At 44.5% G+C, this 247,500-nt stretch overlaps 10 protein-coding genes and 1 long non-coding RNA gene across 27 annotated transcripts in view; 7 read left to right on the top strand and 4 right to left on the bottom strand.

Annotated features, from left to right (window-relative positions):
* thpo (thrombopoietin) overlaps positions 1-3,684 on the top strand; it is a 4,021-nt gene extending 337 nt beyond the window's left edge. Inside the window, exons 2-5 of one of the 3 annotated variants that reach the window (XM_076982007.1) lie at positions 98-228; positions 1,220-1,306; positions 1,523-1,687; positions 3,148-3,684. In XM_076982007.1, the coding sequence (XP_076838122.1) occupies positions 98-228; positions 1,220-1,306; positions 1,523-1,687; positions 3,148-3,285 (521 nt within the window). In that variant the 3' untranslated portion in view covers positions 3,286-3,684. Of the gene's footprint in view, positions 1-97; positions 229-1,219; positions 1,307-1,522; positions 1,688-2,282; positions 2,932-3,144 lie in introns of those variants that run through there. The other 2 variants (XM_076982006.1, XM_076982005.1) reach the window with 2 other exon arrangements.
* A 20,987-nt stretch (positions 3,685-24,671) lies between these two features.
* Positions 24,672-44,210, top strand: zfyve9a (zinc finger, FYVE domain containing 9a). 5 transcript variants are annotated; one of them, XM_076981703.1, is made up of 20 exons: positions 24,673-24,962; positions 25,717-25,813; positions 29,437-29,535; positions 29,834-29,941; positions 31,000-32,468; positions 33,138-33,237; positions 33,961-34,137; positions 34,427-34,590; positions 34,753-34,882; positions 35,134-35,256; positions 35,375-35,530; positions 36,260-36,484; positions 37,138-37,220; positions 37,321-37,425; positions 37,687-37,837; positions 39,634-39,714; positions 40,109-40,271; positions 40,477-40,582; positions 40,785-40,961; positions 41,097-44,210. In XM_076981703.1, the coding sequence occupies exons 4-20, from the start codon at positions 29,872-29,874 to the stop codon at positions 41,256-41,258; spliced, it is 3,642 nt and encodes a 1,213-aa protein (XP_076837818.1). In that variant the 5' UTR covers positions 24,673-24,962; positions 25,717-25,813; positions 29,437-29,535; positions 29,834-29,871; the 3' UTR covers positions 41,259-44,210. The 5 variants fall into 5 exon arrangements, with proteins under 5 accessions (XP_076837820.1, XP_076837818.1, XP_076837821.1 ...); XM_076981706.1 differs by lacking the exon at positions 25,717-25,813 and having other exon boundaries at positions 34,753-34,861; XM_076981702.1 differs by lacking the exon at positions 25,717-25,813.
* On the bottom strand, positions 43,557-57,207 carry cc2d1b (coiled-coil and C2 domain containing 1B). Of its 4 annotated transcripts, none has more exons than XM_076981707.1 (26): positions 56,836-57,207; positions 56,209-56,342; positions 55,886-56,018; positions 55,658-55,761; positions 54,441-54,548; positions 53,394-53,531; positions 52,933-53,281; positions 52,305-52,441; positions 50,712-50,790; positions 50,403-50,462; positions 50,074-50,222; positions 49,860-49,932; positions 49,628-49,776; positions 49,343-49,466; positions 49,065-49,237; positions 48,859-48,984; positions 48,709-48,767; positions 48,197-48,313; positions 47,960-48,033; positions 46,869-46,927; positions 46,711-46,762; positions 46,497-46,596; positions 46,096-46,186; positions 45,535-45,657; positions 45,402-45,436; positions 43,557-45,296 (listed from the first exon to the last, which is right to left on the bottom strand). In XM_076981707.1, exons 2-25 carry the CDS (start codon positions 56,272-56,274, stop codon positions 45,425-45,427), a joined length of 2,655 nt encoding a protein of 884 aa, XP_076837822.1. In that variant the 5' UTR covers positions 56,275-56,342; positions 56,836-57,207; the 3' UTR covers positions 43,557-45,296; positions 45,402-45,424. The 4 variants fall into 4 exon arrangements, with proteins under 4 accessions (XP_076837822.1, XP_076837825.1, XP_076837823.1 ...); XM_076981710.1 differs by having other exon boundaries at positions 52,993-53,281; XM_076981708.1 differs by having other exon boundaries at positions 56,944-57,207.
* An 882-nt stretch (positions 57,208-58,089) lies between these two features.
* On the top strand, positions 58,090-63,347 carry cdc20 (cell division cycle 20 homolog). 2 transcript variants are annotated; one of them, XM_076981380.1, is made up of 11 exons: positions 58,090-58,256; positions 58,534-58,748; positions 58,890-59,035; positions 60,356-60,452; positions 60,546-60,671; positions 60,788-60,984; positions 61,076-61,170; positions 61,379-61,607; positions 61,990-62,115; positions 62,215-62,332; positions 62,536-63,347. In XM_076981380.1, the coding sequence occupies exons 2-11, from the start codon at positions 58,559-58,561 to the stop codon at positions 62,700-62,702; spliced, it is 1,491 nt and encodes a 496-aa protein (XP_076837495.1). In that variant the 5' UTR covers positions 58,090-58,256; positions 58,534-58,558; the 3' UTR covers positions 62,703-63,347. The 2 variants fall into 2 exon arrangements, with proteins under 2 accessions (XP_076837495.1, XP_076837494.1); XM_076981379.1 differs by having other exon boundaries at positions 58,094-58,256; positions 60,353-60,452.
* Positions 63,348-64,305: 958 nt separating this feature from the next.
* On the bottom strand, positions 64,306-70,585 carry elovl1a (ELOVL fatty acid elongase 1a). Its single transcript, XM_076981381.1, has 8 exons — positions 70,275-70,585; positions 68,900-68,993; positions 68,391-68,581; positions 67,123-67,203; positions 66,277-66,333; positions 66,039-66,144; positions 65,227-65,366; positions 64,306-65,099 (listed from the first exon to the last, which is right to left on the bottom strand). The coding sequence occupies exons 2-8, from the start codon at positions 68,958-68,960 to the stop codon at positions 64,788-64,790; spliced, it is 948 nt and encodes a 315-aa protein (XP_076837496.1). The 5' UTR covers positions 68,961-68,993; positions 70,275-70,585; the 3' UTR covers positions 64,306-64,787.
* Positions 70,586-82,446: 11,861 nt separating this feature from the next.
* Positions 82,447-88,753, top strand: kncn (kinocilin). Its single transcript, XM_076982197.1, has 5 exons — positions 82,447-82,594; positions 84,471-84,539; positions 84,655-84,726; positions 86,531-86,627; positions 88,678-88,753. Exons 1-5 carry the CDS (start codon positions 82,447-82,449, stop codon positions 88,751-88,753), a joined length of 462 nt encoding a protein of 153 aa, XP_076838312.1.
* A 1,061-nt stretch (positions 88,754-89,814) lies between these two features.
* tmem275a (transmembrane protein 275a) lies at positions 89,815-94,275 on the top strand. Of its 2 annotated transcripts, none has more exons than XM_076982016.1 (2): positions 89,815-90,004; positions 90,950-94,275. In XM_076982016.1, exon 2 carries the CDS (start codon positions 91,071-91,073, stop codon positions 91,710-91,712), a length of 642 nt encoding a protein of 213 aa, XP_076838131.1. In that variant the 5' UTR covers positions 89,815-90,004; positions 90,950-91,070; the 3' UTR covers positions 91,713-94,275. The 2 variants fall into 2 exon arrangements, with proteins under 2 accessions (XP_076838131.1, XP_076838130.1); XM_076982015.1 differs by having other exon boundaries at positions 89,815-90,464.
* A 32,430-nt stretch (positions 94,276-126,705) lies between these two features.
* Positions 126,706-130,722, bottom strand: glula (glutamate-ammonia ligase (glutamine synthase) a). Its single transcript, XM_076980976.1, has 7 exons — positions 130,565-130,722; positions 129,741-129,925; positions 129,474-129,635; positions 129,235-129,381; positions 129,003-129,130; positions 128,696-128,895; positions 126,706-128,530 (listed from the first exon to the last, which is right to left on the bottom strand). Exons 2-7 carry the CDS (start codon positions 129,904-129,906, stop codon positions 128,218-128,220), a joined length of 1,116 nt encoding a protein of 371 aa, XP_076837091.1. The 5' UTR covers positions 129,907-129,925; positions 130,565-130,722; the 3' UTR covers positions 126,706-128,217.
* A 93-nt stretch (positions 130,723-130,815) lies between these two features.
* rgsl1 (regulator of G protein signaling like 1) lies at positions 130,816-142,402 on the top strand. The gene is given in 19 exon segments (XM_076982196.1): positions 130,816-131,785; positions 132,068-132,142; positions 132,255-132,890; positions 133,064-133,794; positions 133,899-133,961; positions 134,153-134,375; positions 135,894-135,995; positions 136,140-136,230; positions 137,184-137,374; positions 137,586-137,703; positions 138,088-138,163; positions 138,607-138,715; positions 138,836-138,989; positions 139,215-139,351; positions 139,583-139,697; positions 140,382-140,518; positions 140,754-140,836; positions 140,932-141,173; positions 141,635-142,402. Coding segments are annotated over 16 exon segments (2,484 nt in total). The 5' UTR covers positions 130,816-131,785; positions 132,068-132,142; positions 132,255-132,865; the 3' UTR covers positions 141,061-141,173; positions 141,635-142,402.
* Positions 142,403-153,077: 10,675 nt separating this feature from the next.
* Positions 153,078-180,603, bottom strand: LOC143482864 (uncharacterized). The gene is made up of 4 exons (XR_013122309.1): positions 180,414-180,603; positions 154,486-154,580; positions 153,299-153,521; positions 153,078-153,183 (listed from the first exon to the last, which is right to left on the bottom strand). It is a non-coding gene; the product is annotated as an uncharacterized LOC143482864 (long non-coding RNA).
* On the top strand, positions 173,419-222,494 carry pbx1a (pre-B-cell leukemia homeobox 1a). 6 transcript variants are annotated; one of them, XM_076981430.1, is made up of 9 exons: positions 173,419-174,101; positions 175,412-175,485; positions 211,715-211,983; positions 212,492-212,682; positions 212,972-213,152; positions 213,636-213,795; positions 214,939-215,051; positions 216,345-216,434; positions 219,875-222,494. In XM_076981430.1, exons 1-9 carry the CDS (start codon positions 173,917-173,919, stop codon positions 219,965-219,967), a joined length of 1,356 nt encoding a protein of 451 aa, XP_076837545.1. In that variant the 5' UTR covers positions 173,419-173,916; the 3' UTR covers positions 219,968-222,494. The 6 variants fall into 6 exon arrangements, with proteins under 6 accessions (XP_076837545.1, XP_076837549.1, XP_076837546.1 ...); XM_076981431.1 differs by having other exon boundaries at positions 173,420-174,101; positions 211,715-211,962; positions 219,875-222,489; XM_076981432.1 differs by having other exon boundaries at positions 173,420-174,101; positions 212,972-213,107; positions 219,875-222,489.
* The last annotated feature ends 25,006 nt before the right edge of the window (positions 222,495-247,500 follow it).

Below are 247,500 nucleotides of genomic sequence, written 5' to 3'. Positions count from 1 at the left end.
TGGTTGAGAGGTAACTTATTTACTAGACGTACTCCATCCAGTGACGAACTACACCCAGTCGTGACGCTAACTGCTCGCTCCTTCTTTTCTCCGGCAGAAGTACTGTTCCTCCTCCTGAGTATCGTGGCCTCTAAAGTGGACCAGGTGGAAACCAGACCTCTCGACTTTGTGTGTGACAGCGAGGTCAGGAGGGTCTTGAACAAGGTCAAGGATCTCCAACAGGATATGGTAAGGTTAAAGAAACCCCCACAATCAGGAAAATCATGTCATGTAGGGACGGTTTGTTGTGGTGCTCGGAACAATTGTATTATTTTACTTTATTGTGTTACTGTACGAGAAAAGAAACGAGAAAGAATTTAACTTCTTGTTCAGAAAAAAAATTATGAAAAAATTATACTGTATTGAGTTAAGAGCTTAATCACATGGAAATTTGCATTCAAATACAAAATGGATAAAAGAAGAATGTAAAATTATCTTGACTTACAAATTGACTTACACTTACAAATGTTAGTAAGACACAAACATTACACTGTAACATTATTGCGTTTCTAAAAAGCAAACATTGGTTCAAGTTGATCACGTTAAGACTGTTAGATCTTTTCTTAAACATATCGTGCTGTCTCAATGTCTTTGTGAGTTCTTAACATTATATAATTTGTTAAAATAACCTTATTCAAATCAAAATCCTTCACATAGTCTATACTTGGAAGGGAGGAATCTCAATTACCACCTTAAATAATGTAGCATACTTTAATGCTGTAAAATGCTTCCTAAGCAGTTCTAGATGCCTCTGTTAGAGCTATAGATAAATCTGATGCATTTATCCATTTTTGTTTGCTTTTTATTATTTGTGCTTTGGCTACTTTCCCACTGTTTAAATGTGTATTTTAGGGCTTTTATTGATTCTATCTGTACAAGACACCCCTGAGACTAATCTTGCTATCTCAGTGCAGTCTTTACCTAAAGAATTGAGACACGAGTTAAACTATAAAGCGCTTCCTTCTCGTACGCTGCTGTGTCATTCTCATGTCCCACTCTTCCTGCTTGCTTTAACATTAACTTTCCTCTCTCCGTCCTCGCTAGGCTGACATTGTCTATCTACGCCACTGTGTAAGTCCTGCTTGCCTACCGCCTTATCTACCAGCGGGTTTGAGTGTGCGCTCAGTTCTTCCATTGCGTGTGTGTGTGCGTGTGTCTGTGTTGTACTGCTCGCTGACAGGTGGACTGCGGTACTGAAGATTTTCTCCCCACCTCCATTCGATTGCCCTGCATCAAGGTTCACAAAGCAACCTGGGGAAGGAAGTCTGTGAGTCCTTAAAAAAACATGCTTCCACATTCACACACACAAGCATGCACGTGCACTCACACACACACACACACACACACACACACACACACACACACACACACACACACACACACACACACACACACACACACACACACAGAAACACCACCCACTCTACAGTACCTGTTCCAGGCCGTGCCGGGGCATCAGCTCACCCATGTGAGTGTGTTCCAGGTCTTGGAGCGGAAGGCTGAGATCCTGCAGTCTTTGGGGCTGCTGGCGCAGGATGTACGCCGTGCCAGGACTCAGAGCCAACCTGGCTGCGGCCTGCTTCTGCTGGAACGCTTGGAACACAGCATCAATAACTACCTGCATGTGGTCACACAGCTCCACAGTGAGGTAAGAGCAATCGCATCGCCATTACATTACAGTAGAGAGAGAGAGAGAGAGAGAGAGAGAGAGAGAGAGAGAGAGAGAGAGAGAGAGGGTGGCATGGATGTTTATATTAATCGACTTCAGTCTTCATTTATATAACTCAACACAGGAAAGAAGTACTACATAAGAAGCTATGGTGGTCATATTCACTAAAAAGATGACTAGAGGCAAAATATCTTGAGCAGAATTTTTAATGCAACATAAATATTGTAATATGTATGTCTCTATGTGTGTGTGTGTGTGTGTGGTGTGTGTGTGTGTGTGTGTGTGTGAGTGTGTGTGTGTGTCTGTGTTGACACCAAGGTATATATATATATATAATAGGGAGATATACAGGGGCAGGACATATGCTGACACCACAGTTTTCAGCTCGTATTCAGGGTCCTGCATCAGATATGTAGGCTGCTGTTTAGCAGGTATGAGAAAAAAAAATCAATAACTCTGCTCCCAAGTGGCCGAACTAGCCAGTGGGGTTTGGCTTTGTCACCGTGTGCATGAGGCTCAGGCCATCCGTCATGTTGTCCAAGAGATCCTGGGTCGCTCTGCTCTGTCCACGCAGGGGAGCGTCACGTTCCTCACACCTGCTGGTCCACTGCGGTGCTGGTCATGCTGGAAGCAAGTGTCTGCATCACGAGCTCACACAGGCCGTCTGGCGCTGCATGATAGGAGGGATTCAGGCAGTGGTGGCAACTGGCAATCACTAGTGATGAAGAGACGGAGAAAAGGGAAGAGAAGGAAGGGACGTGAATAGTCCGACGGTAGATGGATGTGCCGCTCCACGTCTGGAGGGCGGCGGGATGTACTGCTTTCGTGTTTTTTTTCCTCCGCGAAATTTCCTGCTTTCCGAGAATCCTTGTTGATTTTTTCACATTATCTTTGGAGACACTGACCCGGGTAACCCAAGGTTTCCTTCCTCAGGAAAGAAAGAGAGAGAGAGTGAGAAAGAGGGAGAGAGAGAGAGAGAGAGAGAGAGAGAGAGAGAGAGAGAGAGAGAGAGAGAGAGAGAGAGAGAGAGAGAGAGAGAGAGAGAGAGTTAGATCAGTGAGGCCGGCGTTGGCACAATACCTTCTCTCTGAGGGAAGGCACAGCCGTGCTGCTCTGATTACGCATGTGTGTTGCCAGTGTCACTCAGGGCTAAATATGCATTCTGGAATAGAAAAACCAAAAATGCCTTGTTTGAATATCTTCATTTGGCCAAAAAAAGGAATCATCTTCATTTGGCCAAAAAAAGGAATCAACGTTCACACCCAAAGCCAGAATCATCTGGGCAATACATCCCCAGAGGTTTTGTTGACAGAAGTACTCGTTACGTTACAACATAAATGTTGGTCTCCTGTGCAGTTGTTGTCAAGGTGCCTTTTTAGTCATGATGTCGTGTACTATTTTTGTGAAAGTAAAGCATCTGTGTGTCTCTGCTCCAGCAGGGTGAATTAGAGGGACCCCAGACACTCGCCTGTCTAGGTCAGGACTCACAGGACTTGGGGCTGGTGCTTGGGCAGTTTGGACGGCTACTCTCGGGCAAGCTGGAATGGCTCATTACAGACATGGCGCAGGGGTGTTAGGCAGACACACAGACCTCCAGTCTCCGGGCAGTGTCTTTCTTTTGACTTTGCACAATCGGGGCAGACAGGTGTGGTCATCATCAGCATGAAGCCACCATCAAGAAAATGGAGGGCCGGGCACTTCACAGAATGTCTCTGTCTATTGGGATTTAATGCCAAACATATGGCTATATTACGCCATCTGCTGGTGACAGGTTCTACTACAACTATGAGTCATGCGTTAAAATGTTAAAATAGGTATTACAAGGACTACTACATGTAAGAGGATTTAAAATCGAAGTGCTTTAAAAAATAATTTTTATACGCCATTGGTACACTCCTGTATAACATGACTCCATTTAAATATCTACACGCTATGAACTACCTTATATTATGCAATAAAAGCAATTCTTGAGCTAATTTAAGTGTATTTTCATGCCCTTTACACACCATTTTTTCACTTGTTACAGTTGTGAAATCACACTTTAAAAATGGTGCATGTGGTGAAGTCTGATTTATCTTTTGCTAAAGATTTATACACAATGTACCAGGCTAGATGTAATCTAACATCAATGTCTGAATATAGCATATATCTGTAAAAGGTCAAATAACTTTTAAACTTTTAAGTAACAAATCTATAACATAAGTAGTTAAAAAAAATAGAGGGAGTTAATGATCTGTGGGCAAACTTGCCTCAGACTATTAGAAGGAAAAGTCAAATAACAAATACCATTTATGTGACTGCAAATTCAATTATTATATATCAATAAACTTATGACCTATAAAAAATAATTTCTGTAGGGAATGAACAGTGAAGAGATGAACAACACAAACAGATTTTTTAGCTGTCTGGTCTGATATGAGTAGTCATGACGTTGGTGGCTGAGGGTTTACATCAGCGGCTGGCTTTAAATGGATCTGCTACTCAAACAAGGCACACTTGCCTCAAAGCTGGTTAGCACATTTAGTTTTGTTGGGTCCTTGCACACCTCCTCCTATAGTTCAGCTGACTATCTACTGAGAATAATGAGTAGTGACAAGTTCTATACTCACACCTGGGAATCAAAAGAAACTTACCAGTACAGGCCAAACTTAGTGGGGGTCACAGTGAAGGAATTACCAGTTCACCAACAGCCAGCAACTAATCAATCGAATAACTTTTTGGTTTCAGTTGTTCTTAACTGTGGTCATAGCAACGTTGTTGTCCTCATGCGTCATTTCCTTCAGGTACGACCATTGCTAACCGTGATGTGGATTTTATCATTGTTTTCATATTTTTGGATCATCTGTGTTTTATTTTTGCTCATTGCTTTATGTGCTGCTATGTTGTTATCTGTTTGCAGAGTGAGCATGTGGAACAAGTGAACCGCGGTGGTAGGTTTGTCTTTGCTGTGATCTTGTCTACTTCAGTCTCATGGGTTGCTGACTATGTCAATCACCTGAAAGGCATCTGTTGACTTGTAAATCATCAGAAGGACTGAACTTCTGATGTGTTCAAACCTCTGGAGTCTGAATAGATGGAGGTTCCTACTCTGTTCTTTCTGTTTGCCTCCATCTCTATCTAGTACATCATAACCAAATGTTCTAAGATGCAAAATAGCTAAGACATACTAAATCATGAAATTTTTAAATATAATTATTTTGTTATATTTGTTGCATTTTTAGTAGTTTTCTGTATGACTTGTACCAGTGAGATCATTAAAACCTCGAAGTACACCCAGAACTGCTTCCTGACCCAGGTATGAACGGTTGATTTGATGACATGATGCTGATAATGTGTTGTTTGTTAATGCATGTGGCCTTGCCCTTTTTCTTCTGGATATGTAATTTTAATGAACACATTTCCAGAAATTATATAGTATTTTTGATCAATTAGAAGCTCCTTCAAAGGCTGAAGTAGCAGGTAAGGGAGCTGGGTTTGAAGCGACCTAGCACGGGGATACTGGTGGTCCCTCTTAGCATCCCGATCATGGACCTAGTGGAGTGCCTGGCTGGTGTCTACCTCTATGCCAAGACCACACAGTTCCTCTTCCTTTCTGTCAGGGTGGCACTGACTTCTGTTTCTTGAGAAATTGCTGTCAGGTCATTGCTGTCGGGTTCATTGTGGTGCCAAAGCCTGCAATGTCAGCCAATAGCACTGTGTATATGTATGCCAACTTCACCAGCACTACCCAGCCTGTGTTTGCCAACTTTAAGCTGGAGGCCGTAAGGGGGGATCTGAGGGTGAGCGTCAATGTCAGACAAGCAAACAAAGTGTTACTACCCTGCAAAGTGTTACTACTCTGCATATTGTGATTTATAGGAGCTTATTCGATGTTTTCCCCAATGTTTTGTTTCAGTCTAACTGGTATATTTAAATTATATGAGAAACAACTTCTTTTTTCAACAATGTTTTTCATTGTTTTTTGGTAAACACTGACAGTACAGAGCAGTTTTAATTAAAGGCTGCTGATTATTTTAAACAGGTTTAATGTGTAAAAAAACAGACCTCTCCCCTCAGACGGTTTCACATTGCACTACACCACAGTGACATTAATGAGCTTTGACACTGTTATTGCTGTCATGTTTAATGCATGGATAGGTATCACAGACGGGACCAATTATTCAGGTGAGTTTTCAGACAGGTTGGTTTAAGCCACCATAAGAGAATGTAACACTGATGCGGCTGAACAGCTATGTTCCCGTGCCTCTCTGTCACTTCTGTTGACTCCTGTCTGACAAAACACCTGGAGCATGTCAGAGGTTCAATCCCCATTTCAAACATTAATAGCTGTCATCTCCACAAGTGTGCAGCTCCTGTGACTGACGAGAACCAGACATACAGGCTGACATGAATGAATACACTTTTATAACCGGGCATTTACGATCCTCAAATCATTTTATTTCATCTAAATCATTTTCTGTAACAACAACAACAGTCAAATGGCTCACTTTGACGGGGGTATTAAAATAATTAATGAGCTCAAGCCTTGTTTAGGTGATTTCGTCTGGTCCCTTTCTCTCCTTAGTTCAGAGACTGAGCCAATCGCAGTCATTGTTACGTCACGTTCACGAGACCGGGTGGGTATATGACGTCTTCCAATAGCGCTCAGCTGTTCTTCCACGTTACACAAGCAGACGGTCAAAACCCGTGCGGTACGTGTCGTGTAGAAAGACCGTGTTTGCTCTCACCTTCGCCCGGCCAGGCTTTTAGGCATCGTGATTGAGGGAATCTACAATATGTGTGGGAGTTGGCAAAGTCCAGAGAATAATGTTCGCGTTAAAATAAAAAACATAAAGGTGTGTGTGTGTGTGTAGGGGGGGGGGGGGGGTCTTCATTGTATTCTTACAATTCTCCCCTCTCGTTTTATAACTTTGCTTTCAGTTTTTCTTTCACGTTTTCTTTGTAATGTTTAATTCACCCTAGTCTTTGTCTCCTACTCGCTGAATGACACTGCTGTACGTCTGGCCTGCTTGGACTAGCTCACCCCCCCCTCCTCCCCCACAATTTCAGATACTTTCCCCGTCCTTCTTTTTCTGACCTCTGCTCCCTGACAGCATTGCACAAGACGGCGCCAACACTGAGAGCTAAAAGCTCTTTAAATAAGATGTTATTAGTCCATTTACTGGACAAGTAGGCACAGCTAAAAGTTCTGAAGAAAAACGTAAGCTTTTCCTGCCATCACAAGGTGAACCTACCATGGGAAGCATAGGAGGTTATCAGATATTCCATTTGATTTTGTAATGTTTTGTAACGTTCACATTGTATTTTGTTACAAGAGAAATGTTCATGTTTAGCATAAATTTATGCATCACTTAGCATTCGTGCTACTGCCCCCTGCTGGTGTCCTAAGTCCCTGCTGCAGGTGGGGCTATCTGTCCAAATCAGTGACTTGAAGAGCAGTAATTTCTCCACGATGGTGCCTGTTGTCCCGGGAAACTCGGCTAAGCAGTCTGGGTGTGATATTTACACATTTACATAAAAAAACATAATGGATAATTAGTACAGGCAAAAGTTGGGATTTTGTGCTGGAGATAGATTTGTCCTGACATGTTTAGACATGTTGCCCTTAGTGTCACTGTTTATAGAGTGCTTCATGTCCATGGTAGTAGCTCTGCTTGGAAATTTGGGTGGCTCACAAGTTCCTTAGCAACAGCATGTTGCTCTTGGACAAGAATCTGTATGCAATGATCTGAAAGAGGGAGCCCTCCTTGCTTGCTGCATGGCCCCTGACCAGCAGGGGGCAGGCGTGGGTGCACAGTTGGCATATCTTACCTGGACATACCCAGACACGGGACCTGTTGATCTAAGATGTGCCACCACTGATTTTTATATTACATACGTCTGAACCCAATGGTGTATGCATGTATGCAAGCAAGAAATATAATAAGAAAGGTCAAATAAAATGAAAAGTATATAGAAATTGAATTTTACAATGTAAGAATTGCATGCAATGCTTTTGATGTAACGGGTATACTGGCTGTAGGTACAAATAATCTTTTAAATGATGCTCTCTAAATCTTAAACTGTTAGATCTAAATCGTAAACTGTTGAACTCACACCTAGGTATATGCAGTTTTTTTCAGCGAGTGCAATAAATGAACAATTTATAATTACATACTTACCCACGTCAAACATAACGGGCTCACGTCTTCAATGCCAATTAATTTCAAGTTATTGATCTTGTGGCCACTTGGTGGCGACAGCAATAATGCAACAAACGCATCAGATGATTTATTTTCATTTACTGTATTTTCGCTCTAATCATATTTATACATATTACTATGACACTTGACAGGGTCTGTGCTCCGTTCGAATTGAACCAATGTTTAAAGTATATTGCTCTACCTACTATGCGACCCCGCCAAACAGCTTTTCCCCCGTTCGTATGAAGTCCAGGTTTATCTCTTATATCCAACAAGATATTTACTCAGTTTCTACTGGATTTCATTTGTCTGTTATTGCTGTAAAAGTTTGGCAGGTCAGGAACATCACTGCCGCTTCATAATGAACATTTAGATCTGACTTAATACATAATGCATTTAGTGCGTTAGCTTTTATTATACTTTGGGGTTTTCAGGCTAAATTCGATCCTTTAGAAAAAAGTACAACCTAACGTCTACCTTTAGGGGCTTCAGCAGCCCCAAAGAATCGGACATTAAGCTCTGTCTGAGATAAAGACGAAGTTTGTGATAGTAAACCAGCTACGGACTGGTGTGAATGCTGTCTCAGAAACGGTCGCTTTTCTTGGAGACTATAGCATTTCAAAATGACAAATAGCCTACTGAAGAAAAAATAATAATGGTATAGGTCTATACATTAACCTACAATGTATGCTTCATGTCTGCTTGCAAGTATTCTAGTGGTAATTAAAAAATATAACACACACAAACACAAAGAAAATATTTTAAAATGTAATTTTCTACACGTAGATATATAGAAACGAACTACTGCACAGTCATGTTAACACCTTTAGCTTTTGTCAACCTTAGTACATCGGTTAAATGCAGCTGTGAACTTGCACCCCCCTTTTTAAAATACCGTAAAATCATTGGTGTAATTCTAATCCCAGAAATATAGCCGCAAGCGGCGATAGGCGGGTTCACACACACAATAAGCAAAAGGAAGCCCAAAAGGTCCTTTAGACCTAAAAGTGAAAAGAAGCTGTTTGGGGTTGGCCAGTGTGTGCTCTACAGATAGTGTGTAATGACATCTGCATGTGTCAGAAAGGGAGACACAGAAACAGCACATCTGGCTAGGGCTGCATCTATGTGAACAATATAGGAAGGCCTGCATGTGTCTATACATGATTGGGCCTGTATATCACCGACAGAGATAGATTGAGGGAGCCAGAGACTATGCTTTGTTAATTCACTCTTTACACACCTAGCATGCCTAACATGACTGCCCATGTATTCAAAGTATGAATGTAGTCTGCAAAGCCTGGCATTACATGACTGACATGACTGGCATGACTGGAATGACATCACTGCCATGACGAACAAAATTAACATGACTGATATGACTGACATAACTGGCATGACTGTAATGATTTGATGATTTGACTGACATGACTGATATGACTGGACTGAAATGATTGGCATGACATGACTTACATGACTGGCAGAACATGACTGGCATGTCTGATATGACTGACATCACTGGCATGACTTACATATACTATACATATACTATAGATATGCATACAAACTACATACATTTAGGTAGAAGTGTGTGTGTGTGTGTGTGGTAGTGTATGTACTCAAACTATGACAACATATACTAATACATACATACATAAGTATACATAGAAACTATACATACATATAGGTATAAAGGTGTGTGTGTCTGTGTTTGTGTGAGAGAGAGACAAAAAAGAAGCCAAATATCAGTTTGTATGAGCATGTGTTAGTCACTGAGATATGGGTGGGTATGGCTAGGGAAGTGTCATTGTGAATGCTATAGGAAGGCCTGCTTGCGCCTGTATGTGTGTGTGCCTGGTTAATAGACACAGAGAGATCTAGGTAGCCAGAGCAATGTTTACTTAGGGCACAGAGATGGGAGGGGGAATGTGGGTGAGAGTGTGAGAGAGACTGAGAGTGTGAGTTTCAGCTTGCGTGCGTGTGAGAAGGAGAAGGTGACAGAGGGACTTTACATGCATTCTTATGCATTGTATATAATACTGCACTGTAGAGCCATACGATAACCGATTTAGATGAAACTTGACAAATTTGTTCAGGATGGGATTCTGAATGGGCTTGTGCATTTTGGTCAGAATTGGGTAAAATATGAAAGAGCTTTAAGAATATGAATATTATATGTATCGATGCTGTCCATTAAAAAAATATTTAGCAGGTATAAGTGTCCTCAAATCCAAAATCTTTAGATTGTTTTTTGATTTCACACTCTGTAGAGTATTATAAGACTTTGCTTGACATGATAGTATGAAAATCCTAGGAGGAGTATGAAAAGTGATGATTTCAAACTATTATTAACTGTAAATAAACTGTGCATTTTTTAATAGGACATGTAATGGGAAAGTTGTTCGCACTACTGCAAGGAATCAAAAGAGTCCAATTGCATGTTCCCAAGTGGAATTATGTAGGGGATACACTTGCTTTTTTTGCAATAGCGCCCCCCAGTGGCCAATCGACACCTGGCTGGATTATGTCATAGGGGGCGTGCACTTGTCCACACCCAAGAGGTTTCGTGCAGATCGACCAATGGTAAGCCTGTCAAACGCGTGCCGATCACTGATTGGCCGATTACGTCAGCCATTTTGGAAGTATGGAGTGTCTGCTTTAGGACCTGGTTCCCAGAGGCCCATAGATGATGTCTGCCAAGTTTCATGTGGATCGGCCAATCTGAGTGCATGGGGCAAATTTTTGCATGTTATAGCGCCCCCTAGCAGGTGAGGTATGGCAACCTCTGCGAGCTGCCCCAGACCCTCACAGGGAAGCTGTCTGTGAAGTGCCATCTCATTACATGCAAGTTTTCTTAAGTTAGAGCTCCATATGCGCAAAATTTACTATTGAATTTACGCCTCCTCATTTGATTGGCTTATACTGACTAGGTAGTGATGAAATTAGCATTTTTGCTGGATAGATTTTAAAGTTCAGACTCTTCTGAACGTTTTGATACCACATATGTGCATGTATGTGAAAAATCCAGGGACAAGTTTGGGCTCAAAGATGTGTGCGATTTTGCACATTATGCAAATTAACTCGAAATCTAAGTGGGCGGAGCTTAATGGTTGTATATTAATTGTCCTATTGAATTTAGTCAAGGAATGTATAGGAACTGGAATTTTGGTTCTAGGACTTACGGTGTAGGAGATATGGACAAAAAGTCAATATGGTCTGCTATAGCGCCACCATCAGGCCAATTTGGGTCCCTGTATGGGAATCTGGTCCTTGGAGTTAACTGAACCTTTTTGCCAAGTTTGGGGTTTCTAGGCATTACGGTCTAGGCTGCACAATACGTTTTAGGTCAAAAAATGGGACAAAGAATAATAATAAGAAAGAATATAGCCGCAAGCGGCGATTGGCGGGTTCACACACCAATAGGCATTTTGGCCTCAATAGGCAAAAGGAAGCCCAAAAGGTCCTTTAGACCTAAAAGTGAAAAAAAAGCTGTTTGGGTTTGGCCAGTGTGTGCTCTACAGATGTAGAGTGTGATGACATCTGTGTGTGTCAGAAAGGGAGACACAAAAATAGCACATCTGGCTATGGCTGCATCTATGTGAACAGTATAGGAAGGCCTGCACTTGTCTATACATGATTGGGCCTGTATATTACTGACAGAGAGAGATTGAGGGAGCCAGAGACTATGCTTAGTTAATTCACTCCTTGTACACGTAGCACGCCTAACATGACTGCCTGTGTATTCAAAGTATGAATGTAGTCTGCAAAGCCTGGCATGACTGACATGACTGGCATTACTGACATAACTGATATGACTGGCATGACTGGAATGACATCACTGGCATGACGAACAAAATTAACATGACTGATATGACTGACATAACTGGCATGACTGTAATGATTTGAAGATTTGACTGACATGACTGGACTGACATGACTGATATGACTGACATGACTTACATGACTGGCAGAACATGACTGGCATCACTGACATGACTGATATAACTGACATGACTGGACTGGCATGTCTGATATGACTGACATCACTGGTATGACTGACATATACTATACATATACTATAGATATGCATACAAACTATACATACATTTAGGTAGAAGTGTGTGTGTGTGTGTGTGTGTGTGTGTGTGTGTGTGTGTGTGTGTGTGTGTGTGTGTGTGTGGTAGTATATGTATTCAAACTATGACAACATATACTAATACATACATACATACATAAGTATACATAGAAACTATACATACATATAGGTATAAAGGTGTGTGTGTCTGTGTTTGTGTGAGAGAGAGACAAAAAAGAAGCCAAATATCAGTTTGTATAAGCATGTGTTAGTCACTGAGATATGGGTGGGTATGGCTAGGGAAGTGTCAATTGTGAATGCTATAGGAAGGCCTGCTTGTGCCTGTATGTGTGTGTGCCTGGTTAATAGACACAGAGAGATCTAGGTAGCCAGAGCAATGTTTACTTAGGGCACAGAGATGGGAGGGGGAATGTGGGTGAGAGTGTGAGAGAGACTGAGAGTGTGAGTTTCAGCTTGCGTGCGTGTGAGAAGGAGAAGGTGACAGAGGGACTTTACATGCATTCTTATGCATTGTATATAATACTGCACTGTAGAGCCATACGATAACCGATTTAGATGAAACTTGACAAATTTGTTCAGGATGGGATTCTGAATGGGCTTGTGCATTTTGGTCAGAATTGGGTAAAATATGAAAGAGCTTTAAGAATATGAATATTATATGTATCGATGCTGTCCATTAAAAAAATATTTAGCAGGTATAAGTGTCCTCAAATCCAAAATCTTTGGATTGTTTTTTGATTTCACACTCTGTAGAGTATTATAAGACTTTGCTTGACATGATAGTATGAAAATCCTAGGAGGAGTATGAAAAGTGATGATTTCAAACTATTATTAACTGTAAATAAACTGTGCATTTTTTAATAGGACATGTAATGGGAAAGTTGTTCGCACTACTGCAAGGAATCAAAAGAGTCCAATTGCATGTTCCCAAGTGGAATTATGTAGGGGATACACTTGCTTTTTTTGCAATAGCGCCCCCCAGTGGCCAATCGACACCCGGCTGGATTATGTCATAGGGGGCGTGCACTTGTCCACACCCAAGAGGTTTCGTGCAGATCGACCAATGGTAAGCCTGTCAAACGCGTGCCGATCACTGATTGGCCGATTACGTCAGCCATTTTGGAAGTATGGCATGTCTGCTTTAGGACCTGGTTTCCAGAGGCCCATAGATGATGTCTGTCAAGTTTCATGTGGATCGGCCAATCTGAGTGCATGGGGCAAATTTTTGCATGTTATAGCGCCCCCTAGCAGGTGAGGTATGGCAACCACTGCGAGCTGCCCCAGACCCTCACACGGAAGCTGTCTGTGAAGTGCCATCTCATTACATGCAAGTTTTCTTAAGTTAGAGTTCCATTTGTGCAAAATTTACTATTGAATTTACGCCCCCTGATTTGATTGGCTTATACTGACTAGGTAGTGAAGAAATTAGCATTTTTGTTGGATACATTTTAAAGTTCAGACTCTTCTGAACGTTTTGATACCACATATGTGCACGTATGTGAAAAATCCAGGGACTAGTTCGCGCTCAAAGATGTGTGTGATTTTGCACATTATGCAAATTAACTCGAAATCTAAGTGGGCGGAGCTTAATGGTTGTATATTAATTGTCCTATTGAATTTAGTCAAGGAATGCATAGGAACTGGAATTTTGGTTCTAGGACCTACGGTGTAGGAGATATGGACAAAAAGTCAATATGGTCTGCTATAGCGCCACCATCAGGCCAATTTGGGGTCCCTGTATGGGAATCTGGTCCTTGGAGGTAACTGAACCTTTTTGCCAAGATTGGGTTTTCTAGGCATTACGGTCTAGGCTGCACGATGCATTTTATGTCAAAAAATGGGCAAAAGAATAAGAAAAAATATAGCCGCAAGCGGCGATTGGCGGGTTCACACAAAAAAAGGCAAAAAAGCCCAAAGGGTCTTTTAGACCAACAAATTGGCCTCTTGGCCTCAATAGGCAAAAAGAAGCCCAATAGGTCCTTTAGACCCAAAAGTGAATAGAAGCTGTTTGAGTGGAAAAAATGCATAAGTAAATCAATGTGACAAAACATTCAATTCAACTGAGGCACTAAAGGCCCAAAAGGATCAAAATAATGTGTATTGGCAAAATGATTCAGATCACAGAACTAAATCACATGCTGAGATCAGCTTTGTGTGCGTTTGTGTGGTGTTTCATGTGAGCAATTGTTTTCAGTCAGTTTCGGTGTTTGGCCACTAGATGGAGCCCAAGTACTATCATACTGATATCTCATTAATCTCAGTAATGCAATGACATTTTGGTGAATTAAAAGGTTCATTTCTGGTCAGGCAGTGCACTTTTTGTTATGAGATGTAATTGCAATGTTATAGACCTCATTGATCTGAATCATACAAGCCCCATTACTTGTCTGCATTCTGCATAACAAGATTGCTGCGTGAGTTTTTATGATTTCTCAGGTTTTTGGGTACTGTAGCGCCTCCGACAGGCCAATTTGAACCAAACTTGGCCTACCTCACAGGGACCTCAGTGTATAAAAGCCTTTCAAATTGGGAGTTGATCACTTACAAGGTTTATGAGTTATAGCAATAAAGGTCATTTATGGCATGGCCAGAAGGATATAATGGAAAAATTGACCAATCAGACAAATAAAAATGCAACATTTTTTCCAAATTTAGTTAACTACAGTGTCTACAGATTATGCCTATGCCATTTTTGCCATCATTGGATCAAATTCCTAGGACTAGTTCTTAAAGAGCTATTTTCAAACAATTGATGAATGTGACAAAAGTATGCGTTTTTTAATAGGACTTGTAATTGCAAAGTTGTCAGGTCTACTGCAAGGTATAAAAAGAAACAAGTTGCATGTTCCTAAGTGAAAATTTGGAGGAGTTATGCATGATTTTCACAAATAGCGCCACCTAGTGGCCAAATGTTTCATTACTGCACAGTATGAGACATAGTCCTGGGATATGCACAGTGATGAGGTTTCATGTTGATTGGCCAATGGTAAGTCTGTCAAATGGCCAATTAATTCAAATAAAAATTAATTGGCTCATGGCGGCCATGTTTTTTGAGTGATGAGGTCATCATTGTGTGCCTTGATACCACTTGGGCCCCTGATGATGCCTGTAAAGTTTGGGCTTGATGTGACTAATGGTTTCTGAGAAACAAATTTCCCCATGTTATAGCGCCCCCTATTGGACAATCGTGGCCAGCTTTGACCTGTGGCCTCTGAGTCATGTGCCCTAACAACTGATAAATTTTCATAAAGGTAGGTCAAAGCATTGCTGAGATATAGCTGCTGAAGTCAATTTGGCCACGCCTCAGAGCTATTGATTGACATGTGACAACCAGACTGTATACCAATGTCACAGTTTTGTTGATGTTCCTTGATAATGAGATTCTTGTGAATATTTTGACACCAAGATTGTGGTGATCAGATGAAAAACCAGGGACTAGTATAAAAAAGTAGGTTTTGCATATTATGCAAATTAGCAAAAAATCTAAGTAGGCGGAGCTTAATGGTTCTTGAGGCTTTTTTGTTTGTCTGGAGCCAAGGAATGCACCTGAAGTGGAATTTTGTTTCTACGACCTACGGGGTGGGAGATATGGACCAAAACGCAAAATGCTGCGCTATAGCGCCACCATCAGGCCAATGTGGGTCTCTGTACTTTAGCACGGTCCCGCAAACAGACTACACCAGTCTGCCAAGTTTGGTCTCCCTGGGCCTTACGGTTTAGGCTGCAGTATGCGTTTTATGCGGAGAAAAATAATAATAATAAATATAGCCGCAAGCGGCGATTGGCGGGTTCACACAACAATAGGCATTTTTTGGCCTCAATAGGCAAAAAGAAGCACAAAAAAGTCCTTTAGACCTAAGAGTGAAAAGAAGCTGTTTCAGTGGAAAAAATGAATAAATAAACAATGTGCAAAAAAAGATTCAATTGAGGCACTAAAGGCCCAAAAGGATCAAAATAATGGGTATTGGCAAAATGATTCAGATCACAGAACTATGTCACATGCTGAGATCAGCTTTGTGTGTGTTTGTGTGGTATGTCATGCGAGCAATAGTTTTCAGTCAGCGTTTTGGCCTCAATAGGCAAAAGAAACCCAAAAGGATCTAAATGAATTGTATTGGCAAAATGATTTTGATCATAGAACTAAATCACATGCTGAGATCAGCTTTGTGTGTGTTTGTGTGGTGTTTCATGTGAGCAATAGTTTTCAGTCAGTTCTGGTGTTTGGCCACTAGATGGAGCCCAAGTACCACCATACTGATATCTCATTAATCTCAGTAATGTAATAGGACATTTTGGTGAAATAAAAGGTTCATTTCTGGTCAGGCAGTGCACTTTTTGTTATGAGATGTAATTGCAATGTTATAGAACTCATTGATCTGAATCATACAAGACCAATTACTTGTCTGTGTTCTGCATAACAAGATTGCTGCATGAGTTTTTATAATTTATTAGGTTTTTGGGTACTGTAGCGCCCCCGACAGGCCAATTTAAACCAACCTTGGCATACCTTACAAGGACCTCAGGCTATAAAAGGCTGTCAAATTGGGAGTAGACTGCATACATAGTTTATGAGTTATAGCAATATAGGTCATACATGGCATGGCCACAATGATATAATGGGAAAATGGACCAATCAGAAAAATAAAAATCCAACATTTATTGAAATAATTTTAACCTACAGAGTCTACAGATTATGCTCATAGCAATTTTGCCATGATTGGATCAAAATACTATGGACTAATTCCAAAAGAGCTATTTTCAAACAATTGATGAATGTGACAAAAGTATGCATTTTCTAATAGGACTTGTAATTGCAAAGTTGTCAGGTGTACTGCAAGGAATCAAAAGAATCAAGTTGCATGTTCCTAAGTGAAAATTTGGAAAAGTTATGCATGATTTTCACAAATAGCACCACCTAGTGGCCAAATGTTTCAACACTGCACAGCATGGTACATAGTCCTGAGATATGCACACTGGTGAGGTTTCATGTTGATTGGCCAATGGTAAGTCTGTCAAATGGCCAATTAATTCAAATAAAAATTAATTGCCTCATGGTGGCCATGTTTTTTGAGTGATGATGTCATCATTGTGTGTCTTGATATCACTTGGGCCCCTGATGATGGCTGTAATGTTTTGGCTTGGTGTGACTAATGGTTTCTGAGGAACAGTTTTTCCCATGTTATAGCGCCCCCTATTGGACAATCGGGGCCAGCTTTGACCAGTGACCTCCGAGTCATGTGCACTAACAACTGATAAATTTTCATGAAGATTGGTCAAAGCGTTGCTGAGATATAGCTGCTGAAGTAAATTTGGCCACGCCTCAGAGCTATTGATTGACATGTCACAACGACACTGTATGCAAATGACAATTTTTTCACAATAACTATTGATAAGGAGATTCTTCTGAATCTTTTGCCACCAAGATTGTGTGGATCAGATGAAAAACCAGGGACTAGTATGAAAAAGTAGGTTTTGCATATTATGCAAATTAGCAAAAAATCTAAGTAGGCGGAGCTTAATGGTTCTTGAGGCTTTTTTGTTTGGCTTGAGCCAAGGAATGCACCTGAAGTGGAATTTTGTTTCTAGGACCTTGGGTGTGGCAGATATGGACCAAAACGTAAAATGCTGCGCTATAGCGCCACCATCAGGCCAATGTGGGTGTCTGTACTTTAGCACGGTCCCGCAAACAGACTACACCATTCTGCCAAGTTTGGTCTCCCTGGGCCTTACGGTCTAGGCTGCAGTATGCGTTTTATGCGGAGAAAAATAATAATAATAGGAAAGAAAGAAGAAAAATCCGAGCAATTACAATAGGTTTCCCACACTATGTGTGTGAACCCTAAATAGCCGCAAGCGGCGATTGGCGGGTTCACACAAAAAAAGGCAAAAAAGCCCAAAGGGTCTTTTAGACAAACAAATTGGCCTCTTGGCCTCAATAGGCAAAAAGAAGCCCAATAGGTCCTTTAGACCCAAAAGTGAATAGAAGCTGTTTGAGTGGAAAAAATGCATAAGTAAATCAATGTGACAAAACATTCAATTCAACTGAGGCACTAAAGGCCCAAAAGGATCAAAATAATGTGTATTGGCAAAATGATTCAGATCACAGAACTAAATCACATGCTGAGGTCAGCTTTGTGTGCGTTTGTGTGGTGTTTCATGTGAGCAATTGTTTTCAGTCAGTTTCGGTGTTTGGCCACTAGATGGAGCCCAAGTACTATCATACTGATATCTCATTAATCTCAGTAATGCAATGACATTTTGGTGAATTAAAAGGTTCATTTCTGGTCAGGCAGTGCACTTTTTGTTATGAGATGTAATTGCAATGTTATAGACCTCATTGATCTGAATCATACAAGCCCCATTACTTGTCTGTATTCTGCATAACAAGATTGCTGCGTGAGTTTTTATGATTTCTCAGGTTTTTGGGTACCGTAGCGCCTCCGACAGGCCAATTTGAACCAAACTTGGCCTACCTCACAAGGACCTCAGTCTATAAAAGCCTTTCAAATTGGGAGTTGATTACTTACATGGTTTATGAGTTATAGCAATAAAGGTCATTTATGGCATGGCCAGAAGGATATAATGGAAAAATTGACCAATCAGACAAATAAAAATGCAACATTTTTTCCTTATTTAGTTAACTACAGTGTCTACAGATTATGCCTATGCCATTTTTGCCATCATTGGATCAAATTCCTAGGACTAGTTCTTAAAGAGCTATTTTCAAACAATTGATGAATGTGACAAAAGTATGCATTTTTTAATAGGACTTGTAATTGCAAAGTTGTCAGGTCTACTGCAAGGTATAAAATGAAACAAGTTGCATGTTCCTAAGTGAAAATTTGGAGGAGTTATGTATGATTTTCACAAATAGCGCCACCTAGTGGCCAAATGTTTTAACACTGCACAGTATGACACATAGTCCTGGGATATGTACAGTGATGAGGTTTCATGTTGATTGGCCAATGGTAAGTCTGTCAAATGGCCAATTAATTCAAATAAAAATTAATTGGCTCATGGCGGCCATGTTTTTTGAGTGATGAGGTCATCATTGTGTGCCTTGATACCACTTGGGCCCCTGATGATGCCTGTAAAGTTTGGGCTTGATGTGACTAATGGTTTCTGAGAAACAAATTTCCCCATGTTATAGCGCCCCCTATTGGACAATCGTGGCCAGCTTTGACCTGTGACCTCTGAGTCATGTGCCCTAACAACTGATAAATTTTCATAAAGATAGGTCAAAGCATTGCTGAGATATAGCTGCTGAAGTCAATTTGGCCACGCCTCAGAGCTATTGATTGACATGTCACAACGACACTGTATGCAAATGTAACAATTTTGTTCAAATTTATTGATAATGAGATTCTTCTGAATATTTTGACACCAAGATTGAACAAATCCGATGAAAAACCAGGGACTAGTATAAAAAAGTAGGTTTTGCATATTATGCAAATTAGCAAAAAATCTAAGTAGGCGGAGCTTAATGGTTCTTGAGGCTTTTTTGTTTGTCTGGAGCCAAGGAATGCACCTGAAGTGGAATTTTGTTTCTAGGACCTACGGGGTGGGAGATATGGACCAAAACGCAAAATGCTGCGCTATAGCGCCACCATCAGGCCAATGTGGGTCTCTGTACTTTAGCACGGTCCTGCAAACAGACTACACCAGTCTGCCAAGTTTGGTCTCCCTGGGCCTTACGGTCTAGGCTGCAGTATGCGTTTTATGCGGAGAAAAATAATAATAATAAATATAGCCGCAAGCGGCGATTGGCGGGTTCACACAAAAAAAGGCAAAAAAGCCCAAAAGGTCTTTTAGACTAACAAATTGGTCTCTTGGCCTCAACAGGCAAAAAGAAGCCCAATAGGTCCTTTAGACCCAAAAGTGAATAGAAGCTGTTTGAGTGGAAAAAATGCATAAGTAAATCAATGTGACAAAACATTCAATTCAACTGAGGCACTAAAGGCCCAAAAGGATCAAAATAATGTGTATTGGCAAAATGATTCAGATCACAGAACTAAATCACATGCTGAGGTCAGCTTTGTGTGCGTTTGTGTGGTGTTTCATGTGAGCAATTGTTTTCAGTCAGTTTCGGTGTTTGGCCACTAGATGGAGCCCAAGTACTATCATACTGATATCTCATTAATCTCAGTAATGCAATGACATTTTGGTGAATTAAAAGGTTCATTTCTGGTCAGGCAGTGCACTTTTTGTTATGAGATGTAATTGCAATGTTATAGACCTCATTGATCTGAATCATACAAGCCCCATTACTTGTCTGTATTCTGCATAACAAGATTGCTGCGTGAGTTTTTATGATTTCTCAGGTTTTTGGGTACTGTAGCGCCTCCGACAGGCCAATTTGAACCAAACTTGGCCTACCTCACAAGGACCTCAGTCTATAAAAGCCTTTCAAATTGGGAGTTGATCACTTACATGGTTTATGAGTTATAGCAATAAAGGTCATTTATGGCATGGCCAGAAGGATATAATGGAAAAATTGACCAATCAGACAAATAAAAATGCAACATTTTTTCCTTATTTAGTTAACTACAGTGTCTACAGATTATGCCTATGCCATTTTTGCCATCATTGGATCAAATTCCTAGGACTAGTTCTTAAAGAGCTATTTTCAAACAATTGATGAATGTGACAAAAGTATGCATTTTTTAATAGGACTTGTAATTGCAAAGTTGTCAGGTCTACTGCAAGGTATAAAATGAAACAAGTTGCATGTTCCTAAGTGAAAATTTGGAGGAGTTATGTATGATTTTCACAAATAGCGCCACCTAGTGGCCAAATGTTTCAACACTGCACAGTATGACACATAGTCCTGGGATATGTACAGTGATGAGGTTTCATGTTGATTGGCCAATGGTAAGTCTGTCAAATGGCCAATTAATTCAAATAAAAATTAATTGGCTCATGGCGGCCATGTTTTTTGAGTGATGAGGTCATCATTGTGTGCCTTGATACCACTTGGGCCCCTGATGATGCCTGTAAAGTTTGGGCTTGATGTGACTAATGGTTTCTGAGAAACAAATTTCCCCATGTTATAGCGCCCCCTATTGGACAATCGTGGCCAGCTTTGACCTGTGACCTCTGAGTCATGTGCCCTAACAACTGATAAATTTTCATAAAGATAGGTCAAAGCATTGCTGAGATATAGGTGCTGAAGTCAATTTGGCCACGCCTCAGAGCTATTGATTGACATGTGACAACCAGACGGTATACCAATGTCACAGTTTTGTTGATGTTCCTTGATAATGAGATTCTTGTGAATATTTTGACACCAAGATTGTGGTGATCAGATGAAAAACCAGGGACTAGTATAAAAAAGTAGGTTTTGCATATTATGCAAATTAGCAAAAAATCTAAGTAGGCGGAGCTTAATGGTTCTTGAGGCTTTTTTGTTTGTCTGGAGCCAAGGAATGCACCTGAAGTGGAATTTTGTGTCTAGGACCTACGGGGTGGGAGATATGAATCCAAACGCAAAATGCTGCGCTATAGCGCCACCATGAGGCCAATTTGGGTGTCTGTACTTAAGCACGGTCCCGCAAACAGACTACACCAGTCTGCCAAGTTTGGTCTCCCTGCGCCTTACGGTTTAGGCTGCAGTATGCGTTTTATGCGGAGAAAAATAATAATAATAATAAGAAAGAAAAATCCGAGCAATAACAATAGGTTTCCCACACTATGTGTGTGAACCCTAATAATAAGAAAGAAAAATCCGAGCAATAACAATAGGTTTCCCACACTATGTGTGTGAACCCTAATAAGAAGAAAAAAATATAGCCGCAAGCGGCGATTGGCGGGTTCACACAAAAAAAGGAACAAAAGCCCAAAGGGTCTTTTAGACCAACAAGTGATATGAAGCTACTTCAGTCCAAAAAATGGACAGATAAAGTAATTTGCAAAAAAATATTCAACTGGGGCAATAAAGGCCCAAAAGATCAAAACAAAATGTCATGGCAAAATGATTCAGATCATAGAAGTTAATCAAATGCTGTGATTAGCTTTGTATGTGTGTGTTTGTGTGTTTTTTCATGTATGCAGTAAGGGCTTCTTGAGGCTTTTTTGGTTGGCTTGAGCAAAGGAATACAGCTGAAGTAGAATTTTGTTTCTAGGCCATACAGTGTGGAAGATATTAAACAAAATGATTCAGACCATACAACTAAATCAAATGCTGAGATTAGGTTAAAAGCACTGACACACTGACCCAGGGGCCTAGTCAAATAAATATACCTTTGGCTGAATTTGTCAGAAGTTGTGAACATAGCAGCAGGAGAGCTCTTGTTAATGCCCCACATGTAAACCCCACTCTTTAACCCTTTTCATTTAGCTGACAAAATCTGTCACATGTGAATCTCAAACAAACCAAAGAGTAATGGCTTACTATACAATAAAAGAACACAAATATTCTTATCTTTGCCTGTTCATGATGTTCTCATCCCTACTCTGACATGTTCTCACTGTTGTGCCCATAGTAGGGAGGCCACTAGGAATGTGTATCTAACAAGACTTTGATGATAAGTAAAGCATGCAGTTATTTAGAGGTTGTGTGTGAAATGTGAATTACATGTGTCTGTCCTCTCTTATGTCATTTCAGGATGTATAGAGGGCATGTGTTGAGAGTGTGGATGGAAAAATGAAGCTAAATATCAGTTAGTGTGTTGGAAATGGCTAGAGAAATGTATATATGAAGCATATAGGAAGTCCTATGTGAGGGTGTGTGGAAAAAAGAGGCTAAATATCTGTATATTAGTCACTGGGTAATTGGTAGTAATGGCTAGAATTAGTGTGTATGTGAAACCTATAGGCCAGAGAGGCCTTTGTTTTTGTGAGTGCATGTGAAGGAGAGAGAGGGGGAGGGAGAGCCCAAGGGTTGTAAAGTGTTAGAAGCATGGGGGAGTGGAGGAGGGGGGCAGCGTGTGTGAGAACGTGCGTGTCTTAGCAGCTGTCTATGCCTCCCTGCACTGGTCAGTATGGAAAATGAAAATATTCACTGTAGAGCTTTTTGTGGACGGATTTAGCTCAAACTTGGCACACAGCACCACAATGGCCTTGTGAATGTGGATGTCAATTTTCATAACAATCAGACATACTATGGCATAGTTATTGAACTGTGAATTTGATGTGTTACGATGGTAACATTGTGATGCATATGAAAAATATTAATTTGTGAAAACCTTAGGATTTTCTTGCTAATCTTAGCATTTCAGAGTCTGCTGAGTATTACAAGGTGTGATTTAAAGGTAATGGAGTTAAAATGCTAGGACTAGTATGAAAATGACAAGTTATATATATTTGATAATAGTGAAAAAGTGGTACATTTTTGCAAAACACATGTAATTAGAAAGTTGCTAGGAATTCTGCATACAATCATATGAGTGCAAGCATTTCTTGATAAGTGAAAATATGTAGGAGAAATTCTGGATTTTCTAGTATAGCGCCACCTAGTGGTGCAATTCCCTTCTAACATGAGTATGTCTTAGAGGGTGTGTACATGAACATACCATGTCAGTTTCATGTGTATGAACCTATGGTAAGTCTGTCAAATGGCCAATTAATTCAAATAAAAATTAATTAGCTCATGGTGGCCATGTTTTTTGAGTGATGATGTCATCCATGTGTGCCTTGATACCACTTGGGCCCCTGATGATGCGAGTAAAGTTTTGGCTTGATGTGACTAATGGTTTCTGAGATACAGTTTTTCCCATGTTATAGCGCCCCCTATTGGACAATCATGGCCAGCTTTGACCTGTGACCTTTGAATCATGTGCTCTAACAACTGATAAATTTCCATGAAGACTGGTCAAAGCATTGCTGAGATATAGCTGCTGAAGTCAATTTGGCCACGCCTCAGAGCTATTGATTGACATGTGACAACCAGACTGTATACCCATGTCACAGTTTTGTTGATATTCCTTGATAATGAGATTCTTGTGAATATTTTGACACCAAGATTGTGGTGATCAGATGAAAAACCAGGGACTAGTATAAAAAAGTAGGTTTTGCATATTATGCAAATTAGCAAAAAATCTAAGTAGGCGGAGCTTAATGGTTCTTGAGGCTTTTTTGTTTGTCTGGAGCCAAGGAATGCACCTGAAGTGGAATTTTGTTTCTAGGACCTTCGGGGTGGGAGATATGAACCCAAACGCAAAATGCTGCGCTATAGCGCCACCATCAGGCCAATTTGGGTGTCTGTACTTTAGCACGGTCCCGCAAACAGACTACACCATGCTGCCAAGTTTGGTCTCCCTGGGCCTTACGGTCTAGGCTGCAGTATGCGTTTTATCCGGAGAAAAATAATAATAAGAAAAAAGAAAAATCCGAGCAATTACAATAGGGTTCCCACACTATGTGTGTGAACCCTAAAAAAAAGAAGAAAAATTCGAGCAATTACAATAGGTTTCCCACACTACGTGTGTGAACCCTAATAAGAAAAATACCAGCAATTACAATAGGGTTCCCACACTATGTGTGTGTGAACCCTAAAAACCCTAACAATTACATAGGGTTCCCACACTATGTGTGTGTGAACCCTAATAAAAGGGCGTTACGTTGTTGCAACAGCGACGTCCTGGCGCTCCGCTGCCGTTTCTTCTGGCTCCCCAAGCGTGGTGTCGCCTGCTGTGAAATCTAAAACCCAACAAGGTTATGAAACAGGCGCCATTTTGGCTCAACTGCGTCGCGTCGTGCGGGAATCCCACGCCAGTCCTGCGTAGGCTGAGCCAAAATGTCCCACCCTGCCGCAGATCATAGTAACCTTTCCTAGTAAACCTTGGGGGAGGGATATGCGAGGGTTGTCGCGCAATTACTTCTTTCCGACTTCTGGGGAAGACTAAAATATGGCCTAGCTGGTTCTGGATATTTTGCACATGTCATTTCCATCTTCGGTTGTTTGTGTTAGCCGAAGTATGTTGCATGATATTAAAGGAGTTTCATGGCGGTGACGATGTGAGCGAAGATGGGGATTCCAGCGGTGAGTTAGCCAACAACCATGAAACGGCACCAATGTGTTTTGTTTGCTTGAGATATCTCACATGTAACGATTCTCGGTTATTTAGCGGCGATCTTCATCAACTCGGTGGCTAGTTAACTGGTTTTGCTTGGCTGTTGCGTTTTGTTGTGCAAAATGCAGTAGGTGTGGGGGTAAAAAAAAAGAATTGATTACAACTGCTGGGACTATGGCAGACTCCAAAGTGGGATTATTAATTCGAGCCAAAGGCGTATTAGGTCCACACTTTTACACCGACAGGTTAGTAATCTCCAGCTCCAGAGCGACTGCAAAGCTTTCGAAATAGATTTAGCTAGATATGTTTGTTTGTTTGTTTTTTTTGCAAACGCCAAACTGGAAATGCGGCGCTCATGCGCCACTTCCACAGCCAAAGTTGTGAAGCTGCATTTGCGGTGTCGTTGGGCTGATCGTACCGCCAGCGGGGAAGAGCCGACTGTTCGCGATTGCAACACTAGCTACGTTAGATGGGTTATATTTGTCCGCCAGGTCGTGTTTTACAAACGTTTCTCTGTTCTCCTACGTTTCCCAGCGAAGTGGGATCTGCTGTAGTGAAATAACCGTCCACGCCTTTCCAGGTTACTGTGCCAGAATGGATTTCAGTGGTTACTGACAACATACTTTGAGCAGAATGAGAACTTTGTCGTTTAGTGTCACGGTGCTGAAGGACCTGGGATGGACCGTGGTTCTTTATACTGTTTTTTTTTTCATTTTTCATTAGGGTGGAAGAGTGTACCATCTGAGTCTGCAAGATTATTCACGTGCATGATGTAGATCAAATATATTTTCAGATGTGTACTGGGCCCTAGCAACAACAGGTAACTTGATCCTCCCAAGCCTTTGAGAGTTTGACCGTTCTTGTTCTTTTAACCCATGGTATTGAAAGAGGAGGCCAAAAACTTAACTTCTGTTTTTTGGCTGTTTATTATGCTAGCCCTTAACAATAAGTGCTTGAAGAGTAGCCCAGAAAAGACAGATACCCCTGTCTTATTTACAGCCTGTTGGCTTTGCCTTTTATATATCTAAACCACCTGTAATTTTAAATTATAATAGAACAGATGCTTGTTCTTAATGTTTGTTTTTAATGTTTTTTTGTTTGTTTTATTTTCTTGTTGAACAGACCAAAGTGTTAAAAAAAAGCATCGGTTATTTTGCTGAGCTGATCAAAGTGTTCTGAGTGCTTTCTTTCAAGGTCACAATGCTGCTTTTGTTGAATACTGGGCTGGATTGGAATTTGAGAATATACTGAATCTGAACCCTGTGCATATGTGTAAGATCATTACCATGAGCAGCAATGGCCATGTGTTTGAAGGGCACGGCATCTTCTATCTGAAAGAGGAAGTCCACTTTTCCTAGACTGCAGAGGCAGTGACATTGGACTTCCTGTCACCATTCCTGGCTCGGCAGCCCAAGGCTGATGGAGACTTGGGGGATAATGAACAATAACAGGAAGTGAGGTCATACTTGATGAAATGGGTGGGTTTCGGGTTACAGTGTTCCAGTTACAGTCTTAGACCATGTACAAGAATGCAGTACAAAAAGACAGTATCTTCAGAACACAATGCGGGAGCTTATGCTGTTTGTGAAAGATGAGCGTTTTGAACAAGCGTCTCCAATGTCACCGTCTAGCCTGTGGCCGTAGCTCAGGTATATTCCCCTTTTCTTAATCGTGTGCGAGACGCTATACTAGCATGTTTCTGTCACCCCATAGTTTATCCATGCTAACTACCGTTACCTTGATAAAACGGCACGTTTGTCCAGGTATGACTCGTGTAGTGCAGTACAGTGATCAGAAAGACGTACCGACATGGGTCACGCCACACAGGCTGGGGTTCTCGATCGTTCCCGTTTCACAGGGTTCGTCGAGAAAGGGCAGGGGTTCCTAACTGCCTGACCTTGACCCAGTCAACCCAAAATTAAACCTCGGGGGCCCCCTCCAAAAAATCTCAAAGGGGGAGGCCTGACTTTTGAGCAGCGTTCCAGGGGCCACCGATGGTCTATCTGCACGCTGAGTTAACCTGCCCCACCCCCTTGCTGCGAGCTCTCCACAGTGTACACAAACAGGCCTGCATTGCTGGTATCATGCCTGTGATGCCACCTACACTATGATTCATCAAAGGTATATGCAGTATGTTCACTCTTCAGCTGTGAGGAAATCTGTCTGGCTCGATCTGTATACGTCCTGGTGCTCGTCACTGAACTGGGGCTGCAGTGCATTAGTCCGACACAAGTCTCAGACTCGGGTGACTGCAAGAAACCGCCAGTTTGCCTCCGTCATATCATAATAATTTGTCATTGTTGTGTTTTTGTAAGTCCTGTAACCTGTTGTATCCTGAACAACTTTGACATAGGCGTAGAGTCCACTGTAGCTGAGGGGGTACATTTTAAAATTGCAATACTACTTTAATAGCCAGTTTACAAGTCTAAAAATATTCCAGTGTCGACTCTGACTAGCAATATATAATTTAAGAAATCTGCAGGATAATTAAATCTTAAACATGTGTGGTCTCTGTCGGGGGGCTGGTAAAAATAACCGGTCTTAACCAGTGGTGAATTCCTAGTGAGTTAGACAAAATAAAATGCAATATTAATATAATATCAACACTAATATAACACTCTGTTTGACTGTTTATAGACTTGCCAACCAATGTTGGGGGAAGGGGTTGTGGTGCTAGATATATATATGGATAGTGTATGAATTTAGATTATAGCAGGCTACTGGTTTCACATCTACATTTGCTGACCGGTTTTTGCCGAGTGGCCGTTTGAGCCAACTGCTTTAGCATAGCACAGCGCTCTTGGTTTTGATTTAGTTTAACTGAAAACAGCGAGTTGCTATTTGACTGTCACACCCCAACATTGAGCTCTGCAATTCAGGTTTCAGCAATGCTCCTTGCAAGTTGTAAACTGTTTGTTTTTGGGCGTGGCAGCGTCGGTTATTTAACGTAATACCAAGCGAAACTTGAGTTGACTCCAAACTGAGGCATTGTCTTAAGGCTCTTGGCCATGGATATCTATCATTTTAGCGCATTAGCTAATGCTAATTCTGATTTGCTTTTATTTGGTGGTTGTGTTTGTCGAGCAGTATGCCTTCATAAGAACGTACCCCTGAGAGAACATCACAGAACTCTCAGGGTCATTTGTTGCTTCTTGTCCCAGTGGGCTGTGTCCCAAACGGCGCACACTCACGTTCCCGAGGTCCACAAATGCTCGTGCATGTGAAGACTGCAAGGCTGTGGCGTGTCCCATTTCTTATTTTGACAATCAAAAGGGTGCTCACGAGGTTATCAGGTACACCATAGCCCCAGTGCATGGTTTTGAACCACCATGGCTCTGCACATTGTTGATGTCATGTTTGGATGTTGAGGAAGACCACGGGTCTTGGGCCGCCATTTGGGTCTGGTCTTGGGCTGGTAAATGGGTTGGTCCGCTACTTACCCAGGTAAATATGGTCTGGTCCGCTACCTCCTCTGTAAATATGATATGGTCCACTACCTCCTCTATGGTCTGATGTGCTACCTGCCCTGGCGAACGTGGTCTGGTCTGCGGCTTGTCTTGATGGTGCTCGACGCACTGGCCCCACTGGGTGTTCGTCATCCCAGTCTCACCATGTTCTCCTCCAGCTTTGCGTCTGCATCTCGAACTAACCACAAAATGTGCTGACTCTGCAGCTTTCTGAAGCCCCTGCTTGGCGGAATCGCTGCACTACAGTGTAGCGCTAGTTGGCCTTAAGCATGATGAGCGTTCTCTAATATTTGCTTTGTCTGCGACACTCCTGTCCATGACTGTGTGTGAAGAAGGCAGCGATTATCGGATTGGCTTACACACCCATTTTTGTGGTGTCGTAGGCACTTTTTAAAAATCAAACCAGAGTCCCAAGAACACGCTCCTATTTTAGCTTTGGAGGATGCAGCTGAGAAGAATCCATCATGTGCCATCTCCTGTCCATCAGGAACATACCACAGAACTCTCATTACACAAGTCAGTTAACGGAAGCCATTGCACTTGCACTCACCGGGCACTTCTTTTGACATTAGGTCTTAAAGGTTCATTCAATAGTACAGTACAGGTGTTGTGCATCTGAGCGATTTATCAGCCACCTTCAGCTCTGTGTATCACTGGTCAGTTTACAGCCACGGTGCCTTTGTTGACCCAAATCTTATCTGAGTGCCGGAAGGTTCTCAACACGGCGGTACTGACTGCCGTGAGTGAAAGTGGCCACTGATAAAGATCTGGAGGATCACTTCCACACATTGCGTGATGCACTGTACTTTCTAAGTACACCCACAAGGTTGTAAAGTAGTGAGAGGTAGGTGCATTTTAACATGCCCCTTTTGGGGGTTAAAATACATATTGGCAGTCATAATCCCCTGAACACTGTTTCACCGCATGGATCTCTTTGCTCGTACGCCCAACTCTGAGACTTCCTGTTTTGTTTTAGGTTCAGGCGTCCGGTGCCCGTGAGACTGGGTGAGACAGGGGCTCTCAGAGGAGCCTATGTGACATTTCTCTGGTACTGCTGAAGAGGACCGCTGTGCAGGTGAGAACCTGGGTCACCCATCTGAGTGCGTCACGGTTGTCAGCATGCAGGCCTGTGGCATTCTGAAAATGCACTGCGGTTTTCCTCAGTTAGTCATGAAGTAACATTTTCAGCCGGAGTCTCTGCTACAGCCACCTTTTGAGAGTTCCTCCATGGACTGTTTGGGTTTCATGCATGCTTGCACTCTTCATTGGGCCTGTCCCATGGAAACACACACACACACACACGTGCGCCATTTTGTGTGTGGTTGTTCCTTTTCCCTCTGGGTTTCTTTGACACTTCACTTCTTCCTTTCCAGGTTTGCGCTGCACTGGACAGGGCGGAGCCTGTTGACCCATGGAGAATTACTTCCAGGCCGAGGCCTTTAATCTGGACAAGGTGCTGGATGAGTTTGAGCAGAACGAAGGTTGGTGATCCTGTGCCTGTGATTATGCCCCCCGCAGGAGAAGCAGCGATTAGGGTTCAGTTGCCCCGCTCAGCCAGTACAACCCTAGCGATGGTTGGGTAGACAAGGACCTCAGCTGCTGTTGGGTTGGGTGTGTATAGGATCGGGGTGGTGGGGGGGGGGGGTTGTATATCGGAATGTTTTTCAGTGGAGACTCTGTAATGTAATGGGCAAAACAATCCAGTTGTACGAAGTTGAAGTTGTGAATATGAGTGGGGCTGGTTGGTGAAGCCGAGATTATGTTTAGCTTCATAAAGTGTGGCCACTGCGGGCGGGCTGGTTGCTGTTGCTGGCGGAAGCAGTCTACATCCTCAATGGGGCTAATTGAATTAGCTCTTCCCACAGGGCTCCTAAGTCTGATTTTCCTGGAGGCTTTTTAATTGGTGTCACATAGCCAAGTTCATGCAGTATACCCGGTAAAGAGTCATTTGCATGTGAATAGTACACAGTGTGATCGTCCACATATCTGATGGCAGTCTTTGCTGTCAGAGTGGGGCCTTCATTTGTGCATCCACGATGTTTGTGTAATAGTGAAGGGGAGTTTCGCCTCCCGCCCAACGCACACACAGACACTCGTGTGCTAACCCTCTTACCATTTCCACTGAGTATTAGAATTAATGCGTGTCCTTGTTGACATTGATCTCTGAAGATTAATAGAAGTGATGTAAAACTATCAAGCAGGCCAGTGAAAGGGGAAGAAAAATTGGTGTGAGTGTTGCTTCAGTGTCTCTGTCTGTGTCTGTGTGTGTGTCTTTGTCCATGTGTACGCGTGTGTGTGCTTGCTTTTCTTTTTAAGGGGAAAAGCCCGCCCACATTCCAATGCATTCATGTGTCAGCCTGACAGATGGATCCCAAGGCGAGCACCAAATTGGCCCACTTCTCGAGAAATTCCCAATCTCTTTTGACCTCGTTTCCCAATTTATCTGCCATTTGTTTCATCCTTCTCACCCATTTCTCAAAAACGGTTTTCCTGCCTCAACGCTAACGAGCTCCCTCATTGTCACTGTCATTTTCCTCAGATGAAACGGACACCCCCACGCTCTCGGATGCAAAATGGACTCAGATCCTCGCCCCGCCGGCTCACCTCCTCTCCCTGAACCCTGCTCTGACCCACACCGACCTCAGCCCGCGCGACAGCCCTCTGAACTTCAAGCCTCTGTTGGAACCTCCGACCTCTGGCGGCCCGTCTCTGGCTGAGGTCACGGTGCCAGATGTTAAGCACAACCTGGAGCTCCCGACGGAGGTCCGGAGTGATGATCGGCCAGCGGACGTCCACAGCCCGCCTCTTCTCCAGCCCAACATCGGCAAGCTGGTGAGCGCCGACGGCCAGGTGCTGGCCTCCCCTCCGTCCACCAGGGCGGTGCTCCAGAACAGCTGCTTGCCCAAGCCGAGCTGCAACGGTCTTGCCGAGGCATCGCAGGCCGATGATGACCCGGGTCCAGCTGCCGCGCGTTGGCCCGATGCCCTGGGAATGGGGACTAGAGACCAGGGGAAGGAACAGGGCGACGGGGCATGTTTCAATGACTCTCATTTCTCTTTTCCTGAGGAAGGACTTGGGGACGGGGAAGCTTGCTTAGAGAATGGCCCCTCGTCAGCTGAGGTGGAGGCCGCGAAGGCGAGCAGGAGCGACATCGGTGAATCCGTTAGCTCGGAGGAAAGCGGAACGGGGGACTGTAATCCCGCGCTTCCTGAAGGGAATGACTCTGAGGTAGTGGAGGCGGTTTTGCCAGAGATCTGTACCGTCGCCTCCGAGGTGGCGGCAGACCAAGAGTGCGGCGTGGATCCGTTTCGAAACGGCAGGTCGCTCGAGAGCGAGGAGGACGGCCGGGTCGCGCACCAGAAGGTGAAAGAAGTGGAGAATCGCGAAGATTCCGTAGCTGAATTGCCGCAGGTGGAGACGGCCCAGCCCAATGGCCTGGTTGAGGATCGAAATGGAGGAGGGCACGACCCGCCCGTGGCTCCATCAAAGGAGGACTCCGTGACCGAGGAGAAGGAGATGGAGGAGAGTAAGCAGGAGTGCTGTGAGTCAGGCGGCGGAGGTAAACTCAACAATGGGTGCCTGCAGTTGGGCAGCGTGCCGTACGGCGGTGCCCGGCCCAAGCAACCCCTCGGCCTGAAGCTCCAGATCCCCCGGCCCCTCTCGGGCCAGGTCCAGAACGAGCTGGGCTCCTCAGGAAGGAACAAGAACCTGCAGGCCCAGTGCAGGGCAGGTGGCGACCCCGAGTTACCCTGTGGGGCGACGGACTCTGGGGCAGGGAGTTTGAACATGGACAGCGGGGACGCTTCCTCAGGCCTTCACGTCCCATTGGAGAATCCTGACAATGACCTCCAGGCAGGCCAGCAGGGGGCGCTGTCCAGGAAGCCTCTCAGCTCCCTGGGGGAGGTGGCTCCTGTGTGGGTGCCAGACTCCCAGGCGCCCATCTGCATGAAGTGTGAGGTCAAGTTCACCTTCACCAAAAGAAGACATCACTGTCGGGCCTGCGGCAAGGTAAGCTCCTTTGACCTGAAATGTGTTGTGTGTGTGTGTGTGGTTTTATTTATTTATTTTTATTTTTTTTATAAAATAGTAGCACCTGGTAGCTATGGTAACAGGAGCTGGTTTGTAAAAAAAAAAAAAAAAGTAGTCCGTTCTCTTTGAGTGTTTTTTTCTGTTTTGGCTGTGTTAATTGTGACATCCCAAGAACTGCAAAGTGGTAGAATGGAGAGGAATTCAGAGGATGTGTAAGGTAATTGCTGCACCGTTCAGGTCCCAGGAAACCGCCCAAGGGCTTCTCGGGGAGCAGAGCCTGCTGACAGCACACATTAAAATAGCTCCTCGGCTGCCGGTCCGCGTCGTAATTTCCCCCGGCGATAAACAAACAGTCTTTGGCCCTGTCAGGGTTGCAGGCAGAGACCAAAAAGGTGATGACCAGAAAGAGACAAGGGTACGCAGCCGTCTCCGCGGAGACTGTAAAGGGCACGGAGCTCGTTGGTGCGGGGAGCTGCTAAATGGAGAGAATTCCTCTCTCTGTTTCGCACAGACCTCATTTCAGCTTTCACGTCATCCGTACGTTTGACTAGACACACGTGCACCACATGGAGTGTAGAGGAGGGAGGTTTGACATGCCAGTTATAGAAAGAAAAATCTTGACGTGTGTGTGTATATGTATGTGTGCAGGTGTTTTGTGCTGCGTGTTGTAGTCTCAAGTGCAGGTTGATGTACATGGACAGGAAGGAGGCGCGGGTCTGTGTGACCTGTCACCAAGCTCTCCTGAATGGTGAGTGATCTTAAATAGGTTCTGGATTGTTGGCAGGTCTGCCTAGATGCCAAACCTGCTTAATCTTGGAAGCCAAAGAAGCGTTTGCCTCTTGAAAACCATTCTGGATCCACATCGCCATTGTCATTTTACGTGTACTTATCACTTAAATTACTTAAATCTGGATTTTTTTCGTAGTTGTACCAACATTTTTAATAATTATAGTGTTCTAAAACCCAATTGTAATGTACATTGAATTGCTAGTTTCTTAGGTACTTTTATAACCAATGGGCTATCAATTCTTTTTAGATTCAGTGGGACTAGAAGTTACTAAAAATAAAGATGAATCCTTACATGAAGTGTCATTTGGCACCTGAACTGTAATCTTAAAAGAATCATTGTCATCCTATGAAACATTTTACAATTACTGTTATTAATCATACACCAGACTAATACTTCATATACTAGGAGCAACAATAGAGTATTTGGGGCCTTCTGGAAGTCTCTAGATGCCAAAGCCTCAATCGGACATCTCAGTGCAGTACTTGTCTAGAAGAGTTTGGTGCCATTAGTCTTGGGCACTGCGCTATTTCACATCTATGTCACTGCTTGCTTCATATGCGCTTATGTAAGGACTTCTCTCCTGGACAAGCGCTAGGCCCAATTCCTGCTTCAAGTGGGAGTTGGGTGGAACATTTGATCACTTCTTCAACCTCTGTGATTTCCGCCCTTCCTTCCGCTCAGCTCCGTCGTGGGAGAACTCCGCAGGCAGCTGCACCCAGAGCCCAAACCCCAACAACCCGGCAGAATACTGCTCCACCATCCCCCCTCTGCAGCAGGCCCAGGCGTCTGGGGCCCTCAGCTCACCACCACCCACCGTAATGGTGCCCGTCGGGGTGCTCAAGCAGCCGGGCATGGATGGTAAAGCACCACCTTTTCCTAAAATTGGTCACAAATGTGGATAACGGTATTGAAACTAGTGAGGACTGGCTAGAATGGTATCGCTTGCGTATGGTTTGCATACTAACTGACCTACAGTAGATTACATTAGCAAAATCAAGTTTGATATTCTCAAATGAACTAATTAGGCTTTTGGGATTTATTTAATTTTTTTTACAGGATTCAGAATCCAATAGATTAGCTCCAGGTTTGTGTGTCAGACAGTCTGTGCGTTGCCATTGTTGCTGAACAGCGATTTCTCCTCTGCTAGGTACTCTCTCTCGGGAGCAGAGGCGGGTGTGGTTCGCTGATGGCATTCTACCGAATGGAGAGACTGCAGATTCCCCTAAAGGACCCGCTCCAGACCCCAGCCCCTCCCAGCCCCTTGCCGTCTCCCAGTACTCCGGCAAATCCCAGTCCGCTGGCACTCAGGAGGTAGGCATGACCTCCGCTCTGGCCTCACGACCAAGAGCAGAAGGCGTCTGACTGCGAGCGCGGTCCGTTCCGCGATCCGTTCCTTTCGTTTTTTTGAGGTGTTTGCTCTGCCCTGGTTTGTGGTTCTGAATTATGGCTTTTGTCCCCTGTGCCCCGCCGTAGGCCGTCTCGGCCCCCGGAGCTCAGACGGGCAGCCCCGTGGGCAGCTCCGTCAGCCTGATCCCAGACGACGGCCTTCCTCCCATCCTCATCTCCACGGGCGTCAAAGGAGGTATGGGAGGCCACATCACAGGTGCTTGCCCATCCTCACCAACTCCGCTGCCTCCACTCCGCATGCTCGCACACGCACGTCCGCGTCGGACGCTCGACACCCCTCCCCCGCCATCCCGTGAACGCGCACGCCATCGGTCCGTGTGCCTGCTCGTAAATGTTGCATGGCCGCAGCAGGGGTCTCCCCAGCCTGGCTGGGGGGGGGGGGGGGGCCTCCCGTTCCTGTGGGGCGCCACGCCCTGCTCTAACCCTCCGCTGCCCTCCCTCCCTCAGACTACGCCGTGGAGGAGAGGCCGTCCGAGATCCAGCTCCTGCAGCAGCTCGAGGAGGGCGGGACGGACCCGCTCGTGTTCGTCCTCAATGCAAACCTGCTCGCCATGGTCAAACTGGTCAATTGTGAGTGGACCCGTCGGGTTACGGCCAGGTCTCGGATTAGTTCACTCTGTAACCAGTTACGCTCCGTTGTCTTTTAAACCCTCTCTCCGTTCTTGGTGACACCACCCCCCACCTGCAGATGTAAACAGGAAGTGCTGGTACGTGACGACGAAGGGCATGCATGCTGTGGGCCAGGCGGAAGTGGTGGTGCTCCTGCAGTGTCTCCCTGATGAGAAGAGCATCCCCAAAGACATCTTCACTCACTTTGTGCAGCTCTACCAGGAGGCCCTCGCAGGTAAGACCAGCGCGGAAATCCATGCGTCTCATCACGACGACAGGAGAACGGAGTTGGCAAGCTCAGTACACGCACACGTCTACCGGGTAGCGTAGTACGTAATCGCCAGGACAACCACGCCACGAAATCCGTGCAACTCCACGCATGCTGATAAAACGGCGCAGACGAGATCACTCGTGCGCGGTTGTCGTGACAATGCTCCAGCAAGAGGCGAAACGACCTCCGCCCACGCAGCTCGGCGGGGGGTCCGTGCGACGATGACGGCTGTCGTCTGCGGGAATGCGCAACACCCAGAAAACACCCGGCCGGGGAAGAATGTCTCCTGTCTATACGCGTTCAGCAGTCGAGTTTGCCGAGTCTAGCGGAGCCTTCCTGCAGTACGACATTTCTGTCGGGTTTGAATGTGCCAGTTTGAAGTGCCGCTTCAGCAGTGTTTACAAATAGCGCTGCCTTAAATCTCCCCCAGAGTGCTAAGTTTAAACAACCCACTTTGGAGTTCATCTCAAATACTACGCGCTCGCACACAGGAAGGACACAGATGTTCCTCGTTAGCCGGTTTGCAGAACGTCGCAGGCAAACGATCAGCTTGTTTATCGCTGCTCTCAGCAATTGTGCGTATTGTGTTCCGTACGCTGCGGTACGCTTGATTTGTTCGATCGACCAACCCTACCTCATCCGTGCTGTTATTGTTTGTTTGTTTGTCTCCCCCCCACCCCCCTCACGCTGCAGGGAATGTGCTGGGCCACCTTGGCCACTCCTTCTTCACGCAGAGCTTCCTGGGCAGCAGGGAGCATGGCGGCTTCCTCTACGTCAGCCCCACCTTCCAGTCCCTGCAGGACCTGCTCCTGCCCAACCCACCCTACCTCTTCGGCATCCTGGTGCAGAAATGGGAGACGCCCTGGGCCAAGGTCTTCCCCATCCGCCTCATGCTGCGCCTGGGAGCCGAGTACAGATGTGAGCACGGGTGGGGAGGGGTGGTTGTGGGTGGGTGTGGGTGGTTGTGGGTGGGGAGGTGTGGGTGGCTGTGGGTGTGGGTGGCTGTATTGGACCTTCAGGAACGGAAGCTGTTTGCTGAGCTGAGCTGTGTGTTCTAATGTTCCTCTTGGTTGCTCATGGCAGTCCTTTGGGTAAAGGCACACAGAGACTGCTGGTACTGTTTTTTAATGATTTGAAACAGTGTCTTTGATGCCCCCCCCAGACATTTCTTGAGTGCTCCCACAGGGAAGCTCTCTGCTTGACTTGAGCTAATCCTTCATCTTGTGAAGAGCTAGAACATATAAACAAACTGCCACCCCCCCCCCCCCCCCCCCCCCACCCCACCCTCTGAGGATAAACTGTTAAATTGCTGAGAGCTTAAACTGTGCAACTCAGCCCAGGCAGCAGACGCAGCTGGAGTCGGTTCTAGTGAGGTGTCTGCTGGGCGGAGAAAGATCCTCTGAGAGCTCGTCGCCTTCCAAGGCTCAAGGGACTCAAAGCGGTTTCCAAGGTGTCCGCGTTGGTGCCATGGGGTCTACGAGGATCACTCTTCCTTGTGTGAATTTAAAGACGCTCCCTAATTTAAAGACGCTCCCTTTCTCATACTAATTGTGTGAAATTGTTCCCTGCAGTCTACCCCTGCCCGCTGTTCAGTGTGCGCTTCAGAAAGCCCCTTTTCGGAGAGACTGGTCACACCATCATAAACCTCCTGGCGGTAAGCGCATTCTCGTGACAGTTCGTCCATGTCACAAAGACTGTCTATTTTTGCCTAATGCATTTTGAAACGGGGCTCTGTGTTCAACGTGTGTCTGCAGGATTTCCGGAACTATCAGTACACGTTACCAGTGGTCCGAGGTCTGGTGGTGGACATGGAAGTGAAGAAGACCAGTATCAAGATCCCCAGCAATCGCTATAATGAGGTGAAATATCCACACCTGTGCAACATGTCTTCATTGGTTTGAAAGTGCTACAGGTTAGCTACTGCGGCACATGACCTATTTAGAAACATTTATCTTTCATTAACGTTTAATGTTGGTACACCACGTGGTGATTCTTCAAATCTTCAAGTAAGTTCATATCTGCGCAGCCTACTGTGGTGTTCGGCATCCATCCACGGGATTTATTCTCGTGTCCAACTTGCTGGAAAGGCCCTGCCATTGCGTGCCACTGTGTTTCCGCAGCTCATGAAGGCTATGAACAAGTCCAACGAACACGTGCTGGCCATGGGGGCGTGCTTCAACCAGCGCGCAGACTCCCACCTGGTCTGCGTGCAGAACGACGACGGCAACTACCAGACGCAGGCCATCAGCATCCACCACCAGCCTCGCAAGGGTACGCTGCCATTTCTCTGGTTCGTCCCGGAGCTTTAGCGATATAAAGCGTGGGGTTTCCTGCGCTTCAGCGCAGGGGCCTCAGATAATTGGGAGCCTTGGATTGGCCGTTTCATTGTTAATGAGAATGGTGAAGCTTCATGCTCACAGACAAATTTTTTATTTTGTTTTAATTTTTATTTTATATTTTTTGTCATTTACATATTAATTACATATTGAGTGGCCAGATTGGCTCAAAAGATTTACTTTGATGGGTGTCTGTAAACAATGCATGAAAATTAGAGGTCAAAGTATGAGAGTGGGCCCAAAAAGAAAAAGGCACCAGATCACGAGTTTTTGACAGAAATAACACAATTTTTAAATTCACCATCACAATCTGATGAGCTGAAGTCTGTGGACCAACCTGTGAGCCCCACTGGTTAAGATGTTGTTGGGTCGCTACGATAGCAATGGCTGTGGCCAGCACGGAGGAACCCAAAGGGCTGTCAGATGAGATGAGAGGATTTGACTAGCGCCATTACGTCCATGCTTCTGTCAACCAGGCCTTCGTACCCTTGTGGTAGCAGAGGGCGGCTTGGCCTTGATGCCACCAACTGTTGAGAAGCTCATCTGATTTACAGAAGTTGGTGCCAGTGAGCCTGTGTCATGTTTACTGGGTGGGGGGGGGATGGGTCAGGATCTCAGACGGAGACAGGCCTTGTGCCTCTGAGCAGCAATATAAGCATCAAAGCCTTTTTTTTTCCCCCCTCTTAAACTGTATTCAGTCACATTGAACAACGGTGAATGTCTGTCTAGTGCTCTCCCTCTCAAGGGAATATGGTTTTGTGTGCAAGATGTATGGAGAAACAACTGAACGTTCAAACCCACTTTGCCAGTGACTGGAAGTTGCACTGAGTGGATGTGTGTGTATATATCTGGAAGCATGCATATGTATCTAGTAAACACATGAATATTTATTAAATATAAATACACACATTTATTATTTTACTAAATCTTTACTTGGTGATTAGTTTGACTCTGGGCTATTGCTTTTTATCCTGTGCTTACCATGGTGTGGGTAATCTGTCTATAATAGTCCGGTGGGAACATTAGGTTGTATTACATTATGCTGCACTATACGGATTTGATGAATACTATCTATTGGACCCACAACCAGCTGTAGGCCCTGAGCCCACAGGCAGGTTAAGCCGCCTCTGTACAGGGGAGCATCCCTGCTCCAGGGCCCAGATCTTCACGGATTCCTGCACCCACTCCCATCCACCGTAGCAGGTTTCTCATTGGCCACCGCCATCCCCATCTCGCTCCATCATGAGTCCAGACCCAGACGTCTGTAAAGCTGCTTTCAGGGTGGGAATAAGAAGGCACTGCCGTCACATGCCCGTGCTTCCTACAATTGCGGCGTGTTGGCGAACAGTGTCTATTGTGAAAAAGTGCTGTGGTGACAAAATTAGACTAAATTGCTGCTGATCAGGAGACTCCGGTTAGGAGCTCAGAGTCTGGAAGCGTCTCCGTGCCGCCGCAGTGTGAATGCTGGAATTCTCTCGCATGCGTGCCTTCTGTAAAGGTCAGCAGTTGGCCTCTAGGAAGCGTTCCTGGGCACTCCGGGCAGTGCTCACCTTCCTGGTCAGGCTACAAATGCACAGATTTGAGTGTGACTCTCCCGGTCACATGTGCTGCCAGGCCAGTCCTGCATTTAAAGACTAAGCTCACGTATGGCGGCCACCTAAAACATGAGGAATGTTTATTACCTTATTCTACCCAGCTGATCTCGCCTGTTTTTGCTCTCTTTCTTTTCAGTGACGGGAGCCTGCTTCTTTGTGTTCAGCGGTGCTCTGAAGGCTTCGTCCGGCTTTCTAGCCAAGACCAGCATCGTTGAAGGTACTGCCATAAATGTCTTAGTTCTCTTGAGCAAATGTAGGTCAACCTGAGTCCCTTTGGAGGGCTGTCTAAGTTGAGCATAATGTCCTCTTAACTCCAGTAACCCAGGACAGGGACTGAACTGTACGTTCTTGTGCCTCAGACAAGTGTACCTGTCTAGGCCTGCTGGTCTCTCCAACACACAGTACAACATCTAGTTCAGCACTCTGCATTTAGGCAGTGTGGGCCCCAAGATCTGGAGTTCTACTGAAATTCTGAGAGAGCTGTTGACATGCAGTTTTACCCCAAACACTCCATGTTTCTTCAGTATTGCTTTTAACTATGTTTCTGTTTAGACTTTGTTGTTTTTTTGCAGTTTGTTTTTGTGAAGTTATGGGGAAAATGTGACTTTCAGATGGAGTGATGGTACAGATCACTGCAGAAACAATGGAGTCCTTGCGTCAGTCACTGAGAGAGATGAAGGACTTCACCATCGTCTGTGGGAAGGCTGATCAAGAGGAGAACCAAGAACACGTCCATATTCGCTGGATAGAGGATGACTTGAATTTCAACAAAGGGTTAGTGCTCCAAATTTAATTATTAATACTGGAAGGGCCATGTGATCAGATCATAACTAAAAGCTTCATTGATTGGTACAGGAAGATTTCATTGCTTGCTGCTTATGTCAGTTGATAACCTTTTGATGCGATTCAATGGATGGTACGTAGTCTGCGTATTCCCCTGTCACAGCTAAAAGTCTCTCTTTGCTATCTTTACGATTAGAGTCATCAGCCCCATTGATGGGAAATCTATGGAGTCTATAGCTAGTGTCAAGATCTTCCATGGCTCGGAATACAAAGCTAATGGCAAAGTCATCCGCTGGACAGAGGTTATGTTCTTTCATTTATTCTGTGTTGATACTAAAGATCCTTTAAGTATTGCTGATTATTTTTCTTTTTTTACAATGTTAATGTGTTGTGATGTGCTGTTATCTTGTAAAAGAACTGCACTCCCCAGTTATTTTTTATATATATATAAATTAAATGGGGAAAATTGACTATAATTAAATTGGTTAAAACCTTTCTGTCCAGGTGTTTTTCCTTCAGAGTGAGGATCAGCCCAATGGCCTGAGCGACCCAGCAGAGCACAGCCGCCTCACGGAAAATGTGGCTCGGGCTTTCTGCATGGCTCTGTGTCCTCACCTGAAACTCCTCAAAGAGGACGGCATGGCCAAATTGGGCCTGAGAGTCACGCTTGACTCTGACCAGGTGAGAGGTCCAATATTTCCTGGGACCTGATCACCTAAAAGGCCTTTATACCTCAACCGAGTTGTACGTAGGTTCACGCGGACAGCAGCACATTTGGCGGAAGCGTAGTTTTAATTTCCTTTTATATCCCTGCAGGTGGGCTACCTGGCCGGCAGTAACGGGCAGCCCCTGTTGCCACAGTATTTGAGCGAGCTGGACTGCGCCCTGATCCCCGTCATCCATAGCGGGGCGTGCCAGCTGAGCGAGGGTCCTGTGGTCATGGAGCTCATCTTCTACATCCTGGAGATCATCTCCTAAAGAGGAACGTTCTCCCCCTCCCTACCTCCTCACGCCCACCGTTCTCTTTTCTCTTTTTCTCTCTCATTTGCACTTCAAAGGGCCTGAAAAGCTGTGTTGGGGAAAATGTAAAAGATGCAGCATTCCTCCAGACCACCTATGCACCAAAACCCCACAGTGCATCTCTACAGGGGCCTTGCCCTCAGACTGTGCTGCTTTCTTTCTCCTCCACTGTGGAAGCCAGAGCAGGACCCCCCCTGAGCAAGATCTCATTGCAGTGAGCAGAGCGCACCATATGCCACGAGGGGGGTGCACCCCAATGAGGTCATCAGCCCCAACGGGGAAAAACGGTGAACCAATGGAAGCGGTGAGCTGCAGGAGAAAGGCCTGCTCTGGGTGAGCATTCCTTTGGATGCTGGTGCCCGGGGGCCTGGAGCAGGCATATAGCGGGAAACGAGGGGTGGATGACTCTTGAGCTTCAGTCTCGCCTCTTAGCTTTAAAAATCACACGATGCTTTATTTTGACCAATGTGGACCTTGTTGGGTTTCTTTCCCTTGTCTCCTTCGTTTACTTGTTCCCCAAGGCAAAATACTCCAAAGCTGAAAATGATGTAGCTTCATGAGATGCAACCGTAAGATGGGAGGTGGACTCGCAGGTGATAAATGAATGTGGCACATGTACAATTTATTTATGGAGTTGGTTACAAATGGAATGTTACACAGAGGTTCTGGTCTACTGAGGCCTGCTGACAATTTAAGATCCAGTGGATATTTCAAGAGTCCTTCCAGAAGTCATCCAGGATGTAGTGCTTGACACATGCATTTGAGAAAAGAACCCTATTCCTAAATGGAATATACTGCAAATATGGATTAAAATAATCAAATGGTGTACTGATCGCATTCTGTTTACATTTTCCCAGAAGAGATAATGTCTGCGATGTCTGACTAGTCAAACAAAGGATTAAAACGCACATCCCTCTTTGGGATAAACTAATTGAGATCCACCCCCCCATCTCCTCTCATTTGAACAGCTCATGTCTGTATGATGGTTGTCAAAATGAAATTACCCTTTCGTATAAAGATTATATGAGAAATAGACTTATTTGCAATGCAGTGCACTGGAAATTAAGCCATTTTGAGGAAAATGACGGACAGGGATGACAAGCATTTGCAATCGGGCCATTGTCCATTGGTTGGATCTTTGATATGTAGATACTGTGCGCCTTTGACTAGAAGAGTCATATCAAGATAAGAATGGATTTCATTGGTGGTTTCGTTTGTTTTTTGTTTTTTTTAAGATTACATGTCATGATGATACAAAACTGACGGATCCTCCCGTTATGATTCATGATGAAAGAAGAATTTCCAGTTGCGGTTGTTGTCCAGGCTGTTCACCTCCCCGAGTTTGGACTCTTGCTAAGATGGATGCTCGTTTTGGGCTTGTCTCGCGGAGGATTCACTCCAGAATTAAACTTATCAGTGTTGATGTCTCCCCTGTAATGAAGACCAGAGGATAGCTTAACATCAGCGTGGTTCCAGGGGACCGTTTCCCTACCTTTTTGAGATGTCTCTGAAGAACATCACTGTGGATTTTCCCTTTTTAAAATGGGGCATTCGCTTTAGAGTCTATCATGGAAGTGTAAAAACTGGTGACTTTCCAGGTCAGGAATTTTGGATTCCAAAGTTCGTGTGAAAAGGATATTGTGGCTCTTTAGAAATATGAATCTAGTGGTTCTCTGCTCTGTACACCATCATCTAACAGACCTGATTTCTCAGGTAAGCCTTTCATGAGCTGGGTCAGAGAAGGGATTGGAGAGTTACCAACATATGGCAACCCGAGTCCCCTACAATACATCCTATCCTCCCGGGCTCCTAGAAATGGTATGAATTAAAACATTTCAATGTTGACATTACTATCACCTGTCAACCTGAAGAAAATAGCTTTCACTAAACAAAAAAAGGGAGTATGGGTTCATGGTTTGTATTTTGCAGAAACATAAATGGCAATTTGGTTTCCCTAGTGAGGGAACCCTGTCTTCTGCAAACTGTTAACAACTTACACGGAAAACCTGAGGACTTTGAACTGCAATGTCGAAGTGTGCGTTCGTTGGCTCTGCCATCGTAGAAGAGGCAGAGTCTCTTCATTTTGATTTAGGACTGTTTTGGGAGATCCCTTTAGATTGCAAGATGAAAGGCATTACACAGGCGGAAATTTTCCCCGTTACATGGGGTAAAAAGACGCATTAGTATTTTGGGTTTTCCCCATTCTTTTGAAGTGTCATTGGGCCTAGGTTTGTATTTTGCTTTTTCTGGAGACAGCAAGACTCCATGTATGAAGATGGATGTGTGCTTACTTGGTCCAAGCAATGTAACCTGTTTGCATTTTTACAGTATTTGTGGGAAATATGGGAGTGGATAAGGAGAGAATTGTACAAAATCATCAGCTTTCAAGAGGTGAGCTGGAAACAGAGGCGGAGTCCTGTTACTGACACTGGTCAAAATGATTCCATTTCAAATGTAAAACATAAGCCAAAAAACCCACCTGTACATGTTTTCTTCGTCAATGAAATGACTATCAAATCCTGTAGTATATGTAAAATAAAAACTTATAAAAAAATTTACATGCTTCTATAAATTAATAAGGAGACAAATACAATTGTATTTTGAATTTGTTTTAATGACGGTCTGTTTCTGCAATAGTCTGAAAAATAAAAATGCCACAAAAGCCCACTAAACCTGCATGATGACCGCTGCAGCGATGGAACCGAGCATTTCCTCTGAGCACGCGGCATCTGGAAGGGCCAGTTTGACTCACTGGTTTTCAGGGGGCATCCCTGTCTCGATAACAACCGAATTAAAGGAAAACTGTTCACGTGACAATACAGCTTTGAAATGTATAACCGTGCTGTAGTGCAATGAAGCGAGAACAATGTAAACCATGGGTTTGAGTACAGTAATGTGATCACCATGCATCAGTGGTCAGAAAAACAAGGGGGAGTTTTTTTGTTTAAATAAAGTATATTGGCAACTATTTGGCTTGGCAATCTAAGGAATCCTGCAATATATTCTCTATCTATTAAAAAGAGACAAGAACAATAAATTGAACATCATCCAATCTGCATAAAAGAACATTGTATGTAAACATGGCTAGGAGCCAAAGGAGCAGCCCGCCACCCCCTCAGAAGCTTCTGAAGTTTAAAGACAGCAGGTGCTACGTGTACACGCCGAGACCGCCTAGGTTCTGATCTCATGCACATCGTGAACAGCTTCGGTGATACGGGCTGGTACCGGAACCCAGTTTCACGCCACTTGGCGCATGCGCTTTAGTACCCGTCCCAGTGCAGCGGCGGGTGGCGTAGCTTACGAAGCTTAATACGACGCCTCATTCGGCCGGCGTCTGGGGAACTATGGCTTCCAATGGCGTGTGAATGAAAGGAGCTGTGATGCTACTCTCGGGGCGGGGTGAGCTTTAGGGAAACCCGTGTCTGTCCGCCAAGTGAACTTCCTTTAAGGTACAAGTGTTACAGTGTCTTATAAAACATTTGGGATTCAATGCAAACCATTTTGCATAGATAAATCAATCCTACATAATTCAAACAACATGGCAGCAACATGTGCTTCAACAGAAGAACGTTGTTGGACTACACCGTGCTACAGCAACAGCGATCACTTTGGTGTTAGTGCATAGGTACATCCCAGAGAAGCAGCAACAAAAGAAAACGGTTAGTTTTCACTAACCTACACCTGACTCCTGTAACAGTGAGGGTCAACGTCGTAAAATAAAGACCACATTTTAATTCAAATTCCAGTAAATTATATGCAATTTTGATTCTCCCAAAGCTACTACGTGATCTGAAATGTGGTCGCAGTCCAAGCTGGTATTGTCCCAGAATGATGAAATCCCTGTACCGAATGAACATGTGAACGAACCTCCGTGTTTCTAGAAGTGCAGAAGTGATACTTCTTCCAATGTCTGTAGCGTTGGGAGAAGCAGCATGTTGGGACTGTTTAGTGTCCCCAATAACGAGAGTGAAGACCACGTCGGACCAACCTCCAGACCTGAAGAGAAGAAGGGTCTCAACATTTACAATGACAGACCGACTTTTTAACAAACACATGAATGATTTAACACCCCCAAACAAAAGTGAAAACTTTAGTACTTACATGGTTATGCCCAGTCAACGTTGTTAAAGAATGGCCTGGTGCAAGAGAGAAACATTTAACCCAATAAAATATTATAGGAGAGATACACTCCTGAAGACACTGTGAAACACGGCTGCATTTTGTAAACCCTGACCTGTGATTGGTCCAGGACTAGCCAACGCTCTGTGACCGTGCTGAGGTCCTGGCCACTGAGGGGCTCCCTCAGACGCACTCTCACCTCCAGACGACCGCCGGTTGGCTTACGGCCGTCCATGACCTGGGTGTGCGCACACACACACACACACACACACACACACACACACACACACACACACACACACACACACACACACACACACACACACTGAGACACTACAGACAAGGTGCTTTGCAAATTTAAATACTGAATACAGTTTTAGCAACCAGGTGTAAAAAAATAATCTATGGGAAATACGCATTTAGTGTGTTCACATTGCTGGGATATTCCAACATGCAAATGATGCAAACACTGCACTCCTACGGATCTCACACGTTCACACTACGGTTATTATATAAAAATAATTAAAACCCAAAGAAATGACAGAAAACAGAATCTCTCAGACAAATAGGTAAACAAACAAAAGGTAGAAATAAAACTTGGCACAGTATTGGAGAAGCTTGCTGTAGCCACCCTGCCGTCTCCTCCCCCCAGAGGAGGAGGAGGGAGCTGCCTCACCTCCACTATCTCACGCACTTCACTCTCACACTCCAGCTTCTCCAGCTTGATCTGAGCTGTTCCCACCGGCTTGTCGCTCCGCAGGAAGCCGCTACAGCACCAGAGGGAGAGGGGGAGAGAGAGAGAGAAAGAGAGAGAGGGGGGAAGACAGAGATATTTTGCTGTCAATCCCAAGGTAGTTGTGCACGGACACCGATCGCGGGCCGTGTGCGGTGCTGGAGTGATGCAGACAGGCACGGCGTCTTCCAGGTGCTGCGTGGGAGGTCTCGCCCCCACGCCAGAAAACCCTGTGCTGCTGAGGTGTGTGCTGCTCGAGTAACAGCCAAACTTTCAACTTGAGTTAACAATATCGACGCCCCACCCCCTCCAGAACAACTAGACATGACGGAGGTGACACTCACCCTTTGTGGAACACCTCCAGCTTGAGACCTTTGGACTGCACCACCCTCCTAAAGCCACGATGGTTCCGGTTGATGTTTAAGGTGAAGCTCTGGTTGTACTCTGCGAGGAGGACACAGAGACGCACCTAACATGTTAGTTTGGCTAAAAACCAACAGGCTTCCTTAGACTTTATTCGATGACAACAAAATGCACACATATGCAAAACAGTCCCACCTGGGCTGTTGGTGTTTCTGATGACAGAAGTTTTGTGTTTCTGGGGTTGATCCTAGAATTGCAGAGACAGCATTTACAACAGAGAGAAAATTGCAAGGTACTGCTCGATTCTAGAAGTGTGTGTACTTCCTCTTGAGTTTGGGGCTACAGATACTTACTGAGCTGGGGTAGGGGAAGTCGAACTTGACGTAAGCATCTAGATCGTTTGAAGCAACACCTTTACAACAGGGAAGTGAAGAAGGTGTTGGCAGAGAACAAAGAAAATCCAGCTCAATTACCCACACTAACTACTTAATCCTGTTAAGGACTGACTGATATTCATCTAAACTGTAAAAGTTCAGCTTAAAACATTTATGCAACGCTCTCATTTTAATTATTCATTTGTTTCCACTAATTTATTCTCATGAATTGAGTTTACTGGCAAAGCCAAACAGGCAGTTGAAACATTTTTTTTACATTTATTATATTATAATTAGTGGTGTCAATTCCAGGTTCAGAGATTAAAAGTCCTCACCAGGATTTTGCTCAAACTTGCTAGATTTTCTAATTAGCAATCCAGGTAAAATTAGTGGAATCAACACAATCCAGGAAGCCTGAGCAAAATCCTGGTGAGGACTTTTACTTTCTGAACCTGGAATTGACACCTCTAATTATAATACAATGTATAAGAACAGCTCTGGTATTAACTGAACAGAACGATTGGGATCATGCCGTTTGCATAGCCCAAAACTGAGAAGTAAGGCTCATTATTTGCTAGTAAGTCATCGTCAGCTGACTCGCTGGTGAACTTAAACGTCATGTATACAAGTATCATCACATGACATCACATGGAGAGTGGTGTCAGCATTATCGGCAGGCCAAAGCAGAACAGCAATCATAAAACTGTTGGTGATTCAGTCCCGATGAGAGTCTCAATGTCTAGAGACTGACGACCTTAAAGAAGCCTTAAACATGACAGATCATCACTTCAGTGCCCACTAAACCTTTTATGTACCTACAGCAATGTGTCCTGGTACTGAAATTCAGAGATCTGAGACGCACACAGTGCCATGACCAGAACTCCTGACGGTGGCTTTAAGGACCGGCTTCCACCAAGCTAAACATCATGCAGGTATATGTGCACGCATGAGCACACTTTCTCCACTGCAATTTTGTAGCACAGCATAAAAAAAAGCATTCGTTCCAGTGTGATATGAAATGCTTTATAAGGAGAGGTCTGCAGATGCCTGCGTGCAGGGTGCAGTCTTACCCTGAGGTGCAGGCAGGTTCATGCCTTTAACAATCATCACCACCATATCAGTGCTACTGAGCTCCGGAAATATCCTACAAAACAAGGCCAGTAAAAACGAGACAAGATTTTAGAAGATCTAGCTAGCGCTCGCATGCCTGCAACCATTCTTGTAAGGTTATGCTGTGACGTCCAAGACTACAGTCTTCTCGTAAATGTTTTATGTATTCAGGTGCAGTGTTGGCGGACGCAGATGACCTGACGGTGCGGTAGGTCTTCTCTTCGAAGTGGTGTCTGGGCGGGTCCAGGCCCCTGTTCTGTGCCAGTTTCACAATGTCCAGGCTCTTCTTACATCTCTCTGCCATGTTCTCAAATCTGGACAAAGGAGCAATATTTTACACAACACAAAGAGTCAAGGCCACAGTGAGAATGAGCCGGAATATTGTACTTTTAGGTCAAATATAAACTCGTAGCACTGTAGCAAAAATAAAACACAAGGCTGCCAGATCGCCGTGTAATTGGGTGTGCCAAGACTCGGCCTCTTAGCTGTTAACCATAAGCCTTAAAGCTCTGCAGCAGCCATTCTTGATGTGACATGTCGAATGGTGTAGATTTCATCAGTCAATTCTAGTTACACTCCCAGGAGATTGTGTGTGTGTGTGTGCGTGTGATTGTGTGTGTGTGTGTGTCCGTGTGATTGTGTGTTTGTGTGTGTGTGTGTCCGTGTGATTGTGTGTGTGTGTGTGCGTATGGGCCGTGCACATTTTTACCTGGTGGTTTCCGCCACGTTCCCCATGTGTGTGAACTGTTTGGAAAGGGTCAAGCATTTCTGGAGACGGGAGGAGGAGAAAGACGTGCCATTACGACTCTGGAATGAACCGTGGCGTGAAGCCGGTCTGCGCACACTTAGCGGCCGCTACCTCGTACTGCTCCTTCAGGATCTTGGCGAGTTGACCGTACACCTCTTCCGCCTTCTCGGAGGTCTGGACGTCGCTGTGGTGCACCAGAATGAAGTCCTCGTCTTCATCGCCGGGAGGGGAGGGTGCCTGGAACACACGAGCCATCGTAGTCAAGCCACGCTTCCCACCACGACGTCGCCGCTGGACCGACGGAGGCCGCCGTCTACCTTACTGACGTCCACCGCCTTGCCGCTGCGTGCCGCCTCGATCAGCGGGTCCAAGCTCTTGGCCATGCGCAGGTGCTGCCTGGCCTGGTCCAGGTCATTCTTCTGCTTGGCCTGCAGGGCCGCCTTCATGTACTGCTTCTTTCTGGCTTCGAGAAGCTCGAGCTGCCCCGTGGCTGCAGGGTGGCGGATTACAGCGTTTAGAGGAACAAACAGCGGTCGATGGTTCGGTCAGTTGGTGAACACCCGAGAGTCAATGGCCCGTCCCAAAAATGACTGACCTGTGGCGGACACGCTGTCTCTTTTGACTTTTCTGTCTGGGGAAGGTGAGGAGCTCCTCTTGGGCTGCTGGACAATCGGGGGCACAGTCATGGTCGGCTTCTTCTGGCTGTCCACAGCTGGGGCCTTGGAGATCAGGGTCCACAAAACCAGAGAGAGTTTATGTGACTAAAACACACTGTTTCTTGAGGAAGATGTTGCATATTTGCATATGTGTGTTTTAAAAACATGTTTCATTGGGTTTCCTGACTCCCCAGACACATAAAGGTATTAGTAAAGAGACGGACCTCCTTGGGCTTTTTCTCCTCTCCACCATCATCCTCTTCCTCAGCCCCACCCTCTGCTTCATTAGAGGCCAGCTTATTGGCTGCTTCAAGCACAGCATCAAATCCCTGTTCGTTTGCGGCAGCTGCCTGGCCTGGGATTGGTGGAAAACCTGTTTAGGACAGAAAGCAAACGTGCATTACAAAACCATGTCAACTGTGACAGCCAGCTTGTACTCCACAGACAGCAGCTCACCTGGAGGGGTGGGCAGCTCATCATAGTTAACGGCACGGCCAGCTTTATGGGCACGAATAGCACTCTGGTATTGCTGCGAATGGCAATAAACACATCAGCCGTGCTTGAATATGGTTTCAGACATCTGCTGAACTTTGGCTTACGGGTCGCTTATGGTGTACTAGCAATATGCTGGAGCGCGAGGCGTCAGTGGGGCGGAACCGCGTGCGGTCACCTTGGCGATGCGATCGTGCATGCGGGCCTTGCGTTCGTCCCCGCCGGCCTTGGCCTGTGCACAAGCCTCTTTGTACTTGGCCATCCTCTGCTCCAAAGCTTCTAGAACAGTCTTGGGTTGGGCAGACTGGCTTGCGGGTGCTTCTCGGGCTGCAGGGAGAACGGGGGGCGGGTGGGAGGTTTAGTGCGGCGATACAGAAGAACGTGTGGGCCACAGTTTGGGATCCGTATTCACGTGCTTAAACGAACAGTGCAGATTCAGCCCGCATTAACTTTTCTATTCAAAGCAGGGTTCAACAAGGAGAGGGGCGGAGCCTGTAGCACACTGACCTTGCCCATCAGATGATGACGGAGAGACTATAATAGCTGCTGGGGGCGGAGCCTCCTTCACTGCAGTAGCAAACAGGGAGAACAGGCCTTTACATCCATAACTCATCACATCACACCAACCAAATGAGCTCCAATCCCGATATGGCAACAACTAGAATATATTCTAAAGATACTTAAAAGTTATTATTAATTTTTTTTTTTTTTTTTTACATTGTTTTGGTTGTACCTTGTGTACATCTACCATCACTATCTATCATATCTATCAAAGCTATATATCTGCATGTACATGTGGAGAACAGATGTTCTTACCTACTGAGAGAGGAGGAGGCAGGGTGCTTGTGTTGACCGCCTGGCCTTTCTCCAGAGCCTCAATGGCAGCATCGAACCCCTGAGGACGAGAGATCACAGTAGTGTCACGTTCACCTCCCAACCAGAACATGTTCCTCACATGACACAGTCCATCACTGCACCCGTCTGCTCAGGGACACCACCATGAGCACTGGCAGGGGTGACCCACCTGACCGCTGGAGAGAAGGGCGCGGCAACACGTGAACCCAATCTCCAAATATAATAATTTTAAAGGTTAAACATGTAAATGACTTTTGCATCTGGATTATTCTGGAGATGATTACCCTGGATTCTTCAGGCCAGGTCATTTCCCATTTCTATTGTCAGTCACCACATTACGATGTATCCGACATGAAAGTTATGTTCACCAGACACTCTTCCCAAAACATAATGTACAACTTTATTACAACTCAATTATTCAAACAGAACTTGACTATGTCAGCGTTTAGGTTTGAAATCCACACCAATTAGCACAACTTTGGCTATACGCCATTCATTCATTATCAAGGACATTAGGCAACTCGTGAATAGAATGATCCACACGAAAATGCACACTCAGGTAGGGCTGCTACAAATGATTATTTTTATAGTCGACTAATCACAGATTAATTTTTATGATTAGTTGACTAATCGGATCGTACGCTAATTGAATATAAAACACACAGCTTATCACACTAGAATGCAACTGCTATTATATAACCATCATTAGATTTCAGCTATATGCTAACTAAAAATAAAAACAATTAAGATCATAGTTCATTAAACCTTTAATGAAATATGCAGCTTGTTGCAACAAACAATTATTAAAATAAGTATAAGGCACTGGCTTAAACAACGCAAAAATAAATACATTAATAAAGAAATTTTTTTTTTTGGTTTTTCTTTCTTTCATTTGTCTCTGGCATCAAACTTATCTACATTTAAATCAAATTAGGTAGGTACCTGAAACTAAGGAATTATTCACAAAAAAAGTTTTGGTCTCACTGACGTTACAGAAAACACACGAATGCGTGCTAAGGCTAATGAAACAAATCGCCATCACTAATGTTAACTTTTACAGCTACCACGATAAGTAAATACAAAGTTAACTCTCTGTTTACGGTAACTTTAGCAGCTAACTAGCTATTTAGATTACAGAGATGACGGTCCCTCTTCATCATTGTGCTTCAGGTGCTCGTACATTGCGGTTGTGCTGCCGTGGAAGGAAAGTTCTGCCTTGCAGATATTGCACGCGTTTTGAAAATCCGGCTACGGAAAACGATCCCACACTTATGAGTTCCGGGTAGCCATGATACCAGTCTGTATAACGTCCTGGGATGTCGTCCACCGTCTACCCCGGTTTCCACTACTGCACATGTGCGTCAAGGACAGAAAGGCGGACGCAGCAAAAACTGCTGCAGCAGTTTGGAGAGAGAAAAAAAAATGACGCATCGACTATTAAATTAGTCGTCAACTATTTTAATAGTCGACATAATCGCGACTAGTCGACTAATCATGGCAGCCCTACACTCAGGCCCGGTGGCTGAATGTGACCGCGGCCGGTCTGGACCTTACCTTGCTCATCTTCATGTGCGTTTTGGCTTGCTCTAGATCTCCGGCTTGCTTCGCCTTCACAGCCGCGCTCCTGTATGCCTTCTGCTGCTCCAGCAGCGCCTCCTTGGTGGGCTGTCCCAGCGCAGGCTCTCCCAGCCCTGCTCAACACAATGGGCCCTTTTCATGAGCCGTCCTCAAGAATGTCACAGGTTGGCTAAATATTTTAGCTGGATCAGTGAGGAGCGCGACTGGGAGAAATTACAACACCTCTCAACCTATGTCGTCCTTCCGAGCTGAAAATTCAGATCTTTCATTGGTATTATAGTATCAGGTGCTAATGGCTGTACTTGACTGACCTTAAGACAGTCGTAAAAACCAACACTCCTGTTCACCAGTTTAAAGTTATGTGATCAATGCACTGGGACATTTGTATTGCCAGTAACTCCTTATTTGCAACTTGCTGGCAGATATCAGTGAGCGTGCAATGCCGTGAGGCTCCATACAGTGCATTAATAACGAAGCAAAAAGTGACAAATGCCACAAAACACTGTCCAAAACAGAAGGCACTGTGTATTCGAGGGTTTTTTTAAGCATCTAAACACAAGTCCGAGTCATCGGCCACAGACTTGTGTCTCTAGACCAGGCTGACCTGTATGGGATCCTGGAACGTGATCTTGTTCTGTTTCAGCTGAGGAGGATTCTGGGATACCTCCTGCATGCTTCTCCTCTGGCGACGTAGCGCACGACAACGTTTCCGCGCTGCTAACCGCCGCCTCCATGGAAACCAAGGACATCTCCTCGGACATGGGGGAGACGTCGACGGCGCTGTCCGACTCGCCGTGGTGTTCGGGAGACTCCGGCTCAGGCGACAGGGTGACAGGCGGAGGGGGCGGGGCCCGGGCGGGGCCACTGGGAGCCCCGCACGCCACTGGAGGAGGAATCTCCGCCTCGTCGATCTTGCCGCCCTTCCGCACAGACGCAAGCATGCCCTGCAGGGTCTGGAGAAGAAATATCCAAACATGAAAATCTCATTATCATTCTGAAATGTACACGGCACACCAGAAATGAAAAGGGAATAATAACGGCCCCGCCCGCAGTGGCCCCGCCCACCTTAAGGCCCCTCTCATATCTGCGCGCCTTAGATGACTCCCCTGTGGCTTTGGCGTTGGTCACGGCTGTTCTGTACATGGATATTCTCTCTTCCAGGGTGTGTTCAAGGCTCCCAACTACGGAGGACGTCTTGGGATCCTGTGGGCAGAGCAGATGCACAATCATTAGGGTATTAAATTCAAAACTATACAACCTGCATCAAGTGTTATGACAGACACGTGACTCTAGAAGGTAAACTCTCAGATGAATGTTTCAAACTGGAAACGTCATCCACTGCGAGGACCCCTTAACATACAGTGACGAGAACTGGGTCTAAAGTAACTGAAGTTGAATGTGTGAACACTTGTGGTAATGACACTCAAGCCAGTAGTATTCAGCGTTGTACATTACAAAAATCATGATTGCTACATTTTCCAAAGCTGCACATGTATTAGGCAGCCTCAGTCATTTAGACTACCTGGTTGGTGGGGCAGTGGCACCCCGTGTGGCCAGACAGGGCCACTGAATATCTTGGAGAGGCACTCCAAAACTAAAAGCCACAACTACATTTAAGGAAGTCTAGTATTGTAGCATACAGACTAGTTGATAACTAATTATCTGGTGTGCATAGGCTAAAACAGTGCAATTAACATTTTACTGTACCACAATCTTGTTATTATGTAACGTATATACATATATCATATTTCATTGTTCTTATTACATTACTGCATGAAATGAACAGCACCCATCAGGAATAAGCATATTCCGCATATGCAAATCAAATCAATAGGGCAGTCAAGGTCTGGCAGTTATGGGGCCTGCGATACAACAACACCCCCCCCCCCCCCCCCCCCACACACACACACATCATTCTGGCTCTCAACAGGCGGTAGGGTAGACGTAGTAAAAAGAGCCAGTAGTGAAATGCCAGGCTCTTGTCATTCCTATCAAACTATGTAGTGTGCCGGCAACTAGCTGCAGCATTATGTACAGCAGAGAACGAGATAAGAGATAATATGAGATCACTGTGGTTACAGGTGCTGGTGGAGTGGGTGGACTGAATGGTACCTGTGGTATTGTTGCAGCCACCTGTCTCTCTTCTGCGCTCACCGAGCCGGGGGTTTCTGCCCCCGAGTCTGCCGTTTCTTCTTCACCCACCACTTCCTGGAGCTCAGCCTGGAGAAGTTGTTCAGCATACACATGGATCACCACTCCACTAATGTAAAAACGCAACCAACTGTATCAACGTCAATGTAACCAACTGTCTTGTCTTAGAACCCTGACGCTGCTCTTCGAATTTTAAACAAAGAAGATGGATTTGATTAGCTGGTCACTCAACGCAATTAGCACTAATTTTTCCACGAGGAGTCATTGTGCGGGAGAACCCACATGTCCGGACGGAACGTTCTCAGCTGGATATGCGCTTGACTCGTGGGGGACGTGGCATGGTTTGTGTCTCACGCCTCTCTACCTGGAAGATGTTGAGGACGTGTATCCATTTGGAATTTTGATCACTGGTTTCTGCTGATTTGATTAGGCGTTGATCTGGTGAATCGGGAAATTATATGAGTGGGGTCAGTTTGAACACCCACGAAAAATGCCAAATTTGATGTATTGAGTAGAGCTGTCAAAACGCAGACTGTCAGTAAAGCTTGGATTCGATCATGGAGGGTCTCACTGCTCTACGTGCGAAGTTGGATTAGTCGGGAGACGCTGACTTAAGAGGAGTTTCATGTGCTTAAGGACGCGCTCCTTGCTAAATTCTTCATTCTCGTTTATCTACATTGACGCCCAAACAAATTTCTCCCTGAAGGTCATCGTCTTGGTTACCTGCTCCCTCCCCCACACAGAGACTGCCAGAGATGGCTCTCACCTTCCACCGCGAACTTTGACAAAAAAAACTGTGCGCCAGGCCTCTGGCTCCCCCCTCCCTCTCTGAATGAATCACACCTCTCTCTGCTTGACTGCCTGTGTTATCAATGCTTATATGTGCTATGGGGATATTTTGAGTGCACACAGACTGTTGTCCTGTTGAGAGAATAATCTGTGGTCATATTTTTTGTCTCCTCCTAGTGTAACGTTTCTCCCCCACCCTGCGGAGCTTGGCGGCGCATCTTAGATGCTGCGGCTGCTCTGGGTTCTCAGTGCTTTAACACTGGGGCCCCAAGGAACGTACTTTCGTGCCTTGTACTTGTACATTTGTATGACAATAAAGTTTAATTCCATTCTATTCATTCCAATAAAGAACAATCTACAGAAAAGCAAACAAAACACAGATTGCTCACCAAGAGGTCTTCGTCATCCTCCAGGTTGTCGTCGTCGTCATCATCATCAATGTCTTTCATGCATGCCTCTGTCATCTTTTCAATATCCACCATTGGTAACGGTGCTACGTGAGATTAAGCACGATTAAGCATGCATTGTCAAATGTTTTGTAGCAGAAACAAAGTATTAAAGAGATAACAATAGCTGGATTGTTGTTGATTTTACTATTGCTTTAAACTGATACTCACCTTTGGCTGCCTTTTTCCCTTTAGCTGGTTTATTTCCTACGATGGCAGCAAATTCAGCCTCGAGATCCGGGTCGTCCATGCTCTGGCTCATGTCCATCATATCCTCCGTGTTGAAATCAACAAACAGCCCCATCTGCGGCAAACAGACGACTTGCGGTTATGCTGACAGGTATACCATTTCTGGACGGTCTTTTGGAGTGGGTTAGCTTATTAACTGGAGCCCATGAGCAAATTAAACTTTACGCAATGTCACCGTCACATTAGCGACATATTTGTCCGAAAGCGTCCCAAAGGTCGCGGATGGATGTAGCCAGCACACCCACCTGTTTGGCTGCAGCAGCACCTTGGCCCTTCGCTGCTGGCGCCCGCTTATTCTTCTTGCCAAACATCTCGGGCTGTTCAAACTACTCCCTGGCTTGAGTGAAGAGACTCACCAAAGTCGTGCAGTTAAATATATCTGTGGAGTAGGGTAAAAAAACAGCTGTCGATGAAAAAAATGAGAAATGATAGCTAATCATTAGCGAGCTAGCTACCTAACTAGTTACACAACTAGCCAACTTTGCTCCCAGAAAGCGGTTAGTTGGCAAACTTTAGTTATATAACTGATGTAACGTACTACGTAGCTACGTATGTTTTCGTATTTAAAACAAGGCTGTAAATATCGGTGTTGAATCAATATAGCTAGCTGTACGTGTTGTAATCTTTACGCAAATCTTTTGACGTCGCCTCCGTGAGCGTTTCCGGGAAACAAACCGTGTCAGAACTGCTCAACTCAACCGAGTAGCTCTAATAAACCGTCGAATTCGCGCGACCTCTCAAGATAATGGACGGAACTGGCCTAATTTCTCAAAAACGTTCATTTTTGAGGGGTTTGGCTCACCGTGTCCCGCTAGCTGTGAACCCCGGTGGCTAATGTGGGTTAGCTAGGTTGGCTAACTATGGCAACTTACCTGTGAGGCGTTCTGGCTAACTGGAGTCTCGAGGCGCCGCTAACCGTCTCGCGGACATGCACGCGAGCACTGTCGCGCGCCAGGCACTGTCACGCGCTGGCTGTTTACCTGTCACTCTCGATACATGAAGACCCCGGGTGGCTAGCGGGGAGCTAGCATGTCGAGTATCGGACTCTCTCGTTAGCTCGGCATATACAAAGATGTGACCATCGCCGAGTTTGCGTTTATCCAGTATCGAGTCGTTAGTGTTAGAGTTATGAAAACGCGCAGCGATAAGTACGGCTGGGTAAACGATGGTATTACTTTGATCTTACTTTCTGTCCTACTTTTAGTACGATTTCTTGGTAGACCACGCCCATCATGTTTCCAACCACAAACAACACTAAACGCCCAAATATTTTTCAAAATAAAGGATTTGCAATAGAAGTCTTGTGGACCTCATCCCTCATCAGCTCTATTTATATCGTCCGATACTAAATGTATATGACACAGTCATAATAATAATAATAATAATAATAATAATAATAATAATAATAATAATTGTTATTATTATTAATAATGATTTTTTAAATTTTGTTTTGCCTGATAAAAGATCAATAACCAAAGTACTGCAATCGTAGGCCCATATGTATTGTTTAGTAATGCTTCTGAATTTACTGTATTTGTTGAATATTTTCATTTTCTCAGTATGTTTCAGTATCACCCACATTACTTAATTTATTGACAATAATGATAACGACCCCAAAATACTATTCATAAAATGACTATTGTTATTTTTTTATGTTCTAATGAATCCAGATTCTAACAATAATATGATAGTATATGATAGATAGTATTTCCAGGAAATTCAGAAATCATCAGTTTGGGCATGAAATGTTGGGCAGAAAATGCAGAACAGAACATGTTGACGGAAACTTGTCACTGTATTGGGTTGTATAAAGTAAGAGAACAACCATCTCTCAATTTCACTGAAAAACTATTTAGTACTTAAATTTAGCACTTAAATAGCCTACTGAAAATATTAGTCCACATGCAATATTAAAAGTCCGCCGCCAGAGGCGCTCTTATCCTCTAATCCTCAATGATGCAATCAAACTGCCGAAAAAAAGAGTGACCGGTTCTTGCGTAGTTTCATCGTGGAACGCCTCCAAAGGATTTTACCAATCACGTTTAAGGATTTTGCAGGCTGTCGTGGTAACAAGCAAAACCCATTTTGAACTCACCAATCACAACGGCGCATCGAGTCATTTTAAACTCGCCTCAAAGTTGTGAAGTGGTGTTTGAATTCGCCCCGTTAACAGCGCTTACCTGGCGTCTCGAGAACTGTGTGCTTTCAACGTTGGTCTCAGTCGAAGGCGACAAGCACGAAAAAGGTTATCAGCTGGAATTGATCAGTACGACACAACTACAGTGTTTGGGGGGTAAGTTAGCTAGCTATATGTCTTATTAAAGTTAGTAGTAATTAACTAACCAGCTGGCTACCTTAACTAACATTATCAGCTTACTTCGTTAACTAGATCCAAACAAAACCCACTTAAGTTACTGCTTTAGGTGTATTGTGGCCAGCTATTTTGTTTATAATCTAACAAAACTAACAGCTTTATGATGACTAATATTAAGCAGCATTTATCTTGCTAACCCAGCTACCCAGTGTTTCAACGTTAGTGATGTTAATGTCGCCTTTTCTCGTTTACTCAGTGTCGCAGGCTCGTCCCAGCAGGCCATGGCCCACTTCGGTTTCGAGAATGATATCCACAGCGTCCTTAAGCTGGACATGCCCATCACAAACGCCCCGATGGCGAGGTGGCAGAGGAAAGCCAGCACGTCCGCGTCGGCTAACACAAGTGCCCTTTCCCCGAGCAAAAGTTCAAATCGGTCGATAAGCATGTCCAAAACCCCTAGTAAAACACCAGGTAGGATTCAACTGGCTTCCAGATGTCCATAATCCTGAAGTCCAGCTACTGTAGGTGGCAGCAAAGCGCCTCGTGTGTTCGGGCTGCCACAAAACTCACCCATTACTCCCAAGTGGTCACTTGTGTTTCATTTTCAAACAGGGAAGAGTGGGAAAACGCAGAACACTCCCTCTAAGGCTGGGGGAGATCGGTTTATCCCCACCAGAAATCCCACACGGATGGATGTGGCCACTTTCCTCATGTCAAAAGAGAACGAGCCTGTGGACCAAACCGTGTCCGCATCTGCAGTAAGGCTTTGCCTTAAACTAGAGCTGGGCGATATGGCCCTCCAAAAAAATCTTCGATTAATTTTTTTTAAATCCGATTTTCGATTTTAATAGATTTATTTTCCTCTACTAAAAAACTACAGATGATAAAGGAATGGTAAAAAAAAGTTTTAATTTATTTTTCACTTAAATTTCCCCTTTGGGGTTAAAGTGCAAGCAGAAACAAATTGTAAACAAGTGAGAACATTCAGTAACTTTTAGAAGGTTTTCTCCAACATACTTTAAGCATTGACACAATGCAACCTCAAACTTAAAATAAATAAATAAAACACACCCTCAAAAAATAAATAGATATAAATAATTTGGTGCCCTTTAATAAAATGGAAAACAAATACAATTGAACAATTCTTGCATGTTGTACTGACAGTCACGCTGTCTACATTCTGATTAAGAACAGGGCTCCCCTCACTTTAGCCTAAATTCCAGCACTTTTCAAACCTGAAACACAATGTAACATTAAAATTCGTCAGGTAAATGTTCCTTCCACTGTTTCTTTATACTACCACAGTTTATACTTTATACTACAATAGTTGCCAGGTTCGCGTTTTCACGCCAAATTGGGCTTGTTTGGAAAATCCAGCCGCGGGTAAAAATTATGGGGTCGCGGGGTGCGGTTTTTTGGTCTACTTTTGAGTTGGGCTACCGCAGGAGTTACAAGTCAACACTAATAATGGATCGCGATATAATACTTAATTTGTCTCCATTTTACACACTCGCGAGGTGCCCGGAGCCGCGCGCTACGGTCACTCGCGAAAGTATAATCCATTGAAGCGGGTTCGGTGACCGAGGCAGAAACTGCTTAATCCAAAATATCCCGCGGAGGGAAACTTTATTGACAGCGCAACTGAATAGCACTCTTCGCTCTCTCCCTCTATCGGTTTCAAACACCTTACAGCGAGGACTTGTTTGGTCTACATCTGACGCCGCAAAACCGAACCAACTCCAGATCACGGAGCTAGTTGCTCTTTTCTTGGACACAAGTTCCGCCGTCATGTTTGTGTGTGTGTGTTTTGAGGGTGGATGGGTGGGAGGTGCTAAACTCACTGAACTACGGGAGCCCACAGTGCAGCGTCGGTGGTGAAAATTAAATCTCAGAAAATCGATTTTCTTAAAAACACATCGTCCTTAACTGTAAATTCGAATTAATAGATAATATCGATTAATCGCCCAGCTCTACCTTAAACAATTGTTCTTGTTTGCAAACGAGTAGTAAGTAATTTGTGTTCTGGATTGTCCTCTGATCCCTTTACTTGACGTTTGTGTGTATTGATACCTTAGCAGCCGACTCAGAAGGCTTGGTCTGTAACACTAAACGGATATGATCTAGAAGAAGCGAAGATATTGCATTTGGGAGGAAAGCCCCTTAATGCCCCTGAAGGTATGGTCTTTACTTGCCCCATGGGCATTAACAGTGACTTTCCTTGTTTTCTCTTTTAAGCACAAAAATGAACTGCTCCATCACCTCCCACAGGTTACCAGAATAACTTGAAAGTTCTCTATAGCCAAGTACCCACACCCGTCTCCATCAAGAAGACCCGGTACATTTCTACAGTCCCAGAACGTATTCTGGATGCTCCTGAGCTCAAAAATGACTTCTGTGAGTTCCCGTTTGCTCAACACGTGCTGTGGTTCTGGGTTGGTGTACACAGCTGTTGGAAGTCTGCGCTCCGATAGCCTCCTGCTGCTCTTTTGACTTTCCAACTCCCATTTTAGATCTGAACTTGATGGACTGGGGCAAACACAACCTGCTGGCTGTTGCTCTTTCTGAGCAAGTGTACTTGTGGGACGCTGCCCCGGGGGACATCACCATGCTGAAGAAGATGGAGGACGAGAACGACTTCATATGCTCGGTCTCGTGGAGCAACGATGGGAACTTTTTGGCCATTGGAACTAGTGATTGCAAAGTAGAGGTAATGCGCTTGCTAGCTGGCTTTCAATATTTTTTTTTGCCGTGCAAGAGTGCGTTTTGTTAGAACCCAAACTTTCTTTGCCCCGCTTTAGCTCTGGGATGTACCGTACAATAAACGACTGCGCAGCATGGATGGACACCACGCCAGGGTTAGCTGCCTGAGCTGGAACGACCACGTCCTGTCTAGGTAACTGATCAACGTGGTGTTGCGGACGGATGACTTACAAGTGCAGTACAGGATGGCCGTACACCGGTCACTGCCGTTTCCCACCCAATTCAAACTCTAATTGTTACCCAAATTTTACCCCTTGTTTTTAATCAGCTCTGTTGAAGTGCAGTGCTGTAGCAGGTTTGCAGCTCTTATTACTAAAACAATATCGTCTTCCACCTTACAGTGGGTCCAGGTCTGGGCTGATTCACCAGCATGATGTCCGTGTAGCAGATCACCACCTGTGCACCCTGAGGGGCCACTCGCAGGAGGTCTGCGGTCTCACCTGGTCTCCGGACGGGCGGTATTTGGCTAGTGGTGGCAATGACAACTTGGTGAATATTTGGCCAAGTGTACAGGGGGCAAGCCAGCAAACTGCGGTGCATTCCTTTACTGAACACCAAGGCGCAGTCAAGGTGGGTGAAGAGTCTAAATGTGTCGTTTCATGAATTAAACAGTGTAGTTATTGCCTGATTTTTGAATAGTGGAACAAAACTCCTTAACTAAAGGAAGTCTCATGATATCAAACTCTGCACTACACTGATGACATTTCCTTTGAATCTTGATTTATCTTTGATGTTTCCCATGTTGACCCAAATAAAAATAGCTTCCTATACTGTAGCAGACATGGCAGTCATAACCTTTAGAATATTCTAGTTTGGGTTGTCAAATGGTAGACAGACTGGTTCATCACCTGGTTTTCTGTTGGTGCTTCCTGATTAAAACAGTTCTGCCATTGACAAGTTTCAGAATCCCAACATCTTTGTGCAAGTCTTTGTTCTGTGCTGTTCTATTCAGGCTTTGGCCTGGTGCCCGTGGCAACCAAGCATACTGGCATCAGGAGGGGGCACCAGTGACCGTCACATCCGTATCTGGAATGTGAACAGTGGCTCCTGTATCAATGCATGGGACACTTGTTCTCAGGTGAGCCCCGAGTGTTCATCACTACACTGAACATATGAGCATTTTCTTGTGGGGGTTTTTTTTTTTTGTTTTTAAATGCTTCTATAAAATTGTCTTCAGGTATCATCGCTTTTGTTTGCACCAAACTACAAGGAGTTGGTCTCTGGTCATGGTTTTGCACATGACAAGATTTTCATCTGGAAATATCCCTCCCTTGCAAAGGTTACAGAGCTTGAAGGTCAGTCTTAACTAGTTGACGTTAGTGCCGTTGTTTAACTATTGCCTTGGAAAACAATGAATCACTTCCATGGCAAAAAAGGTTTTTGTTTGATGTAGCTAAACCAACACTTAAGATTTCTACTAAAATGTATGTATGCACACATCAAAACGTTTGTTTGGGTCCAATTGCCCCTCCTAACCAGTGTGGTGTCATTCCTATAGGTCATGATGGCAGGATTCTTAACATGGCCCTCAGTCCTGATGGCTCGACAGTGGCATCGATCAGTGCAGATGAAACGATTCGATTGTGGAAGTGCTTTGAGAAGGACCCTTCCAAAAAGCCGAAAGCTGCCTCCACTAGCAGCATTATCCAGCAGCACATCAGATGAAGCGTGCAGCGTTTTACTGCAGTGTTTTTTAATGGTTTCTTAAATGCATAAGTTATGTACAAAGTAATTTTTATAAATTTGGAAATAAAGTTTTTTGCCTTAATTTTCAATTATTGCTTATGCATTGAAATGGCAAAGGAGATTGGGCTTTAATTTAAAGGTTCTTGATTTTGTTCCAGTGTGTTATCTGCAAACACCCAGGCTAGCTTTGAGGTGCTCTTGGATTTACCTGGATAATTTTTATGCAGCAGTAGTTTTATTTGAAATCAAATTTAATTTTGTTTTTTGACCAGCAATTCTGTTCTGCTTATTTTGTGGGACCAGTTCTTGGATCAAATTTTTTTTTTGCTCTGACCCAGCTTCCAGGATGCCTGTATTGGGTATTCAACATTCATGTTGTTCATATCTGAACCAGAAATGTTTGAAGCATTTGTTTACATTCCATCCCTCATGTAGTGCATGTAGAATACAGGTTTTAAATTGAACAGATTTGTGTATCTTTTGTACGAGTTATCCATTTAACTTCAGCACACTAAGGTGTGTAACAAACGTCTGCCTGTGTTTGGTGGTATATGCTTCCCTTACAACTCTTGTGGAGGAAAAAGTAAAAGTGCCAGTGATTTGAAAATGTCAGCATGTTTTAATGTTGTCCCATGTTGAATTTATTTTCTAATGAATCCAGATTCTAACAATATGATGTGTTGAATTAAGTAGAATAATAAGTTTCTATCAAGTTACAAAACCTCCAATGTGGCCAAAAAAGGACACATTTAAACAAACAAATTACATATTGGGCTTTCCAAGCATTTAAGGTTGCTAAGAATTCACACTTGTTTGGGGATAGTTGTATCCTATTTCATAGCATATTTGCACATTACCATAGGTTGTCAGTTATTTGGGCGAGTCTTCACTTAAAACACCCAATTTTAAGGATTCAATACATGTCCCAAAATCCAGATTACTTCTGAAAACGAGCCTTGTATTTGACATCTTGCATAATCAAAACTATCATAATCACCAAATATTTTTAAATCAAAGTTTGAAATAATGTAGTTGAAATTGAAACTTGTAGTTTCAGGAGGTAGCAATATAGGTTTACTGTGAGTAGCCAATTGCACACAAAGTATGACTACATCAGAATCCAGAACAGGTCAGACAAAGCACACCACAAAAATTCCTAGTATCTACTGTACTTTGGCAAAAAATGATGTGGAAAGTGAAAATGGCAGATAACATCCATTGACTAGATACACTGAATGATAAAGGATAACCTGGACCATGCCATTATTCACACATCCTTGCGTCTTTTCCATTTGTCATTTTAGTGAAATGTTTTGGCTTTTTCTGTTCCCTCTTTTGATGACACGACTTTTTTAAGGGGAAAAAAGCCAGACCTTCAGAAACAAGTAAGATAATTTCATAATGAAGCCACATAGCAAGATTTGAGGCAAATGTTTTCCTCATTTCATTCTCCTTTCAAATAAATGTCGGATGACTAAGGACATGTACAAAATGGCACCATAATTCATGTAACAATAGGCACTTTTGACATCAGTCTGCATACAAACTCCTTACAATGTTCACAGTACTAGAACAAGCAAGCTTCACAATCATTTTTATAATGTTCAAACCAAGTTCAACATCTAAAAAGGTTTATTGGTTTAAGTTATGCATAGTATTAACATTTACATTAATCCCACCTAACATCTGGCAAATACCTATTTACAGCTATTCTTGAATTAGATCGATGGGAACTGTACATTGTTCGAGCATCTGGGAGAATCATACATGCTTAACAAGAAAGAGTCAGTGGGCCATAATCCCAGGAGGGCTTTATCGCCACACTGCAGAGCAACATCAGTGGAGATCTTCTCTTTATGCGTCGTGCTCCCCATTCAGTCGATCTCAAATAATAATAAATACAAAACAAAGCAGGTGAACGGACCGTGTGTCATGTCATCTCCCGTGCAATCACACAACATCCATTTGGGTAAGAGAACTTTTTTTTTTCTTGGAATTTGTGGCATTCATGTTAGGTCCTAGGGGTAGTCTGTGATTTCAAGTTCTGAGCTTTGGTCTGGTCTTCTAGACCTCCTTTATTTTCCCACCGAGGGCAAATCCGTTGGTGTAGTGGACAGTGCCGTTCTCTAGGTGTTTGCCATTGGGCACTGCTACCGTCTCGCTGCCATTGACAAAGCCATTCTGCTTGGGTTTGTCTTCAGCAGCGGCAGGGAGCCGCTTGCCCTTCACGTATGCCTGGATCCAGAAGTTCGAGAAGAGCACAAAGAAGAACATGCCGTAGATCCAGATAAGATGGATGAAGAGGGGCACTTGGTAGTCACACTTCTCCATGAAGTAGTATTGGGAAATGTGGACAGATACCACAATAAACTGAATCTAGAAGGGGAGGGGACAAAGAAACAAATTAATTGAATTCCACACACAAATGAGAATCTATGGCATCAGGCAGCCATTACGTCATGTCAGTCATTTGGACAGTCATTGGACTTTGTTTCATACTAACCAGTTGGATAGCAGTCATGTATTTCTTCCACCAGAGGTACTTCTGGAAGCGTGGACCAGCAGCAGAAAGGCAATAGTAGGTGTACATAATAACATGGACCATGGCGTTCACCATGGCATGGAAGGAGCCCATTCCACCCTCTACAATTGATATACGGATAGGGGTCAAGATAGTGGCAGATGACTTGGTAACAAGCAATGATTTCACATGAAACATAGTAGATTTGGTCTAATCTTTGCACTGGATTGGATATGGGTTAATGAAACCCAATTTAACACAAACAGGGTCAAAGCTTCCTTTGGATTTACTCTAAAAACATCTTTAATAGCATCGAGGAAAATGTAAACGCTGACGTATCCTACTGTATCATGCTCACACAGCAGCTTACTAATGTGTTCTTCTGCACTGTAATCTCGAAGGACACTTCCAATAAAAGCATTTCATCATGCTTTGTCCACATGACTGCCCCAGCACCCATTGGTAACATCACCAAGATGCTTGGAGAACGTTAACTTGCCATGTCACCCAGTAATGACCAGCGAGAGAAAGAATCCTTACCATACCTCTTTACATTCCAAGAGTACTGCAAAACGTGGCATACTCTGATGTCACATTGCAGACTAAACGTGTTAGCCATGGCTGGCTTTAGCCATACAAGTCACTCAGGAAAAACAACTATACCATTCAAGCAGATTTTCTTGTTTGGCCTATGTGAAAATTTTTGGCCATGGTTCTTTTGACATACTGTGGGGAAATGCATTTCCTTATGGGAGTTTTAAACACCAAATAAATTACTAACAACAAAAACTCACCAGGAGTAAGAGTGATGCCCCACCACCAACTCCAGGGCATGAAAGAGTGGTGAAAGATGTGAAGGAACGTCACCTGGCTGTACTTCTTCCTCAACACAAAAAATGCCTGCAGGAAACATTTGGCAAATGAGCTACAGCTGAAACCAACCTGTACCGACAGAATGTGTAACACAAACTACCAAAAATTATGAACTAGAAGTGTAAAAATTGCTGACACAAACACAAAAGAGAAGCTTACAGTGTCCAGAAGTTCAATATATTTTGAAAAGTAGAACAACCAACTTGCTCGAATCATCTGTAAAAATAAATAAAAAGAGGGGGGTTAAAAGTTGAAGGTGATTAAACTAAGCTTTTTCCAGCATCTTGGACTTCGAATGAAATGAGGCATCCAAGTGTTTAAGGCAATAGCCTCAAAACAGTTATATTTTTAAGGGCCAGGAAGAGAAACAAACATTCTTGTCTGTGCGAGTCAGTTGCCTTCCCCAAACATTATGAAGCACACATTTCATATGTTGACACTAAAACTGAAGGCATAGAGTCTGAAAGATGCAGAACGCCTGTACGTTTCCCACAATTTATTGCTTAATTTCAGCTTGAATTTGCTGGAGTAAAGAGCCAAAATTACCTCCATAATTCAATCTACGCCCACCATCTTCTTTATTAAAATATTTATTTATTAATTATAAGTACTTAGTCTATAGCCCATCTGATCCTGCATTACGTGTCCTCAGCTCATCAACATTTTCTAACCACAGGACTCATGTTTGGTGGATATTCTTAGGCGGCATACAAAAAAATTATTATGTAAGTAAAATCTCCAGTTAAGTAGTGCAAGAATGGTGTTCAGATAACGAACTGCATCCACCAGAATAATGTCCAGTGAGTAGTCCTGTGGTCACTAACTAACCAGTGATGAATCAGATGATTGAAACAATATGTGGTTGAAAATGTTCACAAACTATAACAATATATCAATAGACTGCACATAGAGATGCACCTAACAAAGTGTTTAGATTTCTAAAAAAGCAGATGGCAGGTGTATACAAGTCACGTGCAGATCATCCAAAGGTCAAATGATACTTACACGAAGGGCTCGGGGACTGTTGGACCGGTCAGCGGGGTCACATCTCCAGGTGTATGTAGTTCCCCAACCAGACATCAAGAACTGAATTGCAAAAGGTGTGAGGGGGGAGGGGAAGCATCAGTTCAATACAAAATTTCAGTCCATGGTTTGCTCTGCAAGACCATATGTTCTCTTTCTCAGGTCAGTGTACACCGCATGGCCATGGTCCATCAGTTACAAGCTGACAGCAGCCTTGATTTCTAAGGAGCAAGATCACCCTTGGCTGGAACATGCAGAAACTCTGCATGCCAGTATTTGACTCAGCAGCTGGATTCCACAATTGTGACTTACAAAGGGGCGGGGGGGGGGGGGGGGGGGGTGATTTACAATTCATGCACGGTCTGAGCGGCATAAACAAGCAAGAATAATTTGCAATAATTGTATTTATTATATTGAATAATTATATTGATTGACTCATTATTATTATTGATAATATTGTAAAGGAAAAACCACATAAGTAAAAGCACGGATCTGACCATTTATTAATCTTTTTATAACAGAAAACTGTATAAAATGTTGATTAATATCGAATGTTTACTTTTGCTTCTTAAATGTCAGCACCATAAGGTAAGTAATGGTCCCAGTCAGATGGTCTAGAACCTCCTCTGCTCCTGGGCATTGCAGAGTATATCATTTGTCCTCTGATCTTTTCCAAAGAAAAGTCAGACATTTTCCCCCAGCAAATCAAAAAAGGGAAACTTTATGGCATGAAAATCTATTAAATCCACAGGCAGAATAACCACTAAAACTCAAATCCAATATTTAAATTAAGGCTGCTAAAAAATTGCCCAAATTTATTCTTATTAATAAATAACAGGCAAATAAATAAGAGAAGGTGAAGGAATATATTGGATTTATTAATTTGAAGCTTGCCTGTCTGCATAAAACATTATTTTAGTCTTGCCATCTTAAGTGTGGTGAATTAGCATTTGAATTGCAGTGGAAAACAATGCAAGGTTCATTTACACTCTGCATGGGAAATCATTGGAAAGAAAGTTAAGGATCACATGGATAAGTTTGGCATGAATGCTCACTGTTGTCAGACATTGCTATTACTCATTATTTCTGTATTGTAGAGTTTCAGCCCTCACAATAATTTCTCAACAACATTCTTGCAATGCACATTTCTACACTTGTTTTGTATTCGGACACTATAGCCTAGTGCTTTAAAAATCCGCGATGCAACAAAGCATGCACAATAGAAGTTTAAAAGCAATGACGAGACTTACCTCATAAACAATGTAGGCATTGGAGGCCACCATGCAGAAGTTGTAAATGACCATAGCGGTTTTGAGGTTGTAAGGCTTGCGGTTGGCCATGTAACGTGGCCCAACATACAGTACAAGGAACACATATCCCAACAAGATCAGGGTCATCTGGACAGGGCTTTGCATCAGCGGGTAGCTACGTACTCTGACATCTGAGGTGAAATAAGTCGATTACTGAGGCACATGAAACTATACATCAGAGGTTTTTTCCATTCATTGGCATAAAATACGGTGTAGCATATTAATTGCAGTTAATAATAATATTGATAATTGATTCATTATTATAATTAATAATATACAGAAAAACACAAAAGTAAAAGCACTGAATGGTGATAATTTATTAATCTGAACATCGCTCTTAAAAACATTTAAGCATATGAAATACTGGAAAGTTCTATTAAACAATTCCTAGATATCTTCTAGCTCTAATGTTCATAGTGGTTTTTGGGGCATGAACACAGTGGACTTACCGGTTCTATTGATGAGATATTCATGAAACCTTACAATGTTCGAAATCACGTCTCCAATCATCCTTTCTTCTTTTAAATTAGACTGTATATTAAGCTGAAAGAGGACATATAGAGTCTTCTCAGAACCAGGACAGCTTTGAAAGCACATAGATTGCAGGTACACACAGGCTGACAGGGATTTATAGTTATCATGCAGACAGTGGTGTGTCTGAGTAAACACTGACAGCAACACACACACAAAAAAACCAAACAAACAAAAAACACCTGGCCAGGTGCGTCAGATGATACTGGATCTAGGTCACCCCCTTCAATTCCAGAGAAAGAGAGCAGACAAGTACTACAGCTAAACTGTCCATCCATACACACAAGTATCATTTGAACTCGTGTCCCAAAATCCAGAATACGTCTGAAAACAAACCCTTGAAGTATTTTTACTATAGAAGTATTAACCCTTGAATCTAAATAAACAGGTTAGTTTTACCCTACAGATGAGGTGTTTTTGCAATAGTAATCCTATTACTATCCTACTTTCCTACTAGAAGCACGTGTAGGGAGCGAGTTAATCAAATGAAACATGTCAAACCGGATGGCAGTGACTACTGAGCAGTGTTCTGTTGCTGACATAACCACATATCAATGGGAGTTGGTCACAGATAGGTCAAAGTTGAGCTGAAACCAAATGCGATTGCATGAATGAAAGACGTGCTTCACAAAAGCAGTCGACAGAGTAATCTAAAAAGGTCTGAAGATCGAGTGCAAATCTAGATGATTATCAAATTGTAGATTATACACTGGGATCAAGATTTCATGCAGAGTTTAAAAGCTTAGCAACAGTAAATGAATCCATCTACACTAAATGGCACCAGGTATGAAACCAATTGTCAAAAAGTGTCTAAAGATGCAACCTCTCCTGGAAGATAAACTAGCAACCCACATGCACCCTCTGCCAAGCCTTACTACAGTTTCCTTTTTTTCAGTTCAGCATGCCTAAGACGTAACCCTGTTAACGATCAGCCTATATGACTAAGAGCACAAAGCCAGTCAGACTGGTGAGGTGAAGAGAAGATGGGCTCACCGGAAAGATACTGCTGATAATCAATCAAGATAAACTGAAAGATTTGCAATTGAAAACTGAAATATTAACATTAGCTTTGAAAACTCTTCAAAAGTATCTACTACTACTACTACTGTAGTGTAGAGATACTACAGACAACTGTGAAACGGGCACAGAACAAACTGCTGGCTAGCAAAAACACAAAAACGAAAAAAAAATCAATCACCAGAAAACAGAACTTTTCACATATTGTAACACTCAAAGGAATTAGGAAGAGTAAGTTAGACAAAAAGACCACGAATCACCTGTTGCCTTCCTCACCTGTTTTCTCAAGATCAGCCTTCTGGTCTTCAGTCTTTCACCAGCTTCAGTATCATCCAAAACACACACCAAAAGAAAAGAGTGGAAGGCCCATTTCAGGATAAAGTCAGAGGAGCAGTATATAAACTCTCTTCTTCCTGTATCCCTTTTGATCCGCCACTTCTTCGTGAAAAGCAGTTTCTTCTGACATGAAGAGAACACAAACAGTAAGACGTGCTAGCCAAGCAGTGACAGGCCAGAAGTGAATGAATCTCTACTCTCAATTTAACTATGAGCATGAGCCACACTGTGTAATAGAGACTACACCCACCCGGTTTCTCGACCACACCCTGCTTTTAGCTGGCTGGTCCCGCCCACACCAACCTACCTCAGGGCTTCCCATTGGCTACAGAAAGAGAACTTGGTTCACCATAGGCTTCCAGAGAGGGTTTTATCATTCTGAAGAAGTAGGCGAGAAATCAGTGGTGAGTGGTTGATAATGAAAAGCTTTATTGTTCAGTAGCGGTCAGTCAGGGCAAGGATGGGTGCAGGGCACTTCTAGTGAGAGAAACGCTAACATTCACAGCTTTACAACAAATGCTAAACAATGACAAAATGACAAAGAGCCTACAGTAAAGACACTGGAAAATTATTAGATAAGGAAGTCTTTCTGTGGGATGTTTTGATGAAACAACACAAAATATTGGAATTTGCAAGTGTTCATTTTTTGAAAGCATGTTGGATATGTCAGTACTATTTAATGCATGTTTCAAAGAATATGTAAAATGAGATTTGTTTTTATTGCTTTATCAAGTTATGTCTTAAGAGGTACGGTATAACATGATACCAGTTTATTTTCAGCATTGCATAGTGTTAAGATGAGGTGTGATATAGTATCAGTGAAACCACTTGCACATATGACATGAATGAACAAATGTTAATGTTCAATGTATCCTGAAAGGCATCAGAGTGGTGGAGGGAGGAACCCTGTGTTCTTGGTCTGCATTTATGTGGTAGTCCTGTCTTGAATCAGTTGTGCATTTTAGCTCCTAGAAACAAAAATCACTTCAAAAATGTTTAAAACTGACTCCAGATCAGCTCCGCCTACAAACAATACCCTCCCAGAGTCAGTTTCACTGCATTCCAGCAACACTGGTCAAACATGTTCATCGGGTGTTAGACAGGGTGTGACATTGGAAGGACCTTTATTGTCATAGAAGTTTAGTGAGGAGGGGTTTGGGAATTCACAAGGAATTACAGGAATTTGGTGGGGTGAGGGAGGGTGAACCTCAGCAATTTATACACCATAGAAGACATTGCAATATACACACCTTTCTTAGTTTTTCCTATGAAAAAAAAAAATTTTTTTCAGGTTCAGGTTTCCTGAACCTTTATTCAGTCTAAGCCTGGACTAAAATGTGATGACTTAAGTAATGTATTTGGCCTAGCTTTTGAACCTTACAAAATTATCTAGATGTGAAATCCAATTAGATACCAATACAATTAGGGTGATTCTGGCTTATCAGTGAGGGTGCTGAGATTATTCAGACAGGACAAACCATTTGCCTCAAGTCTAGCACCAAAATTTTGTTTAATTTTTGATCATGTCATGCACTGCTACACATGGACGTAGGTGGTTTGGGCCCCACCATCCCCTAATGTAGAGACTCCCCTGATGTTCAAATGGTCAACAGTATTCATACTGAATGAGGCACATCTGTGTTACAGATGGCTGTGTTTTCATCAGAACCAAACCGAAGGCTGTATTGTTTTTGTGTTAATTTGTTTCTTGCTTTTAATCTCTGGATTAACAATTATTTCCATTCCCAACCTGGTCGTAACAAATAATATACACACAATTTCTTCAAGAGTAATATTGTTGCGCCTGACAAGTGTAGCTGACCGATACATCCTCAACATCTTCGTACGAGCCAGTATGTCTCCTAGCAACCTTCGTTTGGTTAGCATAGGGCTGAGCTAGCCATTACTAATAGCAAGGTTTTGGCAAGGAAATATTATGAAGCAAGTCAACAATTTAATAAACATTAAATTTAGTACCTTGCAAAAATGGAGATTAATTGTTTAGGACCACACCCACCAGAGTACCTCTGTCAGGGGAGGGTTGTACCATATGGGCGATGTCCCTCATATTCGGGTTTCCAGCTGTACGTAAATGGGCATTTGTGCCTTTATTGTGCTCGCCTACACTTTCTGTCCCTGAGACGCCACTGCACACATTGCAGATTTGGCCTGTAATCGATATTAATTTTAGCTACAGTGAATGTATTGTATTTTCAGTATTCAAAATTAGCCTAAATTCTTTTGCACAGTAGAAGTGAAACTAGGCTTCTCTGTTCCACCAATTAAAAATAAATTAGCTGGCTAACGAACTGTTCTAGGTTAGTGAACCTAGCTAGCACATGATGGACTAGATTGTCAAAAAGCTTTGTTGAAAGCCTTGTTATGAGTTTCAATGCTATCTTAAGTAAGGTAGCATTGTTATGAGTTTCAGTGCTATCTTAAGTAAGGTCTTCTTATGAGTTTCAATGCTATCTTAAGTAAGGTAACAATAGATTTTTAGCTAGCTAGACATCAACCTTTTGTGTATTGTCTAGCTTACTGATTTTGTTTGATGTTACCTGGTTAGCTAGGACCAGCAGCTCCACATTCATGTCAAAAACTGTCGGTTATTTTACTGTGTAAAAATCTCTGAAAATTGTTAGCATAACTGTTAAAATGAATTAAATCACTGCCATTAAATCACTGATTTCTGAATCAAACTTGAGAGGTCAATTATCCACAGTGATATTTTTTTATACATTTAGTAGGCTATACATAGATCTATCCCCCAGACTTCAGTAACAGACTTCAGAAATACATAAAACACATGTTAAACATTTTTCCAGATTTCCATTACTTGCAGGTTTTATATAATATACATTAACAGTTTAAATCTTGAAGTGAACCATTAGTTGCTCATACCACTGCTGTACAAAACATTTAATTAATAGTGAAATTTGTAGAGATGACAATGTAAAAATGTATTTTAAAACTAGCTAATAATTTTTAATAATGGTTGTTAATGATTGAACATTTAGCCTATACTTTATAGAAGGGTAGAGTCAGATTAGTCTTCAGGCTTTACTGCTGGCTCTGCAGTGTGTTTCCAGCAGCCTTGTTGCATGTCACACTCCACAAGATGCTGCAGACGAAATCTTGACGAAACTTTCAGCAATGTCACTTATGCTGAAATGTCACTTATGCTGAGAGTCACTAGGATTTTTTTCAGGTGATAACCCCAAAATTGCAACAACTGTGATATTCTGCCTTTTCTCATCCGTATGTGACTTATATTTGCCAAAAGGAGACATCAAAAAGGCATTGTCTCTGCTGCCACAGTTCCACAAAGCACAGTCCTTCTTTTGAGTCCCACACTTTTTGTTTCACTGTAGATGGTTTCACGAGCAACGTCACCAGAAGGTTTTCCACGCATGTTGGCAACTAAAATTGAGATTTGTGACAATGATCCACACTGCTGATCCCATTTGTTTAACAGCTAAATTAATGACTAAAAGATATGTCAGATACTCTATGCATGTGTGTATTTCACTTTTATGCATAATCAACATAATTAACACTTATTTGAGCAAACTCAGGAGAAATGATCCAGGATATCCACAGGATGGTAGTCTGAGAGGATGATTTGTCAAAATGGCCACCAGTTCATAGCTTTACTTATTTGATTGCGGTACTTAGGACAGAATTTACATTAGAGAGAAACTTTACACCTCCAAGTAATCCAATGTGTACAAAGTGTGTCAAAATATCAGATATCATGACATACATGCAGCATTTAATATCTTTAAGTCACATTTTCTACCCAGTCAATGAGACAAAGTGACTATGTTTGAGGATTGGAAAGATCATAGTTTATTTTTGTACTGACTGATTATGTTCCTCAACCCTGCTGGGGTTAATGTAATGTTACATTTCAAGTAACAGATGCACATTAACTTAGGGTGGTCTGTGCTGGCAGAGGATAGAGCCGTGGTTGTAAAAGTGAACAAACATCACATTGGTACACATCTATAAACACCAACACTGCACACACACTAATGCATTAAAAACACCCAGAATTGCACTGTTGCTTAAAAACACCTTATGCCTTATGTTTATCAGGAGAAAAGAGGAAGAACTAAATCTAATATACAATGTTTTCCCATTTGCATAATATTTAAACACGTTATATATTACTGTTGATAAAAGATTTAGTAATTAAATTTAGCAAATCTCACGGACGTGTCAACATTTCTAACATTGTCATATCCATAAGCAGATATATAGTATATATCCTAGATAGCTGAAAACATAGCTGAAGTTGTTAGAAGTAATTCACACCTGTACACCATAATGTACACAGATGAACTATAGGTTTACTATAAATGACTACAGTTGCTTTTATTATTAGTATGAATTATATCAAAATCATCTCAGATTTTAGAAGCGATTCATGCATAAAAAGATTACAAACTTTGCCCTACTGTAACTCCAGACATGATGACAGAACACCCTGCTGAGTGTTATGCCTACTGAGTATCATGGCCATGAACATTCAGTATGTAATCAATTCTAACAGCCTGGCCTTGCGTTTCAAAATATTAAGTATCTGTAGAATGACCACAGATCCTGTGTTGTTCGTATCTTTCTTTCTCAAGATTGCATCACAAATATGTGGCAATATGGATGCCCATATATGTACTTGATGCATTTGGCCTTACTTGAAAGGAGACTCAATCTTTTGTGTTAAAGTGTTTGAGTACAAATCATCTTTTTTTTTTTTTTTTTTACATTTGTTGCCACATACGAGAGAACAGTCCTAACTACAGGGAGTGTCAGTTGGTGAATACCTATGACTCGTATGAACAGTCATCTGCAGTAAGCTGTGGAACGGCTAGCAGACAGAGTCAATGGCAGCCCCAGGCAGCACTGCTGAAATCAATACTTTGATTAACTCTGGCAGTAAGAGAACACTCACACACCTAATATAGATTGAAAAGCTATGGAACATGTGTTCAAAATGAAATTAATATTGTTGTGTTCATAGCATTCTTGGACTGTAGCTCACACAGTGGTTTCTACATGAAATATCCTAACCATTTTGTTGAAGTGGCTTCAACTGTGGTGTTCTAAAACATACATAGACTAAATTTATTTTCCTCTCTGATAATCTTGACTTAAAATTTAAAAAATCCGGTTGCTTCATAACTAAATAATTCATGTAAAAAGGTAATCTTGAGTTTTCTGAAGTGTGTGAAAAATGCGAGCATGTGATTTGACTGAGAACAAAACTGCATCTGGCCTCTATCTGCCCATTACACCCCTGAATAAAATTCAAAGATCCAGGGTTATCCCTTGTGACTAGGAAAATTCAATTTGTCCAATTTTCCATTATATACTAATGGATGAGATGGTGGAAGTTGAACAGAACACCGCATAGGTAGACAGAGTGCTCTTCTTTTCAGGAGCACCCGTGTTGGGCATCAGCTGACTGGTAACTATGGCAACCTTTATGAGATGCTGAGACTGATTCATAAGACGTTAGTGTGTGGATTCGTTGAATCCAGCCTTGAGTTCATATTGTCAGATGCTGAGAGTACAATACAGTTAGCAGCTTCTCAGTGGGGAATATAATAGATTCTTCCCATTGGGCAGCATGGTAGAATCATACTCTTGATTCCTTCACACTTTCCATCAGCTAAAAGTCTTTTTATTTAAAGATAAGCCCCTGAACCAGTCAGTGAAGGGTGGTTGATTGATTCATGTTTGGAATTCTGATATTGTTTTAGTTCTTATTCTCCCTGACTCATTCATCATATATTGATTGAATCTAATCTGTCTCCGTTTATTGAGCCACAGTGTTAGTATATGCAGTATCAAATTTAGATTAAACAAATAGATGATGGATTGAAACAAGGGGGGAAAGTATATGAAAAAATTAAATGGTAAAACACGCTTCTGATCAAATCAATGTAGAGAAGAGGTTTTAGCAATTGTTAGGACAAATCTTGAAGCCTCTGTATAAAGCAATGTAAAAGGCAGTTAATAACTGAAGTCATCTACTATGTTTTAACACTAGAACCAGTCTTGACTAAAATCTGAAGCACAGACATCACAACATCAATGAGTTGGGGTTCTTACAACTTGCTTTACATTGCAAAATCCTCCTGAACAGCCAAAAAGCAATTTGCCCAAGAAATTGCATTACGATTGCCAAACAGTTGTTGTGTTGTGTGCTTATTAGTTTTATGAACTTTAATCACACAGAAATACAATGAGACATGGGACAAATTTTAAACTCCAAACTGATGAAGTTAGAAATATAAGCTTTTCTGCAGGATGCCAACTATTTCTGATTCAATCCATGTTGGGAGTAGCAGCCTGTCTACAATGGGCAGGAAATGACACAATTTTCATGAAAAATGACACAGGTTTTTCCTCAGACAAGCAATAACATAATAATCTAGTGCACTAGACAAAGACGATACAACAGCGTGTACAATAGTGCACAAGACAACAGCCCATTCTAAACTGTTCTCAAAACAGCTCCTTCTAAATCAGGAATTCACACAAAAAAATACCCACCACCATAAGTTAAACAATACAAAGTATACCATGAACAATGCAGTCAGCAGACTAGTGATGTTAATACGACTGATGGGTTCTGAGTCAGTGAACTGCACCTTTCCTTATTCGACACCAGTAAAAGGCTGTGGTTGTCAGTCAACATGTGTACTCACACACTGTTAAATGAGCTCTCAGTATTAATTTGTGTCCAGCTGGACTTTATATGACCACTCTGGATGGTAAGCAATTGTGGCAGGAGTTCAAATGCAGAGTGTCCACTGCAACATTCGCCATCTCTAGCTAAACATTTGTGACATGTCTTAAAAGACTGTAATTACTTTCTCAGTGTGACATGCAGTATAAAGGTAAACAGAAACACTGGCTTTTTCTTGTAGCCATATGTACATATAGTGGCCCCATAATGACTGTCGCCTTTGGTAAAGATGTGCAAAAAAAAAAAAAAAAAAACGGTTAAAAATCACTTGGTATGTTTTATGTTTGCTTAAGCAAAATAAAAAGTACCAAACTAAAATAACAATGTTTAAGGGAAGACGATATGATGACATTGATGACATCAATACATATAGCACTTTTCAAAACAAGTTTACAATAAAGATAAAATACAAGACATAAAATGGAATAGAAGAAAAAAAAATATGCCCAAACAAGATTGTGTGGCCTGTGAGCCATTGGCCACATTGGCATGTGGATGCATGTTTTCGATAATTGTCCAGCTGGAAGATGAAAACATGACCCAGACTTGGCATCAGAGGAATGCAGATATTGGCCACCAGCACCACAGGTTGGATCAGATATATTGTGCTCATAAAAGTAGCATAAAACTATAGTTTTGGATACAGCATTCCTGGATGTGACCAGCAACCAACATCTAGGAACTGTCCTGTATATGATCACTTGAAAAACTTTGCCCGTACACACACACACACACACACACACACACACACACACACACACACACACAAACACACACACACACACAAACACACACATTCTCACTGCATTTGCAACACAGTAATTTCCCCACCTCATGGTCTGCCAGTGTCTCCAGGGGCCGATATGTATTTTGATTCAGATTTACAACAACAGGCATTATGGACAGGTTGCTCAACTCCAAGCCACAGCAGCTGATGCTGTATAATAAACTTACAAAAATGATGAAATAGTGATGTTGTGATGTTGTCACAACTTTGTATCTATAAATATAAACGTTTTTCATTAAAGACTATTAAAGCTATTTTATGTATTTTAATTTTTAATATTTTTAATATTTTAATGTCTTAATTCCTAAAGGATATCATGGCTGGTACAGTGACGCTCCCTGGGTTGTTAGATTGATTATTCCTGGACGTATCATGACGTTGTGGAAGAAGAGAGGAACTTTCCTGTCACCCAGCATGCCAAGAATTAGTTGCACAAACTGGAGCATCTTTGAGCCACTGTGTGTGGCAGTCAAGTCAAGTGTGCCCTCATTAGACCAGTAGCTCCTGGCAATATGATCATGCAACCCCAACCCTGAAAAGTCAGGATATGCTGATGTTGATGTGATCGATGGATTTGCTCCTGACCAGCAGATGGCGCTGTACACTATATAAAGTATTGAAACTCAGAATTGGTGTTTCTGGTATTGTTGGAAATCTGTAGGAGGTAGAACTGTCCCCAGATTTCATATGTCCACTCATATTGCATGTACTAACTTGAGTACAACCTGTGTAGAATTTCGGTAATGTTTTTGAGCATAACAAAAGAGCTTTTTGCTGGAAAGATTGAGATGAGTAAGAGATTTTGACCTTCATTTCCGGCCTTGGTCTTCGGAACTGTGCCAGTTCACAGATCACGACTGGAATTGGTCCTCATATTTAGATATTCTCCTCACATTTGTCCTCATTCTTGTGTCTAGCCACAGTTCTGTTATTTTACTCTGAGACAGTTTCTACACAGCGTGTACTAACACTCTGGGATATCCGAGCCAATCTGAACATACGGCAGATTACAAGCACAGCTTGATGTCAGGTTTAACTTATTAAAGCTTGGGGTTCATTCTGAGCCACTAATGCTGCATAAAGCCCGTGCTGCTATTATTGAGCTTAATATCAAAGCCAGATGTTAGCTGAGGTTCAGCATCTGACAATATGAAAGCTTGCGGTGTTCTGCACTTGTACCCTTCACATGAAAAGCCCCCAGTCCTGTGAAATGGATGCAGAGCTCTCTGCCTCACCTCCGCGGTAATTGAGCTCACGGCTGATATCGCTGCCCGTGCAAGCTTATCACCCTCGAGGGAACAAAGGCCAATGTATCTCTTGCAGGCTGGAGACACTCATCACTGGCGCAGGTTTAAATGGATCTCACAATTATCCGCCCCAGGTACAGCAGGCTAATTACTGTCGGGGGGCCATAATCTCTTCAGCGACGGCTGGGCGACCTGTTCACATCACCCACATTTACTGCGGAGTGGGAGTGTGGGAACGGGACCGCTTCTCCGCAGCGTTCATTTAACGCACGACATCAACTCCCACACTATTGCAGTGAGGGTTTTCAGTGCGCGCTTGTTCCGTGTCAGTATTAGTTTTCTGTAATTGTTTCCTGTCCTAATATGGATATTGCATAACAGGCTATTGCTCTGAAAGCAACTTTAACAGTATGTGGTGAGTAGTAGCAAATTCAACTGTTAGTCTTTTGTGTTTATGTAAGTATTATGACTTCAAAAATAAAAAAAATGTGTTCCATTTATACCTAATTAGGTTATATGAGAGGAACCAGAGCCTTCAGGAGTTTTTAAGCAGCAACATCTGATTTTGACACACACTGACTGCATATCCCAAAGGTCATCCAGTCGAAGACAGGCTCATCCATTTTGATGAAGAGAAACATTCAGTTTATGAGCGGGGGCCATGAGACTAATTACTGATTTCAGCTGTGATTCATCTCACAGTTCTAGACAACCATCGACAGACAATCTACTGTTTCAGCATCAAATACAGAAGCTCTGTTGGAACGTCTGCTTACAAGTGGAGGTCTGCTTTAATATATAGTCAAATCTACTGGCTTTTTGGTACAAGCAGTGTCTTCTACAAAGGTTTGAAGGTTCGTTGCAGTGTCTGAATTTTGACCTATAGCTCTGGCTGCTATGGGCTGCTTGTGTCTTGTGAGGACTCTCAATGACAGGGAACACAAATCAAAAAGGAAAGCTGTCCATATGCTGAAGTTTTCAAACATTTTTTGAAGCACCATAAATTAGTTCAAGTCACCCCAGCGAGAAGTCCCACATCCTGTAGAACTCTCATGCTGTGTGTGTTCTCAGCAGAATCCTGTTATGCAATTTCAGTAAAGTCCCAATGAGATTGTGTTCATCAACCTACAACACTTCAGGTACTTTTGAAAACATTAATAAAAGTGTTAATAAATGTTCAGGCAATTCTAGAATCATTCTGAGCTCCTCTGTGTGTAGTGTGAAGATTTGGCTGCGCATTGCTTCTTGCATATTGGGCAATAATGCTCTGAATTATTAAAATTACTTTACTAATTGTCTCACTTCAGCTATATAACTTGTATCCTCTTCATGTACAGTGTTTTCTTTTCTTTTCTTTTCTTTTTTAACAAGGGTTCAGTAGTTTAAGAAAAAACAGATTGCTGAATATATACATGTGTGTGTGTGTGTGTGTGTGTGTGTGTACTTTGCATTATTTTCACATAAAGCAAAACAATGTAAAAATTTTTTGGTTATGGTCCTTTATGTCCTTTAAGTATTAGTTGTAGTGACATATGAAAGAAAGTGCATATGTCTTCCCTGGAAATTTTGCAATAATTTCTCGGTGCTGAAACCATTAGGTTATGAAATCAGCATGTGTGCATGTCATAATTAGGGTTCAAATTTATGGATCTGTGTTTCATTCATAAACATGTCACATGATGTAGGTGGGAACAGCGTCTGGGCAGGAAACGTGTTACTTCTCCCCCCGTGTCCGTGAAGTTCATTGGCTGCCCAACTCTCCGGTGTTAATCCCACTCACCCCCCCCCCCCCCCGGCTCCATCCGTTGCCATGGATATGCCATCCCTATGGCAACTCGGGGCCCTAAGTGCATGATCTTGGGTCCTGACGATGGAGGACATGTCTTTTCCCCTTTTGGTCCCCAAGGAAATGGATCAGTGTAGGAGAGGCACAGGCCTAATCACAGAGTGCCATCCAACTCTGAACTCTGTGCTCCAGGAAGTGCCAAATGGCGTTCTTAAGGTCGCAGGATTACCTCGCTTGCTGAATGAGTCAATGACCATTTGTTCAGCTTTAGGGCCTACATGATTCCTTCGGCATCAGGATTTCCTTCTGCCTGCCCCAGTCATGGCACTCAGAATATGCGCAGCTTGCAGGGAGAGGATACCATTCCCACATTCAACAAACTAAACAGAAGGAGAGTTTCACCCAAAATCTCACATCTCAGTCTGCCACTCCTCCGTGACGTGCGTCTCCTACCAGTCCAGGAAATGATGACCAGGTGGGTTCCACAGGAGAGAAAAACCTTGCAAATGAAATTTGCATGCGGACCTGAAACCTCTCGGTTTCATGGGGATAGGTATAAAAATCAGGCAGCGATTATCAACCCTGTTTCAGCACGTGCTAGCCCCTTCATCTGGTCCGTGCTCAGCATGGCCGAGTTGGGTTGGAGGGAGGGTTTCCAACTGCTCACGCAAACATAAGTGTAATTACGATGTCCTTGACTGACTCGAACTCCTGTTATGCAATTTGTTTTTACCTTTGTGTCCCTTCCCCCATACTGAGAGCTACGCTCTTGCGTGAGTGGCACGTAACAACATGGTAATCGAGAACATAAAGTCATTGGGCCCTTGATGGAGTTTCACCAACCAACCACAGAGAGCTTAACACTTGGAATAGGGGGTCATGATCCTGGCAAACGTAATATAAATCATTTGAAAGGTGAACGGCTGTTTCTGTTGCTTGTGATGTGTGATGCTTGGGTATATTTGGATTGACCAACCTGCAGTATGCTACCTTGAACAATATGAAATAGCGTACTAAGAGTCTTAGCCCAAGACAGGCGTACTAAGACAGGCGTACTAAGACGGGCCTTTATGCATACACTTGAGTTTTGCACTGTAGCATAGCTACACACTGCATTTTGATCATTGCACTCCTTAGCATCTATCTAAAGCCATTACACAGAAGACGAATACCTGTCTTAACTTTAGTACACCAAATCTAGTTCAGTACCATGAACCTTGAGTCTTAAGGAACCCGAAGTCCCTCACCTTTTCAGTTTAAATGATTAGCTGCTTTCAATCAAGCCCGAATTCGATCAGAGATGCAGATCACGAATCTGATGAAGGTAACTGGAGCTTTGCTCCTAAATGATGGATGAAGAGGCTCAAGGAGAAAGTGGAACACAGTCAAGTCATTCCACAGCAGGGGTTATTGTCAGCGACCGCCGACAGCGCAGATCCATCCTGCTCTCTCCCCCCACCTACCCCCACCCGGGTGGGTTGTTGCATGCGGGCAAGTGGTGGCCCCTGGCCGGGTGGAGGGGTCCCACCTGCTGAATGAACGCCGTCAGCATCGGGGAGTACCACGGGCTGCGGGTGGGCTCGGCCCTGCTCAGCATCGTAGCCGGCTGCATCATCATCGGCGTGTCCAAGGACTGCGATGCAGACGCCGTGGGTGGCATCTTCCTGGGTGCGGGAGGGCTCGGTGGGTACCTGCGCTCTAATCCAACTGCTCAGCCATAGCGTGCATCGGTTTAGGTAGCTAGGAACTGATTTGCAGAACTTGCGACCAAGTTTAGACAGACCTTAGGTTTGTCTAGCAACGTGTTGCATTGTTGTCATGTAGCCTGGTGTTTTGGGTTAAGAGAGTTTTGTGCTGCTTCACATATCACATAAGCTACACTGGTCAACAGTGATTTATAAATTGTGTTAATTAAGTGATTTTGCACACTGAATCCAAATATATCTTCATAATTCTTCAAAATCCTACATTTGTTTTCTAGTATGTCATTATGTATAGCATGGAAAGGTGGTTCCAAGGAAAGTGGGAACCCTCTGTTGGCAGACACACTGACAAGGGATGAGAGGATGAAGGGATGAAGAGAGGAGGGGATGAATAGATGAAGGAACGCTCTAGATCCCAAATATATGCAAAAATCATATATTATGCGTTTAGAAGTATGTATAGATGTATGTATAGATGTATGCATTTTAAGTGTAATAAGAGCCTCATTCATGAATATGTAATTTATACCTAATATACAACTTTCTCTGTGACTTAAAAACCAAGTGTGATAAAAAAAAACGTCGAAATCAGATTTGAATTCAGTGTAAAAGTGCTATATTTCTCGGTAAAACAAAAAAAGTTCTAAATTTGTTGTCCAGTGCATTTGGGTAATAGCGAATTCTTATTATTTATTTAAGCATTGTACTTTGGTTGTCCCAAGATTCTATCCATTTAAAAAATGTTGGTCCCATGGAACAGCCGATCCTGCGTGTGTAATTCCACAGTGCACAAATGTTTTGCATAGCATACATTTTTAATGCTGCTCCTTATTTCTGCTCTCAATCATTGCACATTCAAATTATGCTACCCCCCCCCCCCCCCCCCCCCCCAGACCAAAAGACCTTTGAGGCTAAAACTCAAACACGCCCATCCTGAAAATCCACAACGACGAACTGCAGTCATTACATATGAACATGCGGTGCTCTCTGTGCTTAGCTCATTAGTCTTAGGCAAACTTACCGGCTTCAGCTGCTTTCTGTTGAAGTCCGTATTAAAACGCTCTCTGATCACTTGATCCAGGCAGGTAATCCAAGCCCCCTTGCATGGAGAGTGAGGCCAAGCGATCTAAACAAGGCCCCCGGTGTAACTGCTCCAGAATGCCTTGGTCTGTGGAACGACACAGGAAAGAAAGCCAAGCTGTGTAGCAAGGCCAAAGCTTTGCCTACAGTGTATTGTTTTGCTACACTTTCACTCGGCCTATTACATTGGACTGTGCGTTCTGTGGATGATGTGTGCTGAATTCCCAGTCTCATCAGCTTAATTACTTTAAAAGGAGCTGCATCCTCTTGCCCACATTAGCAGATATGTTAGAATGATCATAAAATGATTGACGGAGAAATAGGCAAAACACAATGGGGAAAGAGACAGACTGCCATCCACAGAATAACAAATGAAAGAGCCCTCCAGGGTGTCATGCAAGCAATCAAACACAGATAGACGCTCTGGCTGGCCAGCTGGTCCTGTCTTTGACCTCGCTAGCAGAACCAGGCCAGAATTCAAGGCTAATGGCATTCCCCCCTTTTGGGACAAGTTTTGATCCAGGGCTTCAGCATGATTCCTCTCAGATCCTAGCAGCCGAAGAGACTGCGAGAGAAGGAGAAAGGGAAAGAATCTTGACGTGGAAGCTTAATGTCTCGGAGCAGCATCTTGGAGCAGCGCATATCCTTTTGGTCTTTTGTTTAGGGAGCCATTTATTGGAATGAAACCAAATATTGCTGCCACCAGTGAGGTTTCACTAATGGTTGTGTAGACGTGATGGTCACAGGTTCTTTCTTCTGCCGGCTGTTTTACGAAGGTCTCCTGATCTCGGTGTACCCCTTCATAAGGGCATGGCTTAACTTCCATCACATCTTGCCCAACATCGGTGAGACCTTTTTTCTTGCTGCCATCTTTGACACCTCCAGTGGGTTTAACAGTGTTCGTGATGAGAGCATCTCCCTACCCAGATGAAATCATGGCGTCTCCCCCTTTCTTGTCAGGCAACTTCCGAGTGCATCCGTCGCCTGCGAACGCGACCCCAGAACAGCCCCCAAACGCGCCCAGGCGAGAAGGTGCGTGAACTTTCTCGCTCTGCATCCACGTCCACCAGCTCATGTGTGCACTCATGTTTCTAGATCATGAACAAAGATGAACACTTGTGGTGAATTATAAGGGGTAAACAACTAAATGACACATCTTAACACAAACCGGATCTGGTTGCTTTGGCATTCAGAAGTCATGGGATTCCTTTATTAAATCTGTTACATCTGTTTAGAACAGTTTTAGTGGGAAACTGGACTACCATGTATATCATTTGTAGGGCTGGAACAGGGCATGTGTGTTCATGACTTCATGGACACTTAAAACTCCAGTTCTATGTCAGGGAAATTTCACTGGCATCCCAGTGAAATTTGTCAGCTTTGTGAAGGTCACGAAGAACTGAATTTTAAGGTAGATGCGAAAAGACAGCTCTGTGATCATGAGTTTTTTTTTTTTGGAAACTGTTGTGTTTAAATGTCTGTGTGACCCTGCCAGAGAGATTCCCATTACAACATGGCCACCTCTGCTACTCCCCTGAAGGAGATTTCCATCTTTGATATATGCTGGAAGGCTTTTGTCACTGTTCCACTTGACATGATAAAAAAAAAGAAAAATTATCTGTTTCTATGACTGAACAGCCACCCATTTCTCCTCTTACAAAATCTGTGCACTGTTGCCCTAGAAACTCACATATTAATGCAATTGTATTTAATGTCTTTTTTCCTGAGTTGGATCATTTTTGAATATTGGTATTGGCATTAATGATCATTACACACACATTTTGCTTTTTTAATGGAAAATTAGTTACTTCAGGGCAAAGCCCTTCGTCAATTTGAAGGACACTTAACTGTGTCTAACCCCGGTGATTCTTGAGTGCTCTTGATGTGGAAGTGTGCAGCAGACAAGATGAATAGAAGATTGATGTCCCTGAAGCAGCTCCATGCCTTGTCAAGTGTTAGTGCCACTGGGCAGTGAGTGGTCAAGAATATGGGTGGTGAGGGGAAAGAGGGTGTCATATTCCTTTAATTAGCAAGGAGAGATCGCTCTGCCACAGTGAAAATCGCTTCCCGAGGCGACAATCACGACCGCCCCCGCCCGTCCGCTGAGATCTCCTCTGCTTCCCGCATGCACCGTTGTGCCTCCTGCCGTGGGTGGAGATCGGCCCTACCTGCTTTCACGCCTATCCCTGTTGTCCCATTGCTGTAGCACAATACCTACGCCCAGATTTCTTCATGGATTTGGGTTCCTTGCGATTGAATCACACTTTTGGGTAGAGGGGCTAATTTTGGAAGAAAGAAAGCTCGGCGAGACCTGTCGTCGAGTTGCTGCACAAGAGACTTTGGGCGAGGCCGACGTCAGACCCGCAGGACCAGGGTTGCTGAGGACAGGACGCTCTGGTTCATGTGAGCATGTGACACATGCATGATGGGCTTCAGAAAGCAGCGAATGTTCCGTATCCCAGACTGCAGGCAAAAACCATGCCTTCAGAGAACAGCTGTCATGCACTGAGTCACACACATAGGTCAAAAGCAGAAATAGGAGTACAAATCTGTTTCATTCTCCCTGTCTGTCTGTCTGTCTGTCTGTCTGTCTGTCTGTCTGTCTCTCCCTCCAGCATCTCTGTCTTGACTCTGTGTATATGCTTCTTCTTCTGTCTCATTTAATTTGTCAGATTTAGAATTCTTTATTGGTGAGATGAACAGTGTTGCCACTGTGGTGCAGGTTGTGTTGATTGGCGTGATTGTTAACATACAAACATATAAAATCGAATAAGCTCACGTAAATAATTAAAAGTAATAAAATTGTATAAAATGTCTCTGTCCATCTCTGTCTCAGGGACCCAGGTCCAGATTAACATGGAGCGCTCTAAGAGTCGTATGGGGACGTTTACAGAGACGGCCACTGTCGCAGCTGAGAGCTCACAGGACGATGGGTAAGTCATTTAGAGCAGGGCTCTATTAACCTGGTTAAAAAGAAGGGGAAAAAAACCATCTCGAGACCTGTGACTGTTCTGTCCGATTTTTAAATCTGGCATCATACTGAAAGGCAGTGTGTTTACGGTAAAGACCAGTCATTTGCCACCGGGTCATTTTGTTTGATGGTTGGCTGGCGCTACAGAAGATGAAACTAAAATGAGGTTCGCAACCCTCCCATGCCAATATAAAACAGTTGGCTATTGTGGGAATGCCACACTTCCAAATTTCAAAATGGCAGAATTTCCAAGCTAAAGGTCTATTGTCTTGCATGAGATATATTTGAAGACTAAAACTGTATGCCACTCAAGAACAGGTTGTCACACCAATCTACTTTTTATTTGACATCAGTTCACTAAAAATAATGTGTCTGTATTTGGATCATTAACATTAGGAATGTAACAACTGCAAGCAATAACTGAAGAATCATTTTTCTTTAAAAAAAAATAATAACTTCAAGAAAGTGCAGAAATCATTTTCATTGGGGTATTGTATGCTGTTCAGGGTATGACACTGTCACTGTTCGAAGCTAGATTTTAAGTTAAAAAAAACAGCAGCCAAACATGACAAGATTAACTGAACTCTGCCCTTTGGATAATGGAAGAGTACGACTATCATTTTCAAAAACTCCTATGTTGGCAAAAAGAACAAATGTGCATGAAGCAAGCTGTTGATGGGTTTTGTTTGAGACCCTAGACTAAAGGTTTTGATGCATTAGTAAAACACCCACATAAAGAGCTTTTTAGGTGCATAATGTGGCTTCAATGTGGCTTGTTTGTGTGTGAAGGAATGATCCATCACACACAAACACGAACACACACACACACACACACACACACACACACACACACACACACACACACACACACACACACACACACACACACACACACATTCCTACTGCATTTGCAACACAGTCATTTCCCTATCTTGTGGTCCGGCATTGTTGCAGGGGCCGATATGTAATTTGATTCAGATTTCTAACAACAGGCATTATGGACAGGTTGCTCACAGCTTCGCCTGGCTAGGGGATAGAGTGAATGTCACTCTGCCACGATGAGAGTGCACAGCCAGCGTCTTATTAAACTCACTTTTTTGTTGTTCAAATTAACATCAGTGGTTGATACATCATCGGGCATAACATCTTTCAAGGCAGCCTATTATTCTTAACGATATTGTCCCTGGAGAGAAACAAGCCAACACACAACAAATATTCATTCATATAAACACAAGATGAGCAAAATATCTTTGGAGGACAGAAAAAAAACAAAACACTTGTTTGAATGTTTCTTCAGCTTTGAAGAAATGAACCAAAAGTACTTCTGAACCGAATTCCATGGCTCTCAGCGGATGTCAGCAGAGAAGTCATAGCTCCAGATTTCGAAATGTCATGAAATGCAACATGGCCGTTTGTGCAGGGAGGGCCAGGAAGTGACAGGCCAATTATGCTCTAATCTCCACCGCACGGCACCACATGGCCGCCTTGCCTATTAACACACGTTAAGCAGTGTAGGCCTTAGAACTATAAGAGATTCCTCTTATAGTTCTAGGACTGAAGGTCATTGTCATAGTCAGCTCTACGTTTCAGTATTTGAACACTGTCAATCTGTGTCAAAAGATGGGCAGCGAAGAAAAAGGTTCTGACCAAACAGGTGCTGAAATCTAAGTTTACGTTGTTTTGCAGGGTCTTTTTTGATTTCGCTCCCATTTTATTACCAGAGTTGTCTAGAAGTGAGTACTGAACACTGGTTACTACACTTACAGCTTACTAGTCTCCTTTTAGCAGTGAGGTTGCCGAGGACGTGGTTGTCATGGCGACGTACACCACGGCATTCATTCATATTGTCATTTATGTTGCATGAGCAGGCTGAGAGGTTACTCACACACACTCACTGGTACGAGCTTATGCTCAGCAGCACACATGCATACACACTCTCTCCTTCAACGGTCGAAATGCACGACGCTCTGGAGAAACGCACGCGTTTGTTTTTCACGTGTCCTTTTTTCTAGGCCTTCTTCAGATGTTCCAGACATCTTGGGTAGGCGCCAACTCAAGAACCCAGCTTTGGAGCAGGATCTTCACTAACTTCTGAAGTGGAAGCCATCTGTCCTGTGGTGTGGCAGAGGGAGGAGACGACTCTCTTATTGGACTGGTTCAAATCACAGCACAGTGTTCAGGAACTGATTAGATACAATATCCCCAAAACCACCTGATGAGTTAGACATGGGTTTGTGATGAAACATTGGGGTCAATTGTAAATTATCGGAGGCATTTACTATTAATTAAAAGCAGTTCCAAAAGGCGTAGATGTTCTGATTAAAAGAAAATGTTTTACTCTTGATTTTTCATTATGATTACTTCATCACTGTCATGAATCCCCATCTTGTGTACAATGTGGAGATACCCACATAGACACGGTCCTTATATGTATGTGTGTGTGTGTGTGTGTGTGTGTGTGTGTCTGTGTGTGTGTGTGTGTTTGTACATTTTCATGGCAGAAGCATCAATGTAAACTAATTTATTTGAAAATGGAAGGTCATAAACATTTCTTTTTGGTTAGTGCTATGTGTATAGGTAGTCACACACACACACACACACACACACACACACACACACACACACACACACACACAGAGAGAGAGAGAGAGAGAGAGAGAGAGAGAGAGAGAGAGAGAGAGACGCACGCATACACAATAATTACATACATACAGCAATTATTGTTATTAGAAATGTATTCCATTGGTATAATGTATGTCACATAATGAGACTTAACAAATGTCCAAATAATATTACTAAACTCCTACTGACATTAATATGTCCATTTCTAACCAGATTTCTTATATTCATCAGACAGGAAAGGAAATAAAACCGCTAACCACTAACAGTACCAAACAAAGAAAAGATTATTTTTAAAGTTTTTAAATAGAAGTATTCTATTTATTGCATTAAAGGCAATTCAGAAAAGCACGGAATTACCTACATATACATACACATACATATTTGTATCTTGTGAATCTTAAGTAAGTTGGTAAAATATTCGGTTCAGATTACATGTTGATTTCATGCGTGCGTCTTTGACATCATACAGCGGTGCTAAGCGGAGCTCTACCTACATGCTGTGTCTTTTTGAAACAGTCTAACTAAGATCTCGTCAGGATCCCAGCGATAGCTTCCTTCCATATGCGCAAAGCGACTGGATGGATTGTAGCACCGGGAGCTGTTGACAAACGGCTGGGTCCCTCCTCCCCGCCCGCACCATAAGTAACACACTTAACGGAGACGGCCATTCACGCTCGACTACCGGGGACCGCAAGGTGCGAGACTGAGAAGCAAAAGGTGGAGTATGGACATTGTTGAACAGCCGAGGCGAAACTCGTACCTGTTAGCTTTATCGTCTGAAACAAGAGACGCGTTTCCGAATTAACGAAAGGGGTTACAGAACATATGTTGGATTCACATTGTTTCTGACTTTTTAAATGGTCCGCGTTAAAAAATACATATTTAGAAGATGACATTCAATATATCTCGGGTCTGTGTCCTTACAACGACGCGTGGGAAACGTGAGGGAAATTTGTGTTTTTCCACAATCCGGCAGTAGTGTTGGGTGAGAGAAGGTTTGTTGAAAGCCAGTTGGAGAGTCTTCCTCGCCGTGCGTTAGAAAGGATGCTTGTTCCACAGAGACATCGATTTTCGCTTGTGAGTTTCACGGGGAATCCTTGTTAAAACCGTGGCCAAAACTGTTTAATTCCGCTGGACGACTCGACTATAAGACTTCAAACTGTCTTCCCCAGTTAAGGTGAGATGTTGTTATCCTCCTTGATAACTGCATGGCTTTTTCATTTTCACATATGGTGCGATTAACTTTGGGAACCTGTTTATAGAATAAGCCCTTTATTGATTGTGCGCACGTGAGCGAGCAAATCACTACTTGGGCGAACGTGCTGCCACGAGCAATGTGAAATTACTGCCACCTTCCTTCCTCCCTGTAGGACTTCATTCGGCTGCTAAGCAGTGTAGCTTCAACGGGACATTTGATTATTCCTCAGATTCTACAGGTAGCATTGTTGCGATGTTCATGACTAAGCAATGACCTTCTTGGATGAATGCGGCTTCCGACAGTAAAAGCTTTGGTTCCATAGTTAGCACCTATGCACCAGTTGCTGAAGACAGCGTCAGAGTAATGGCTTTTAATATTTATCGTCCAAGATACAGGCAGGCTCCTCCTGGGTTTTTTTTCGTGCTGTGTGACCCTCTAGCGAGTTAATCTCACACCTGTTGCAGGTAGCCCGGGAGGAAAAGGTCATCAGCTACACGGCCATGTCCTTCTTCAACAACTCGTCGCCGAGGGGAGCCGTGATCGTGGGGTAGAGTGTCGGTGGGGACAGAGAGCTACGGTGACAACATGGTCTGTAGCGAGCAGAGCTCAGGCACCTCCGTACCCAAGAGGCGGAAAAGGAAGTCCCGCCCACAGGGCCTGCCCTCGCCGGCGCTGTGCTGTGCATGCGGCCTTTGCATCATGTTGGCTGGCATCAACATCACCCTGGTGGGCGCCTTTGCCTTCAGCACGCTCGTGCCCTCCAGCAATCCGCCCATCATCATCGGCCCCGCCCTGTTGGTGGTGGCCTTCACCTTCTTTGGGGCATGCTGCGTCTGCAGCCGCCTACCTCCCCCGCAGAGCTCCCGACGAGCGAAAGGGGGCGGGACCGGTGGCCTGGGCTTCATGGGAAGGGGTGGGTCTGGGCTGGGAAGTGGAGCAGCGTTTGAGATTGAGACCAGTGAGCACACGATGCAGGATACTACGGCAGTGCAGCTGAGTCCCACCAACTCCCCCAGCTCCTCCCACAGCTCCAGCCCAGAGCAGGAGGTTCCACCAACGGCCATAAACCCCGCTACCCCTGCCCCAGATTACACCCCCCCAGGGGGCTGCAAACTCTTCACCATGGAAGCCAATGGACCTAGCTCGGTGGGTGCCACTTTCTCCGCCTCCACAGGGGATGGGACGTCAGTAAGGCTCACATTGCCCTCAGATGGGGCAGACACCTAAGACACCTCCCCTCCATTGAGAAGATGTAAATAAAAAAAGTTTTGAACCTGAAAGACGGGCCCTTTTGCGTGGAGCCGTTCGGCGCCACGAAGGCCGTTTACGGAGGTACATTTGCCCGGTCCGTCATGACGGCATGCTGTTATAGAGAGGGCCATGTGGTTGTAGGGAGAACCGAGGAACACGGCATGAGAAGTGCATTAAGGTGTCTGAATGTCCTTATACGCTGGAGGCCAAACGGAGGAGGTCTCGTGTTTCACATGTTCGCGATGTGCCACTGTTACTCAGACTGTTCACAGCTATGGTGCTCGCAAGGGCCTAGAATCTGCTGTTGTGCAAAGACGACACTGGACAAGAACCAAGATGAGCCGCAGCAATCGTGAGAAAGCTAGTCCCATGTGTGAGGAACACCGGCTTTCCAATACCCTTTTTTCTTCCAGTCACTGAAAATATATTAAAAGTTTAAATACATTGAGCGATAGTGTATAACATCAATTAAATCATGCTAGTGTTTGAAATATCCTCTACGGGATGTTTCTCAGAATATTACCTAAAATGGCCAATTCCTTCTGAGTCTTATCTGTTAGCCGTGACACTGTGGTAGGTAAACTAGCATTTTCAAAAAGATTAGAAATAAAGTTATTAAACATTTCAGCAGCTGAATCAGGGTGGAGTGAATTGTCAGAATAAATGTAATCAGGATTGCCAAAACTTGCGACATGTGCAATTTACCACTAAGATGATTATCATAGGGATATCAATATTATATTTGTTATATAAGCCAGTTTACCTGAGATCAGAACCGGAAGCCTTTATTGTGTATTTGACTGTGTATTACAAATGCTGCCATCAAAATGAAGCCATCTTATTTAGTTCCTTAGCCAGTAAGGGCTGCACATGCCTTTCTGTAAAATTAACCGCCAAATATTTTATGGAACAATGTCTGTTGCGTGACTTGTAATCAAGTATTTTAGTGCTTTATTCTCTGTCTTGTATTTGGTTTGATTTATTCTGTGGGAGTCTTGGTGTTCTTTTTGCTTTTTGAAGCAACTATTGTTGTAGAGCTTCAACATCACCAGCCGCCGCCAGACATCTCCAACCAAACAGCGCGGCGATTCGCCCCCCAAGACTGATTCATTCACCAAGGTTACCTGCAAGCAATTTTCCCCTCCGACACTTTGATGTAAACACTGGCATGCTTGTAAGGAAAGGACACAGGGTGAGGTATCATCCAGGCATGACTGTGATTATTCAGAGGAGATAGGGCGACTAATGGAACATAGCAGTAAATACCAAACGAAGCACTACACGTGCTGGATGGCATTTCCTCTGCATCGTGAGCATAGGGATAGTAGATCTGTTAAAAGGGGAGATTTACTGTGCTTTATGGGTTTGTTCGCCATGTGTTTTTACCCTTACTATCTTTGCCTTGGATTTTGATACTGAAGGAACAAGTTTATCACTGATTTGTTTATCATTAATGCAACATCGAGTATTTAGTATGTGCTGTATTTTGAGTCTATAGCCAAGAATTGGATTACATTGCGTACCTGGAGATCATGTTGCTATATGGAAGGATATTTTTTTTTAAGAGTTTTTTGACAGTGGCCAATTAAAGTAATGACAAAGAAGCCTTGAAAGCTGATGCTTTTTTACGCTAGTGGCCCAACAGAGACAGTCGACCCAGAAGTGTCTGCTGATGTCTTCTCCTCCTCATGGAAGCAAGAGTAATCTGACCTGCAGCCGCTATAACACCGACAACGCGTAACTCTTTGATGCTGCTAATGTCTGCTCCACCACCCGCCTCCCATCTAAGTCCGTATGAGCAGAACGATGCCTTAATGACTATGATCTCAGGATCGAACCTGTGAGGGCTACATATGCCAACCAAGAATATTAGCTCTTGTTAGGTGTTGCTGTCTTTCAGCGGTTAAAGTCCTTCTGGGTGTGTCATTGGGCTCATCGCTTTCTGAATCTAATGCCATGTGTACTCTTTTTGACCGTTGTGGCCATGCTCAAGTGAGATTGAAATCATGGGCCTAAACCTGTTATAGTTAGTGAGGTTAAGTTTTGACATTGTTTATGTGTGTTATGTTGCAGTGTTTAGGAATGATCAAAAAGACTGCATATCAGTAGGCACTTTCAGTACTTATGTACTGTGAGCATTTTCAAATTCAAACTGTATAGTAAGTTATGGACATGTAAACATTTGTAAAAACATTTATTAGATGTTCTGATTGTGAGTGTGCGTGCGTGCGTGTGTGTGTGTGTGTATGTGCCTGTGTGCATACATGTGTGTGTTTTATATATTTCTTTCATTGGGTATGAGGAAAACCATGTCCTCCTAAACCATGGTGGTTGCATGCTGTCCTCATAAACACTATTTGTGTGTATGTGTGTGTGCGGGTGTGCGAGCATGCGTGCATACAGTACATGTGTGTTTTATTTTATTGTGGGATAATATTTGCTTTTGAAAATTTAGCTTACATCATGTAAAAATATAGGAATAATATATTAGACTTTAATGAATACAACTCTCAGCATGACATATTAAACTTTAAAAGCATGAAGTCTCCTTGTTTTTATTTGGACCTGAGGGGGAAAAGTATCATTGGGTGTTTATTGGATGAAAAACTGCAGCATGACACAAGAACCGTAGAGAGGGACCCAGAAACCCTTAAACGCTCCGGCCTAGTCCTGACTGCCTATGGGTTTTCCCAACAGACTCTAGGTTACAACTTATTGCATGCACATGAAAGAAAAGGTCAGCATTACAATTTAGTCAATACAGAAGTGCTTTCACAATTAAAGTGAGAGTGAGTATGTGATCTGCATTTTGAGTTTAGATATGAAGACCAGATTATGAATTCTAAATGGATAATAATTAGAAAACCACTTATGTTTACAGTTTGGCCCTTCACTTATAGTAGCAGTCAGTTGAGCTGAAGATAATTCATACTCAACAGAGTTTAGTTTAAAACAGCCTTTACATTTGATATTTGTAATGTAACTGTCATGCATATGTTACGGCATAATACAGAATGTTCTGTTTGTGTTTGTATTGCTTTACAATGTGAATTTTGTCCTGTATCCAGTAACAAGCTGTACCGTCTCCAACTGCCTTTCTGTAGGTAGGCCGGTGCTCTTAGAGACAGTGGTAGCTGGAGACCTCTTGCATGAATTATGGATAAAGCACGCTCCGTGCTCCTGCTTAACAATGGTTGAACAACAACATCTGGTTGGTGTCGAGACTTATTACGATAGCAAGTGCGCAAAACCTGCGACAGTTTCTGAACTTAATTTACGTCACAATGAGACGTAATTCCGAAAAAACCTCCTGCATAATGGTGCCCTTAATTAAGGCTTGTGGACTTAAGAAACGTTTTCTAAAAATGTAACCCAAAAACCAAACATGTTTTAGCATATTGCGAGAACTGTCGTTCTAGACATTGGTGAAAATATTTAAAACGTAAGACGCCTTTCCATAACATTATAAACACAAGCGCAATCTACAAACGAAATGTTGTTCTCAAATCTAGTGTAGCCTACCTCAAGGCTTCCATAGCTTAGATCAATGTAAGTGATATTAGCTAGATTTTTGTTTTCCTCATGCCAAGCTTCCTAAAGCGTTTTATTATTATTTTTCATTCAGCCATAAAACCTCAGTGGACTACTGTACATTTCTTGACTTTGTAAAAATATTTCATAATACAGCGTTGGCCATCTTCTAAATGTCTACCTTCTACACCATGGCCTTGGTAACTGTGCTGCACAGACAATCGTGTTCTCTGGAAGAGTTTTAATTGCTAAGCTTGTTTTTCGTGCACCCGTATGTAATTTTATGATCAGCAACTGCCCCCATCGGGTTTTGGATTAGATTACACTCCAACGCCTAACACATTATTATTTTACTTCCAAAACCAAAACTCCATATCTAATTGCTAGCAGGTTTGTAACCATTGTAATGCTAACTCTAGATTTTTTTGTAGCCTAGCTGGTTCCATAGACAGTATATTCCTGCTCCCGACAGTGCATCCCAACTGAATCCTTCTAAAACAAATTAAAACTTGATTATTTTGACACATCCTTGGTTTACATCTCTTTCTCACCAGAGGGTGCTGTATGCACATTTGACACAATTTTATGTAACAGCGATATCTCAGTATGTGCCGCCTGGTGGCAGTGTTGATTATTCATTGGGATTGTGTATGCACACCACTGTATCGCGGCTCATAAAACCATGAGTTAATATAAAAGTTAAAATTTGACAATGCATGGCATGTATTACACACACATTATGTGACTGTGTGTGTGTTACATGCCACGTGTCCTCACATTTGGACATTATCAGCCTGAGGACTAGAGGCTTTTATGCTCATGGTTTATGGGTCTTTCCCCCTTACCATCACAAACAATTCTTAAATCTTATGTTTCTTACACAATGCGCTCTGTTTTCTAAAGTAACCCTCTGCTAATGCTACTTTCGTATTAGATTATAAGGAACACTTAAAACAATGAAACATTATACAGTTGCTGACCGTAACAACACTTAGCAAAAATAAGTTTATTCAAGTGTACTAAGAGTATACTTTTTTTTTTTACTAGAAATGTTCCAATTTAGTCCGAAAAAGTACTAAATTGGTATACTTTCTAGTCCACTTAAAGTAGGCCTATATGGTCTGTATATATATACTTGCTATACTGAAATATTCCTAACAAAATTAATAAAATCCCTTTTGCTAAGGAAAACCAGCTAATGCATACAAAAATATAGTCAATTTAAATACTGAAATAATAATGAAGGCAGTAATTACTTTAAAACAAACAAACAGGAGAACAACAGCAAACATTCAAATACAAAGTGAATATGTTCCAAAGACACAAAACAGCCCAGAGAAATGTGACAGTCGTTTGCTCATTAAGTAGCTCAAGAATGAGATACTACTCCAATGAGCTATTGGGGAAAATTGAATATCCACATGGTGCCACATACCATGCAGGACTTATCTGAAAAGTAAAAACTAAGGTTTATTATTAATCTCAGCAAAACAGAAATGAATGTCGTGCCAACCTTCCTGCCTGCCGGTGACCCCAAACTCAACCCAAAGTCAATAAAACTTGAATGAAAACAAAATTAAGGTTTTGCAGTGGCCAGGACAAGGGCTTATGATGAGTGACTGGCCCACGGTTCAGGGACATGGGCTTGAAGTCCACGCATGCTTGGGGAGAAACGTGTTAATTAGGTGATTAACTCTTCTGATTCATATAGCTGAGTTAAACTCTATTCAATACAATTATCCATGACACTATATGTTTCACTGTTGGAATGAAATCATCATGAAAACACTAAACTAAGAACAGTGTGCGTAGGAAGCCAGGAGGTGAAAGACCACCACATTGTCTCTGAGGATCATAGCTGCCTAGTTTAGACCAGCTGAAGACCATACGCATGAGACAGGGAAGGACTGGACTAAGATTCTTTGGACACTTTCAATTAAAATAGAAAACTATAAGCAAACGTTACATTCCAACATAAAAATCTCATCCTACTGTAAAACAAGGTGGTCAAAGTATAGAGGTTTGGGCCATTTGCACGTCTAGACTGTAGTTTAACTACAAATTCTATAGGGGAATTTCAGGCTACCTGTCCATAATTGTACACGTAACTGAAGATGAGCAAAAAATCAGTGGCCCTAAACAAATAGGTCCATCTAACAAAGTGGGAATAGTTTTGCAAGTTTTATATTTATCAGCAGTCCATCACCTCTGAACTTTCCCTAAAGCTTACTATCTTACAAGTTGATTTGTCAAGTTTTTTCATCAGACAGCTGTGAACTAAAAAGATCTTATAGTGTGACTGGTGTTACATCTCAGCTGATGTGATCAGAGATTAACTTGAAGTGCAAATGTAAGGTTTGTTGTGTGGATTTGATCGCCTTTCAGAGTAGGTTTCGCACAAGCGGATCCCACGCCTGTGTTCTTATCCAAAGCTTTTTAAAGACAAGACCGTCCTTAAGAGCTCAGGTCAACCTCAGCTATCCCAGACAAACTGGAACACTGGTGCATTACAGTAAAACCAGATTAAAACCTCACTGGCAATTTATCAATTAACTAGTAGACGTCTAGTCATGTCTAAGTTCTGGACGTCTAGTGATGTCTAGATGTTTAGCGTACCACTGTAATTTTTATCTAAGATAAAACAGCTGTAGCCTCTGTCTGCTTGTAAAGAGACACAACAAAGGTGTCTGTAAAACGGGAGGCAGTAACAACACAGTATACACCTGACAGACTGGGCTGTATTGTTGTTTTCAATGCTGCCTGTCAGGCTATTATCAACCTATTTATGGCTCAAGTCAATCAGTGTGGTGAAAACACAACTTGGAGTAACCGGCCGTATCTGACGCACGTATATCTACTCGGGTCCGTACATCTGACTGCTGAGCCGTGACCCTGTGACCTGTTGATAAGTGAGAAGGGTTGAAGGCAAACCAGTTACGGAGGTCAAAGATTGAGTGATGACAGCCTTGTTCTTGTGTCTCCCTGGATTTCATTATAAAAGGAATCATTGACTTATCAACATGAAATGAAATGAAATGAAATGTGCCATATTTTGTCAATTGTGATTTTTACACCCCAATCGAAATTTGTCCTCCGCTTTTAACCCATCTGTGCAGTCAGAACACACACACACACACTAGTGATTACTAGGGGGCTGTGGATCAAACGTACCCAGAGCGGTGGGCAGCCCTAGCCCGGCGCCCGGGGAGCAGTTGGGGTTAGGTGCCTTGCTCAATGGCACCTCAGTCATGGCCTGTCTGGGAATCGAACCCACGACCCTCCGGTCACAAGACCAGTTCCCTAACCGCCAGGCCATGACTGCCCCCAACATCACAAACATACTTATGCATAAGGAAAGATTTGAAGCATTCACTGACTTGTTCCTATAATAAACCACTTGTGATTATAGCATTAATAATTACGTTCTAAATGTTCATAACTATATTTACTACATTATTAATGTCCTTTAATTTTGAGGAAACTCTACTATATAATTTACTCTACTGTATCACACACAATACAAACACCTTGCAAGTGCCTACTAATCATGTAAACTCCATATTGTTTTTCTCCATACTATATTTCTATATTCTCTTTTTATCATTCTGCATGTAATAAATGTAGATTAGTGCACTGCGGTGAAGCTTAAATGTATTATAATGTATTAACTATCTTGCATTGAGAAATAGGGAAAAAGCTTGCAATATAGGCCTAAAGCATACAGTACATCTAAGGGACTGACTGTCTTGGATACTGGACAGAAACTCTAGATGCCTATACTGGTTGACAGAATGTGTAATACTCAGGAAGACAGCAAGGACCAGACTGACTGTGGGATCTTACATCCGTTCTAAGAGCTAGAGGAGAGAGATTTGAAGAGACTCACTGGGTGTGTATGGGTTTTGTGGACCCTAGTGTGGCATGACTGTTTCATCCCAAATCCTCTCACTCGCCCCACGGAGGGGGGGAAGGCAGGGCCCGAACTAGTCCGATCTGCTCTGAGCCGGACCACACCAGCCACACAGCACCAGCGCTTCGAGCACCAGATACACAGACGTCCCAGCAGGGTCTTTGTGCATGAGCGGCCCATTCTTTGACAGCCCCCGCTGACCGGCAGCATTGTGAATCAGGGGGGAGAGATGGGGGGGGGGGGGGGCAAAAAGAGAAAGAGATGGAGAGATAGAGAGAGAGAGAGAGAGAGAGAGAGAGAGAGAGAGAGAGAGAGAGCAAGAGGGAGAGAGAGAGAGAGAGAGAGACTGAGGGCAAGTAATCAGGCAGAAGATATTATGAAAAGGCAACTGGAGCTCTGTGGAAGCGGACAGCAGTTACATAAGTGTGGCTTAATTCAGCCCCACTCTTACAGACTGTGTGAATACTGTGAAAGAGATGGAGAGAGAGAGAGAGACAAAGAGAGAGAGACAGACAGAGGGAGACAGAGACTGAGGCAGAGAGACAGAGAGAGAGACAGAGAGATAGACAGAGATAAAGAGGGAGATAGAGGTATAGTGAGAGCGAGAGAGAGAGAGAGAGAGAGGGAGGGAGAGAGAGGGACTGAGAGATAGAGAGAGATAGAGACAGAGGGAGAGAGACAGACAGAGGGAGACAGAGACAGAGGCAGAGATTAGAGAGGGAGAGAGAGGGATAGAGAGAGGGAGAGAGAGAGGGAGGGAGAGAGAGTGACTGAAATATAGAGAGAGAGAGAGAGACAGACAGACAGAGGGAGACAGAGAGGGAGGCAGAGAAGCAGAGAGACAGAGAGACTGAGAGACAGAGAAATAGACAGAGATAGAGAGGGATAGAGAGAGGGAGAGAGAGAGAGAGAGAGAGAGACAGGATGCTCTCATATCAAAATTGCCTCTACCATTGCCATTTAAACACAAAATGGCGTGCTGGAAATAAAGGTACTCCACGTACTTCTTATGCACAACATTCTTTATATACTTCATGTTCTTCATGCTCTTTCGTGAGAGACGTTGGTGGCTCTGTCCATCATGGGCCTGTGCAGCGTGACTACAGCAGCTAAGATGATGAGAACGACCCTCTATGTTTAAACCTCAGCATCTTGCACTGATCCTACACACAGAGTCAAATGCATTTCTGCACCAACCTGCACAAACAGGCTCTGCAGGAGGCATTCAAGTACAACATCAGGAGATCTGGGTTTGTTCTCGTGTGGAAGAACGTGATCACTTATATTCGCTATGGTTGGGATCGAAGAACCGGGCTCATGTAAACACGTAACGCCACACATCCAGAGTTCAGGAGCACAGAGTGCAGAATGGGGGGCGTGGGGGTCGTCCACTCCCCCCACCCAGAAGCTGTTGTCTCCTGTCGTACTGAGTAAAGACGTCTTAAACCAGCCCGTCTCAGCTCACTGGAATACCAATGACCATGAAACAAAACATCACTCACAGGGTGTACAAGTTATGCAGATGGCCCCTCCATCTCCTTTAAGATGTTACTGTATGAATGATGATACACACACACACACACACACACACACACACACACATACACACACAGAGCCGGGAGGATTCCCGATGGGCCGGCTCATGTCAGTCTCTAGTTTGGGCCGATTGGGAGGGAAAAATAATTTTGGGCCGGATTTGGGCATGAAACTCCTGGGCTGAAAAAGTGTCTCACTCCGGCCCTGTACACACACACACACACACACACACACACACACACACACACACACACAATCATAGTGTCCAAGGAATATAGGTTCCCTTAGGAGTCTTGGTCCTCCCAAAGAATCCTGTCTTAATTCCGCTCAGGGGAGTTTTCATTGCCCTAGTGTCTAATGGCTTCTATGGTTTCAATGGCTTCTATGGCTTCAATGGTGTCTATGGCTTGCTAGTTAATGATCCAAACTCAAACACTTGTAAAGCTGCTTTGTGATGATTCGTGTTGTGAAGAGTGCTGTATAAATAAATTTGACTTTCACACACACACACACACACAAGCATGCATGCAAGGGGCGAACCTAAACACATACACACATATAGGCTACCGTGCAAATGCACACGCACACACGAGTGTGAATAGAGCGTGTGATTGAACTGCCTGCAACCTTCTGCCGTTATCAGGGTTTCCATATCAATAGGATGTTCCTCTGTTTAACTAATCAATGTTCTTCGATATGAGCCTCATTAGCATAAACCGTGGTGACGGCCTCCTGAGGACAGCGCGAAGCTGAACTCTGCACGTCTTTTTTTAGTTTCAGCTAAAGGATCAGGGGCGAATTGGACCAAAAATAGATTTGTTTGTGTGTGTACTTTGCGTGCAGGTCTCACTGGCATGCGCTATATGCATTCATACACTGAATTCATCCATGAAAATCGAATTTTGTTGTTGTTTGTCTCAACTGTTTCTTCTGACATATTTGATTTCTCCCACTTTCACAGGATTTTCATGATTTTCTGTGATTAGTATATTATTGTCATCAAATAATACGGCTTCCACAGAAGTCCAGTCAAAATCTAATTCAACAGACATTTGTGATAAAAAATCCTCACTGTATCTTAATCGCTTCAAAAGTGGCAATCTCAGTGCATACATTTGCTGTAGTAGTAAACAACCTGTAGTACCACACTCAGCCAATAGAGGGCTGTGTTATTCGTTGAACCGAAGCAAATTTGACACATTTTCGAGTATTCAGAGCAGACTGCATCAAACCGGTTTATCAGTGCTGTTTGAGATTATGGTTCAGTGTACATGAGCTGGAAGCAAATCAGAAACAAATGTGTTTCATTTTACTAATTAACAATGTTTTCTCATATTTCAATGGTCTGTTTTAATAGGAAATAATTTTCTCCCAATTACTGCTGAAGAACTTGACTAAAATATTTTCAATTGTAAAAAGTAAAACTGAGTAAAGACTCAGTTTTTTATAACAGGAATTATATAACAGGAAGCTACTTCTTATGAATCCTTGATAAGCTTGAATGTCTTGATTTTTGCCCTAGTTCACTATTCATAACGGACTTTATTGCAATCCTGAATCTCTATGAAAAAGGTTGAAGTTTAGAGGCCTTTTTAAATGAGGCTTAGCATATGTAGATGAATCTGCTGAAAGCTTTAAATGCACTGGACCACAAGTTCCCATTCATCTCTCTGTTCCACTTCCACAGAGATGTGATGGGTTTTTAACAGCATCCATTTGCTCAACTGGTGGGTTATGCAACAGGTGCAGAGGGGGGAAGAGTTTCCCTTGAATGGCGATTCGTTGGGCTCTGTCAGATTACAGCGAGCGGGCAGTCATCGCTCAGCGGTGGAACTTGCCCCTGTCTGAGCAGGGCCCGTCATTCTAGCCCTTACGAGGGGCAGACTTAACAGGCACCCGGGGCCTGGATCTGTGAATGGGACTGATTTTAAAGAGGAACCTCTTTGCCATAGCAGCACTGGCCAGAGAGAGGGAGAGAGAGAGAAAGAGAGAGAGAGAGAGAGAGAAGGGAAAAGACACAAACAGCTCGCTCATTAACAGCCCATCGTCTTCCCTCTCTCAGGGCTCCATGGGAAAGAAATAAAAGTGGAACGCTTTGCACTTTAATGACTTTCCCACAGCGCTACCCTGAAGGAAGAGGAAGGTGGTGGGGGGGGGGTGTGTGTGTGTGGGGGGGGGGGGGGGGGTAACCGAGGATGCAGCGCTGTGGCCAGGAGGGCAGAGGACCTCCCTTAACGAGGCCGGCGAATACTGAGGCCAGTGTCCGACGCTCCTGCTACAGGCCGTCCCTGCCAAGAGCCGGAATAATTGGCCCTTTATGCGTGGACGGGACCCTTGGGGACAACTTCCACATTGTCCCCCTCTTCCTGACCCACGTCAGCAGGCTTGCTGGGCCTTCACGGGGTGAGACGGGCACATTTTGTCCCCGATCACGGGCGTCTCCAACCCGACTCACACAGCCCTGAATGCAGACTGGCAATGCAAATGAAATTGGGTGTGTGCGGTGAGGGGGGGTTTGGGTATTTTTTTACAGGCTGTCAATGTGGATCAAGGGGGCCATGATAGGGCCTTGGGGGCCGGCGACCTTGAAGGGTGACCCTGCATGTTCAAAGAGAGGGGAAACCCTGCTTTTAAAAGCTGCTATTTATTTCTACAGCGGTATGGGGTTCAAGGCCTTACACATCCCTGCGACTCCATAGGAGGGATATGGGCTTGTTAAGAGAAACTCATGAAGGCTTCTTGATGTGTTCCTCATGAAGCACATTTTCTGAATTCCAATCAAATAGCTGATATACACCAACATACAACAACTAAAGAGAAGTGGTGATGAAATCAATCTGATGGGGCAATCAATTTGAGAGAGATGTTTTTTCCCCATTCCTAGCAGCACTGATTGCCTCTGATGCTTACATCTGGTGATTATGAATCGTCAAAATAACACACATTTCGTCAGTGTGCCCAAAACCGTCGGACACAATTAAAATCTTTTTCTTCAGCGTTATTATGAGATTAACAGGAAGGCAGCCAGGCTACGATCCTGAAGCTCTTGAGCAAGATCTGGGTTAGTAATTAAAAGTAATTAAAAGTATGCTTGGACTTGCAGAATATGGATTTAAACCCCATTTAATTTCTTGATACTTGTTACTCCAGCTCAGAAAATAATGGTCAGAACATGCAATTTGCAGCCCTGCACTGAAAATAATAAATTTTTAAAGCTCTATATACAGTAGTTTGGTCTCTTTTGAACTGTCTCCTTTCACATCAGTTTAGGCAAGATTTCACATCCTTCTCTTCCGCCTTTGGAGACCTCTGTCCCCTCCCCAGCCGGTACATACCGCAAATGGTTTGGTCAGTGATGCACGCACGTTAACGCAGGCTAACGCAGGCACGCACAATAACGCACGTTAAGCGGTTATTCTGCACAATGCTCATCTCTCCCGGACCGGAAGCGCGCCGGGCCTCTCCGTTGAACCTTCACGTAGCTGTAGCTTTAACAGCAGTACAGGCTGGGATGCCGCAGGATTGGGGGGGAGCTCGCCACCAAAACCACGGCTGCTGCGTAAAAGCACACGGCCCGTGCATGAAAGGACGCGTCTTTCACCTCAAACGATGCCAAGTATTAAGACGCAATCCAGTTTGTTTGTTTTTTTTCCCATAACCCGAAAGGGCATTGTGAGGAAACACGTCGCGGTACATGGTAGACAAAGCAACGCAGCTTCGGTTACTAGTCTGGTAAAGGCACGGGACAGCCAGCGAGACTGTCGCAAGAAAAATCCCTCGCTGTTGCTTAGCAACAGAGCCTGCCCTATGTGTAGTGCGAAATTGAGCGGCGACTTCGCCAACACCGAAATGTATTACAGGGTTACAGGGTAAAGCTCTGGGGTCAGCATCCACTGTCTCTGTTGGAGAAGTGATTAAAACTGGATGGACCAACTGTTCCCAGATCAGATGCAAGTCTATGATGAGCTAATGACCTTTGCCCAAATAAGGTCCTCTAATAGAGTATATTTTTATTTTTAATAGTCTATATGTGATGGGGTGTTCAGCTGCAGGCTATAGAATCGAGACTCAGTGTCTACCACATGTGCTAGACACATCTAAGGTTAGATCTGAGGCAGGTGAAGCAGGCATAAATGCAGTAATCCAACACCTCACCTATTTGATAAGGACTCTGTGTTGGTCTACAAGGCATTGTGAAATATTGTGAAACATGCCTTTGTTTTACCACAATACCTCACACCATTCGACTCAAGCTGTGAGTGCCAGATCACGCAAGAATCCTCCTCTCCCCATTCACTCCTTTCCAAACTCCCACCCCCACAAATATCCCAGGGTGATACTGTACCATGACACAATAAACACTCCAGACCAACAGACTGCTTAGATAATGCACCCAACTGGTGTGCTTTCCCACTGAGATTTCTAAGACTTGCAAAACTGCCTCTCGAAACAAGGTGGGGTTCAGACTACTGGCAGTGTTTACCCATAAGCCTTTCAGGTAATGTTCGCTGAGCAGTGCCCTGGGCTGAACCATGACTGGCATTTATATCTCATTCCCACCCTGCCCAGGATTCTCCGCACTGCCACTTCCTGCTCAGAACCAGAGAGAAGTTGCGAAAGTGCAAGTCTGCGCCATGTACGAACTCGTCACAAGGTCTGACGCATGGAACTCAAAGGAAGGGGTCAGGGGGTTTTCGCTTTCATGAAATCACCCATTTGCGCTACCATGGGGAAGTGCGCTAAAACCCTGCAGTCACGCTTGGAATTCGAACGAGTCAGCACGAACATCGTGTACGTCGTGTGCAAACCAACGGTGATGACCTTGATGAAGACAGCTGAGGTCTGAGGAGCATCTGGAAAGCTCACTGCTCTTCTTCTTCTTCCAGGATGTTCCAGAGAAGACTGTTCTAGACGTTCATCCAGTCTCTATTGCTTTGAGCTTCGCTAAGTATTTAGAATGGCAGGAAAAGCACCACTTTGTCCAACTGAAGTCTATGCAGTGTCAAATCTTTAGCTTTACATGAACACTACGCACCAGTAGAACACCAACCCACGTTAGGCCACTTTGTCATGTTGTCAGTGGTCGCTTTTGTGAAAGACCTATTTGAGCTGTATTTGTAAGTGTTTGCATGGTACATATTTAAAAATGTATCTGCAGTATAAATCTACACGACTCAGAGTTGTGCATACAGAGTTGGTTGGCTTCAGAGTACAGTAGTAGCATCAGTGAAGATTACAGATTACAGATTGTACAAACTCTGCTTGGATCACTTAAACCAATAAAAAGTGATCCACCAATATATTTTTAAATATTTGTTTACACGCATCCATGCCATGTCAGGGTTGATGAAGTCTCTCATGTAAACTGGGTTTAAATAAATTGTATAATACTCTGTAAGCATACTGTTCACAAAAGTGGGTCGGGTTAACCCAATCAGTTAATTGTCCTGCATATTTTAACCATGTCCTTGTACCGCCTCCCTCATACTGTAGAATCTGCACATCAGTGTTCATGAGTAACTATCAGGAATGTTAAGTAACTAATGTTAAGTAACACTAATGACTTCGACCATACCGGTCACTTTACCTGGTTGCTCAGGGTAACAGATCCAAACAGTCCTTGCATAATTGATCTTTGGTTCAAAGCCCTAGCAGGGGGCTCCACTGTGACATCCATCATCCGTGGAGCGGAGGGATCGGGCGGAGGTTTGGGGTGGAGGGGTGTTGGTAGTGCTACTGTGTTAATGCAGTGTGCTGTGCTTCATATTTTAACATTTATGCCACAATAAACCCTTAATTACTGGTTTCCTCAGTGTAAGCTGTCTTTACATTATATTTACACTCTGATTTACCCTCAAGTTAACATACAATTACAGTTTACCTATGCTTGTATAGCAATTTCATTTTATCTTCAAACCATTTTTGAGCAAACACTGGAGAGTGGAGACCTCTGTAGTCCGGTACGGGTGGGTTTTGGATGGAGAATCCCATCCTGATACGGAGAAATGAAAGGACACATAGATGGTGATGGATCTGTGTCTGGTGTCCCTGTCTCTGTCCATGTGGCCAGCATCGTGTCCTGTCTTATGATGGGAGGTACGTAAGGCTGATGTCATAACGCCATCACAAGGGCCCTCGTTGGACAATAGCACACTCATGGCCCTTTGGACTGGGGCCATAAAAAAGCTGTGTTTGTGACATTCAAAGAGTCTAAATGAAACATTTAAATGTTTAGATTTAAACTCTTGAAGGTTTTAAAATGTTACTTTTCAGGCTTTAAAAATACAGAAAAGTGTATTTAAAGATGATGTGATTTGAATCAAAATAATCAAAGCCACTGATCAGGCTGCACTAACCAGCCAGAATCTTACAGCTCCTAGTTGATGTTTTTTCCTTCATATGTACACTGACCTGGTAATTATCTCTGGCAAGCTCAGAAACATAAGTCTTAACTGCAGCGCTGGAGCGCATGGTTACGCAAATCACTTGTTATACTGGTGATTACGTGCTTGATTTCATTGTATCAAGACATCATACACGCTTTGAAGATGACGTGATTCATGTTAAACACAGGCAGGGTGGGCTGTAGAGGAGAAATAATACAGGGTAGTTTTCTTTATTTTATATATATATGTACATACAAGAATACATCCAACTCTTTTGAAAGCTATTTTTTTTATCATGATCACACTGTCAGTATTTTATTGCCTATTTCGTCTATATCATGTGTATGTGATATAAAATGCGCAGGCTTGAAGGGCCTTGAAGGAGACCTCCACTCCCTCATGACCAGAGCCTGTTTGTGCAGCTGCCTGTGCGCATGCTCTTCATGGGAGGCTCCTGTCCTAATCACACGCAGGTCGGTGGGAACATGTTACAAGCTCAGCATGGGGCGCACCACGTACACTGAGCACTTCAGCCTGTGTCAGCAACGCTGGTTTTGCAAGGGTCCAACACAGGTGCTTCTTGGAGCACGGTACACATATCAAACACACACACACACACACACACACACACACACACACAATCACACATGCTGTTAGAGCACCGTATTCATGCAGATAAATATACTTTGATTTCAGCTCCTATGCCATCTGGTTACTGCTTTCGAATCAGCAAGTGCGATGTTTGAAGTTTGAAAATGGTTTTAAACCATAATACTTTTCCATAATACTGTCGTTGAATCCCCAAGGATTGTTTGAACCAACAGGGCCCCTCATGAATGAACAAATCCTAATCTTACATAACCCGCCACAATGATGAAGCTCTAATTAAAATGCCCCACAATGGGTTTCCAAAGAGCCGTTTCATGGTGTCAGGTTCATTTTGATCATTTCACTGGTGATGACATTAAACATTCGGTGCCGTCCTGCTTCCTTGTAAACAAACACTCACACGCACTCACACGCACTCACACGCACTCACACGCACTCACGCTCTTGCAACAAAACCTGCATTAAAACTCTGAAAGCAAACTCCGGAAAGCACTCCAGTATAAACCTACAGATGAGAGCCCTTCCTGTAACGTATCTGGATATCTGCACCTCCTGCTTTGTATTAACAACATTCTAGCGCTGTAAAGAAAGAACTACTGCTCGGGGGAATCTAGAAGCAGCATTCAGCTGCTCTAGACGGTGAATCCTATCGTCAGAGGGCCTTTCTCAGAAGCTGACCCTTGCTCTTCCGCGTGCAAAGAAAACAAACACTTACAATATTTCTGCTCACGAGGGTAGCTGACACATTAGCTTTTTTCTGAAACAGCATGCATCGGGTTCAGGCTGTTGTAGACGGCCGTTGCACAGTTTTGATGTTTCAATTACTCATACTGTATACAAGCATTTCTTTTTCGAAACAGTTATTGCTCAGAAATAATGTGTAGCATTATAAGTTAGCACATGAATTTATATGCAAGGTATGTGCAATGCAGCGTATACAGTCATGTCATACAGAAAGCTCCAACATTCAGTCTGTTTTTTTATACATCATTCTACCCCTCTTCAATTAGTTAGTCCACTTAGATCTAGATATAAATAGAACACAAATACAAAGCAATATAACAAACGTAATGAGCTATAAATACTTCAGCAATAACAGCAACGATTATAGTAATCATCATCTTTCTGTCACGGTACGGCGGCCCCCTACTGGTCGCCCCCGTCTACAGCAGCAGCTTGTCCTGTGGGTGTGGCGTTGTGTTCGTCCCTCAGGTGGGCGGAGCCCGCGATCCGTCTCACCTGAGGGTCGTTTGTGCGTCTATATATATGTCTTGTCTTTGTACCAGTTGACTGCTGGTTATTATATCCTTAATTCGGATCAGTTCACGGGTTTTGGTTTGCGCACTTTACATATTAAACCATCCTATTTCCCTGAGACTTGGCGTGATCGCTTCCATTTATTTTCGCTCACCCTGCCCGTCACAGAATAACCAGCCACCTTCGGAAGCCGCCAGTCTCCTTTGCTTTTTCCTTCGTTCGTGGTCATGTCTCGTGGTAAGTGTTTGTCTGCGTGGTGTTTTGTTTGTTGTTGAAGAGCCCCGCCGTGCTGAAACGTTGTGTGTGTGTGCAGCACGGCGGTGACCAGGGCAATCGACCCCGGTCGGGCTCTTCGTGTTGTGTGGTCACTTGTGTGTGCATGTGTGTGTGTGTCAGTGAACGGATGTATGGAACGTTGTGCGTCGCTCGCGTGTGTTAATTGTTAAATGTGTTGTGTGTGACGCTGTCGCCGCTCGTCACGGTCGCCTCGCTCCCCCGTGTGTCTAGTGTTTTATGTGGGGAGCGACTGCGAACTTGAGCGGCGTGTCACCACTGTTTATGTAGAGCGCGCATGTGTGTGTCCTGTCCGTTTGCCGTTTTCCACCGTGCTTTTGTCTAGTCTTTGTGTGTTTTTGTCCTAGCGTGCTTGTGAACTGTTGTGTGTAATTCCACACATGCTCCTCCCCCTTGAGTGTGTGTGTGGGGGTGGACCAGTGATGGTCCCGTGCCACGGGGAGTGGCACGGAGGGCGTCGCTCCTAAGGGAGGCCCTGACCAGGGAGTCAAGGGTGTTCTCCGGAGCCGGTAGGGGCCCCTCTCCTGATGCATCAGGCGAGTTGTTTGGTGTCCCCTCCTGCTGAGATGGAGACCCCTCCCCCCGGATGCGGGGTACCGAGATGGTCAGGGTAAGTGCGCGTATGTGTTTTGTGTTGGTGTGTGTGGGTGTGTGTGTGCTTTTTGTGTTTTATGTGCAGGTGCCTCTCCCTGGCGGTGGATCGTGGCAGTCCTGGACCTTGTGGGGGTCTCCAACTGGCAGGAGCCCCCTTATGTTGTAGGGTGACCGGAGCCCGGTCGGAAAGAGCCCCTCCCTAGAGGGCTGGGGCCCCCGGATGTTTGGGGACGATAGGGCTCTGGTCCGAAGAGCTCCTGCTGAAGATGGAGATCCTCCCTCCTGCTCGGGGTGACCAGGAGGCCCTTGGGGGGCTGTTCCCCAGCCCGCGATAAGGGTGCTCTGGGCCTCGGTCTCTGGCGCTCCTGGGTTTGGTGGAGGAGTCCACCTCGTAAAGTCAGGCTCCGGCTGGGGCTGACTCCCCAGGAGGCTGGGGTGGCCCCTAGCAGAAGGCAGGGGCCAGCTCCGGGAGGAGGTAGGTCCAGGAGGTGACTTAGCCACGCCCCAGGGAGGTAACCTGCACACATACACCCCGGACGGACACGGAGCCGTGGCCCGCCGTCCTCGCACCTGTGGGGCTATGCGGCTTAAGGCCGGTTAGGGCGTGAGGGCCCTGTGACCGACCGGGGCGTGGTTTTGTCTTGTTGACGGCCCAGTCGGTCCAGGGTCCCGCCCAGGTAGGTGAGATAACCTGTTTGTGTTTTGTGTTTCAGCTCCGGGACTACAGGGGGTGTGTCCCTTGTCCCTGCCTGCCTGCCCCTTTGTTTTGTGTGCTGCTGCTGTAGGCCGCACAGCCGGTGGAGGGGAGTGCGGCTTGGAGGGGGGATCTGTCACGGTACGGCGGCCCCCTACTGGTCGCCCCCGTCTACAGCAGCAGCTTGTCCTGTGGGTGTGGCGTTGTGTTCGTCCCTCAGGTGGGCGGAGCCCGCGATCCGTCTCACCTGAGGGTCGTTTGTGCGTCTATATATATGTCTTGTCTTTGTACCAGTTGACTGCTGGTTATTATATCCTTAATTCGGATCAGTTCACGGGTTTTGGTTTGCGCACTTTACATATTAAACCATCCTATTTCCCTGAGACTTGGCGTGATCGCTTCCATTTATTTTCGCTCACCCTGCCCGTCACACTTTCTGACCTATGTCAGCCTATATACATCCACAATATTACTTTGATCCAAAATGAAAGTCATCAAAGTTATAGAATGCTTTACGATAATGCTGTGTCAATTGGCCTGGTGTTTACATAGTTAATCATTAAACATGTTCGGATTGAGAACCAAAAATAGAATATTAGAACACAAAGTGTCTCTGTAAACTAAACTGTCTTTGTACACACAACTGCTGGTCAAAGTAAATGCAAATTCATGGAGGCATTCCAAATGGCTTTATAACAAACTTAGAGCTATGAAACGGCCTTTGTCTGCACTGAGCTGGGAGTCTAATTAAGAGAGTTCAGCGTGATGGACAGGGGGCACTAGATCGCTATCGTGGGGAGGTCTGGTCCTTCCATAGGGGACGCCCTTTGTCTGGGATTACGAGGAACGGAAATGGTGGAGCGTTTGTCTCATCAGTGCTTCACTGTGAGACCCAGACACGTGACTTCGATGCAGGAGTCCAAAGCGAGCAGCATTCCTCCTGCGGCAGAGGCCGACCTGAGCGCTCCCGTCTGCCGCCTCAGGGCCCGGTCTCCCGAATGGGCCCCTGGAGGCTGATGGCGGCTGGCACACCGCGTGAGAACTGGGAACCAGCGAGGGACAGAGCACTGGCTAGCGCGGCCAGGTTAATGGGGACGGAGGACGGGTGAAAAGCGTAGACTGGGGTTCTCAGGAACAGCCATCTTTGTGCCTCACACACAATGGAGGGTCTCAGGAGGTGTGAGGAGATAGCTGGTCAGACACAAAAGACCTACCACGGGAGAAGGTGAGGAGCGCAGAACAGCTTGTTCAGTGGCCTTCTATCGTCCTGAGTGCACAAAAGCACTCTGTTCTCACAGAGAATGTTCCTGTTTGCTACTCTGCTTTCCCACTCTCTCTCTCTCTCTCTCTCTCTCTCTCTCTCTCTTCACCCAAGCTTCCAGGTAAAAAGAGCACACCTGGGAAAGACTCGGGGTAATAATGTTTGAAGGAACTGTCAACTCTGCTTATAGGCAGAGTTGCAGCAGTACCAGCACCATGTCTGACTTCCTTGGGTCAATCCTTGCCAAGGTGCTATCGCTCTTGGCCACTGGAGGGCAATCCCTGTGTGGGTGTGTGTGTGTGTGTGTGTTTGTGTGTGTGTGTGTGTGTGTGTGTGTGTGTGCATGCGAGCGAGCCTCTGTCTGCAAACTCTTGAGGACTCTACGAACACCATGTAAAGCACCAGGGTCTTGTGTTTGCACATACTTGCCTGTAGGTCCCACCTGTATTACAATACAAACAATTATGTAAGCAATTATCTCACTGGAACCCTCACCAAAAGAACATCTACTGGTCCTGCATCAAAAACAGCAGTCTTTCATTAAAGGAGTCTGTCCTCTTCCAGCCTGTCAATTTAGTGGTTTATGGCAGTCTGTTTTTTTGTTGAACTAGGCTATAAAATCTGGCTGCATTATCAGTCACAAAAGAAACAACTCCAAGCAGAATTTATCCCCCATAAAATCTCAACCCAGTCAACCAGGCGACGGCGACACTCTTATGCTTTTGAACTTTGTGACCCCGAATTTCGGACTGTTCCAAGCGAGGTGTTTTTCCGTACTGATCTGAATGTGGCAGAGCAGCATGATGTGTGGAAGTCCCCATGAGGACAGAGTTGAAGGAAGACTCCACCCATTAAAATGAAAGCCAGTAGTGAAGTAATGCTAGCTTCAGTTAGCTGTCAACCATGATAGCAATTCTCTTTTTGTGTGGCTGAGGTGTTGGTGTTGTACAGTGTCATTTCAGAGACCCATGACCCTCAGGTTATCCTGAGGTTAGCAGAACAAAGTGGAGCGCTCATGAAAGCAGCCAGCAAACTGCCGTCCGGATCCAGCCAGCTCTGAGCATTTAGCTGATCTGCAGGACTGTGTTTCCTTCCTCACGTGTGGAACAAAAGGCACGGGCTGACCGCTCAGGTCAGTTTCCATCACTCTTCCTGTGCTGATGGAAACAAAAAGCTCCTTATTTCCTCCTCATCACAAACCTGTTAACACGGAGACACAGAGTATCCGCCATTAGGGCCGCTCTGCTCCTGATACACGCTGGAGAAGGGCTCACTATTACAGTGGCATTAAGAGATTAGTGATTACATGACGATTAGTCAATCAGACTTAAGAAGACCGGCTCGGGGCCCAGGACCGGCTTTAAAATGGCCGACGTCATGTGACCAGGATGCTTTCGGTTATCAGTCGGAGCTCAGAAATGTGGGTCAACAGGTGATGTTCAGGAGGAGAGCAAAGTGCGATCAGAAGCTCGGGGAGGGTGACCACAGGTCTTTCGCTGCCACTCCAGCCTGATAAGCAGCTGATCTTCTGCTGTGTCATTCAGTAGTCAGGCGTCAGCATTTTGGTCTTTGTCCTGACATCATCTTTGAGAGACGGTAATGACCAGAGGTGGGCATTCCAGGTTCAGAAAGTAAAAGTCCTTCCCAGGATTTTATTCAAGCTTGCTGGATTTCCTAAATAGTGGCAGGTAAAATTAGTGGAATCAACACAATCCAGGAAGCCTGAGCAAAATCCCGGTGAGGACTTTTACTTTCTGAAACTGGAATGCACCTCTATATGACAGAAGCAACTTTGACACCTGTGTGAACTGAAAGCTTCCAGGCACGTACCAGAGGTGTGGTGATGTTGCCCTGATGATATATTCCAAAACCTGCTTAAAAATCTTTTTTGAAAATGTGTCTTTTAAAAGGCATTTGGGTAATGTAGTCTAATCATGTTGTATCACCTCATATAACCTGAATAACAGCTGCTGAATGCTACACTATGCAGTAGTTTGATAACAATTTTCGAATAAATTTGGAATGAAATTATTCTTAGATGTTCTATAGAATTGTGAATACATTGTGTAGAACTGTGGTACAGAGAGAAAAATCTCTGTTCCTCTTCATCATTATTATCAAGATTGTTCCATTTTTACAAAGAGAAGTTGCTTCTTGGACACCTTAAGATGTATTATTCCCTCTGTTAACTACTCCCTCCCTAGCAGTGCACGGTCGAAATAGAGAAGCCACTGCGATCTGTGAATGTCCATATGTTTCTCTTGTAGTTGGTCAAAGGGAGTGAAGGGACTTGGGATGCAAACCCCTGAAAAGCGCACAGTCATTCTGTAGCCTGTTCCTGTAATGGCTTTGGCATGCAATTGGAAACAGACTCAACAAGAATGCACCGCAAGCTTCCCCCATGTGCGTGCCGTGTCAGCTAAAGCGTGCAAACCTACATAAAAAGCGGAGCCTACAGAAAACGCTGGGTTGCGTACCAAAGTCCGGACGTAAATCCGGCTCCCTCGTCCCCTGACATGAGGCTGAGATTCAAGTCACCATCGCGAAGCCACGACAGCAGGCAGCACCCTGGGGAGCCTCCGACAGTCCCGGCCTTCCTTTCATTACTCATGCAGGGTTGAGACTGGATTTCTAGCCGTGGCAGTTTTCTCTGGGTGGAACAGTTTGTTTTTCTAGTCATGCCCTCTGTCTGCTTTTTTGAACACTCGACTTTAGGCCCTTAAAAACCCTGTTAGATGGGAACTCAGCCATTCCTTTTGATTGTAAATAAAGGATTTGTTGGGATCACGAAGCAGAAGATAAATGACACCAGGTTCAGCAGGTAAAAAAAGATGATGGCGTCCTCACTCCATTGGCTGCATCCAGATGTTGGATCTGACCAATCAGGCACTATTCAGTACTTCTTATTTAGGCTGAATGAGAGCCTGAGACCCTTGTTCAAATACCAGAACATCGGTATTATTAATTAATTATTATATATATGAATATTTTGTGCCTAGGTGTCAATTGAAACATATGCCATCTGTCAGGATGGGAAGAACACTTAGAATTTAACATCCTTTCAAACTTTTTTCAAAGCAGCTTGCTATCAAATCCATAGCATGTGATCAAAAATTAGGACTGTCAGACAGAGATCAAACTACTAAATTTTTCATCTCTTTTATTTTTTGCTAAGTTTAATTTAATTAATATGGCCAAAATAGATTTAAAATAAGATTCTTCACACCTATAATAGGTCGCCAATCTCGTCACAAGATCCTTGACCTAATTTCTGGCCATTAGTAAAGGACATGTCAACTCCACCTTGGAGCTGTTTTATGGTTACAGTTACAGTGGATTATTGGCCAGATTGCGAGAAAGCTTATCTACACTGTTGTCGAAATGCCATAAAAGTATCTAGTCTGCATCTGTGTCCAGCTTAGCTGTTATAAGTCCTTTCATAATTGGGGCAATAATCAGATTTTATCACCACTGAACCACAAGTGTCAGACGTAAGGCTTCTATTTTGAGATCAGCTGATAGCTTGACTTGTTCTGTTTGGTTCTTCTGTTTATCCAAACTGTTTGGCTCTGGGTGCAACATTTATGAACCCACCCCCACCATGTTCTTCAATCATAGTGTAGTCAGCATTCCAAAATTGAATAAATAGAGCATAGACATCATGTTGGAGAATCATTTAATTTAAAGTCTGCTCACTCAAGTCTCTGAGGCCTGCTGACCACTGCTCTGTGCTCCTGCTTCTAAAGACTTTAAGGATTACCTGGATGTGGTTTTTCCTCTCACACTACAGTCTTAGTCTAGTCTAAGATGTTGGTGGTGTTTACATCATGGGTTAAACATTTCAGTTGTCCCACACACTGCACGATATAGCTGACATCAACAAGGGAGACATCTTACAGAAAACCAGGAGTTGCAAAGCTCATGAGAGGTTAGCTGTGTGGTGACATAGAGAGGCATCCCAGGTGATGTCCAGTAAGCATTTTGCAGTTTACTCCATATTTCTTACATTTGTCATTACTTTGGCGCATCGTCAAAAGCACAAGGGAAAGAGATACGATGCTGCATGCCAAACGGTTGGCACTTGAACTGCATAGGTAATAAAGTTTTCATATTAACATGCTGTCAGATTCAGACATTGGAGCGTGAAATTCCTGTTAATTCACTGCTTATGTTTTTTTTAAATAATGATTTTGTGACTGGTATGTTTTTTTTTTTTTTCAAATAAATCATATAAATACTTTTAAATGTTGTGGCAAAGCTACTGTGAAACATTTTTGACTTCTAAAATAAAATAAAAAACAGCACATGAGCTGTTGGTTTGTACAAACCGTGTGAATCGTCTTAAGCCTTACAGGAAGGTTTCTCTCATCTAGCACAATGACCTTCATGGTCAGACAGTACAAGGGGGACTGGAGTTGTCGGTAATGTCTAGATGTTCCACTTGGAAGCCAATAAACACCAATAAAGTCCTTCACAGCTGCCTGGGGCCTTATCACAAAACACCTTATGCAACACTACCAACAGAGTGTACTTGCAGCTATCTCCATGTAGAACTGTTCCTGTTCCTGAGAACCCCAGTCTACGCTTTTCACCCGTCCTCTGTCCCCAACGAGGTTGATGCTCTGTTCTGCTTGAGTATGGAGGCACGGCGTTTCCATGGGGTCTTGGGTAACCCCGTGACCAACTCAGCATCTCAACGTACACGTGGTATCACTTACAGCAGGAACTTCACACAGAAAAATGGATTCTGCAGTATAATTGTAATAGCTAAGTCAGCGTGAATACTTCTGGGCCCAACCATCAGCGCAAGTTTATGCAGGGGGGCCACAATGGCCAGGGTTAAAGTTGGCGTTAACGTTCTCTGTGGGCATTCAGTCTGTTTCTGTCCCAGATAAATTCATCACCAGTCAGATTCGTAAACACCTATTAGCTGTTACAGGTTTTACTGGTATGTTCACAGCCATAATGTACAGCTTCGAAATGCAACAGGTGTCTGAGTGCACAAAGGACTTTAGTATAAGCTAAGGATCAGCAGCTAACGCTGTTCTCAGTCAATGGGCGTTGATATGCAGTGTTCTTTAACCAAAGCAGATCTCATAGCAATCTCATAATGCAAATCTACTCCTATTTCTGCTTGAATTACTTGCTGAATGTTCAAACTGCCAGCTATTTTATGACCCTGTGTGATGAAATTTGTTGCTAAGTTTACTTTTCAGGCATCTTGGTGCAAGATATAATTTGATAAGCGCTTCCCGTATTGACCCCAAATGAAATAGATTTGTATTCAAGTTCAATAAAGTCTCCTGATCTCCCACAACAAGGTTTTCTCCATCTTCTACAATGTTTCTGTAAGACAATAAAACTGGCCGTTCACGTAATTTATACAATACCACATGTAAAATATTCGACAAATAATAATAAATATCGGTTATATTGTTAGAAATAAAACTCAAATGCACCCCCCAAATGCTTACAATGGACTTACACAGCAGATGAGCTATATGAGCTGTTGAGATGATATGTCAATATTATCGATTCAGGTATGAGTTAAGAGAAAAGGGGGAAACTGTTCTCTTACAAGAGAGCTTTACAAATGGGATCATCCAGGGTACTCTGCCTGTTACGAATTCTATAGCAAGAAGGGGGTGCAAGCGGGTTCTTAGACTATAGAGTGGGGGCAGGGTGGTTGTGTTTTCTGAGCTGGAGCAGGCAGGGTAGAGGCGTTGTGCAACAGGCTGTTCTCATGCTAAATACAGAAGATCCAAGAATGTAAGCAAGGTAGTGTCGCATGAACGTTGGCAGACGTGACATCTGCATTGTGCCGGTAAATCAGGTCTTGCCTTTGTGTCAGACGAGGAGACGTATTTTGTGTGCTCAGATCTAGCTTAACTCGAGCAGGGAGAATGAGGCGTCAGTGCAAGTATGCGTCAAATGAGGTCGTGTGTTTCACACGCACCGGTTTCCTAGAGCATAGGAGCTGAGAGTCGTGTTTCCAACGTCCCGTGTTCTTTTACGCTGAACTGTGACAGCTCAGCTTGTCCTGAATGAAAAAAAGAAAACAAAAACACGTCTGACATTGTTTTCCCTCTTGCACTCTACTCCTGAGGACGGAACATTCTGTCCAACTGGAAACCCGAGAAAACACACCCCTCGAGAGGGACATCTAGGCAGTGGGAGGGGCCTGAAGAGGACTCCCAGCATGCTTTGGGGCTTTTGTGAAGGTTCTTCCTTTCTAAGGCCTTGCTGGAGCTTTGATTGCTTTCAGCGTGTCATAACCAGCCACAGTCAGCATCACTTCTTGCAACCAAAGCGTCTGGCGCACGAAAAAGTGCTTAGACAAAGCGCCAGTTTGTTTACCCCCCGGCTACTCGCTATCTTGTCAGTGAGCCTGCTGTTGACATTGCGCAAACCGCAAAAATAATTCTTTCAGTTGTTGTCGATTCCGCCTATTTGTGACTGTCTGACTGCAATCCGTAAAGCCATCAACCAGGAAGCGCCCCACAAGGAGGTTGTAATTACACTCCTGGAATTTAGGGCACTTTTTGTTTTTTTCTCCTTTGACATCCTTCAGTTGATTGACTGTCATTATAAGACACTTTGCAAGCAGAACTGTTTAGAGCTCACCTGGTTCCGGAGCTCACCTGGTTCAGGAGCACACCTGGTTCCGGAGCTCACCTGGTTCAAGAGCACACCTGGTTCAGGAGCACAACTGGTCCAGGAGCACACCTGGTCCAGGAGTGCACCTGGTTCCAGAGCACACCTGGTCCCAGAGCACACCTGGTCCAGGAGCACAACTGGTCCAGGAGCACACCTGGTCCTGGCGCACACCTGGTCCAGGAGTGCACTTGGTTCCAGATCACACCTGAGTGCTAGTCAGAATCACAGAATAAACACTGCAAAGGACAATTGGTAACCAAAACAGTAGATATTACAGATCACTTTGATTCAGTTAGTTTTGAAATAATCTGAGTTATACTGTAACTGTCACTGTTGGTCTCTTTTTGGCAATCCGGACCGAAAGCACTTGAAAACTGTATTGATCAAAACTGTAACAGAGCAAAGAGTTCTGACAGCAGTGCCAGAGACATTGATGTGGTAGATCAGTAACTGAATCAACGTTTTGTTCCAGTCTCTCTCCAGAGGAGTACAGTCTCCACACTGTCTATAAGGCAGATAACTGAAGGACCTTCATGTGCGAGTAGAGTGAGAGAGAAAATGTGTGTCAGTGTACCGCACAGGGCCGGCACAGCCAATCTGACCCAAGCAGGTGGATGAGGGAGGAGCAAGAGCCCAAGGAGTTGACCAATCACAGCACGTTATTACAGTAAGCATGAGAGAGTGACAGGTGGGGAGAGAATGTTGGTGGGGAGGGGGTGGGGGCAATGAATAACTGTAGAGATGAGAGAGATTAAAACTGATTATCTTCTTAGTCAAAATGCTGAAAGGCTGAAGTAAGACGTTGCATAATCTCTTAATGATACTTGCTTATATGAATTCATTGGTCTAATTCAATGCAAATGCTAACACTCATGCGCGCGCACACACACACACACACACACACACACACACACACACACACAAACAGTCTTTAATCTCTGTTTCAACTAACTCTTGAGAAAGCATTTTGTTCTGGACATTCCTTCATCAGCTGTGCAAACAAAGCACTTCATATAAAAATGTGCCTCATCTAAACACCCAGATCCACCCTGTTTTTTAATGCTATTTAATACTACAGATCTCGAAGGTGTTTTCCTTCAACACACGCTTCAAAGGGAAAAAAAACACCAGGAGCATGTTATGTTATGTTCATGTAACACATCTCTGTAAACACCTCCAGGGAAATGATGTCACTCCTGTTGGTCATCCACGATGTCTAACAGCTGAGAGCTGAGGTTGATTCTCCCCATCTCAGCTGAAAACCGCCCCCCTGCCCTCCTGCCCTCCCCCCCTTCCCGACTCCCAGCTGAGCACTGTAGCTCCTCCCCCTCACAGCTGTAGCAGCTGCGTTGAGTTCAGTAATTACACATCACGGCAGTGACCTCCGTGCCCACGACCATTTACCCATGATGCACCACAACCACTGTGCTGGCCTCTGAGAAGCTCCTTCACGTGCTCACTGCACCTGGCTTCAGATAAAGACTTTAATTAATCAATGGAGTGTTTTCATATTAAAGGTTAAATACTAACATAAAAATATTATTTCAAATTTTCAAATGTACTCTGCACTGTACTTTGAGCTTTCAGGTGTGAACCAGATACTGACATGTTTTTGTGTGTATTATCTACGTGCACTAAGTTAAGTAAATAATAAGTAAATAATAATTCATAACTACACCTTTGCACCAAAGGAACCATTAAAGTAGGATTGTGGTTTATAATGGGTTGAATGTGGCACGGGAACAAATGACAAACAACAGAGTGTTTCCTCTCACCCTCCCACACAGACCCAACACGGTTAGAATGTTCTGCTCAAAACAAACCAGTGCATTTCTTGAGTAGCAGGAAGTAGACACATAAGCCCCTCGCAATGGGCAGCACGCAGACGAAACAAGCGTTCGAAAGACACAACTTGTGAACAGAAGCAGAGTACTGCCTTTCAGTGTGCTAGTGTCCCAATAGTTCAGCACCTTTTCAGGTTCAGCAGTAGAAAATGCAGTATGCTCTAATTAGTGCAATCCAGGTAAAATTAGTGGAATCAACAAAATCCAGGAAGCCTGAGCAAAATCCTGGTGAGGACTTTTACTTCCTGAACCTGGAATTGACACCTCTGATGCAATAACAGTAGACATTTTCAATATGTTAATAGTGTAACAGTGTAAACTCTAAAATGTCTCCCTTTTGGGACATAGCAACTGCACTTAAAACTGGTGGTTAACCCTTTGGGTTTATGACATCTTGAACATAGCAGGTACTCTTTATAGTAGATGTAAATGTACTGTAAAGTCACTGTAAATCTGGTTAACTGTATCTAACTTTGTGTGCATGTTTTATTGCAATAGCAACCCTGTGTATGAACATTGTGTTATGGAACTGGTGCTGTCGCGCCAGGTTATGGTGCCTCTGATGAGACTCAGTGACGTTGCAGAAGTGACTGTTTGCTCTCCCACCACCGTCCTGACACGGAGGAAATGGCAGTATCGCTCCTTAGAACGGCTCCATGGAGGCCATGGATGTCAGTGATCTGTAGCCCCAAGAGTCAGAAGAACCTGGAGCAACCTTGGATCACTTCTGATATCCCCAACTACATTGATCACGTGTGTCTCTTGAAGCCAAAAGAGTTCCTTCATCTTGATGACATTTCAAACTTGGTTGTTGTTTTTGGCTTTACCTTTGTGGCTTCTGCGGGCCTTGCTTAATTGGGCCAATTACTTTCGCATCGTCAGCGGGTGTAATGGCAGCGGTGTTGGTGTATTGAAGAGTGAAGTCATAAGTAAGTGGAAAGTACAGTCAGGCTGAGGCAGTTGGCCTGCTTAAGGATCCAACAGAATTATGGCCTGTTTGTAAGTCTCGCCTCCATTTAGAAAGTCCTTGCAGATACAGGCTGTCAGATTGTAACCTGTTCATGTTCTTGAACAAAAATGCTTTTTCTGAGACAGAATATCTGTCCTTACTATAGGGGGAGCCAAAGGGCGGAGCTCCCTTTGGGCTGATCAGATGATCATTCAGGTTAGAGGAACATGACTGTGTGCAGTTTTTCTAGAGAGAAGAAAAATGAAAGATGAAACAGGGCATGATTTGAGATTTGGGAAGGCGGTGAACTCTTACAGTTACATCTTCAGTACATCCTGGTCATCCCACAAACTCCTCCGGCCCTTGTGTCCTCAGCCCCAATTCCTGTAGGACTTGGCACAATAGGATTTATTTTGACGTCTTACGTATAAATGTATAAGCTTCATAACACTACCTGCTGACGGATCTTTGCGAGTTGACAGACGGCCGTTGGGTGGTTCTGGTTCTTGATGATCCCTCACCAGGCGTACTGTGTCATCGAATCCGGTTCCCTCGCTGGTTTGTGGAGTGCATGGCACGTGTGCAGGTACGACCTTTGTTATCACTGCTGTCACGAGCACACAAGGCCTAACTTGTAATCGTGGCTTGGATTTAAGCCATGCACTCCACTCAGCAGAATCAAAGGACTTGTCCGGGTCTGACGGTGCCTCTACTGACTGGAAAACACAGCCCAGAAACATGGAAAACAAAAGCTCATGGAAAGATCTAAAGTTTATGAAGCTAATCACCATCAAACCTTGTGACAAAGTAACATTTTACAATTCAAAGGTTAATTGTAGGGAGGATAATCAGCATATTGCCCTAATAAGGTGTCAAACTGCTGCTGAAGAGATCTCAGTGGGCCATGGTGAACTTTGCTTAAAACATAAACAAACAAACATTTCAGTGCTGCACTGTGATGCACCATCTGGAAGAAAAGAACAATAAGACCAATACTGAGCAAAGTCATCTGTCCTTCCGGCTTTGTAAGCGTGTAACAGTGTGTGTTACGGTATGGGTTACAGTGCACTCACAGACGGCATGCATGCATATGCTCGTGCATGAGGAAATCTGCATGCTGAGTTTCTGAACTACTCAGAAACGTTCAGTCACAGAGTAGGAACATTCTGCAAGGGCCACTTCAGTCACGCTTGCTCTCTGATGCAGGATTACAGCCGTAGGCTGTGTGCTGCTCCTCGCCGCTTGTGGAGCTGAATTTGCAGCCTTCTGGGCTCCTTACCTCTCCACTCACTGACCTGCTTCATCAATGCTCAGCTTGTTTGGCTAATTTATTCCACCTGAATGATTGGCTTTGACTTGTCGCTAGCTAATTCTTCGCCACACAGTCAGATCATGAGTGACGATCATCACATCATCTTAGATGGGAGCGTGATACCGGTTATATAGTCCAAAAATGTGAAGTGTTGTAATGTGAAGTGATCTCAAAACCCTTTGATGTCAATCTCCGTGGCTGATGAAGCTGTCAGTGGTACTGCAGTACACAGAAGGGACACAGTTCCACCTCTGGCCATGAGCTTCGCCCTGGGCTCATGTTGTATGTGTATTTATCTGTTGATTTAATTTTCATTGCATATCAGGCTATTTGTTCTTTCTTGTCTGGTTGCAGAAGTATACTTGTCCCCCCCCCCCCCCCCCCCCCCCCCCCCCTTCTCTACACACCACAATCAGCATGGTTCGGCATGTTCAGGTGGTTGCCACGGCAACCAAGCTGCATCTCACCCCGGTTACACACACACACACACACACACACACACACACACACACACACACACACACACACACACACACACACACACACACACACTCCCCCATCCATCATTTCCTCACCGAGGCTGTTGTCAAGGGTTCCACCTCTGAGCACGTGCTCACCTCAGGGGTTTACATGTACACAGAGCATCTAAGAGAGGTTCCCATCAACGTGACAACAGGCACTCGTCTCCGGCAGTGTGATGTAACGGCAGTACTGAAGCTCCAATGGCAATTCTGTCCTCCTGGGTGTTCAAGCTATAGGGCACAGACTGTCTCGCTTCTATCCAAGGCTGTGACCGAGTTTAAGGAAGGGCTACGTTGGAAAGACTAATTCATGTGCCCTGAAGGGTCTTCTTCCCCTTTGTGTGATTTATAGATATAAAATTATAATTGTCTAAAATTTCAATTCAGCCATACGAAAGTTGATCTTCTGATTATTATTTCATCATACAGTACTCAGATATTCTGTTATCTAGACAGAGTGTACTTACTAAGCATGAAAGTAATTAATTTATCTTTGGCATTTTAAAGTGCCAAGCCTTTTATAAAATGCGCTGTGTAGGGCAGTAGTAAGAGATTTTTATACATTTAGACTTGTTGTCAGTGTAAAAATTGTTTCAATTATTTTTACGTATACTTTCACTGCAGTTTGACACATACATTAACAACTTACTGACCTCAAATATAAATATATATATAATGCTGTGAAATTAAGCAATACGTTTGGGGAAACCCACAAACTCCTCCATCCTGGCTGGTCTAATGATAAACTCCCAGAATACCCTCTGATTCCTCGTGCTTACAGCTCATGCAACACTGATTCAATAATCATTTTTATTACTTTGACATTATTTATAGTTTACTAATGCTGAATATTGTTTGCTAATGTTAGCTATGGCTTCGAATCATTTTAGTTAAAGAACCTTAAAGTATTTACAAAAAAACATTTGTTTAACTTGAATAGCATTGTTTTTCTTCACTGCATAGCTGTTTCAAGCTTGCTGATTCTGCGTTATTCTGTTTTGAGCCACTTCCTAAAGTCACAGACAAAAAGAAGTACTGCTCACTGCTCACATTTTTCCAATGAACAAAGACGGAGCCGGTGAGTCACCTTTATATCATGTCGCACACAGTGATTACAACAGAAGCAAAATTACCACTTAAGGCCAGCCAGTTTTCTTCCTGGAACAGGATGGCAACAACCACAGTATTTCTGATTGGCCAACCGTCCATTTTAGGAACCAATCAGAAGGATGGATATCTTTTCAGTTGTTAGGCCATGGGGATGTGGGTAAAAGGTCCTACAGCAAACTTTTTAACCCAGCCCCCATAGCAGTGGGCCAGACCGGCAATATAAATGTTTGTCCTGTGGTCTTGCTGGACGTTCCCTGCACTTCCAGTTAGAAAGAGCGGAAAAACATCACAGGTTTGTATTTGTACAATGTGTAGCCAAGAAAAAAAAGAGCAACCATACAGTCATAGAGTTCGTGAATGAGACTCTTGGCATGGTCCTTGTTTACTTGACCCTTGCAGACAAAGAGAATGTGGGACTGTCTATAATTTGAGAAACAAAAACCACTAGATCTTCTCAGCAACAAACTACAATGAATTTTAGTTTGTCAAACCTCTGTACCATAAATGCTACGAAGTGCACACGAGGGTTTGTGGCTTTTTTGTTTTGTTTTGGGGTTTTTTGCTCTTTAAACAGAGAGATTCATTTGACCCCTCATGACACAGAGTTGGTGTGTGCTGACAAAATTTATTCAGGTGCAGTCTTAAACAAAAGAGCAGTGTCTTGCTGGGAGGACAGATGTGACACAGTGGACAAGACTTTTCACTCAGCTAGATATATTATTTTGACAGTGTTGAATGTGTGGATGCAAGTTACTTATCATATTGTTAGTGCCTCTATACTTGTAGGTTATATTTAAAATAGTTCAGAATCAGCTTATTGGAATGCAGACAACTATGCTTCCTAACTATATCAGGAATTAATCAAGTTAGTGGGTCTGTTCTTGTCTGAAAATAATGCCTGTGGATTATTCAGCTGAGACGCTTTTTTCATTCCTGTTTTTTTGCACAATGCTGAAACCTCTACCTTAGTTCATAAGCTTATTAAAAAATTCCTTTATTGGAGCATGAACCTGAATCTTAGGTGGAATGTGGTGATGTTTTGCTATGCACCATGTTGTTTGAGGGCAATTCTGAAATGACCCTGGTGATTTTGTTTTTCTGTGATTCATGGACATTGCTGTTCAGTGCAATCTATATCAAGAAACTTATTACAAAAGTTTGTGAGTTTGCATATCTGAAATGAAAGGGTTGTAATGTGGTTCTGGTGTGTTGTTCTTGAAGTTCCAAGCACTGTCTTGAATATAATCTTCCTTTTCCATCTATATAATCATTTCCTGTCATGGCTTGGGAATTCTTTTATTGTACACTTTGCTTGTTCTTGTGAGCTGTATTGTGAAACTGCAGGAAATTCAACTTAAAATAAACATCTCTTTAACAACTACAGTCATAAAAGGTAACAGTGACTTTTATGTTGGATGAGTCAGTCACACAGATAGCCCTTGCAGATTTTTTAATCTCCCCAACTCTCCTCCACACTTCTTACAATGATTCAGCAGATAAAACTAAGATTCCAGTAGTCCAGTGTCTCCCAAGTTATCAGAATGGCGTTACTGTGTGGATAAGGTATGTTAGGAGAAGGGATAAGTAGTTTTGGTGGGGCCGTGGGGGACATGTGTCCCCCAATAATCCCCGCTCACAGTACTCTTGCGATGTGTTGAGTGGTTTGAGCAGTGTCTTCCCCAAGTTGACATGGAACCTACACCACAAGAACAGAGCAAAACTACAAATCATCTGGACATTTCTGAGAACTGGATTTGGAAACAATTCTCTAATCAAAAGCACGAGACAGTTAAAATCTCCCTAAAGCTTCCCTTTTAATGTTTTTTTTTTACATGAAATAGACCTTTTTTTTTACATGAGACATGAGTGGTGGATTTAACACTGTCAATTTTCAAGATATGTCCTGCATTGCTTAAACCTATTGATTATGTGCCAATATTGAAATCTTCTAAACAGGTCCCTTCTGTTAAACTCCAGGGTATAAAGTGTGGTGCTCTCAGTTACAAAGCAATGATGTAATCAAAGAAGATAAACTTGCTGATAGCAAAAGAAATGTAGTGATAGCTATTTAGAAAGTACAGCCATCATGTTATCTGGTTCAAAGGCATTTATTATGAGCCAATGTATCTGTATATTTTAGAGCAGAAAATCTATCGTTGACTAATTTGTTGTACTCAAAAGACTTCAATGGGTTAAGACTAGGGCTACATTGGATCTAAACGATATCTATATAAATGTAATGCATCAGGAGAATAAGTGAGAATAGCATTCATTGTAATTCACACAAATCCATTGAGCCATTAATCTTGATAAATTTATGCACGTACACATCCCATCAGCCAACATGTACAAAAGACATTCCAGTTTAGATCAAAGGCTGCGTTAACATCAGATTACAGCAGAGGTTAAAGTCAAAGGTCAAAATTAAAGCAGGCGGAAGCAGCACTTTGCTCCTATGCTGCTGTTAGATGAAACCATCCATTAGGAAACCTTAAGTGCCAGACTTTAAGCCTTTTTAAGATCAACTGAAAATATACCTGTTCAAATCTTGTTTTTTTTTTATCTCTCAGGGAGCTCTGATGTCAAGTAAATTTTTACTTCATATTATTCACTAGTTTGAAGCAGTTTATGGCTATAATTATTTTGCATTCAATATAATTTTTTATTTCAACATTTCAGTTTAAAAATAATCTTTATTTAAATAGAAATCTTTATACCTTTAAATTGTCAAATGAGGTGGGACAAGGAGGGGTCTTCTGAGGTGTAAATGTACAAAATACCAATTGCATAAGTGTCTCATTTGTACTGGTCGCCCTAGGAGGAGGCGAGTCGAGACAGACAGGAGCCGTCAGGACTTTTCAGGTCAACAGTTTACACCTTTGACACCCCCTCCCCCAAAAAAGACAAAAGACTTGCAGGATAGTTTCAATGGTGGGGTTTTGACTGCAACACAAAACCTAAGACAATCCACATCAAAAGATTCAGAAATGAGCAGACGTCCTGTGTCACAACTGTATTGATTCTTATGATTTAGACTAAGCAATAGGGCTGCGAACTTTGCAGGAAGCAACACTACAGGTTTTCTGCAGCACAAAAGGTTACATGATGTGGTTAGAACATCTAGAGGCAAGGACATGAATTATGCTGACGACCTTAAGAGTGCCTTTATATCAAATCCCACATTTCCAATTGGAAAGAACCTTCTGCACAAGAGAAAACACAAACCCCAAAACAAAACCCACAAAGGGAATGAGCGGCAGTAAAAATAGTATTAAAAAGGGTGCAGTAGAACACCACAATCAGAAACTTCAGTTTTGTGTTTAACAGAATACAGATGCCAGAACATTAGAGAGGAGACAAGAAGCATCAAAACCCTCGATTTGTTTGTTTCTTTTTTTTTTTTTTTTTTTTTAACAAATGGCATACAGGCCAAGAGGCATGTAGGAAGCAGGACAATGTTGGAACCCTCACAGCAGACCAAAATGTACCATACAACATCAGTGTGTGAACTACATAACAATGTCTTCGACACACTTCCTATGTAGTTAGTAACAAAACCTTACCATACTTCAAACGTTAAGACAACATACATTAGGAAGAGAGGCTGGCTACAGTCTTTAAGGTATTACAGGGTCACCCAGCCTCACCAACTCTAATCCATAATGTCCATGGTTTTATTTTGTTTAGTCCAGTTTTTAAAAAATCAACAGGAAGAGCCTTTAGATGAGGGATTTCAATGCCACTGTTAAAAGTACTTCCTAGAGGAACAAATGCACAAACAAAAGAAAGGGTGAAAGAAAGGAGGGTCAGATATAGTCCTGCAACATCACGTCCCCAGTTATCAAGTTTAATCCTAAAAAAAGTTGACCAGTCAACTTAAAAAAAAAAAAAAAAAAAAAAACTATTAAAACTGCATAATGGGGGGGCGGGGGGGAGCCAAAAAGTGCCAATTTGGCTCCTTGGCAAAAAAAATAAGTGAGAGTTCAGTTCAGGAAGTGAGAGTGTGAGGGAGGGGTTTAGTAGTCCACAGGTTCATCTCCTTCTTCGTCAAGCAGGCATGTGCGTATCAGTGCCTCGGTGACAGCGTAGGGGTCACAGTTGGCGGATGGACGGCGATCCTCAAAGTAGCCCTTCTTCTCCTGGCCCACGGCGCGCGGGATACGGATGCTGGCGCCGCGGTTGGCCACTCCGGCAGAGAACTCGTGGATGCTGGAGGTCTCGTGGCGGCCGGTCAGGCGGCGGGCGTTGTCCAGCCCGCCTTTGGGGTCGTAAGCTCGGATGTGGTAGTTATGTCTCTTGGAGAGCTTCTCAATGCACTCCTCGATGTACCTGCCAAAGGAAAGGATGTGCTGTACGTTAACTACAATGGTTACTGTAGCTACACAAGATGACCATCGTTTTGTAAAAATAAACCACACAGGTCGCTGCCAGTGACCCATACACACACAGACATGCACTAGAAGTCTAGTCGTGATGATTATTCGAGCTACTCACTTCAAGCCACCCTCTTCCCGCATCTCCTTTGTGCTGAAGTTGGTATGGCAGCCGGCACCGTTCCAGTTGCCTGGGATGGGCTTGGGGTCGAAGGAGGCCACGACCCCGAAATCCTCACAGACTCTGTGCAGGATGAAGCGGGCTGCCCACAGATGATCGGCCATGTCAATGCCTTCACACGGACCCACCTGGAACTCCCACTGCGGGACAAACACAAGAGCGCCTTGAATAAGCAAGAATGAGGACACGTGACCGTGGCAGTATTCCAGCTGTCCCGGGGCTGGCTGGGCCATATAACGAGCGTTACCTGAGCTGGCATGACTTCGGCATTAGTTCCGCAGATCATCACCCCAGCATACAAACAGGCTCTATAGTGGGCTTCCACGATGTCTCTGCCATAGGCTTTGTCTGCGCCGACGCCACAGTAATACGGTCCTGAAATGAATAATTGTACACCATGAGTAATAATACTAATACTTAGTAGTAGTACTAATTTGAGTGCAGTAAAGAGCATGTGAAATGTACTGGGCATTGGTCACCTTGGGGTCCCGGAAAGCCGTTGGAAGGCCAGCCAAAGGGATGTCCATCCGTGCCCAGGATGGAATATTCTTGCTCCATGCCAAACCAAGGGTTCTGCCCCTCAACCATCTGCATGACTTTTTTGCATGTCACACGATGGTTTGTTTCTGGAGCCCAAGGAGAAGAGACACACGCTCAATCCAAAGTGAATGCAGACGTGAATCAAAAGAAACAAAGACCCAGAGATCAATTTTCTTACCAGCAGGCTTGCGGTTGTATTTCACCACCTCACACAGGACGAGTTTGTTGGGGTCTTTGCGGAAAGGGTCCCTGAACATGGCCGAGGGGATCAGATACATGTCACTGTTGGAACCTTCAGCCTGGTAGGTGCTGGACCCATCAAAGTTCCATTCAGGAAGTTCTGAATAACAGCAAATGAGCAGTCAATGCTAGAGCAATCAGAGAGGCTTTAGTCTTTAATCAGGTCGTCATAAATGCACACAATTTATTCATTTTTTTTTTTTACCTTCTACGCTTTTTGGCTCCGAGTCTAGCGTCCTGGTTTTACATCGCAGACCTTCCCCAGTTCCGTCTATCCAGATGTACATGGCTTGTACTTTATCTCCCTGGGGCAGTTCGAGGTACTGCTGTTTGACCACTTTACTCAGCTGCGCGCTGGCCGACGTCGCCATGTTCGTTACTATAGAACACCTAAACAAAAGGGTAAAACAGTCAATATCGCCACTATGCGTACAAACGTTACGTTTGAAGATCCGATGCTTCACGGTGGTCAAGGATCGGTGGAAACTGCGTTTTGCACCACACAGCCAGATTCAACCACAATTCCCCTATAATCTCTTAGTCAAAATACATAGTTTACAAATGGGACCGCATGCGACTCCACGTGTCTCGAGTCTTCCCCCATTTCCAACGCGATCCCCACTGTTGGTTATTGGACGATTCCGCGGAATATCGCCACGAAATATCGCTTTCTTCGTTAACGAAGAAAAGAGTAACGGGACATTTGGCGAACGCGTTCTATAACCGACCGCCGTGTTACAGTGTAGCCCACATCCCCTGTATCAGCTACGGCTTGTAGTCATGGTTACATCGCTACGATACGCTGTAAATACGCTGTGATGTATAAACTACAATCACAAACGCAGATGGGCAAAATAGACGTTGTAGCCCGATTACAGTATTAAAAACACTGGACTGTCCCAATAAAACTGAAGCATTTCACGAATTAAACACACGACAATAACATTTTTCTTTAAATCATCTGCAATACAGGCAAGTCTTGTTTTGCAGCTACACTAAGGCATATTCACATAAGGCATCATAACCTACCTGGACACCAGTGAAAATTAAAATAAGCGATGTCGGACTTCCAGGTCCAGATATTGGTCAGAATATTGCTTAGTCGATGTTCTCTCATTCTCTGACCAAGACTTTCGGGTGTCCCTGTGATTTATATCTAGGAACTGGGATCCCGCCTCATTTGATTGGTTCAGAGAAGAGCGCGAGCCGAGTGTGATCGACAGGGCTCCCTGCTAGATCATTGGAGTCGCGAACGACTTAGTCAACGCCCACTAGTTTGCCTAGCGAGAAAGGGAATAATAGCCTTGTATTAAGGTAGGGCTGTGATACCTTTTGTTTGTGACTTTCACCTTAATACAACGCCCTTGCGTTAAGGAAAACTCACCGTAATCTCGCAGGTTACTCCCGCTCGAGTGCCTGATCTAACTCAGACAAAATTATAAACGTAACTGAAATACAACGAACAAACAACCACAAAATGTAAAACGTTTACAATAATGAACTCAAGCGCCCCCACGTGGTCTCATATTTTAATACATTTTTCTTCGCGTTGGTATCTTCGGGATCTTCTATGACTCAAAAGTTTTAAAGTGCTGAATTATAGACCGAATAATACAAATTTATTTTTGGAGTTGACTAAAGGTTTGGAATTATGTCTTGCCATTACTCACGCAATTCTCAAGTGCACAAACGGCATATAAAAGTTTAAACTATTTTAACAATTTTATTAAGAACTTAAGTATTATTGTGTTTAAGCAATATTATTTGAATACTATTTTCAGCCTTGACAAGCTGTGTCTTGGTGAATTTGAAGATATGACGCCTTATCATAGGCCCACGACACGGTCAACGCAGAAACACAAACCAAACATGTAGTCTCAATTTGTCAAAAATGTATTGTAACCTCTATCCTGGAGTGACATTGATTATTACATACACTCATTTAGTATTGCCGATTTGGCATTTTACATAATTTTAATGACCTACGTCGTAGGTGATTGTTGCAAGTTGAATGAGCCATAAGATATTGAAAACAAGCGAGATTGAATAAAACATACCAAAAAACAGATCACGTAAGAAATCTATCTAATTCTTCTGTGTGTGACGTCAGTCAAAGCTTTTTCACGTGAAGACTCCAGCGCTCTTAAAATGGATACCTGCAACATCGTTGAACAGTTTCAGTTATGCAGTTAGCAATGTCCTTTAGAAATATTAAATCTGCTAGGACTTTTAAGCCCACCAGTAGCTCGGGTGAGTTACACTCGTATCTCTCAGTGCAGTTGCTTTCAGATAAGCTACCACTGTTGCGGTTTATCACTGGTACACTATCCATAGTGGAGTTAAGCCAATCTTTTACTTTATTGATCATTCCCTAGTTGAGAAAGAGTTGGCAGGTCTGCTGAAAGACGAAGTGTTTGTTGACTTCTTCAACACGTTTCTAAATCTACCTGTAGCCTAAGTGTTGCTCCATATTATTCTCTGGTCATAGCTTTAGATTTTTCCATTTCTCATTATCTTCTTCACTGTTCACAGGTGTTTGGACAGACTCTGCTTTATTATCTGTCCGAGAACAAATGGTTTATGTGTGCTCAGATTCCACAGAATATGGTATTTAAATATGGTATTTAAAAACTAATACATTTATAAACCCATAGAAGTGTGGGGTTCTGAAATTATTCAGTGTTGGTAGATTGTTTCATCTTGATTTTGTCGCATGTAGGAAATAAGAAGAGGTGGTTACCATAAATGGCTAGCAGGGAATCGATTTGTTTTCTTTAAACACACTGATCTGTACCATTACTACATGCTATGCAAAGAGCTCCTCGGTTTCACCTATTCAAATTCAAATGGTAAGATTCTTGGGTTTCAATTGGTCTTAAATGGAGCATTTGATTTTGGGTGGTATGCGCGAGTGGTCGTTCAGATGATGTTCCTCCGAATGCTCTCACTGCAGAGGTGCTAAAATGGACCATTGCAGATGAATGGCTGTTGAAAAGGAGCTTGGGAAGGGTCCAAGGAATGAAACGCTTTTCTGCCTTTGTTGACGGTACTCAAGGTCTGTACTGCTTTTTGACTTTATCACCTGGATAGTAAAGCCAGCATGAATCCTCTTGGCTTTCGACCTTTTAACACGTGTAATACATTTAAAGTTTTGTGTTTGAGAAGGTAAGGACCTGGTGCTGTGCTGGGTGAGGGTGGGCAGATTACTGCAGAGTGATGAGGATCACTCTGCAGTAATCTCACCCTGCAGAGGATCTCACCCTGCGGTGTCAACGCCAGGTTCTTTTCACTTTGATCAAGACCATTCACCTCCACCATGGATCCAGTCTGATGAGGACCTGCCATATTACTCCAGGTGTGACATGCACAGTGGGCCTGTCCTAGCATGTAGCTTCTCCTTAAGCTTGCACCTGTAATTGAATGCATAATTGCTTCAGCAGGTGTCTTTACTTGAACAGAGTACTTGATGTGGTATGCCAGTCTAGAGTTCCCCTTTGACCCGTCTTAATTTGGTTATTTCTTTTCCAGATGTTCTGCTGAACATCTTCTCTGACAGCCATCTTGAAGATAAACAGGTTCAGATTCCACACCAGATGAAGTTCAAGGCGCTCTCCAAGCTCCAGCGCTACTGGCTACTTCGGTTCCTGTATTGCTGTAAGGCGTCTTTGGCCAGAGTGGAGGAGTGTGCCTCCATTGCTAAGCAGTACCAGCATTTAGCATCCCAGCCCGCTGCCATCAAAGCCTCATCTCTGCTTGATCTCTGCGACTGCACATCAAGTCTAGACCAATCGCCTCCTGGATTCACATCTCCTCACGTTTGTGTGAACAAACACGCCTGCTTCCTCCCATCCATTGTCAGTTTAGGTCCTCCGCCACCACACTCCTTGGCTAAGTATGGAGCACCACATCACGATGAGTTCTTCTGCTCCGCGCTCTCTGCTGATGCTTTGGCTGGAGGCCCGTATGAGACCTTCCTTCAGGCCAGGGGTCTCGGGGTGCAGCTTCAGCCCTTGACATTTTGGCAAGACCTGGACAGTCTACTTAATATCCTGCTGAAAACAGAGGAGGGACATGCCATCGCTCTGAGGAGGTCCATGGGTGAGAAGATACTGGCCGACTACTTTGGCCATGAGGGTGCAACCAGGGTCAAGTGTATAACTGCTCTTGCAGAAACCACTGCCAGAAATCTACGGAATGCCCATGTAATTTCAGGGGATGTAATTCCATGGATCTGCGCCGCTAAGCATGAAATATGCCTTGTAGGTGGAGAGCTGGTCAAGATGCTGCTACATCTATTTATTCAGTTTTCTGCCTGTTAATGTGTAATGAACTCATCAGTTAATTTTTTTTCTATCTTTGGCAGGTCCTTGCACCAACATCCGATGCTTTTCTCAAAGAGGATGACGGACAGCTTCTGTTACATCTAGTATTTGATATAACATTAATATTGTTTCAAGATATATTTTTCACAATACAAATTTGTACACAATACAAATGACATTAAGGGAATTAAGGATTTTAAAATATATTCAGTAATTTCAGTAAGGGCTGAAGTGTTTTTCAAAATGCAGAGAGAGAATTTCCGCAGGGGGATTAATAAAAAGTACTTCTTCACAGTTTGGCCAGATGCAAAGTAAAGTCGTCTGTGGGAAGATGGCTCCCTCTAGTGGACCGAATGGTCCATAGCAGCAACTGAGGCGGATGAGGGAGGCAATGTCGCTATGCCAGGTCTGCTCGGTCTATGGCGACACAGAGGCACTCGCCAGTGAAATATGGGCCCTCATGGCTGTTGAGGATGTAACAAGAGGAGGCTCAGTGGACCTGCACTTTAAGAAGACCAGTATGTACTAGGCTTACATATATAAATGTGTTTGGACAAGCTTGATGCATTTAGTAGATTGTACAAGTGTCTGGTCCATTCATCATAAATATGAATGGTTTTGAAATTTGCTTTGAAGCCACAGATCATGATAACACTCCACAAAGCAAGTTCCTGAATACTAAAGACTTAATGAGCTATATATAAATAGGGAGATACATTGTTAAAATGTTTACAACCAAAAAATTGTTAAAATTTTCACATTGTTTTATTTTTACAAACTTGAAGGAAGTAATTGATCATTTTTTAGGTATACTCCAATAATTCTGAAGTTTCCCAAAACACCAGTAAATATCAGTCAACATAGTCTGCACTGATAGTTCCTGAAATGGTCAATTATTTTTGGGGAAGCATGCATTCTATGAAACATAAGTTACTATGTGTTGGGCTTGACTATAATTAGCCTTATTCATGCTGTATTGGGGTGGCATGGTGGTTAGTACTGTCTCCTCACAGCAGGGATTCTGAGTTCAATTCCCAGTCCAGGACTGTCCAGGCTGTGTGGAGTTGGCATGTTCTCCCTGTGCTTGCGTGGGTTTTCTCCGGGTGCTCCGGTTTCCTCCCACAGTCCAAAGACATGCGTGTTACATTGTTCAGTCACTGTAAATTGCCCGTAGGTGTGAGTGTATGCGTGTGTGTTGGCCGGTGTAATGCACCCCCACCCCATGATGCTGGGCGTGACCCCGACCAGTGTGATAAAGCAGTAAAAGATAATGGGTGGATAGTACTGTATCATCTCAACACATTATTTTGATGTTAAAGGAGAAGTTATAAATTCTGCTACCATACAATCTTTGTGGTGTATATATGTTTGTCACCAGTATATCCAAGAGACTCTTTACGCATTGCATTAACATTCACTTCCACGATTGAATCAGATTGAAAAGCCAGCTGTAAACACCCCCAGGGTGCACTGTGGTCTGTAACTCCAACCACAATGAGATGGTCGGAGACATATCTTGATCCTGTTTAATACAAATTTAAACGCAACACCTTTGCGTTGTCCGCAAACATTTATGTAAATGCAAATATGTCTGCCAAGTGCTTATATCAGTGTCCTGCCCAAAAGGTTCTAGAGGTGCTGACCACTGCAGCCCAAAGACCCCAATACTGTCTCTTCCACTGATGTTTTCTTGCCAGCTCTAAATTGTTTCTTCCAGTGTTTGATAGCATGCAATACACTGGGAGTAGTGGAGATTATGGGGTGAGAAACTATATTTTCACTAGGAAATAAAACCGGACTCATGTTCTCATTTGGTCACACTAGTGATGTATTTTAGTGAGACATATTGTCAGAATCTGGCCAAAGTATGTACAAAAGAATAGGTTCATGAAACCCAAATTGAGGCACCATTATTGCATTAGTAAGGGAATGAAGATTATTATTTGGACATAATATTTATGCATGGGTGGAGATTATGTCCAAATAATCTGCACACCTAAGTATCTTTGTATTTCTGTCTTTTATTATTTTTACAGATCTTTCCGAACTGCCTTTTGAGACTCTTGTTCAGAAATATCCCAAGATAGCGGTGGAGAAAATGAGCAAAGCCCACAGGCTGCACCGTAAATCAGACCAAGGTAAACACTCCCACAGCCTGCCCAGCTATAAATATACATTAATAAGTGACCTCCGGTCTCCTGTCACACCAAGGGACCAATAGAGAAAGTTGTGGATATATTCGGTCCCTGTTTGTATAATCTAATATTCTTGTCCACTTTCAGAGGGGAGAGCACCGCCAACATGGCAGAAGAAAAAATTCACACTTGTTAAGAGAAAACCCAGCTTTTCCAACAGGTGTCATCAGAGACCCAGGTACCTTATCTAAACAGATAAGACATCTAGGACAAGCATCTGTGCAGACAAGCTTTGATTTAGAATTGTGGTATAATACCTTTACTGTTGTTAATATGGTTCAAACCTAATTTTTTACATTACTGATTCACATTACGTCTCTGACTACACAATGCTTAAATATATATTTTTGTTGAATCGGAACTCCTTAATTCATATTTCATTTCAGTCTCAATGCGCTGAAGTTAAAGACAAAAATAAACGGAATTTAATTAATTTGCTTCCCTATTCTGACAAGTGGTCGCTGCAATTAATATTATGCACAGAAATGTTGATGTATTGCAAAGAATATATGAAATTATACTATTATATTCAAATTGTATTATTGGTTACATATTTCCTAACAGCTTCATGTAGGTGATGAATAAGGTAAAAAAAAAAGGTGTGTGTGTGTGTGTGTGTGTGTGGGAAGGATTATTGACCATTGACTGTAATTTAATCTTTGTCTAGGCTTAATCCAAGTCAAGTTTAAGCATAATCCTTGCAAAGTAGAGGTCTGGGAAGGTATATAGACAGAGAAGATGAAGGCGTATGGAGAAAAATATAAACAGAAAAGGAGCTGGTCATGGTCCAAAACAAATATGTCTGCCATTAGATGTGACTCACTTGTCTTCATCGATGACGTAGCTGTTGGCAGCAGCGGGAGAATGAACTATGAACTGTGGAGGATATGTAAGCTTAGCTCCTCAGAGTCAGACGGTCTCCTCACTCATTAGACCATCGTTTTGGTCCTCTAAGATGGTAGAACTGTTTTTTTTTTTTTTAAGGTAGAGACTCTCGTGTCGTTCTCTCAGCACTTTAACTTTGTAATCATGTCATTTCAACTCCAGCTGGAGGAGTATAGGGCCAAAGCAATGAAGGTTTCTTCTGTCCCGTTGCAGACAGACTGCACTATATATGTGTGTCTCTCTCAGGTCTCTGGAGGAGGTCATGCGAAATCCCAGAAGTCTGGTCTTTTTTAAGTGTTTTTTGGAGGCTTACGAAGCCTAGGGACCCCTGGTCTTCTGCCAGGAGGTGGAGCAACGGCGTCGTGTGGACCATCACTGTCTCCTACAGACAAAAATAAAGAACATTGTGGCTCGTTTCTTCTTTCACGCTGCTGCAGGTACAGGATCTTTCAGAGCAGCTAGACCAGGGTGCTAGCAACACCAAGATCATGGGTTTGATTCTCATGGGGCACTTACTCTCATGGTTGCTGTGAGTAAGTGAATAAAGGCGTCTGCCAAATACTATAAGTGTAATTACGCTTTTATTCAGTGTAGTGTGAGTAATTTTACTCCACAAGTGTAAAGTTCTTGAAACATCTCTTCTTTCAGAGGACTATCTCCAGTGTAGTGCCAGCCTCATCTCCCAGATCCCCAAGATGAAACACGTGGCTCCCCATGTTCTCTTTACGGTTCAAAAACTGGTCATTAAGTCCCTGGAGGACAATTGGTAGGCGTCCTGGAATTTAACCCACTTCTTAGCCATTGCCTCATGCTGGGTCTCTTAACGCAAGAGCAAGAATCTCTGTATGTTTATGCTAATGGGGAAATTCAAATTAGTCTAACCATATTCTGCACAGCATTCTGAATGTTTTCTCTGCCGGGCTGCTTTATTCGGCAAGTGTCACTAGGTGGCGATGTTTGCTCTGCCCTCATCGCGGTTTACATTGTGATTTGGACCGTAACAGTTCCTTAAATCTGCACATTTTCTAGCCTTTGGCTAGGCGGCAACTTTCAGAGCTATATATTCTGAGAGTTGGGAATGTTTTACAGGTTCTCAAGCGGAAAGTTCTTGTCAATAAAAACTACAAACCCGTTCTGACCTTTTTTGCAGGTTGAAGAAGTACCAGGACACATTCCCTTCACCCACCGGCCACCATAGACAAGGGATTGTCATCACAGATAAGTTGGTATGGTACAATTGCTCTGGTATGGTACAACTCCTACAAACAGAGTGCTGTCAACTCTGTTTGTTCTATATAATAGCATGCAGATCTATATAAGTGCTCAAAGACACTAGGGTTCAGTGCTGTATATATGACATGAGAGTATTGTTTAAGTTGTGAAGCGCTACCTTAAAATGAGGTGAATTAGTTTGCTACTCTGTAATTGGCCTAATCAGTCATCTTACTAATAATTCCCCCTCTGTGCTTGAAATATCTTGTGAAGATCAATGTTTGAAACACTTTAAACTTGTGATAAAGTTCCTGTAATAGTAAGGTTTTGTATATTTCCACATAGTAACATAAATATTTGTGCATAATCGTCTATGAGGTTAATTATGAAATTTCTTAAACTGTCGACAGTCATTTTACAAATGTTCTCAAGATACATTTGTCTGTCCTATATTTAGAAACGCATATGGACAGTCCTCACCAAATTAATCAAAAGTGTTGTCGAGTTTCGCAAAGCCATGAGGGTCATTGAGACCAGGAGCAAGTTTGAGGCTTACCTGCGCTAGGGTTAGGGTTAGATTTGATTTCATTAGAACTTACCACTCAGTCATTTTGGACAAGTCATGTGGCCTCATGAACTAACAGTTTTACTATCATGACTTCTCCTATCACGACTTCTGTCCACAGAGTGTTTACCCACCGTGGGTCGTCAAATTCACCCTGTTGGCCTGTACTCTGAAAATGGAAATTCCTTCTGCCCGAAGAAGAGGGTTATGAACAACAAACTGATCACAGTCGATTTCCTCGTCAATGATCTGTCCGTCTATTTGGATACAGAAAGGTTTAGGGCCCGTTATTTTCTACAGCTGCCAAGACTAACTCAATGCAGCCCCTTTAACTGCATGCACGTGTGCTTCTAGATTCAGTGGAGTGATTCTATTCTGAGTGATCCTGCATGTGCAGGAGAAATTCTTTGTCCTTTTAGTGATGTGTAATTTATGTCAGGTATGTGGCATGTAGTAGGTATTAATGTAAGGTGACGTTCGGTGTGTTGGTTGTATGACAGTTTTAGGAACATGGCAGGTAGGGGCACAATGAGGACAGGGATGTCAGGAGAGACCATGCTGCTACACCATAAAGCTGAAATGATAATTAAACTGTTCTTCAATTCTGACATTACACCGAAACTCCGGGTTTGTATAGTAGGGGACATAGCAAATTAGCTTCAATTTCATTATGCCTAGGAACAGGTTGATCAAAAAGGAGGTAGAATTTTACCTTCTTATATTAGAGCAAGTTACCTTATATCTGGTTTAGCATGATTTAGCTTTATAATTGGTGGCTATTACCTTTCAAAATGAAATACAGACACTAGCACTTTGAAGCAAAATACACCTTCGAAGTGACCATACTCAGGTTTTGTAGATTAACATAAAGAAAGGACATGCAAAACCGTGCAGCAGGCCTTCCTGTTGGGTAACGTGGACAGCTGTCTCTTCCACAAGGCTGTCATGGCCATTTTTCCCAATCTCATCTTCTGCTGGAGGAAGTGAGTGAAATTTAACAGGATCTGTTCTGAACAAGGACAAACATACTACAAGGGCTGCCATTTTGGGCATGGATCAAACCTAGCCATGGACCTAGCCATGGACCTAGCCCTGGACCTAGCCATGGACCTAGCCATGGAAAACTGGCCCAGTTTAACTCTGTATTTATTAACTCTGTATTTATTTTTTGTTTGTCACCTGGTGATCAATGATGAATGAAATCTAATGGGGTCCAGTTAATATGTGATTAATATACATTTGGATTTTTGGGTGTGTAATTCTTTTTGAGCCCTAATGAGGCTTTAAAAGCCTTAAGGGTATTTACTGTAGCTGGCTGACATTTTTAAAGTACAGAGGCACTGACTAATATGTGTGCTACTTACCAAAGTAAATGCAATGTCTCGCACTTTGTCCTGTGTTTCCTGTTCCCGAGGAGTCCCGTGCAGCACGTTTTAGTGTTCACTCAGCTCTGTCACACCCATTTTAAACCCACAAATGCTTCTTGATCAGTTGATTAGGTCAGACGTGTTGGGAGCCGGTAAATCACACATCTCAGGGGTAATTTAGGATCAGAACCAGGAACTGCATGCTTTGTTGACTATAGTACTGTGTTAGGGCTTACCAAGAGGAATTTTGAAACACCAACCTAATCAATAGACAATGTATTGGATGATCGTTTTTGGTAGGTTTTGTAGTCAGAAGGCCAAGAAAGAAGTGGTCAAAGACAGAGTGGATTTGAGGCACAATCCTCCAAACTACCTTCACCGTCTTATCCAAGGCTGCGACTGGTACCACAAGATGCAGACCACCATGTCTATGGCAGGTCAGCCTTTTTCCAAGTAACTGTTGTCAAATAAGAACTTTAAAGACTAAGAGATGGTTGATCACTATGTTGCTAATTGTAGTTGTCTGACGATCCATTTTCTATCACACTGCCGTAGGGTAACAAGTGTGTTCCGCGTCGGAATATAAAGTGAGGTTACCCTGCTTTAACTCAAAGAATGTTCTTTAACTCAAAGAGTGTTCTTTAACTCGGTGTTCTTTTGTTTTGCTTTCAGATGATGTCACCACACTCCATTTCACTATGTCCCATGGTCTCAGTCTGATGCTTCCTCGGAGTCTGGATGTCAAAGGTCAGAAGGTCAGCAAGGAACCATAGCAGAACGTAGACGCTCTGGGCATCAAGTGAATAGGTGATGCAGGATGGGTGGCTGATTACTGCTTACTGTGCTTCAGTTTGCTCCAGTTCACTACGACCATCAAAGCCGAGGCAGGGGTCAGGGTCCACAACAGGGTTGTCAAAGTGAGAGAAACAGGCGAATGCTCAAAAAGACCCACACGCCAGGTGTGCATAGAAGAGACTAAGAACATGTCCCATTTTCCCCAGAAACTGCATTATTGTGTTCTTTTAGCTTCCTTCCGCTAGGGCCTATCAATCAGCTCTGAGGGTCCAAGCCTTCTGGGAGTCCATTTCTCAGGTAAATGCAGTTTCCCTTCAAAGCTTCCGTGTGTTTACCCCCAATCCCATCTAATCTCTATACAGCCAAAGTGATTCACTGCTAAATCCCCATGTACTTTTGACGTTCTTGTGGAGGCTGAGGGATGTTGACCTAAATGGTCTGTGGTCTTTCTGCTTAAAGGACAATTTCAATGCATTTGTATTGCCAAAGGTGCTGGAAATAAATAGGGTCTCGTGAGCTGTATTGAGTAGTGGGGGATGATCCAGACTCCAGCCAGGTTCAGGAAAATCCAGTCAGAACTTTTGGTTCACCCGTTCCTTTCAAAATAGTGTTATTGGTTCTCTCCTTGCTAATATTGCATTAAATGGTGATAAATATTATAACCCACTGTTATTTGTTCAAATGAAATGCAGTTTTATGGTGTATATGTCTAATTTTTTGTGTATTTGTCTCACTGAATGTCTCCTTCTTTACTGCAGTCCCAACCTACTCTACCTCTGTCTGATCTTCTGGATCTTTTCTCTCCAAAACCCAAGAGAAGGAAGTCTAGCTTTTCACCCCAGTTTGAGATAAATACAGCCATTTCCCTCCCATTGTCCCATTTCTGTTTTCTTCCTATGACATTGACCTTGGTTAAGTGCTTTTAGGAGACAGTCTTAAATGAACACTTTAACAGGGCAGTTAAACTAGTAGACCAGTTAGCAAAAGGCTAACATGACTGTCCAAACTGCTACTACTGTTGGCTATATTGACATTTGGCTGAACTATGCCTTGGACAATTAGATTTGCACCACAAACGCACTCGGACACACGTAGCACACAAACAAAACACTGCACAATCCTTAATTTCTACCGCAAAAATCCTGCCGCTTTGATACTGGGCAGTGCTACAAGTCATCTGGATTCCATAGCAAGTTCTGTTAATATACAAATGCATATCGTTGTCATGTACCCGTGTCATTATGCTACGGAACCTCTGCTTCCCAAATGGCCTGTCATTTAGCCCGATCATTGTTTATTCTAGTCGCCCAATCAGCAGAGCCTCTGTCTCTAGATGCTAAAATTATTCTGACTTGTGATCCCATCACTGGAGGCATGGGACCAGCGGCGTTATTAACCGGCCTATTACAAAGCCCTTCACCAGCTACGTGGACACGTCGTCGCACACACTGCAGATGGAGGTGGGTGAGCGGCACAATAAAAGTCATCAGTGCAAATGCCAAATGTGATTTAGCAAGTAAGATGGATGTTTTGTGTGTGTGTGTGTGTGTGTGTGTGTGTGTGTGAGAGAGAGAGAGAGAGGGGGGGGGGCAGAGGGAGAGACGGTGAAAGAGGGAGAGACAGAGACACACATCTCTTGTGGGAAGCATTAATTGGCCTTGTCTGTCTGTTGAGCCACACACTGTGTGTGGGGGGGGGTTGTGGTGGTGGTGGGGAGGTCTGGCAGATGGATTCTGGATGTTGCCTACAACACAGACGTGCCAGATAGCTTCCTTGGGCTAGTCACTCACAGTCAACACTCTTTCTGTGTGTTCGGCCTGTCTGTCTCACCTTCTTTATTGGTTGCTTTACAGCAGCTGTGATCTGATATCAGCACAGGGCCCGTCCATAGCTGCTGTACGAATTTCTATTGCAAATTGAAACAGCTACCAACCAGTGTTATGTCCGTTGTTTACATGAGTGCGAGCAAGCAAAACTCTGATGACATCATGTCGTATCCATAGCTACAGTGTTTGGCAGGAATAATATTGTGTGCATTGTTGTGACTATTCAACTAATAGATAATCATTTAAATACAAATAAAATAAAAAAGAAATACTTATTTAATTAATTCTTAAGTATACATTTTAGAGTTCCACTCTGAAAAAGACTCTGAGGTACTTGATTTCACAGTTGATTTACATTACGTTACCACACAGTATAAGGTTCAGTTTCTTTAACTTGCTACACAGTTACACATCTGGGCTTAGTTATTATGGGAAAATATTGAGTTGCAATTCTTCTGACCAATATTATGATACCAGCGTGAGATCCTATACTTCTATACATTAATATCTATGTGCATATTAAGTATTAATGGTCCACTTGGTAGCAGACAATGGCCATGCACAATTATACATTTATTTGTATCCTACATGGAAAGCATCTGATGAAAAATTATGTTTACTTAAACTGCACTGCTATTCAACTTTTACAATTCATGCTAGAAGAATAAAACTGAACAAAAGGTATAAAAGCATCCTGAAAATGTAAAAATTCCTGACAGTTGATGTGTAGATACAACTGCAGCTCTTACAAGACAAAACCGCTTTCTGAAGCTTATTAAATCGATCCACCATTCAGCCCTGGTTGCCAGTAAAAGATGGTTATGTGAACCTAATCATTTAGCAGGAGGCAGGGAAGGTCTGTCTCACAGTTGTACACACACATGAATGGCATGTTCCAAATGACTCACTGAACTTCTCTTATTAAGCAGGCGAGGAGCACGACAGTATCTTCTCTGGCAGGTTAACGTGACCGATCTGCGCTGTCTTGTCCCACATTTTGAAAGCCTCCCCCAGGGAGCCTCCGACCACAGAAATAAAGTTCTTGGGGACTTATTAGTAAGCTGTTCCTCTCACAAAAATAGGCAAATAAACGAAACGGCGCATTTAGGAAAAAAGTCTCCCTTTATGTAATGACACGAATTAAATTCTAAGATTACAGTCATATGTATGCCTGCCTAAGACTCCTCAGCTGGGCCCTTACAAGTTCAGTAAGCATCACAGCCAGCAGGGGGCACTATCTACTATTGGGAGAGGCTTACTGCATAATAGCGTGACTTACTGAATCCATTCCTGTTTTAATGCTGCTGTCAAGCTTTTACCTGATAGTCATATTTCTTGGAGTCACTAAGCAGATGTGGGATTTTGAGTCAAAAGCACTGGCTGTTTTTATATAGAAATCGTGTCAGGTGTGGAGGGTATGAGGCCACAGAAAACCAGACTCTCGGGTAAAGCTGGTAGATTTGGTGTGAGGTTTGGTCTCAGAAAGCCTCTCGGGTCAATCAGAGGTGTACAGAGTCTGGTTCAACAAGTACAAGACCTGCCATGATTCTGTCCTGCACAGCTGATTCAACTAATTAATTCTGTCTGCTGGCTTGAGCTAATTGGCAAATCCAGGTGGTTGGAGCAAAATGCTGGGATGGACTTTTACTGGACCACGGTCACGGACTAACAGAGTCAGCAAATACATATATAGGTTAGAATTACACTGTTATGCTATTGGTTTGATAATTGGCATTTGTGCAAATTATGGACCGTAACAGGGTGTACCATCATTTAGCGGACATGTTTACACATATTGTGTATGGCCCACCACGTGTTCAAATAGGCATACACTCACAGTTCTGAAGTGGCTTAAACTTTATTGATATACTTTGCATTAGACTCCATGGTTGTTTCTTATTCTCAATCCCTTATGGCAGATGGTTTCTTGTAGGCCTGCTAAGAAACACAAAGAACATAGAACTTCTGTTTACTTTGCAAAAAGGTAGTGGGGGGATGAGCTCAGTGACAAATTTATAATTGACTGTTTATTATTCCCATGATGAGACAAAGGCCTTATTGCCAAACATGTTTGGAATATGAAACGGTTTTCTGACACATGGGCAGATGTTTTGTTTTTTATTTTCCCCTTTTTCTCATAATCCCTTATGAAAAGGTTACTCTTCTCCCTTCTCTTATGTTTATTAATGAAGAGAGGAATCTTCACCTGAGAATTCGGTAATGAACACAGCAGGAATACTAATAGCCTGGAGTGAGTCACGATGACAAGAAAATGAAACTTCTCTCAGAACTAGTCTACATTCTGCATATATCACAATCACTTTTTTCCTATATATTATGGGTTCCACATATTAGCATGACCTATTCAGTTTACATATTAGCATGTGCCAATCGGTGTGTGTGCTTTTGCAAAGCCAGTAATGGCAGGCTTCTGGTTGAATGTCAAATTGATTGTTTTAATAATTATCTCTTTTTTTGACAATTGGCAACATATGAAATGGATCGTCTTGCACCTTTTTCCACTGACATACAAAGTTGAGATTTTTTCTGAATGATTTATGTACTGACATGCTGCAAACACAAATGTTTTTTTTCTAGACACAGTAGTACATCTTAATACATTTTATGCATTTTTCCCACTTGATGTTTTAAACACTTCTGTGCCAGAATATTTTATCCTGAAGAATTATGGTCTTACCCCGAAGAAATATAGTGTTAAATAGACCTTATAAGATACCATATTCAGATATTTCAATAAAATTCACATATTGAGATTTATACTGTCTCTTTATGTAAGTGTGTACGCATTAAAAAAAAAATGTTTTTGGACACTGGAGATTGCAATAGCCCAGCTGATGGACAAAAGCTGCATTGTCATTGGCCATTGTCATCCCTCCCTGTTTTGATTGGCTGTCATTTTTGGCCGAGTGACAGTCTCGCCCTAATTCTAGGGAGAGACGCCCCACCCCCCAACCGTTCATCTTCAGTTCTTATATGTGTCTGTTCAGGGCTGAGTGGCTGTGGCGAGATTGCCGAACAGACTACACGTGGCTCTGCTAATACAGCCCATGGCAGCCATTGACAGGCTGTGGCGATACCGCACCTGGTAGTTCTGTCACTCACGCTAGTGCTGCCTCGCCTTGCTCCACCAGGTGACATGCGTCTCACCACCACCTCCCCCCCACCACCCCCACTAATGTCATGATTCAAATCATGCAAGATAAATATTTATAAAGTGGTGACAGTGAATTGAATAAGTCACACAGCTCACCACACAGCTGCTCTTGGTGTGTGAGGGAAACGTGTCAAAATAGGTCTTAAACAAATCACCATAAATGATTTATCATTAATCTATATGTATATATATGTATATATAATATATATGTATATATGTGTGTGCCTGTGTGTGTAGAGGCAGTCATGTATATAATAATATCGTGTAGTCAGAATTGCAATTAAGTACAGATGAAGCTCATTTGTGCCTGTGTGTATACGTGTCATATCAACTATTGGCAACCCTTCACACGGATGAGCAGAACGTGGTGGTTTACGAGAACGTAGTTGTGTAGCAGGTCCATGAATGTCTGCACAGTACTACCATGTTCTATCGGATCCCACGGCCTCTAGCATTAGTGACATACGCAGCGCATCACGGGAGGCTCCAAACCTCGTTTCGTGCTTGCGTTAGTCAACTGTGTATCGGTGTATGATGCAAGGCAAACCAAGACGTCATACTTCTGGGCCGAGAAAGAAGCAGAGAGACTGGTCTTCTCACACAGGAGACAGGCTCAGAGATTTCCCACCAATTGCTGACGACGACTGTCGCGAATGTTATGCGCTTGTGTGTCGCTACTGCTGGTTGGCCCAGAAAGCCCCCCGATGAAGCAGTAAAACTCACAGTTCATTTATTTATTCTCCCGGGGCCCGGCGAAGAGGCCGGTGCGGTCCGTTCCTGAGCCAGTGAAGCGTTGGGAGTGCGGGATCGACATGCAGTGCACGCAGGTTGCACCGGGCTGCACCGGGCCGCCCCGGGCAATGACGCCATATTAGCGTCCTCTCCAAGCCTTTGAACATGCTCTTGCTCACTCATATTCATCAATGATGACTTGTGAAGTATGCTAGCGCTAAAGCACACCACCCCCAAACACACACACATACACACACACACACACCTCCCTGAAATGCTCTTGCACGTTTCACTTCTTCAGTTTCATCATCATCTATTATTATCCCGGCTTGTGCTGACTTCTTGAATGCTCTCTAGAACTTGCCCGGGCCCCAGACTGTTGGCAGAACTCACAGTTGTCCCATTTGGCTTATCCGCCGCTCCGTAATGAAGTCGAATACGAGGGGCGGGAGGTGAGCCAGCACCCTTCACCCTTCATGAGAGGGTGTGAGGCTGCAGACTTGTTCCGATTGTTATTAGCTGCTCGGAGCGCATCGGTACCGCCATGGGCTCGGACGCCCCGCACGTCGGTCTGTAGGTTCCAAGTGCTGTTGGCCGCCCGGTTGAGGACGTTTGGCGAAGGCGGGACTGACCATAAGCAGAACCAGACTGGTGTGTTGGATTCCAACAGACATTGGAAGGAAACGGTCGGACCAAGCTTGAAACAGCTAGGCCAGACATTAAATGGTTCAAACCCCCAAATGTGTCGCGTTAAATTCTGTGTCCTAATAACCCACCGACCCCCTTTTCAAACGCACAATTTATAAGTTTGTCACGCCAACCTCAACACTGTGTTTACAGGCTCTGTGTTTTTGTTGTCGGCTGCACGTGTTGAAGCCATTGCGTTCCGTCCTGGAACAGTTTAGCTCCAGGCACTGCCGACAGTGTGTGGTACCTGGGCACAGTGTGTGGTACCTGGGCACAGTGTGTGGTACCTGGGCAGACCTGTGGTCTTCCATCCGCAGGGGGATCTTGCAGCGTATCTCTCTGCCATTCCGTAATTGGGTTCGTCGTGCCTTGTGTTCGGGCCGTGCCGGACGCTATGAGATTCTGACGTACATCCCTCGCGTATTGAATCCAGGCTGCATCCAATTCCGCAGAGAAAGTGTGAGCGGTGCAATTCTGGACAGGCAGAAGCAGGGACGAGCTCTGCGGGGCCTCGCTACGCCTCCCTTTGATGGGCTGGAGTAAAATGGGCCTTGTAGTTGTGTTAGCGTCGTAGAGGGTGCAGTGGGGACACAGCAGCAGACTTGCTGGAGTTTTATTTAATCGTGTGTGTGTATTTCTCTGTGTGTGTGTGTGTGTGTGTGTGTGTGTTGGGTGTACGGGGTGATCCTCTGGGTTGATAACTTTAGCTCTCATCCCAGGGCTTGTCTGTCAGCTCTGACACAGTAATATCTCTCCAGCTCTCTGTTTCCTAGTCACTTTCATTTATTTTAAAATACCATTTCACACACTGCTGCCTTTAAGTGTGTATTATACAGCGTTTTGGTGGTGAGCCGGCTAGATTGAATCGTGACAGAGAAAGCGGCTCTCTGCTGGTGGAAAATAACAGAATATCGTCAGTGGCAGTCAACTCTATAAAATGGCAGGACTGAAGATGCTGATGATGCCCCCCCCCCATCTTGTGTGTGTGTGTGTGCGCGCGTGTAATGAAAGAGCAAGAGAGAGAGTGTGTGTTCACTGCTCTGCTCGCTCAGATCCACTCTGGCTGTCAAAACAATATCAGTCGCACTTCTCCCGTTCACAGACTCCTCCCCCTGCGTTTCTGTTCAATCGGGCCCAAAAATGTGAACATTTGGAACATATTGCTTCATCTTTCCCTCAGCGTTACCTTAGCATTGTGTGTGTGTGTGTGTGTGTGTGTGTTTACATATGCAAGTATGTGTGTTAATGCATGTGTATATTTATTAATACACAAAACACAGGTATATATTTATTAATACACCAAACACAGGTATACATAATGTGTATGTGTATATATGTGTATGTGTATATGATATTATATACATATATATATATATATATATATATATATATATATACACTATACACACACACACACACACACACATCTTGTTTGATTGTCCACCCCCCTTGATAATTTTGCACTTGATTTTAGTCTTCTTTCCTCTCTATTAGAGTTAGACCCACTGGCAAATAGAAAATGATATGCTAACGTATTCAGAGCTTTCCAGTGTGCCTCTGCATAATTTAGGCTGCCTCCCTGCTGGATTAATCTGATTGGACAGTTATGTAAAGAGACCGGGGTTTGAGCTGTCACTCTCTAGCTGGGGGGTATGGCGGCAATTGTTTTTGACATAGAAAACACTTTGGGGAATATTGCATGTATTTTGCCCCTAAACTACTAATGTACTATAATGCATGAGGCTCACTATATTCTATAAATACTGTTTTATTGGCTATTAAATACTATTTTATTGTCTCACATAAGGTATAGAGATTATATATATATATATATATATATATATATATATATAAATTTGGCCATTGGCTGACTGGATTAGGCTTTTGAAAGTGTTTCTTGAGCTCTCCTTTGTCAGAATTCTCTTCTTTGTAAGAATTGTAAGAATACCCTATCTGCTGCTATGGTTCCATACATTAGGCAAGGTCATGTAGTGTGAAGTTTATGAGCCTTAAGATGTGTGACCCCCGCTGGTGGCAGCAGAAGGGGGCGTGTGAGCGGGATTTGGTTTGTTTGCGCGGCGGCCGTCTGGGGCCCCCAGCGCTGACATATCTGTGGCGTTTATTAAGAGGATGACAAGTCTATCAGGACCCATGAGCAGGCTCACACGGGCGGAGGAGCTCGCCTTACTCTCGGCCAGGAGATCATCAATCTTCCTGCCGGCCACGCTCTCTCGGCCCGGTGATGGCTAACGCAGACTCCTCCGCTCTCTTCTTTGGGGCTTTCGGAGCTTCGGAGGCGGTCTCGGCCCGGTCCGGCCCGGCCCGGCTGGGAGTATCCGAGCGGGAACGGAAGAGACCGGAGAAGCGCTGGGAAGCCTGCCGTCTACAGGCGGAGCAGTGAGACTAAGTGGGGCGGCGTAGGGAGACGTGGATGATGGGCTTGGGGTAGTGAGGAGGACGATCAGGCCTTCATGGCTTGGACTATGTTCTATGTTGAAAATCCTCTTCATCACTGAGAGTGACTCATTACCAACATTCACAACATTGTAAATGCTTCTTGTTTTCTTTATGCATCACACTCAATAATGTACGTGTGCTAGAAGACGTAAGTTCCCTGTAGATACCTGTAGAGCTCAAAAACACATTTCTTATGCCGTCTTGAGACGGTATTTAAAGGGTTTTGCCCCCATTGTTTCTAAACAAAATACCTGAAGCATAAAAATGTCACTTCAGACTACTGGCTATTGGTCCTGACATATGAATTTTAGAAAGGTCAATGGGGGGGGGGGGGGTTCTTAGAGGGGTTTTCGATTTTCTCTTTAATAGAAAACCAGCACGTAAGACCTGCTTGCAGCCGGACATCCTCCTCCGTTACGTCATGTTGCCCACGGCGACGGTGTTTTCCTCCAGGTATCGGAGCGTCGAGGCCCGACTCTCGCACCTGGCCGCGCGTGGCGTACGATTCCCACCGGGTGCGTTTCACGGGGGAGCTTCATTAAGCGAGCGCCGTTAGATTTATGGACTCCCCTCTCTCCTCCAACTCCCCCCAACCGACCGAGGTGAGCATGGATGTGATGAATATACTCCACTCCAGGACTGACCCGGGTCACGGGATTCATAACGGCACTGTTTAAGAGAACTGCTGTTTTCATCGGTTTCGACGCCGCCATTCTTGGACCCCTGCCCGACCGGCGCCTGCAGTAATTACATTAGCATGAAACAAAGCTAGTCTGTCCTCGCTGTACTGTCCTGTCCTGCTAATTGTTTGAGGGCTTTGGGCAAATTTTTATGTTTTTGTCAAGGGCAGTCCATTGAATTGTAATAGGTAATTGCTTTTAGAGGCTGTGTGAAGGCATCACGGCTTGGGGGTCTTTTGTTCATAGGAACACAGAGAAGAAGTCGTCCTCCTCATATTCGACTCCTGATTACTTAGACAATGGCACGTTTGAGCTTGCTGTAAATTGCAGGAGTAATGGATGCTAGGTGGTCTTAATGAAAGGGGAAATTGCATTTCCTTTCTCCGATCAAGCCGCCTCACCTTAATTCGCCATTCCACAAAAGGAGAGTCAAGAGAGGGCCGGGCCACCTTTTGTGAGGCTGCCTGGCCCCAAATATCCAATCAGTCTGGCCATTACCTTTGCTAATTTGCTAGTAGGCAGTTTCTTAACAGCACAAATTGGCCTGGCTGCACCGTTAGTTCAGATGTTCGATGTAATTGATTTTCTATTTATTTACTTATTTATTTATTTATTTATTGACAATGGAAGGATGGAATGAAATGAAACGACGGCGGATTGAAGGGTGGGTGGTGAACTCCTCGCGAGGAATTTCCAGCGGGGGCCCGGGGAGGAGGGGCTGTTTTTGCACGTGGGCGCGACTGTCAAAATCTTTCACAATTACAAGTTAAAAGTGGCTCCTAAGACTTAACTGTGTATATGTTTGTGTGTCTTTTGAGGACGTGTTGGCAGGCTGTCTGCTATACGCCGCTTCTCAAGAAGTGTTTGTTTTTTGTTGAAAAGAGAGATGGTGTAATGGTGATTGAATCACCCCTCCCCCTCTCTCTTTCTCTCTCTCTCTCTCTCTTCCTCCCTCTCTCTCTCACGCTTCTTCTCTCACTCATTCCTTCTCTCTGTACCTCGTCCAGCTGTGGCAGTGTGTTAAAAGATGGTCACGATAATGGTGGAGGAAAGTGGCTTGTCTGGATGTGATGCAGTCTGTGCACACTGACCTCTGCACCCCACCGCCCATCAGTCACCCTGGCCTCACCTTGACTCCTCACCCCAGGATCCTCTCGACAGAAAACGTCTCGCTCACAGGCCCAGCTAGCTCCCTCTCTCTTTCTTTGTCTCTCTCTCTATCTTTCTCTGTTTCTCTCTGCCTCTCTCTTTCTCTATCCTTTCTGTTTCCCTTCATACTCTCTGGCCTTTACTACCATTGGATAGCTGTTCTGACCAAACTGGCCCGACTGCCAAAAAACAGTTTGTTCACAAGTAGTTTTTACCCAGCATGCTGTGCACACCCTCCTGTACCACGAAAGCCAACAGCAGCATGCTGAAGGGGTTCAGGATGACTTAAGGAATGCTGCGTGGGTGCGGAGCATGTCAGCAACAGATCCTAAAGTTTGGGCTTTTTCTCATAACCTCCGAGCAGCTGTTGGAGTCGCACCTTGTGTAAACCACACAAAAAGCGCCCCAAAGCACGTCCAACCTCGGCACCTGGCGTTGCCGCGGGTATGAAGCCGCGGATCCCGCAGACCTCTCGATCATCACAGCCGTTTCAGGCAGAGCTCACCAGCCCCTTCGGAACATGCCGCGAATGTCATCCCGCCACGATTCCTGCCTTTTGCCGACTGTAACTGACGTCTTTATCCGGTCGCGGGCGCCTCCTTCCTCTCCGCCCGTGCTCTAATCGGCAGCGTTTCCACTCGGGTGCATGCCGACGTCTGCTGGGATTTCACAGCGTTCCGACTTCGCTCCGGTGCCGTGACAGCTAAGCAGGTGGGAGAAAAGAACACGAGTCATTCTGTGACAGAAAGCCCGGGAAAAGCGAGGCTTGGCAAACAGGTGCCATCGGGACAGCACCACCAGCTGAAACGGAATGAGCCGAAGGCAACCCATGAGGGTGGATGGATAAATAAATAAACAAATAAATAAATATAAGCTAAAAGGGAAAAATGGTACCTATTCAGCAGTTGCCCCATTACATCTACGAACATTTTTGCATCCTCAGCTAACTGGCTCGATTTAATTAATTCCCTTCCCTTTTTTATTACATTTAAATATGATTTATTCTGATAAGGTAGGTGCGGAGAGCAAATCTGCGTCAGTAAATCAAAGGTCTGGAAGTGGAAGCCTTACTTTGCATTTCTGAAGTAAAATAAATAAAGCTTCGATATTCTAAAAGCTCAGGAACAATATCATGAAGTACAATTGTTTAATTTGTGCTTAATTAATTCATTTAATTATGTATGTGGAATATTAATGTTTGAGTGATTGCAGTTTCTGGCCAATCCACTCCCTTAGACCATATGAACACACTTGGCAGATTGCTCCAGATTCTGGTGTGTGTGTGTGTGTGTGTGTGTGTGTGTGTGTGTGTGTGTGTGTGTGTGTGTGTGTGTGTGTGTGTGTGTGTGTGTGTGTGTGTGTGTGTGTGTGTGTGTGTGTGTGTGTGTGTGTGTGTGCGTGCGTGCGTGCGTGCGTGCGTGCGTGCGTGCGTGCGTGCGTGTGTGAGTTTGAAATAGTCCTGTGTTTTCTTATCATGTCATGGAAAACCTTTTATCACCGTCCCACCGAGGTGCATCTGCTCGACGCTCTGAGATGCCGCACCTTTCATTTATAGAGAGTTGAGGTTGAATCGCTACGATGGTGTGTATCCAGGACTGCAACTGTACACAGTACGAAGAAAAGGGACCTTCAAGGTCATCAGGGTCATCCGTACTCCTGAGACAAAATCAGTTCTGGAAATGTTTTGTTTACTTATTTGTTTATATACTTATTTACCTGAGGATTCCGCCGAGTCCTTCCCTGTCGATGCTGCTCGGAGGCTAATTCTTTTGGCAGCTGTTCGCTGTGCTTTCGTTGGAGAAGATCCAGTCGCAAAAAGACAGAAATCCAAGGCCTGGTTTGGAAAGGGAGAGCGAGTGTGCATGTGCTGCTCTTCCTCAGAGCACATCATGGATCATCTCGTCTGAAAGGAGTCCGCCGCAAACCGGAGTCACAGGCCCTAGTTGGGAAGTTCAGACGAACTTGTATGTAAAGGTGTTTTTTTTTTCCAGATCAGCCGAATAGCCACTTTTGTAGTCTTCAACCTTGAAGGATTCTTGCGTCGGGCGTTCTGGAGCTGATTGTGTATACGTGCGCGTGTTGCTTTTGGTCCACGCAACCGCACTGTTTCTGCAGAACGCTGGTACTGCCCAGTTGAATTTGACAACTACATTCACAGATGCCTCGGGAGAGAGAGCAGACTGGCTTAAAAATGAACTGAAGACAACAAAGGAAGCTAGAGGCAGAACCATTTCAAAATGGTTTTGATCCGACGTTTCATTTGCTCTTGGGAGCGTCTCCTTCTAATGGAGGAAACAGAGGATCAATCCAGCACAAAATCAAAGACACGGCTGCTCTGTTTTTGCCCTTTGTAACGCGAGCAGGGGCCTCCCTCCCTCATGAAGGTACTTCCTTAAAAATGGCCAATTTCCTCTCTGTGCCCATAACCTCAAATTAATAATCCCACATAAAAGAGAAAAGCAATCAGGACATAACATGGGCCCCTACGATATGGCCAAAAATCTCCTCGTAGAGAACAACTGCGCCGCGATTTCCCTGGGTAATTATGAAAGGCAAGGGGAGAGGGAGAGAGAGAGAGGGGAGAGAGAGAAAGAGAGAGGGAGAGAGCGTGTAAGTGAGCAAACAGAAGCAGTGGTCACTGGGAAAAGCCAGCACGACGGAGAACCGAGCCGCAGCTGCTACCAATAGATTGCGTGTGGGATGAATTAAAAAGTTGAACCTTTCCCCGAGTTCTATTCAGATGTCTGGTGTGCGGTGATTAATCATGGCCGTCAGGATGTGTAATCCACCCCCCCACCATCACCACCACCACCCCCCCTTTCAATGGGAAACAAAGGCTGAGACGCTTGGCTCCGCTGCTCCCCTGTCCAGGGGCCTACGTCCTGTTTGGATGAGCACAATACCTGATACACAGAAGATGGTGCACAGTCCACAAGAGCCCGTACTGATGCAGTCGGTCCAGTGGGAAGAGTAGGGCTCGCGTTCAACCTGGTGCCACCTACGGACGGCAGAATGAATATGCATGGAATAGTCTAATTGTCTGGAGTCGGAACGTCATTTATTGTTTGTGATGGCTTTGGAGGCAAGGACCATACTGCAGTGTCAGAATGAGTTAGGCATTTTGACATCAAAGACATAGATAGAAGGTATGACCAATTATGTTTAGCCTATGCAGTTTTGTTCTTAATTGTGTTACTCCATTGTATATCTTGTATACTTATTAAAGACGTAATCAGAGCATGAATGTGTTAAAGGATACTAGTTCTTCTATAGTAGTGCAAGTTCAACTTGCATCCTCATTTAAATTGGTATTGCACTTTTTTCTCATGATGGTTCGGGTGAGGAAGAGGGTAACTGTAGGTTCTCGCCGCCCTGTCCCAGTTCTCAACAAAGGAGAACTTTCATCCAGAGTACACTAATCTAAATTTGTCCATTACAATACTACGTGACTAGAATATCGAAGTCACCAACTACAACGGCATCACCACGGCCCTGTGTTGTATGAGGGGTTTTTTTTTTTTTTTGTATTGTATTACCCCTTGGTGAACTGGAAGTCACATCTCAAAGCTGTGGCAAAGAGCTGATCTAGTTTAAGAAGCAGCGAGAAAGTCAAGAGCCAGCAACATTGGGAGAGGAGAGGGGAAAGTGTGTCATCAGCATAAAAATAGAACCCTGCTAACGAATTCCTAATCATATCCCTCGTCTCCTCTAGGGAACGTGCTAAGGAGGTTAGCGCACCGAGTCTTAAATGAGAAATTCAGGCACTTAAATGAGAAATTCAGGCATTTTAGTCTCCTGTATCATTTCTTGCCATTGTAGGGGCTGTAAGTGTTATTGATCACTGAACTCTGTAAGTCTGAACCATATTGGCTCTATGGTGTAGGAACACTACTCACCCGCCGCTGCCTACCGGTGTTACCGTTTTATGACAGCTGATAAAAAATACAAGGGATTGAGGTGGAGAGTGATGCAGGTGCACACTTACAGATTTTGAGGTACACCTCTGGACGTGTGAGATGGTATTTTGAGGTGCACCTCTGGACGTATGAGATGGCATTTTGAGGTACACCTCTGGACGTGTGAGATGGCATTTTCAGGTGCACCTCTGAACGTGTGAGATGGCATTTTGAGGTACACCTCTGGACGTGTGAGATGGCATTTTCAGGTGCAGGACGTGTGAGATGGCATTTTGAGGTGCACCTCTGGACGTATGAGATGGCATTTTGAGGTACACCTCTGGACGTGTGAGATGGCATTTTCAGGTGCACCTCTGAACGTGTGAGATGGCATTTTGAGGTACACCTCTGGACGTGTGAGATGGCATTTTCAGGTGCAGGACGTGTGAGATGGCATTTTGAGGTGCACCTCTGGACGTATGAGATGGCATTTTGAGGTACACCTCTGGATGTGTGAGATGGCATTTTGAGGTACACCTCTGCACATGTGAGATGGCATTTTTAGGTGAACCTCTGGACGCGTGAGATGGCATTTTGAGGTGTACCTCTGGACGTATGAGATGGCATTTTGAGGTACACCTCTGGACATTTGAGATGGCATTTTGAGGTACACCTCTGGACATTTGAGATGGCATTTTGAGGTACACCTCTGGACATTTGAGATGGCATTTTGAGGTACACCTCTGGATGTATGAGATGGCATTTTGAGGTGCACCTCTGTAAAGACATCTGAATATGCAAGCTAACAAAACAAAGGTTGTTATTGGTCTAATTGAGATAAGAAAGGAACAGCATGTATACATTAATGCTGTAGTTTCATATAAAGGACATAGAAGGGGCGTATCTGGAAAATGTCACATATCAAAACTGAGGTTATGGCTGAAAACCTCAGGACCTCCGCATTTCGTTAGAAAGCTATGAGATGAATAAGGGAACATGCTAGCAGAAGGGCAAACAACTAATACCAAAATGCTCATGAAAATTTCACAAGTGGTAAATTAAGGAGGAAGGTGCCCATTGTAATGGCTGATTTTACACCCAGCTGCATCTGTGATGCTTGTATGCTCAAATCCTCCAGATGTGTCCACTTTGAGCTGAACTGGCACATTATTGCCTGTGCAGCCTATCCCTACAGACAGTTTTCAGATGAACAAAGACTAGCATGGCTAATTGCTTATAGTCAGTGACTAGCATACAGCCCTAACAAACAGCCAGGCGACACCTGTGGCTCTGACAAACACCAATGCGACTGAACGGCAACAGTCACCATGGTGAAGAAACAAACGCACACAGAACTTAAAGTGGTCAGACATGTTGTGGCAGGTGACGCTGCCTTTTGTGACCAGTATTTCTGCCTGAATCTCTCTTTATCTCGGTCAATATGCTGGAGCACAGAAACTTGAACTAATACACAAAAGTAGCCTGCCAGTTTTTTTTTTATTTTTTTTTTTACTTCACTTCTGAAATACTCGTGATTTGTGGAGTTCAGTTCTCCCCTTGGTATGAATGGTAATCTATAGTGAATTTTAGACAGCATGATAGTTTGTGTGTGGTGTTCTGTGTGTTACAGTAGAGGGAAGATGCATCTTTGTGGGTGTTCTCTGTCTCTGAAACAGTGACAATAAAATTTTTGAGAAAATGGGTTTCTGTGGCGGAATCGTCATGCCCTAGGCGTATGGTAATTGCATACTTTAAGAAAAAATGTCTCTCATTATGTGCCTCCACATAATGTGATACTAAGCTTATAAGCAGACAGCTGCCTATCGTGGCATATTAAGTTCAGCATACAAAAATCACGCAGCCTAGATCGCATTCAGAATACGCTATGAGAGCTAATCCTGAATTTATTAAATGCACATGAAAGTGAGGTTTAAAAATAGAGTTATCAAAATACCATCTTAGATACTGTATCTGGCAGATCCTTGTAGATTGACATACGTGGATTTGCAGAAAGTAGACAAACACACCCAGTCTGATCAAAATGTATTATGCAAATACAAGTTGTCTGAGAACACATTGTTGTCCCTGCTTTCCTACGTTGAGTTGAGGGGCCCTCCAGTTGCCTGGGCTTGTGGCTGTGTTGGAGCCTCTGTTAGGGGTGTAAAGGGTTGGGCTGAGGAAGACTAGGGTGTTTGGGCCGGGTTTATGGCAGTGTTCAAGTGAAAACGAAAGCCTGTCCCTGCCTGCCAATGGAGCAGTCCGCAAATGCAGCACAAAAGGTTTCCCTGGAGTCAGGCTGAGACGGAGATGAAGGAACCTGTGTGTGTGTGTGTGTGTGTGTGTGTGTGTGTGTGTGTGTGTGTGTGTGTGTGTGTGTGTGGTGAGGGAGTAGGTGCTGCATATTTGAACAGTAGAATGCTGACATGCTATAGTTTCTAAATTGACCCCAATGGACAACCTGTCCTTGCACTGTTCACGTTTGTCTGTTGTGAATTTGCTCATTGTGAATTTGATCATGGTGGCCAAGAAGTGTTTCATCTTTCCCATGCTTTGCATGGTGATGGTGGATTGCATTAAAGCATTACTTCATAACATAGTTATAGATTGGTAATAACAGCTCTATAACATCTGGATGTAGCTCAAAGCTGTATGTAATGGTTTAGTGCTCATTTTGTGCTCCCAAAAATAATGTTTTTTTTTTTGTGGTCTGACGAGTAGCAAAGCACCCTGATCCTGCTGGTGATACATCAAATTGTAAAGAGATATAGAATTAAAAGTACAAGGAAGGCTATCAAGTTCAAACTAAAAACCTCTCCCCTCCCCCACCGCATTGAATTTACACCTCTGGTGTTGAATTCACACCTTCAGTGCTGAATGCACACCTCCAGTGTTAATTTCACACCTCCAGTGTCCATTTGTGGGCAGGACTGCTTAAATAAACGCTACAGTTAATTCAGTGCTAGAATCAGATCCATACCATTCTGAAGTTGTGGTGGAGGTTATAGGGAGAAAAGGTCTAAATAATTGATTAGCGAGGCCACAACAAAATATGGTAATGAAATGTATTCGATCCTTGTGGATTCCCAAGCAAAATTAAACCTGTTGGCTCTGGGGAGACTTGAATGGGCCATTTGTGTTTACCCCCGCAAGCCAGCTAATGGCCTCCTTTACAGTTTCAAGTGTGGTATATTCTAAATGTGAATTGTCTAAATAAGTCAGTTGCTCGGACTATATTTGCTCTGCACATCGTTTCCCTTTATGGCTTCAGGGTGTCTGTGATCTGCAATGTACTGTTAACATATCTTCTGAATGAACAGATTTACCCCAGGCTACATTCATACCGTTTCCATAAATCGATAGTGATGACTCTAATGTCAAATTCAAAAGACCACCAAGTGTAGAGGGTGGTGGGTGGGGGGGCTTCATTATAGGTGGCAGGTTTTTGTGGTATCTTTGAAATCCCTGGAGCTAAATGAACAGGGACAGCAACACTACTTAATGCAACGTAGCCTAGCAACAGATATTGCCACGACTTCTAGAACACACTCTCATATTTATGTTTACATGAAAGAATGATTTGTCTGTCAGGCTGATGGGTCCTAATGTCTCTAACTCCCACAGAAGCACTCCCGTTCTCTCTCTCTCTCTCTCTCTCTCTCTCTCTCTCTCTCTCTCTCTCTTTCTCTCTCTCTCTCTCTCTCTCTCTCTTTCTGTGAGCATATGTGGACTGTCACTGACCTTAGAAACATTTCACAGTCCCTTGAATATTTACGACGCGAAAACAACGTCATTGTTTGTATTACTCGCTGCCTGAGAGAAGATCATTAAAAACCCCGCAGACACTCCTGAACCTCTCTCTCTTCAGGGTCTCCTTAATGCAGAATGCAGCTTCGTCTTATGTCTGTTAACAGGGCTCTATTTTGACTTCAAAACCTTTGCTCTGCCTGATATAAAGTAAACAACAGGTCGTGTATACGGGCAGGAGACGTGGCGGCTTTAGCATGGCGTCATGGAGCTTCCCCTCATCTAATGCGTCGCTCTCAGAGGTGTGGGATTTTCAGTGTAAATTGGACATATTGTAATATATGAGGGTGCATTAAGGGTAGGCTACAGGAGAAGGATGCAGCTTTGGTGTCTGCACTTCCAATTTCATTTCTCTGCCTGGTGTTTACAGCTCTGAATGGCCCACAGCATAATAGCATTAGGAGCTATGCTTGAATAATAATGTTTTCATATTGCACATCAGTGATAATACAGCTCTCAAGGTCTGGCTCTGAGACAGGGGAGCCGAATTTAAAACTTCACGAGCAAGTTTAACCGTTAATATTTAGTGGGAGTGGTGGTGGTGGATTGGGGGGGGGAATGAGCCCTTAAATTTTGATAAGCTTGCGCTTTGAAATCGATGTGTCATTTCATACATCTTGGTCCCTGCTGTCAGATAGTCGTGTCTGAGTAAAAACAAAAAGATACAAAAAGAAAGAAACTTGCATCTTTTTCTTTTGTGTGAGACAATGGTGGGCTGTCTTGTCTTGTTTCCATAGCTACATAGTAGTTTAGACGGACAAGAATTGTAGCTGCTGACAACAAGGAATCAAGCGATACTCCAGTGACCTTCTCTACAACTAGGAACGCTGTTAACGTCGCCTTAGATCAACATAGGCTTAAGTTCTTGGTGGTAGTGCATTCTGGACATTTTGCAGCCACCAATCAAATTCAGTCCGCTGACCCTGAAAATGCACCAGATCCATATATCTCCGGAGAACTTAAGATCGTATGGATCACCGTTTACTGAGACACAAAAACATAACAGAATGACTGAGGATATATTATATGCATAGGATTGGGAGAAAGACACGAAGGAAAAGACAACCTTTACACCACGACTGGACCATAAAGGCACTGTCAGATTGCTAACACATCCCACTTTTTGCCACCTGTTTCTTTTTTTTCCAGGTTGTATAATGACTACAAATGATGTACAGGTATGACAATGTACAAATGTTCAAATGTAATTAACTTCATACCTTTGTTCATATCTGTCATCCCTTTCTGTCAGCTGCGGAGAGCGAGAGATTGGAATTTGTCAGCCAATACTGTCAAAAGGTTTGTAGCCTCGCATGACAATTGTAAGGCAGTCATTTGAGCTGTTGCCAGTAAAAGCCTCTCGACATTTTTTTTTTCAGGGATATCTCTTGCAATCACGGCCGGCTAGGGGCATTAGCATCAGCGCTATCAGTAATGGCTAATAACAGAGTAGGAGCTCAGCGCACGAGCGCCTGAGTGCGTCTTATAACCCCACCCCCACCTGAATGTTGTAGCCTCGCTCTCTGTGCACCGGAGGAGCCCCGACACCTGGGAGCGCTTTTCGCTGTGCGCTAATGGTTTTATATGGGAGTTAATCGCCGCCGCGTTGTTAGCCACAAGCGCGTCTTTGGCTCAGGGGTTAGCGGAACGGAGCGCGGTACACATCACGGCCTTTTTACGAGGTGGAGGCCGGGAAAGAGGGGGTCCGCCGACGCCGCTAAAGAGACAATAATGACAGCCATTCACCGCAATCCAATTATGCAAAAGGGAGTCTAAACAATTCCATCATCCCCCAAATTAGATTGTCCTAACGAGATAAAGGCACCAATTAATCCTGAGTTAATTTCTATAGCTCGTTTTCCCAGAAAACACTCTAATATGCTAATGCAAATGAGAGGCAAGAAACAGACACGGGCCATTCTGTGAGGTTAGCACAGAGTTCAGGTCATATAGTTTGTCCGATTCAGCTCGGATAAGAGACCTGTATGATGAAAAACTCGATATTGTCAATTTTACTATATATTATTTATTCATATTGGGAAATATTTATCTAACATGATATTCTGTTGTCTGTAATGTAAAATGGGTAATGTATGCCAAAACTATTTTCAAATGTCTTGTCAAAACTTGTAATGAATTCATATTTTGCTTGTGTAAGTTGAAACTATTGCAAGCAGATCTCTGTTTAATCTTGTTAAGACCTCGTACATTGCAGGAAATGCAACAGGTGTAATCCCAGGGTAACGTCTTGGGTATAATAATCCCAGCATAATGCTACGGGTATAATCCCAGGATAAAGGACTCTGAGGCCTACTGCATGTTTTATTCTGCAGACCAGGCTCTGATTCAGAGGAACTGAGACATACATAATAGCTATATTTGAATCTAGCTCTTTAAACATGTGCAATGAGCAAAAATATATTTAGAAATCACTTGGCTTTAAGCAATAGTTCTGAGGTTTTATATTGAGCTTTGAGTCATGCTTCCAGCTACAGGATGGTTTTCGTTTTTCAGAATCAGAATTTAGATTTAGATCCTTCTGTATAAGTACATATGAAATACCCCCCCCCCCCCACAAGTAGAGTCACAAGATGCACATCAAAGCAGACGTCTATGTCCAACTGACGTTCAGTTTATCCCAAGAGCCTTCAACTTCCGACTCCTTCCATGAACCGTAAGTATGAAGCCACTCTTAAGGATCTTCGCCGGAGCCCCAGGCCCCAACCAACACGGCCCCTCCCAACCCGGCCCCTCCCCCTGCTTTGTTTAGACCATCATCCCGAGCGGCTGCAGAAATTCCTCTGCTTTGTTTTAGAAATAAAGCCATTACGGATTCGGTTCATCATCATCATCATTATCGTCCTCACAGTCCTAATTGTTTGGCTGCCAGCTGTCAGGCGGTCGGATAATTGAGTAATCTGACATTTTTGCGACAGTTTCCTGAAACAATCTCCCCATCACCAGCAAATGCTTGTTTGTCTAAATGAGGTGCTTATTTCCAGGGGGGGAGGGGGAGGGGAAAGGGAACGACTATAGATTTAGACATTTGGTAAAACATTGCAGTAGTTGTTTGTGTTCATGTAGGACGCAATAGGAATATGAAATATATTTTTCGGGGCTGGGATTTGGTTCGGTTCTGTTTTCACAGCAATCCCAATGACTCCAAATAAAGAGATGCATTACATAATCCACCATTATACGGTCCATATTTTAATAATTATATAAGTCAACCATTGCAGCCCATCCATGTGCGGAAGAATCAGACAAGCGATTCTTCTCCGTTCACATTGTATATTGTCTATAACGACAATATGCAGTGTATGCCACCAAGGTTCATTTACATTGCTACACAGTAGCCTCAGCCACTCGAGTATATCAGCTAATTACCTACGAAAGAAGGGTATCGACAGGTGGCGACCAGCGCATTGATTCCAGGCTGCTGCCAAGGTCTGCAATCTGAAATGCTAAAGAGAGCTTTCCTGGGGCCCTGAATCCCATTTTATGAACACTGTACAGCGAATTCCTCCACACACGCTCGCACTTACACAGTTCTGCGCTCGACAACATATAAACCCGCCCCGCCGCCGCAGTGTAGTCAGAGGGTTAATGCAGTGCCGTTCGTAGGAACGTGGTGCACCAGGAGGCTAGAAGGGGAAACATTGAGGAAGGCGTTAAGACTGCAGGTGCCAATTCAAGCATCTCCACCCCTACTAAAAATAACATGCTGTTAAAGAGAGAAGGCTCATGTAGAGCCTGTATTGTTCTGCAAAGAACAAAGGCAGACATGTCTGGCTTTATACGGCTGGAGCATGAGTAGTGTGATTAACAGATAATGACCGATCTCTCGCTGCCGTCAGACTCGCGCGTGTGTGTGTGGAGGGGGTTGATCGTCTGTCCCCACCACGGCTGTCTTCTCTGGATTTTGCCAGGCACTCGTGATAGAAATGAAAGAGCCCCATAAAATGGCTGCCCCGCTCCCGCGCTCTCTCTCTCTCTCTCTCCCTTCACTTTCCCTCCTTTCTCTCATGCGCCTTCACAAGTCTTTGAAACTCTTTGTGCCACGCTTCTCCCTTTAGACCGCTACTCTCTTACTTCTTCTCTCCTCACTCCCTCCACTTCTGCCTTTACATCCTCTCTTTTTTCCCTCTGTCCCTCCACCCTTCTCTTTCTCCTCTCTCTCTCTCTCTCTCTCTCTCTCACTAAGAGTTATTTTTCATTATGGAGAGCTCCAGCAGTAAATATGGTGCTCCTCAGACCACGGACCCAGCCTGAACCGCTGACCCCTGGCGTCTCGCGCGCTGCCCCCAAGGTCCCTCGTCTCGGCGGCCTCCCTCTGCGATCGTGTAGCCTGAGCCCCCCCACCCCCACCCCCACCCTCCTGCACCCGTAATTCACCCGCCTGCTAGATCGCCTGCCAGCAGGTATTGATTTTTGTTTCCCCAATCTCCAGGAGAGAGGGAAAGAAAAGATTAAAAACACTTTGTCAGTTTGGTGGGGAATAAGAATTCTACGCCGGGGATACCTTGGACTGTGAGGGGTCAGGGCCGAGGTACATCTTTATAGGTTTAACTCGTTCCTCGCCCAGAAACGTCCCACCACCCTCCACGCCATCCAGCCAGCCCTGCATCTGCAGTGCGGGATACTGGTCTTCTCATTAGCGGGTTATTAAGAGAAGGCACGCATGGGTGATGAATTCTCCTGCTCATGGAGATGAAGCTGTCTAGCGTGTGGGATTTTGCCGGGCCTCGACTCCGGAGTGAATTATCTGAGGTAAATCATTTCACGGAACAAAGGTTCACCTTAGGTGCTTATCAGGGGCGAAAACTCATCGCTTACTCAGAGAGAGAGAGGAGTGAGAAGGAAATAAGAAACAAAAGGGAAAAGAAGGAAGAAGACAGTGCTTTCTTTGTGTGGGATCAACATGATCACTTTCCTCATGTAGGATCAACACGATTACTCTGATCTCATGGAGAATTAGTAGGAATTTTAAGTAGGCCAGTACAAAGATGTTGGATTTATTTTACAAGAAGCTGCATGAATAGCTATAACTACTAAATTCGTTCCTGGCTCTGTGTTGGTGTATAAATTATACGTCGCCAAATTTAGCACCAGAGGGACCATCAAATGAACATACTTTTTGGTTTATTTGGTTCATGCAAATGTATATTTACTGCCCCATAAGTGAACCAGCTCTTTGACTTTGAAGTCTAAGAAGTGTCTTGATATATGTAGGCAGTCCATATCCTCCCCAGTTCATAATTAGTCGACTGCCTGTTAGTTCAATCAATAATATCTGTAACAGCTCAAATCTACATTTTTTCTTAAAATTGTTTTCTTCAGTCCTTAGAATTATGCTTCAATTCTTGATGCCTATGTTGCTATTCGCACACTGAGTACAGGAGAGTAGTGCTTGACCAAAGTATGCATGTACATGTAATCAAATCAAATAAAATATATTTGTATAGCGCTTTTCACAACACATGTTGTCACAAAGCGCTCTACAGGATTTACAAGGTTAACAATCGTATGGGTCCAAATCCCTAATGAGCAAGCCAGAGGTGACAGTGGCAAGGAAAAACTCCCTAGATGGTGGGGAATAGGAAGAAACCTTGGGAGGACCAAGACTCAAAAGCAGAGGTGTCAATTCCAGGCCCAGAAAGCAAAAGTCCCCACCAGGACTCCGCCCAAGCCCAACAAGTAATGTGTTAGCAGTTTCGCAAAGACTTGCAGTCTGTCCTACAGTCCTAATGGGGGCCCTCAGAGAGAGTGCTTGGCTGTAGTGGGATATCTGAAGTACTGTGTATTTTTGGGTTCGGGTTGTTAACGATTAAAAATTTAATTAAAAGCACACAATAATTAACAAAGTAAAAGTAATTAATAAAGAACTTTACTGTCTTGGCAGTGCTATTTATACGATGAAATTTAAAAAAAGATTCTTTTTTTTCTGGATTAATATGAAGGCGCATGTTCCATTTGTAAAAATAAAATGAAATTTAGAGATGATGTGTTCTTGCCTTGACATAGTGGGTCATGGTGATCCCCATTTAACCTGCATAACTTTACGACCCCTCTATCCCAGTGTTTCTTTGTACATGTCTTTGTAGTGGGAAACTGGACAGCAGTCTGTAGTAATGAAACTGTAGTTCCATCACTTACCTCACAGTCAGTACCTTTAGTACATCCCGATAAACCGCACATTTTAAAGTTAAACGTTTTCACAAACGGAACCGGTCACACTTTCATTCACAGTGAAATCACATATTAAATTAACACCTATATAGCACAATGAATAGACCAGAGAAGGGTGGTGCTACCGCAGTCTACAGTGTATAATACAGTGTGCATTACTGATCATTTAACACCAGTGATTATGCTCTTGTTTGCGCTCTTTGGGGATGCAAAAAATGATTCCACAATCGTGCTGCTGTCAATGCTGTCAAACCAATTTAATATGTCCTTTTTTTACCCCTATTTACCATTTTTCCATAGATTATTCTTCTTACCCTGAGCATGTGTGTCCAGTGCTTGTTCAGCAGTATGTGTTTCTTCCGTATCGTACCACACAACCTGGTCATGTCCGGTCAAGTCCTTCCCCACCCGCCTCTGCTCACAGGCTGCCGTGTGTACGTCGTGGCCCCCCGGTGCCAGACCCCATCTGGTTCAAGCTCAACCACTCCATTCTACTTCAGACCCAGCACTGGGTGCCAAATGGGTCTTGGGCCCCTACCCACCACTGCTCTGTCTGCTCTTGGGGGGGTGGCATACAGCAGACCACACGGGCATGACTGATATGCCAGCACTGTTGTTAAAAAGTAGTATCATCCCAGTTGCTGCTCACACATTTAAGACGTCTGATGGAATTGTCTTGGAAACCCTTTCCTCAGTAAGGCCTTTCCGGGTTGTGTTTACGCATATCCAGACAAGCCCACTGTGTGCTGTCTTTGCCTGACTGGTGTATGTATGCATGTCATAGGTCCATGTCCTTTGGGATATTTAAGTAGAGAGTGAAATTTATAGCTACTGAGATTAGTTGAATTTAATTTTCACTTGAGACTCTGGTGATTTTATTGTTAGTTCTAGAATTTGATCCAGTATGACTTCAGAAGTTCATTTATCACTCAACAGTGGATATTTTACTGTATACAACTGAGAGCAGTGCAGAATAGTATCATGACATTTATACTTGCTATGTTTGCGTTGAGGCTGTTTGGCCTACGACCCTCTGGCATTTTATTGTACTGTATGCTACATCGTCTTTGTTTGCAGGGAGAACCTTTATATGGTACGCAGACCCAACTACGAAATACCTGAAAATCCTCAGAGGGTGAAGTAAGTTCTGTGTTTAGAGGCGTATGGTTTTATTCTCTCATGCATATTCATTTCCCAAGACTTCAAGCATGCATATTCATTTCCTAAACCTTCAAGCATACAGATTTGTCACATTTAGACATCCCCTCACCATCATATATAAACACCAGCCTGTATGAAAGAATGTGCTTTCCCTTTTCTCTTTCTTTCTTTCTTCCTTCCTTCCTTCCATCTAGCCTTCTGTTCCTTTCTCCCTTGTCCCGCCCCCTCCCCAGCCCTGGCCGCGGTTTGTTACGGCGAGCCATTGTTCCGCCATGCATTCATCCCCTCATTTCCCCAGGCTGGCCAGGTGAGGTGTCCGTGTGGAAGCGCGCATGCATGTGTGTGTGTGCGTGTGTGTGTGTGTGTCACTGGGGACCGAGTGTGCATCCATGCCTGGACACGTGGCTTTGTCTGCTTCCTGGCACCGTTCGCCACCCACCAGATGTTCACATATATTATCCCGCTCCTTCTGTGCCACATGTTTCATGGGAAGCTTTCACTTTTCTTTCTTCTCCCTGTGAGGCGCATCCCTATTGTCCCGGCACTGTTTGAACCCTTTTAACAATCCCGGCGACACGCTTTTGCCCGTTTACAGGGCAGCTTTGCAGCCTCTGTCCTTTGGGCCAGTGAGCCCTTTTGCTCGGCCGTGATAACGAGCACGAAACGAATCAGTCGGAGAAGGTCGCGGAGATGGTGACAGTTATGGCTCCGGTGGCACTCGAAGATTCACCCGCACACCCGTGATCGCACTTTTTGATTTTTTGTCTTCCATGAACGGTGAAGTTTAGTAATCGATGCTGTGTTGCTGATGTAGTAATGAGCAATGCATGTTGCCCAGTTAAACTGGGTTCGTTTTTTGTCATCACCTTTTTGTGGGTTTATGAAAAAATAAGTGTGCACCACTGGAACGTGACCAGAGGTGTCAAAAAGTTTCAGAACTTGTAAATTCAGAATTTGTGAATGCTGTTTACAAACAGTTCCATGGTTTGCAGTGACATTGGTTAGAAAGCTTTTGATAAACTCTGGTGCCAGACTTCTGTAGATAAATAATCAGTCTTGTCCATATTTTCTTTAAATGAAGAAACACACTGTCGGATAATGTGGTGCTGTTTTCATATTCCGCCCAGATTTACACCCTTGCGAGTGAATGTGAGCCAGGTAAGCGCTGACTTCACGTCCGAAGAGCCAGCTGCCATGACAGCTCTGTGACATCCGTGCCATACAGCCCTCAGGCTTCAGACAGGAGAACGAACCTGGAAAATCCTGCAATGGGATGATGGTACATGTGCGCGCGCACACACACACACACACATTCTCTCTCACACAGACATATGTACACACACACACACACACACACACACACACACACACACACACACACACACACACTCACAGTGACTAGCAGCAGCTGATGGCCAGGTGGAATTAGGGCAAGCTGTCTGCAGTGTCCACTTCCCCCGTAGTGACAGTTGTGCGGATACGCCGACGCTCATTAAGGCGAAGGCGGGGGAGGGCCTTGGCGCGGGGTGTGTGTGAGCGTGTGTGTGTTATTCACATTTATTAATTCAAATCTGAAGCCTGCCAGTCGATGGAGGGACACGTCTTCTTCGTCTGTCCGAGCGGAAGACGCACCAGCCTGACACACCGATTCATTTGTCTTGTCATCGCTGGCAGTCGGATTTTCCCACAGTACTCCCGTGAGGAGTCACACGGGATTTTGGAGAGGCAGGGAAAAAAAAAATCAGAAGGGAGGTGGTTAGGTAGAAAATGTACTGTGACGATGAACAGCCTCTTTATTAATGCAAATTAGCCTAGAAATATGCGCCGGAGAGTTCGCGACTGTAAATTCTGGGATTTATTGCAATTTTTGTTCTCCCATTCGCCCCAGTCAAAACCTGCAGCACATCTACGAATGCTGTAAGAGTTAATGCAACACTTAAACTCAACATAGCCTTCACTGTACTTCCATCCTTCAGTCTCCCTGTGCAAACAAATTAGGCTTTTTTCAGACTTGCTAATATGGAAATGCAACTCGATGCATTTAAGCATGTGGACATGCTGATGACCCGCAGAAGTTCAAACCAAGCATCAGAATGGAGAATGCTTGGAATAAGAGAAAATATCCACTGAGCGTTCTCTGGGTGAAAGTGGCTTGTTGATGCCAGAGGTCAGAGGAGAACTGTCAGAATGGCCAGATTGAACGGAGAGAAAAGCAATGGTAGCCACTTGTTACAACTGAGGTATGCAGAAGAGCATCTCGGCATGCACGACACATTGATCCTGAAACAGACGGACTGCAGCAGCAGACGTCGACACCGGGTGCCAATCCTGTCTGCTAAGAACAGGTAACTGCGAAGAACAGGTAACTGAGGTTACAATTCACATGGGTTCACCAAAAATGGACAATAGAAGATTGAAAAAATGTTGCATGGTCTGAAGAATCTTTTTACTGTGACATTCAGATGGTAGGGTCAGAATTAGGTGTAAACAACACAAGCATGGGTGCACCCTGCCTTCTCTCAACAGTTCAGGGAGATGGTGGTGTAATGGTGGTGATGGTGTGGGGGACATTTTCTTGGCACTTTGGGCCCCTTAATACCAGTTGAGCATTATTTTAAAAGCCACAGCCTACCTGAGTATTGTTGCGGACAGTGTCCATCCCTTTATGACCTTTATGTTATGATGGCTACTTCCAACAGGATAATGCACCATGTCACAAAGCTCAAATCATCTCAACATGACAACTCAACATGACTATGAATTCACTGTACTCCAGTGGTCTCCACAGTCTCCAGATCTCAATCCAATGGGGGCGCCTTTGAGATGCGGTGGAACGGGACATTCACATCACGGACGTGCGGCTGACAAGTGTGCAGCAGCCGCATGACGCTAACATGTCAATATGCAAGAGAATCTCAGGAATCACACGCTGTGAGGAATGTGACCAGCACCTCGATGAAACTATGCTACAAAGAATTAAGGCAGCTCTGAAGGCAAAAGGGGGATACCTACAGTAGGTGTACCTAACAGTGGCCAGTGAGTGTATGTATATGTGATGTAGACAGCAATGCTATGTATATGTGGATATGTGTATAAATACCACACACACACACATATATATAGTTTTATCACCTACTAGGCTGCTCTTTGTGTTCCTCTCTTGTCTTTCTCTACTCTGGGTAGGTTGGAGTGCTGGATCAGCAGATATTCCGCCTGCTCCTGCTCTAAGTGGCCTTTCCTCTGTGTGTGTGTGTGGGGGGGGGGGGGGGGTCCAAGGCTGATGCTGAGTGGCCTTCTAGTCACATCCCCTTGACATTTTCTCTCTCTCCATTCTCCCCCCCCCCCCCCCCATTCTTTCTCTCTGCCTCCGAGCAGCTTCTCCGCAGGCGTAAATGACAATGCTTCGTGATGGGCCCCACCCCCTGACGAACACGCACCCCTGACCCTCACCAGGAGAAGAGCGACTCATGTGCTCACCAGCTCGGAGGAAGGACTGACCGCCTCCAACAGTACCGAGCAGCATCACCGGCTACAATTTTCAGGATTCTCAGAAATCTCGCCAACACCGACGCAAAACTAACTCCTGCATAAGTGGAGTGTATACAGTTGGAGGTCTGCCAATCTCTTGAAAATCAGTGTAGGCCCCCGTTTATGTGTCATGGGGTGAGGCTGGTCAACTTCCACTACATGCTTTTGCTCTAAATCGTGAGAACACCCCCCCCAACACACACATACATAATGAACAGCCAGCTAAGAAGCTGCCTCACTGCTCTCCCTGCAAAACCATCATGGGGTCATCAAAGAAACCCCAAAAGTGCTGAGTCACCCACCTGTCCCATAACCTTTTTGTGGCTCGATTAAACTTTAATCCCTCCACGTGATCATATTGTTTAGGTGTGGCCTGTGTCAAACTGGCCTGGACTGGACCACTGGACTGGGCCTTCACGCCACAGCCTGCTTCTTATTCCCATGCTTGGGAACAAGCAAGCCCCAGCCATCTGAATATTTCATCAGGGTCTCTTGCAGAGAAAAGCCCTTGGACCGTTTAGCCAGCCAGCGACTGCCAGCATTGCCCCTACTTTCTGCTCACTGCTAATCAATAGATGATGTAAGGGGCTTGATCCCATACTGTTGCAGTAAAGGTAATGCTAAACGGTTCAGCGAGGGCAGATTCTGAGTATCTGTAGGTGATTACAGATGACTGTGTGGTGGTGACTGAGATTCTTTTAGATCTTTATATAATAACTAAAGCAGGCATTCCTTGTTTTGTTCCAGATGATGGTGTTGATTTCTGGACTGACTGTGTACCTCTTAGTTATCAGAGAGGAAGAGTTGCCAAAAGAAAATACATTTATAGAATAAAAGCACGCTGGACGTTATATTCGTTTTACTAAATTATTTGTAGTAGACTGGAGCTTCCAAATCAGAAAAATGGGCAAAGAAGGGAGGGATGAAAAATTGTGTGAGAGAAATGGACAGAAGGTCAGTGAGGGAGAGAAAGATGAAAGGAGAAAAAAGATAGAGAGTGAGTGAGCTTAGGCGATTGTCCACTCCCCGGTGCCTCAGCTCACGTTAAAATGTGCTCGGCTGGAGTATGAGTATGCAGATCACACGTTGTTAGCGGGAGCGATTTAGATGAGCTAGCATAAACGTGAGTGAAAGCATTGAACTTGAGCTAGCGTTCTGTGGCTGCACAACGAGCTCCTCGCGCCACTGGGAAACAAGAAGTGCTGATGGCGGAGGAAATCCACACGGCTCCAAGTCCACGCCCCTCGTTTTGGTCCTCTTGCGAGAGAACGCCTGGGACGCCTGAAAGTGGGTCGTTATCAAAGGACGCTCTTCGGGAACGCCGATTGGTCATCGCACGCAATGATGCGCTCTGCCATTATGGCCAACGGGGCGCTATTCGACTGTAGCTGGCGCAGGGCTGTACTTTCGCGTAAAAGTCTGACCTGAAAAATGCATATCATTAGACTTGCGCACAAAGATGCTGAACTCTTGGTTTTCCTGATTAGACAAAAGGAACAAATGGATTGCGTCGCTTTGTGCTTGTGGCCATAGTGATGGAATCTGTGATATCGATAGGGTACAGTTCCAATGTACCCACATACACACATGTTCCACTCAGTCTTTGGATCCTATTCCACCGGGCCCTTTACATGACTAACCAGTCCTCCTCTTGCCCCAATGAGAGTTATAAACGAATTAAGCCTAAGTCTGGCTGTGACACAAAGATGTCACTTTTCCCCCAAACAGGAAGGTGTTTCTGTCTTGTACCATTATTTTTGAAACCCCTGTTTCTGTAGTAATGTGCTGCAGATTCACTATTAAAAAAGAGGAAGCGTTAGTGTTAACAGTTGTGCAGAGTTAAAAAGATTCTGCCATTTTTTTTGTTAGATCTGTTGAATTTTACAGGTGTTTCATGTCCCCCCCCCCCCCCCCCCATATATTCTACCCCTTCTATTACCCTTTGAGGCTCAACATATATGATGAAATACTTAATATACTTGATAATACAACCAGAATTTTTTCTCATCTTGATCTTGGTACTTATGCTATTAATATTTCAGTAACCATGTCCACATTCACTACATTTGAATGAGGCAGATCTGCCTGCTCTCTCAAAAATATCAGGATGATCTATGATGACACATTTTTGTTATGGACTTCATTTTTCAAAATGATTTATAAAATCCTTATCGTGGCCATTAAATGAACGATACAGATCTTAACTGAAGCCCAGTTATACAAATGGTGCTGGATACTATCATTATATGCTGGAGATATTCAAAATAAAATGTTTTTAACAGCCTACTTTAAGACATTATGCCATATTAAAAGCAATACTTAGTGATTATTGAACACTATAAACATATGTCGTTCATAGTAACACACACGCACGCAAGACTTTCTGGGCAAAGTGTTGTAATTTATCTTATTAAAAATAATGTCAGGTAACACACCTCACATAGTAATGATGAATATCTTCATATAAATGTTCGCAGGTCCCACACTCTCACAATGTATAGTTTCATACTCTCTGAATATCCATTTCAGTAACAGATGTTCCGGCATGAGGATGGGATTTTTAATCTTTACTGGTCCATTCTCCTGCACCTCCAGCTAGTGCGGGACATTTCAGGCATGAATGTGGTTCCATATTAAAAGCCACAGGCTTTAACGCCATTAAACGGCTTGGCACGGCTATGCAAACTGCCTGCCTGATAAATCTGCTGAATTACAAAGAGCATGCAAGGGGAAAAAAACCCCAAATAAATAAATAAATAGAGTAGAATAGTATGTATAGCCATTACTTATTTAATCTTATTTAATCATGTTTGTATTACAGGATTGTAGGATATGCAGTATGCATATTGCAGCATGTATAATTGCCCTTCAAAAGAAGGATACATTACACAGTGCTAATAGCATATTCCCACCAAATTTGTCATTCGATCTCACTAACTGGGGATTGACACGCTTCCTAACGGTTACCACTTGCGAAAAAATCCAGAAGAATAAAACTGAAATGAAATTATCCATTGACAGCTTGACAGAAAATGGAGGGCCTCGTGCGGGTCGCGTGGAGGGGGAGAGCGGAGCGGTTGCGTGAAGCACGATTATTTATTTCATCCTCAACCCCTATCCATCACGGTGTTGCCACCCTGTCCGGTCCCAGCGCTAACGCCGCATCTTAACGCTGATTACTGCGACCCACCTACTATGGGACATGATTGACGTGCGTTGAAGAGTTGAGGCGGGACCAAACGCCGCCGTCGTCCAATCGCGTGTCGTGGGCGGGGGCTGCTTGGCGAGAACATGTAATGTGTCAGTTCTGAAACCGACGCGAAACAAAAGCAGTTCGCTCTTTACTTTCAGCGCCTCAAAAGCGCGTCTCGCTCGTCCCGAAACCCGTGTCGCTCGTAAAGCTGTCGAAGAAACGAGGAGTTACGCTTCACCGTCGCAGCGAGTGCCGCTATAACGCAGAGAGGGTTAAGCAGCCCTGTTTAAAGTTGCTTCTGTTCTCCTGCTCAGAGCAGGAGTGGCTTGTGCCCGAAGCGGCTGTTCAGATCAGGTTTCACCCAAACCAGCTGTAAGGGAATCAACGACGAGGTTCTTCTGTCCGTGTAAGCGAGCTGTGGAGATTTAAAAAAAAAGAGGAGAGACGGAGAGTGTTCGGTTGGGGGGGAATCTGCAGGAATTTCCCCAGAGATATTACTTCTCTCACTGAGAAGAAAAAAAAAGTGCGAGTTCGTTGCACCGAGGTGGGAAACAACGCCGAGGATGGACGAACAAGCCCGGCTGATGCACCCTCACGGAATAGGCATGGCCGGACACCCCGGCCTGGCGCAGCACATGCAGGACGGCACGGCAGGCACGGACGGCGAGGGGAGAAAACAGGACATTGGAGACATATTACAGCAAATAATGACCATAACTGACCAAAGTCTGGACGAAGCGCAGGCCAGGTAAATCGACGGTGTCTTCAAACGACGTTTGTCGCGTACAAAACCCGCCGACAATTAACGTAAAACAATCAAGCTGGTTAAAATGAGCAATTACGCCCACTCGGAGCGCAAGTACACCGAGGATAACGAGGCGCCTCGATATCGCAAACTTCAGACCGCTCTCCTGCTTTGATAAGTCCATTGCAACTCTTTTCGCAACAGCGTTTTCCGTACCGTATGATAAAAGGTTTCACTTCAAAATCAACACTCTTCATTTAGGCATGTCCACGCTTTCGATTTCCGATTGTTCTGCATCTGGCTGCTTAGGAGTGAGAAGACGTCGATTAAGCTGTAGACACAGCCTACATGTTGCGGATAAATTCACTTCTGTCTTCTAAATATCGTTTTCTACATTTTCTCCCAACACTCGCAGCAGTAGTGAAATAAATAAATATACAATAATTTTCTAAAATAAATTCAGGTTCTGAATACATGACTATAATATTGTTGTGCTATGTAATTACTAAGTGATTACACTGAATGTGGCTATGATGAAAGTAGAATCGAAATTATGTTCTACCACTGTTACCATTTTGAGAAATCTTAATATTGTCGCAGACTGCAGAGGTTTAGAATAACCGTTTCACCCTGGTGTAAATCATTTATGTAAATACCCGAATATCAAATATTCGATTCAACCGTTAGATAAAATAGCTTTGAACCAACAAGTCTCATTTGAGTTTCATAATTAAACTTAAAATGAAGTAGAGGGAAAAAAGATGAACAATAAATATACTAAACAGGTTTGTGTGACAAGTGTTTCTCTGAGTTTAGGTTTTTGTATACATAATGTCAGTGTGAGTGTTGTGTGTGTGTGTGTGTGTATGTATGTATGTATATATATATATATATATATATATATATATATATATATATATATATATATATATATATATATATATACACTCACACACACACACCCACACACACTAATGGGGAAATCGTGCTTTATGTCTAAATGGTGGAGGTCTGTGTGTTCTAGCTGTTGCTTACTGTTTGTTCTGTCATTGTTTTAGTACTTTCCTGAGGCACTGACAGCTGTCTAAAACTGCCGAAATCCTGCCATTGGCACTCTTGGCTTAGATTTATGTTTATTCAGTTTTACTGAACTGTATTTAATTGACAGGTCTGCGATGTGCTCTATGACACAGCAGCGTCAAATACATTGTGGATCCGTTTTAAATATACGGGTTCTGTTTTTGTAGATCAGGTGCACCCTTAGCAGGCCACATTAACTAAATGTCTGCTATTTACATTTTGTGTTTCTGCAGGAAACACGCGCTGAATTGTCACAGGATGAAACCTGCTCTTTTCAATGTACTTTGTGAAATTAAGGAAAAAACAGGTGAGTCCTTTCTTTCTTGTACACTGCAGACATTTATAGAGCTCAGAAAGTGGCTTTCTAATTTAATTTCTCCAAAACAGCAATACTGTAGTGTTCAGCTGTAAGCAACCATATTACAATATAATCTTTGAATAACAGGGGGGAAGTATTACTGGATGACGCTCGTGATTTAAAAATTGTTATAGAACAGTAAGTACAATAACAAATTATTAAATGACCTCTTCCCAAAAGTTTGCTGGCATCATGTGGCCCTGGTGCATAATTTATTTTTAATACACTTTACTACGTTTGTGGAAATTCTCAGATACCACTATGGTTGCTGCATTCCATTATTATATTGCTTTAGGGTGCTGTGATTTGGTTGTGGTTTGCGTGATTGTTGGCTGTGTACTTGGCAAAGTTCATGTCTGAATATCTATTTGTTCTGTAATAATTGCAGTTTTTTTTCCTCTAGGCTTCTGGCAATTGTTTGGAATCTGTATTTGATTCTCTCCTGCTCTTTGGCTGAAATGTATAAATCTTTGATCAGTTCAGTTATGAAAGAGTCTGTGAATGATGTACCTGGCAAAGCACTGCTTAGCAGGGCAACGAGAACAGCTTTTGCGGGAATTCTTGTTCTAGCCCCAGCTGTGCCATGTTCATTGGTTGGCTAGTGCTGACCTTATGTGATCGGCCAACCAGCATTCTCCTCTAGGTGTGTCAAGGTGCTTGGCAACGCCGTTTGAATTGATGATGTCACACACATGGAGGAGGATTCCAGGTTTTCCGTACTGTTGTATGTCAGGTAAAATACCTACAGAACTGGGTACTGACTCTACATTGGAAAGGAGCAAAAGGAGAGAAAGATTGCTGTAGAGCCATGTAGTCACGAACGATCATAGACACTTTCTGATGTGTAGCCTTTGCTGTATTGTGATTCCTTCTCTGGTTGCCTTGATCCCAGTGCAGTTTTCATGAAGCAGCGTGTTAAATGGTGCTACATGGCGTTCAGAGTTGCTACAGTTGGAAAGTCATTTGGTGCTTCTTTGACAACAATGGTGAGGCCTTCTAGACTGTGTCAGGACCACAACACTTTTTTCCAGCCACAGGGCGAGCTATACCGTGTTTGTGTCCAATGGGCACTTTCTTCCCTAAAAGCCCCCAAGCGCCGCAAGCCTCTCCTGCAAACGAAATGGGAACAAACCCCAAAAGCCCCCCCCCCCCATTCCTGATGATCTCCCAAATTGTCATTTGCAGATTTTTCACTGCTGGGAGGCAGGAACTGGCACAGCGCCAGGCTGCCTAAGCCCCCGTCTCAGCCGGCACTCCTCCCCCAAATAAAATCCTGCCACCCTCTGGCGAAATTATGACCCAGTGAGGAAGGCTTAGATGGGCCATCACGTTGGGCGGGAGGAGAGGGGCCCCTGGTGGGGGCTGGTTCTCTCCACCTAACTTTTTCCCCCTCCGTCCTCTTGTTTAGCAAGGTCCACAGAGGAGTGCAAGAATTATGCCTGTCTCTTTTGAACTGCTTGGCGTCTCCCTGGGTTCACTCAGAGTTCGTTTCCAAGATGAAGAACAAAGTGACTTGGACCTCTTCCTGGCTTTTTTTTTTCTCTCCCCTTCTTCTTCTTTCCTCCCTTCGCGCTTGCCTCCCTTCCCACACTTCCTGGCAACCAGTAACCTGCGGGGCTCTTGGACCGGGGAGGCGGAGCCGCGTGAAGGCTCGCCACGTTCTGAACGTGCTCGCCCAAACGTGATTGGTTGTGCAGGCCACGCTGCGTCCGCCCGGCGTTCCCTTCCACTGCAAAACACACTTTTTGCTTGTTTGTTTGTTGTTGCCATGGTGCCATGGTTTCCATCTGTATTACGTCTGTTTTACATCTGTATTTCAGACTTCCACGAGCATCGGGTGTTTGTGAGTCCCTGCCGCGCACACAGTACCCCGCCGCTGTGGTAAAGCAGAGGTCCTGGTTTTCATGCTCACCCTGGGACTCCTGGGTCAGGGTACTGCGCGTGCCTGAGTCTCTCTATGATTAGTTAGGTGCATCTGATCATGGAACACGAACACTACTTTTATTTGATTTGTGTCTGTATAAAAATATTGTCATACAGACTCCGGGGACCGGTGATACTAAAATTTATGGGTGTCCTCTTTTTTGTTTACATTGTATGAAGAAAATAGTCTGGGAGAAACTGGATGGAAAATGAAGGTCTGGCATCTTTTTTGTTCGAATGGTTTTGATTTGACCATAGTTTGCATGTGCCTTACAAAATGATTCCCCTTCAAACAGTAAGAAGGAAGCGTATTTTGTGTCGAATGAGAGTGGGTGTGTAACTGCCTACTGTAGATTGTTTCATTTGAAGCACCTTTAGCGAATTGTAAGTTTTCACCCTCGCCCCAAGAACCGCAAGCGTGCTTATTATCTGTCAGCGAGCATTCAAGCGCCGGTGTGTGGTGAGATGTACTCTCACGCTTTTCTGGACCGTCTGCATAAACGGCGACTCAGTTAGGTTTAGACAGCTGCCCAGCTGTCAGTAAAGAAAGGAAACCAAAATAGACACAAAGCGGAGTAGTAATAAGGCAACAGCGTGCCTGCTAACCCGCCGGGTCCCAACGAGTCCTGCTACGTTCCTGAAGCTGCTACGTTCCTGAAGGGAGTTTTAGGAGTGACACGGTAGGGTTTGATTTTTTTTTTTTTGCTTTTGTTTTTTGGCTGTCATTTTGTTTTTAACAGGCAGGCAGTTCGTACAGGATGTGTGTGGATCTATGATGCTTTTTAATGCGAAAGGTTCCCTGCCAATGACGAGCTGTATGTTCTAGGTTTCAGAATTAGCTGTGAGCTGAAGGGATGTGTGTGTGTGTGTGTGTGTGTGTAGGGTGGGGGGGGTTCAGTTCCCTGTCTGCTTAATGCAGGCCTGTAATTTCACAGTGCACAGACAGACGCTACTAAAAATCCGCCTGCACTGCCGACCAAGAAAATGGCTCAAACCTTCGCCGTGACATTTACTGCAAAATGTGCTGAGTGCAGCTCGCCTAAACAAGAACCACCACCGGTTTTCCGGTTTTGTAAGGTTATTTTTAATATTTCTTCCCCTCTCTCTCCCTCCATTTTTTTTCCAAGAGGCAGCCTGTTTCGGACAGTTTTACACCACCAGATCCGTGTACAGTGTCTGGTTATTAAAAATCCATAGCTGTTTGAGTTTCATCAAGATGCCCTGTAGTGCTGCGGACCAATGGCTGCCTTGGCCTATGGAGGTGGCCGGGCTGGTGGCTCCTCGCCCCTTTTTATGTAAATTTGGCCAGGGGTGGTGTTTGTTTATTTATTTTTTTCTTCCATGGGCCAGCCGGGACTCCACCCCATGCCACGGGGGTGATGTCTCGACAAGGCACACCGTGCTCCTGAACTCCTGACCTCGCTGTGTATTTTCACACGCCAACCGGCCGAACGAACACGATGCAGGCCACTGAGCACACGCAAACCCACTCCAAGAGGACTGCAGTGGGTGCGGGTGGGGGGGCTGTCAGGATTTTTCCAGTGCTGGGACTTATTTCGATTATTTGGACAGAGGGACAGTGTATTTGACCATGGTCTGTGCTTATAGGAACATACATGGGCATATTATAAGTGAATGTGTTTGTGAGTGTTTGTGTCTGTGTGTGTGTCCATGGAACAGTTCCAGATGGTTACACTGGCATATTCTGAGTCTCAGTATAACAAGGCAGACATTAATGTCTGTGTTTGTGTGGGTATCGGATTTCTGCACATCCCTTTCTTACAACAGAAGACATCACATGCAGTTTAGCAACAGTGCTTAAAGACTATTTTTTGAGAATCTTTGGTTTTTGAGTGGCTCTTGCAAAATTGTTTAAATTAAAAGTGAAGAGTCTGCTTCAATATCCCTCAGCATTCATAAACTTGTCCCCCCCCCCCTATTTGTGACACATATTGCTGGGTTCATAGTAGGTTAATTATTTTTTATGTTTGTACTTGTAGAATCATTACCATTACATTGAAAATGTGTTGCCAAATTTGAAAAACTCACACAGATGAGCCAACTATGCATATCATATTCAACAAGAATGGCTAATTATTCAACAAAGTTCACTTATTAATTCAACGTTCTAAACCCATTAATGTATATTTGCTGTCTTTGGGAAAAAAGTATTAGTATTGATTTGGGGGAAAAAGTATTAGTATTAGTATAGTTCATTCTGTTAGCAAGTAAGATGCATTCATTACTGTGTTGTGAAAACATTCAAAAGGATGCTATGTGAACGTTGTGTGGCAGGTAACATCTGACTTGGTGCAAATAATGTTAACAGGCAAAACTGTAAGACTCCCGTGAAAAGTAACAAACGATATTTTACACTTGGTTGGCTATCTGAGGTATGCTGAAGTAAAGCAAGGTGTGTGTGAGTGTGTGTGTGAGAAACTAAATAGCCGTTTTCATGGAATTGCGTGTGTAGAACTATACAAACGTGTGTATGGAAGCTTTTGTTCAAGAAAATGAAGTATATTAATATACTGTATAGTGTATATTAATTAGCCAGACTAACCACACTTTCTTTTTGTGGTTTAGACCTGGTGGTCTCATCACAAATAGAAAGTGGACATGTTAACGTGTTTGCTATAACTTATACAGAGGGCTATCACGAAGAGACCACTACTTAAAAAAAAAAACTTTCCGGTCACAAATTTTGTGTCAGGACGTCAGTTGGCAGTGTGGTGCCTGTTAAAGATAAGCTGCATGGTAAAAGCTGAGTCAAATCACCTACCCTGACGAGCACAAACCCCGCGCTGTTCCTGAGTGTACTATGCGAAACTGAGACACCATGTCCTTGCTTGTATTTCTTGTCAAGTGAGTGACAGAACCTTGTATCTGTTCCACACATGTGTCAGGTTTAGTGATTCACAATCTTTAGCCGCCTTCGGCAGACGAACTCTTACCTCAGCCATGTTGCTACTCCAAACATCTGGCCACTTTCGTAGTAGTTGTGGTGTCGGTGGGTTACAGGACAACACACACACCGTGTGCGGTTGATACTTGTGAAGTAAACGTACTTTCTTGTTTGTTTTCATTTAGACACGACGCGCAAATAAATCACACTCGCAAGGTTTTAGCAAAAAAAAAAAAAAAAAAAAAAAAGCTTTGCCCTCGCTTGTTCGGAGCGCGCGTGAGGCGAACGTCTCCTCCGCCGTTCGATTCGGGAGCTAATTGCTAATTCCCGCTCAGGCCCCGCTCACGCGGACATGCCTCGGTACCCCGCGCGCCTTCCTACGACCGCTCAGCTTCGAGCCGAAGCTCGCTCGCTTGCAATTAGAGCGCCTCATAAATTATGCAAATGATGACTGGCGTAATTGAGACATGTTAATCATGTTTTAAGAGCCTAATTACAGAAATGTATAACGGAGGTGGGAGGCTGTAATTAGCACTGATAACAGGTCGGCACGCGCCAGGAACGGAGCGGAGCGGCGTGTGTGGAGAGGTTGGTCTTTCCTGCTCGCTGGTGGTCAGTAGGCTACAGGGCGTAAAACTAGTGCTAAAACTTACAGGTAATATGTCAATTTGCATGGATTGCAGTGTAAAGTCAATTAAAGTCCAATATTTCTTATTATTGTAGTGTAAATAAGTTATATAATTTACTGGTTTGTCAGATTAGTGCCATCTTAGACTAACAAAGACGAAGGCCTACCAATCACACCATCAGTTTGAGTTCAGTATTAAGATTTGACTTGTGTTTGGTATCAATACACCAATTATTAGTGCAAGTTCGGCATAACTGGACAAAACTGAGGCTTAAATGTAAATGCTGATTAAACACGCAGGTTGCCTATGGTGCTTTTACTTAAAGATGAGCTCACAGTGAATTCTATGCTTACCTTTAAAGAGCGTTGCCTTTAATGCACTACGGCCCGTATTCACATCTGCATCTTATAAGTCTAAAATAGTGGCGCTGGTATCAGCAAACACAAACCTGGTTGTGTGGGTTATTCACAGAGGACACTAGTGCATGAAATAAAAACACGGGTGCAAACTGCACAAGAAATATGGAGCGGATGGCTTGTTCATCATGTATTTTTTTGGACATATCTTTTCTGCGGTCTCTCTTTCTCTCTCTCTCTCTCTCTCTCTCTCTCTCTCTCTCTCTCTCTCTCTTCACACACACTCCCTCACTCCCTCTGTCTCTCCCTTTATCTCTCTCTTTCCCCCAGTGTGTTATTGTAAATGGTCATCTAGAGGAGACTGTTTATTCTAAGGACATGACAACAGTGCATATTAATCATCTGGTACACAGAGAGGGACTTCAGTTTCCATGACCAACTAAACACTATCCCTGGGTTTGCAAGCCCTTGCTGCATTATTTCAGTCACGTTATAATAGGCAGTCGACGTTTCATCACAGCTGCTGTAATCGCAGGTTTAGATGCTGTTTTTTTTTTTTTAATACTGCCCGACGAGGTAGTGAGACTTCCATATTTCCTCGCGAAAGCTGAATGCATCTAACTACATGCAGAGTAAGCCGGGCACACTCTCCAATTTGGTTATCTGATGCAGCAACTAATATCCATTCTGCACACTGTTGCTTTGTTCAAACTCATCTGACTTGTATCTGTTTCAGAGCCATTACAGAAAAGAACCTCTTGCCTCAGTTATCAGACAAAAAAATCCCTTTAGAGAGGAAATTATAAACGAAGTGTTTTTTTTCCCTTTCTTTGTCTGTCTGATATTAGTGAGTGCTGGTGTTACTGATCCACAGAAGAAAAGAAAGGGAAATGGGGGAAAGGAACTGAATTAGAGTAGAAGGTTTCGGAGATAATGTTGTCTTAGTGAAGTGGAGATAATGTCTTAGAGGAGCCTTGTCCCATTGTCAATGCAAAGTATTCATTGGCACACCGTGATGCATATGCATCAGTTAGAACATACGGCCCCACCCCCAACCCCTCCCCCTCTACAGGTGTACAGGGCTAAATACTCTCTGCTAAACCCATATTTCCAATTTATTCACTTCCAGTCTTACCTTTAGTGTTAAAAGACAGTGCCACTTTCAGCTATGGTTGCCATACCAACACCCCCGGAGTTCATTTAACGTAACTCAGGGCCGACATCGTCCCCCCACGCCCCGCTGTTTTGATTTCGACGACAAGCGGCGGCATGCAAGAGAGCCGCGGCGGTCGACTCGCTCGGCGAAGGCACGTGGCGGCCTCCCAGCCCGAGTCTGTAAAAAAAGAAAAAAATGACACAAATTAATGTGCACTACTTAAAGCAGGCCAAGATTAATGGCCGCCTATCGCAGTGGTTTAGGAGCCCCGTCAGTCGCCGACCGCTCGTCCGATGGAATCGGCGCTGAGGAACATTCGTTCTCCCTCTCACCTGCCACGTGAGCGGATGTGCAAACACACACACACACACACACACACACACACTCATGCAGGAGTCTGCAGCGTCTCAAATGGAAATGTGTATGACTAACATACGTTGCGTGTAATACGGGGCTCGTGTAATATTCCAGAATAATGATATCGTGATATATAATGTGATAATAATATATTAAACCCGTATGCGTGTTTATGAAAGTATTAAGATAGCTGAAATGTGTATTGTGTGTGTGTGTGTGTGTGTGTGTGTGTGTGTGTGTGTGTGTGTGTGTGTGTGTGTGTGTGTGTGTGTGAGATGGTGGGATGTTTTGCAGTAATCGGGCATTCTCCCTGCCCTGGCCAAGTAGCGATGGCCCAGGTGATACAGAACCTTTTACTTCTTGTTCCTCTTGAATAGCCCCAATGGTGGGTGGTTCACCACCTTAGAGGCTGGAGCAGTCTTTGAGGATATGGTTCAAAGCCTTAGTGGGTGGAGCAGTCTTTGATGATACAGGCCTTAGTGGGCGGAGCTATCTTTGAGGATATGGTTCAAAGCCTTAGTGGGTGGAGCAGTCTTTGATGATACAGGCCTTAGTGGGCGGAGCTATCTTTGAGGATATGGTTCACAGCCTTAGTGGGCGGAGCTATCTTTGAGGATACAGGCCTTAGTGGGCGGAGCTATCTTTGAGGATATGGTTCACAGCCTTAGTGGGTGGAGCAGTCTTTGAGGATACAGGCCTTAGTGGGCGGAGCTATCTTTGAGGATATGGTTCACAGCCTTAGTGGGCGGAGCTATCTTTGAGGATATGGTTCACAGCCTTAGTGGGCGGAGCAGTCTTTGAGGATATGGTTCACATCCTTAGTGGGCGGAGCAGTCTTTGAGGATATGGTTCAAAGAGTGGGCAGAGCAGTCTTTGAGGATATGGTTCACAGAGTGGGCGGAGCAGTCGTTGAGGATATGGTTCACAGAGTGGGCGGAGCAGTCGTTGAGGATATGGTTCACAGCCTCTGTGCATTAATGGGTAGAACCTGTTTCTAATGCAGACTAATGGAATGACGCTGGCATGGTGGGGCCTGTGTCTTATCGCTCCATGACGGTGCTCAGTGGGGGGAAGCTGCCTCTCTGTTGGGGGGAGACTGCCTCTCTGTTGGTGCTGTGGAGTTCCCACCCCCATCGTGGAATATTAAAATTTATGGTAATGAGATGAGCATCAGCGTGGGAAACAAAAGCTAGCCACGCACATGAGCATTTTTGTGTGTTTGTATATGAGAGATTGAAACAGAGTGAGGAAAGAGTTAGTGGAAGAGGAGTGATGAATTATACCACCATTAGTGTGTTTCTCCAGCTTTCTTGGCCGTGTTTTGCATTAAAAAAATATTAAACACAAAAATCTGATTTGGTATGTGATAATCATTATCGACATATCAGCACTCCAGCACTCTCATTTATTCCCATAGCACCTTTTAGAAGTGTAAACTCTTGCATCATCCCCCACACTTCAAGGCAACTTCAAGACAGCTTATTATTGAGGTGGAATGAGATGGGATATGAGGAGGAGGAGGAGAAGGAGGAGGAAGAGGAGGAGGGACCATGTTCGTGTGATCGTGGCCGGCGAGCGGGCCGGTAGCTCTTAGCCCAGCTGGGTGAGGGGCAGGAGCGTCGTCCAGCACGCGGGTGCCTGGCAACGGCGGGTCCAGCCACGGGCCTCCATAACACCCCCACCCTCCACCCCCCACAGGCGATGCAGGAAAGCCTAATCGAGGGGAAACGGCGAAGGCGAGGCGTCGTGTGGCTCGCCGCTCACCGCCATCCCACTCGAGCCAGACGAGCAGCCAGAGCTCATTTTCCCAAAGAATTCATTTCTTGTTCGCAGATTACATAGAATTCCCACCTGTTTGCCTCTGTTGTCGTTGCTTGTTTTTTTTTATTTGCTCTTTTATCACACTGAGCCAAACAAGATCGCGTTCGTTCTGATATGTCAGTTATTACAAAAGCGTACTTTCACCAAGGCAGTCCAGGTAATATTCCGGGCTGTAATTTTGTCTCCCACCGCAGGCGGCGGATCTCCGCTTAAAATAAATAGATAAATAAATGTAAAAAAACGCACCGTTTGGCGGAGCTGACCTCGAAAGCCGCCGGCTGTGAGACGGACGCGCAACCCTTAGCTAATCGCATGTTTGCTCATGTAGTGCTACTCTGCTCACGCACACGCGGCGCTGTCTGTCCTATGGCGTTCCTCCTTCTGTCCTCTCCAGTGTGCCAGCTTGCCTTTGGCATTGTTAGTTATGGACAGTTAACTCCAATTGCTATTCTATTAATGAGCGCCATTTTCCCGGTTTTGTTCTGCCTTTTTTTCCTTTTTTTTTTTTTTTTTTGCCTTCTGCATAATCAGCGTTGTTCTGTTGTGTCCTACATAACCGCATTTGGCCTGCCTGGTGTCTGGGCCTTCCGTTCAGGGAGTCGGGGGTGGGGGGGGTGGGGGTGTTGCAGTCGGACATGGCGCTATCAGCTGTATTTGTGTGTGGTGTGTGTGTGTGTGTGTGTGTGTGTGTGTGTGTGTGTCTGGGGAGGAAGGAGGCTGTTCTGGTGATATATCACATCAAGCCCCCCGCCAGAGAAACAAAAAAAGGAACAGAACCTTGTGATGGCGTGCAGCGCCGTGTTTACCTCGACCTCCCGCCTCTCCGCCGCTGGGCTTCTCGGGCGGTGGTCCGCCACCGCGTCAACGAGGGGGGTCCGAGTCCCGGCCTCAGCACGTCCCCGTCAGGGACGGGCGTGCGCTTGCTGTCCACGCGTTGCTGTTTTTATCCGGGCAGAGATGCTTAAGAAGTGCTGCCAAGACTACATTCGAGGTGCGATCGGAGTATCTTTCCAGCTAAGTAAGAGTAAAAGACCCTGATATGATCCTGTTCAGCAAATTGAAGAGCTCCTGGAGGGGTGCTGATGAATGTAGAGTGTGTAGAAAGATTGCAAAATCTGGCCAAATAAAAAAACGTCATTATTTCTATTTGTGCCTTTGCTGTTCTGACTGTGACCAGTGTTTCCAGTTCAGCTTCCAGTTCCAGCCTAGAAAACAGCGTCTTTCCCCCCCAAAAACCGTCATGTACTGATATACTGTTACCTTTGTCTCAATACGGATAAGCAGTTCAAGGAAAGATTGGCACTAAAATTGGAGAGATTACACTGTTAAACCACTACCTGAAGATCAAGGTCTGTGCCATGCGTCACTGTCCACATCGTGAAATCAGTTTATTGAACATAAAGATTTAAACTTGTTCCCTGTTCAAAGGTGCCTTCAGCGTTCCCGCCAAATGTATTTTGCTCAGAAAATGTGGGTGTCTGGCGTCGGAGCCGCAACAGCGCACGCCGTAATGTGACGGCGCAGCAGACGGCCAGCCACGTCCGCGCGAGCCCTTCCCCCATCTCGTCGTCTCCGTGGTCGGCGTCATCGTCGACACCCCTCCCCCGATAAGGAGCTATTGATGGGTTGATAGGGTGTGAGGCGGCGCGGAGATAAAGGTGCGCAGGTTAAGAGCTGCGAGGATAGTTTAACCTTGATATAAGAGTTGTTTCGGCGAGCCTGATTCGGCCCCATCCATCTTCATCCATCAGAGCCCTGCTGAAGTATGCAAATGACCGTGGCGGATAGGAGCGCGCGCCCGTTAAATGGACCGTTTCGAATGTGCGGTGTACCGCGCTGACAGGGCCGCACTACTTACTGTCTTCGCTGATATCCCCCCCCCCCCCCCACACACACACACACACACACACACACACACACACGCACACACACACACACGCACACACACACACACACACACACACACACACACACACACACACACACACACACACACACACACACACACATGCATGGTTTCTCAGGCATACACATCTCCCAAGATTCCTTTGCTGTACCGCTAGGGAGATACATAGACCAGGAGCAGAAATCAGGAAGGAAATTAATATCAGTGTGAACCTCCTGCTATGTACCATATTTTTGTTATATTTATGCGTCAGCATAAAAGGAGAAGCAGAGGTTGTTACCTACCAATTTATCATTTTTCTTTTTCTTTCAACTTTCCAACTTTCTGTTGTGTGTGTGTGTGTGTGTGTGTGTGTGTGTGTGTGTATGATGCATGTGTACGTGCGTGTGTGTATACACACACACACATACATATATATATATATATATATATATATATATATATATATATATATATATATATATATATATATATATATATATATATATATTTATATATTTATATGTGTGTGTGTGTGTATGTATGAATCTATGTGTGTGTGTGTGTGTGTGTGTGTTTGATTTATGAGGAGGAGCTGCTGGCGAGGAGAATATTTGTGTGAGTGCTGCCGGTCTGATAAAACGTGTGTTGGTATGTTTACTGTGGCATGGTGCTCCTACTAGTAGCTGTTTGAAGAAAATGTCTGTTTATGAAAGTAATTGGCGGCATGACGAGAGGTCCTAATTACAGTGTTTACAGTTTGGAAATGGATTAATAATATATTACTCGATGCCTGTGGTCCTGCAAAGATACCAGAGCGAAGACAATGAAGTGTGAAAGCTGTTTTTAACGCTGCATCAAAATTGCCTTTTTTGTGATTTGTGTGTATTTTGTCAGATAAAAACAGCTCATGAGCACTTATTGAGCATAATGATATTGGGTATGTAATGATGTGTTATAAACACTGTAGCCTTGTTGCAGTACAGCACCGCGTTTGTTGTTATGGGGACAAACTGACCCTTGTGTAAAGACATTGCTGTAGAATGTAATGACAAAGTATTTTATTACTGTCTTTCACGTTCCACTGAGATTTGACTTCATTTTGTCACCGTTTGTCCATTTCATTTTGTCACCATTTTAATCCACTGAATATAGAGCAGAAACCACATTATCATCCTCATTCACCAGCTGTCAATCACACCTTTGTCCAACCCACTTAGCCTCTAAACCGCAGGCCTATTGGGTGAGCTGCTGACTGACAGCTCTTAAAGCCCATCAGGCATCGAGAAGCATCCATCAGTGCGTCAGGCCGGGTGTGGGGGGATAACAGACATAACAAGCCTGGGAAACTGGCCATGTATCCCTAACCGCAAGTGGCCCTCATGTAAAAAAGCCCATTAACATTAATGAAGGATGCCTTTAAGAGTGCTCCTGCCATCATAGCGAGGTGGGATTTATGAGACGGCCGGGGCTGCCGTTAAACGGTGTGATTCACGGCAGCTCGGTCCAGGAAGGGACGTCTCTCCCAGAGCCTCTGAACGCCCACCGTTTCCAATGCTCTGACTGACACGGCCGCGCCGAGATACGAGGAAAAAATAATCTTCTTTTTCTGACTCCTTCAGCTTCTCAGAAAGTTTTTACGTGAAAGTTTTTTTTTGTTTTATAACTTTAAGAAAAATTTTTGGCAACAAAAAACTTCAGGGTCAACTTCAAGAGAAAAACACACCAAGATTGATTTTCTGCATTAACGCACGTCAAAAATGTCAAACACTAACTTTATCAAATATCAGTTGTTTATCAGTTCTTTAAACTCTTTGTATACGGTAATGCAGAGGCCTCAAAGATTCTTCCATAAATAGTACGATGTGGATTAATTCATGTTTCCCATCTCATTTAGCCGCACGTCTCTTGAGCTCAGCTGTACATTCGACTAGACATCGAACATACTCCTCGTGGTAGAGATATCGCTACCTCCCGGGACCACACGAGAACCGCATGGGAATTCTGTTACTTTAAGGTCTCACACAGGTCTCACACAGGTCTCGCACAGGTCTTGTGCAGGTCTCGCGCAGGTCTCACGCAGACACTGTGGCTCATGCTGTTGTGCTCTGTACACTCTGACCGCCTCAGCAATTAGCCACTTAATCACTCCCTGTCAGTCTGCCCACCTCGTTAAAGGGGCAGGTGACAGGAGGTCGCCATAGCGTCACACGCTCCTGTACAGCAAAGACGAGCTAATTGGCTTGAAAGTGCAGCTCCCCCTCCCCCCTTTAAAGCGCAACCCCCCCCCCCCCCCCCTTTAAAGCACAGCCCCTCCCCCCGTTAAAGCATGGCCCCTCCCCTTTTCCGTTGTTGCCAGGCATTGCTGCAGCATGAAATGGGCCGGCACTGAAGATCCAGCGTTGTTTCCGGCCCTCATTGTGTCTCTTTCTCCCTCCCACCTTCCCTCTCTGTTCTCCTCTCTCTGCGTTTCCCTCTTTTTTTTTCTTGCGGTTTTCTACGCTTGGTTCTTGGTGCCCCCCAAACCTCAGAAGTCATTACTGGATGTGTTGGGTGGAGGAGTGGACCCTGCGGTTATACTCCTAATGAATTCTGCCTAGTTGCCTCTGCACCCAGTTCCCCATCCCTTTACAAAATAGAAGGTGTGATGTGTGTGATGTGTGTGTGTGTGTGTGTGCTCGAGTCTTTGCTGTCTTCGCTCAGACAAATCTCATTTATGTTATACATAGAAGGTACAAAAACTAACATACCATTTTGGGGGCCAATAGTTCTACTTTAAAGAAAATGGAGTTTCACACTGGGTGGTGTTTACAATCAGCCAAGTTTAGCCTCAGTTCAACCTGGTTTCCCCTCTCAGAATTCACTGTGGGGAAGAAACGATCTCTTAAATGAAGGTTGTCACATTAAGGCAGCATAAAGCTTTAATTTGTAAAAGTCTGAATGAAACACTAAGTATAAGATATATGACTTGTGAACATAAATGTTATTTATGACTCCAGAGATTTTAGTTTATTTGAAACAGTTACAATTTTGTAGCTTTTTGGTGGCATACTACTAGAGTAGCCATGTTGTTTTCTCATTCTTACTCTCCGTCACTTTCTCTCCATCTCTCTTCGTTTCTCCCTCTCTCTCACTCTCTGTGCAGGCTGGGGTTTTCTTTGGCAAGCACAGACCACAGCTCGTTAGTGTGAAAGAATGCACCACCTTAATTAATGATATGTAAATATCTTTCAATGGGCCACATTTGCATATTAAGAGAGATTTGCGGAATCTGTGGAGTAATATATTTTAATTAGGGATTAATTAGAAATAATGGGAATTTCATTTGGCTTGGCAGGTTGGGTTCAGAATGAAGCGTGTTCATGGTGAACTGAATACCACCCAAGCCACCGCAAACACAGAGGGCCAGGTCTCTCTCTCTCTCTCTCTCCCACTCTCTCTCTCTCCTTCCCCTTTATCACTCCCTCGCTCTCCCCCTTCCCCTGCCTGTCACCCTTCCTCTCTCTTCCCTTTCATATTTCAGTATTCCTTACCCACACTCTCTGTCTTCCTTTCCTCCTTAACCCCCGGTCCGGCTATGCACTTTCTTTTTAACCTCCCCGCGTCTCCCTCCATCTGCCGTGTGTTCTCTCTCCCCACCTTCCCGCCTCCGGTGGGCAGAGTGGGGCTTGTTTGGGCTTTGCAGCACAGCCCTGTCGGCGGAAGAAGAACAGCGCTGTCTGATCCGAGGAGCGGAGTGACACGGCGCTCCTCTGCTTTCTGAGTTCTAGTGGGATTCGTCCTGTTTGGTGTCTCCCCCCCCCCCCCCCCTCCTCCCCGGTCTCCCTCTCGGTCTTTCTCTCTCTTTCCACCTTTTTTCTCCCTCTTTCGTCTCGTTCACCCTTCTTCGTCTCCTCCTCCTCCTCCCCGTTCACCTCCCGCCATTAAAGCTGCGGCTCCGCTCGAAGGCGGAACCGCTCCGGCACGCGAGTGGCGTCGGGGCTCCTCCCCACGGGCCCGCCCACCCCGAGACCACCACCAATCGCAGCAGGCTGCTGGGAGCAGGGCCCGAGGCTGGGGCTTCACCGAAGGGGGTTTTCAACAAGTAGTGCTTCATAACGCTCCTGAAAGATCATTATAACACAGCCATTGCGGTCTAATGAGGTAATAACGAGGCACATTGCCGCCGGAAGCCACAGAGTCCCCCGCGCGGCCCGTCTCTTCGCTGTTTCAATGGCGCCGTTGCCGAGCGTGAGCCGACGTCGGCGTGGATGGGGGTTTCGCGCGAGGACATCGTTAGTCTGCAGCGCAGCTGAACATACACACGCTTTGCACACACACGCTTTGCCTTTCTCTTTGACACCAAAGCCCCCCTCCCCGGGAGAGCAGTGTGTGATGGCTGTCGTCATGGAGGCAGGCTCTGTGTATGTCTGTATGTGTGTGTGTGTGTGTGTGTGTGTGTGTGTGTCCGTGCATGTGTGCACGCATGTGTGTGTGTGTGTGTCATCAGTGCTGAGCGGGCCTCTGCCTGTGTGATCTCACCACTGCAGATAAGAAAGCCCCACCCCCACACCAGTTCACTCCATCAGCAGCGTGTGTGTGTGTGTGTGTGTGTGTGTGTGTGTGTGTGTGTGTGTGTGTGTGTGTGTGTGTGTGTGTGTGTGTGTGTGTGTGTGTGTGTGTGTGCACCCTCCAGAGCCATGTTGCTGCAGCCTCTCCAGCCCTTTCCCTCTGAAGCACATCCACCCTAGCTCCTCAGGTTCCACTCACAAGTGGCATTTTCAGCTTTCTCCAGGTGGAGGCGCTATAAAGCACGCCATTCCCATTTGGCACACATCATCTCCCTTTCATTGGAAACCTGGCAGTATTTCTTCAGCTTTATCTGCTTGGCTTGCTATATGCAGACCCACTGAGTCCGCCTGATCGTCCGAGTGTACGGGACACTGTGGTGGTTCGGGCGGGGTGATCCCGACCCTGGTTGGGGCTCCGGGACGTGACTTTAGTTCTGACGCAGGCGGATCGATCGCACAGGCCCCGCCCTTTTATGCACTGCCATTGAAGCTCCCAAGGCTGCGTAAGCGGAAAGCCCCACCCCTTTGAGGGAGGGGGCGGGGCCAACGTCAGGAAGTGATCCTCCCCCTAGGGTTCTCTTGTCGTTTGTGTATGGATTCATTTCCAAGTCGATACTGTGTCCTTGAACACGAGCTCATTGCAGGATCTTTAATGTGTTTAGCCCTGGTAAGCTTTGTTGGGGCGCTAATCCCTTTTAGGATGCCATCCACCTCTCTGTCTCAGCGTTTCTCACAAATCCCCCACAAACCCCTAGCAGAACAAAAAGACATGCAAAGACCACATTCAAGCCTTTATGTTCCTTCCCTCTCTCTTTCCCTCTTTCTCCATCTCTCCCACCCTCTCTCCTGCTTCTCCCCCTTCCATTTCTCTAGCTTTCTCTCTTTCTTCCCATGTTACCCTTTCTCTCCTCATTTTTTCCCACTCTCTCTCTCTCTCTCTGACCCTCCCCCCCACCCCTCTCTCTCTCAGCCCCGCCCCTCTCCTCCACGGCCGCCTCTCTCAGCCTTAAGGCCAGTATCCACTCCGAATTTGCACGTCCATCGATTTGATTCAGCAACATTAATGTCATGCCCTCGCACGTCCTGTCAAACCCAAACACCAAACCTTGCTTTCTGTTCTCCGGTGGCAAGTTCCACACATCCCCCCCCTCCCTTCCCACCCCTCACTCCCCATCCCCCTCCTCTCACTGCTCCCCCCTTCAGGGGGTGGATATATTAGATATAACCAATTCAATTTTATGCAGCTAGGACAGACTCCCCGGGGGACGTAAATACACACATTTTTAATACACTCCACACCAAGGAGAAGGCCCATCCAGCGTTGCCGCAGGCAGCTCTACTCTCCCCTCACACTCAATTATTAATGTAACGACCTCGCGACTTAATTAAATAATAAAGACAGGACGGACTAGCGGAGGAATGGAACAGAGGCAGCTCATGTATATTAGAGCAGCCGGCAGCCGCAGACACCGTGCTCAGTGCGAGGGAACCACGGTGCATAAACAAATAAACCATGCGAGACGGGGACCGGAGGCTCACCGTGCCCCCTTGGATCGAGACGAATTATTTGACGAAGGGGTTGACCACGCCCCCTTCGCCAGCGCCGTATAATTTGCCAAGTAAATACTTGTATAGGCTAGTAAATGGGTGTTGGCTTCCCTGTTGAGTGGTGCGTGCTCTCTGTGGGCGGGCCGATGGTGAAGACAAACCAGTTCAGGTGCGGCCGGAGCTGCTGACACCCAGGGTCGCCACCGCTTCGCACGCTGACTGGGGATGTCTGGGCGCCCGGACAGTAAACAGCAAACTGTTTACCGTCCTAATACTAGAAGCTAGATTGCTGGTTGACCTTGAACTCACCCCTCAGAGTAACGGAAGCTTGGGAATTTGTTTGTAGACCGCTGCTCTTGAAAGGCTATCTGTGGGGAACTGCACTGGCCGTAATGGCAAGAGTACAGGCCAGGACCTCTGGTCAAGGGTCAGCAAATGAAACCAGGAAGCCAGTTCATCTCTGCCATGCCAGGCGACCCATTCCAGCCTAACACAACTTAAGGGTTTGGCGGGAGAGCTCTCCACAGCTGTGGTCGACGTTAGGATTGTTTCGCTAAAAGTGGGAAAGATTGTCAAACACCAACAATGGTTCTCGAATAAGAGCTTCTAAGTGGCAAGCGTACGGCCTCCAGCTCTTTGCTTTGTTCCTGGAGTTGGGTTTAACATGTAATGAATAATTTAAATTCATTTTTGAAACACAAGTCACATTTTGGAGTGGCTTATTCAAAGACATAAGCTTTTTTAGCTTAATGGCAGAATGCGGCTGCTATTAGGCTGAAAAATCGCCCCATTGTCGCCGTTGACTCTGTGGCGCGTGAGCGATGAAGGATGATGACAAACTGGAGAGATTCAAATGGGCGAATTTAAATTAATGGCACCTAACGGCGAACGAAGTTGACAATGTGCCTGCGCTAATAACCGTGTACAGCAACACAAACATTTGTTCTCGGTCGCCGGAAACGCCAGAAATGTCTGTACCATTGAAATGATCGAATCTAGGTGAGGCGAATCTTTTCTGCACAGATAATGCTTTTTAAAAAGAGCCTTTTTCTGGTGGGCTAGAATATTAATCGTTCTTAGACCAATTGTAGGAAAATATGGCATCGCCCTATAACCAAATCAGATTTGTTGCTTTATACATGAACTGATTTGGGAATCAAAATCATTTTTGTTTGGTCAAGACAACAGGACAGGAGTCACGTTGAGTTTGTTCTGGGTTGCTTTTCAAAGCTTTGTTTCTAGTCACCACAAAGCCTTCCACATCACCAGTTCAGGAAGTCACGTGCCTACCGCCGCGTCCGTCTTTATCCCATCCGTGGGTTAACGATATATTCATGTCTTCTATTCCTCACACATTTAACCCGTTGGCCTCACACTGGGGGAACTTTGAGGAAAGACTTTGGGGAACACCCCCCACCCCTGCTACTCTTAATGGCTGTCGCGTCCAGTCAAAATAAACCACACAATATATTAATTACCCCCCCCCCCCCCCCGTTTGATTTTGCCTTGCCTGCCGCAATCACTCACATGGCAAGGAGTGTGTGTGGGACTCCAGTGGTTTCTGTTTCCTTCTGCAGACCCAACCCCCCCACTCAGAGGTTGGTTATTTATTTTCCCGACTCTCTGCTCAGCTATCCTGGAGTTGGCAGAGTGATTTTGTAGAATTGAAACATTATAGACTGTTACTGTCAGAGTGTTAAATGTGATATATAGACCTGGGGGGTGGTACTCGAGAGAGAAGTAGCGGTATGTGTGTGTGTGTGTGTGTGTGTGTGTGTGTGTGTGTGAGAGAGAGAGAGAATGTTCATGCGCGTGTGCTTGCATGTGGGTAAAGCTTTGCGCGTCTGTGTGTGATTTTGTGAGTTATGTGTGTGTGTAGGATTGTGTACTCGTGAAGGCGTGTGTGCGTGTGTGTGTGTGTGTGTGTGTGCGTGCGTGCATGTGGAGTGGGGGTCACCGGGTCATTGGCTATTGTGTCGGTCTTAAGCATTGTGCTCATGGGAGATGGGAGGCCATCCAGCACACGAGATGACAGGCCAATGTGGAGGGAGGTAATGAGTTAACGCAGCCCGCCGGAACCAAGTGTGTGTGTGTGTGTGTGTGTGTGTCTGTATGCATGTGTTTGTGGGTGTTCGTGTGTGTGCGTTCGTGTGTGTGCGTTCCGCTCTCTTTTGTCACCCCCCCCCCCCCCCCCCCCCCCCCTCTTTCACGCGCGGGTAACGGGGCGACACCGCCGGAGCGGGACCGCATTAGCGGGGGCGCCTGGCAGGCAGTGTGGATCAGTGCAGCGCGCGCAGCCCCGGGCCCGCCCTCCCAGCAGCAGGAGCAGCCACTGATCTGAGACCAGTCACACCCAGAGTCCAGTCCCACGAACCCGACGGGACCCGCCCCACGGTGGGCCAGCTTCCGCAGCCGCCTCCGTCGGGCCGCACGCAGCTCCTCACCTGTCTGTGTCGGTAGTCCTGGTCCTGAAGATCCCCCGCACCCGGCTCGGTTTAGTGTTCTGGAGAGTTGGGTCAGGTGTATTGGGAGCAAATAACACTCCCGTGTCTTGTGTAGAGCGCTTCGCCGGGGCTGAAGTGCTTGACACTGGAAATATTTGGTTTGATGTATTGCATGGTGTAGGCCGCACATTTGTACCTGCACGGTGTAGGTTGTACCTCCGCTATTGAATCTAGCGTATTAAGTGATATTTACGATGAAGTCCCGTGGGCTGAACAACAAACCCATTAAATGCTATAGGCTGTGATGCTATGGGGCACTTCATTAACAGGCATAGGCTCACTTTGCTGTTATTGTTTCTCTGGAAACTGCGAGTTTTTATTTGTTTGGGGTTTTTTTTTTACTCGTTTTTACTCAATGTTTTGTCACAGTGCCCCGTCTTATCCTGTTCGCCATGACGACTGCAGCTTGATTTTAACCCCCAAACAAACGGGAGTTCAATTCCTATCCCAACATCACCGTGATGATTAGACGCAGAACTACCACCACCATCACAAAAAAAGGCCAAAAGATCTAGATCCTTCTGGAAAACATTAATAAAACCAGTCAATTAATCCAGCATTGACCACCTGCAAAACCCCCCCGTTTTTATGGCCTATTCAAACATATAAAACTTTATTGCATGGGAGAGAAGGGAGTCACTGCCATTTTTGCATAGCTTTCCACGGCCGGGACTTTTATACGAGCCCCTTATTGCCCCTCTGTGACATTTTAAACTTTATTGAACAAGACTTTTAAATCTGTAGGCAGTATATAAAAATTGAGGAATTTATCACTTTTTCTGGAACATGAGTTTCGTAGGCAAGAGGCAAACCATGTATTAGCATCGCACCTTGTTCCCGAGTCCTGTTCACCTTCCTCGTCGGCTAATTCATTCATAAATTTGGAGTCCAAACGCCGGGGCTTCATGGCCAGACTTGTCTGGTGCTGTTTATTTTTATCGATCTGCCTTACTCTCTATGTCATGTAGCATTTTATTACGGTGATAATGTTTCCATGGCTACCGAGGCCATTACTGCTCAATCTGCCCGTCCTCCATAATGGTTGCGAAAGCTATTATGAGCTATAGGCCAAAGCAGCTTGGGTGTTCAGTACTGGATCTGTTTTAACATCTCCCTCCTCCATTTCTGTGCTGTATTCTTTAGGACAAAGTGCCTGGTTTTAGGTTCCTCTAGCACATGCTGTTATGTTCATGGAATAGTCATCTAAAACCTTCAAGATCCCTCCTGGTGGCTGTTTCAATATTTTACTTTGCTTTCAAAAGATTTATTCTTTTTTCTTTTCTTTTTTTTAAATAATGAATGTCATCGAAAAGTTGGATAACACGGGCGACGGGTCTGGACTGTGCCGTTTCCTGCGAGGGGTGAGCGGCGGAACCCATTTCGGTGTGTTGCGAAGATCAATTAAACCCAATAAATGCGGCGAAGATGAAACAATGAAAATGAATAATGACCTCCAAAGGCGACACAAAGGCTGCGCGGCTCCGCGCGTCGTGTACGAACATCCCAGACACGCGGTATAAAAGCCAGAGCCAAGCGAGACGTACGGCTTGGGGACGCTGGGAAAAAATATCCACCCTGATCTTTTCTTTGGGGGGGGGGGGGGCAGTCTAAGCTTGCTCTCATTGCAATTAAAATGAGGTGTCCGTCAGGACCTATCTGTCTTTGTGTGTCCCCGTATGTTTGGGTACTGATACAGTGCGGATTAGTCTGTTTGGGAAGCTGATAACAGTCTGTTTATAACCTTGGCAGGGAGCAGGGGCTAATCTGACTGGAACACACATCCCCCTCCAACCCCTGTGATAAAGGCCTGCTGGTTGCTCTGTTGAGGGAGAGGGAGGGAGGGAGAGAGGGAGAGAGAGAGAGAGACAGAGAGAGAGAGAGAGAGAGAGAGAGAGAGAGAGAGATAGGTTCCTGGATGAAACACACACCTGCTGTAGTTTTGTATTAACAGTTTTCAAAGTTTATAAAGACCATTGGGTTGGCAGATCTGCTGCACAAATGCCTCCTAGAATGTGAAGCTCTCAGTATTTTACATTGCCATATCTTTATTAAAGATAGGAGTTATTTTTTAAAATATATGGCTCAAACAGTCAAGGTCAGTTATAGAAGAAGAGTGTGACCCTCTAGGAGAATAACCGTTTTTAAAGAGGACAATCAGTTAAGGTGTGGGTTTGTTTTGATTGGCCATATAAAAGAAAAACATAACTTTGATGGCCTGCTCCTCACTATGAATCTGTGGTACCCTGTGCGACATGGTGTGATATGGACTATGAGAAGACATTTGAGATAAAGCTTTAAGAGCTAATAACTCTGGAAAAGAATAAAAGAACGTCTAAATCCTGGGCCTCCATCAGGTCAAACATGAAGCAGCAGTCCTGAGAATGTCAGGTAAGGGTCTGCTCCAATGTCCCGCACACGATAGCATCCAAGTTCATACGCCTGCTGTAAATAAGAACATAGAAGATGAAAGGTATCAAATAGGAAGAAATCTCCCAAGAACATTCCTGCCCACCTCAAGATTACTAAAAACCACTTGGATGTTTCACATCACCAGTAGGGTTCCTGTGTTGTGTGGACAGATGAGACAAAAGGTGACTTTCGGGTCAAAGTGCAGTGTTACATGTGGAATAGCTGCATGTGTACGGCATCTCAGAAAACATTAAAAGTCCATTGCAGCAGGAGTGTGATGTGGGTTTTATAATGGTGTGGGACTGTTGCCTTGCCCCAAGGCCTCCATGGCTTGAAATCATTGCGAGACCAATGAATTCCGAAGTCTATAAGAAAAAATTCTGCAGTGGAATGTCAGGGGGTCTGTGAGGAAAAACCCAAAAGTAAAACTCAAAAGAAACCCAAGACAGAAAAACATCATCAGCAGAGTGACTCCAACAGACGAAATTCTCCATTTTGGAAGGTCCATGTCCTGATCTCAGTGCCTTTAAAGACCTGTGTGCTATGATCTAAACTTGTTCAAGCAAGGCGTCCCAACATTCTAGATAAACCGAAACAGTTTTGTATATAGAAATATGCCAAGTTACCTCCAAATAACAACTAACTACAAAGGTTTGCATACATTTCTATGAGTGGTCTTAATTGTTCGAACAGTTTGTTCAGTCGGTATCCATGAAGGCGGAGAAGCAGTATGTAGCCCCACTGATGAGTGCATTTTATTGAAAGTCATTTCAAAGCTGTTCGTTATGCCGGTCGACAAAGAAACAAAACCCACAGAGAGCAGAAGAGAAGTGAATGAAACAATGCCTGACCATGAAGACAGGAAGACAATGGCATGTACCAAATACATAGCGTCACTGAGGAAATTCAAGGCAGGCTGAAAAACAGTGAAGGGCGGGAAAATGCAAAACGGAGGACAGGGCGGAGTCTAAACAATAAAAATAGAAACAAAAATAACACCTAGCACCATGGGAGCCGTGACACCAGAGGGGGAAACCATAATAATCAAGGGATGGTGCCATAAAGTGTGAGTTTCTTAAAGAAACAAAATATATGGGCCAGTTCGATCAAACGTGATGGTGCCTTCGCCACAGCATGCAAATTTGCAACACGGTATTTAATCCCTATTCATGAAGTTACAGTGGGGATAATTACTGCACCCGTGTCAACTAACTGCTAAATTCAGATGTGCCCTAGGTGAAAGCCAATCAAAACCTACATGTAAATGAGCACATACATATTAAGATGCCACACCAGAGACAGATGACTAATTCCGCTTGTGAGACCAGTGATATGCCGAAACCCACCAGTTACATGAAAATTTTTACCAAAACACACTTTTCACCAACACACTTCTGACCAAAAAGGGACTGCATGGTTGCACTGGCTTCATGTCTTCAGTTCTTCTATATCCTGGAAGAGCTGCAGAATTGCTTTTCTCTTCAGTCTATATCCGTTCATAGATTTGCTCTTCTATGGCAAACAAATTTGCATTTGTTTGTTAAACTTGCATGGCATTCTGACGTCTTGCTCTACCAAGTCACTGTCTGCTTCACGTACTCGCACTTCTGCAGTTGCAAAGTTTGCCATCATGCAATCAGACAAAAAATGGGCCTTTTAAATGAATTTATTAATTAGCTAAGTGGTTACTGGGGTAGAATGGGGTAGAACTATTTGAAAAAAGAGTAATGTCATCAAATCCATAGTCATCAATCCCACTTCTTGCTAGGATGTTTACCGACAAGTTCAGGTGAAATTGACGATGTAATATGCAAATCGATTATATGATATGCAAATGAGGACAGGGGGGTAGCACCATATATCACACAAATGGTAAAATACTCATTCATGAATGTGGAAATGTATTACTGTTGTGCTATTTGTTGTCAGCGTGTTAAATCTGGCGGTTGGTTTCATGAATATATTCTTTATTTATTGTTGTTCCATTTAAGGTGCCAGTCATTCACAAAGCAACCGTGAGTCCTCGCAGACGCGTATTGTTTGTTCATTAATTCATTCATAACAGTTCCGCTTGTCATCTAGCAGAGTTAACTGCGATTCAGATGTCATGTTCGTTTTCTTTCAAGAGACCTGTTGTCTTGGTGCACCTGCCTGTCAGCATCCTTCACGGCGTAGCCAGAGACCAATAACACCTGTCCTCGTCCCGCAAGAAAGTGTCTTTCACGAGGCAGTCAAACGACGGCGTAGTCGGTTTTCCAGCAGAAATCACCACCCAGGATTCCTTGTACCGCACCACCAAATCTTGCTGCTGAGATCCGTCACGGGTCTAATTTGTTGTAGCGTTCTGTGTGACTGGGCGTGCTCTTTCCCACAATGCCGCACTGCCGCAACACTTGTCCGATGTGCGGTTTCGGCCCTCGGCTGTGATTTCTGTTGCCGCCAGCCTGCCAGGCAGAGACTAGCGGTGTTGTCTTACACGCGCGTCCCACAGGTCTTAGTAGTGACACACATACAGCCAGCACCGTGCACTCAAACGCGGCCGTGTCCCCACACACACATGCATGCTCACAGATGCGTCCCTGCGTTAGTGTGCATGCATGTGCGTATGTGTACAATAGCAACACAGCACAGAGAGATGGGTCTTATAAAAGCCCTGAGCCAGGCGGTAGTCATGCTTGGTAACCGTTGCCCCCATGGTGCAGCCTATCAGCACAAGCCTGCACCAAGCCTCCAGTAGGAGAGCCAAATTACAGCCCCGCTCCGACATTAAGACAAGTATTCCAGCTCTCAGGAGGAGCCGTGCAACTAGGTCAGCGTCTTAATGGATTCCACCAAGTGTACCCGTAACCAGCCGAACCCATGAGAGCGTGAGGAGAGCGCGAGAAGAGCGTGAGTCCCCCTCGACGCGTTCCTCGTTCTCGCCCGCGGCACTGTTTTTTTTTTTTTTTTTTTTTTTTTTTTCAAAATTGTTAAAAAGCGGCAGACCATGTTTCGAAGTGACGAAACGCTGAATACATTATCAGGAGAGCAGTCCAGAGCACGTTCTGATCAACCCGCGTGTTAGCATGCCATCTGAAAACCTCTCTCTCACTCCCTCTCTTACACACACACACACACACACACACACACACACACACACACACATACTCTTTCTCTCACACACACGGGCAAGCGTACGGTTCCCGTTTACGTGGCAGGCAGCTCAAGCTCCTGCCACTCCAGCACAGCCTCCATGATGAATGTCATCCACCTTAACCCGGCGGGTGCGCTCCCCGCCCGCGCCTCCATCGCGCTTTGAATATTTCAGCGATGCACAGGCAGCCTGCCCGCCAAGACCCGAGCTCACCAGCGACTTCGCCCGGGGGCGTGAATCACGCTCCCAACGCCCTCTCGCCTGCCCCGACGTGACGCGGGCACACAAAATACGGAGCGGAGTAAACAACATGTGTTTCCGTTTACCGTACCTGCCCGCGCTCCACCCGAGGGTGGAGGAGCCCAGAGGGGGTCGCCAACACGCTCCCTGCAGGTGTGGAAATAAAGGCCAAGGCTAAAAATACAGCCGGCAGCTGGGAGTTATTTGGAGTGGGGTGTGTGCGTCGATGCACACACGCATGCACTGTGTGTGTGTGTGTGTGTGTGTGTGTGTGTGTGTGTGTGTGTGTGTGTGTGTGTGTGTGTGTGTGTGTGTGTGTGTGTGTGTGAAGGAGAGCACAGGAGCCCAGCTGGGGAGGCAGGTGTGTGCAGGCTGACCGACAGGAAACTGCCTATTTAGTCACTCCACAATCCCTCCGAACAGATGCCTCGTCAAACTCGACTCGCGGTTGTTCCCTCTCCTTTTTGCGTTGATTCATGCATAGCCGGATTTCTTTTGTTTTTGGGGGTTTTGTGTGTGCGTGTGCGTGTGCGTGTGCGTGTGCGTGTGCGTGTGTGTGTGTGTGTGTGTGTGTACGTGGTGAAAGATGGAGACGTGGTGAGGTGTCGGAGCTTAGGCTGGGAGGGTGGAGCAGGGGAAAGAGGAGGGTTAGAAATGGGGAGGGTAAGTACAGGGAGAGAGGGGTAAGAACAGAGGGGGTTATAAATGGATGGAAACATAGTGGGGGTAGGATGAGAGATGAGGGAGAGAGAGATAGGGGAGTAGAGAGGGGCAGAGAGCGATAGAGGGGTAGAGAAAGAGAGAGAGGTAGAGAGAGGTGGGTGTGGATGCTGATTACAGCATTTGTGCACTCGAGCAGCTCTTGACTGCAGACGCTCAGCACCCCCATACACTCACACACACTCACACACATCGCTGCGCTCCAATGGGGTGACAAAACGCTTGGAGACAAAACCCGGGCTTTTACTGGCCACTCCCCGCCGATGTGTTCACGTGCCGGGCGGGACGCCCGCAGGGCCGCCACGCTTCTGGGTCACGCGTGACCAGCACGGCCCCCTCATTTCTCACGTATATGGCCCAAGGGCCAGACAGGAAATGACCCCCTGCTACTTCCTTTAATGAGCTCATTACGAATGAAAGTACAAATGACCTCCCCCCCTCTGCTTTCTTCTCTTGAATGACAGCTGGTGGGGGGGAGGGGTTGAGCAGACCCGTATTTGCATCTGATGTGGCGACCTACATAAACCATGTTAGATGAGGGATCGAAGCACTGGGATCCTCTGGGCCTGGGAATATGTGCAGAACAGCTTCTGTTTGCACACTCCCCCATTTTTGACCATCCACAGGAGCTACACCCACTAACCCCCCCACCTCACCTGCGGAGGAGGCAACTTATTGTTAATGCTAATTAGCCAGATTAGCCTCAGCGCTAATCCTCAGGTCGAAACAAGCAGGCTGGTTAATCCCGTGTTTTTGCAGCTGGCTGAAAAAAACCAGCATTCGCTCGGAGCGGCACCGTACAGCAGCAGGAGAAGCCGAATACGGAAAACCCCGCGTACATCTGTTGTTCGTAATGTCATTGAGCCACAGATTTTGATGGCTTTTTCCACACTTTTGCCGTTCCCGCCTTAGCGCTGAGTCACCGCGACTGCGGCAACTTCACACACACACTCCGGAAGATCAACCGTCCACCACAGCTCTTCACTCCGTCTGCTCATCATGCCCAGGGCTCTTCTCGCTTCGGACTCCTTTCCGGCCTCGTCACGGAGAGGAGCCGCTTGTTATTTTGGGAACGAGCGAAACCCTATGATTGGCCCTCTGAAAGAGGCGGCCTGCCCAAATTCCGGCAGCTTCTCTCCGGGGTGTGCGGCCTGCCGCATCCGCGCCGGGCTCCGGCGGGGGCCTCCAACAGCCTAGATGGAAGTTGTAATGAAGTTTGATGGCCGCGTTGTTTTTCTCCTAGTTACTGCCTGGAGAGCCGGGTGAGCGGAGACAGCAGCCTGCCCAGCGCAGCTTGCAAATGGGACGTCCCAGAGGGATCCCACTTACACTGACAGATCGGCAATGAATCACAGATGCTTAACAATAAACCGAGAGGAAAAAGTTCCTAATGTTTTCGCGCACGGCTTTGCGGGTAAGCGTTCCCCCCTCGAGCGGCGAGGACATCGCCGCAGCCAGGACTTCTCTTTTAATTGGCTCGCGATGATGATTTTCTTTAACTTGCCACTTCTTGAAAATACCGAGCACCATTTTTTATCAGGAGGGGTTCCGTAAAGAAGCCTGAGCAATGGCTCGGACCTGATGGTTGTAACGGAAGGAGCTCATAACTTTTCTGACGGTACTATTGTAGCTAGGAAAGGTCGTTCAGTTTTTTTTGTCACAGCAGGTGACGCTTAGGTATCCTCACAGCGTGGTCTCCATAGCTTGTTGTGCTGAGGGTAGGGTTAGCTACAGGACAGTGTTAGCAGATGAACGGTGTTTCCTCACGAGGACAACGTGCCCTCGTTCGACCCAAAGTCCTGCTTAGCTCCCTGCTCCGGCACACACTTGGGATCGCATACAACGTGCCCTCTGCCACGCTCCCGTTTTAACCGGGGGGGGGTGCAATTTGTCCCTCACCTGCAGAAGACGTGCGGAGGGCCGCCGTGAGATGCGCAGATCATTTGTTTGGAATGACTGGCCGTAACGATTTCGCCTTTTCTGAGTCAAGGTTAAAGAACGCACTCCGCATGAGGTTTAATGGAGCTTCCCTAGCCTTTACTTTGCTGCCTTCTCTTCTCTCCCCCTTGCAAAACCTCTCTCTCTCTTTCTCTCTCTCTCTCTCTCTCTACTCCATTTAACACATCCTCTGCCAGTTCTGTCGAGTCGCGGGGACGCAGTTCTTCGAGCCTCCTGACACATATTGTCATGCTCCTCCAACGCCCCCCTTCACGCGCGGCTTATTCGGGAGAGCATTTGGAACCCAGGCGTTTATCTGATAGGCCTGCGCTGTTGACAGTGCACGTGTGTGCGTGTTTGTGTGTGTGGTGGTGTGGGAGGGGGTTGGGGAGGGTAGAGGGGGGGGTTGTTAAGAAGGGGTAGCATTGCTGCTGGGGTTTTTTCTTTTTCCCCGGTACGGGGGCGGAGAGGAACGCGTGCTAGCACAGCAGTGGCCTCGGGGTGAGGCAGCACGCCTAATCCCTGCATAATCTGCACACTGTGAGGAAATCGGTGATTAAACAGGGACGCGCGCACGCACACTCACACACGGAGTATCATCAAACACCTGCAGCCAAGAGCTGCTCTTTTGTCCTCGCTGACGTGCGATTGGTTGCCGGTGTCACACGGCCTGATGCCGCGTTGCAGTCGGTGCCGCGGTGGCGGCGAACCGAACGTCTGTCACTCCTTCGCGTTTGTCACTTTCTAAACGAGCCGTAAAGTCGTACGAGTGCCGTTTTGTGCCGAAGCGCAGGCACCAAAGTATATTAGCTAGAGTTGTCGTTTCACGTCTCGGGGAAAAGTCGTCTAGGTGCATGTGTCTTGGAAGACGGCATACAGTGAGTTCTTACACCTCTGTAGACGCGGTGTAGCGGTTGTCCTGCGGTGCGTCTGTTACCTCGCGGAGTCTGGTGACACACGCGGGACGCAGGCGCACGTGATCCCGGGGAGGCAAACGCCACGGGAGGCCGTCTCCGCCCGCGTGAGCAGCCATATGGCATGTGTCCTTGTGCCGCGACTTAGGGGAGACGTCTCCCCGAGAGAGGAGGGGTTACTGTGGTTCCAAACGGATTCCGCGCCCGTGAGCCGGCCGTCACGCGTAAACCCCCTCTGCCCAGCCCAGCCCAGCCCCGCTCCGTTTTCCATTAGGACTCCGCCTCGATGAACAGGCAATAAGAACATCCAATCAAACAGGTAGAGGCAGTCACATGACTCTGGCATCAACCCGCCCACCCTTTTTTGGAAAAAAAAAAAGAAATGAAAAAAAAAGAGGGTCCGCTTCACTTGCTGGGCCTCTTCCGTCTGCCTCCAGATGTGGTTTAATTTACTGCGACTCGGCTAATTATGGTAATTAAGGATTAATTACTGTTAATTACTTTCGCATAAACTCATCACCAGTCAAAGAGCAGTGCCTTATGAAATGTGCCATGCGTGCAAACACACAGCATGGGGGCAGCACAGAACAGGCGGGCCCCTCCCCCGCTCCCTCGCCTTTTTACACGGCCGGTCGGTCATATAGTGGCCCTCAACAGGGCCCCAAGCATGGCAGGGCCTTCAATCTTGCACACAATCACCGCCGATGCTTCTCATGCCGGCACACAGCAGCACTTCGCATGGCTAATCACTACCCGGGCATAGCAGCTCTGGATTAACTTTATGGATTAAGATGGCCACTAAGTGGTGAGCTAGCGTTTGGACCAATCAGATCTTGAGTTTTCAAGAGTTTTCAGATCTTGAGCTTCGATCGTGAAATCTTTTGTCATCTATTTATTTGTTTCGGCATGTCAGCAGGTGGCGCCAGTGAACACCCACTCCGCTCGCCGTCCCGAGGCTTGCAACCGGAGTGGTGTCGCCAGCCTCTCCCCTCGGTCGAAATGGGCGGCATGCACACGCGACCGATGACAGAAAAGAAATCATCGCAAGCCGGCTCGATTAGATTAGTAAAATTCACCGGGAGCGAAGCGGCAAGAAGCAATCACGCATAATTAATTCTGACTTTGATGACTGTCGCTGCCTCTCCAAGAGATGATTTCCCATCTCCGGCTCTTTAAGAGACAAACATTATGGACTGACCCCAGGGCCACGAGCCTTATCGGTTATTAATCAGGACCTGGTATCGATGCAGACTGTATCGATAACTGAAAAATGGCCGGCATGCCCAGATAATGAATGTATTTTTGTTTTGTATGTGTTTGTTTCCCCGCGCCATCACTGTGTGGTGCTACACCGTAAGCAGAATGACCTGCTCGATGTCCCTGCTCTTCCTGATCGCGTCAGGACGCGAGTCTCGGGCGAGCTAGCCAACAGTGTCTAAGGCGAGCACGGGCCAGTCCGATCAGGTCAAGCGACTATGATTTTCCGAGGTTCCGAGGGAAAAATCTAGAGCGGGTCTCCTCAAGTGCGTGGCCCGTTTCGAATAACAAATTCTTTTTAACGAAGGCTATAAACGGCAGTGCTCGTCATGAAGCGCTCCTTCCTGCGGCACCGGGCCAGCTGTCCGGTGGAGCATTGCCCGCGCGGCTCTGCCCGCTCCCGCCTTCCTGGGCGTCGCCCTCTCCGGGAGGCTCGCCATCGTTCGTCCACAGCCGTGCCTTCCACATTCCGCGGCGGCTAAGTCAGTGCTCGCGCAAAATGCTAATCACCGTCATCGGCTGCAGCCGCGGGGCCCCACGCGAGCGCAACTCTCTGGCACTCGCCCTGCCTCTTGTGCTTGTTGGGCGGTGGAAGGTGTTGGGGGTGGGGGAGGGGGGGTGGTGAGGCACAGGAGCCTAATGTGACGCCTGTCAGCTCAGCTCCCACCAGCTGTCAGTGTGGCGACGCGCTGGGGTTCATTTTTTTAATTGACACCTTCCTCTCCTCCTGTTCACTTTCACATCCATCTCCAGCTCCCTGTCCCTTCCCATGGTGCTCTTCACTGCCTCCATGGGGACAGGTTTTTTTTTTTTTTTTTGACTTTTTGACATGCCCCCCCCCTCCCTCTCCCTGAAGTTAAACTTCCTAGCCTCAGTGCTGTCCAGCAGTTACCCAAATGGCCTTGAAACTGGCTGTTTCTAAAGTTGTTTTACTTAAATTGACATAGAAAGCTCTTCTTTGAAATACCTTTTAGAAAATACACAATTCAGTGTGTGATTGATAATACTGTAATATTAAGCAGATTTGTGATTTTTTTTTTTTTTCCTGGCTCAGGATATTCTGAATATCATATTGCGTTGACTTATTTCATTCCCAAGTCTAACCCGGTTTGAATGCTCATGTGTTAAATGGCTGTTGGGAAGCTGAGGGAGGTGGTGTGTACAGGGCTGAACGTCCCGTGTGTGTTTAGGGCCACACGGCCGTTAGATGGCAACCAGCAGATAAGAGTCCCTGTAGCTCAGAGAGCAGCCGAAAAGCACAGAGCCCAACGTCTGGGGATGGCAGCCATATTCTGCCTGTGTGTGTGTGTGTGTGTGTGTGTGTGTGTGTGTGTGTGTGTGTGTGTGTGTGTGTGTGTGTGTGTGTGTGTGCAGATGTAATGAATGATGGTGATGTTACATTAGCGTGTGTCGCTGTCTCAGCCGCTCTCACTGACAGAGCAGTGACAGGCCCACCGTGGCACAAGCAGGCGGAGGAAGAGATGGAGTGTGTGTGTGTGTGTGTGTGTGTGTGTGTGTGTGTGTGTGTGTGTGTGTGTGTGTGCGTGTGTGTGAGGGAGAGAAACAGAGGGACTTATTTAGCAACCGGAAGGTCCTTAACGTGTCTTTGTGTGTGGTTAGTCTCGGAGAGACAGAGAGAGATGGAAAGAAAGATGGAGAGGAAGTGAGAGAAAGGAAGGGGGAGGAGCAGAGAGGAAGTGATGTCGCTGTGTTGCCCTCTGTCAAGCGCGTCTGAATGCAGTTCCAGTGCCGGTCTCCATCTCCAGTGATGAGAAGGAAGAGAGGTTTTAAGAGTGGAGCAGCGGAACCGTGGCGTGCTGCTTTACACCAGGAGGGTGTGTAGCTATAAAATGGCTGTCCAAGCTCTGGGTGTATCCATTACGGTAAAGGCTCCTCTCAGGACTGGTGGTGTGTGTTGGCTGGCCTTGAGTGTGTGTGTGTGTGTGTGTGTGTGTGTGTGTGTGTGTGTGTGTGTGTGTGTGTGTGTGTGTGTGTGTGAGCACGGTCTCAGGTTACTGTATTGACTGCAGCTGGGTTTGCTCCAGAGCCAAACACAGGCTGCCAGTCTCGGTCTGGGAAGACGAACCTTCATCATGGCTGTCAGGGCCATCACTAGCGTCTTGTTTGACCATACATCTTCCTAATTGTGACAGAACACTTCAACATCATTAATTAAACATGTTCATTTAAGGCCCTCACGGGGAGGTGGGAGGAGGACGCCGAACACACAGCACACACTCTTCCCTGGCTCTCCGCTCACCCTGTTGTTTATTGTTTTGACTGGACAGCCAGACTGTTGCTTTCCTGGCAGTGCGCTTCCTTCTGACCCTGTTGCTGTGGAGTGTGTGTGTGTGTGTGTGGGGGCGTGGGCGTGTGTGTGTGTGTGTGTGTGGGCGTGGGCGTGTGTGTACCGCCCTACACGGCATAACTAAAGATGAGATGATTGGCAGAGGTGGGACTTGTCTTGTGTCACGGTACATACAGACTGAATGTGGGGACAGAGGACGTCTAACACGCGTCGCATGCTCTCAGGACAAGCTGGAAGGGAGCGGGACACCGCTGTCTTGTAGTCTCCGTCCCTGACGCCTCAACCTAGGCAGCAAGATTGAGCCGTGAACATGCCTTCCAGAAACCTAAAAAATTCGAAACATTTGTCTGCGCGAGAGCGTCAAAGTCCATATGGCCGTCCCTGAATTCATTCCAAACATGAAACAGACCATTAACTGGCACATGCGAACGGATCTCGCTCGGTTCTATTCCCCCACCACCACCCCCTCCAACCCCCGTCACCTGTAGCTGCTTTTAAAAATCAGACAGACTCATTAAAAAATCGCACCCGTTCCCTCCGGCGTCTAGACAGGGGCGCCTCTCTCACTGTCTCGCTCACTCTCTCTTTCCCCTCTGTTTCCCTGGAGCTGGAACAGACCTACCTACCCCCCCACCCCGAACCACCCCCACCCCACCCCCACCTCAGCCCTATCTGCTGATTACAAGTTGCCGGATCCCCCCGCCGTGCCGGGCCGCTTCTGTGAGGGAACGAGACGGTCCCCGCACAGGGGAAAGACCCGCACTCGTGGCGGGGCGCGAGAAGCACCTCGCCGCAGTGAAGGATGTGTAATTGGCTCCCGCACGCAGCCCGTGAGGGTGCGGTAATCCGCAGCCGAAGGGGAGGCACTTAGGGGCCTGCAGCTGAAGAGAGTGGAATTAAGTCTCGCCTAACGAGAAATCATGAATGAAATGCTTCCAAAAGGGAAAACGTCCATTAGAGGCTTCCAAGCAGCTCTGCTCAAGAAGCCACACAGCATGTACACGCCCACACACAGATATCTCCACACACGAGCGTTAGGCACTTACATACACGAGTGTGCGTTACACGGTAATGTGCACATACGTATATTTGGGTGCGCATGCACATGCTTGGAGATTACTTATCCATTATGACTTGTTAATGTTTGCGTGTGGTTCAGTTTACCTCAGAAGTATGGCGCGCGCACACACACACACACACACACACACACAACAGCTGGCAGCATTATAGCCTAATCGATTGCCATGCCATTACTGAATCAAAATAAATAAAGTGCACGGCGTCGGTTTGGGGTAATTAAGCCACGGCAAAGTGAATTGCATGATTATCTGTATTTATTGTATTTATGTAATCCATTTCATGCATTTAATTGTGCACTGGAGGATATGGTTGGAAGGAACAGATCATTGTTTGCCTCATTAGAGTTCCTCTCCAGACGAATGTGTTCCACTTGTGGACCGGGCCCGTCCGTCCCCCTGCCGGGTATCAGGCTCCTCCTCCTGGTGTGGGGGGGGGGGTGTGGTGGGGGGGTTTGGGGGGGTGGTAATCTGAAGTGGTTGTACAGAAAGTCAGCCCAGGCGGGTGGCAAGTCTGCTGGAGAAGGAGCTCCGGAAGGAGCATAGCAGGAGGTCTTCCTTGAAGAAAGTGGCGTCCAGATAAACCGAACACTCCAGAGCCTCATCCCCCGCCCCAGTGGGGCTTACCCTCAAACTCTGAACCTTTTGACCTCTTAACCTCTGAAGGACTCGGAAAGCCAGCGCTGTTTGACGTCTCCCCGACGGCTGCCAGACGGGGCAGGCTGGAGCAACAGCCGTCTGTGGGCCCTGAGACGGCTGCCCGTGGTTTGTTTGACTGTTTATCCTTGTCTGCCTGAACAGAACAAGTGCAGACAACTAGGGGCCAAGGAGAGTTATATTAGCACTGGGATGGATGAAGAGATGCTCGTGGATGTTTTACGCCAGAATTCTAATTAGCTTTCATTTGTTACATCGTACATACGCGCCTAATGACTTGCCATATTAGCTTAATTTGGGCTTTTTTTCTTAATTTGAGACTGCTGACCACTGTTACGAGAAATGTACAGTCAGCGGAAACGGAGAGGTGATTATTTAAGAGCTTGTTGTATTTTGAAGGCAGGTCTGTCTTTCTTTGTTATTGTCAGAGCAGAGCTGCTGTCGGCAGCATCTGCTTGTGCGCACGTCTCCGAACAGAACACTAAGAGAGACCTCTAGTGGTAGAAGGAGACATAGCAGGCTGGTTTTCACACCAACACTGCGCAGAGGGAGGGAGACCTCACGAGGGTGTTTGTTGCTGTCCAAAGCCTTTCTGCTTCATAAGCCTCACTTCCTCTGGGCCACTCAGGGTCGGGGATTCCCCAGAAACTCAGACACTGCCTCCAATGGTGGAGGGGGGGGGGGAGGGGGCTACCAACCCCTTCTGAATGCCCACCCATTGGGAAGAGATCGAGAGGTGGCTTGAGGCTGAATGGCTGCGTGTAGGTTGATACCAAAGGGGCGGGGCCAGCATGTGACGTACAGCAAAAACATACAGAGAAATATACCAGTGGCCCACAAAATCTAAGAAGTATTCCAGTTCTTCTCATCCACCTGAACGAAAGTCCTGTTGGCCCTAAACATTTGTGCACATAATGGAGCAGTGTCCAGTATGATGTCTGTTCAGCACTGTTTATATTATATGGACAATCTGATGTTAGACTGCCTTTTTGTTCTCCCTTGGTTTGTGTTACCGTGGACATGTTAGAACGTGGTTTAGCTTTTGATGCAGTAGTGCAGCCATTCTAATTTATCGCAGTTTTCATCTGTGGGTTATCGCCCTGTTTGCAGAAAAAAAAGTCGCAGTGGGAGGTAAGGGATAATTATTTATTCAAAATTATAGTAGAAATCGATGAAATTATAGTTTTATTATCTCCTGTCTTGCCAAGATCACTGTTTAAGCTCAGATTGAACCGCAATGAGGAGAGTGATTAAAAACGAAGGCCGTATATCAGCCTGTAAGCTGGAGACTGAACCATCGAGGATGCTGAGCAGGTCATGTGCTCTTGTCAGAGGGCATTTACATACCCCCCCCCCCCCCCCCCCCCCCCACACACACACACACACTGATTGGTCCATTTTCTCAAGCTTTCATTTTATTGTCATTTAATCATTACACATGTATGAAGCAACATCAAGCGTTACTGTCAGGTGCCGATGTCTGGTTTGTAGCTGTACTGTGTGATTCAGTCAAGATGCTAACAACATGGTCATGGGTTCAAATCCAAGAGAGTAGAGATGCTGTCTGAGTAGATATATACGTATGCAAGTTGCTCTGGATAAAAACGTCTACCAAATGATTTAAATTTATAAGATGCATCTCCTAGTGACTACTAAATGAATGTGCATGGTAGATGATTCTAGCAACATGGCTGGTCTGGATATATTGCTGTACGTTATTAAAGTCTTGCAGACATAATACATTAACTGTACATCACATGGAATCTTATTGGAAAAGCCTACTTGCAAAATGTTACCATATCAGAAGCATCCAAGGCACCATGGCTCCGCCCCTTTTCAGAGTGACTCCCCCTCACACTCCTGCTTCCCCCCCCGTCTCACCCTGTCCGCAGTGCTGAGCATCCGCGGCGCCCAGGAGGAGGAGCCCCCGGACCCCCAGCTCATGCGCCTGGACAACATGCTGCTGGCGGAGGGCGTGTCCGGACCGGAGAAAGGGGGCGGGTCCGCGGCGGCAGCAGCGGCGGCGGCGGCGGCGGGAGGCGGAGCCGGCTCGGACAGCTCGGCGGAGCACTCGGACTACAGGGCCAAGCTGTCACAGATCCGCCAGATCTACCACACTGAGCTGGAGAAGTACGAGCAGGTGGGGGAGCTCAGGCCCGTGGTAAATACAAGGCGTCGGTTGCGAGCACATCCATGACACCCAGTAGCTGAAGCAGGCGGGACACTAATCTGGACGTTAAGCTTCGTTAATGCCTTCGCCATAGAGTGGGAGCGAGAATACGAGTTTCCCTGGTCTGTTATTTCTCCATGCAGCTTCACCAGGAGAGTCGTTAAATGGGTCTTCGTATTTTTCGGGAATACGCAATGTACAAATCACTGTTAGCCTGTGTACTTGAATGGCTACACAAGCGAAATACACGTTTTTATAACATGCATGTGGTCTGTAAACTGTTTTTTTCCACAGTGGTAAAGATTAGATTCAAAATGTAGGATTTGGGTAATTTCTCACAGTCGATTTCAGTCTTTGAAATGAGACGGACATAATTTATTGGGTCCAGAATATATCATAAACATTAATTCTAACGTGTAATTGTGTGTGTGAATGTCTGTCCGCGTTTGTGCATTTATGCGTGTGTCTGTGTGTGTTTCTGTGCATGTGGGGTAATAAGGCGTGTAACGAGTTCACCACCCACGTGATGAACCTGCTACGTGAGCAGTCACGCACGCGGCCCATTTCGCCCAAGGAGATCGAGCGCATGGTCAACATTATCCACCGCAAGTTCAGCTCCATCCAGATGCAGCTCAAACAGAGCACGTGCGAGGCGGTCATGATCCTGAGGTCCCGCTTCCTCGACGCCAGGTTGGCAGCCTTGTTTTGGGGGGCAGAGCATATTATTAAAATCTTATTGGATGCTGTCATTATGATGTCATAACATTATGATGTCATAATGTGAACATCCTGCAGTGTAACCAAAGAACTGAGATGAGATAAACCATATAACATATAGCTACATTTAACCTACATACGTTAAACATCAGGACTGATTGTAGCATTGAGTCACATTACACCTCATTTGGCATTTAATCGTAGAATCTGAGTAACCAAAGCAGTTCAGCTGGTTCATGTTCTGCTGTCATTTCCTCCACAGGCGAAAGCGACGAAACTTCAACAAGCAGGCCACCGAGATCCTGAACGAGTACTTCTACTCACACCTCAGCAACCCCTACCCCAGCGAGGAGGCCAAGGAGGAGCTCGCCAAGAAGTGCTCAATCACGGTGTCGCAGGTTCATGTCCTTCTCAGCAACAAGACTCCCTCCATCCCAGTGGCTGTGAGAAAACCACCTAGCTTAATGTTAGCTAGCAGTGGTTTAACCATACTCCTGGTCTCTCTGTTTATCAACACCCACACAACGAGGACATCATTCTGAATAATTTGTGGTTACATCAGCTAGTTCCACTGGCATGAAAGCCCAAGTTTAAAACTCTTCCTGTTTTCAGTGGTTATCCTCCACGTTCATTGTGCTGATTTAGTAGCTAGCACTGATAAACTCATTAATACCTGAATAACTAGTTATGACCTAATACTTTCTCAAGCCCTGTTTTAAACTGATTACGTGTTTCTTATGGTCACAGAGAAAAAGCAAATGTTAGTTTGTGGATCTGTGTTTCAAAACAAGAGGGACTTGGTGGGCTGTTGCTGAACAGAAAAACACATTTCTGAGTTCAGTTTCTATTTGAAATGAGACGGTTGTAACTCATTGGGTTTTCTTCCATGATCGGCGTCCAAACGTGCATACCTCTGCCCCACTCAGGTATCCAACTGGTTCGGGAACAAGAGGATCAGGTACAAGAAAAACATCGGCAAGTTCCAGGAAGAGGCCAACATGTATGCTGCCAGGACGGCCGTCAACGCAGCCAACGCGTCCACCCAGGGCAGCCAAGCGAACTCACCCTCCACGCCCAACTCAGCCGGTGAGTGGCAGGACCGGGCGAACGCTTGGGGCCTAGCGGGATGTCAGGACCAGTGGTTCGATCGCGCGATTATTAAGAAGGACAGCGAGCCCGATCGGAGCCTCCCGGTCCCTCAGTCGGCCACGAGTGCAGCTGACATTCGTAGATGGGTCGGTCACTCTGACTTTCGTAGATGGATCGGTCACTCTGACATACGTAGATGGGTCGGTCACTCTCTTTGTTATGGGCTCGTGTGACGTGTCGTGTTGAATCCCCAAAGAGATGGGAGCGGTGGGAGACATTAAGCAGTAGTTGTGAGGTCAAGAGGATGAGAAACTTCCATCAGAAGCCGGACTTAGTCCTGCAGATAACCATGCCAGACCAGCGCTTCTGAAGGAATCGTCTCTCTTCCTAACCACAACACCATGCTGACTGGCTGTGCCAACTCACAGATGGCTAAGCTCAGTTCACACATCGTACCGTTCACATCCAATCGCAGCACCTTATCCGAAGCGCGCATGGTTCAGGTTAACCGCCCCGCTCTGGCCGCCTGACCTCCTGGTCGTCATTATGGCGCGGGTGCCGGCCCATTTGCCTTGCGGCCCTGACGTGATTAGGGGCCCGCACGCATTTGATTAGTGCTCTGTGGCTTTTTGCGGTGAAATCGAGTTAAAGCCCTGGTTCCTTAAACATCTGGGGACTCGAGCCTCCATTAAACCACAAATAGCGTTCTTTGATTCCTACCGTGACTCGATTAGCACTTCCTAAACAACCTGGCCACAGTGACCTGCAGCCGGGTCATCTATCTTATCAGAGGGCCACCGCGTGAGCCGAGGTCACTCTGCACAGCTAAGACGCTGCTTTCCTCCTTTAGCCCTTTTGGTTGGTTTAGCACATGCAATTATAAGCAAAATACTTACATACTGCTTACGTACTTATGACAGATTCCTTACTTGCTAAACAACCTTTACCTGAACGGTTTTCTACGTCTGCTGAAGAAAAACTGGCTGATAATAACAATTCCTTGCCACTAACCACTCCATCTACCACACTGCCGTCGCATGACTGATCTGTCTTTCTCAACTTTCCCTCCCTCTCTTTCCTCTATCTTTCCTCTCTGTCTCGCTCTCTCTCTGTGTCTCTCTGAATCTGTTTTCCTCTCAGGTTCTGCTGGCTCTTTTAACATGTCAAACTCTGGAGACTTGTTCATGAGTGTGCAGTCTCTGAACGGAGACTCCTACCAGGGGGCGCAGGTGGGCGCCAACATACAGTCCCAGGTAGGGAGTGTTGTCAGCCGTTAGCATACGCTACTCCAAAGGAAACGCACGGCACCTCAGAGTAATATCACCGCTGTTTGTTGGCAGGCCTGCACTACGTCCAATGTTCTGTTTGATGAAAGTACCTTGTTTGTTGAAAAGGACATGAGCTGGTATCCATTTCTGTTTCCGATCATTACGATAAACTAGTTATTCAGTGAAATTAACTGTGCCACAAGGAGCACGACATGTATACATCAGAACTCGCTGATGCTGAATTTGTGCGTCCTCCACGCAGAGTTAGAAATGTATCATCATCTCCGTAATCTCCATGTTGTTCGGGGGTTACCGGGTGTCATGTGGTGCCTCCCTCTGAGTCTACACAGCACCTGCTAACATAAACTACATGCCTGCCGAGTGCAGCCAAATTCAGTTTAACTGTGATTCACTACAGCGTTGATCATTTCACTGTACATTATGGCCCCTTGATGACAAACAAATACTCACCAATGCGTGTAAATGCTTCCACATAACCCTGCAGTCAGAGCAGAGTGCAAATGCTCACAGATGCTCAGCAGTGCCCCATGACCTTGTGGGAGGAGGGGGCAATTCGAGGTCATTAATTGCACAGAGCAGTTTTTGCACCACCATTGGCATCATCAGCTTCCGAATGAATAGACCATTGCAGACAGCTTTGGAAACAGCGCTCGTCATTGGTGCAACACCTCTGTCATGTCCGTCACCATGACAGCCTGGCCCCACCCACATTCCTGCCATGCTGTCCATGTTCATGATGTGTTTCCTACATGATACGGCCTCGGAGTGCCTCATGAATAGTGGAGAAACCCCTTAGATAGCTTCTTCATTCCTGCGGTGTTACCGTTTGGTAAAATGGCTGGTCTTTCATGCAAGGTCATTTGTGTAGAGATCAAAATGGGCCAGTGTTTGCAGTGTATTAACATTCTGTTCTCAATGTTGAGCAGGTAAAGATTTTGGATGAGTGGACTGGAATTCGCACCCGATATACACCAGCTCATTTGTTTTATAATAACGACAACAACATTTTGTTTCATGCACGATTCATAAACAAATCGCCTGTATTGTTCGCTGTCTGGAATGCAAACAAAGCTGTTCCACTCTGCCATTGATAACCTTTTCCATTCCCAGCGCCCTTTCGAAATGTCTCTGACCTTTCACCCTGGCACAGATGTCTTCCTGATGCAGCTCTATTGTCTGACCTTGTATATTGTTTTTTTTTTCTTTTTCGTATGTGTGTTTTCTCTCACACACACTCTTGCTTTTTCTGCTTTCCAGGTGGATACCCTTCGCCATGTTATCAGCCAGGCAGGCGGATACAGTGACGGACTTGCAGGCAGCCAGATCTACAGTCCACAGGGCATCAGCGTAAGTCGACGTCAGGCTCCGCCTCTCGGCCCTCCTCTCACTCGCTCCCTTCGAGGTGCTCTTAATGACTTTAGGCCACAAAGTGAGGACTCTAAAAAATGAATTGGGCTATAAAAGATGCAGGTTGGATGTGACAGCACCCACAGAGCCCATAGCCACTTAGCATAATAAATAAACACATTTTGTTTTGTTTATATAGACATTCTGGAAACAAGGTTTTTTTCTTCTCGGGCTAAAATGTTTGCATATCGTGAAATAGATTAAACAAAATGCCTTTAAAAGTCCCCAAGTGGGGTTTTTATTGCCAGTTACGTGGAGCCCGTGGGGACTGGCTTCCCCACTTAAGCTTAGCTTGTTGGCGCTAAACGATTGCCATGTTGGTATGCGGTGCTCACGGCGATGGGTGCCCTGGTGATAATAACCAAGGTGATCATGGACACATGATTTGTCAGGGGTCATCTGTATTAACAAGACACTTGCAGTAATACACAGACTCACACAGACACGTGCACACACATACAAAACACATAACAGGAACCCAGATATAGGCATTCCTCTGAAGTCTTGCACAAAGTTAGATTTGATGTCCTTAAAAGATTGGGGCCGTAGGGGTTGAGGGTGTAGGGATTTGGGGTGTAAGGGTTGAGGGAGTAGGGGTTGGGGAGTAGGGGTTGGGGAGTAGGGGTTGAGGGAGTAGGGGTTGAGGATGTAGGGGTTGAGTGTGTAGGGGTTGGGGAGTAGGGGTTGAGGGAGTAGGGGTTGGGGGAGTAGGGGTTGGGGAGTAGGGGTTGAGGGAGTAGGGGTTGGGGAGTAGGGGTTGGGGAGTAGGGGTTGGGGAGTAGGGGTTGGGGGAGTAGGGGTTGGGGAGTAGGGGTTGGGGAGTAGGGGTTGGGGAGTAGGGGTTGGGGGAGTAGGGGTTGGGGGAGTAGGGGTTGGGGGAGTAGGGGTTGAGGGAGTAGGGGTTGAGGATGTAGGGGTTGAGTGTGTAGGGGTTGGGGAGTAGGGGTTGGGGGAGTAGGGGTTGGGGGAGTAGGGGTTGAGGGAGTAGGGGTTGAGGATGTAGGGGTTGAGTGCGTAGGGGTTGGTATTGTGGGCGTAACAGCAGCAGTGACGGTCATGTAAAATCTCCAGCCACATTGCGTTTTCCCAGCGGAGGAAATTGATCAGACAGTGTGGAGGGAGGGCCGAGTGGACACAGGGGACAGTGGTCCAAACACATCGGTCACGCCAGGCGTCCTCCACCTCTGACAGCGAGCGGTGTGACGCAGCAAGCAGCCCGAGCAGGTGGCCATGTTGCCCGTCCTTCAACACCTACTGCAGTTTTTGGTTTTGCCGGTGTTTGCCGATGCACAACGGCGGGCAGCTAACATTCTACGTGTTGATGTGGAGGGTGTATCTCCAGGACACGGGGGGAGAGATCAGGTCAGTGTGCAGTCAAGTCATCACAATGCTTCTGCAGTCCTGGGCTTGCGTTTCTCAGCTCAGCCAACACACTGAGAGGGTTTTTAAATTACAGTGCACGGTTTAGTCATTGCTATAGAATTTGTCCAAGGGGTGGCACTGGGGAAACGTGAATTTTTTTTTGAGGACAGAATTTTTCTGTCAGAATGTGTTTGTTCAAAAAGCAGTTTCCAGTGTGTTTAAAAACGTAAATAGATTTAGGATGTGTCCTTTTAAGACCTATATAGTAGTTCTCTCAGGATTAATTTACACAATTTAGCTATAAACCTTCTGTACATCGAATGCTAAGAATATACCAGGTTAATGCATCACACAGTATGCTCTTTATCCCCAAAAACATTTATTGTAAGTGAAATTCAATCCAGTCCAATTTTGCTTTCCCAGAACCAGTCCTGCAGGGAGTTGAGTAAAACTCCCCTGCTGTAACCTCGACATCTTAACGTTTAATGCCCCGCCGACACGGCCCTGGGAAAATGGATCCACATTCACCACCAAAAAAAAAATAGGAGCCGCTTTTCCCTGCATTATTTCCCCGGATAACTTATTCCATTTTTCTCCCCATTGGCGATAATGACGGAGCTTAGACGTGGCGTTTGTGTGCTGGAGACAACCCCCACCTCAGCCCCCCACCGCAGTCCGCCACTGTAATTACACGTTTGAAACAGACGTAGGGTGTCACCAGACTGAAGATTTGAAAGTTTTTCCCCTTTTCCCTCTGTGTTTTTTTTCTTTTTCCATTTTTTTGATTACAGACTGCCTCTATCTAAAATAACAGGCTGTGAAAATAAGAGGCTGCCAAATCCCACTTCCAGACACTTTTTCTGATGGAAATTGCCATTAATGCTCCAAATGCTCTTCAGGCCGCCTGTCTCCCGGATGTGAAATGGCCTTCATTTTAGATGCCCATTATACTTTCATTCCCTTAGCCAATGTGATAATTTGCAATAATTGATTCCGCCATCATCTGCCTTTGAAAAAGCCTGTTCTGGAAATGACTCGTCCTATGGTTCATTTACTGTCATTTCTTTTAATCGTCCCACTTTATGGCACACTTTTTCTGACAAACGTGTGTGTGTGTGTGTGTGTGTGTGTGTGGTGGGTAAGGGGAGGGTGGGGCAAGGCACTGTAGTTTCTTGATTTTATTTATTTATTCATTTTAGTAACGTGTACGAGGTCATGACCCTCAGCTTAGTGATATGTAGTCTTTGGTTGGTGCACAGAGGCACGTTCTGTCCACGCGAGCGTTGTTTAAAGACGCTGACCGAATGCGCGCTGGAATTATTGCCGTGGCATTGAGCGAGCTCCCGGGATTTGCTCTGGAATCGCTGCTGTGTGTCCGACTTTTTCAGCCAGGGCAGCGGAGGCCGTGCTTGGTCTCGTAAGGTCACGTGCTCATCTGAGCCTGTGTCTGTCAGCCAAGGTTTGCCAGTGTCCAAATTTGAGTTTTGTTATTAGACCCTGTTGTTATTAGACTATTTTTGAGAAGGGAGTGGGGGGGGGTCCAGTATGAATACACCTGCTATGGTCTTGCCTGCATGTTTTGACCACAGGCTGTTATGATTATTGCTTTCCCTTAATAAAATAAACCCTGGCACTGCGTAGACGGCCGCCTCCGCTCTCATTACCAAGTGTCTGGCCTCACTCAGCCTGAGATGTATTAGCCAGTGAGACGTCTGCACAGGCAAGTGGCAGAACTAAGCATTTAGTGTTCTCCTCTGAGTGCCTAGAGGCCAGCGCTAACTTACTTATTAGAGAAGTTCTAGGCTTGGCGGTGGTGTTGGTGAGCAGAGTTAAACTACTTTAATGGGAACCAGCCGTAACTATAACGGAAAAAAAATAGGGCCAGATAGACAAACCTTGCCATAGATTAAAAAAAATAAGAATTGTACCTTAATAAAAATGTTGACATCTGTATTGAAGAACTTGGATATCATGTGCCTCTTTACACACGTTTAGAACATTTATCCTTTCTTTCACAGGCGAATGGTGGTTGGCAGGATGCTCCAACTCCCTCTTCAGTCACTTCCCCAACGGAAGGACCCGGAAGCGTTCATTCTGACACCTCCAACTGATCTCCACTGACTATAGCCACAATCACCCACGACCCTCAAACTCACAGGACATCACCTCTTCATCTGATTTGGGATTACAGTACACACGCGATCACACCGTCCCTTCTACTACTGTGGAACATTTGAAATACTTTACAGAAATTTCTGAGAAAATGGTCAGCTTAAAAAAGAAAAGAAAAAAAATGTGTTTGTACAGTTTTCACAGTGCATTTTAGGTGGTACAAGGCCACTGACCTGTGACCGTTTTGTTCTTATGAGGCTAATATTCAGTGATGGAACAAATAACCCTCCTATTTCAATTTTAATGCTTTTATTCTACCTCTTGGGGGAAAAAGTATCAATATGACATAATAAGAGTGATCCTTGATTTCTAAAAGAAACTTTATTATCAGCAGGAATCACCTGCTTACAAGCTTGTGTTCAAGAGAAGGTTCTCTTTAATGGTACGTAACATTACAGTTTTGTTGGCTTTTTTAATTTGTAGATCACTTAATACATGCTGCTTTTCACTTTTTTGATTCGCATCGCAAAACATTTGTTTCACCATATTTAGAATAAAAGTCCTAACCGAATGGATTCTTTATTTTTATTATGAATATAATAGATCAGTGGATGTATGTGGTAGATCGTGGACCCAGGCAATAGCACCTCAAGGCAAATTCTCATCAAAAAGTCTCAGCATACTGGTGAAACCTGGTGCAGGATTCAGCCCAGTACAGATAAACCTGTACTGCCCTAGTTAAAGGGCCTTTCGTTCACCATTACGGCAGTACAGTCGTCCGAGTGCAGGCCAAACGCACAAACTCCATGCCGTCACAGATTTCATTTGCAGTCATTTCCTCCCTGTTTGTTTCTGAGTGAGATGTTCTGTACATTGAGCTGTAATCTGTAAGGCGGTGGAAATATAATGGCGGAAACATTAAGTCATTATGGTGTATGTAATGTTATTTACCCGATATACACCCCCCCCCCCCCCTCCAGCTCTCACTTCAGATTGTTCGCAAATGCTAAACTGCTCATCACTCCTCAATCTTTGTAAGGGAATGTATTACAAAAGCCATGTGCTTGGTTGAATAGACCAATGCTGTCTCTGATGGAAATTAGAGCAGTCCCAGTGCTGTTCACTGTGCATTGTTATGCTCCGTTTGTTTGTTTTCTTGTTTTTCATTTTGCATTGCAAAAACACTTGGTAACACCCACTAACCCGAATGCCACCTTGAATTAGCCGGCGTCAAATTAAAGTCGCTGATCTGTAAAGACCTTTTTATGTCCACTTCTTGTCTCTACGTGTGCGACCAGACTGTGAGTTTAAAGTTCGAGAACTGAGCATGTTTGCAGTTCAGGTGACAACCTGCTGTCACAACTTAACCAAATGTCTTGTATAAAAGCTGTATAAGAAAACGTACCATCATGTTTGTACATGGATGACTAGCTCTTCTCTGGTGTCCTGTGCTGTTTGGAAGGCCGTGGAAATTTGGACGATGCTGCTTACCTCTGCGTAGCATTCCAACTCAAGAATTTTTTTAACCACCCGTCTGGACGCTGGTGCTATTGTCAAGGCCGCCTAATTGAAACAAATGTTGCTGAAAAAATCCAATACTGAACTAATTTTTGTTGAAAATGTATCCCTGCCTGTCAAGGCCCTGGTAACGAAGTTTGTTTTTGTGTACATTGCATCAGAATCCACTTAAATCTGGAAGTCATTAGGTTAATAGGATTTGGATATTTTGACAGTTAGCCCATGCTAGGCCTATGCAGGTAATACTGGGTTTAACCAGCCCGTGACCCTTCGACCTCTCATGACCTTGTGATGGACGGCTCTTTTAGGGCTGTCCTATAATGGGAACGTTCCATGAGTATTGAGGGTTGTGTAGTCTGCGTTTAAATTATGTTATAAACTTGGTTTAAGCCAGTTTGTCATGCTAAGTTTAATCGAAATTATCCTAATGCCAAAATCACCAATCTATACACTAAGTACTATGGTTAACAATTAGTTTATTTTGCATTTTAACTCATAAAACAGAGACAGTGAAAGGATCTGTTACAGTAGACCAATGTGAAAGAAATGTTTTCTGTTTCGCTTTTTTCTCTGCCTTTGAATACTTTGAAAAGCCTTTTTTATCTTTTGAATTAATTTCATGGCATATTATGGCAGTGTACCATATAAACCATTAAAGCACCCAGGTATGGATATTTTAATAATTCAAAGACTCATACTAAAACATCAATGAAATATCTTGATATTTGAACTGAATGACATACATGTATGAAGAAACATGCCTCTGTTTACTGACGTTTGCCATTTTGAAAGTGTATATATTTTTGTGAGATAGATTTGACTGCATCTGTTATAAATGCATTATTAGACTACACAATTATGTACCATATGAAGTGTTAAAGTCCAAAAAATTGTTTGTTTGTTTTTTTTTAAATCACAAACCCTGCAGAACATTGTCTCAAAATGGACATGTTTATCTTCAATAAATGTTGTCCTGCTCACTGTAAAGTGTTGATAGCCATCGGTGTGTGTTTATTCCTCCATTTTTGTTGTAACGGCACTCCAAGGTGGACATTTCCCTCAGATCTTACATTTAAAATGTACTGAACTATGAACCAGACTGGAAAAACAAATTCACACCTATAAAGAAGAAGTTCTCCCCATAGATGTGTTTTTAATCTAATATTCTAATATGCTTTATTGCACAGAAACATTAAGGATAATGTTTAAATGTGTAAAATTAAATGAGTAGAGGAGTAACAGAAGACAAGTGCATGTGAAAACTTGACATCTTTCAGGAAAATTCAGCTTTTTGAATGTTAGACCATTTCTGTGAATCGTGTAGATTTGGGAGCACGGTGTTTAGTTTTGTTTTGAGTGGGACTGTTGGTCTGCTTCAAGCAAGTTGAAACCCTGTTCCCATATATTTTATATAACCAAGATAATAATTTATATAATCCAAGAGTATTCATCCACATTATTAACACACACAAACAAACACACATGCATTACTTCACATATGAGATATCAAATACTGATTACATTTGCTGATTACAATTCTGTAATCAAATACCGATTACAAACTTTGCTCCCATCATTTAAACACCACGTAGCAGAAGATATTTTTCAAAAAATAGCGAGTCATTATTTAAATTCTAAGGACCAATCACGTGTAATGTGATGTCTACAACATCTTCCAGAAGAAATTTGAAACTGTATATTATGAACGGTTTAGTCTAGCAGTAGTGCTTGAACAACAGAACAGCTTTGCAGCAGAGCGCATGTGTTTGATTTGTCAGAGGTCTAGCATTTGAAAAGTAGTCCGTATTTCTGTTTACCTTTTGAAAATAAACATGTTCATGAAGCTGATGTTGGTTATTTGTGTATAGAACAAAAAAATTGATTTAAGGTGGAAAAATGTTGAAGATTACACTGTTAAGCTATAATGGAAAACTTGCCAAGTGGTTTATTTTGAATTGCTAAATACAAAGCTATCAGACAAAAATAAATACTTATAAATAAAGCTTTGCTTTCATTAAGTGTTTGTCAACAATTGCAGTGCATTTTAATCTCTAGTTTACCAACTGGACAGAAGTATTCAAGAATTAGCTGGAAAAGTATCTTAAAACATTTGAATGGACAGTTTCAGAATCTCAGAATTTGCATTTTTGTCTCTGAATTCAATAAATATTCAAATTATTCATTATAGGGTATTAATCTGTGCATACCCTTTTCACATTAAAAGCCCTTAAAGCCCTAACTGGTGAGGATGCTTTTGGACGTGCCTACAGTCCTTTGTGATTTCTGACCTTGTCACCTTTTTGCACTCCTCTCGAGGTTTCTGTGACTATGACTAATTTCACAGTAATGAATAAATAAAATTCATAAATATTTTTCATACCTGCAAGTCCACTTAACATACTGTTAAGTATCCTTTAAAAATATATATTTTTTCATATTTTTCCACTTTTTTTATGTTTTTCAACTGTGCAGCTGTTACGCCCATGGAGGAGGTTCATCAGATGGGAAAGATCCTCAGTACAAGTACAATTCTGCTTACCAGAGGCCATAACTAAAGCTCACAGGCTGTGAGGGCCAAACAGTCTCAAAATAGGACCCAAATGACAATGTTAAATTATAAAATCAAACTAAACACACAAGGATAAACAAAAACTTCCGACACCCTCTAGGCTCTATTCAGATGATGTGGTAGTCTATAGTATGTGACAGGGTAGGGGAGACAAGAGCTCCATATAAAAACTACCGAGCAGGAACAAAACATACCTTTCTACTCAGCTCTAAAATCAATGAGAACAAAAACGACGTGTAGAAAGAAGTATTCTAGCTAGCTAAACTTGCCTTGCCTTCTAGCTAGCTGACTAGCTGACTGCTAATATCATTTTACATAAAGTGGAATTTAAAATGAGAAAGAATAATAAGCAAACAACGAAAGGCAGTACAGGTTTGAAAGTGTCACATGCAGAGAGTTGTGTTGTAGCACAAAGCAAAACGCAATAATCAGGTGTGCCGAGAGAAGGGGCGGAGTCAATGGGTCATAACGTCACCTCCCTCCACGCAACAGAGAACCGCGGCACAATGGAGCTTATAACGCTGTAAACGCTGCCATGTGTTGTTTGTGAGACGAGACTCTACTGTTCCTGATGGATGGGTTTGTGGAGGATATTCATAATCCGCAGAGCCAGAGTTTATTTTGTTTGTCAAAAAAGGCTAAAAAGTAATGTGAACGGTCTCATTGTATTTAAGTGTAGCAGTTGCTGTTTTTTATACAGGGCTATATAATCTTGTGTTTTCAGTTTGTTTTTCATTAACATAAAAATCCAAGAGATGTTTCAACATCTGTGGAGAGTGCCGTCTGTGCTGTCTGCTAGGCGCTCCAGGTTAATCTGGAGTGTTGCTTTAGTTTCACCTCTTGCATCAGTTATCCTGCATGTTCACATTTGTGCTAAATAATTAACATTACAAAAACACCAGTTTCAGCCAGAGTGCGACTGTTCACACTGTTTACAGTGCATCTGGCAGCTGTGAGGATAGTGTGTGCCAAGAAAACGTCAATCACTGAAATACTGCGAGTTCCTTGGAACACTTTTAGGTGGATTCACAAGGTTCGGCGGTAGTGTTTCAACCAGCCAGCATAAACACGTGAAAGTAGGCCAAGGCTGTTGACCGTAGCCAGACCTCCGGGCTGGATCTCGACTGCGTTGTCCGGCTCAGCTCGCCGCAGCGCTGGCCTAAGGAGCCCGGTGGTAAGAACATACTCGTGGAGCCATAGGAGAGACAAGTTTAGCGAGGCTCCGTCGACCGCCTCGTGCATTCTGCATTATGACCTTCTGTAACGGCAACCACCCCCCAACCAAGTCAGGTCTGCTTCAGACACACCATGTCAACACGCTTAAGAGATGTAGGTGATAACACAAATGAAATGTGAAGCTATCCCACACTTCAGGCTCAATATACACAGCCTTACACATATACATACACGTGTTTGTGTGCGTGTTAATGAAAACGTGTCAGGATGCTTATGGCTTGTAAAATAGGTTTAATAAATAAGCATGCTTTCTTTGTTTGCAGTTGTTGAACGTTAAAGACTAACCAGATTTATTTTGAGGAAGGCATTCTCATGCGCAAACATTTGTATTAATGAAACCTCTGAAATCTATATATTCATAAAAAAAATCTTCATCCAAACAGTTCCTTAATCCTCTGAGACGATGAACGTATTTTTAGTGTGTGTCAATTTGCAAAAAGAAAACTATCAAATCATTAGGCTGTTTAAGAAAGATCACTATTCATACAAGGGTCTAATGTTTAAAAAATGAACCATGCGTATGGACAGTCAAAATTTACTGACATTTGGCAAATGTGCAATGATAAACATCAACATAGTTTATGTTACAGATACTAAAATTTAATTAAAATTATATAAAACTGGTAGCAAACCCAAGAGATTAATACTCACAAATTGCTTTCGGTTCCTTAGATTTTAAAATGAAACGTACAGATAAAAGAATAATATAAAAATGTTCAAGAAAACAAATAAATAGTGACCTGTTTTTTGTTCCTTGAAAACCCAAATCCGTTTGCCATTTTTAAGTATCCTCACATTGGTATCAGAAGCCATTCATTTCCCCTTCATTTATATGCGGCGTAAGCAAACCTCTGGCTGTCACCGAAAGCCACGCGTGGTGGTGTAGGCCAAGTGATGAAATAGAGCAACATTCATGCGAGCGTCCGCGGAGGGCTTCGTTTAATTCTCTTTATCGGCTCACTGCCGCCGCCGCCGCCGCCTCCCCGCTCACCTCTGCGTCATTTGGCATTCCATCTCCCCGCTGATCTCCTCGGGTTTGAAAGGACAGGACAAATCCCGGCGATAGGCCGACTGGTCCAGGCGCGCGGGCACAGCGTATCAGCCCGTCACAGGAGGTGTGAGAAATCCCCATACCGACACGAGCAGGCCCCTTTTTTCCGAAAGAGAGAGAAAAAAAAACCCTTGCCGAGTTATCAGAGCCTCACACGCGCATTCTGGGCCTTAGTGCCAGTCAAATACTGAGCATTCTTAAGCAGCTTTATTTAAACACATGGCTTTTTCATCAAAAAGGAATCGAAAAAACGGGGAGATAGAGGCAGGACAGAGGAGAGGAATGAAATAATGGTTATGCTGCCAAGATTTGCTCCTACGTTCATTTTTTACAAATGACAGTGCAGGTTTTTTTTCATTTGGGATGCTTTTGATGCCTACAAACACACAGAAGAGTTATAGGAGTATTTGATGATAGAAGCTCCACTGGGAGAAAATGTGCAGGGTCTATTCTTGAATTTCCAAAATTCAGATTGCAATTGTGGGATTGGAGTTCGTAAGATTGGAAGTCAAAAAGTCAACCCTGAGAGCTTCTCCCATTTTTTTTTTTGCCAGAATCTTTCAAGCTCATTTTTAGGTCTCTGCAAAAAAGCTCTACTGGGATAATGCTGTTACCATGGCTGGGAGATGCCAAGCCTTTCGCAAAGTATTTCAGAAGCTGCTCCCATGTCTTCTTGACGGAAGGCTTCAGGTTGTTGTCTTGTTAAAATGTAAACCTTCACCCCTTCACCCAGGATAATTCTGTATTTTTTCTGAATTGCTCTTTCCTTCTATACTGAATACTGAATAGTATATTCAGTATAGTCCCTGTTGCATAAAACTATCTTCATAGCTCGTTGCCACCACCTTTAACTGTAGGGATGGTATTAATGAGATGTTTCTCAGTGCCTGGTTTTCTCCAAAACACCACTAGGAACTGTGGTAAAATAGTTCAATCAGACCAGCTTCTCATGGTCTGTTATTCAGGTGTATTTTGGTAAACTCAAGCAGATTGTAATATTCCTTTAATGAGGTCTTACTCCTGCCTGGCCGCTGAAACCATAAAGGCCTGATACTACGTTGTCTTGTTACATTCATCCATCTCCACAAAGGAACTCTGGTTCTCATACATGGTGACCTTTGACCTCTTGGTTACCTGCCTGACCAAGGCCCTTCATACCCGATTTACTCAGTTTGGCCAGATCTGGGTAAATTGTTGGTGTTTTAAAACTTCCATTTGAGAATAATAATACTGTAATCTTGGATGTTTTCAGGTTTTTTTTGGTATTTGTACTTTGATGTAATCCTTTAATGTAAGTATTTGATATAATCCTTTAATGTAAGTGTCACGATTGGCTCCGCCCCCTTCCTGTCCGCCACACCTTCTTTGTATAGTCCTGCCTTCGTTTGCCATCTCAGCTGTTTCTAGTTTATGCTTCATTATTGTCTGGTATTTAGTTCCTGGTTTTCTGTGTTCTGATGGTGGGTTATTGTGGTTGTGATCTGGTGGTTTTGTCCCTGTTACTCTGGTTGTTGCAATCTAGCTTAAATGTTTAAAGTCCTGTGAGTTCTGGTTCTGGACCCATAGTATTGTTAACCCTGTACATCCTGTAAAGCGCTTTGTGACAACATGTGTTGTGAAAAGCGCTATACAAATAAACTTTGATTTGATTTGATTTATATTCCTTCGTGAGTGTTTCTGTGAAGTGTGTTCTCGGTATGCCTCGTAAGTCGCGCACTCTCCGTGTGGGCGCGGTTCACTTAGAGAAGACTGGCTCCGTTAAAGTAGGTGTCAGCTCTTTATCGTATTTGTGTCCAACCACAACTCCCACCACGATACATAATAACCCACCACAATCGGACACAGCTAAAGAGCTGGACAAGGTTGCCATAGATAGGAGGAGGAGTCTCGTTGCTTCGGGGAAAGAGATACTTGGACAGTTTTCTTTTCCGGTGGATCTACCTCTGCGTGTTCTATTTTCCCTCTACACTTTGTCCTCCACATGTATTTGATGGAGAAGGTTCTATAGAAGGTTCTATAGACTCCCACCATGTTACAGTAAATCTTTGATCTGACCATTTGATAAAAGTCTTTGATGTAATCCCTTAATGTAAGTATTTGATGTAATCATTTAATGTAAGGCTTGCATGTCAATGTACAATTCTTTAGGCCTTGGCTTTCACTCTGACATACACTATGAAATGTGTAGACACATATACCTTCCTGATTATGTCCCATCAGTTTAATTACTCACAGGTGGATGGCTCTAATGAAGTAGAAACATTTCAAGGAGAACTGATAGCAGTAGTATTCAGCAACACTCATCTGCCTTAGTGTCAAGGGTCTGAACACTTACGTGATAATTGATATATGAACTGTGATACTTCAGTCTTTCATTTTTAAGAGATTTACAAAACATTCAACAACAAAAAAAAGAAACAATTTTGAACTAAAATGTTCCCACACCGATGTGGGTGGGAAACAATCTGATGTAAGGTGGCTGGCGTTTAACTCACCTGCCCAGGCCTGAGACCCGAAGACAGGTGAACAGGTTCAGGTGAGCGGTACCTGGGTGAACTGTGCTGGGGTGAGCAGTACCTGGGTGAACCATGCTGAGGTGATCGGTACCTGGGTGAACGGCGACGTGGACAGGCAGGTCCGGGTGAGTGGCACCCTGCTCATCTCATTACTGCAGTGCCAGGAAGACCCTGCTGGTTCCGCCCTGTAAGCATCACACCCTGTCAGCCCTGATCATCATCGCATCTTCACACTCCAGTCAGCAGGGTCATGTTTAAACTAACACACACACACACACACACACACACACACACACACACACACACACACTTGCATTTACACCTGCACACACACACACACACACACACACACACACACACTTGCATTTACACCTGCACACACAGACACGCACACATACACACACACACACCTAGCCACTGTGTCTTCTCACAGACTAATTTGCTAATCTAACAGTATTGGGTTTGCTAAGCTTGTGTTCACACTTTCATTTGGTTTGGTTCATGGGTGAGATGCAGGATTGCCACCCTGATAATTTACACTTGATGTCATAAAACACATTGCTTTTCTACAATAGGGGGGAGGGGTGTGAATAGTTGTTGACTTGGGGCTTTTTTGGACTGATTAACACGACCAAAATACACAAACAAGGCAAACTACTCGTTTTATTATATAGTTTAAAAACACGATATCAAATTCCTGAATGAACAACAAGGCCACACTTTAGCCCTGGGAAAAATGTGTGCAGTCAGCTCCAATTCCCCAGTGCTAACCTTGAACGGGCTCTTATATTGATGACCTGGAAAATATGTCCTTAATAGGCCAGGCCTCATAGATTTGTAGAATTAAAATGCTGACCTTTGACCCCTGTGGATCTGCCATTTCAGCGGATCCGCCGTGTTTCACGGACGGCGCACGCGTCCGTGAATGAGCGTTTCTTATGTAGGTCACTCGGTGACGGTGCGTATCGCTGCCCAGCGATCACGTTCTCAGGAGTGACACCCGTGGATGACGGACAGTGGAGAGGACAGGGCGGAATCTGTTCAAGCCTCCTTCTCCAGTCCCGACGATCAGGGTCCCGCCTCGCTAACGACTTTGACATTATTGAGCCGGACAGTGGCGTGTCTGCCTGAATTACTTTCACTGTTGCTGTATATTCGTAATTGACTAAATATGAGCAGGGAGGCAGGCGGTGGGAGGGTGGTGGGGGCATGCGGGGGTTGGATCAGGGGGCAAAAGGCAAAAAAAACGGCCAACAGGGCTTGGCTTCGGAGCAATGCCAAAATAGCGCAGTTACCCCCTACACCTGCCCGTTGGCCGTGGGCCTTGGGCAACGTGCCAGCTCGCCTACCGCGCAGGGAGACCAAAAAAGATTCAAGTCCAGGAGGTCCTCGGGGTCGGGTCAGGAGTGTGTGAGTTGAAAAGTCATGGCACTGCATATCTTGCACATTTACATGCACGAGGTGACGGTGGTGATGGATCAGCCTGCTGGCTTGAGTCGGGCTTCTGTACTTTTATTCGTATATTCCCACTTTCCTTGAAGCCTTTTGAAGTTTGCATTATGTGCGAAAAGCTGCACACAATAACTGAACTGGCTGTTCATTGTGATTCTGTAGTCTTTTCAATGAGAACAATTGTAACTGTCATTAGGGCAGGAGTAGCTAGGTGTGTGTGGTGTGTCTAAAAACTATGCATGTATTACATAATGGATTTTGCAGTCCTTTCATTCAATACTCAATTTCACTCTGCCTCAAACTATAAGGTAATCAGTAATGCTGTAACTCAGCATTTATAACAGAAATATGGCCTTGTTATATCTACATGCTAGCCTTGTGGTAATCATCTGTGTAGGGTTCAATCATTTCACCACCATATTCCTGTGTAAAGACTGACTATAAAACTTTTCTTATTGCCTATAGGGTAGGCCAACCTTGATTTATGTTAATGAAATAATTTCTGTTAAATTTCGGTTTAACTGTTTTGAGCTGTATCTCTGTTATAGTTCACATAATAGAGTAATACATGTGTAAATAACATAATTTTCATCAGAGACAAGACTGTCGAATCAGCGGTAGCCTTGAGCCTATAGTGTAAGGTTAGCAGAGATTGCGTTTGGTATGTGGAATGGACATTAATGGAATGCCTTGTCCTGCTGAGATGTTCAAATCTGAGTTGCTCTTTTTGGGTTTATCCCCTCAGCACAATACTCTTTCATCACTTAATTGCAGGAAATGTACCTAATGTAAAACTCAATCTGAAAAGTTAATTTCAAATCCAGGTTAAAATCACACTGATCATATATAAATGCTAAAGGAATTACAGAGATGCTTCATCACCATTGTAACCCCCTCCCACCAACTGTGCAACTCTATAATTAAAAGCACTGAGATTGTCTTATTTCCATTCATTAGATGTCATAGGATATTTTGTTTACCTTTTTTCTCTATTTTGTACTTTATTTTTCTATATTTTGTACTATAGTGTTGTACATGGAGCTTACACAATGGGCTAGATCCCATTTTAATGATTGTAACATTAACATTAAATATTCCACTTTTTTTTTAGCTTTAGTCCAGCTTTATACATACGGGATAATCAAGGGTTATAGAACACTCATTCCGAGCTAGCTGTGTTATGAGCTGTAATAAAACAAAACTGTAGTCTGGACTTTTAGGTTTCTGTTAAGAGACTGTCTTTGAAACCCCCTAACATGTCTTTAACCTGATAACATAATTGGACAAGCAAAGTGTTGCCAAACCCCAAGATCATGTCTTCTGTACTCAGAAAGCATGTGTTCTTATAAATACAGTACCTTAGGAAAGTATGAAAAACTCATCAGTTATGTCCTTAATAGTTATCAGATTTGTTGGATATCATGGAATTAAAACCAATTCTGATTGAATTTAAGCAAATATTAAGTACAAAAATGTATAACTGTAAATGATGTTTGCATAAGTACCCCTGGGCAATAGAAGCACAGGTGGAAGACACTTCTCTAACATAGTCAAAAATGACATACAATTAGCCCCTGTGAATGTTTAAAAAGTTCACCTGTTTTAAATAACAGACCCTCTTAATTCAAATACCGATAACCAGACTGTGAATATGAAGGAAAAGCTATGAAAATAAAGATCAAGGTGCATTCTAGGAAAATTATAGTCTAACTACAGAGATTATATTATTTATTACAGAGATTATATTAAAGTTATAGAACATGCACATCTCAGGGGATCAATTGAAAGGAAACGGACATTGCATCATACCACCCAGGCACTGAGCAGACAAGACCCTCAAAACTCTACATCAAAGACGGGAAACTTGTGTGGGAATCCACAAAGAAGGTAACAATCACTCTGAAGGGGTTACAGAGTTCAGTGGCAGAGTCTGGATTGAAGGTGCTGTCAGCAGTACGTGGAGCTCTGCATACAGCCGGCCTGTTAAATGATGGCTGGAAAGATGCCATTAACGATGAAAAACACATCAAAGAATGTGCAGAGCTTGCTAGGAAACACGAGAGTAAAGCAGCTGAAATGTGATGTGAGGTTTGGCTGCTAGATGAGACAAAAATGGGAGGTTTTGGCTAACATTCAAAATGGCTGTGTGGTGCAAGACTAAATCTGCTCATTCCTCAACAATGGCAGACTTTATATAATGAATCGAGTAGATCCATGTTTATTACATATAGAGTAAAGTAATTACATTGGGTTCATCCACAGTGTAGGCAATCCTGGTCAACTGCATCAAACTACCTTGAAGTCGAGAATGTTAATTAGACAACTTGCTAGCTAAACAACGTAGAGTGACTGATACTCGTTGGCGCTTACAGATAAATACTTTAGAGAGATTTTTGACTATTTTCATGGCAGAAAATCGCTGCTGTGAAAAAATCAAAGTGTTTATAATTTCACTATTATGAAACTATGTTTTGTCATGGACAACACCACATATGGCAAAATGCTAACATCATCCTGTATCCCATAGGCCTACACCAGAATGGACAAAAGCCACTACCAAGAAGAATACGATATGTCTCTCTGAAAAATAAAGAAATGTAGTGCTATATCATCATAATGTGTCAAGTACAATAAACCAATTCCTTGCCGTAGCATTATGGTATTGTAGAGCTCTCCTGGGGTTTATCATTTATCTAGCTATGTCTACACGGTTCACTTTTGCACCTCATTGCTCAAAAGTGTAGTCATGACAAGTAATATTAGAAAAAATGTAAGTAAACTCCACTGGACACCATAGATCTTAGAAGTATGCTTTTCTGTTTTATGTTCATGGGCAGTAGTCTATATGCAGATTCAAAGAATGTTTAAAATTCAGAAAACAGTTGGGTAGGCAACCTGATTTTTTTTAAGTCTATAATAAGTTTTGACTAACTTAAGAATTGCTTTAAGAGCAAATACCGCAGCTTTGCGTCTTACCTTCCCAAGAGTCCTTGAGTTTTAGACTTTGCCGTCTTTGAGATGTTTGTGTGTTTTGAGACTGAATTTCCCATCGAACATGATCTGTGGTCTGATTCCACGTATTTGCTGTGTCCTGTAAAGGCCCAATATGAACACATGTACTTCATAACATACATGGTTACTGCTGCATGCAGAGAATGGGCATAGAGAACTAATCAACTGACAAATGTATCTAGTAAGGTGGTTTGGGGTATATTCTTTGCAGTTTTACACATTAAATGGGAAAACAGAAAACAGGTATGTGCATCTGTCTGTAAAGCCTGAACGGTGTCACTTCAGCAGCCAGTTCCCTCTCCTCGCCTCCAGAGGTCGCTGTCTCCCCAGTACTGACGCGCTGATTAGGCGCTGGATGCCTGACTTCAATTAGTCAGGCATCCAGCGACAGATGAATCTTTTGCTGGATCTGCCAGCATTAGGCTGTAGTTTAGAGCAAGTCCTTTTGGGACGGTTTGTCTCTCTGGCCGGTTTCCCGTTTTCCACTTGGATCATGTTGCTGTCACAGCGTCTTATTACAAAGGTAAGTCTGCATATAAAAAATGGATATACTTCTAAATTATTTGAGAGAGAAAAAGAGCTACACACCTTGCAATGAAGTGCGCCTACTAGCATACTGAATTTTACTGTTTTTTACACTTCTAAATTGGTAATAGTCACACAGACCAGATACTGACTTGATGTGTGAGGGGGGAATAAACGCCAGCATACAGGCCATCATGTAAGATGATCAAAAAATTGCCTGGTGGTTGTAAGCTCCATAGCCATGTTACAAATGCCACTATAAGGGCCATACAATATGATATATGGTTATATTCTCATCACTTACAGTAACCTGCCTAAATTTGCAAAGTTAAAAAAATGGAGGAGGAATGAAATGCACAATATAAATAAGAAAGTGGAAAAATAAAGAAAATCAATCTTTTACTTAACCACCCTGTATTCAACACCACATAAGATTAATATGTAAATGTAATTGAAAATTTGAAAAATTGAAAAAATTTAATTGGGGATTGAAAAAATTAAGTTGGAGATTTTGTATTCATTTCTCCTTTTAACTGTGACAGTCACATGAGATTTGACGTGTCTGGAGCTTCTCACGGGGAATGTATGCTCCTGTCCTTTGTCTGTATGCGTTATGTAAATCAACCACCAGAGGGAGACATTGCCTAGTAGCTGCAGCTAAATTGTGGTCAATGCACAAGTATTTATGACTTTTAAATGCCTTTGGAAGCAGTTGAACGTTTTGGGGTTTTGGCACGTATTTACTTTGCACATTCTCCTTTGTGATCGTAAGCGTAATCGTAATTTTTAATGAATGATTCTTAGAGAAACTGTTAATGAAAATCGCAAATGTAGGTGAGTGTGTGCGCGCCACGTTTGAGAAACTCTTAAAGTAATAATGATGGGCACTTGGAATACTGATTGTAGGAATTTTGATGGTCTTGAACATTATAAGGCAATAAAAGCTCGTACTGTACTAGTCATAGTGTTAAAGGAGGTAGCCTAAAAAACTGACTGTTAAAACGAGCAAGTACTTACCATTTCTGACATGCTGACTGTCATCCAATTATGTACTCGCACTGCGAGTTTTCGAAATGCCATTTTTCAAAAGACTTTTATCTCACACTACAGTATAATAACTATGGGCGCCTTTAAACCCGTGTGTGGGACTCGGTCATTCTTGGTAATAACCTAAATGAGTGGCGCGGACATGCCGCATTATCTGCTACTAAATGGCAAAATGCAACACGTGATTCCAGGCGCGAAGTTGACTGTCATGCAGCACGCGCCCGTTTTAAATAGTGGGCTGAATAAGATAACTGGCGCGCGGACTTTTCCTCACGCGCCCCTTTGACTGCGGGGTCAATGTGCGGGGTTTGGACGCTTTAAGCCTGGTTTATACTCGACGCGCCGCGAGCGGCGCGAGGGTCCGCGCGGCGAAAATGACGTAATCGCGGAGGCTCCGCCCGTGCGCGAGGGCATCGCGCGCTGTCGCGGCGCGAGGTCGTGCACCTCCCGAATTTTGTAACTTCGCGCGCGCGCCGCGCTTCAGCGCGATCAACAAAGTCATGTTTGCAGAGTTCATACACCTATACAAGGTGGAATTAAAGCACTTGTACGGCACTTTCAAGGCCCATTTAAATATTTTCCAGCACGATAAACATAATTAAGTTAAATATTAATATATATACTCGAAATAATTCGCTTTTTTAAATCACATTATTTAATGGTTGTTTATTTTCAAAACGCCCAATCTTAACGTCTTCACGTTCTCTCATGTTTCGTCCTGGAATTACAAGAGGCTCGTATTTGTTAACGTAATTTCAACATTTTAATGTACTTTAGCCTAAATTCCACCACTTTTCAAACCTGAAACACAAAGCAACATCAAAATGCGTCAGGTAAATGTTCATTCCCCTTTTTTTGAGGGGTGTTTCTTTATACTACCACATATCATTTCGGACAACATTGCAAAGTCATATTTATGTTTGATGCCTGGTGTGTATATATACGGTCTCTGGTCAGGTAAAAATGTTCTTTCACCGGTTTTGCAAGGGTTTTTTATTCTCCACTGCCACCTATCGCCACCTATCGTTTCGGAGAACACTGCAGCGACGCTCGCGACGTTCGCGAAAGTATAAACGCCTACACCGCTCGCGCAGGGTCGCGCGAGGTGGGCGGAGTCGCGCGCTACGGTCGCTCGCGAAAGTATAAACCAGGCTTTAGCGGGGCTTGGATTAGGACCGGTTCCTCCAGCTCTGTTCAAGGGGACACCTCGTGGCTACTTATTAAACGTTGGCGGGTGATAACAAACACATGACGGGTGTCTGCAGCAGTCTAGGCGGGGAGCTCCGTCGTGACATCTTGGTCCTACCTCGTTTTGTGCCCCGGTTTTCTGAGTCCCACCGGACCGGACCGCACAAAACGCTGGGTATTCTGGCGGTGGAGGTTTGAGAAGGCACAAACAGACGGTTGTGTAAACGGTTAAGGGGGGTGATGAAATGGAAGTCAAGTCGGTGGTGCTGTATCTTGAAATTAAGATGTCTCTATTATGTGTTTCCACCCAGAAGACGCTAATGAGCTCTTGAGCAGATTTATGGGTGGAAACAGGAATAGGCCTGATTAATCTCGCTGAACTGCATAATGCCGACCTGTGGATGGGTGAGTGCAGTGCCGGCACTGGCTCGCTAGGTAGCAGTGTTGGACCTCGGTTCACACTGACGTCGAATCAGGCCATTGTAGCATTTAAATTTAAGATTCGGGTAGGGGAAAAAATACAACCGAAATTTAAATCACACCTGACTTCAACTGTTCCTCGGGGCAATGTTGTGAAGTCTATCACATGAAAGTCTGCTGTGGTATATCTGATTCTGAAGCCTGTTATGTTTAATGCATTTTTAATGATTTTAATGTAATTATTATTAGACTACTCAGTCACAAACAGCAGGTCTTTTTCCCCTAAATATCAGAGTTTTTCAAATGAAACATATTTATAAATGTTATGAAACAATCATTAATAACTGTTAAAACTGTAATGTCTTAAATTGGCAGTTTTAGGAACACTCGATGTCTGTTAAAGAGAACTGATTGCTTGCACGAATAATTTGCATACATAATTCACATACATAATTTAGCAAGCTCCTGTTCATATAAAATATAGGTTTTCTCCTATAGCATTTTTGAAAATAGATTAAGGCAATGACGATGCAACATTTAAGACGGTCAGACGTCATTCTATGCTAGAATTGCACACGTGCCAATTAAATCACTATGTAAGGGATTTATTTTCCACCACTGGCATGGAATGTAACTGCCCAAGGAAGTAGTTGAGGAATCATGGTCGTGGGAATTGAACACGTCCCATTGTGTGTTTGTTTGCTTCGGGAGAGGAGAATAAAGTTCCATCTGGTGTGCTCAAGTATTTAATTTCACACATTCAAAAGTCCAAAGCTGTGACATCACTGACCATTCCGCTACGCACACGGGAAACAAACGCATCTTCATATACAAGGCCCTAGTCTAGTTTCAATATCGGTCTCAAATCTCCAAACATCAAGGGTGGTTTATAAAGAGGCATAAGTCTCCAGGAGCTTTCGTTGCCCGCTCTGCCAATACAACAGTCTGGATGTAAACAACAACAAAACAGAAACGGGCGAAGTGCCAACCTTCTCCTGCTCCGAACCACCCAGCTCCCTTTGTGATATTAAGAAACTGATGGAAGTTTTGCCACCTGCCAACAAACACATTTGATCAATGAGGGCTGAAGGCTTTTAATGTTGGCTGAAAGCTGCGTGTTGTGTTTCGCATCCCAAAGGAAAGATGGGAGAGCTGATTTCAGAGGGGGCTTTTAAAATGATGAGAAATCTAATCAAACAAAGCCTGAGATGGTGGTGTCTGCCTGGGGTTCGGCCGCTTGGGGCCCCTCTGAGATGGTGGTGTCTGCCTGGGGTTCGGCCGCTTGGGGCCCCTCTGAGATGGTGGTGTCTGCCTGGGGTTCGGCCGCTTAGGCCCCTCTGAGATGGTGGTGTCTGCCTGGGGTTCTGGTGTTTGGGGTCCCTCTGAGAAGGTGGTGTCTGCCTGGGGTTTGGCCGCTTGGGGCCCCTCTGAGATGGTGGTGTCTGCCTGGGGTTCGGCCGCTTGGTGCCCCTCTGAGATGGTGGTGTCTGCCTGGGGTTCTGCCGTTTGCCCCATCTATGGCTAACATGCGCCTGACTGGGCCATCCACAGGAAAAAATACTTTCTTTAGTACCGGCTGCTCACACTTGACCCTTAAGATGGTTCATGCAAAAATCCTTCAGATTTCCCCCCTCTTACGGCTGTGTATACAGACTATCCTTTGTAAGCATTGTAACATAAGCGAGTTCCTTTTTCAGTCTCAAGGGTTACCAAAATGACCAAGCTTCTCTGTAGGAATGTTATTTCTAAAAAAAAATTCAATCTTAAAATATTTTCCAAACGTGTGTTTTTAGGGTCATGCATACTGAAGAGGGCGAAGAGAATTGGCGTTTCGCTACCAGTCCCCTGACCACAAGGTCGGAAGTCATCTTTGCGTGCAAAATGTGGTTGTGTCCTTTGTGCTTTCCTACAGTGGGGGCGCCACTTCAGAGCCGAGCTTCAGACATCAGCGCTGTTTTCAGCGGGGTTTGTTGCATTCCTGACCATGGGGCCGCTTGCTAAGCTTGTTTTAATCTCGGCTTTGCATGTTTCTGTAGGGGAGGGAAAGAAATAATTGTCGTACTACTCTGGAACACTTATGTTCCCACCTCGCCAAACTGATATTGCAAAGCGGATTTCCGTCTCCTGCACAGGCTGGAGCGCTCGGAGCAGAGGTTGAGCTCAGACAGGTCCAACTACTGGTGCTAGATCTTTGACTACAAATGGATGAATCTGTAGTGGACTACATGGAAAAGAGCAGAGAACAGTAGAAATTCAGCTGAAATGTTTTTGTTGTAGCTACAGGAAAAACAAATGGTGGAACATGACTTGACACCCCCCCCCCCCCTCCCCCCACAACACACACACCCACACTCTCACACCAAACGGCTTTTATTCAACCAGCTCCACAGTTGAGATGTCACTGGGAGAGGCCGGCACACGTTCTAGTGTTGGGCGGGATGGGACGAAAATACGCTTAAAAGAATCGCAAAGGAGTCATCAATAGGACAAGCTTCATCAATCATTTTGCCCTTTGAGAGAGGGGGCGGGAGAGTTGGCGAAGATCGGAGGCGATGGTCCGCTGCTAAACGCAGGCGTGCCAGCGGCAGCGGCTACATTTTCCGCCACTGAGCAGGGCAGTGGAGCCAACCGCTCCTGATAACGCCAGTGTGACAAACAAACACGCCGTACGAAGACGCCCCCCGGCAAGAACACTTCATTAAGCTCTCTGAAGGACCCATCTCTCTCTCTCCCTCACGCTCTTCATCTCTCTCTCATTCCTAACGCTTGAATGATCAGTAAATGCGCGTGCCCTTGTGATCTTAGCCAATACTCAGACAAATAGTAATTAAACAGGCAAGACTAAAATAAGCTGTGACATTTACATATTCATTCCGGTTTTGCCTTAATATAAATAAATAAATAAACCGGCCTTAATGTGCGTAAACAAGTTAATTACGAAGTGGAGTCGGGATTCCCCTGCTTGGTGACCTGCTGATGCTCTGCATTCATGCGCAAATGAAGGTCTGTTTTAAACAATGAGCTCGTTTTAGTAATGGTCTGAATGAACTGATTCACTGATTTTATTTGTATATGAAAACAGGATCAATTAAATTTCTTGATCAAAGTTTTTGTGTGTAAAACTGATAAAAACTGAATCATAGCAGCGTGCCGTCTTCAACGCAGTAATTGTAAAAACCTTTAAAGGGAAAAGGATTACGAACACTGCCATCACCATCATATCGTCCTGAAAAGGAACGCTGACCTTTCACCCCTTCCCCACATCCGTTTCCGAAGCGGACAGGTCCGAAACGTCGCAGCTCTTCCGTCCAAACATTATCCCGGCCCGTGGTGTCTCGGCGGTCACGTCTGGCCTGTCCTTCGGTGTTTACCGAAGCTCACCAGAAGAGCGGCAGCGTACAGGTCCTCGGGAGGACTGGCCCCGCTGGTCAGCCTTGGCTCAGGTTCCGACGTGTTTGCCTCGTCTCGACAGATGGTACGGGCCAGCCGAGCTCGTGCCTCACTGGTGCCGCCGTGTGTATTTATAGCGCGAGGAGCCGGAGGAGCTGCCCAAGCGCTCATGTATATTGATGGTGGAGCGAGAGAGACGCCGAGAATGTCGGACGGCTTGGGCTAAAATGGGGCACGTAAGGGTCACCCCCCCCCCCCCCCCCCCCCCACACACACACACACACGCCCCCCGGATGTGTGCTGGTCTGGTCTGACCTCTTTACTGTTTTGCACACATCATGTCATGCACACTGCATTAAAAAAGTCCTTCTGGTTGAGTGTGAGCAAACCTATGAACTTGTTCTTTGTCCTCTCCCAAGAGGACGTGTTTGCCAGGACAACACGGCTGACTGGTCCAATTTCGCTCGGATCATTTGATGAGTAAATGTATATACTAGACGTCCATATTTAGGTATATTATATAATCTCGTCAAATATTGAAGCTTTGAGAACACATGGGGTGATGTGTCTAGAATCGTACAGGTTATATAAGTGACAAGGAACGAGAACTGCGCAAGGGATTGCAAGACACGGCAGAACACGTTATAGATCTGGTTTAGAAAAGATGGAATAGAACAAACAGGATGACATCATGATATTAAGACTACTTACTCAATTACACCGATAATGTCCTCCTTTCAAAAGTATCGATTTGGTGTTGCATAAGAGAACATGAGACGTGGGTGTGGATGGGTAAAGAGAAAACAAATGGTTTGTGTCCGAGTAATGAGTTGAGTTGAGATTTGAGTTGGCAAATGACCATCTCCACCCACTTCTGAAAGTGTGCAATTTCAGATCTGGGTGTCTTTTTCACTCAGTCCTAGACCTAATTAATCCATTACCACATGTCAGGTCACATACATTATGAGTGCAATTTCAACTGTCAGCAGTACAATGCTGTCTGTCAGCTTGTAATGTTCTGCAAATATTGGCATTTAAATAAGTGCTGCACATGCGCTTTCAAGTAGCATTTTGCTTCAAAAACATGAAAGGTAACAAGTGTTCGTGGTGTGATTGGATGGCATAATAAATTACCAGTCATCAGTGTCAGTGCAAGGGGAATCACACTATTTCCATCCACTCAGACTAAATGTTATGCATTTAAAAAAAACTCCAGCTGGCAAATAATCAGAGCTGATAAATGGCGCGTCAAATGGGGTGATTTTTGAATGTCCAACTGCTTTAACCAGCTGCATCAGAGAAAGCAGAAAATCGCAGAGCCGAATGATCGCACGCATCCTCGTGCACTTGAAGACTTGTCACTCAGTTCAACTGGATGTTTCTGCAGTGGGCAGACCTGACCCGCAGCTGCGATGAGTATGCTCGTTATATTTGAGGCACGTATGAGTGCTGATGGGTATTGTGACATGATTCCTGGTAGTACATCATATTGTAAACGCATATTTGTGACTGAATTTTGACTGAGGCTTGCAGATGCGTTGGGGCTTCGAAACCAGACGCGGTTCGTTTGAGGTAAGGTCGGTGCCAGAGCAAGAAATCGTTATTCAGAAATTGGAAACAAACCTGGACACAGTGTAATGTATCGCTGGAGTACCGGTCCCCTCTTGCACCATATCTTTCTGTCTTTTTTTGAGTTATTCTCCTTATATTTCACTCCGTGGGTGGATTCACTCGCTCTTCCCCATTTATCCTGCCCAGTGTCTTCGGGAGCACCTCGGGACTCGTTCCCTGCGGAGAGTCCGAGGTCGCGAGGCTTAAATTACTTTCCCCGCCACATCTAATGCCACGCACAGTTGCTTCCCTTCACTTAATTGTGTTCTCCCTCCCGGAACGGAATATGAAAATGCGGATGATAACTGTTCCGTTCTTTCCTATATATTACCACGGTTACATGAGCCATGTACACCTGGTAGGACGGTTCGACGGGTAGGATAGATTTTCAGAACATCGGCTCCTAAGTTTCAGGGCTTTGTTCAAGTTGGGTTGGCTTGGTCTGCCCACAGCATGGCCCTGCGTTGATTCTGGGTAGGGGGGATTGCACAATGACACTTCAAAGCGGAAGCTAGGCAAGTCATGAAAAGAGTAGCGCAATCTCTGGGATTTTCCTGTTTGTTTATGATCCATTTGTTCCTTTCATTGCCGTTTCCATCGCCTCGGGATGTCATTAGGTTTGTGTAAGCACTGCCGCCCTTGAGCTGTTTGCCTTGCACGAACACATCTTTCCTCTGGAAGTAATTTCAGTGAATACATAATGTACAATAGTTCGATAAATCAATAAATTAGTTAATTGAATTTGGTGTTTTCTCCGCATGTCTCCGTAAGTGCAGCAGTTACTACTTTGATGCAAAGTCAACAATATAATTTATTACCAAATCGCTGTGAGGAATTTAGGCATGCTGTTTTTGAGTGCAATACAAGCGCACACACAGCACTCCCGAGCACACTTTAAACGCAACAAGCCCGTTCAGTTGTTAAGTCCCGAATCCATGTCCGCCCTTCTGCGAGGACGCCATTTCTGCCCTCGCTGTGTGCTTGGGCAGGGCACACCACCGCGCGCCCGTGTAACTTCTCCATAATGCATCAGCTGGGATGCTGCTCTGGGTTTTGGTCAAGAACAGCACATTTTAACCCCCCTCGGCATTTCACGCACTTTCTCTGTATTTTTATTTGTTGCATGGTTCTATAGAGTTTTGTCTGTGCTTTTATCCTCTGTCATGTCTTTTTTATATGGATCATGTTATACGTGTTTGTCCTTCTTGTACTTGTTTACTGTTTACAGTGTAATAACTAAAATACCCCATGGAGAAGGATCGTGCCGAGTCTACCTATCAATTTCGGTGCCCCATGTGATACTCGCAGGCCCAGCCGGCCGTCTTCAAAGCAAAGATTCCCAGTGGATCCATGCCCAGAACCCCGTCGACATGCGCTGGAAACTCGTGTGCCTGGACCCAGGTATCGCCGGTGCTACTCTTAGATGTGATAGGCTGCTGCGTCTTCATCCGAGTTCAAACGGCCTGAAGAAGAGAGATTGGTTGGGCGATGCAATCACGTGAACAGGGGAGGCCGTCTGAAACTAGAGTAAGAACTCGCGCAACGTCTTTTTGGGGAGCATAGTTAGGAGACCGTTAATCAAAGCGTGCAAGAGTTTCTCTGGGTCTCGCCGGGACATCTGTCTTTGATTCTGGCTATATTCTTAAAATTATAGAAAGCTATTTTGTTGACCCATTTGATGTGGCTAGAGAAGCTGAGATCTGAAGGCTGATATTTCTGATGTAGGTATTGAGTTTTTAGATTTCTACATTAAAGATTTGCACTAATTTGAAGTTGCTCCTCTATGTTGCGAAATATAACTTTTGTTTTTATTAAACTGAGGAAAAATCATTTTCAGATTTATGTGCTCCAAAAAGAGTGTGTGTGTGTGTGTGTGTGTGTGTGTGGGAGGGGGGTGGGGGGGGGGGGGGGGGCAGGTCCTGATGGCCCAAACTTGGTCTTTGATCTACAGTGTTGTATGCAGTGCAAAGCTGTAGCAATACCAGGAGTGACATTTAACCAGATTCAGTATTCAGGCATATGCAATTTAGTACTTTTATGATGGTATCAGTACTACTGATACCCTCATTAAATTACTACTATGCTGGGATCCGAATCCCAATTGGAATTTAAGATGGCCATTTGCTTAGTTGGTTATATATCACTCTTTCAATTATCTTACTAATAAAATGACACTTGGTGACGGGTCTGTAGTTAAGACCAGAACCCAGGGGTTTCTTTCGAGAGTGGTTTAATGCCATCTGTTTTTAATGATTGGGCCAGTGCATCGGTGCTGATGACTTGCAGCATGTCAGCTGACACGGAGCTAAAAGGAGGGGAGGCAAAGGCCAGCTGCCCCTGGGGGTAAGTGGCAGCTCCCTGGCTGCCCTGGGCAGAGGGCTGAAGCAGTTTTTGGTCTTACAGACTAGACGGTGTCCTGCAGCAACAGTCTGTACGTGTCACCTGCTGTCAGTATAATTCCTTAAGAGCCATAGTGATATAGTGTAATGATACTAGTTACTTAGAGCACTGCCAATCACACCTCGGCAATCGGAGTCAATTTTCCGTCGTAATTACAACTAATTGGTGTATGCACACTTTGGAGGTGCTTCTGTGGTGATCCTCTTTTTCTGACGAGCTGTGATCTGACTCTTGAAAGATTTCACATAGACACGTGCACGCATCTGCCTGCCCGTAGGTGGGCATGAGCGAGAAAGACAGACATAGGCCACGGCTAGTAAGTGATTACCATGCTGATGCCCTTTTCAGAGAGGCGGGGAGTAGAGCTAATTGATTGACAGTGCCACTGAAGGTACTGCGTAGAGGTTCAGCAGGTCAATACAAGGGTGTCTTAATGTACGGTAGGTGTCATGCTGAGAACAGTGAGCATGGTGCACTCTATTTAAAAACGGCTGCAGTTTGAGATGTTTTTTTTTTTAATAATTATTCTTTTCTTTTTTTTCTAAATCCAGTATATGGTAATTAAATATTTTTGTATTACCAAAGCAAGTGAAAAACTATGTTCTAAAACATTCATTCACAATTCTTGATTAAAAATCCACTTCCTAGATTATACGTTTCATGAAACTGCTAATTCTGAATTGTTCTCCAAGCGGGGTTTGCCTACCTCATAAAATCTCCATGAGAAAAATCTAAATGGCATAGTAAAGTGTTCTTTCATTGTTTTGATAGCATAGCTTAACTACGTTTCTAAAATATACGAAACCGTATAAACAAGCAAGGAGTAGGTGTGTCCAAATGTTTGATGGGTAACACCTGCTCGTGCGAAATGTGTGTTGACAATAGTTAAAAAGCCCATTCTGGTTTCCATATGACAGTGTCTCTGGTCCCACTGCATAAATTGGTTTCATTTTGCCATTATGGGGCCAAAACCAGTCTGTGATGCCCTGGACTGAAGTATTGGAGAACTTTACCAAACTTTACTATGCTGCAGGCTAACAATTCAAACCATACACTGAACTACATCAGGGTTATTTAGAGAGGGAAAGATTGACACGGTATTGACTACAGTGCAGCTTCTGAGGGATTAAGTCGATTGCTTACAGTGAGAAATCACTCCTCTGTTAATAAACATCTTGGGCTTCTCCATGTTATCTTTTGGATGAATAACCATTTCTCATTTATTTGAACTAAGTGGGGGTTGCTTCAAGATGTCTACGTATCCTGTGACTGTGCAGGTGTTACGGGAACACATGGGGGTGAAGCATCGTCAGTCAGGGAGTCTGCCACGTGTGTGGTCCTCCCTCCCCATCAAAACCACAGTTCCAGACGTCTCTGTGGAGACACAATGGCTACAGCCAAAGACCATCCCAGCCATCACAATCCCAGAAGCCCTCAAACTATTTTTACATTTTTCAAAATCAGAGCTCTTAGTTAAAAAAACTATATATATATATATATATATATATATATATATATATATATATATATATATATATATATATATATATATATATATATATATATAATATTCTTCTGTTAAGTCAAAACTTTGCATGTAGTCTGCTGTTGATATATTTTTTTAACAGTATGGGAATATTTTAGGTCTCTTTTTGCTGCCGTGTGATATGCGTTGGAGCAGGAAATTGAAAATGGGAGTAGCTGTGGATTTATAGGGCATCAACACTAATAACGCCTGTTTGTACAGGCAGCAGAGTGCACATCAATTTCACGCCTTCAGTTTAGAGCGTCATTGTCACATGGCCCTGTTTAACACATAAGGCTTGAAGAAGCCGAGGGAAGAGACGGTTACGCGCCTTTTGATAACGGCTCCAGAATCAAACTGATGCACCGTGAATGCATTACACATTGTGTAGGTGCTGGTTGCATAACGGGCTAAACAGCCATTCTCCAGACTCTTAAATGGGATTAGAGAGCTAGCTGATTGAATGATTCATGCTGATATTTCTCTTTTGTGTATGACTAGCAACATGTTGCTTTTTCTAACCAATATGTCATGCTTATCTGTATGGTAAAGGGGAACTGCTTTCTTGAATCTGTGGCCAGTGATTGGGTGACCTTTGACACTGCACTGAACGTTCTTAATTTGGGTAGACGTAGCTTAGGTAGGCGCTGATAAATGTAATGTGACAAAGTGGACCCCGTGCTGTGGCTTAAAGTGCAGGAGTTGGGCTCTCGGACCCTGTGGGCTTCTCACTGCCGGGGAGCCATTCGCCGTGTCGCTAGTATGCATTCAGGCGACGTTGTCCACCGACGAACCATGCAGTCTGCACTTCAGAATTAACTCTGGGACAGAGGGAAAGGGTGTTGGGGGGGGGGGGGGGGGGGGCATTAACAAGAGCCGGTTCAGTCATAACCCAGCGGCGGTTCTGGAAGCGCAGGTGAGCGGTGCGTGGCAGCGTCACAGTCCCGACCCACGGCGACTGAGGGACGGCGGCAATATTCCAAAAGCCATTTGTACGGGATTGAATTCCTAATAACCATCAAATGAAAACAGAACTCCGAACACGCTCCCCCCCCCCCCCCCCCCCCCCCCCTCCCTTTTACTGAGACAGAGGAGCAGGCCGAGCAGTAAAAGCATGCTTTATGGAAATGAAGGACGCTGGCTGCAAATCATTTTACTGGGGCGTTATGAAACTTTATGGTTCTCCAATCAGGCTCTCAGCCTTGTGAGGTGACATCATCGAGAGTTATTAGCAGAGGAGAGAGAGACACCTGCATCCTGCATGTTGGATCCCTCTCTTTCTTGCTCTCTCTCCTTTCTCTCCCTGTTTTATTTGAAGGTGTTAAAAAATGGGGGGCAGTTATCTTTATATTTGCCCTACCCCAAAGATTGGCATCTTGATCTTGACTAGAGAGCAGTCATTTATATTTGTTTGGAGGAGACATCAAGCTCCCAGTCATGAACTGTAGACTGATTTCTGTTTGACCATCAGGGTTTGTGCTGTGGTCATTGTTTCTGCAGAGATTCTTTGGCAATGGTATATTTAACAATTATGTATTTTTTTATGCCTTTGGGAAATCAAAACCTCTTGCTCTCAGAATTTCTGCAATTAAAAGAACTTTTTTGCTGGTCCCTCGGTACACTACGTCATGTCTTTCATTCATCACATGAAATATCCTGAAACTAAAACAGTCCATGATTTAATCTTTGCTCTGGAATGAGCTGTTTTTGTAGTTCCATCTCTCCTGCCACTTTTCTAATTTTCCTGCTTAGTCAGTGAGCTTGTGACCTTCTACTGTTTAACTCGTCTGCAGACATTACCTTCTCTGACAAGACTCTGACAGTGAGGTGGCACTTGTGAATACCCTCCCTATAGAGATCAAATGAAAACTGCTGGGCATCTGAAATCTCCTTTGGCGCCAATAGCGTGTTCAGGCGGTAATTGTGAACAGCGTGCTGGCAAGACGGTATCGAGCCGTCCGTATTGATACAGAATCCGTTTCGTCCGTCTAGACTTTCCCCCATGCTAGTCCCACGGCCACCTTTAATTTCGATTCGTCACACTGTGGAGAGGGCCGGCCGTCTGGATGTAA

Source organism: Brachyhypopomus gauderio, chromosome 19 (assembly GCF_052324685.1).
Source record: "Brachyhypopomus gauderio isolate BG-103 chromosome 19, BGAUD_0.2, whole genome shotgun sequence".
NCBI lineage: Eukaryota > Metazoa > Chordata > Actinopteri > Gymnotiformes > Hypopomidae > Brachyhypopomus > Brachyhypopomus gauderio.
The sequence above is the reverse complement of the archived record's forward strand: the minus strand, read 5'-3'. Positions and strand labels throughout refer to the sequence as shown.

Excerpts from the sequence above, each read along its gene's own strand:
- zfyve9a (XM_076981702.1), top strand. The coding sequence starts at position 29,872 with ATGGAGAATTACTTCCAGGCCGAGGCCTTTAATCTGGACAAGGTGCTG. Across the intron at positions 35,531-36,259 it reads CTACCAGGAGGCCCTCGCAG|GGAATGTGCTGGGCCACCTT; the intron begins GTAAGACCAGCG and ends CTCACGCTGCAG. Across the intron at positions 39,715-40,108 it reads CAAGACCAGCATCGTTGAAG|ATGGAGTGATGGTACAGATC; the intron begins GTACTGCCATAA and ends TGTGACTTTCAG.
- cc2d1b (XM_076981707.1), bottom strand. The coding sequence starts at position 56,274 with ATGTTTGGCAAGAAGAATAAGCGGGCGCCAGCAGCGAAGGGCCAAGGT. Across the intron at positions 49,777-49,859 it reads TGAGCTGCCCACCCCTCCAG|GTTTTCCACCAATCCCAGGC; the intron begins GTGAGCTGCTGT and ends TGTCCTAAACAG. Across the intron at positions 49,467-49,627 it reads AGGAGAAAAAGCCCAAGGAG|GCCCCAGCTGTGGACAGCCA; the intron begins GTCCGTCTCTTT and ends CTGATCTCCAAG.
- cdc20 (XM_076981379.1), top strand. The coding sequence starts at position 58,559 with ATGGCCCACTTCGGTTTCGAGAATGATATCCACAGCGTCCTTAAGCTG. Across the intron at positions 60,985-61,075 it reads CTAGTGATTGCAAAGTAGAG|CTCTGGGATGTACCGTACAA; the intron begins GTAATGCGCTTG and ends GCCCCGCTTTAG. Across the intron at positions 62,333-62,535 it reads AAAGGTTACAGAGCTTGAAG|GTCATGATGGCAGGATTCTT; the intron begins GTCAGTCTTAAC and ends TCATTCCTATAG.
- elovl1a (XM_076981381.1), bottom strand. The coding sequence starts at position 68,960 with ATGATTGGAGACGTGATTTCGAACATTGTAAGGTTTCATGAATATCTC. Across the intron at positions 66,145-66,276 it reads ATATTGAACTTCTGGACACT|GCATTTTTTGTGTTGAGGAA; the intron begins GTAAGCTTCTCT and ends TGTTTCCTGCAG. Across the intron at positions 65,367-66,038 it reads GGGCATCACTCTTACTCCTG|AGGGTGGAATGGGCTCCTTC; the intron begins GTGAGTTTTTGT and ends TATCAATTGTAG.
- kncn (XM_076982197.1), top strand. The coding sequence starts at position 82,447 with ATGAACGCCGTCAGCATCGGGGAGTACCACGGGCTGCGGGTGGGCTCG. Across the intron at positions 82,595-84,470 it reads CCTGGGTGCGGGAGGGCTCG|GTCTCCTGATCTCGGTGTAC; the intron begins GTGGGTACCTGC and ends TGTTTTACGAAG. Across the intron at positions 84,727-86,530 it reads AAACGCGCCCAGGCGAGAAG|GGACCCAGGTCCAGATTAAC; the intron begins GTGCGTGAACTT and ends TCTCTGTCTCAG.
- tmem275a (XM_076982016.1), top strand. The coding sequence starts at position 91,071 with ATGGTCTGTAGCGAGCAGAGCTCAGGCACCTCCGTACCCAAGAGGCGG.
- glula (XM_076980976.1), bottom strand. The coding sequence starts at position 129,906 with ATGGCGACGTCGGCCAGCGCGCAGCTGAGTAAAGTGGTCAAACAGCAG. Across the intron at positions 128,896-129,002 it reads CCGAAGTCATGCCAGCTCAG|TGGGAGTTCCAGGTGGGTCC; the intron begins GTAACGCTCGTT and ends TTTGTCCCGCAG. Across the intron at positions 128,531-128,695 it reads CGGGAAGAGGGTGGCTTGAA|GTACATCGAGGAGTGCATTG; the intron begins GTGAGTAGCTCG and ends TTCCTTTGGCAG.
- pbx1a (XM_076981430.1), top strand. The coding sequence starts at position 173,917 with ATGGACGAACAAGCCCGGCTGATGCACCCTCACGGAATAGGCATGGCC. Across the intron at positions 213,153-213,635 it reads CTCCCTCCATCCCAGTGGCT|GTATCCAACTGGTTCGGGAA; the intron begins GTGAGAAAACCA and ends TGCCCCACTCAG. Across the intron at positions 215,052-216,344 it reads GCGCCAACATACAGTCCCAG|GTGGATACCCTTCGCCATGT; the intron begins GTAGGGAGTGTT and ends TCTGCTTTCCAG.